Raw genomic sequence first — 267713 nt, 5'->3', positions numbered from 1 at the left:
TTAGGCTGCTAAAAAAATTTGCTACTGACCCTGTCCACAGCAGTGCAGTCCTTCTATTGCAGGTAATACACTGATACAACCTCACTTCAAAAAATCTGAACTGTGTCTTTAAGTCAACATTACATAATGTTTTTCAGATCTTTATATAAAAAGTCATCAATCATCCAGGTCACTATGTAGAAGAACTAACTCAAAAGGCTTTTTAAGAGCATTATTGCCTTAGGAACTTGCTATTTTGTGGACTTGTCAGTTAGTCAGCCACATTTCTCTGGAATTAAACTAATTTTCACACTCTCTGCTCTAGTTTGCTGAGTTAGCTGCTCCACCGAGAAAACAATGCATCATTCTCACATTACTGTGTTGACAAATTCACATTGGCAGGCGGGCACACCCCACTGAAGGAAACCACAGTTACCAAGTGACAACACAAACACATGAACTCAAGAGCCAGCTGAAGAAAAGAAGAGGCCCGTGAGTATTCATATAAAAAATTAAAATTATTGTTTAATATGTTGTTTTAAAAGTGAAGATATTATAATTGTTTTATATGGGACTATTTAACATTTGTTCTGTTGATTTTAATAATAAAAATGCTAATAAATTCAACTGGGCAGGTTAGAAACACATATATCACACCAAAATATGTATGTTTTTCTTTTTAGACTCTTCTTTTAGAAGAATGTCACAGGAATCAAAGCTGCAGCCCTATCAGAATCACACCAGGTAAATTTTCTTTCCATGTTATATTTCTATTTCAGTCATCAAAAACTGTTACAGCACCCTGATGTTTTTCACCTTCCTTAGTTCCTGTGTGGGTCATCATTTCAATTCTAAAATCAATTTGTGACTGAGAGGTAGATAAGTTCTATTTCCCTCCTCTGATGGGATGGAAATGTGTTTGGAAACCACGGGCGACCTTTCTTACACCGCTGTGAATCACATTGATCAAATTAATCCTTAATCCACAGTAGCATGAGGCAGGGTGACACAGCATGCAACAGGGACATGAAGTCAATTGAGGATGACCTGAGGGCATGAATCCAACGCACATCATCTCATTCTGGCTGGATGGATGCTCAAATTAAATTATACTGAGAAAGTGTTTTCTTATTCCTGAGTGTATTCCTCTGCCTCAAGTGCTAGAAAATATTAACTTTTATGTTTTCTTTTTCATCCCCAATTACTAAAATCAATAATAATGAGCCTCTAAAATGTTATTATGACTCCGAGCTTGTTTTTTTTTTTTTTTCTGTTTACCTCCTGATTAAGGCCTGATGGCTTGGAGGGTCGTCTGAGCGGTCAGGAGAGGACGCTGGCTGTGCTGCTGGAGCAGGCTTTCAGGATCAAAGAAGAGGTGGCAGCAGGTCTGCAGTCCGCCCAGGGCTCCATCCAGGTGGAGGCACTTTCCCGCAAGCTGCTGGAGAATCACATACTGACCATCACACACATTGTCAAGCAGCTAAACATGGACATACAGGTATACAAGAGGGTAAATGGAGGAGATTAGCGGGGAGGGTGTTGTTACATGCAAATATACTAATGCATTTAATTGATGCACTGATGCCATGTGTCCTGTACCTTTGTTTCTATTTGCCAGAAATGTCTTATCTCATTCATGCACAAGTTATCCACTTCTAATGCACAACATGGGTCAAAAACCTCCAGTAACCTCGTCCTCTCCTCTTGGGGAAATTACACGTTTTCACTTTGTTGTTATTTTACTCAAACATGCATTGATGGAGAGATGTCAGAGCGAGAGGGCTGCCATATGCCACACAATATATATAATCAGGCGCCCTGACCACTTATTGTTTTGGCGCCTCTCCAGCTGCCAGTCCACGCTTCACACTGACTGGTTCATGCTGCATTTGAACTGGTACTTACAGACTGAGCTACTGCTGCCCCAAATTTCATGCATGACTGACTGTTCCTTTGTTTTGAATTCAATTTATTTCATAATTAAAGATTCCAAGCATTCATTAAATATCATGTTCTTGTTCACCACAAATTGTTATATTAATTTTTCCTTTCTTATTTTATCAAGGGTTCAAAATGCCCCATGTGTGCGAGTATGATTTTAGAAAATAAACGCATGCAATAATAATTATTTTGTTCAAATTATTAATTTAGCAGTGATTTGGACCAAACGATAATACATTTACTGTTTAATATTTTTTTATTCATCACACATAACATACACATATCACAGATAACCAATAACACAAATATTGACTTGTCTTCTATTTGCAGTGTAACTGTAGTGACCTGTGCATGCCTGTTCATAGTTGGTCATAATTTGTCTGGTTAATCCTGATAACGAGCGAGACTGCAGCATGGTAACTAGTTAGGCTGAAGATATACTTGCTATTTAACAATATGTTTGCATAGCGTGCACAACCATGACTAAAAATGAACTCAGGATACAGAAGGCAGTCATGATGTGTAGGGATGTGTAGGGAGGCATAGGGGTGCATATGGAAATACATAGTTAAAAGCAAGCATGTGGCAGTGAATGTGTGCGCTACCTGTTGAGATTTATTTCAGTGGCCATATTAGCAGGTTAGAGCAGCTACACACATACCATGTGCACAGCGCTGCTAACTAACTGGAATATAATATGCCCACATCTGTATATTTCATGCATTTTATTTCCATGCGTGAAAATAAAATAGGGAACGAATGTGAATGTCATTGACCCATGTAGTGCATTACAAGGGAAGTGATACAAATAAGACTTTTATTCAAAAAAGTAAGAAAGAATAAACTGAAAAAGCAAAATGAGAATATGGATTTCTAAGTTAATTGAGGATTACCTGGAAATTACCTGCAAATGCCTTTTTTGACTAATGTTACATGGAAGTCATTGTGTATCTGTATGGATTCCTGCCTGGTGTCCTTTTCCTCCTGATCATTCTTTTATCTGCTTTCCCCTCTTGTCTCTTTTGATGTGCAGCACACACCTGGACACACACACACACACACACACACACACACACACACACACACACACACACACACACACACTCACAGCTGATTTGATTACACCTGATAGAATGGTGCAGTGCCTGAGCAAAGCCTGCCTGACTCCTCATCAGCTCGAGGACATTTTGTCTGCATAAGCAAAAAACAAATGATGTACAGTATGTGGTTAGATAAATACTGCCAAGTTACGCATTTAACTCTGAAAAACAGCAGTTGAAAGAATTCCTTTGAAGTGTGTGAAAATTTGACTCTTAGTGTTTGGAGTCAAGCCACACTTTGATAACCACCTTATAGAAACACAGCAAAAAAATGAAATACATAACTTCATTAGCGCATACCAAATGGGCCATTAACATGATTAGAGGCCGCCATTATCTGAAATGTTACATGAATGCCTAAGAGCTTATTAATTCTGCACATCAGGAGGCAATAAGCTAAGCCGTCAAGTGAATATGCCGATAAATCAAATGACAGGAACATCACAGTCACTGTTTGCTCCCTTGATAAGCCAGAGGGTCGCCTGTTTGATGTTGGCTTTTCAGAGACACACTGCGCACATGTGAACGTCCTATCATATTCAACAATCATTAATGCAAAGCGGGTGATGACGGTCTTTAGTTCTTTTTCTAAGCAGAGGACATTTCCCACAACAGACCCTTAAATTGTTCTGAAACTGTAAGTCGATCAGTAGAATATTGATTCTGATATATTGTACATGCAACAACCAGACATTTTGGTGATGATGGTGTTGGTAAAACGTTCAATTCAACATTTGCAGCTTGATAACTTGTCTGGATGACTGGGGGAGAGATATTTTCCCTGCCAGATCCAAACAAATGACTTTATGAACACACTAATGCTTTATTTATATATTTCACATAAATATTGTGAGAAGATATTATAATTCCTTCAACATAAAATAGACAAATTTTCTGCCTTTGTTTTGAGCAGAGCCTGGAGAAACAGATTGTCAAGCGAGACTCCATCACCTCGGGAACCACAATGGCTGTTCAAAGCCTGGACCAGAAGAACATGGCTGGCATCGGAGACCTGAGAGGAAGAGTAGCCAGGTATGCACACACAGCCTCATTTATAAAATGGACTTATGATTATTGTTTATGTTAAGTAGCATAAGTTGCTATTTAACTTTAACTTTACTTTGATGTGAAAATAATCTTATCTTAATGTCTGGGCTGGATGTAAGTGATTTTGTCTATGATGTTATTGTTGTCATCTTCACCACTACATTACATTGTGGGATGTTTATGTCTCATGGTGTCCAGACTCTTCATGCCTAAACCTTCCCATAAACTACCCAACTCAAATGACCCAAACCAACAATAGGCAACGAGTACTACCCAGAGTTAGAGTAGCGTAGGTAATGACTTTGCCATCCCGGGAAAAAAAAAATTGCGTGCTTGCATACTGTAATATTTCCCTGGAAATAGTCCGCACCTCACGTACTTTTGGTTTCATACTGAGATTTCAGACCTGCTAAAATATCTCACATGCTGTTTTAGCATAGCATGTTGTTATGAAATTTCACATAGAGCCTGAGTTACACAATAACACAAACTAACCAAACTAAAATGCTATTCATGTGATCTGTTACACTCTTCCTCAAAATATACCTAACATACAGAGCACTACATTTTTGATTCAACATTATTTTAAGGTGGTTTATTTTAGACATTTTTAAGAATCAGTTAGCCTTTTTATATCTTATTTATATTCCTTTTTAACCAATTTTTAATGGCTGCATGAACCCAAAAGAATTTATGATACAAACACATGAAATAAACATCTTAATAAAACATGTCTCTGAGACAGTTGCTATGACGGATCAATAACATGCATGAGAAGATGCCTCGGGGACTTAAAGTTAAATGGAGTTAGCATGAAACTTTCCTCCCTTATTTGGTGTAATTGTACAACTCTTCAGACCCAGGTCTGATCCACAAGTGATTTGACTGATTAACTCTTCTTGCTGATCTCCTACTCGTTCTTCTCTCCATCTAATGAAGTGAAATTGTATCTGCTTCCTGTCTGGCAGCTCTTCAGTCTCACAACTTCCAGTCTGCCGTGACATCGCCTGTGATACCCTCACACACACACACACACACACATTAATCATTCCAATCTCACCAGAGTGAAGTTTCCAAGTTCGTACACACTCATGATGCTGATTAGCACTTGCTCATTATTTGGTGTCTGTGCAGATTGCACTCATTACATTTCTGAAAAGAGGCTGTCATCTTAGGGCCTCTGCGCAACAGCACTTGCATTAGGAGCAGTGTTTTTTTTTGTTTTTTGCTGTGTCGCCACCGACGCTGAATTCTTTTGAACATCCTCAGAAATGATTGCTCAATACATCTAAGATAATTTCTCATCCGACAGAAGATCAAAGACGTGTTGTTATTTTGTGAGCATCCTGTTTGGCCGGCCGGCCTTCTTGGTACTTAAGAGGTCAGCAGTGAGAGCGGATATTGCCTGTTACTCAACAAACAGCAGATTTATGGCACAATAAAAGCTGTAGGAAAAACCTCACCTACTCACTCTAATGACCTCTGTATGATAGTCATAAATAATCAAGTTGAGGGCCAGAGGGTTTTGATGAGCTGAATACCTCAGTGAAATCTCTTGTGGAAGGGCTGTAGTAGTCTGCAGGGAAATATCCCAAATTTCACACTGGACAACTACATAATTAGCTGCTGGGATTGATTGTTTAGTTTACACTGTATTTTATCATAAATTATATTGACTTACACACACAGTAACTCTGATAGAGACCGACAGAGAAAGTATTTGCAGGCTTAGTGATGGCTTCTTAAATTAGGAAGGAAGAGAGCTGTCTTGCACTGCTGATAACAAGAGTCATCACAGTTCAGGCTTATTGCACATAATGAACAGAGAGTGTTGAAACAAGACGGGGCAGATGAGAAGCTACAGAGTATTTTCCTGTAATCTGATGATTGCGTTTGGTGATAATTGTTTTAAACTAGTTATTATCTGAGCGGTAGATCATGTGAACGTGCACATTTATGACTGTGCACAGAAGGACCTCTCGTGATTATGGTGAATCACAATTTTTGAAAAATTGCACTAATTACTAATTTTACTGCTCTGTTTTATATCGACTGCAGATTCTTAATTCATCACCGGTAGAGGTGGCAAATCATCAACACCTACTAAGCTAAAAACAAGACTTTAGAAGTAGGAGTTTAAAGGGTTAGTATATGACTTATCTAAGTGTGTGACCTCAGACCTTAGCCTTAGATATGACCACCAGAAGTGTCAACTGTAAGTGTCTCATCTAAGGAAGGCCGTGTTAAGTTGTGTTAAATGACCTTTTTTGTATTGTTGTTCTTTATATTTACATTTGAGCCATCAAACATGCACTTGTGCCACCAAATTTAGGAGTGTGGTGATCCATGAGGCAAAATATTTGCATCTATCCCTACTCTGCTTGTTCCATCTGGCAGTTATGAGAGCTTTGCAGTAGGTGCTTCACCATCATTTACTGACTGTACTCTTCTAGTTAACTTATTCATTCATTGGTTGTCACATTTTGGCTTCAGTAATTCAGCAACAAACACATATCCACTGCGACATTTCAATGTGTTTGTTCAACATTCAGAGGATAAACTATCACTGCTTAGGATTCAGCAGAACTTTTGGCTTCCATTATCTCACCTCGGAGAGCGTCAGTGAGGGCAGTTGTCTGATTTTTTTCCATCCGTCTGCCTGTGTGTCTACCCAGTGTGCATTAGTAAAAAGCTGTTTTCTCCAGCCTTGTGCTCATCTCCTAGTATTAACACCTTTCCTCAGCTCCCTCCCACCCCACTATTCTCATTCAGTGCTTCCCCACCTATTATTTCAGGTGTGATGCCAGCATTGCCAAGTTGAGCGCTGGCGTGAGCTCGGGGGAGCGGCAGCTGATTAGACTGCAGCAGGAGGTGTCGGAGCTCAGGTCAGCTGTAGATGTACGGTTCAAGGATCTGGAAGTCAAGGTGAGAGACGGTGCATCACTGCTGCTGACAAAGGGTTTGGCATCCAAAACTTATGATACCACTTTAGCCTAAATACACTTACATAAGAAGCTTCACACCAGTGCCAAGAAGAAAGTGACTTAAAGTCAGTCCTCTGATACTCCTTGATCCTCTATATCTCTGTGACACTGACTCTGAAATCTGTAATAATGTGTAGCTAGGATAGTACACTGAATAGTTTTATGATACTTTTGTAGAAGTGTGGCTCTGCCGGTCGGTCCACCACTGACATGTTTTGACAACTATTGGATGAATTGTCACGAAATTTGGGACAAACGTGTTTTTTCCAAAGGATGAACACTTCCTTGTCTGCTAACTTTTTACCCAGTGTCACCAGCAGGTCAAAGTTTCACTTATCCTGTGAAATATCTCAACATTTATTGGATAGACTGCCATAATATTTTGTACAGACATTTATGGTTCCCAGACCATGATTCCTAATAACTTTTCCACTAGCACCAGTATGACCTGTGGGAGACTCAGGCTGTCTGAGAGGTAGGGGCGAAAAAAGTAAAGTACCCTACACTTTGTCTGACTTGCATCACAGACCTGCTAAAACCTAGCTGAAGCGTAAAGTCTGTGATGCAGGTTCATCTGCACAAGATAGCAAACAGTGTTAATTTTTTTTCCCCTCACAGAACTGTGGATTAATAAAGTGTCCTTTGATATTTTCTATCAGCAATAAAGTGTAAATAGCGAAACAGTGCGTGTTTGTGTGTGAGTGTCTAAAATTATTTTCAGCAATAATGAATAAGGAATTATTATTGCAATTATAAAGTCTAATAAATCTCAGTAGACGTGCAAAGTGTGCACGGGACTGGATCACAGCTGTCAGATCGTCTTTAACAGATCTGTCAGCATGGCAGCTGGAGTAGCTGGAGCGTTTGTGTCTGTGTGTTTATTGGGATCTAAAAAAAAAAACAGATTAAAAACAAGAACTAAAAAATTATGATGTATTACATGCAAAATGTACAAGATGTTATATCTAACCATGACACCGGAAAGGAAAAGGTATGTGTACTTCTGTCAGAGCCTGATGCTTGTTTTATATACCCGCTGGACTTTAGAAACACTTTCTGATTCAGTTTCCTCCACCCACAGTAGTATTAGCGGGAATCCCAGCTAACTGTCTTGTCTGTGTAATCAGTATTTTCGCCTGTTTTCCTGCCAATGCTCCAACTGCACCTGCTTCTGTAAGCTAACTAATCAAGGCACTAATGCACAGCTGATAAGGTGTATCCCACCATGGGCGCACAGGGGGGGTACCCCTGTGCTCTGAGCCATGCACTTTAGATCACCGTAAAATGTGGCCCTTACTGTTATTAGTTTTCTTAAATTATGCCGTATTACAGTAAATTGCAAAATATAGAACCCTAACCTTAATCCCTGCCCCTCCTCTGTTTTAACACACACACACACACACACACACACACACACACACACACACACACACAAAATATTGAGCATTTGATTCTTTCGAATACTCCAGTCTCAATTTATGGAATAATGTTCTCCTTTGTGAACGTATTAGGTATAAAAGCAGGATTACATTCATTTAAATTCTGCTCGCCTGAAGGAACTGCTAATCTGACGATACACACAGGGGATGTATTTTGCTGTTTATCCTCGACAGGATGGCTGGCAGGTGTTTTGGAGATTACTGCCGCTGAGTGAGACCAGCCTTATCAAATAAACTCAGAGGCTCTTCCACAACCACAGACTGACAGAACAATGTGAGATGTGAAAGTCATTCAAACGGGGGTGTCAAGGTCTCTCTGTAATCACCTTTTACTGGCCTCTGTGTGAAATTTCTATCTTAAATAGAAGTAAAAACCTGGATTAGGACACATATGTAACACATTATAATGCTCTCCATTACTTTACTGATTCAAAATCCAGCCACGACAGTCCTCGACACAGTGATTCAGCCTGCACTCAGTTCTGTGTGTGGCACGGGGTGGTCAATCACTGTGATGACAGCACATTAGCTGTGGAGCAGTGGTCAAGCATGTACCATAAAGATAATTGAAAAGGCAGAGAAAGTGGGTCACCGCTGTTTTACTCCCAGTCCCGAATGGCCGCAGAAGTGGTGCAGTGGCTCAATCAGCTCAGCTCAGCAGAAACGGCAGAAGGGTAAAGGTCAGATCATGGAGCCGGCACCACAAGATGCTGCAGCGTCACATAACAGCTTGTGTCTGTTTGATTTCCAGCTTCGTCATGATGTGGGAAGACTGGAGGCCTCATTGTCAGAGCATTCCCAGGACCAACAGAGCTCCATGTCTAATCTGCACACAGAGGTTAAACTATTAGAAGCCAGGTAAGGCCACTAACTAAAGAGTACAAGTATTTAGTATTTCAAATACAAGGAATTTGCTGTAGCATATTGGTGCATAACCATAAACATAAACATAGAGCAAAAAGCAAGAAGGAAGGAAGGCAGGAAGTAAGAAGCAGAAAATGCACAAACAAGTTTCTAGGAGGGACAGAAGCATGGAAGCAGTGAAACAAAACTGGTCAGATGCTAATATTGTTTCCAGGATATGATGTGGGTCCATCTTGAAAATTAGGGGGTGTAAAAACTTCTTGGTTTACTGGTGGTGGGCAAAGTGGAAACACTTCTTCCAGCATATTAGGCACTTCACAGCAGGCAGAACCAGTTCACACATATCAAAAAAGTTCTGATTAATTGATGCATGTAATTTGATCAGATAATTTTATTTCTGGTGTCCATGATTTATTATTATTATTTTTTTTTGGAATTTATTATTCATGTAAATATAGCCAGTGTCTGAGTGACTGAGGAGGGCTGTGGCCAGCTGCAGCTGAGAAAAACTGTTTCTGTGGTGTGAGGTTCTGGCCTGTCCGAGGAGAGTGTGTCAAAGAGTTTGTGTCCAGGTGGGAGGGGTCGCCACAATCTTACCTGCACCCCTCAGGGTCCTGGAGGGAAAGCAGATTGCAGTCGATCACCTTCTCTACAGAGCAAATGACACGCTGCACTCTGCCCTTGTCCTTGGCAGTGGCAGCAGTGCACCAGATGGCGTTGGAGAAGATGATGATGGCAATGTAGAAGGCCACCATCATTGTGTTTAGACGGTTGAATTACTTAAGCTGCACCAGGAGTTACATCTTCTGTTGTGCAGTCTTGGTGCAGAAGCTGATGCTTAGGTCCCGCTTGAGGTCCTGGGTGATGAAGGACTCTGGGTGGACCCGGGCCTTTCCTGAAGCCCACAACCATTTCTCGTGAAAGGGAGCAAAAAAGACAGCAAAAATGGTTAAAACTGGCTACAACTGATACTGTAGGTGGAAAAAATTGTGTTACAGTTTCACAGCAACAAATCTTATCTACTGGTGCTACTGCTGTGGTACCCAAATTCACACACACAATTTACATTTCGCCGTAATTACAGTATTCTCAAATATGGAAAATAAAAGCATGAGCTTGTCAAATCATGAACATAAACAAAGTGAGCACGACCCGAAGTGGGTGGCCATGTTTGGCCTGCAAGCCTCAAAATGAGCGGCCCTGGGCTACAGACTCCTGCAGACAAACATACGGCTACTGTTTTTTTTGTTTGTTTTTTTTTTGCAGTGAAATTGAACTGCTGCTCTGTCCAAACACTGGTTGTTAAACTGGAGGTTAGGTTTTATTATAATATCAGTATTTGCATGAAGATGGTTTTGCACAACAATTGATGTCTGTTGACATCACTTTTAATTTAACATGTCGAGGCATCTTTTTAAACATGAGTTGTTCTTTTTTTATTCTGTATTTTCTCCAGAGTCAAATTTCTTGAAGACGTTTTATTCAGTGTGCTTGTGACTGGAACGTTTGTCATTGTCTTGGATAATTTACATTTTAACAGAACTCCTCCAGTCATTGATTTTTATGCCCCCCTCTTCATTCTGCAAAGACCCACATAATAAAGAAAATCAATGAGTTACTAATTTGCTTATCAAATAATATCCCCAGTGCCAACTCAGTCTATTTCAAGCTGAGCCATTCAGAGTCATATCACAGAATTGATGCTAGAGGCAAAGAAAAGCCGCTAGTTAAATTGATTTACTAATCCAGCTAATAAATAATCTCAATTGACAGCAATATGCTGTATTAATCATATAGTTTTACCACGGGGGGAAACAGAAACAGAGGGAGAGATGAAGGATGAATACGCTCTGTTTAGTCATGTTGTAGATCTGTAATGAAAACCAGGTCACTGATCATGTTAGAACCAAAAGAACAAAAGATAAAAATAGATGAAAAGCAGCAGTCTGCGTTTCTGACACAGGTAGAACAATGACAAGAGAAAAAAACAAATGCCTTCAGATAGTATAGGTCGTAATATATATCTGGATTATTTACTATTTATTTATTTACTCTCCAAACTTGGTCCACCTTGCCTCTGTGCCAAGTCAGTGTGAAGCAAACACAGCTGATTTTAAAGGGTCCTTCATTAACCTTCAGCCCACAGGAGGACCTCAGTGGATTTTGCATCATCCAAACCCTCTTAACTCTGACCATATAATTTAGAGCTAAGATACATAAAGTTGCATGTGCTGTCAAGTCAGTTTTGTTAGAAGTAACAATATTTATGGCCTCAAAATCTGCAACAAGACATCTGCCAATCAAGGCCTGTTTGGTTTCCACAAATGAAACCCATGACCAAAAAACAGTTTTTAATTATTTTAAATCACGTTCCTGGTCATATTGTGCACCTGTTGTTGTTGGTGCGCTTTTTAGGTTAGGTTACATCCTATTTTTTTCATATTTTTATATATACACATATGCATATCATACTACAACAATAATATATCACTAAATTATCCTGTGAATGTCCTGCTAGTATCCAAACCAATGATCACAAGGCAATAGTTTTTCTGCACTTTTTCTCTGTTATGCCACACACCATGCGTGTATGTGTGCAATTATCCCAAACAATTATCCATACATCTGTATAAGTAAATGGTTTATATCGCGTGTATATAGCTTTTCAATTTAGTTTTTTTTTTCTTTTTAATTATCACTTGCTCTTTTTCTCCCTCTATTTGCGACTCTCGAGGTGCTGTGATGAGTGAATTTGGCATCAATAAAATTTGTCTTAATTTTGTTTTTAACAAAATATTCAAAAACATACAAAAGTCCATTTATTTGTCTTTCTTATATCAAAATTCAATCATATTCTAATATCGTACATATACAACTAGGATAACGCACATGAGGGCCAGATTGCAGAGGTAAGCCTGCAGATGGAACTTAAAATATCCTGACATCCACCCATCAATATATCTCAACTAAAATAACTTTTAGCAGCACAGATTTAAACAATAGATACAGAGCTAGCTAGCAACAGCATGGTGCGATAAGTTCTCAATGTTATGACACTTTTTAACATTCAAAGTTGAAGTTCCTCCAAATATTATGTCCCACCTGTCCTGTTTCACATGGAAATACATTGTGATCCAGAAGCTCGATACTCTTGAAATGCTGTTTCCATCCAGACTTTAGGCTCCAGTGCATTTTTATCCCGTCACATCATTAATGGTGCCAGGTCATTGACAGTTTGGAATTAGAGATCATAACCCCTTTTCTAAGATGCCTGCACACGCTCAATAGAAAGGCCAGCTGCCCACAGTAGTGGGTTTTTTTTTTCAGAGGACATCTTATAGCTGTAGCTTCTGTCCTGGTGTTGGTCAGAGCCTTGATTCAGCTGCTTCTTCTGCTCACGGCACAAGGCCACTGATGAAAGAACGTGTTTGATAATAAGCCTCAGACAAACTCATGAACGTCAATTAAATAGAGACACGCTGACACTCTTAGAACAGGGGAGTGATAAAACTCCATGGAAACAGGCAGATTCTGATAACTCATCTAATGTGGACAAATCAGCTGTCCTGTTGTCTGGTGCACGTCTGGCCTGATGACCGTCCACATTAGCCAGATTAGCCAGCCAGTGTGGTGTTATAAATGAGGTGTCACTGTAGCAGCAGACATTTAGAGTTAAGTTCATTTGCGGTGGGAGTCTGATTTGTATTACACAGACACACACGGACACACATTGATTTTCTCATTTAGGAAGAATCCCCTGAATTGGAGGAATTGGAAACAAGAAGGTCAACTGAATTGAAGTGCCAATATGTTTTTATAAAGCTTTAACTTCACCCAAGAGAGAAAATCTCAATGAGCTACAGTGAGTTTTGTCCTGTATCACAATACAGCCCACACAGTACTTAACTCAGCATGTCCAAGGTTGCAACTTTCATCTGAGACACTTAAACACTGTTTACCCAGTGGGCTGTGTGAGTAATGTGAGCTACATGCAGCTAAATAAACAGCAACCTGTTAGGATGAATATCAAGCATTTGTTAACTGTTCATGAAGCATCATTCCAACACACAGTTTTCTCTTTTTGTATTCTGATCACATTTTCATCAAAGTAATCCACCTAGTTAAAAAACATCATAATAATACTGACCAAATTTGAAGAGAAAAAAATATTATTAGTACTTTGACAAATATGATGTTAGAAACAATTTGCAATAAACAAAATAGGTTGTTGTACCGTCTCTCTACGACTACGGGATGTAAAGAATAATATGGAGACTCTGGAAATCAACCAGCCCGTGCTGTTTTAAGGTAGCAGATTGATAGATATTTTCAAACAAGTCTGGGGATCCTTTATGGCCTTAATAGAGTGACACATTTGTACTGGCATATGGTATAATGAGCTGGTAGATTCAGATGAAACCAGTATTCTCTAGGTTTTTGTCTTTCTTTTTCTTTCTTTTTCTGTAATGGGGTGTTTGTTTTGTGTTGTCCTCTGACATATCTCATGTTGAAAGCCGGGGTAAATCTAAGGGAGAGATATCTGTGTTTGTGGACAGAAGCTATACTCCCTTTTGCTTTGTTTGATAGGATGTTGCCTGTTTTCAGTGGAGGAGGAGAGGGTGAACATGTCTTTTTAATTCATGAGGTATCATTATATTCGTTCTGGAAGCACGTTTCCTCTGTAAGCATATGCATTCTTACGTTTGCATGTGTGCAGATGTGCATTCAGTCCTTTGGTGAAATGGGTTTGTGTGACCTTATTTTATGCACATAAAGTAGCAGCTCCAAACCGCAAAGCAACACTGCTCCTCCTGCTGAGGCTGGCATCAAGTAAACCCAAAAAAAGCATCACTATTGCTGAGGAAGTCTCACCTCTAATTACCAAAGAAAGAATGTAATGCTGACGCTTCAACCATTACTCAATGTAAAGCCTCTTGCTTTTAAGATAAAGCAGCAGAATATCAGTTATTGATTTATGACTGGCTGTTTCACATCACAGACATAAATCAGTGCAAAGACAAGGAGGTGCCAATAAAGTATTGGTTATGTAAATACAAAAATTCTAAGCACCACACATTTACAGCAAGCATTGTTCAAGTTTCCAGGTATTAGTCAGTTTGTTTGCATGCTTAAGAAAATCATAATTATCTATTAATGGTGTTTTTGGTGACTATGTTTGAAAAAGAAAACAAAAAAATGCTACTTTGATGCACTCTATAATGGATTTAACAAACCACTGATAGGTGACAACATGTTTAAAATGCAGCAGCAAGAATTTTAACAAAAAACAGGAAAAGAGAACATATAACACCAGTATTGATATCACTGCACTGGCTACCTGTGACACTGAGGATTGATTTTTAATAATGTACCGAAAACAACTGAAACTGGACTGGACAACACATGATTATTGTACTTTATGACAAAAAATATGGTGAAGCAGCTTTCTGTTGTTGTGCACAAAAAGTTTGGAACAAACTTCCATCACAAATTAGATAAGCAGCTTCTGTTGAAACAGCTCAAAAGCATTTTTACAAACTTGCTTTTGTTTTAATCCTCTTTTTTCAATGTCATTGTTATTATTTTATATTTCTCATACGTTGTTTTTTATATCGTAAAATTGTTAATTAACTTTTTTATTACTTATATTATCCTTTTTTTGCTCCTTGTGTCTCCTGTTTTTAATATCTCTCATTGATTTCTCTTGTGAAGCGCTTTAGGCTGCATTCTAATTTATGAAAGATGCTATAAATTAAGTTTATTATCATTATGGTTGTTATTTGTTGTGACTGCAGAATGTCTATTCTTTCTGTTCCCGGTGGCTTTGCAGGATGACAGGTGAACTGAAGGAAGCCAAGGAGCAGACAGATTCACTGAGGAAGTGGACAGAACAACAGCTCAACAGCTCAGTGCAGCGCTGCACACAACAGCAGGACAAAATGGTACTGATCCACAGTATATGCAATGATGTCCACAAAAAAAATGTAATGCAGGCCTCATTCGGAGTATTGTATATCTGTACATTTTGTGTTCTTGAAGTTTTTTGACACCTTGACAATCAAGTTGAGACATTTTTTGCTCAAATGTGCACAGTCTGGTCATACTTTTTGAGCTGTGACTCAGCAGAAAAGAAATACTTTACTTTGAAAATGGTTATCAGGTGGAACAGATGCAGAGGGAGAGTTAAAGGGAGGGTTTTATACGGGTGACTTGTTCAAGGTGAGCAGAAGGCAACTTGCTTGGTCCCTTTTGTGGTGTAGAGAATCAAAGCCCGGAAAAATCAATTTCACAGAGAAAAGTCAGTTCCTGCTCACACTTATACTTCTGTATCAATTTATTAAAAAAGTTAGGATGTTTCAGTCATAAGGACCTTTCAAGACATAGCAATCATAAAGTGAAATAGTGTTTATATAGAGGTTATGTGATAGTCCACAGCGGTGTGGGAGGAACAATGACCAGATGAGAACGGTGAAATTCAGGACAGGTGGGTGGAGGGATAAAAATGTCTAGAATAAACAGAAAAACATCAAACTCCAATTCTGATCAGTTACAGACTCTGAGGACGATATGAAGCGATATTCACAGGACGCAGGACATTTTTAATGACTAAAAGCATGAATTATAGCCTACATAAGTGATTTAGTCATAATATTATCATAAGTCATATGTTGATCATGTTATCTACTCTAAATAATAATTTTCAGGGATTTGGGATTTTGTGACTGAAACATCTGCACTTTTTAAATAAATCAATGCAGACGTGTGAAGTGTGCGCAGGAATTTACCTTTTTCTTTGAAATGGGTTTTTTCTTTCATTTTACTGTAAAATAAAAAAGATGTTGATTAAAACAACTCTTTTAAAATCATTTTTGACATTGAAGAGATCTGTGAAACTTTTGGTTAGTTTTTAATCACTCTCTTCCTGTTTCATGCCAACAAAAGACAATAAAATGCACTGTAGAGTAGAATTAGTGTAGAATTATTTTCATTGTCAATTCATCTGATGATGATTTTCTCAATTAATTAATTAGTTGTTTAATCTTTAAAGCCCACAATGACGTCCTCAAATACTTTGTTTGTCCACAACCCAAAGACATAATATTCATATTTAAGAAGCAGAAATCAGAGAAATTTTTTGTGAGGATTAAGAAACTTAAGTTTGAAATCTTCATTTTTCTGTGTGTGTGTGTATGTGTGTGTGTGTGTGTGTGTGCTCAGTCAGAGGCAGTGTCTAGATTAACTGAACGGCTATGTGCTCTGGAGGCCCGTGTGGGGCAGTTTGAGACCCAGCTGGACCAGGCCGAGCGCAGTCAGGCAGATCAGCTGAAGCGCTGTGAATCCAAATTGAGTAAAGGACTGACCTCAGTGGAGAGCGGCCTTCATCAGGAGCTGCAGCTGCTCAAACAGGAATACCACAAAGGTGGGTGATGTGCCTGTAACTCTCTGTCATCAGTGAGCAAACTAACCAAACCACTTACGTAAAGGAAAAAATGCACATGCAAAAACGCTTCACAAAAGAGAAAAATGTAGAGGGAAAAAGAGAGAGACTTCATAATTAATCATCAATTGAAATTACCTCATTTCTTGACTAATTAGATTTATTCTTTTGCCCACAAATGAGATTCTTAATATTCCAGTTAATGACAGCGGTCAACGACTTAGTGCTGACATCTTAAATTAAGCATGAGAGGTGAGCTATCAGTATAATTCAGTGCTGATAATAAGGGCAGCAGTGCTTGCATATGTATGAGGCAACGTGCCTAATTCAGAGGGTTTTCAACTCACATGTCATGTGGTGTTATGACCCCAAAAAGGCTCCTTACTAAAGAATATTTCAGAAATTTCATTTCCAACACGCTTCGGAAAGCACTTCTTTCATTGGCAATGTACACTACATTAGAAAGGAATAATCATAAATATGAGAACATTTCCTTATGATATCCAGTAATGTTATAAAAGTAATAGGCTAATTTGAAGAATATCACTCTCCAATCACATCACATCATATGGGATATCAGACAAATACCAACCATGAAGTTGCAGTGGCACTTGAACTAAACTGCACCAGTACATCAGTGTTTCATGTCATCAAAATATTTTATATCAAGGCTTGTTGGACAACACATGATTATTTGACTTTATTACATGGTGACATGGGAAACAATTGTGATCATAAACTCTGGAGGAGCATTAAAATAATTTTAAAATCAATAAAATCCTTTTTGTAACCATGTAATAAGTGGGATAATGTGCAGCGAGGAGGTCATTGTGATCGAAATCCCCCTCCAGGGAGATTCAAGACGCCTCCACTTTGCGTCGGGGTCCTGCATTACCCTGTTGGGGTTTATTTCACAATAATGACCTGCTCGCTGTGCATTATCCCTTACATATAATAGACCATTATTATGTATAACAGACCATTGTTATGAATAAATATTTAATTAATTTGATTTAAAAAAAAAAATGTCAGACACTCTTCCATGTACAACCAGTGGCGTCGTACCACAGTCTGAGGATCTAGGGGACAGACTAATCAATTTTATAATCGTTGTTGTATTAGTTGCAATACCAGCACTAAAACATTCAAGGTGGCTGTAGCTGCTTCATCATTCTTCTAGTGTGTAGATGTATAAAATTTCAAGTTTAATATTGCCTGAAGCGAACAGGAAAAAAAAAAAGATTTTCTGCATCACCAACTGAATGCATGTAGGCGCCCACGCCAGCGGGACGCATACATACATGCATGCATACGTGTACAGCTTCGATTGGTGACGTCGCTCACATACGACTCAACAGGTTTAAATAAAATAACATCTTCCCTCAGGTGAGAATCTATATTGGCAAGAGAAAACATCATCAGGAGAAGTATGAGTTACAGGGTGGTGCTTTTCCAGCCGTTTTCCAGCCGAAAGTCTGAACACAACCTGCTCCAGACCAGGTTATATATGTTCAATATAAGTAACCATCTTCTAGCCAGATGTAGCCAGGTTAACAGACCTTTGTGTCATTGAAAACTCTGGCTTTAGGCTCAACATACCTCTCTAACCCGTTGATTTTGATTCATAGTACAGCCCTCTGGTCACAGTCACCACTGCTGCTGCTGTCAGGCCTGATGGTGGAGGAGCGAGAGCTAAAATCCCAGCTCCTTCTTTATTGGTTCTTTCAATCAACCAGAGCAGCTCCACCTGTGGGCAAACAAACAAAAGACACCATGAGTCATCAAATAGTGACATTTATAATGGTGTTGAAACCCATGGTGTGAGGTGGGTTTGTTTATTTCTGTTTTCAAGATATAGGGAACTATTTTAATTGGTATTTAAAGAAACATGACTACGTAACCTGGAGGACTGTCCTGAAAATCAGACTCACATCTCCTTCTGAATGTCACTGCTTTCCCTGAGAGACGTTAAAGACAAAATGGATTCTTCTCCCATCCTATTATCCTGATGCTAAAAGGCAGTTTAACAGTCCGGATGATGATATCAGTCAATCACTTGTTCATGATCTCAAAAAGAAATCGAGCCAGAGTCACAGAGATGGAGAGCATTGAGGGGATTAAAAAGTACGATGTCACGGTGAATGAGAAGAAGTTCAACGTGAGTTCAGGAAAAGAATCACTCTAGTTCAGACAGACAGACCACGATCAAATCGATATGGCTGGCAACAGACTTGAAACAAGGTTAGTGAAAAAAAATATATAAAGTGAAATATAGAGTATATTTTAAATATGGCCAGACAAATCCAAGATTAGAATCAAATCATGATATGGGGAAAAAATCACATTGTTGTCACTGGGGCTGCAACTAACGATTATTTTCATTATTGATTAAGCTACCCATTTTTTTCTTGATTGATGGATTAGTTGTTTGGTCCATAAGATGACAGAAAATGGTGAAAAATGTTTCCCAAAGCCCAAGAAGAAGAAGAAGCCTCAAATGTCTTTTTGAGTACATGGCCCGAAGATATTCAGTTTACTGTCATAGAGGAATAAAGAAACCAGAAAATATTCATGTTTGAGAAGCTGAAGTCAGTTTTCTCTCAAAAAATAACTCAAAATTATTAATCGTTCAAAAAAAAAAAAGGCAATTAATTGTACAGTTGATTAATAATCAATTATTTGTAGTAGAAAAAACAATACTTCTTTGATTCCATGGCAAAAAAACCTGGGCACACAAAATATACTAACTTTTTTCCTATACTAAAATTTACAACCTACACAGTGCTGCTAATAAAAGTCCCTGAAGACTGTCTGGTTGTGCTTTACTGCAAGCCAAATGTCAGACGGGGCAATAAACACTGAACTGAACTGAGGTCTTGATGGAACACTTGGATCACTATTTTCTTCAGTACTTTTGATGCTATAATTATGGGATATTGTATCATTTTAAATGTTTAATATCCAAAAAGTATCTCAGTATCCATACTTTTGCCAACCTTAATGATTCATGATTAGTAGAGAGGATAATTTTTGCATCATAATTTTTATTTTCATAGAAAAAAGCTGATGATGATGTGACATTTGTTGCTTGTTCTGTACCTCAACAAACATGTTTTCTTACATCTGGAGAACACGATTTGTAGGCCAGGGCATCTCTGCACATTTTTCCTTTATCAAATGATTGCAGATCCTGCAATTTGGCTATTGCAATTTTGATAATATTTCAATTAAAAGTGCAGCCCTAATCATAACATCCTATTAAAATACTATTTCGTGAGCCGATCAATACTTTCTCTCTCTATATTTGACAAAGAAAACAACCAGCAACACACAAACTAACATGAGCTCCAAATTGAAACAGATTAAATTAGATGGATGTGAGTTACAGCTGCTCATGTCGCTGCATCAAAGCTAATAAATCACAGGACAAGCTACACATCTATCCAGGCATCCCAGTACATCAGCTCAGCTCTGCATCAAGGTGCTGTTAACATCCATCCACATCTCACCACTGTGCCGACTGGAGACTCATTTCCCAGGAGCCCTGGCATAAGATCTCAAACCTTCCCCACAGTCTGTCAACGCCCCTCAGTCTCCAGCTCATATTAACGTGCGGACAAATAGAAGAGGCTCCCTCAGTAAATAAGGGCAGGGGTAAACTGCTCTATGAATCACCACTCAGCCCGTCCTAGGGAGCCATCCGTCCATAGCTCTATTTTAAGTATAGGACAAAAAGATGGAGGGAGATGTAATAGAGGAGAGAAAAGCAATGCATAATTGATGAGTGTCGTAAATATTCGCGGCAAGACAGGCAGGCAGTCAGAAAGAGAAGGAGGGAGATTTAATATCCCATCATTGCACAAGAAAGTTTATCCCTCCATCTCACAGTTCACAGTCACTGAATATTACTCCTTAGACTACATGCAATATTGAAACATATTTCCATTTTAGGCAGTAACTACCCAATGAAGTCATGATAACTGATGATTGGACTGAAGACAGTTTTATCCAGAGATTAGAGACTGAGACCGCAGGGATATTAGAGAGCTAACATCACTGAATGAATAGAACCTAAATAGAAATGTAACATGTTTTTGCAAAATACCAAATTAAACAAGGTTACAGCCAATGCAAGTAATTATAACAAAGCAGTTAGAAGCAGTATACAATTAGAGCAAAAGCCCAACGGAGGACCAGTTTAACACCTCAATCACCAGCAGTATTCAGAGAGTAATTTTCACCTCACATGCATTATTATATCTGGTGAGCCTTTCTTTTTAAATCACAAAGGGACACAATACACATTACATACACAGGGGACAGTATACAAATACATTATTACAAAATAACATTTAAAAAATGCAGATATTAAGTGTCTAGATAGCCTTTCTGTTGTTGATTTAGAGCTGCAATTATTAGTCAATTAATTGATTAGTTGTCCACCATCATGAACTATTTGGATAATCAATGTTTTAAAGAAAATTTCAGCCTCTTAAATGTGAATATTTCTGGTTTACTTAGTCCTCTGTGACAATAAACTGAATATCTTTGGGTTATAAGATTTTTTCTTTTCTTAAGTTTATTAAAAACAGGATGTTCATCACAGAGAGAGTTTCTGCATGTAGTGCTTGGCGGGGTTATATCTGGTTATATCGTCTGCACACCCCGCTTCTCTTTTGGACAGGGTTCCTGTCTGTGCACGATGCCATTGAGTCCCTGAGGCAGATAAGTGACATCAAATCCCACCTTGACAAGAAGAAGCTTCAGAGGGATATCAGGCACATCAGCAGCAAGGTGGCAGAGCTCAATGACATGTGACACTATCAGCTGAGGAGGAGCCCCTTGTTACTGTCGCACCTTTCCTGAAGCAACAGAGTGAGACTCCTTGCCTGTCAGTGACTTTCTTATTCACATTTTATTCTACGAGCCCATATCTATCGCTCTTTGAAAATAAGAGAAATGTTCTCACAATTTGAAGTAGAGTATCTTTTGGGAAATGTTAGGCAGTTTCATTACAGACGTTTTGGTCTTTTATAATCATTGTCTTTGCCAAGGTCAGTGACGTGTAATGAAGTGTAATTAATTTAAAAATTAAATTTAAAAGGGCAAAAAGATTAATTGTCTACCATTTCACTTTATCTCATTTTTATCTTTTTTTTTACTTTAAAACACAGAGGATTCAGCCTTACGCACACTCTTGTCAGACTCTAAAGCTAAATGAGAACACTATTGTATGAAAAGACTGTAACATAACTAACACTTTTTAAATTAATGAAATTAAAATACACATTAAATATTAAAATTCATTGTCACTATTTCTAAGTAACATAATTTAATAGTAGCCCAGTTCTTTTTATTTTATGTAAAGTTGGAAAGGACCAGTTTCAGATTTTAAAATATTTTTTTTTCAATCATGAGGAAGAGATAGAAGATATTTATTATTGTACACTTAGTTGTCTAAACTCATCTGTATCACCATCAATTTAGCCAGAAAGGAGGACTCATACACTCTCTGTCACGCAGTGATAGGGAGACTACCAAAAATATACCGGATTAAAAGTCAAATTCTTTCTATACAGTCTAAGAGGATGTTCAATGCTACGAGTAAAGTACAAAGACAAAATTAGTTTTGGTGTTATCCCTGTATAACTGACAAATAAAACTGTGTTGAGTCAAGTGTGCATGTGCAAGAGGCTCTCAAATCTCTGTGCTACCATACTATTTAGTATACCAAAAAAGATTTAGTATGTTCTAACACACGTGTTACACACATGTCAAATGCAGTATGCCAAAAATACCAGGATATGTTACTGCATCAGGTCACATTTGGCAGAATGCAAGCCACCAAGCTTTCCTGACTATTCTGACCCACAATATTTGTGATGGGTGTATCAGCAAGAGGGTCATGCAACAGTGGATACTTTGTAAGGGCAGGAACAGTGAATACTAAATATAAAAAGTATGAGATTAGCAATAGGATTCTCTCCGAAACACGACCAGGTGGAGCTAATTTTTCTTCCAAGCAGCAAACCACGTGTACAGGGAGAACTGCAAACCGTCGAGACACTGTGTGCGGTTCATGGTCTGTACAAGATATCACAATTGTGCTACAAATGTGTCAAGAACAAAGTGTGGCCCGTACGGGGATCGAACCCGCGACCTTGGCGTTATTAGCACCACGCTCTAACCAACTGAGCTAACCGGCCATGGGATGTATCCGTCCTGACGTCATCTCAAGTGTGAAAAAGAAATCTACGGAAAAGAAAGCAAAAGTTACTGCGCTGACAGAACTTCTCACTGACGATAAGGATTTAATATTTTAATCTTAAAAGGACCTTGTATTTTCCTAGATTTACAGAGAAACTTAGGAAAATGACAAACAGTTCAGAATTTTATTTGATTGATTTTCTCACTATGATTAAATCCTTTACATTATGACAACTATTAAAAAATTATGGCCTCTCTTGTTAGACTCTAAACCTAAATAAGAACACCACTGTATGAACACATGACACACTGAACACTTTTATTTTTAATGAATTAAAATTGAATAATATTCATTAAATGTTGTTATTATATGATACTAATAATATATCATTATATGAACTGTTACTATTTATGGTTTCAGTGTTTCAAAGTTATTATTTTTTTAATGAACATATATCTTGTGTGTGACGTGTATCTATCATTCTAACTTTTTTTCTGCTAACTTCAAATCCGTGAGGATAATTTCAGGGGAACTGCAAGCACACCGCACGGTGCATGTACAACATTTCGCAAACTTGATGCGAATCACAAGATTATAGTCTGGCCCGTACGGGGATCGAACCCGCGACCTTGGCGTTATTAGCACCACGCTCTAACCAACTGAGCTAACCGGCCATGCAAGTTTTTGTGAGTGACGTCATGAAAAGTGAAAACAAAACGGACAGAACAGAAACTTAGTTTTACTGAGCTGACGGGGAAAAGAACTCCTCACTGACGGTAAGATGTTCATGTTTAAATTTTAAAAGTCTCGTATTTTGTTACTGTTGTAGAAAAAGTTAACCTACATGAGATTTGAATTAATTTACAGTTTTCTTTCGTTCTAAGATGAATAAAGTTTTATGTTTTTTCTGAACACAGTGTGAGGAGATCAGTGTGAGGAGATCAGTGTGAGGCCATTCTAAGTAAAGTTGAATGAATCTGATTATAATGAAGGACTGAAATTAGCATAGAAATTGAAATTCATGTTGGCACTGTTAACTGAAAACAACATGTACAAGATGGACAACTTATGACAAGGAAGCAAACTAATCCAACACATTAAATGTCTGTCAAGTTCAAAGATATGAGGAAGCAAAAGGTACGCAGTTCATTTGTACAGCATCTCTCAATAACAAAGCTGTTCAGTGCTTTAAAAACAAAAAGGCATTAAGACAAGTTATAAAAGAAATACAGTACTTATAAAGAGACATAAAAATTATTACATTACAATAAATTAGAAGATAAAAGATGAATCAGATAACTACAGTGCAGTGAACAGTAGCAGGGGAACGGCAATTGATAGATAATATTGTTCCAATCAAGTTCAACTTGGCTTTAGGTATTAGGAGTGAGGACATATCGGTTTAAAGGTGTTCATATTTTCACGACTTGTTTCCACTGTGCTCAAATCAATTATTGCAGGTGAAACAGCAAAGGGGTAGAAGAAAAGGAAGCAAACACCACACCAAGGCTTCAGAGTGATTTAAATAAAACAAACTAACAAAAAAAAAAGAAGATTGAGACAAGTTATAAAAGAAATATGGTGCACATTAAGACACTTAAATAAGATTTTAAAAGATAACATTTTATTAATGAAAAATGTTTAGCTATACCCTAAGAACCCGTCTCATTTTCTAATTACATGAGGAACTCGGATCAGATTTTGTTGACGTCCTAAAGTCAGTAAAATATATAAAATGCTTTAAAAGTTTGAACATGAACTTTCGAAAAAAAAAAAAAAGGGGCAATATGTTCAATTTATAACTGAAAGGGGCAAAAAAGATATCTAGGTATTTTAGCCTAGCTACATTTGAAAATAGCAATTACTAATTTTCCAAAATATTTTTATGTGCTAGGCTGTTTAAAGGTTAAGTAATAGTTGCACTCTGATTGCTTTTAAATCTGACTTTGACTAAATTCTGTATTTATTTCTCACACAGCTGCAGATCTTTGTGGGACTTAAACAACCATCTCTATCAGTCACGGTCCTGACAGCTCAGGATGTCAGTGCAGTTCTCTGGCTGGGAGGTGGTGGATGATGGCTCTTCCTTTCCTGGTGTGGACCTGGGACCGTCTCAGAAACCTCAAAAACGGGGTGTCTACAATATGTACCATGGAACCAGTGTTTCCAGCGCACGACTCATCATTGCCAATGGTTTTAAACCGTCGACAGGCGGCATGCTGGGACCAGGCGTGTATGTCAGTCGTGATATAAACAAGGCTTCTTGTTATCCACGTTTGTCCACAGACCGCGTGATCCTTCAGTTACGTGTGTGTCCCGGCCGTGTCAAGCGTATCGACAAGGACAACCATCCTTTGCAGTACACCTGGCACTCAAAGGGCTACGACACGGCCTGGGTGCCTGCCAAATGTGGCTTGACAGCTGTGCGCAGTGGCCGAGAGGAGGATTGTGTGTTTGACCCCAAGAGAGTGGAGGTGGTGGGCATCGCAAAGGCACCAAACGCCACCATAGAGAAAGAGCTTCAACAGCTTCTGTCATCCAAAAGTCACACAGGAGGAGGCGGCGGTGGTACAGTGAATGTGTGTTCACTGTGCAAGAGAAAGACCCAAGAGGGTTCACCACACGACAAGCAACAATGCTGGAAGTGCGGCAAAAACATCTGCGTTCTCATGAGCAAGCATTTCTGTCCATGACCCAGGTGACGGAAGAAGACAGCTTGAAGAACAGAGGCTGATGCCAAGAAGATCCACGTCCACATGCTGGAGATGCAGAAGCAAACTGACATAAATTGAAATCTGAAGTCCTGTCTTATCTCAGTTAAGGATGACTTTTGTGATCTTTGGCATTACAGAAACATGTTTCTTAACTGCATTTAGGATATCTTAGGATCTTAGGATAGGAATTTCACGATTAAAGAACCATCCTAACTAAAAAATGTCGTAAGTTAGGAATCGATTTACCACTATATCCTAATCATGGGTAATTGGCAAGAAAACTTCCCAAAACTTCTGTAATATGAAGATAGGGTTTTCTCTATCTTGGAAACTTAAGTTAAGATAGGACAAGCACTTTGGACATTTTTCTGTAATGGGAACAACAATTCTTAATTCAGGGTGTAATCATACTTTGTAAACTGGACTCATAGTCTCAGTCTTTTCCTGCCATACTGTAACTGGTGCAATATGTTCTGTTTACAGCTGGACATGTGTTCAGGATTTTTGTAATTGATCTACAAAATCCTACTCATGAATGAATCATTGTTTACTATGTTTTGTGATGCAATTTCAAATATGTGATGACACTCAGGACTTTGACTACACCAAATTATGTAACAGAAAAAAAATCAATAAATATAATTATTATGAGACCAATATTGTCCAGTTTGATATGATTTCATATTTAGTGAAGAGGCTCTTGAGTGCTCATTTAGTAGGGATGCCTCCAGCCTTCAGATAAACCCCTGAACTTCATGATTTCATGCTTTTGCTGTGACTAAATCAAGGATGGTGAAGTAAGCTGTGAATACAGCTTTCCTTTTGGCAGGTTCTAAGATGACATTTAAAATGGTAATGAATGGTAATATTGCTCTGTAACTGTTGGATGTGTACACACAGTGTTTGCTAGCAAGAAGTTGACTATAAGGTGCTCATACTTTCACAAGTTATTTCATTATTTTCTAATCAGTTGTTGCAGGTATAACAGCAGAGTAACAGAGGATCTTGAGTAGAACTTGGGGAGAGCAAACTCTGAGCAGACCTGCTGTGTAGCAGTAAGTAATAAAGCAAAGTGGCCCGTACGGGGATCGAACCCGCGACCTTGGCGTTATTAGCACCACGCTCTAACCAACTGAGCTAACCGGCCACGGGGACTTCCCGTGCTGACGTCATCAGGCGTGGTAATAAATTCATTAAAACAGAAAACGAAACTGACTGAAAGGAAGGGAAAACAACGCCTCGCTGACGGTAAGGATTAAACATTTTAAGCTTAAAAGTCTTGAATTTTGCAAGATTTATTGAGAAATGCTACAAAATAACCAACAGGAGGTATAAAACAGGAAATGGTAATACCGAATTGTAAAGTTTAGGTTGACAGGCTAAGTACACGAACAGTATTGTCGTCCAGTGATCTGAAAAGTGTGGGGTTTAATTTGCTGACAGACATGGACCACAGCTATGATTATAAGTTATAGTGAGTGAATAGTGTTGTCAGTAACGTTGAATGAATTTGATTAGAAAAGGAGAGTGCACTGACATTAGCAAGTGTATCAGCATTCAAGTCTGTCATATATATTGAGACAGCAAAGACTCATAAACGGGGTGGAAGTAACTAACCAAATGCTCAAATTACTGTGATTAAGTCGTGTTTTGGGCGTACTTGTACTTTTATGAGTAGATTTTCAAGCCTACTTTTACTAGTACTTAAGTATGCATAATCTGTTTAGTTACTTTTAGACTCATAGTTGAGTTCTGAGTACAGTTTGAATTAATGTCCAAACCATTCATCTGCATTTTAGTTACTAATCAGGTGATCTGATCACAAACATGCAGTTTGGGTGAATTTTTGATTGAATTTTGTTTTACACCTCATGAGAAACACGCATGAAAGAGATTTGCAGTTCATGATAGATATGGTAATTTCAGTTAAGTTTAACTTAAGTTATTAGGAGTCAGGACCACTGGGCTAAGCTGGCTCTGTGGCTTTTATTTGCCTCTTACATACTGATTGACCTTAAATCTGCTATAACATGATGTCACATTTCTGTACTTATTTCTCACACAGCTGCAGATCTTTGTGGGATTTCAACAACCTCATCAGAGACATTCCTAAAAACTCAGGATGTCAGTGCAGTTCTCTGGCTGGGAGGTGGTGGACGATGGCTCTTCCTTTCCTGGTGTGGACCTGGGACCGTCTCAGAAACCCCAAAAACGGGGTGTCTACAATATGTACCATGGAACCAGTGTTTCCAGCGCACGGGTCATCATTGCCAATGGTTTTAAGCCGTCGACAGGTGGCATGCTGGGACCGGGCGTGTATGTCAGTCGTGATATAAGCAAGGCTTCTTCTTATCCATTATTGTGTCTGCCCTGGAACCGTGTGGTTCTTAAGTTACGTGTGCGTCCTGGCCGTGTCAAGCGTATCGACAAGGACAACCATCCTTTGCAGTACACCTGGCACTCAAAGGGCTACGACACGGCCTGGGTGCCCCCCAACTGTGGCATGAAATCCGTGCGCAGTGGCCGAGAAGAGGATTGTGTGTTTGACCCCAAGAGAGTGGAGGTGGTGGGCATCGCAAAGGCACCAGACGCCACCATAGAGAAAGAGCTTCAACAGCTTCTGTCATCCAAAAATCGCAAAGGAGGAGGCGGCCCTGCTGCAAAAGTGTGTTCACTGTGCAAGAGAAAAACCCAAGAGGGTTCACCACATGACAAGCAAAAATGCTGGAAGTGCGGCAAAAACATCTGCATTCTCATGAGCAAGCATTTCTGTCCATGACCCAGGTGACGGAAGAAGACAGCTTGAAGAACAGAGGCTGATGCCAAGAAGATCCACATCCACATGCTGGAGATGCAGAAGCAAACTGATATAAATTGAAATCTGAAGTCCTGTCTTATCTCAATTTAGGATGACTTTTGTGATCTTTGGCATTACAGAAAAGTGTTTCCTAACTGAGTTTGGAACATCTTTTCTTAGTACAGGAATTTCACGATTACAGAACCATCCTAAATGAAAAATGTTGTAAGTTAGGAATCGATGTACCACTAAATCCTAATCATGGGTAATTGGCAAGAAAACTTCCCAAAACTTCTGTAATATGAAGATAGGGTTTTCTCTATCTTGGAAACTTAAGTTAAGATAGGACAAGCACTTTGGACATTTTTCTGTAATGGGAACAACAATTCTTAATTCAGGGTGTAATCATACTTTGTAAACTGGACTCATAGTCTCAGTCTTTTCCTGCCATACTGTAACTGGTGCAATATGTTCCGTTAGTTTACAGCTGGACATGTTTTTAGGATTTCTGTAAGTGATCTACAAAATCCTACTTATGAATTAATCGTTTACTATGTTTTATGATGTTGTTTTGTGATGCAATTTCAAATATGTGATGACACTCATGATTTTGACTACACCAAATTATGTAACAGAAAAAAAACAATAAATACCATTGTTATTATGAGACCAATATTGTCCAGTTTGATATGATTTCATATTTAGTGAAGAGGCTCTTGAGTGCTCATTTAGTAGGGATGCCTCCAGCCTTCAGATAAACCCCTGAGCTTCATGATTTCATGCTTTTGCTGTGACTAAATCAAGGATGGTGAAGTAAGCTGTGAATACTTTTGGCAGGTTCTAAAATGACATTTTAAATAGTAATGAATGGTAATATTGCTCTGTAACTGTTGGATGTGTACACACAGTGTTTGCTAGCAAGAAGTTGACTATAAGGTGCTCATACTTTCACAAGTTATTTCATTATTTTCTAATCAGTTGTTGCAGGTATAACAGCAGAGTAATAGAGGATCGTGAGTAGAACTTGGGGAGAGCAAACTCTGAGCAGACCTGCTGTGTAGCAGTAAATAATAAGACAAAGTGGCCCGTACGGGGATCGAACCCGCGACCTTGGCGTTATTAGCACCACGCTCTAACCAACTGAGCTAACCGGCCATGAGGACTTCCCGTGCTGACGTCATCATGTGTGGTAATAAGACCACCGAAAGAAAGTAAAACAGAAAGTAAAAGTAACTGAAGACGAAGGGAAAACAACGCTTCGCTGGCGGTAAGGTTTAAACATTTTAAGCTTAAAAGTCTTGTATTTTGCAAGATTTATTGAGAAATGTAACAAAATAACCAACAGGAGGTATAAAACAGGAAATGATAATACCGAATTGTAAAGTTTAGGTTGACAGGCTAAGTACATGAACAGTATTGTCGTCATATTTATTGAGACAGCAAAGACTCATAAACGGGGTGGAAGTAACTAATTCCAAATGCTCAAATTACTGTAATTAAGTAGTTTTTTTGGGTGTACTTGTACTTTTATGAGTAGATTTTCAAGCCTACTTTTAAGTATGTAAACTATTTAGTTACTTTTAAACTCATAGTTGAGTACTGAGTACAGTTTGAATTAATGTCCAAACCATTCATCTGCATTTTAGTTACTAATCAGGTGATCTGATCACAAACAGGCAGTTTGGGTAAATTGATGATTGAATTTTGTTTTACACCTCATGAGAAACACACATGAAAGAGATTTGCAGTTCATGATAGATATGGTAATTTCAGTTAAGTTTAACTTAAGTTATTAGGAGTCAGGACCACTGGGCTAAGCTGGCTCTGTGGCTTTTATTTGCCTCTTACATCCTGATTGACCTTAAATCTGCTATAACATGATGTCACATTTCTGTACTTATTTCTCACACAGCTGCAGATCTTTGTGGGATTTCAACAACCTCATCAGAGACATTCCTAAAAACTCAGGATGTCAGTGCAGTTCTCTGGCTGGGAGGTGGTGGACGATGGCGCTTCCTTTCCTGGTGTGGACCTGGGACCGTCTCAGAAACCCCAAAAACGGGGTGTCTACAAGATGTACCATGGAACCAGCAATGCAAGCGCACGGCTCATCATTGCCAATGGTTTTAAACTGTCGACAGGTGGCATGCTGGGACCGGGCGTTTATGTCAGTCGTGATATAAACAAGGCTTCTTGTTATCCACTTTCATCCACGGACCGCGTGATCCTTCAGTTACGTGTGCGTCTCGGCCGTGTCAAGCGTATCGACAAGGACAACCATCCTTTGCAGTACACCTGGCACTCAAAGGGCTACGACACGGCCTGGGTGCCCCCCAACTGTGGCATGAAATCCGTGCGCAGTGGCCGAGAGGAGGATTGTGTGTTTGACCCCAAGAGAGTGGAGGTGGTGGGCATCGCAAAGGCACCAGACGCCACCATAGAGAAAGAGCTTCAACAGCTTCTGTCATCCAAAAATCGCAAAGGAGGAGGCGGCGGTGGTGCAAAAGTGTGTTCACTGTGCAAGAGAAAGACCCAAGAGGGTTCACCACATGACAAACAAAAATGCTGGAAGTGCGGCAAAAACATCTGCATTCTCATGAGCAAGCATTTCTGTCCATGACCCAGGTGACGGAAGAAGACAGCTTGAAGAACAGAGGCTGATGCCAAGAAGATCCACGTCCACATGCTGGAGATGCAACAGCAAGATGATTTAATTAGAACAACACTTCTTACATGAACGTTTAATTAGGCATTGTAACGCCCCATTTACACCTGGGATACATTATCCACATTGTTGTACGGATTGCATTTATATCTACCTAAGATCTGAACACAATTCAAGCCAGACTACCTCTAGATGTTGTCAGGCAGATCTGATCACATTCTGCATTTTGCCTGATCTAGATAACAGATCCCTTTTTAATACCAGGTGTAAATAGAGCGATTGTCTCTTTTTCCCTCGTACTGTAATTGGTAGGGGTGTCACACTTTCATTATCAAATAGAAAATCAAAGAGCTTTCAGTTTCAATGATTGAAATCAAAGGCAAAATGGGCAATTGTCCGATTACTTTTCCAACTTCAGAATTCGTTCAGAAATTCAAAATTTTTAACATTTCAAAGACAAGACGCCATGATACCATATACTTTATACACTCGATACCATAGACTATCCTTCAAAAGAAGAATTTGAAAATGTAAATGACACTTGTCAGAGCATAAAACCAACGATCTGTTGATCTTTACTTTAAAGACTCAAGGGTCTAACACTGGTTTTCAAACATTTTTTGGAAGTTAGAGTTGGCCATTTTGATTCATTGTAATCTATATATATCTATATATTCTTGTTTAGAAGTTAAAACCTAAAAATACATAAAAGGAGGTTCTTTAATCCTCTCAAATTGGGGACGTTTCCTCGAATGTACATTAATTGTGGATATCCTTCACATGAAAAAGTTTGGAAACCCCTGGTCAATGGTGCATTAGAAAAAACAAACAAACAAACAACAACAAAAAAAAAAACAATCGTGACACCCCTAGTAATTTGTGCAATATGTTCAATCACTTTACTACCAAACATGTATTAAGCATTTCTGTCAGTTTACTAATCTCATTTGTGAATTGGTGCCCATAAACCATTAAGTTTACTGTAATGTTTTGCACCATAGTGTCAACCTTGACAAGTTACTTTAATAGTTGCAGTTCTGGGCAGGGTGTTTTTTTTTTTTTTTTTGTTTGATTGCTGACCCCTGCGTTAAAAAAAAAAAAAAAAAAAAAAACTGCAATAGTTCTTATTTCTTCACTAGCTTTATGTTCTCTGATAAGCATGAATCACGATCGTATGTAATCAAAATGACTGAGACACCACATGTGAAGCAAAATTACCTCTTTTCCTGTATTACAATTATTTTATGTGATGCAAATTTAAATGATATATGATAACACTCATGATTTTGATTTATTGTAATGATTTAAATGTAACTAAACCATGTGCAGGAAATAAAACCAATAAATGTCACTGTTTTGATCAGTCAATAATGTCTTGTTTGATATGATTCCATGTGTACTGAAAAGGCTTTTAAAGGAACAGTTCAGGGTTCAGTGTTGATGTTTTTATCCACTTGCTCGACCTACTGACTGGGTCAGAAATCTGCCTACTCAAAGTCAGGTTTTTACTTGCTAGTGTACAAATTGTTTTATTTATTAGCAAATAACAACAAAGTCTAAAGTTAGTTGTCATGTTTAATCAATGTCCATAACATGTCATAAAATGGCAAAAAAATGTCCATCCCAATTTTTCAGATTTCAAGGTGATAACTTTAAATTGTCAATATTCAGTTTAATATAACAGTAAACAAAGAAAATCATCATATTTGAGAGGCTGAAAACAGCATTATCTGCCATTTCTGGATGAATAATTACTTAAACGGTTATCAAAGTAGTTTAAAAGTTTAATTTTACTTTACCACTTGCCCAGTTGGACAAGTGACTTGCCAGATTTGCCAGAGAACTACTTTCTTCCTGCCATTTAATCCTATTATAGACAGAAGGCTGACGTCTCTATTGTGATATCTCTAAAACTTTGCAACTTGCACCAAAACAGTCTCGATATATAAATGGCACTATAGAGGAGAAATATGTACTTTTTTTTATTTGGGGGCATTAAAAGTTCTTTTAGTAGGAATGCCTTCAGCCTTCAGATAAACCTTTTGTTATTTCATACTTTTGATGTTACAGAACTGAGGATGCTGAAGTAAGCTGTGAACAAAACATTTATTTTGGCAGGATCCAAAATGATGTGCAAAAAAGATGAGCAAATATGTTCACAATCAAAGCTGATGTGAAAAACTAAACAGTAGAGAGATATTTTAGAACTGGAGTGTGCTCCAGGTAGACAGACCTGCCGGCTGCAGGTTTAACTGGAGATATGATGAGGAAAGACTGGATTATCAAATAGTCTTCAGGCTGATACAAAAATAGTTTTCCCCTTTACATGACACAAACCTTTGTAGTTTGATTTCTAAGGGCAGAGCAATGGGAGTAACAAAATGTAATGGCCCTCTTATCTTATGAAAGAAGGGAAAAGGATACAGCTTCCCGCAGCACTTTTTTTTTTTTTTACTTGGCCTTGCTCGTCACATCATGACCAGTATGATGACAATAATGATTAAACACAAAGTAAAGAAAACCACACAAGACCCTTACCATGTTAGCTAATTTAGTAAATTCACAAATAAAGTTATAATTGATCATATCATCAACACCAACTGCAACACAGTCAACATTTCAATCAAATTCTGTACACAAATTTATTAAAATCCGTGTCAGTGAGCACTTCTCCTTTGCCAATATAATACATCCACTTTACAAGTGTGGCATATCAAGATGCTGATTAAACAGCATGATAATTGCACAGGTGTGGCTTGGACTGATCTAAAAAATGTGCAGTATTATCTTGGGAAAACATTTATTAGGTACTGAACTGTGGCTCTTTCACATAGGGCTACAGATTAATTGATTAATTTTGAAAATAATCGGCACAGAAATTGGTGATTAAAATAATTGATAGTTGTAGTCTCAATTCCTTAAAAAGCAGAAGTGGATTCTCGTGTATCTTTAATGGATGTCATAAGCCAATTCATCAACAGCTCCTGGGAAAAATGGCAAAAGACAGTTGTCTGACTGACAAAAAACACAATTGGCCCGTACGGGGATCGAACCCGCGACCTTGGCGTTATTAGCACCACGCTCTAACCAACTGAGCTAACCGGCCATGTTGAACCCGTTCTAGACTTGGATATATGAACTATACGATGTCAGTCAAAGTGTATATTCATTTCAAATCGCGAATACTGTGAGGAGAAAGGACAGGAGAAAGGAGAAAGGGTGAGGTCAGGTTAATTTGGCAGTATATTGTTAATATAGTGTAAAAAGTACCCAGAGATCACACGTAAAGATATTGTCCTAAAATAGTGCATCCATATGACTTATGAAGTTTCTAAGTATCTGATATTAAATTTACATAAGTATCAACAGTAATTTTCCAGTATTAAGTATATGCATATATAAATAAAAATAAATTATACATGCAGTAGAGTAAGTACAATATCACCATCTGTGATTTAGTGTAGTAGTTAAGTAAAGTAAAGATGCATAAAACAGAAATACCCAAGTGAAGTACAAATAACACGAATTTGTACGTAAGCACAGTAATTGAGTAAATGTACTTAGTTACATTCCACCCCATGTCAGTGATATTTAAACACACCTGTACACTGTAGTTTCCGCCGGCGCAGATCTAAGAAAATGACCCAGTTTCCGGCAATAGTTTTTAAGCGCATATTTTTTACATGTCATTCCCATCACCGGAATCAGTAACTGTAAGAAGGTATAGATATTTCGAGGGAACTGCAAACTTTCATTGGGACCGTGGGGAGCATTGTCTATAGCAAATGAGAGACACATATTGTACATACGACAAGAAGAATGACTGGCCCGTACGGGGATCGAACCCGCGACCTTGGCGTTATTAGCACCACGCTCTAACCAACTGAGCTAACCGGCCTTTGGGAAGTATGTCCGTGACGTCATCCACCATGCAAAAGAAACATACGGAAGCGAAAGTAAAAGTGTGCTGACACATAAACCTCACTGACGGTAAGTTTTAATGCTTTAAGCTTAAATGGGCCTCGTATTTAGCTAGATATATTGAGAAAATCAACAAGACTGACCTTCTCAAATATTTGGTTGTATATGTGTTCGAAAAAAAAGTATGTTGTAATTTTATTTGATTGATTTTTCTGACACATACCGGTCAAAACTATGGATATATGTTTTATGTTATTACAGCTATCAAAATACCATGACCCCTGTGTCCCATGTGTATGAAGTCAGCTTTTGGCAAAAGCTGCCAAATTTAGTTTGCAAATAAGAATAAAAATGTTTAGAGTAGCAATGGCTGAAATTCCTAACTGGGGCACTGAATGCGATGGGTCACATGATGGTGCAACACTATTTACTATACAACCCCATGTCCATCAGAGAACAAAAGCTACATCCAATAAATTTGAAAACACTGATCCTGAAAAGTGATATCCATTCATTTATGTCCTTAAGGTTAGAGAGGAAAAAGTTGCTGTTGTGTTAGTGCCCACGGCATCATGGGTAACTGTCACAGCTGTGACAGCACAATTAGCGTTGAAAGGTACATACAGCTTTTGGAGTGTGCAGCCATCTAGACAATGTCATTTTCAGGGATGTTCCTATATGTCAAGTAAGAACGGGACAGGGTTTCGCTTACTGAGTGTTGTTCAAAGAAAAGGTGATGTAAACATGTCCCTGTCCCAACACTTTTGGGAAGTGTTGCAGGCATCAAATTCTGAATGAGTGCACAGTCAGTTTGATATCAAATATCTTGTCTTTGCACTATATTCAAATGCATCTAGGTTGAAAAGGATTTGCAAATCATTACATTGCTTTTATTTATGCTTTATACACAACTTTTTTTGGAATCAGAATTGTAAAACATGATTTTTTAATATTTTTCCTCACAGAGCTGCTTGTCCTGAACGGCCCCCCCTTTGTAAAAGCAGGATGTCACTGCCGTTCTTTGGCTGGGAGGTGACATATGATGATGACTCTCCTCAAGTGGAGCTGGGGTCATTTCAGGAGCCCAAAGACCGGGGGGTCTACACCATGTACCATGGCACCAGCATCGCCAATGCACGGCTCATCATCGCCAATGGTTTTCAGCAGTCCACAGGTGGCATGCTAGGACCGGGTGTGTATGTCAGTCGTGATAAGAAGAAGGCAGAACGTTATCCATTACGTAATAGCCCTTCAGACCGTGTGGCCCTGGAGTTACGTGTGCGCGTCGGCCGTGTCAAGCGTATCGACAAGGACAACCATCCCATGCAGTACACCTGGAATTCGCAGGGCTATGACACGGCCTGGGTGCCCCCCAACTGTGGCATGAAAGCTGTGCCCAGCGGTCTGGAGGAGGACTGTGTGTTTGATCCCAAGAGAGTGCAGGTGGTGGGCATCGCAAAGGCACCAAACGCCGCCATATTGACAGAGCTGCAACAGCTTGTGGCTAAGAATCTAAGAAATCCCAGCGGGAGACTTGGGGGTGCAGCGTCTCATGCTGCTGCTGTGGATGTGTGCTCACTGTGCAAGAGAAAGACCCAGCAGGGGTCTCCACACATCCAGCAGTTGTGCTGGGGCTGTGGCCAAAACATCTGCACTCTCATGACCAAGCACGTTTGTCGAGTTAACATCTGAGAAGGTGTAAAGACCTGAAAAGTGGTTCTGCTCTGAGACAGAAGAGACAAGAAACCACTACCAGATGGTCTTCTTCTGTGGTGGAGGGAAAACTAAAGCTGTTATTATTAAAATTGTCAACTCAGGGTATCATCATACTTTGCTAACAGGTCTCAAAGTTCCTGCTTTTTCCTTCCACAAATAAACAGCTGTAAGTTTACAATAAGTTTACAATAATGTTCTAATTTCAGGGTTTCTGTGGGTCCTTGAAAAGTCTGAAATCCACTAATCTGAATTTTAGGCCTTAAAATATCTTAAATCCAATTCTGATATGTCTGAAAAATTGATTGGATCATTAAGGTTTCATTAAGTTTCGCTTTTACATGTGTTTTGGAAAAAATGTATATTGATTATACTGCAACAGCTATAAAACAAAACCAACATGCAACCAATAAGCACTAAAGCAAACTGTCCGACCTGGTCGGAATTTATCAGAGCCCAGCAAATTAACTTCATGCTCCATGTAAGAGATCTTACATCACTCAAGTTGGAGCGTCATATTTAAACTCAATTGAAACTGGGGTTCTCAGGGACAGAACTAATATTTAAGTGGTAAATCAATAGCAGACTATTCCCATATATTTTGGGGTTGCCATTTATTTTGACAAGCTGTTGCCAAAGAAATAAAGAACATTTCAGGAATAAAAGCTGTTTTTTTTGTCACAGTGCTTTTGTCAAAATCCCAGACAAATGGTCCAGGATGAATATCTTTATAAAGTTCTCTTGGTTGCGAGGCAGAAAGCATCACATGAAGTGGCTGCATGGAAATCCACCATCAAAGAAAGACTTGATTGCAGTTGTTTACTTTTTCTGTAAGACTACAATGTCAACAGTATGTAAAATACTTGAAAATGTAATACATACTCTGTGATCTAATCTGCTGTATGTGTTATTGGAAAAGCATGTTTTGTACAAATGTGTGGCCAATACCAACTCTTGTTAATTTTTTTAAAAACCTGAAATCACCAATAAGGGTCTACAAAAATGAGACAATCTTTGTACACCGAGCAAAAAGCATTTATTTCAGCCTGAATGTGGACACTGATTTCTGTAAACATGTTGAAATATGTGATAATGCTCATGATATTCAATTTCCTAAAGACTGCATACTGTAAAATAAAGAATTATGTTAAGCTAATGAATGTCATGATTAATATGAGACCCTTGATACCCAGAAAAGCTGAACTAATGATGATTCAGGCCTGTGGATAAACCTGCTCAGCTGCATGATTTCATGGTGATGTAGTTGTTGACAACATTCAGGATGACGAAGAGGCAAGCAGTGAATGAAACTCCAGCAGTCTTTGATCTCCATTCATTTTGGCGTGTTGCAAAAGGATCTGCAAAAAGAGAAAGAGAAAATATGCCCACTGTCAAAGCTGTGGTGAAAGTAAACAACCAGCACAGAAACATGACTATGATTAATATCAGTCTCGCTATGTGTGCGCTGTTTCCACTGAAGTCGTGGTTGGAACCAGGCATTTTAAATGAATATAAATCACCACAGAAATGGTTCGATGTGGTGCCAGTGCAGGTACGAGGCAGCTGTGTGCTCACATTCATTAGCTCCTCGTCGTTTTTGGCATGCAAGTGTCTGAGGAGGTACCAGCTGGCCACCTGCACCACGGTCACTGGGAAGTTTTTAGATGGGACGTACACCAGCCTCTCCAACAGGCGCCTGGTCTCCCTGCAGACACACGCAGAAAAGGGCAAAGGCAGCTCATATGTTATCAGTGGTTGGGTTTGTGTTACGTTCCCAATAGTCCCAGCAGGAAAGACGGCACCAACAGAGCATCAAGTAATGATAACGTCAAGTCCATATCAGTCTCAGTCCATCTGGTCCTCAAAGGAAATTAAAATGACTTTTGTCTTATGACATTTATCCAGCCAGTACACATGAAAACCCTGTATAAACCACCGAAGCAAATGAATCACAGAAAAGACATTGTGAGATAATTATTCAGTATAATAATACTGGAAAACAACATGCTGATATCAAGAAGAATAAAAACATTCTTTCCATCTAATATCCATATTCATGCCTCTGGGTTTCATCAGGCAGAGTTATTAGGGCTGGTATAAATATCCTTTACTTGTATTCAGTGTCTTTTTGTAGTTTCTGTGATAACATCATCACAGCCGGAATCACAGAATTGAGAATTTTAAAGAAAAGGCATAAGACAGATTTCATAGGACATTACATTAAGGCAGGGCTAAAAGTTGACTTGAGATTTGAAAATGTTTCTGCGTAATGTGTTGTTATAAATAAGTTATTAATTTAACACATACTTTCTTTTTTTTTTTACAAAATAAACAACTATAGTTTTACAAAGAAAGTTTGTTTTCAACAACAAGACATTAAGTCGCGACTTCCTTGACTTGTATAAAATTATCTTTTAAGTTGACAAACTTCTAATGTGCAATTCATGGCACAATTCAGAGGAGATTGAAAAAAAAAAAATGTCTCTCACACTGACTACCATACATATTTTTTCTGAAGTAAGGTCCCACCGGAAAAAGGAGGGACTTCGTTCACTTATCAACCAACAGATATCAGTGGTGAGTTTTCCAACCAAGCCACTCCACTCTAAGTGTTGTTTAAAAAAGTCTTAAAAATACATCCCCCAAAAATAAAATTCTGTTTCCAGTATACAAGATAAAATGAAACTTGTCTCTGGCATGACAGGGCCCTTGATGTTGTGATTATACTTGGCACAGTGGAGTTCCTGCAGCATCTCTCAAGGAAATTTAGCCAGTTCATGCTTGGCATATTTGTTCTCCTCGGCTCTCAGATGAATGCGGTGGTCTAATTAAGCCTCCTGGCCGGCCTGTGAGGTACTGACAGAAGGCTATTATGTCAAGACAGCAAAACTTTGCTTTGTAAATGTCTTTGCCAAAGTTTCTTAAGTACCAACATCTTGAAAAGACAGATGGGGGAATAAATCTTAAGTTACAGAAATCTTATGATTAATTTAATCAGTTATGATGATATATTACAATTAAAGCGATAGTTTGGATTTGAAGCGGGGTTATATGAGGTACTTATTGATAGTAAGTGTATTAGCTATAGCAGGTGGTGGTCGGCCCACCCCTAGTTTGTGCAATGTATTTTATCCACAAAAACATTAGTTTAAGTGTTAGAATATTTTCACTTTGCCACCAGACAGCCTTTTCTGATGGGAAACCACTGTTATAAAAGCCAAATATCACTCTTCTCAAACCAACCAAACTCCATGGGCAAAATCAGTCATTTTAACTTGTGGAACACAGAAGTGGCTGGTCTGCTGCTTCCTTGATCTGTTAGGTTGTTTGTGTTATTGTGTGACATTGATGTTTTAAAAGAATTGTTTAGGTTCACTGAAGTCCTGTCAGAAAAGTCTGCCTGACAGGAAGGTAAAGCAGTGAAAATATTCTAAATATAGTGTACACTTCAATTGATAGTGATTTCTTTTAAGGTGGACCTTTTTTAGTGGCTAAAGTACCTTTTCTTGTCGACCCCATCCTCAGCAGTTCATTGCTTAGCCTCCTTGCTGCTCCTCCTCTCTGCTTCTCTTAACTAGATGTGCGCCAACCAGCATCTACTGTATCTAATACACCGGCTATCAATACGTTCTTCATACAGTCCCACACCAAATAATCTGCACTATCCCTAACACAGCAATGGGATAAAATCATTTCCATAAACTATGCAGAACCACCCACACGCCTGCAACATTCATGTGTATTTGCATATTACCTGTTGCAGTGGAAACCGAACACAGTGAGAAGCACTGACCTGGCGCCCATCTTTGTCACATACTGGTGCAGAGCCTGGAAAAGCAGCGCCATGGGGGATGAAGCCAGCTTCAAGACCTCGGTGGTGGCTTCTAGTATCAAGTTTGTCCAGTCGTTCCCTGGGACGCCGGCCTGAGAGGTCGGATTACACAGGGTTAAGAATAAAACAAGCAACGAGACGCCTAAATAAAATCAAGTTTAATCAATGTATTATTGTTTCATGTGCCCAGTCCAGAAAGGTTTACAAGATATTATTTAGAAACACAGGCCAGAAACCAGAGTAGCAACGTAAATTACAAGTCATATTAAACTAATAAACCACCCTCATGTTTTTTCCAAGCTTTAGAGACAAAGATAGCCAACATATAAGCATTAAAATTAAACAATTCCATTCTGTCATTGTCTGGATTTTGAACCCGCATTTCATTTAATATCTGTATTCTTAACTCATCATAATAATGACAATCCAGAAGAAAATTTGATTCATTCTCAGCTTCTCCTGATTCGCATAATTCACACAACCTGCTGTCCTCATGGATGTTTTTAAAAATGCCAACTTCAAGGACCAGAGGAAGGCTTCTTGTTCTCAGCTGAGCAACTAAATCCTTTGACTCCTTGTTGTGTTTGCTGAAAAATAAAATTCAGTGCTGTGACTGTGCTTGATTTGAATATATGTTTGTAATTTTGGTTTTCACAAAGCATCTTTCAGGCATTTTGCCTCAGAACTTGCAAGTAACTTTCTTTTAATGGTGTTCATGCTGCATGATCAATTATTACCATACACATATTATAACCCAGCTTTCACAAAAACAGCATGAATCTCTTTAGCTCATGGAGAAGTGTGCAATTAACCCCAAAGAGGAATCACCCCGAACAGCAAGAATAGTAGCAAACTCATGAATACCTAAAAACAGGGCAGGTGCAGCTCTATTCTGCATTGAGTCTGCTATTTTACATTCAGTGAAGCTCCATATCCCTGATGCATTTTTAATTTGGGGGAGAACATGCAACATAAAATTCAGAGATATTCAAGAAACTTGTAATTCTTTTAACAGTATTGTTTTTCTAACAATTTTCATAACACCCGCCTCCTCTGTGCCAGCAGCTGCTTTCAGATGAGCCGTCAGTGGCTGTAATCAAAATTAGATGATGAGAAGAGCTGTATTTAACTATGGAAAGCAGCTATGGGATTCAGTGTCCTGTGAGTGGTGGACTAAAAACCACATCCCCTCCAGTTCAGTCACAAAGGCAGCTTCTTGTCTTGTTTGTATTTCCACTTGGCCTTGGCTTCTGATCCTATAATTCTGCTGGATATTCATCCATCTTTCATCTCCTCTGCCTCATTTCTGCCCAGGTGACGGGGATGTAGAGGGGAGGTGCCTCTGGCCTTATGTGTGCATAGTAAAATGCTTGTTGTTATTCTAAAATGATGCTAGTCCTTAGCAGGGCTGCATAATTAATTAAAATATTATCAAAATCAACATGGCTAAGTGCAATATCCAAATCACTGAAGCTGCAATGTTTTGATGGAGGAAAAATGGTTGATAAAACAGCATTATAATGAAGTACTATAGTGATGCAGAGATTTTTAAACCACATTGTGCAGCCATAGTCCATATAGCTCAAACATTACATTTGGGCCAGAAGAAAAACAGTGCTACCATCCTTACATAGTGCTACTTTTTAGCTCTATTTTGCAGTGCCACTAAATTTGCAACATATAAATAGTTGTGCTGTAATAACTGTATTTCACCACCCTAAAATTCTGAATATTTCTTATCTAGATTTATATGCAGGAACTCACCATACAGGGTCCGAGGGCCAGCAGAGCCAGGCGGAGCAGGCTGGCTATCTGGCTGCTGTGTATGCCGAGCTGTGAGGCGAGCTGCAAACTCTGCCTGTAGGCCATTACCGCCTGGACCAGCAGACCCTGGCTACGATACACCTCAGCCAGCCACTGCAAGACGGAGGGTGATTGGAAGATGATGGATAAGTGGTGAGAAGAGGTGAGAATGGGAGATTTACAGAGGGGCAGGTGGGAGCAGGAATATGAGAGGCGAAGGAAGACGGGGAACAGATCGTTAGAGACAGAAAGATTATCAAAATGGTGTAAAATACTCATCACAATGAGTTTTGTCCAACCAACAGTCCAAAACCCAAAGACTCTTCATTTACTGTCATAAATAATAGGAAAAGCAGCAAATTCTTAATTCTGAGAGGCTGGAGCCTATTTAACATTTTTGACAAATATCTGAAACACTACAAATGATTAATTGGTTTTCAAAAATTGTTGGCAATTAATTTTCTTTCGATCGACTAATCAGCTAGCTCGAAATTGAAACAAATATAAAACTACTGGTAGAAAAATGGTAGTATCTTCAGCTACAAATACCATACAATGACTTCTCTTTCTATATCATTGCCTGCAGCAACAAGATAAAAAAAAAGACAGAAAAAGCATGGACAATTATTTGCTATCATTACACAGAGCTGTTGTCTGCATGTTGATTCAGTAATGTCTGCATGTAATTTGTCTCTGCACTGAATGTGATCTAGCGACACATTTTAACTCAACACATTTACACTGTAACGTGGTCATTAACCGTGGCTACGATCGGCCGATATGTTCACGGCTTGAAAGAGAGAGCCTGGCATCTCTGCTGCTTCTCCCCTGCTGGCAGCACCCATTTGATGTTAAGTGCAGCAATCTGAGGTCTCAAGCAAGGCACATAAATGGTCTTCATTAGGCCAGTGTCTCTCAGTGGAAACAGCGAGGAGAAAAAAAACATCTCACCATTTCATGATTTCATTTAAACAAGTGACTCACGACTGAGAGCATCAACATTTTTAAACCTCTCTATGTGACAGAGTTTGTTTGGGGTGGTTGTATACACAGTACGCCTGTGTGAACAATGTGGAATAGCTTCGTCTAAGATGTTGTACTATTAAACTACTGGTGCTTGAAATTAAACAGGAACAGCTTATTAGTTATTTGCTGCAACATGAAACACTGGTCAGGTATTGTACATAATAATGAAGTGTCCGCTTACATGCCATGCTCCGAGGTTGGTGGGGTTCAGCATCACTGTGTTGTTCAGCTGCTCCAGCGCAGAGTCTGGGAGGACAGCACCACCACTGGCAACAAGGAGGCGCTGACACTGCACCTGTCTCAGTGACAGCAGCACTCCTGGGTGTTCTGGAGACACATTCAACACCTGGGAGGAAAAAGCAATCAGAGCATGATGAACACAACAAGGGAAAGAAGAGGCCACACATGAGATGTCTGAAGGTAATTTGTTTTACCTCAGCTATGTTAATTTCTGAGTGAAATAACTCTTAATATTTTCTATACATGGGATCAAGGCACTGGTCACTTTTTTGCCGTCAGAACGACCACGTCCCCTTGTGGACAAAAACAGGTGCTGTAAAAGTGCCAGTGCCAAATTTAAAAAAAAACTAGAGGCAACATGCCTAAAAATGGAAGAACAGTAAAATCTTCAGGCCATCCAAAGAGGATGAAAATATTAAACTGTCTGACCTGGTCAGTCGATGCATGTCTGTCTGTGGCAAACACAGATCAAAGTGAATCGGAATACAGTCTTAGTTTGGTAGAACAGACAGTCCACTGTAAAGACCTCAAAGCAGAGGATATTGAAGTAAATAATTCACGTAAATTGAGCTGACCTTTTTAATAATAAAGCTTGTAAACAGCATTAAGTAACGTACAAGTGGAGCTAAAACAGACCTGCTTTCAACTTCTCTCGGCTCCTAAGGGAGTATTAGGTTGCGCACTAAGCACAAACAGCTGTCAAACTAAGCATAGCGGTACCACTTAAACACAGCAATGTAATTAGTTTACAGTAACATCACATTGGAAGTAATATCAAAACTAAATCAGATAAACAAAGTGTCTTAATGACATGAAAAGTGGCAGATGTCAGAAATAGATTTGCTGGAGATTCAAAAAGGCATTTATATGTCAGGTTCAGGCAGACTAAAAGGACAATCATCAACCAATATTTCTTTAATTTTTGTGTAATGAATTAGTCAGTGAATCATTGATCAGCAGCTACATAATGCTTTGACTGACTGGCCATATGACTCGGGTTCCTACTAGTTAAAAAGTAATATGGTATTCTTATTTTATGCTATTAATCTGGCAAAGACCTCAGAAGCACCCAAATGTGCTGCTCTCATCTACAATGAAGTAAATCAGAGATTAATATTGAGGTTGTGTGTGTATGTTCATATCCCACCTGTGAGCAGAGGGCTTCTGCCTGCTCCAGCTGTCCCCCCAGCATGAGACCAGTCACCGCCTGTTGTAATACCCAGCCCTCGAGGCTCTGGGCCAGAGGGCGCTCTATCTCCTCCACAGTACGGACTGGGATACAGATAGGTATGTGTTACACACTCAAACACACATAAAATAATAAACACAGTAAAGCACACATGCACAAGTGTACACACCTTTCTCAGAAACCACTGACATGAGGGTTTGCTCCAGTCCTTGCCTGCAAGGAGCAGAACCAGAAAGATAACAGGAAGTGTTTTCTATGTGACAGGCGGCCATTAATCCTGCCCATGTTGCTGGATCATCTGAAAACAGAGAGGAGCGGAGCCTCAGATCACACACACTTTCACAGATATTCCTTTAATTGTAGGTATAAGGTAGCATTATGATTATCAAATAGTAATAAATGTAAAGAGGCCTCTGTGTGTCACAAAACTGCAAAGCTTGAATTTACTGTGTACAGTATATCAGTGACACCATTATCTGGAAGAATTGCCCCAGAGGTGTACCACACACAATGCACAATATATCTTTACCAGGACATAGCAGCACAGCTCTCTGCATAGTCTTCAGTGCATTCCTGTGACTGTCCTCTCCAGAATGTCTCCCACTAGCCAGCTGATTAACTCCGCTGTACAACAACGCCCTCTGCAGGCAGAAAAGTTAGAGACACCAGAGTCAACATTTAATGAATTGTGCTCTAAAATGCATTGAGTTTTTTGGATGCTGACACAGTATAAAAAAAACAGAGAACACAACAGATAAAGTCTTATACCTTTCCTTGGGTCATACTAGAAAGACAGGCAACATGACCAGCCATCGCTCCGCCCTGGAAAACACAGCAGGCAAAACCATGAACCCTTCTTAACTGTTCAGCAAAGGTGGACAAAGCTCACCAGTGAAATGTGTGTGTGTGTGTATGACAGATTTCCTGGGCGTGTGATTGGGATGTGTGTGACGTCTGCGTGTGTATGCAGCCTTACATTTGCCTTCCTGGGGTAGTATTGTGGCACCACTCTGGACAGCAGCACCCACAGAGATGGGTTTCCTGGATTGCTGTAAATATGACAGAAAATAATACACACAAAATCTTTGTAGATTTTCTACCTTATGTAGGGGTTTTTCCCACATAAATAGTCCAAGAATTAAGTAAATCTGGCATTCAATGTTAAAAGTGCAGTTCATTTTTTGAAGTCAAATTAGGTTGTTGTTGGATCCAGCACATCAGAAGGGTACTCTAAACAATTCAAACAAGCAGTTTACCTGTGTACAGCTCTGGAAGCCTCTCTTTGCACGGCACTGTAGTTGCCCTGCAGGGCCAGCAAGGTGCAGGTGAGCAGACACCGCTGCTCGACAACACTCCCAGAGGCCGAACCTTGTTTCAGCAGTTCAGTCAGGGCAGCAGAAGCCAATGTGGCATCACTGTGAACCAGTCCCAGGGCACACAAACACAGCAGAGACTCTGAAATAGGCTCCTTTAACATCGAGCTGTGGAGACAAAAAGCAGACAGATAAAAAGTTATAGACTTCAAGGACGTGAAATTCAAGTATTATCACAAATTAACATCATGTCATAATGCAGCTGACAACAATTTTTCTTTTGACAGATGGTTTCTTGGCACAATCAAGTGATGTTGGGAGGCTCTGGCATTAATAACTGCTAAACAGCTGGCATGTCTAGATGGGATCCCTTTCAATGCTTTTAAAATTACCATATTTGCATGATTCTGTCTAAATACTTCTTGGACGTTAGTCCCTCATGCAATCACTGCCACTCATCTCCTACTGCTCATGCCCGGCCCTGTGCTGAGCTTCAAAATTTTTGCCTCTCATCTTTAAAATAATCTCTAATAATTGCCTGAATAAAACACTGACTGTTCAATAGCCATTTCTGGTGCCCCTCCAGAGCTCTACATACTGTGTAAGGTTGAAGTAAACTGTTTTGCTTTTGCTAATTTACTCACCACATGATTTTAATTGAATGGAAAGATGTACACACACCTACCTTTACTCACTAGATCTAAAACTGTACTTCTAAAATTAGATAAAATAAAATAAACCTTTACAGACTCGCCAAAAACTTTCCAGAAAGTATAAACTCACATTTTTTTTAATGATATTAAAGAGAAAATCGAATTATCTGCTATTCCATAACAAGGAAAAAGTCAGAATTAGCCACGCTCCCTTAATATAGTTCTGTCCTACATTTGTTTCATTTTTCACAAATACATATCCAATAGCCTACTATATTTTATCCTGTGATTTGATTTATTTATTTTGCATTATCAGGAGTTTGCTTTTTTTATTGTATGCATGTTGTTTTTCTTATTGTCACAACTGTCTTCTCCTGTCCTATTTTTCATCTACACATTCCTGAATATATCATATATTATCATACCATTTGCCATAAATCACAGTAAACAGAGTTCTATTTATCTTTTGTCTCTCAGGTTTGTTATTCTGGAATCATAACTTTTGAATGTAATAATGTTTGGCCACAAGCACTTGAGCAGTTTCTGACTGACATGGACATTAAAAACATTTATTATCATTTATTATAGCTTGAAAATACAACCAAATAATGCAGGCTCTAAAGTAAGAATTTATTAAAGGTGGATCATCCATCTCTGGTAAGTGTCACGTCTTTGCACTTCTATTTTTATACTGGCATGAAGTGAAAATGAAGACTGGCCAGGAAAACACACACATCAATCAACCTACATACAGTTTTTCTGGTTAGTGGACAAAAACATAAAAACTAAACCAGCCAACACAGCGGACTCACCATTTAAACAGCAGAGTCTTGGCCAAGTCTAGATTTCCCTGTCGGTGCTGAAGCAGGGCCAGAGCTGTCAAGATGTAAGCCTTATCCTTCTCACTGGAAGCCACAGCCAAGGCACGTTCATAGGCTGCAGTACACACACACACACACACACACACACACACACACACAACAGATCATTTACAATCCCCCTAGCATGTAAACACATATACAGTCTCTGATATTTCAGTGTCCCTCAGTCCTCACCGCTGATGCTCTCTGGGATGAGTCGTGCCCTGCAGTAGGCCAGAGCGAGCCCAGTTAGATCACTCAGCTCCTGCAGTGGAGTGGAATTATAAACTTGTACTGCCTCGTCCCACTGGCCCGAGGTGCTGCAAAAGACACAAGGGGACGTAAAAAGAATGTAGTTTGGAGTATTTGTTAAAGGGATAGTTTAAATAATTTAATGTGGGATTGTATGAGGGTTTTTAAACAATTTGGAAAAACTGAGAGGAGCAGCAGCATGGAAGCTAAGCAATGCACTGCTGTGGACAGGGTCAGTTATTTCACCATTTCACCTGGCAAAACACAGGAGTGTTTGATGTGCCACTGCCTTGATCTGTTCATTAGTTATTGTTACTGTGTTTTTTACAGTCATAAAAGGCTGTCTCACAGTGCAGTAAAGCAGTGAAAATATTCTAAATATAGCATACACTTAAACTGATGCTGCTTTATTTCAAGTGGCTAAAATACCTTTTGTTGTTGACCCTGTCCACAACACAACTACGGATAAATACCTCATACAACCCCACTTCAAATAATCCAAAATATCCCTTTAATTATTGTGAAAGATGGCTAAAGTAAACAGCAATGAGACAGTAGTTTTTACCACAAAGCACGCCCATAGCTGCCCAGAGCAAAAGCCAGCTCCTCTGTCGATGACATGGACTGAAGCAGTTCAACAGCTCTGTGGAAGGAGAGGTAAAATTAGAAAAATGAGAATTGTATGAAACAGTGCATCAAATTGTGCACAGATGAAATAGAGGCACAACATCTTTTGTCCCTCATTTTTTTCTTGATACAGTCTCATCTGTGAGCCTGCAGAGTCAGTAAATCCGGACGGACACCTTTGGTACGCCTGTAAGGCCTGCCTCTTCAGCTGCAGATGCTCATTCAGGTAACCGAGCATGATGAAGGCATCAGGGTCAGACTGGATCCTCTCTGTGAGGGATGCAAAGGGAACTTCATGTCACACAACATCTATCACACACAAGCCAAGTACAACCAAAGGATGTGAGGATCCTGCATGCACGCAGACACAAAAGTAGCTGCTGTACCCGTGTACTTGGTGAGCGCCACCTGAGCAGCAGAGATGGCGTTCATCTGGACAATGTTGTAGCGGTACAGTTCAGAGTCTCTGTTGGTCTTATCCAGCAGGGTGGAACACACCCAGTAGGCATAACCTTTCACTCCCTCCATCTGCAGCAGAAAGATGAGTGGTAAAGCGATAAAGACGAAGAGTTGAAGAAAAAGCTTTGTATCACCCATAATTACTCTCTAGTAGCAGCAAAAAAAAAACTTGTAGCTGAAAACTGACAGAGTGACGAAGAAAGTTAAAGCAAAGATGTTATTAGCTAGCTAATTAGTGGGTATCACAATAGCAAACCCAGTGGTTTTGGGAGGTCACGCACATGTGTGCTGAGTTCAGTGGTGTGCCTGAAAAGATCCATGGTGTCATAGCTTCCCACTCTCTCTGCTATCAGCGCCTGGTAGGAGGACAAAGGGATAAAACTATCATTTAGACAGATAAAGACAAAGAAAAAATCATTGCGTCTTTTGAAAACAAGCACGCTGGTATGCAATTTATTTCAGCATAATCAAACCTCTTACTCTATATTTAAGTATGTACTAACCAACAGAATCCAATTACAGTAAATCTTAGCCAAGTACATAGTATTTCTCCTCTGGGATTCCTAAATGAAATTTACATATGACTGGCTGCTCAAGAGAGACAAGACATGTCTTCTTCTCTGTACTCATTTTACAAATCATCAAAAACATACTGAGGCCCCTCACCCAGCTACGTCTTTCATATTCCTTATCTTTATGAAATACTTGTACCACCCGAGTAAATTAATTACCTTACCTATTTAATGTTGTTCTTGTTAGTTCTACTTTTAGCAGTGATGGGGAAACTACTTTAAAACTGTAGTTTACCAAACAACAAGCAACAAGCCTCATGATGTCTTTATACCTGTCCAATCCAGCAGTTCACATAAAGTGGCTCCAGGGACTGGGCAATCTTGTAGGCCTGGTGTGCAAGCTGAGAAAACAGGACCAGACTTTAACAAAGAAAACATCAGCCAATCAAACTACAACGAAGATACACAGTGAGAAAATTGGTAACACACACCTCTATATTGTCTTTCTTCAAATACAGGGTACCTAGGTTGGTCCAAGCAACAACATTCTGTAATGAGACGTTAAAAAGTCACATAAGAACATCAGGATATTTTCTGACATGACCATTCATCAAATGAACAAACGTGCAGTACATACATTTGCCTCAACTTGTATGGACTTGATGAAGCAATGTTGAGCCAGAGCAAAGTTCTCAACACCTGATGTGACGGAAAGAAAGTGGCAAGATAAAATTTCATCAGTTTCTGTGACACAAATCAATCAAAAGTAGCTGTTTTACTCAGAGAAAAAAAACAGGTACCCAATGTTGTTCATTTCTAAGGGCAAAGCAATGAGAGTAAAACAAAATGTAAAGGCGTTTGCTCTGAAAACATAAATATAACATTTTTAAATGACAAATTTTACTATCAACCCAAAGCAGACACCTTTTTGGACAATTAAGTATATTGATGGGTCAAGTACAAAGTAGCTCAACCAATCCATCTGTGCAGTAAGTAGAGTAGACTTATTATTTAAATATTTGAGGTGGCATATTATTACCTTTACTCATGGAAATCACTCCCAGGGCAGTCCAGTAGTTACGATTCTCACTGTCCATCATTATGGCCTTTTTTAAACACTGAAAAGAGAAGAAAAACTCTTAAGACCAATTCTGGAAGCAAACAATGCAACAATGTTGTTGCGCAGGATTCTGTAAATTACCTGCTCGGCCTTCTCTAGGAGTAGAGATGGGGAGTTCTCGTCTCCCTCTGCAGGGCAGGACAGACTGGACTGGCGGTAGTAGTTGAGTCCAAGGTCATACCAAAGGCTGGGAGCCTCAGACATCAGCTTCAAAGCACGGGCATAACATCTGCAAACAAAAAATGCATTTAATGTTCAGTGGGGAAAAGATGGTAACTTTTTTGTAAGCAGTGTAAGCTTTGACAGAACATTGATGGTGTAGGAAGGCAGCTTAGAAACATATGCCTCTTTGTGGTCACACCTTTCACCAACTTTGAGTATCTGAGCCTGGTTCAGTGTGTGGCTCTGGGTGTTGGGGTCTAAACCAGCTAGCGGGGCGGGCACTACAATCTGGGCTCTGTTTGGCGACACGGCGCTGACTGTGGTGCAAGCATCTCCCAGCAGTTTCCACAAACAGGACAGGTCTGGACGCAGCTCCACAGCTCTAAAAAGGATAGATCAATGAAATCGAAGTGGGATACTGCGATGTAATGAACCACAGACAAAAGCAGCAAATCTCATTTTAAGATCTACAAATTAAACAAATGTGTAGTCATTACCTGAAGAGGTTCTTTATGGCTTGCTGAATGAGGTCTACAGCTCCCCCGTCTCTGCAGTCTTCCATTAGACTTTTTGCCAAAGACAGCTGGCACTCCCCAAGACCTGAACAAAGGATCGTGCCAATCTAATTAAATGCTGAGCTTCACATATACTCAGAGATGTGCACTTCAAAGCATAACATTGACTATGTTTATATGCACTCTAATTTTGCACTATTATATATCATCTGGGTTTTGGAATCATTCTTTGGAGCACATTCGGAATATGTATAACTATCGATTCGGGCTGTTACTGCAGTTTGTGACACACAGCCTCGGGCCTGTTTATGGTCAGCTCTGTGTGTTGTAAACAAACTATGAGGCAAACAGTTGCAGAGGCTAGGGTAGGGATGTACGCACAACTTTTTTTGGAGTAAGGGCAAAAAAACAAGTATGTAGTTATTAAACCAAAGTGAAGGTCTTGGATACACTGATACAAACACCAACCTTTAAGAGCAGGAACGTAGTCCTGCTGCGCTGTGATCTGCAAATACTCTGCAACTGCCTCCTTGAACTTGCCCAGGGTCTGCTTGATAGCAGCAGCCTGGTAGACGCTGTAGATGGAGGAGGGCTGAAGCTGATGGGCCTTGCCAAAGGCCTTCAGAGCTGCTGTGAAGCTCCGCCGGTTAAGGTAGGCCTCACCCAAACACTCCCAGCAAACCCAGTCCTCAGGGTCTGCTCTCAGAGCTGCCTGCAGGCTATAAACATACAGTCAATAAAGATAATTAAATATGATATGAGAAATATCTACAGTAATAACATTTTATTGTGTGAGATTTGAAACTCTTACTCAGATATAGCTTGCTGATTCTCTCCAACCTTCAGGTAATAAAGCCCTCGTCTCATCCAGGCCCATTTCGCTGAGCCTGGAGTGGCTTTTTCAATCACTGACTGAAGTGTTGCTAAGGCAGTGTCCTACGGCATTTAGAGAGGGAGGATAAAAAGTGACAATAAGGAAAAGAGGAGCATGGGGAGGATCAAGATATCAAGAGGCACCTGAAAGTAAACACTTTAACAGAACACCACACATGAGCTGTCACTGTCTGCCAAAAAAATCCACCCACCATATCGTCTTGCTCCATACAGAGGTCTACCGAGGCGGCTCCAGACTCAGCATCATCGTTGTCTAACTCAAAGGCCTTCTTATAGCAGCCTCGTGCCCGGCCACGGTCATTTGCCACCTCCCGGTAATAATGTCCAAGGTAGCGGAATACACAACCAAGGTTTGGGTCTAACTTTGCAGCCTGAAACGGACAAAAGGACCTTTCAAAATAAGATGCCATTCAGCGTTACACTTTACTTCTGGCAATAAATATCATATTGTGACATTTGATGAGTTTATTTATATTTTGACATTGATCTTTTATAATGTACCATCAATTCTTTTACTTTTTTTTAAATGACTATATAGTGAAATACAACCCACCTTACCTACCAAAAATTCCAAAATTTCAGTAATTACTGTACTAACCTTCAGCAAGTGTGTATGGGCTTTGCTCCGGTCTTTCCGTGTCTCTTCTCCCATGTCCCAGTAGAGTTGTCCAAGCAAGAAATAATACTCTCCACAGTCTGGGCTCTGGCTAGTCGCCTTCAGGAAACTAAACAGAAAAGCAAGAGAGAACAGTTCACAAAGAATCAAACCTTTTTGGACCACACAAAACGGACTGTTTGATTTTTACCTCGGTTTAAGAGAATGAACTTAAAACACACATGCACACAAAAAGAAACTCAGTTTTTACCTCTCCTCTGCCAGCTGCTGCTGGCCCTGAGACAACTGTGCCAGTCCTCTTAGAACGACCCCCTGGGCCAGATTAGGGTTAGAGGCCACCAGCTCTGAAGACACCTACAGAAGACACATTGGATTACTTTGCATAAATCCATATTGTGACGAATAGAAGAAATATTTTTCTTATTTTCCATGTATTGAAATACATTTATCTTAAGCTGTTCTTGTTATCCAGTGATTAAAAGTTACACATTAAAGGAATAATTAACTGCAAACCTGTGTTTCCTATGGTATGATATAATAAATCTGACATCTTCACAAACAAAATTAAGTTGGTAAAAGGTTTTCAACCTTAAGTGCTTGATCCACTTGTCCCTTGCTAAGGTATGCACGTCCTTTAAAGGTGACAAGAACTGGGTCCTTTTCAGCATCTGGGATCTAAAAAAAAACAGAAAAACAACAAACACATGCATGTCCAATGTTACAACAGTGAAACAACATATGTACAAACTAAACCCAGAATAAATAAAACAGGTTTGACTGCTGAATTATTTAATAAAGTACTAAATAATCACATTACCTGTGAAAATGTCTCCAAAGCCTGGTCTGCAGCTTTTTCTCCTCCACTCCTGATTAAAGCCTCTAGCTTCAGCCTGAGCAGTTTGACCTTCAGTTCCTTCTCTCCAGAAACACACACTGTCAGACCTAAAACAAGTAGACACATGAAGCTGATCACCTTCAGGCGCCAAAGACAGCTCCATTTTGAAGATGGTGGTCATGAGGTCATTTGGATAACTACAGTGATATAGAGCAAACTGAACATACCTTGGGAGCATGATATAGCACTGTCTGAGTATCTGTGCATTTTAAACTGGGCTTCAGCCAGACTGTACCACCCTGTACTGGAGCTCATTTTCTTCAACCCTGATAAAATATAAGAGACAGATCACGGGGAGTTAGCACACAACGTCTAAATGGTCAGGAAGCTTTCAGCTGCCTATTACATTAAGAACAGAATCCATTCTTTTTTGATGTACAAACCAACCTTGTGCGAGGTCCTTAATGGCATCTTTATACCTCCCTTCTTGCAGTGCTTTGGTGCCCAGACCCAAGTAACCTAATCCATTGTTAGGGGCCAGATCCAGGAGCCGGGAGAAACAGCTGACTGCATCCTCATTCTGAACACCTTCAAACAAAATCATAATTCTGTAAATCAACGATTCCATTCTGTAATTTTAGATTTCATGAGCAAGGCAACAGTATCTTACCTGCTTTGAGGTAGTGAGAACAAAGCACTTCAAGAGGATAACTTTGGTTGGGGTAGAGGGACAGCATGGACTCGCATGCCTCTTTCATCCTGGCTTCTTCTTGGGGCAGCTACAGTAAGGAGAAATTCGTGACAAACAGCTGATTAAGAGATATGAGGTGGCCTGCCATTTTTTGATGAACATGACCATGTTCTAACTACCCATGGAAATCTTTGGTGGTGGACATCAGAAAGAGTGCACTCACTTTAGACAGACATTTGATGTAGTCAGTGGAGACCTTCTTGTGCTCTTCTCCTGGAATGGGATCCATGAGAACCATGGCCTTCTCAAAAGCTGTGATTAACTGGTGACCACAAACAAACAGAGCAGTTACCAGAGGGCAGAAGGAATAGAGATATGTTCGAAACAACATTTAGATGGATATTATGTTTGTCAGTCGAAATTGGAGCCTGAATGTTCTGACTATAACCTTTTAGAGATTAGAGATTGGAGGGAATGGACTCTTATGTGTTGCAAAGTGCTTATACACAAAAAGAAACACTAGATGTTGCTGTCGACATTTGGGGGAAACTTACATGCTGCTGCGTTTCATTGTCCTGCTCTTCCTCATTAAGGCACTCTGAGAGGAGTTGGGTCATCTGTTGCCATAGCTTCAGTAATTCTTTCTTGTCCACAGCCTCTTCCTCCTTCAGCTGAATGAGCTGCAGCCAAACCTTTGCCAACTATGTGCAAACGTAGTTGGAAACAACACAAATGGATCAAAAGCTGTGTAATACTCAAAAGGGTTTCCTTTTTCCATTGGATGCACATGCCTTAAATTACATACCTTTACATATTCTTTGTCTGACTGGTAGATATCTGACAGCTTTTTGATCGTCTCATAACATTTATTTTTGTCAGCACTGTTAATGGAGAACATGATGAGAGTCAATAACATGACAAATAAAATATGTCAAAACTACAACACTGTGCTAAGGAATCATCATCCTCATCATCACAACCTTTCCATACGTTACCTTGCATAAAGCTCAACAAGCTTCTGATAGATGTTAGGTAGTTCAGCTTTGAAATCCCACTGATCAGTCTTCTCATAAAGATTTGCCAATCCCTACAACACAAATTCATCTGTTTGACACAGTTCATAGGAGAGAGGTAGCATGATAGGCTAAGAATGAATTTGATTGAACAGCGGCATTCTGGTAGAGCTGCATACGTTCACTTTTTTCTAGTTCCAACTGGATTCTGCTGAGTATCATCATTATTGTTATTATTAATATAATATTGTTGTAAGATCAGTCTGATATCTGATGATGAGTGAATTAAGTCAGCATTGTCTTCCGATACTGATTGTGGATCGTATCGGTCTAAACCCTGCATCCAGGTGGAAACTACCATACCTGCCATGCCAGTAGCTGCGCAGGCTCCAGCTCCACGGCCTTTTTGTAAGCCGTCTGTGCCTGATCTGGTTGGTCAAGTTCACTGGCTGCCAGGCCAATGAACACCCAGGCATTATAGTTGTTCTTCTCAAGTTTTAAAACAGCCTAAAACCACATTAAAGAAAGCAAAGTCAGAAATACAACATCTCTGTTTGAGAGATACATTGCCTCATTCAATAACTCATTAGAAAAGATGAATATGAACAACCATGGTCTTATGTAAATACCTTAGGAATCTGAGTATCTGAGATCCTTTATCAGGACTGCAACTATCGATTATTTTCAGAATCGATTAATCTATTAATCGAGAAAATAACTGACAGATTAATCAATGATGAAAATAATCGTTTGTTGCAGCCCTAATTAATTTAATCATTGATTGATAATGAATGACTCAATCAATCATTGCAGTTCGATACATTACCTTACAGTGTTTTAGAGCTTCTTTGAACTCTTTGTTTTTTATGGCCTCTCTGGCACTTTTCAGTGCCGTTTTCACTTCTTTACTAGACATCTTAAAATTATCTGAGAGACACAAAGACACACAGAACAAGAAACACTGTCACATTACGAGTCCAAAACAACAGTTCTCAGCCACATACATCGATGAGCCTGTCGCATATAACGAATGAATGAATTATAAGCTAAGTAAAGCTAGCGCTATTTATTTAAATTGTATTAATCCACAAATGTTTATGCTATGCTATGCCTGCTGAGTAGCGATGATGTGACTGACTGAAAAGTTAAGAGTTGACTTGACAGTAATGGTAAGTTAACTAGTTTGTTAGCATTGTTAGCTACTAGTTAGCTGAATACAATTTAGCATTAGCTGAGAACTTGTCAGTCTCTAATCTATGTACTTTAGAATAAGAACATATTTCAAACCTTAATTGATGCCTAAGAGGATATTTATTCAGTTTGTAGAGGTGTTACCCATGTAGGTTTTGAAAAAGAGAACTAAAGTTGGGCAGATCTCCTGTTTACGTTTACAGCTTGCTCTGCGGCTGTTTGTTGACACGGAAGTGAAAAAGACGCAGGACCTCTGAATTTCAAAATAAAGGTCGTTGCAGTTCGGACCACTTGAGGATGTGTACAGAGATGCAGATACAGGCAAGGATAATTACAAAAATACAGAAGTGTACAAAATGGTCATTTATTTTTTTTCTTTAAAAATGAATGAATGAAGAAATGAATAATGGCAGGAACTGAACACACATCATATCATAGCCATGTTACAAAATGAAAAAACAAAAAAGTAAAAAGGCATTTAGGAGGAAGAAGTTTCCAATAGGGTCAAACAGCTTCTATCATACCTTAAATATTAAGAAATGATATAACCTCTTGAAAATGTATGACTTAAACAGACCCCATCCAGGGGGTCTTATAATAGCTAAATACATTATTGTATATCTCTTTGTTGGGGTTGTTTTATTTGCTTCTGTAACTGACACAATGTAACTGTAGAAGAGGGGCTGTCCCTCAATGAGTTCTTGACTATAAATAAAAATTCAATGAATGAATGAATGAATGAATTGATTGATTAATGAAAAAAGTAACATTAAAAAAGATGCTCAGAGATTATACATCTGTTACAGTATCATTAAGAGTAAATAGTCCAGTTTCAGGTTTGAGTCCAGCTCATTAAAAACACCTTAAACTTTAAACCATCACCATAATAATTTTAAAAAATCACAAAGAGTCATAGAGCCACCTGTCAACAGCTCTCTCATTGGCTAACGCATCTTTTTGCCAATCCACATGCCACCTGAGGTTAGCAATGACCTGGCTGTAGTTTTTCCCCAAACTGTGGCGCCAGACACCAAATGCTTGTTTATTGTAGAGATGGACAGCTGTAGAGACTTTAGCATAGTCTACAATGCTACGCAGTAACTTGTCTAGATGCACCCGCACATCCGGGAATTTAAGAACAACATTGTGAAGTTCTTCCTTGTCCAGTGTTAGATCTGCAAAACAGAGAGGACAGAAAATCAAGAAGAGCCGGAACTTCATGATACGCCCATGTCCATTTGTATCTACATGTAGTCCATAGAAAGTGCTGCCGTTTTTTTACTTCTTGAAAGTATATAAGGGTTGAGCGATTAAAGTTTAAATTCTGAGGTTATAAACTCACCAAAAAGTTGTGGGGGAACACTCAGTCCATCTCCGTACGTGATATATTTCCACCGTCCACTTCTAAGCATGTATGTGGAGGCATTGACGTTGCAGCCATGATATTCACTCAGAACCCAGTCTGGATGTTGCTTCTTGGAAAAAGTGCCGCTCTTGGATATGAGAGGAAGGAGCGAGTGGCCACTGAGAGAACCTATTGCTGAAATACCAGCGATGTCTGCAAAATACACACGTGTGTTACATCAAGTTAAATTACTAAATTAAAAATCTATTCTGCTTCTTTTTACAAACACTGAGCAATCAGTTAAAATCCCTCCACATCTTGACTACTATAACAGTTTTATTCTACCATTCAGCAGATATTTTAAATTCTATGTTTTCTGTCTACTTCCTCACCCAACACAGTGGGATAGAGATCCACCAAAGACACAAGCTGGTTGACCTGCAGGCCAGACATCAGCCCAGGCCCCATGATCAGCAGGGGAACATGGGAACTGCCTTCGAACATCGACATCTTGTAGAACTGCCGGTGCTCCATGGCGAGCTCCCCGTGGTCAGCCGTAAAGATCACAACAGTGTTGTTGAGCAGGCCAGTCTCTCTCAGAGCTGAGATCACCTGACCTGTTGAGACAGAGGGTGTAGGAGACACAGGGTGAGCATTGGGCTGCTGCTTAATTCACTCGCAAAGACATTATTCAAACAGTGGTGACGGGATAGAGTGAGGGCAAACAGGATCTCACTGCTGACCAGACACGTACTCTAGAGAGACAGGAGTGTACAGGTTTTAATATGCCTTTGATATTTTAACACACTGAGTTGGAAAGTGAATGAACGAAAAAGCTATTACAATGAATATGGGCAATACGGCAATACAATAAAACCACTGTCATTAGTTCTTATAAGATGCTTTAATATCATTGTACCGATATAAAGTATTTACTTTTATGCCTTTAGTTATTTAGGGACGTTCCACTAAGAGCAAATCAAGTGAAAGTTGCAAAATGTTCTAACAAGTTACACCGAGTCAACAGTAATACTGCCAAGCAAATGAATCACTATAAATCTGATATATGAGCATTACTAATCCAGCTCCCCCCGTTCCCTGCTCTGCTACACCCTGTTTGATAGTACAATAGCTGTCAATCTACAATTACTTTAATTTAGTATTTAAGTATACTTAGTATTTTTCTTCCATGCTGGGATGTTGTAAGAATGATGACTCGTTTTTTCTACAGCATGTTTGGATCTGTGAATCTCAGCAGGTTTGGTCTGATTCATTTGTTATCTTGGCGGCAGAGTTTGGAGTCATCTTTGTGTATTCAGGCTGTTTACACCTGGTACTGACATGCATCTTGGATGATCCGATCACAAGTGGACCGCTCTGAGTATAGGTGTGAAAACACCCAAGATGCATTGAGGATGCATTGAGATCTGATTGCTAAGCCCACATTTGGAGGTGCGTTGGGCTGCATATGATCACATTCTTTCAGGAGTGTGTACACACAGTGTTCTGAGCCACACTGAAGAACCACCCACTCACCCCCAAAAAACTGCACAATTTTGACAGTTGCTGAGTGAGGCGAAACTAATTTAACTTTACAAATCGGCTATGGCACATTCTTAATTACTTGTGCCTTCTTGTAAATTCTGCATTAAAGGGAAAATTTGGCAGTTGTCATGTTGATGTCCAGCGAGTGTTGATGGTAAATGTAGTCAAATGAAGCAATACACAGAAAGTGTCACAGAAAGTAAAAGTGTGCATCGTCTCTTCTGCCAGGCTGCTGACAGCACAGGTAAAACATGAGGCTCATGCAGGCTGATACAGAAGTTAAGGGTGGAATAAATACCCAAGTCTTTGTATTGAACAGCCAAATGGACAGTAATGGCCATTTGGCTGACAAAACAGCCCTCGAAATAATTCGAGCCTGGAGTGGTCACTTGAGATGCATTATAATGCCATGTGTGAACTGATGTACTTAGGGTTGTCCACATGGGATCAGATCACCTAAGCTAGCTGTAAACAGGCTTAAAAACAAGGTTAAGCTCAAAGTTAGCTGTCACACCCACTACTTCCTGCTTAGAGAGACCACCCTCCAGGTGAATCACTGCTGTCAACTAACCCAGCATGGCGTCAGCTTCAGCACACATGGCGTAATAGAAGGCTCTTATGCTTTTGACTTCCTCCTCAGTGAAATCACCGCTGCAGTTTTTGGTGAAGGTGGAGTAGTAGTCCACAGGGTGCATGGCAGCCATGGGCAGCCATTTAGGAACAGTGATGAGTTCAGAGGACACCTGTATGGATAAAATCAGAACTTATTATTCTCTAGTGAATCATGTTAAACATACAATGTGATTCTGCAGCAAAGAAGAGATAACATTCAAGAGACAGGCAAAGAAAGAGCATACCTTTTCCAGCCAGTATGGCGAGGTGAGGAAGGTGGATCCTCCTGCGGTGGGCCCCAGGGATTCAGTTTTATAGGGGTGAGGTAAGTTGAGGCCGAGATAAAGAGCGAATGGCTGGTGTGAGGATGCAGCTCTCTGGTGGATCCACTGTGCGGCCTTGTCTGTGTTTTCCCAGTCTTTCCTCATGATCCGTATTGTTGACAGGTTCCCAACCAGTTGCGTAACAGGTCGGCCCTCCTGGCGCAGGAGGAACTGAACATCTCGTGTCCAGGCCTCAACTCGATTACTGCACAAGAGGCACAAAGACACGCCACAAACACCAACAAGAAGCAGACAGAGACACAAAAAATGGGAAGTGGGAAGCAACAGAAAAGATGATTCATACTGTTCTGGAAAATAGCTGCCCACATACACAGTATGTTGCTGCTTATTATTCACACACAGCAGGTCACAAACAATTATTCTGTATATATGAGTGTGCATGTGTTAGATTGATCTTAGGTTATTGAATAGGAATAGATAAAAGTAACCAAGATAAAAGGTAACTTGGGTGGAAGCAGAAATGTGCAGAGAATGTGAAATTGTTGATTTTAGGTGTGATTGTGTTAAACTGTTTTTAGATAATATGCTTTTGATAAATTATATGCCAAGGATATTTCAGCCTGCATTATTTGTTATTTATCATTCTGTTGTCTTTATGAATGTTTTATTTACATTCTTGGTGTTTAATTTTTGCCGTTATTTTTATATATCTCTCTGTCATTGTTTTTATTAATATTTTATTATTTTATCACATTTTTTACTCTGTAGTCAGGTCTCAAATTAGATTGCACTCTCCATATGACTTTGTGATTAAATAAAGTATATATAAATGTATTTTAGTAGCTTATTTGGTTTCATGATCATGATTTATGCTTATTAAGAAGAACTATTTAAGTATGTGTATGTATGAAGAAATTATCGACTTTGTTATGACTTCTTGAAGAATTGTGAGATACAGGCTCAACTTTACAGACACTTTTCTCCACGTCCCTGACAGCGTCTGCGTACCTGACAGAGTGACTCCCTGAGGTGTAGTCCAGCTTGCCCATCATCTTGGTAAGATATCCATTCGCCTCCAGCAAATCCATCCATGTTGTGGCGTTAGCATCGAGACACTTGTAGTTGTTCCACGACTGAGTGAGATGAACAAACTGACCGCTCCACATTGCTGAGAACAAAGATGAAAAAATAGTTAAAACACATTTAGTAGCCCACCTTCATTACCGTCTTAATTACCACAAAATTTTCCCTCCTACTCAACTTAATTATTCAATAGACATTTTTTAAAGACATTTTAGGGCATAACATTCAGATTATTGATTTTCCTACTTTTTAAGAACCTCCAGAAACCCTGATAACTTACCTGCTCTTGAGGGGCAGCAGATTGGTGAGTTGGTGTAAGCATTGAGGAATGTGGTGCCAAGCTGCCTGAGATAGTTCACATATGGCAGCTTCACAACTTTGCTGCCAGGATCAAAGGTTAATCGTCCATCCTGCAGAAAAAAGAAACCTGACATCAAATGTGAAGAATAAAGCATCCCTGTATGGTGGCTAATCCTGCCCTCTAATAAAGTCCTAACCTAACAAAATAAACAAAAACTACTGTTATTGCATACAAAATACTGTACTGTACATACTTACAAATGCATCACTCATCACCATCACAATGTTGGGTCTGGTTCCATTTTGACACAAACTTTGACCATAGATTTGAAACAGGAAAATCAAAACCAGAACTTTCATATTCATCGTGACAGTCCTGCACCTCCTTCACATCTGGTCATTTGCTGCTGTAAAAAGAAAAATTGTCTGGAAAAGATGAGATTCATTAGAGAAGGCGTGCAAACTGTGTTCCTCTTCGACTGCGAGTTTCGAGTTTGAGGAACTTAGTATAAACATCCCGGTTACGCTTTCAAAATAAAAGATTTCTTGTTTAATCCTAATGTAACAGCCCAGCTGTATGAATTGGATACAATTTAATAATTTAATTACGTATATTATTGAAAGAAAAATAACTTATAAACACAGATATTTAACACAGAACATTCAAAAAATAATCAAAGGGAAAAAAGTCTTACTACGGAGATGCAAACTTGTAAAACATGTAATGACAAAATGTAACCTCTAGATGGCAGCATTCATCTTTTAACAAAACATCTAAGCTGCTGCACAAATTTTGCTGAGCTGGCACTGTCATGAATGCATGAAAAAACAAATACTTAGTTAGGCTAATGACTGGTAAAATCAAGCAGTAGGTGACCACACTTGATCCACTTCTTAACTTATAGGAGGAAGCATGAGATATGATTCATAATCATTTGGTTTTAATTTGTTTCAATAATGGATTTTAATCTAACACCATCCAATTTTAATCAGAAGCCATTCAATGGCCTTTATGTTTGCTGTGGATCTTGCAGCCGTGGACTTCCACAGACACAGACAGGCCTACAACTACTTCCTATTTTTTATATACACAAATACACTTTAGAAAACAGTTGCTTCAAGCTTTGTGGCAGTTAAAATGGCTTGAAAATCTTGTTTCAGTTCTTAAAAAACCTGGAAAAGAGGAGCAGTTTAAGACCCTCTGAGTTACTTACACTGCATACAGATTAAACCCCTTTAAAAGTTACATTTAATTAATTTATATAATAGTTTTTGTCTTCTTTTCTTTTCACCAGATATTTATTATTTGTGTTAGTTTTATCCTTACTTTGTCTTCCTCCCCAGTTTTTTTTTTTTTTTTTTTTTTGCTCTTTGGAATAGGTGAGTTTAACAGTGACAACACCTTACAAAAAGAACAAAAGAACTTTCTGGAAACTAAAGTCACATAATGCTTAACTCGTGTGATGCCTTGTCAACAATATATATACATATATATTAATTTTAAGGGATGTTTTGTAAACAGCAATGGACATAAGTTCCAGGGATGTTCAACAGGTGATACTGCAGCTCACTAAAGGAGCCTTGATGGCCACCAGGTGGCGTTTTGAGCCTCAGACTTGTTTTTCTGCAAACCTGAGTTCCACACAATGAGAAATCCCAACCCCCATATGTGCATGGATGGATCATTTTAATCTTTCTGCAAAAACAACAAATGTGATCGATAGATGAATATATAAGACGCACTTCTTGCTGTCTGCTTATTTTATCCCCTTGAATCTTAGGCCAACACAGTATCCAGCATGTCTAACATGGTCTGTGCTGCAGGCATCATGCAAAATTCAGCTGTTGAATGGACACTGATGTAGAGGTTGTTGTGAGCCTGTCTATCGATTTCTATCATAGATGAATGTGCAGATACTTAAGTCATATATCTAGAAATAAGGTTTGAATCTGCATAAACAGATCTGGAGTGATGTACAACCTATGAACAATTACTATGCAGTATATTTGCATTTTATAACGATAGATGTGTATTTTCATTTGTTTCTATTTCAATGAACAAACATATCCCTTATCTTTGAATTAAAACTCTGCAAACAAGTTGAAATGTTGGAATTTTTAAGCAAATATATACACAGGTTTTAAATACATGTAATTTATAGCACTATAATCACAAATAACGTGCAATGTGTCGCCTATAAAACTACTGTGATGAACATTTCTTTGTGCAGTCTTTCAGCTGTTTGACCAAACTTGTCATTTGGCTCGATGCCACACTTCTCTGCCTAGTTCCAGAAGGCGGAAGGAGGGGGCAGTGAAGCCCTGCGCATGCGCCCAAGGTTGTTTTTCACACAGCCTGTCGCTTAAAGTGAGCTGAGCTACGGGGGTTTCCTTGTCTTTGACTGGAGACCAACTCGGAGAGAGGCGGATGATAACAGCATCCTTTGCTGTTATTCAGCCATCACACATCTCAATGAACTGCTCGCAGAGAAACCACTGATCGTGCCTGACTGCTTTTTGCAGGGCAGTGATACTGATCAGTGTCTAAAACTGCATCTCTTTTTCATATGAGATTATTTTTTCATAGACTCTTCTTTTTTAATTTCAAGGTCTCTGTAGCCTCTCTCTTTCCACCATGGTGCTAGGAAAGGTAAAGAGCTTCACAGTAAGCTACGACTGTCTCAATGACAGCAATGTTCCCGTTTTCTCCAGCGGGGACTGCGTCTCAGGGAGGGTGATCATCGAAGTCACGGGAGAAATCCGTGTGAAATCTCTCAAAATCCACGCGAAAGGATTTGCAAAAGTTCGTTGGACTGAATCGAGAAATGCTGGATCCAACACTGCCTACACGCAAAACTACACAGAAGAAGTGGAATATCTAAATCACAAAGATATCTTAATTGGACATGAGAGAGGTAAGAGTGTTTTTAATTTATTTTTTAGCAAAAGTTTTAGAGAAGCTGACTATGAGATGCTCTTTGTGCTGGTTCACTGGGGGATGCTGTTGTCCTAAATGCAGGAAACAGTGATAAAAACATAATAATATTTAGTATTGAGATGGATAACTTTCTTTATGTTGCCTCTTTTTGTGGTGCTGTTGGTGTAAATGTGTTTTGTGACGTTGGCTTGATGCAGCTCCATCCCTACTTATTTGTGTCAAGGTGTCAGAATGAATGACAGCAGCTCAGGCAACTGTGTTTTTCATAGTATTTCAAGTGTAAAACGATAATAATTTACCCTTATTGAGATACGGGGCGATAGGTTAATAGCTTGCGAAGATGTATGTGCGCCTTTGTTAGAAATTTTCATTGCAGAAACGCATTAAATTGGGTGTTTCTTTGTAGCTTTTCTTAAGTTTCCACCCATTGTTCAAAGCGGTTCAATCCTGTTCAGAAAACTGGACCTGGTGAGGGCGGAGCAAGGGCGCATGCCCCTCCCTCGCGGGCGTGTCATTGGCTGAGGTGCTCATGTGTGGCCAATGACATCACTCTCATGCAGAGAGACTGACAGAAAATTCTGCAACTTTTTAATTAAGGAAACACCTGCAAAATCGAATGAGTCGATAGAAGCACCTGTAGTTTCCGTAACAATGTGGCAAAAGCTGCAACAGAACTGCAGAGTTGCTACTTTGGTTCACTTCAGTATGTTCCAAATTTACATGTGTGGGCTTTTTTTTGTAACATGACAGCTTTATTGTCAGCAGCTCTGTGCTTGAAATGTTCTATATATCTCCCAACACTTCATTTACAGAATGGTTGACGAATGGTTTGGTAGTTGTGCTCGTCTTTCTTTACGTATGACTGTCTAGAATGGTTTGGGTGTAGCTTTTCGCCTATTTGTAGCATCTTCACTCTCACGTTTGAATGGATAAGAAGTTACTGGTGTGTGTTACAAGCTTTCATTCCGTGCGATCGTCACTGTAACGCAAATTACACGGTAAACGATAGAATGTTGGACCTGAGGAGGAAAGAATGTTGGAATTTAGGAAGATACATTGTTGCAATAAGGCGCTGTATTCTGATAAAGATACTTCATTTAAAGCTACATTAAACGCTCCTAATGTAACATTTTCATTGATGTTGAAATAGATAAAAACGGTGTCGAACTGCGGTAGTTCTGTGGTCGAAACAGTGCAGACTTGTAGTGTAGTAGTGACTGACTGGCTGCGGTGTCGCACAGTGAATGCGTAATGAGCGCAGAGCGGCTGTGGGAAGCTGCTCACACCGGTTTAGGCCGGTCTCCTCCTGCTGGAGTCTGCCGTTTGACTGACAGCTCCGCACTTGTTTACCACACGGCTGCTGCTAGGGGAGGGAGTGCTGAGCTGGCAGAAGCACACCCGGCCCGTCGACCCAGCTCTTCAGACCGCACTCTTGATGTTTTAAATAAAAAAATTATGTATACTTTTATTAATTTCCGAGCTGTTTGTCGATGCGAAACTGTCCTTTCCCCCTTATGAAAAACAAGAGAAATTCTTCTTTTATTCAAGAGGTTAATGGAAAACAAAATTGTCCTTGTCAGAGACCGGTATATCTACTGAACAGGATTTATTTTTGTCCCAGTTATCCCAGTTTTCCCCATCATAGCTCATCATATATGCCACAGTGGGATCTAGTTCTTTGTTCATACTAAAGCACAATCCTGCACGCTCAGTTTCTGGCTTCTCTCAACAATCAACTTCTTTGCTCTGCTCTAAATATTAGTCTGCTGCTTTTCTTTCTCAATACATTAATTCTCAAAGACAGATATGATAGTAAATGCCCTTTATTCTCTTTTGTCTCCCCCACCCTGTGTTTTTTGGTATGACTTTCAGATGCCTTCGTAGAGCAAAGTTTTACACAGGTATGGTATACATGTGTTTGGAATATTGTCCTCCTTGTGTTTCAGACGATGACAACTCGGAGGAAGGACTCACCACTATCCATTCAGGAAGACATGAGTATGCATTCAGCCTCGAGCTTCCACAGACGTAAGTGTCCCAATACTGCACCCAAAATAGAGATTAAAACATCAATGCCAGCATTGTTTTGATGCCTGAACAGTCAATATAACCAATTTCTCTTCTCTTTCCACCTTTCTTTTCTCCTGCAGACCTCTGGCTACCTCTTTTGAAGGGAAGCATGGCAGTGTGCGCTATTGGGTAAAGGCAGAACTTCACAGGCCATGGCTCCTGCCCATGAAGACCAAGAAGGAATTTACAGTCTTTGAGCACATCGACATCAACACTCCATTATTGCTGGTAAGTGCTGTGGAAGCAGCAGAGGGTGTCTTTCAAACTGCTGATGGAAAGATGAATATTGAAAGAGTGTCAAAGTGAAAATTTGGTCCAGTTTTCAGCTTCTCAACTCCTACTCTGAATATCTTTGTGTCGTGGACTAAACAAGACATTTGAGGACATTGTTCAATTAATCAATTAAGAAAATAATTATTAGTTATAGCCATAGATGGCATAAACAGATTAGCCTGTATTATTAACTTTTTGTCAATGGTTGTTGTGGGGAATGTAAAGATATCATTTGCCAATGCATTTGTTTTCTTCTTTTTCCTTCAGTCGCCACAGGCCGGCACGAAAGACAAGACGCTTTGCTGTTGGTTCTGCACCTCAGGTCCTATTTCCCTAAGTGCCAAAATTGAAAGGAAGGGATACACCCCAGGTGAGAATAATGATGATTAATAATAATGCACCCGATAACCTTGCTAGTCATCTATTAATCAAGATTAGTTAATAGATGTATCACTCTGCATTGGCCAGTAATTACACAATGTATAAAAAGAAACTTCGGTTAACCTCTCCTCCACCTTCTCAAACTCTTTCAGGAGAGTCGATCCAGATCTTTGCCGAGATTGAGAACTGCTCGTCCCGCATGGTGGTGCCGAAGGCAGCCATCTACCAGACTCAGACCTTCTATGCCAAAGGGAAGATGAAGGAGGTCAAGCAGCTGGTGGCCAACCTGCGAGGAGAGTCTCTGTCCTCAGGCAAAACAGAGACCTGGAGTGGCAAGATGCTGAAGATCCCACCTGTCTCACCCTCCATCCTGGACTGCAGCATCATCAGAGTGGAGTACTCCCTCATGGTGAGTGCAGTCTTACTGCATTTCAACATATAGCATAGCTGCCCCCTATTTCTGTTTGCCACATGTGTTCCTGCCTTCATTACAGTCTCCTCTTGTCCTTATTATCACCATTACTGTTATCAGCACAAAATCAATATTTCCTAGTAAGCCAGTCGCTCTCCTGGAAAAGCACCTGGCTGACTCAGCTTGCGTTGCCAAATCTGATCCTTGGATTGCACCAGGTGTTCTCTCCACATGCTGCTAAGAGCATTAGCCCAGAATATCTTTGGTAACACCTGCCTTGAGGGTGCTTATAACCTCTTTACCTTGCGAACAGACAGGCATCAGACGAGGTCTCCATCTTGCATAAGTAACCAACCTCAAGACATTGACCCACATATTGTTAAATGACCTCACAACCCATTTAGCCCCATTTATCCCCGTCTAGCATGGTTTTATCTTTTAGAGGATTTAAAAGCTGCTTCATTAAATGCTGGAAAAACCCTTTATTTACTACACTGCAGCCTTCAGAATGACTTGCATATTCTAACCCGTCCTCATGTCTGTGCTCAGGTATACGTGGACATCCCTGGGGCGATTAACCTGTCCTTGAACCTGCCCCTGGTCATCGGAACCATCCCCCTCCACCCCTTCGGCTCCCGCACCTCCAGCGTCAGCAGCCAGTGCAGCATGAGCTGGCTGGGCATGGGTCTGCCTGAGAGGCCTGAAGGTAGGTTCGGATCTAATGCTCATGAGTCAGATTTATTAAATCTATTCTGAGTGCAATTCCCTGGAACGCTAACATGTGGCTCACTCGTCCTCTGCAGCTCCTCCAAGCTATGCAGAAATTGTCACCGAAGAGCAGCGGCAGAGCAGTCTGGACGTGCCAGCTGCCCGTGAGGAGCTGGACGGACCTCTCTTCGCCTACATTCACGAGTTCCGCTTCCAGCCCCCTCCCCTGTACTCTGAGGTAAGCAGCAATTGTAATCGAACAAAGCATTTGTCCATTTATTTTTCTATTACAGACAAAATTAAATCAGCTGTTTCATCAAATTAACCCTGTTCTGGTCTCCTCCCCAGATCGATCCTAACCCAGATCATGCCAGCCGCACAGCGGAGCGCAGGCTCGATGCCTGTCCATCACGCTGAAGGGTTTTCCTGAAATTCCCCTGAGCGACTCGGGGAGCTCAAAGGAACCTGCTTGCAAGGCTCAGCTTTGTTTATTTTTCTCCAACGACAGCGTTCACAAGTCGCTGTCGACATCAAGAGAAAAGTATTCAACCAACCAACAAAGACTTGGACACATACCCACAGTTGAGTTGGGTTGGACAAATCTGTTCCTGCCTTCCCTCAGTGAGAGAAACAGGAGTCACTAGTTTGGGGTGTCACTTCCTTCCTGTGTCAGCCTGCTGAGGGTCGGATCTGTACAGATGAACACACATTCAGTCTGTATGAAACCTCCCCACTAGTAGCGCGAGCCCTGCTGATAGTATTGACAGTGACGACGAAGAATCAGCATGGCTCGGCCTGCCAAGCTCCTCTTTAACCCCCGATTCTCCTGTTCTCATGGCACATAAGGACATGGCTCCTCACACAAAGGGCAGGACTAATCATGTCCAGACTTCAGCAGAATCACCTAAAGAAAACGGGATGAAGAGAGAAAAATAACAACAACAATGTTCTAACCACCATAGTCTGTATGAATGACAGCGGCAGCGGTCAACAACCGAGCAAAGACTAGGTCCTCCTGCCTCATTTGGGATTTTGTTTTGCACATTTTATTCTTTACTTGAGTTGTGTGGCTCCGTTTAATGAGAATTGAAAAAAAAAAATCACTAATAGTTTGGTTTCAGCCTTGTATTGCGCCAGACTAAAGAATATGAGACTGCAGGCTTAACTTTTAAGACTTTCATCTGCATAACTTTGAGCAGCGCTGAGAACAGGATATGATTTTTGGAAAAAAAAGACTGAAAAGGACAAGAACAATGCACTGAATTTGTTTAAGCTGTTTAAGAATTTTTCTTTTCCTCCTTACGACATTTCCTCAGTGACTTATAACAACTAGACTGGACTTTTACTACAACCGCAGCACACTATCTCCATCTGGAAGCTTTTTTAAGATGTTGCCTCCTCAGCTTGGATCCAAGTGTGGCTTCCCTCCTCTTTATAGTTTAGCGCTGTTCTTCTGTTTTTGTATTTAGCTCCAATCATAGAATAGCTTTTAGCCTTTTTTGTGTTGAGGTTGCTCTGGATTTGGACTAGGAGGGTTGCAGACCTGCATTTGCCACTCAAATTGTAGCTGAAGAGAAAAGTGTGAGTCTGTGTGTGTGTGTGAGTGAGCGTGTGTGTGAAGCGGAGAGGGTGGTACATTGTGGAGGGACTTGTCTCAAGCCCTGATCGCCTGCAGCCCCTCTACTCCTAATCTCAGGGCAAGCCAGGCTTGCATAACTGCCCAAAAAGCACTGTCTCAGGTGGTCTTCTCACTTGCCAAACGGTTGGAAAGAAAAAGAGAAAAAAATGTTGTAGTTTTTCTTTTAAATTGCACTGTTAAAAAAAATAATGACGTTTTTGTACACTACCAAAATGAGAGAATAGACCTGCAGAGAAGCAAGGCAGCTTTCTGAGATTAATCACATTCCCTTTTTGTCCTGCTGCACTTGCCCAGATCATCCAACAAACAGTTAGATTTCACCAGACCAGTGAAGCCAGAATGCTTGCTATAAAAAAAAGAAAAAGGAAAGGAGGAATGACACTGCTTCTGCATTAAAGGAGCAAAACCCAGCATGAATAAAAAAAAAAAAAAGAAAAAAGAAAAAAAGCTGGGGACGTTGTTGAACTTTTGTTGAGACTGGTCAGAACAAGTAGTAGTAGGTTGACATGAGTAATACATTGGTTTTCTAACTCATTCAACACAAAAGACCAGCTGCAACAGAGGTTTGGCATAGTCAAGAAAAAAGAAGCACTTTTTTGATAAGAAAATAAGAAAAAAAAGCATTTAATGGTGAAGGTCTGGAGAAAAAAACATTTGGTACTAACCATAGAGGAGTTTTCGGTAAAGCAGTGTTGTGTAGGACGTTAATGCATTATTTAATTTTTTTTTTTTTTTTGAGATTAGTGATTTTTTCTAAGTTTACATTTTAAACGTAGCTGACACCAGTTTGTATGCGTTGTGTGTGTGTGTGAGAGTGTGTGTGCACGCTCTTAACTGAGATCCAGCTGCAACTAAATACACAGCTTCTAACAGTAATCGACGAACTGCAGATTATTAAAGTGATCTTATCTTAGTGGCCTTGACGCAGAAAAGACCTGATCATGATTTCTTCATTTTTCAGCGTCTATGTTAACTCTCCTTTACGTGTGTGTGTTTTAGACCTTTCCATGTTAATTCAAAAAGGACAAAAAGGGAAGAGGAAAAAAAAAGTCCTTTAGAAGCAAGTGTTTTAAACAGCGACATCCTGGACAGGCCTCTCGATTGTGTTATTTTTCTGAAGCTGATGACTATAATTCTTTTTTTTTTCATGTATTTCTGGGCATTTTGGTTTAGTTTGCTTCCTAGTTTAACAAGCAACCTTCCTGAGTTTTTAGTCGACTCTCCCTGACCTCTCTGATCCCCCTCAGGCCTGGGGGTGGCAGCTGTTGATCAGCAACCCCCTCCCCCCTTCTGAGAAACATTTAGATAACATGGTAGGATGGCAGACAAACTGCTTCTTCCAAACTCCTGTTCCTATCCTGTTCTATTTGTTTGCAGTTCTTTGTTTGGATTTTTATCTTAGGGAAACTGAATCAAGCTACATGGTAATGAATAAGCTTACATATTTGTTTCAGGTTGGTCAATTCCATAGTCCATTATTTGCTTGGGCCTCAGAGTAGTCCAGTGTCAAAACTAAGCTAAACTCCTGACCCAATAAAGGCAGGAACTGAAATGTTCAGAGATAAAGAAGATGGAATCTGAAACATTTTAGAAACAAAGTGCAATATCACTCACTGAATTTTTCTTCATTCTCCATTTGTATGTTTGTTTTTATCTTTTTTTGTCTGTTAATCATGACGATGTATAGATATTCTATGAATATACTATGTTCTGAATGATTTAACCTTTTGTCTAGTTCTTCCTTTTGATTTGAATAAACGTTTTGTTCTAAATTAAAATGGACTGATTGAATTTTTGTGCAAGACTGAACATGATTATACGCAACATGAGTTCATGCATTAATAAATGTGCTTGAATTAGTGAAGCTAAACTTAAACATTGGTCTTTGTTGTGTCTGAGCACCAATAAGTGACCAAATTACAGCAAAACATCCCTTCAACTGAAAACCAAACAGAGTTACAAAGAAGCTGTCAATGATTAATCATTACCCACTGCTTTACCCAGATAGAAAACAATTTTATTTGGGTCATGGCAGCTTCAGATTAGAAGCACACAGGTTGCCACTCAACTGGACCCAGATTATCCTTTAAAAACTAGTGCAACACTGCTCCCAGAGGTGGTTTTGAGAACTGCACCTGGCCCTGCTGACAGAAAGTTGCATGATAGTGAAGCCCCAAGACAAACAGTAAGGCTTACTTTCACCATGACATTGCAAATTCATTGAATTGAAATACACCTTATTTTTAAAGTTTGTTTTCAGGGCGTTTGTCATAAAGTAAATAGAAATGCATGTAATCATCCCCAAAACTGAGACCAACATGGCACTAACAGCTAAGATTTATTCCGCTTTTCATTCTGTTTGTGCATGTCCACACTGGTCTGTAGTGACCCAGAGGTTTCCAGGGGTTAACTTGGGATTCCTCGGGGCAGACGAGGGGATGGAGGCAAAGAGAGAGAAAAGCTGCACTTTCCTCTTTGCTTAAGTGCCACTTATATGAATTATGTGACTGTTTCAGGTCTGAGTGATTCAGGGTGCCAAATAATTTACTCAGGGGCCTCTTGCCTTGTATTATGGGCTCATTTGCTCTTATTGATGGAGAAAGTTAATGAGGTTCATGTCGCTCAAATCAGATGTGTCTTGTGTAGAAAACAGCTGCTTTTGAAACGGCAGAACACATCTTGTCATAGTGGCCAGGCCAGGTTAGTTGAAATCATATTAAAGTTACACATTTCTAATAAAACAGAAGTTAATTATGAACCAGTGTGTCAAAAAAATGTTCAGTCATATTTTTTCTAATGCACGCTTTAAAAAGATGTATGTGTGAGTCATAGCAGCCCTCTCTAGGAAAGTCTCAGTGAAACCTAATACAGGTTGAGGGCTAGAAGCCAAGTGAACCACAGTCACAAGTTGACATATACTAGCAAAACATGATTTATTGATCTGTGCTGAATGATGCATGCACAAGGAAAGATAAACTGGCCTGCTGCAGATGAATGAAGTGGTGTCAGCAAGAGACCTACTGCATGAACAAATGTATTAGTTTATTTATTTGTTTCAATTCAGCTTAGTTTCAGTTTTTTTCCAGAGTTTGTCCTTTCAGTTTAGTTTTTATTAGTTTCAGCATTAGTTCTATTATTTGTTTATTGTTATCTGGGGGTATTTGTCAGGGGCCAGATTTACGAATTTAAGTCACAAACTATAACACAAAAAAGCACCATGAAGAAGCATCTGATCACTCATGAGTGATTCCTCTTTGAAAACTGCTTGAATTTGAGTTTTAAAAGATCCAAATCAGGATCCAGTTTGAAATTAAACAGAAAAATCTGTTTGTGAAAATGCAGATTAGCGTAAAGCAGGACTATTCAGTTGGTGCCCCTTTAACAGCCCGCCTGGCCCTTTGATCATTTATGAATATTTAAAAATATATAAATATATAAATTCTTTAAATGAGAGAGAGGCTAATCAGCCTATTAATTTGCAATGTCTGTTGTTAAGCAGAGATGCTTATTATTTCATGCTGTTTAAAGGGGCAGTTCACCACAAAATCAAAAATACACATTTCTTTTTTCTCTCCTGTTGTGCTGTTTATCCATCTAGATAACTGAGTGCCATTTAGTCCCATTATACTGGAGAGAAGGAAGACCCTTCTCTGACGGATATCTCCAAAACTCTGTAACTCACACCAAAGAATCTAGATGGATAAATAGCACCACAGGTAATAGGTGAAAACAATTGCATTTTGATTTTGGGGTTAGCTGTCCCTCTAAGCAGAGGAAATGTAGGAGAATTAAACTGAAAGAAAAATATGTTAAATGCAATTGCATTATTAAAACAAGCTGCATCTAATATAGGATTACAAAGGTAAATTGATTTCCTGTACGTTTGATAATGTTTCTTTTCCAGTTGTGAAATATGTTAAAGTGGAGGAGAAAAAAATTAGAAGGTGCATTCCTTTACACATTTAAAGTCCTAATTTTACAGGTCAGAGAAAAATTCTTTTGCAACCTCCAATACAGAATGTTCAAGCGTCAAATAATTACTTGTGTTGACTTTGAGCTCTTTTTTTTCACTCAAGTCTTATTTGCACAAATGTGTTAACATTTACCTAACACTTTGATACACATTACCAGTCCTTAAGTGTTTCTGAATGCTTTGCAGCTTGATTTGTTTCAGGCTGAAGTAAATATTTAACTTGCATAGTTTGCAGCTCTCTATCTTTAAATAGGGCTGCTCTCATTCTGGTACCAGTTTGTCTACACATGACCTATTTATAATGTCAAACAGTCAGTCAATTTCACTCGTAGTGTATCGACACGCGTATGACGTCAAACCGGTTTTTCACTGATTGATTTTTTGGGGAAATACAAGCGTGAGCTGAAGGAGGTCAGGTTGGAACCAAATGCACGGAATAGAGCATGAATGTCATTGTGATTGCGTAACTGGACCTGGCAGTTTTTGATATCTAAACGCCCTCTGTGACGCAGGAACCTGCAGCAAGTGTAGTGTAAAGAAGGAAGGTGAAACTGCTTCTAAAGCTTTACCCAAAACTGAAAATGTGAAATACAAAAGGGAAACTCATGAACTTGACAGGGAATTTTTGCACATTTTCAGTTTTAACCGGCATCAGTGATGACTCAGCAGCCCCTGTCAGCTTTGACCAAGCACTTCAGTCTGCATTTGTCCCCCTCCTCTCCTCCCCCCCTTGGCCCCCTTTGACTTTTGTGGGCCTGGGCCTTTGTGGGTGTCTGACCCCTGCGGATTGAAAAAAAAAGGAGGAGGGGATTATTGAGGGGAGAGCATAGATTGGGGCGGCCTGCATGCATGTGTGTGCGGTGGGAGTGTTGATTAGCAAGTGCTGACGCTACACAGGCCTCAGCTGTTTCCTCTCACCAGCTAATCCCACTACCCAGAAGCCCCCTATGATCCAGAGGTTCTCGGCAGCTTGCTGTGACCAGGCACGTTCAGCATGGACGCGGAGGGTTGGACTCAGGGTCCCCCCCTCCCAGTAAGTCTGGTTGCCAGTGCCACATCATCACTGTGACATAATAGAGATACACACAGAGAGACACACACACGCAACTCTGCAGTGAGGCACGGAGAGCAGCATCAATGCGAGCCCACGCATTCCTCGAAACAATGGAACAACCAATATTACTAAAGGTCTGAAAATGTTATGCAGGAACAGATCTACAGAGTGGGAAATGGCTGAATAAATGAATCTGAGCATGCTGGCTTTATTTTTATTTTATTTTACTTGTTCATTTGACAGGGTTGGTGCACAGTTCCTTAGCTGTACCAGAGTTAGCTGTAAGCTAATTGTCATCTGTAGTCCCTGGGCAGGAAACAAAGAATAACTTCTCTGCTAAAAAACTGGAATAAAAATGTTTAATTGTTTTACTGGCATCATAAAATCACACAAAAAATAACACCACATATCATACAGTCCCTCAAAACACACCACACTTGATGAACATGTCTTAAAAATAACACATTAGAGATTTAGCTGTTTGGTAGGCACATTCAGGTCATACAGTCAGACCCTTTGAAAGACAGTCTAACTTGAATAATTGACAGAAATGAGCTACTGTTTAGTTATCATTAACACACATTTCCCTTAAAATCTCACTGCTTTGTGTCAAACATTAATTCTTCCTAACTTATGCATTAAATGAAGTTACAGGAAACATTTAAAAAGGAAGGTCACCACTTCCCTTCACTTCTGACACAGACATCATATTTCATACTTCAACCATTTTATGATTGTAATCAGTCAGTGCAGTTTTCAGAAGTGTGGCCACAAGTCACATGACTTGAACCTGACAGCATCTAACCAAGCAGCAGGAACTAACATTACATTACTCAACTCGAGCTGGAAAAACTGATAGCAAAGTTAATTTTGTTTGCGTAAAAATCTGTGGTAGTCAACAAAGAATGAACTGCAATATATAAAACATGCGAGTTGAAAACTGCAGAGATGCAACAACTTCCAGCTTCGTTTGACAACTGAAGATACATAAAGAATGGTAAGTCTTGCCAGTCTTGACAAGAGACTTGACTCAGTGCATGTCTGACCTGAGACTTACATATAAAGATTGAGACTTATCATTGCCTTTCTATGCTACCTTGTCTTGATTATTGAAGTTTTGAAAGTGAAATTCTTTCTCATTCTTGCTTGATTTATGACTTAAGGTGCTCAACAGTCTGGGGTCTCCGTTGTCGTATTTTCTGCTTCTTAATGCCCCACACATTTTCAATGGGAGACAGCTGTGAACTGCAGGCAGGTCAGTGTAGTACCTGAAGTCTTTTCACCATGAAGCCATGCTGTTGTAACACATGTAGAATGTGTCGTCTTGGTGAAAAAAGCAGTGACGTCTCTGAAAAAGACGTTGTCTGGATGACAGCATATGTCACTCCAAAACCTGTCTGTGTTTTTCGGCACCCTAAATATCTTGTTTTTGTACTGTATTCAATTGAAAACAAGTTGAAAAATATTTGCAAATCATTGCTTTCTGTTTTTATTCATGTTTTACACAACGTCACAACTTTTTTGGAATCAGGGTTGTAGAATGTGCAAATTTCCACCGTTATAACCACAAAATATGACATAAAAAATAAGATTCTTTACAGAAAATCCTCTTTCAGCTTCTTTATAACTGGCCAAAGTACTATTCACTGTAACTTTGCCTTGGACAATACACAGGCTCTTCCATGCGTACATACATACATGAGTCCAAGGAGGTGGAAGGCATTAACAATAAATCTTACGATCTTGTTTGCTCATATTGGTCATTTAGAGGCATCAGTATAAAACTGTTAAAACTTGTTGTAGTATGTTTAAGCTGTGGAGGCTTAAGGTTTTTAGCTCAGGTTTACATCACACTTGCATATTGGATCAGGATTTGGTGCCGAACTAATAGTGATGTCACATTAGAGACAGAATCAGGAATGATACAGTGTGTGTTTGCAGGTATTTAGTTAATCTGTCCTGTAGGAAAGTACATCAAGGAATACAGTCACTGGTCGTGAACTTTTTCATCAGCCCACGCTAACACACGCTGCACAGCAGCAGCAGCACTGCAGCCAGCTCTCCATCTGTTGTGAGCACAGACTCACTCTGTTTTTCTCATTGGAAACAAAGAAGGGAACAGAGATAGAGCCGCAGATAGACTGAATGGAGGCAGAGGAGGGGGAGCGAGTTTTTTTTTATTCAAGGGCTTTTCTTCATGATCTTTCTCAGCAGCTGGTTCATTCCAGTTTGAAGCACTCCTGCGTGAGGAAGCTGACAGCAGAGGCTGCTGCTTTTTCGTCACTGAAAGCTGGACTGTTTTTCGACCTTGCCAGGAACAAGTTGTTTACCCTCACTGAATGCACCACATTGGACAGCTGAAAGAGAGAATAACTTACCATGACACAAAGCAGGACCTCTCATTTCTCTTTATTTACCCTGCTGCAATGTTCCAAGAGACGACATTAAGATGAACCTCACGGAGACCTTTTGTCCCTGAGCCTTGTCTCTGTCAACACATGGGTGCACATCACTGCAAAAACATGTTAAGTGACTAATGATACAGTGCATGCATGTCAACAGCAGCTGCTGCACATTAACAGTATATGTCACTTGTCAGTTTTTAGACTGCTTGACTCTAAGTTGGTCCCTCCATGAAAGACAGACGTCAGTCTCCAGAGTCTGTCCTCACATCTCTGATGTGTTGTGCTGTCTGTGCAGTCTACAAAAATGTAATCCTCTTTTTTCAAAAAAAGAAAAGAAAATGGCTTTGATTCAAGGTCTAACTAATTTATGTTGATGGTGCTAATTGGAAATCCTCTTAAATATCCTCGGTGGAACTGTATGGGGCTGTTCTACCCCCCCATGTTTAGTATGGACAGGAACCTGATAGCCAGAGTGACACTGTGCTATGTTCCAATGCCAGGACTCCCATCCCTGTCATACCGAAAGTCCCAGCATGGTCAGCATTCCACCTCCAACCATCCTCTCTCTCTCTCTCACACACACACACACTGTACTCCACTGGCATGTTTGTAACTCTTACACAGCAACATAAGTTCAGGGTCTTGCTGTTGCTACAGCTGGGAAAAGTCCTAAAAAAAAGTCTTCTTTCTGCAGAAGCAAAAATAGATTAGTTAAAGGGTCAGATTCAAGGTACTGAACATTAATGATTCTCAAATATGGGGTCTGTGACAAACTTCCAGAGGGTCTGTGAAAGGTTTTCACATGAATCATTGATTCAGTGATTTAAATTATCATGATATAAGAAAAATAATTTGTTTGTTTGTGTGCTTATTGTTATCAACCTCTGCCGATGATAATATTAGGTGTCTTTTTAAATGTAAAGTATTTAAGTTCTGCCTTTAGGGGTTTAACACACAATAAGACTTTAACAAAAGACTTTGTGACTTTGTGAAGCAGCGTGGCATCACCAGAGTTGGTTTCTTCACTTTTTAACAACCACCATAGCTGATGAAAATCTGTCTGGCGTGACTCAGGCAGAAATCATGTTCATGACTCATCTGGACGTATCCCATGTTTTCCCAGAGGTTATAGCAACTAGCTAACAACAGCTAGCTGAAAATGCACACATTTCTCAGCATCTGAACATTGTTGGAAACATTTGGGATGATGTAAAGTACACAATTTAACAAAATATATGTTGCTTGTGTTTATATACATTTTAATATGGAAATGTTACATGTTATAGCTTTAACTGTAAAAAAGAGAAGTAGTGCATGGACTAAACTGGGACATCTTAATCTCTAAATGCACCTGTGAGACACAAGATGAGACATTGAGTAAATCCAGCCCCAAAGTGGCCGTTGTAACTGAGCAGTGGAGAATGATGTCAGTTTGATTTCTGTAATTCAGGCTGCAGAGGGATTAGAAAGCCTGCAGCTATACTGTTGTGTATGTAGGATGTCAGCCATGCTCCACTACCTCCATCCCACCCAGCAGAGGTAAACACAATGCTTTGTCAGGCCTGATTATAATGCTGTCAGGGCCAAGCTACAAGTAAAAAGTCGCACAGAGTTCATTGTTGACAGATTGCATTTGGACAGACGCCTTCCTTGTTCTAGCTCTCTGTTTTTTTTCAAACATTTGTCATCTGCAGTATTTTGTGCATCCATATTGTTTTCTTTCACCCCTAAAGTTTCCATCTTAAGTCTCAGCTCATCACCAGATGTGTTTGACAAACTTTGCAGAGGCTACTTCGATGACTAACGCAAGGCTACATGAGATGGTATTTCTTATCATGCTGCATGACATGGACCCAAGGAGAAAAACAATGTCAGCCTGATATTACCAGCACACCTCTGTTCCAAATATACCACACAACGTAAAGTGAAATTTATCATGCAACTGACATTACTGTATTTCCTCGCCATGGTCTGCAGTCCTGGGTGCTCTGCTCTATTCTGAGAGCTCGAGGGGAGGAATGTGAAATATCTTCACCAGTGACACCCTGTTATGTCACCGAGCATTTGGCTTCAGAGCGTACTATAGAGTGGGTGAAATTCTTTTGTAGTCCTAAAAAAAGATGCTGAAATGCTGCCAGATAAACCACAAAGATACTGCAGTTAATGCCTTTCTTAAGAAGCGAATTGATTATATGTCTGCATTATCGCTGTGCCTAAAAATATTTTTTCTTCCTTGAACAATTCATTCAATCAGAAAAGAAACTGTATCTGAAAGCATGGATGCAAGGACTAGATAAAATGATGTCACATTTTTGAGGTCCAAATTGATTTAGGTACTTTAAATGAGCACTCAGAAGAATTGTGAGATATTGGCCACCTGTTGCATTAATTCTCCAAACTAACTGTTGCTAACTGTAGCTGCCAGTCGTTGCAGCCAGTAGTGGTTCGGTTTAGCTGACTCTACTGAGACTGGGAGCTCAGAGATAAAGGAATTGCAAGACACTGTCAACTGTAGCTGTTGTTTGCTAGTTAGCTCAATTAGCTATCCAGCTAGTAACAGTTCTTTTAGCTGACTCTACCAGGACTGAGAGCTTGGAGCTAATTGCAGGATATTGATCACCTATCAAATTCATTCTCCAAACTAACTAACTGCTGGTAACCGTAGCGGCCCCTAGGCAACAACTGGACTTCTGCCTCTTGAGGATGGGCTGGGGCTAGCTGGCTAGCATGCTTACTTCAACAGATATCCCTGCAACACAAAATACATAGACACCTTTAATGTGACATCAAAACTGTTATGCATTCACATACTATCCCTAACTTAAGTTATTTTTTGAACATTTTAAACTAGTATTCTCACATATTGTCGCTCTGAAGTCCCTTTCCACGTCTGTTATTACATGCAATTTCTTCTATTTGTGGAATGTAAAAAATTATATCAAGCCACAGAATTAAGCATGATTATTCAAGGTGACACTTGATGTGCTTTTAATGCAACTCCCTCCCAAAAGTCCTTGGTCACCTTATGTTCAGTTTCAAGGGGATGAGAGGCCCGCTTGAGGAGTGCTGTTTCACCACTTGTCTTATTTTACCTCGCTGGTCCCCTGTGGAAGTTGCTCAGTTTCTTTTTTTAGCCACGGCTGACTCATAGCATATCCCATCCCCCTCCCCCTCCCTCTCAAAGTCCCTGCTCAGCTTTAACTCTCCCTCTCCGTGCCTGCTCAGATTCTCCTGAGTCACAGGGAGCAAAAGACACCCCTCTCGTCAGCCCTCCTTCCCACTCTGACCCCCCTCCCCTCTACGTGTCTCGCTTCTGAAAAACAACAGGTGCAGCGGGGGCCTGCAGAGGGCGGGCTGTCTGGTGGGCAGCGAGTCCAAACCTTCCAGTCACTTCTCACTGTTATTTCACCCCTCTGCCTCCAAACATCCAATCTGTCACCTCTTGCCCATCCTTCACCCAATCTCTCTAAACCCTTTCACCCGTCTGGCCTTCTCTCTGCTGCTATCTCCACACTTGCTCCACCTCTGCCACTACTCCGTTCCTCTAATCTAAAACTCCCACCTCTCTCTCTTTCCTGCTGGATGCACACTCTCTCCAGGCAAATTATACATTGTCCTCTACAATCTTGCCCACAGCCTTGAGCTTATTTCCAGTATGACTTTCTGTTTCAAAAATTGTTTTTTACTTTCACTTGTTCATCATTTTTTCCACATGTCCCACCAACTCTCTGTCCACTCATGTAGCCTCACATTCCTAAACTTCAGAGGTGTGAAAATTACATTGTTTTCATCTTGTTATGCCTTTTAATGTCATTTTTGTCTTATTACATCTTTCGCGTAGTTTTCATCTTGTTATCTTGTTTGTGTCATCTTCTATCATTTTTGTCTTGTCATGACTTTTATGTTGTTTTTGTCTAGTTACATCTTTTATGTACTTTTCATCTTCTTACGTTGTTTTCATCTTGTACCATCTTCTGTCATTTTAGTCTTGTTACATCTTCTATGTTATTTTTGTCTTGTTATGTTGTTTCCATCTTGTTATGTCGTTTTTGTCTTCTTACATTTTTTACATTGTTGTCATCTTGTTATGTTCTTTTCATCTTGTTAGGTCTTGTTACGGAATTTTTTTTTTCTTTTTATGTTGTTTTTGTCTTGTTTCATCTTCTTGTGTTGTTTAAGCCTCATTACGTCTTGTTACATAATTTTCATCTTGTTATGTCTCGTTTATGTCTGATTATGCATTACTGTTTCATTTGTTTAGGGTTTTGTGCTGGGAGGGAGCGTGCAGTGACACAAAATAAAAATAGTATTTTGAAAATGTAAGGAGTAGAAAGTACAGATATTTGTGCTAAAACTGAGGGAGTAAAAGTTAAAACTTGAGCAAAGTAAAAAAAAGTATTTGTACTTAATTACTTCCCACTTCTGCCAAACTTCAACAACAGACGGCTGTTTTGTGGGTCAAAAGTGTGCTCTTTGTATGCCGATATGGTTTCTAGGCCATCACGGGTGTTGTGCAGGATCCAAACATCACATGGCCTTTCCTCTCCAACCCAGATCCCTCTGTTGAACACCCACGAGGTGATAGCCCACTGACTCCCAAAATAGCTGAGCATGGTTGCCTTATCCACACAGCAAAATGGGGCGAGTTGTACAATACGGTATCAGAGGGGAAAGTACACATTAACAAGTCTAAAGAGGTTTTGTTTGTGGGCTAGTTGTGGTGCTTGTAGAAAAACTATATCAACTATGACGTAAAATCAAACTGCAGTATCTTTTTCTTATCTCTTATAGATTATATTAATTGTCAAACATGCTGGTGTCTGTGCTTTAACTTTCCCATTTTCCTGCATTCAAATTTCTGGATAAATGTTTCCAAGAATGTATGTTGATGGACTTGAGACACTCTGCTCCCTCTGCCATTTTGGGTTTACACTCTATGTGTTGCCTTTAGATCTGCCCTGCTGAGACATAAACCCTCTTTACGGTGAGGAGAACTCATAAAAACTCCTCTTTGGCCTTGCTCAAAATAGGACTGGGACACTTGTTGTTGATTAGTCTATATATGAGCTGACATTAAAAATGACCCTGCAGCAGGGGCGTGATTGTAAAGAGTTGAGATGAGTGATGATGGTTTCTGTTCTACAGTTTGATAAACAGATGACAAACATTGTTTATCAAATGAGACCACCTCAGAAAAGGTCAGTTATCCCTTTTGCTGTTTTACTGTGGATAAAACTAATTTTAAAATAAGCAGATTAAACATGAAGCAGAGCTCTGCTACACAAGTGAAAACTAATCTCAGTTTAGTAAATCCCAATTTAAAATAAATAAATATAATATAAATTAGGGTGCTGTAGGAACCGAGCAGCCCAGATATCTACGACGGGGAAAAACCTGTCTGTTGCTCTGTATTCCTGAACAAACATCACATTGTTTTTTAGAGCTAGAAAAGTTAATGAAATGCTACATTGATTGCTTGCAAGCTAAAAAGTTTATTTGCCAGTTAAAAAGTTAGTTAACAACAGAAGATTAAAAAACAGACACACTGATGAAAAACAAGACCAACAGACACGTTTAACAGGGTGACAAAAAAATTTGTTTTAATGGTTAATGGTTAAATCCAAGTTTAAAATTAAGCAAAGTATATGTAAACTGAAATGAAATAGTGTGTAACCAATACAGAGATGATTAAATTTAAATAAATATCTAATAATAATTAAAGCTGAAGTATAAAAGAGGGGGAAATGAAAAAAAAAGTTTGGGTACTTTGTATTACTTAACAAAATGTTACTTTGTTTGCAAGCTAGCTGAAAAGTAAACAAAACATTACATTGTTTGCTAGCTACCTTGCTAGTTTGCTAGCCTACTAATGAAGACTTGGCAAAGAGGCTCTAATTTCTCCTCCTTTGAGGAAAACCATCTGCCTTAATGGAGCAATATGGCCGCATGATAGAAGATTTAAAAAATGGATAGTAGCGTTGTCAATAGTTTACAATTAGTGCTGGACCACATTTTTTGGGTGCAGCATAAAAAATAATCAAGGTTTAGGTAAAAACTAAACTGTTGTTTAAAGAAAGATCTAAATTTATGTTTTCATTTTAAGCTAATTTGAAAAGTTTGGTACAACATAACTCAAAGTTAAGCCATGATTTATGGTGCAATGTGCACCCAATGGGAAAATTGTGTGGGTTGCACCATGGATCTTCTTATCTGACATCAGATATTTATCAGCATCTCAAGCTAAAGAGTGTTGAGAGGTTCAGTGACCTTCGTGGAGACATCTTTTGCAGCAGTCTAGACGCTATGTTTAGCTAAGTAGGTAGGATACTGTTTGAAATACTTCAGCTATTAATGGAGCATAATATCAAAAAACAGTAAACCAATCCAACATTTGATCAAGATCTCAGGTGTAGCATGGCCCACTGCTGACGCCACTTAAATTTCTTCAGTGCGTTGCCAGATATCCTCAGACTTCAGCTCATGTTCCCTAAGTTTCCATCCGTCCACCTGGTCCGGTCTGAACTGGACCACTGGGCATTTCCCTGAGCCTTTATTTGCTTCTCAGGTTGGACTGACATGTAAACAACATGGTCAGTCGCCCCAGCTGATGTCTGTAAGTCTGAATCCAGCAGAATGGATAGGAATGACCAGGTGGCTGAAGAAGAAGCAAGGACGCACAGACCCACACAGTCCAGTCTGACCACACACGCGAAGAGCATCATTACAACATAAGCTGAGTTGTGTGTCCAAATTGTCCCCTAGCAACCCCTGTGTGTGTGTGTGTGTGTGTGTGTCCCCAAATGACAATTTGATGAAAGCCACAAAAGAAATTAATCATAACAAAGTGGGAGCTGTTGAAATGGTTGATGAGATTTCAGTTGGCTCTGTGACAACAAAGATGACAGCAGGGTTACACAACAGATTAATGACCTACGACAAGTTATAATCATTAAACTTTTTCCAGTTGTTGCACAAGAACACTCTCATGTATGCCTCTCCTGTGTCGCTTTCAAGATGTATTACCACAATGTATTTTCTCCACAAGCTGCGGCCTATCAGCGACAGCCAGAAGTCCGTAAAACTCGTGCTTCACTCTCTCGCTAATTATCATCTGAGATGACGTGAGAAGATTTGGAGCGAGGCTGAGTCTTCTGTCAGGTCTGTGAGTTTTGGCAAACGTTGTTGAGCAGTGGAGACAGCGGGATGTGAGAGGAGGAGGGAGAGGCTTAACTCCTTTCTGGAACTTTCTGAGACTTTATCAAAACTCAGCTCATCCAATTTTTTTTTTCTCTTTTTCTTAATCTGACAATCTGGTAATGATGTGGGACGTCCTGACGTCTGTTCAGTTCTCTTTCCATTTCAGTTTCTTCTCAATAGCATAATCTCTTCTTACTAAATGGACAGTTCACCTCAAAATCAATATTATAAAGTTTTTCTCTTACTTTGGGAAATATCAGCTGAACTAGAACTACCTGGCACTTGGCTTGTGGTGCTCAAGGTACCAAAAAGAAAAAAAAAATAATTAACATCTCTTTTCCAAAATCATGACCTGATTTCTCAACATAATCCACAGACCTTTTTGTGAGATATTTGTTGTAGGAACCAGGAGCCTCATTACAGAAAGTTTTCCTGACTGCTTGTCCTGTTGTAACTTAATTTCTATTACAGAAAAATCCTAAACTCATGGCTGTGTCCTATACTAACTCAGGCTTCATATCTTATTTTAACTTAAAAAAAAAAATCTTCAATCCGTACTCATCATGTCATGCCTGTATTTTTGTTTAAGGTGTACATGAGACTGCCTGTATCCTTGACAACAGCTGTCTCACCTCACTTGTCACTGTCTAGCTAACTGACATAATGAGAAGACGGGTGTTCAGTTTTAGTTTGGATGACTTGGAGACAATTTGGAAGTTTTCTTTCCAATTATCACTCCAGGAAGAGATGTAACAGGTCAATCACATTCAAATCATCAGCATCAGCATCATGTACAGTTTGATTAATCTTCCAATCAAAATATTTCAGTGTTCATGCTGTTAGCTGTTATCTCCACTCAGACCTAACAACAGTGGTGCTGCCAGTTTTGAATTTGGGACAGGGTCTATGCCATCCTAACTTAGGATCCCTAACTTTAGAAATAGCTAAAATTCTATCAAATGAAAAGATAGGATGTTTCTGCAAAACCAGAAATCCAGAAAATGTCACCCAAAAGTGAGATAAGATAAGAATTCAGACTTAGGATGTTTCTGTAATGAGGCCCCAGCAGTGTAACAGAACTGTGAGTGACCCCAGTGCAAATATTGTTTTTGGCCTGAGGGCTAACTTCTCCCACGTGCGAGGCTCACCATGTGCCTCCCATGCTGAGACTCAACTTAGAACCTTTACTTAAGTCAATAACTATTACACAAACAGTTTTTGAGAAGTATTAATTTACTGATTTAAAAAATAAGTCCAGCAATGAAAAAAAAAAAACGTTCACTGTACTCTGTGAGCCACCGCGTTGAGTTGCCGGCCAGGTCTCGCTCCCAACCGTGGTCAGTACCTGTTCACAGCTGAAAACAACGCACCGCGCTTTTCAGGTTACTTCAGTATAAATCCATCCACAGCTGGGCAAGACGCCCCGGGCTGTTGATGTAGTGTAAAGAGGGAGACAGTGTGCACAGGAGGAGGAGGAGGAGGTGGCGTGGGTGGATGGATGACTTAAACAAGCAACATTTTGTGTGTCGTGTCACTTTCATGTTGCGAGCATGGAGTGACACATGAATTACATACATCACGTGGCCATCAAGTTGTGAGTGACACGACTTTCTTAGTTATGTTAACCCCAAACATGGTTTAATCCTAAACCGAACCAAAACCCTTTTACACTATTAATCACATGTAAAAAGCGGCTTACTAATTAATGTTTGTTTGTTTTTTTGACCCTATATTTGATAGTGAGTTTCCCCCTGCCCCTCTCACTGCACCATTTAGGGTAATTGAGCCAGATAGAGTGAAGGATAGGTAGGAAACCCAGGACTCATCTTTATCCACACTGCTTATATTATTATTTTTTTAAAGATTATTTTTTGGGCCTTCATTTGACAAGGACAGCTGAAGAGCAGACAGGAAAAGGGGTAGAGAGAAGGGATGCAGAGGACTCAGTACAGTACATGGGGTCCACACTCTACCAGCTGTGCTACAGGGGCACCCCAGAAGCCCCAACTTTTGATATGTGGCTACAGGAATGAGTCACATCTAGTGAAAATTAGATTCGCAATGTCAGACAGTCTCCTCTCCTCTCGACTGCTGAATCACCACTGAGTCATGAGGGTCCTGTCCTGGGCTGTGCCTAACTGTCTCAGCTGACAGGGATCAGCCAATAGGAAAAAGGGGATAAACCACACCCATACTAGTTCCACCCATGCTACTACTCCAGCATCTGACAGCACACACAGTGTTCTCCTCCACGTGGTACATATCAGCAAACATGAGTGACTTCCTTTTCTTTACTTTCAAGGAAGCAGCCTCTCGATCTCTGTGGTACTCTACATCCTGTTAAACCCGCATCTTTTCAGTCACTTTTTTGTTCTATTGTGTGCAAAGTCCAAACTGCATGTAACAGTTCTCAAAGCAGACTGGTTTTACCACCTATTTTTTACAAAACGTGTTCACACCGGTCACTTTAGGACAAGGGCAGCGTGGTCCGGTCTGCTCCAGTTCTGTGACTCATTTTAATCATTTGGAGCTGCTGCCAGAAAAAAAACAGAGAGGCTAAAAGGCTTCTCTCATTTCATCTAACTGAGTCAGTTTTTGGCAGCCAGTCTCTTTTCCCTCCAAATAAGCGGGGCTGCAGCGGCGAGTAAAGCAAAGAGCTTCGTTCATCGTCACAGTGAGCTGAGCAGACAGAGAGGAATGTGTGACACACATCAGAGCAATCGTCTTCGTTCTGACCAGTTCGACCTCTGCTCAGCATGTGCTCGGCTGCTTCCCGCCTCTGTTCACAGCAAACTGGAGCGTGACAATGTGTGATACAAATGGTTTGTGAGGTGAATGTAAAATGTCATCTTAGCATTTAATCTAATTTTTTAAACACCCTGTTACATCTTGGTAATCAGCTATAAAACTAGGTCTGAATGTTCTGTGAACTACATGATTGCATACATAACTTTTTAAAGAAATATGTATGAAACGATCTTGAGGCGAATGTCAAGGCTGTTTGTACCGATACAGCACAACAGAACCAGATAATGTCTTGAAGAGACAAACTTCAGGTTTCTCATCAAGTGAACCTACAAGTGATTGAACGTTGCTGCATTTATCATCTTGTGTTAAGTGCTAAGTACATTTACTCAAGTACTTAAGTACAAATTCGAGCTGCTTGTTCTTAACTTAACTTTTTATGCAGCTGTATACTTGTACTCCACTACAATTCACTTTTTACTCCACTATATTTGTCTGACAGTTGCTAGTTACTTTTCAAATTACTATTTTTCATACCTGCCTTGACCAGTGAAAACGATGTATCTCCAAATGTATTCATTCTGAATGTGTAAATTGAAGGATGAAGTGTTATTTGAATGGTTGATAAAATTCTCCTCCTTCTTAAGTTGAATAAAATACTTAAAAACTCTCTTAGATTAGCCAGAAACAGTTGATCCTCAGAGATAAATGGTTCGCTCAGGACCGATGCTACAAACGTAGCTCAGTCTTCGAGGCAGAATAAGTGGCATTTGTCAGTTGCTGTTCAAACACACCAGAAAGGTAGTTGATTGTTGTCTCTTATTCCCAGGAGATCAAATATCGACGTTTTGGGCTGGTAAAATGTTCCAAGCACGGAAAAATGATAAGAAAATAAGCAGGTACAGGCAGAGGGCAGGGTCTCTGGTGGATTGCGGTTGATGATTGAGGAGTCTATGCATTATTTTCAATTTTTTTTTTATTTTAAAATGCAACATACACACTAATGCAGCAGCAATATTAATCCAGAAACAGAACGTGAAATATATAAACACTGACAGGGAACATTTTACTTCACAGTGACTACTTTTACTCGTGATACTCTAACTACTAATGTAGCTGTTCCACCAGGAATATTTAATTTGTTATGAAACAGTCTCAGTTTAATATGGATGCCTCTGTATGACCCACATAAGCAAATTGGCTATTTTTATACAGTTATCCTTAATGGCTTGTCACCAGGACAGATTCTCCTTGAAATCAGATGAAACGATTTACAGCGTGCAGATCAAACGAGCTCATGTATACATTTTCTCAGGCAAAGTTACAGTAAGTAGTACGTTAGCAAGGTAGAAAGAAGCAGCGAGAAACTTATCTTGCACAGATAATTCTATATTTTTATATTTTTTAGTTACAGCAGAGGAAGTATTTTAACAGTGTGGTATTTTCACTTTTATTAAATTAAAGGATCTTAATACTTCTTAGACCTCTGATATCAGTTATTTATTTATGTATTTGTTTTTATATGTGTTGAAGTGTAATTGTTGGGAGGTGATTGATTAATGGTTAATGGTTTGGCAAATTAATTTTTGCTCCCTGCTCACATTGAACCTTGGATTTTAGTGGTCCAACATTTTATGCTGGTTTTTTTCCCAACAAATGCTCACACTTTGTTTTGAACTGCTGGTGATGGAAAAAAATTGAAGTTTCTACTAAAATCAACTAAATATTAAAATTTTCGTCAATTTTAGTTTGTTTTCATGCATTAGGTGTGCTTATTTTTGCTCAAAAACAATCTTTGTTATCTCAAATGAATATTGTCTATCACATTACAAGCAAAAACACAGATTTTTTGTATGGAATCACTGCAGAAAACAGTTTTAAAAAATCTGCAGATTCCGTTTGGGCCTGCTTAACACCCACACAGCAAATGTAATGCTACTAAGACCACACATGCATGTGGTTCCCTCTGTTGTTCTCCATCTCCACGCCTGCCAACGTGTAACAACAGGTGTGTGACTGCAAACAATATGACCTGCGAAGCATGCAGCATATAAAAAGATCACATTAACTCTGAATAAATGCTTCCTGGTAGAGATGTTCAAAGTAATATCACCACCGTGACATTGCTGGTGAGAGGGAGAAAGAAATTTAAGGTTAAATTAGGTCTGTCTGTGTTTGTTCTTTAACCTGATTTTTAAATGCATGTTCTGTTCTCAGTTCTTTGATGTGGATGTTTGCCTCGGAGCACGTGGCCAAGGGGAAGTCATGCAGAATATATAAAACTTCATATTAAATACTTTAATTATCTTAATGAAGATTAGACTTCTGTTCATCCCTTCATCACAGTGACTCCATTGTTCCAGGTTGGTCAGTCAGCCTCACCACCACCACCACCACCAGCAGCAGCCCTCAGGTCCCGCCATGACTGGCTTGCATTTGACATTTCGTTACGGACACACAACAATAACTGATATTGTTCTTGCGCACAGCCAGAGCCTGATTGAGCCGGTTACTCTGCCTCATGTCGTGTTGCTGCTGCTGTTGTGCTGCAGAAGAACTGCTGGATTAAACCAGCTGTGACTGGCTGCACGCACACAGAGGAGCCAGTGTGACACGATGACTCGCTCCCTCTGATGTGTCACTTCCTGTTTGGAAAGGTCACATGTCTCTCCTCTGAGGTCACCACTGGTTTTTCCTCCAACTTTCTCCCTACTTCCTTCCTCTTTCGCTTGGTTGCTGTCCTGTCCCAGCGGCCTGTTATCTGTATGCTTGTAGATGTTAGTAGAAGTGGTGGAAGTGATATATGTCAGCAAGATAGCCCACATTTCCGCTTATTGTGCTTAGATTGTGGTATTTATAGAGTGCATCATCACCACAGAGGTCGGAACGTGCTCCTTCTCCCCACACAAATAACATTTAGTCATTTCAGGGCTGACCTAAACCAAGATTAGAAAATGAAACATGGTGACTAAAGTGGCAGGTCACACGTAATGAGTGTAGTTAAAAAAAAAAAAAAATCTCAAAGGGATTGTTTGGATTATTTGAAGTGGGGTTGTAAGAGGAACTTACTGATAATCAGTGAATTACCTACAGTAAAGTGACCAGATTTCTCAAATAATTTCTTTTTTAAATTAATAAACAAAGCCACACACATACAGAAATAAAATAATGATACAAAAAAGCCCAAAACAAATCATCAAGCTAGGTGAGAGAAAGCAGAGAAAGAAAAAAAAAATAAAATAAACAAATCTAAAATAAAAACTTCCTTTTTGTGTCTTACTGTAAGTTATCTTAAGGCAGGCTTTGTCATCATTTCTTTCCTTTTTCTCCTCTATCTCTTTCACTTTTCTTCCTGTCCAGTCTTGTTCAACATGCAGTTAAAAACAGGGACATTTCCAGGGACAGTGCCAGCCGAGGACAGGCCTTCGTAAATGGGGATGGACAGACAGATGGAAAACTGATGACGTCTGATCACCTTAACTCACAGCATATGCCAATCGACACGCCCCCAGTTTGGGGAAGCAGAGAGAAGATCCAGCACAAAGCTAAACAACAAAAATAAATATCACTTTAGTGTACGCTATATTAAGAATATTTTCACTGCTTTGCTTTGCCATAAGACAGTCTTTTCTGATGGGAGACCACAGTTATATGAGCCAAATATTGCTTTCTCTGAAAACTCCATCGGCAAAATTAATCATTTTATCTTGCAGAATACAAGAGTTACTGGTTTACTGCTGCTTGTGTGACTTCTGTGACTCTGAACTATAATATTTTTTTAGGTGGATAAATATGTTTTGCTGCTGACCATGTTCCACAGGAACCCATTGCTTAGCTTCTGTGCTGCTTTTTTAAACTGGGGGTGTGTCAACCGGCATCTATTGTAGGAAATACCCTGACTATTGATCGGTACTTCCTCACTTCAAGTAATCTGAATTGTCTCTTTAACTTCTGCTTCCTCCAGTGTTCAGTCAGTCATAATAAAAATAGAATTTACTACAATGATGATGTTGAAAATGCTGCTGCTGATCATTGATGATTAAAAAGATATTGATGATGATGATGTTAGCAGTGTGGGTGGTGAATGTAGCGGCCAAAATAAATAGCCTTGAGAGGACGACCTGAGGACATCTATCCGTCTCGCACATGTATTAAGCTGTCACAGCAAAAGGGGCTGGTAGGTGATGAGCAAAAACTGGTCTCAGCCTGCTCGACTGAGCAATGCACTCCAGAGAGTGTGAGAGATGGAGCCAAAAGGGAGGGAGAGGAGGGATGAGTTAGAGTTTATAAGTGACTTTAGTCCTTGCCACAGATAGCTGGCAACTCTGAAATTCTTCTATAGCAAGGCTCTGCTCATAATCTGCTTCACTGCGTAGACACAAGAGTATGCACACAGTCCCTTTACACACACACACACACACACACACACACACACACACACACACACACACAACCTGGCTTTGAGCAGACGTGCACACTCCAGCACAAATGGGTGTGGTGGTGGTGGTGGTGACAGCACAGCTTGCAGAGACCAGTCGTCTGCACTTGACCTGAACTGGAACAAGCTTACAGCAAGCAAACAAAAGGCGATTACAATACACACAGCTTTGATCCTATGAAGTTTCTTTTTATTCAGATGCACACTTGAGAAAGTGTAAAATTTTAAATTTTAATTAATTTTAGACTAGTTGACTAGTCTGAAAGTAAGAAAACACTCACTGAAAAACTGAATTTATTACAGCTTTTCTAAAATGTATAAACACAAAAGCTTTGCGCACAAGTCTAAAATCTCAACACTCATGTATCAACAAGACTCCAAGACCGATTAACTATAAGCACAGTTCCTTCAGTTTCACTCAAACAGTGATATTGAATCACATTTTTGCAAAAGTCTATGTACAGATTCTATCATTTATCACACTTCGTTCATCTGGAAAGCACCGGCCTTTAAAATGCCACACCCCAATTACCAAATGGTCTCTTCACTTCTTACTTCAATTGGCAAAACACTCCAGTCGTCTGTCAGAGCATAAAAGAGGTCTGCATGAGGAACAGAGAGAGAGGAAGAGTGAGGTCGGGAGAAGGAAGAGGAAAGTGAGACAACATCTCTAATGAAATCTGCAACTTTGGTTGGCAATGTAGGAATTCAATCACAGCCTGACTGAAGCTGGATTACTGCATCCCCAGAAAGACTATAGAAAGATTTTCTTACACTGTTGAGCTTCTCATTTTATTTACCAGTGCAATTACTGTAGGTTATGAGTTATAGTTAACCCAACTGAAGCTCACTGGACATGCACAAATGTGGACTGTATTGTGTCAGTGCAATATTTATGATATTTTCACTCTATTTTATTAAAGTGCAATTTAGCAACAGTCTTTATGTTGTGGGGAAAAAAACTCCTAAACATTTAAAAAACATGAGCAAAAGGAAACAATTTCTATATCGTTTTATACATTTGAATATATAACCTGAAGCCAAAGCTAATATAAACAGTATTTTGATGGTAGTATTTTAACTATATCACACCAGTGTTTAAGCTGATGCACTGAGAGATATCCATATGTTAGCTGTGTGCATCATTTTGGTGGAAAGGACCAGTTTTGAGAGGAGTGAACTTGGTTTTGAGTGCACTGTTTCATTTTGCAAGAGATTTTTTTTTTTTTTTTTTGACAAAATGGTTAGTTTAAATTTTAAAGAACTGAGCTTTAGTTTCCCAGAAATGTGTCTAAACAACAGTTAACTTGTGTTGTAGACAAATAAAATATAAATAATTTGCTCAACCGATTAGTATTTCTGGTGCAGACTAGCAAGGGAAGTGACATTTAGTAGTTGACTAATCAAGTACGTCCCTAATTTGAGAGGTGCTGGATGTGTTTCAGATCTGACTCTGGTGATTAGTGCATCTAAATGAGGTCTGTGTTTCCATCAAAACAACTCATGTCCAAACGTGATGACTATTTAAGGCCGCAGGGGGATTTGAACATACATATATGGCCACCAGCCGCCTATAGCTCTAGCATCAGATTTCAAGTACATGAAACATGTGTACAGTACCAACACTCACGCACAGGCATGCACTGAGGGCAGTACAGTGACGTGCACACACTTTTTTTTAATGCATAAACACATTTATTTTGGGTACATGCACAAACAAACAAACTAATACATGGACATATATTAAAACCACAGATAAGAACAAACAACAACATGCCACAAAGGAGCCAATCTAATTTTCCTGCCAACCAGACGGCATAGTGAGAACAAGTCAGAGTGTCATTTGCAGACATGATATGTCTACTTCCCCTGGCCACATACGACCCAGCATTTATGACCCTCGTCCTGCCGTGTTGGCAAGGCCACCACGGACAGTGTCGCCTTTCACTTTGCAGAATCGCATTTCATAGAGCAGCTCCAGCCTGCAGCTCCAGCACACTGTGTCTACTGTAATGTGGCAGGGAAACAACCAAAGGCATCAAAGAAACCAGAAGCCGATTAAAGAGACAGTCTGTCTTTGTCTGCTTCTTGTTTCTTTTCCTCACTACAGTCGAGATCCTCATTCAGGGCTGTTTTGCTACACCCTGCTGCCAACTTCAATCAATACACCTGCTCATTTCAATGAACATGCCGCATTGATCTATGATGTCTATGTCTATGGCTCAAGACATCCCGTTTGATCCAGAGCTCCTGGCTACTCCTTCAGTCTCTCTTTTAATCTGCCTGACCTTTGGAGTCAGTGGACGGAAAGAGTCCAAAGGTCACGATATCTGACCTGGGTGTCAGCAGCTTCAAATAAAAACTGAGAGAACGTCAGACTCCCAGAAAATACTACCGGCATTCAACGTCTCAAGTGCATCCCATGTATCGTAATTAAGTTAGTACAGAGCCATTTAAAGGGATGGCTCACCCCTAAATCAAAAATACATAGTTTTCTCCTGGCAAGCAGTACTATATATCCATCTAGATTGTTTTGGTCAAAGGTCATAACACTATACATAGCACGACCTTCACTCAAAGTAACAGATTAAGTAGCCAAACCTTAATCAGTTGATGAAGGCAGCGTGTTGAATTTTGAAAGTTGTGGTATCTTAATATAGAGTGTGTTTGTCTGATAAGAGTCCTGGCCTGAAGACATCTACATGCTAATTACAACGACAACAGCAACAGGAAGTCAGCCTTGTGACAATTATCTTTTGATTTACATGAAATTATTATGTTGTGGTCAACACTTGATGAACTAGAACATAGCTTATCATCACTGGGTGTTCTCTAGAGCTACCAAGAGGACACAGGAAGTGACATTAAACTCAATTAAGTGGAGTCCAAAGCACTGGTCAGTGTCAACAAGGCTGCAGCCAGTGCCGCTCTGACTACCGCAGGGAGCGAGGGCCCGATCACTGCTTTCACTGCATTTTTCTTCAGCCTAGACCCAAATTAACAAGATCTCAGTTCATCTAAATGGATATTTTCAATTGCATATAACAGCTAGAGAAAAACTAATGTGGTATATTTCGAATTAGTTGTGGCTAAGGCTAACTGTGCAAATCCTGTTTTCACAAAAAACATATACACAGTAGATTTCAGTGGTACAATATTTTTTATATCGTCAAAATCAGTTCTTTGATCAGTAAGTATTGCCGTCGGTCATCACTATTAATACTTTCTAACACACATATATCTTTTAATAACATGGTAGGCTAATGACTCTTATATGCCTCCATACTTGGCTGTAAAAGGCCAAAGTCAGTGAGACACCACTGGCACTGCTGAAGCCATCAGATACCCTCTGAGAGTTGTTTGTGATGTCAGACTCAGCGAGGCGGTGATGAGTGCGATGTAATAGATGGTGGATGATAAGATGATCTCAGTCACTTTGGCTTGTCGAAGTGTAGAAAGAGAAGCACGCTCGGATCTCATAATAAAAAGGTCATCGTTTGCCATCTTAATGAGGGGCAATAGGCCTATGATGTGCACACACACACACACACACACACACACGCATTTACACTGATGTAGGTACATATTTGCGTTGTATCCTCACTGCACTTGTTATCTGTGTCTTCCTACAGATATGAGGACAGACGCTCAAACACATGCAAAAACATGTACAAAAGCACATCCTCCACAATGCCCTCATTTAAACATGCTTACATTTAACCTCTCTCCTCCCATCATGCAAGTTTGCATAACGTCTCTGCTGACTCCTACCTTTTCTTTTGCTCTGTGGTGCATTTTATGGAGGGATAACAGAAGCATGGGGAATGTCGTAGAGTACAAGCACCATGTGTGCAATACAAAGATTCACAAAGGGATACTAGTGGTGCAAATCATCCACACTTGAACTTGACCGACTCTGATGTTGTGAATGCAGACAGTAGTGCTTAGTCAGCTGTCTCTGGGATCTGAGTTGCATGCCTTCTTACACTTTTAGAAGTAAAAGTTCCAAAAGGGTTCTTCCTGAAGAGCTGAGGTTCTACCCAGAATGATTTGAAGAAATGGTTTGTCAAGAGTTCTTTGTTCCATTAAGAACACTTTTCATCCTCGGAACCCTTTTTAGAAAAAAGAGTGCTAGATAAAGGAGAGATTCTTTCATTTTGGTTTCCTTGAGGGTTTTTGTAACATAATATAAAAAGGTTCTCTGTAGAACCTCTGGGTGAGTTCTTGATAAAACCCTTGGAATATAAACAGGTTCTCAGCACCCTTAGAAGGTAGAATGGTTCTGGATTGAACCTCCAGAGGGGGTTCTGGGTGGATCCATTGGACCATGGAAGGGTTCTCAGTGGAATCTCTAATAGGGAGTTCTGGGTGGAACCTTTCACAGGTGTTTCTAAATATAACCCTTTATGTTAGGTTCTAGGTGAAACTATGAAAGGATTACAAGTGAGACCTTTACAAAAGCTTCTAACAGGAACCAAAAAGGGTTCTCACATGGAGACAAGCCAAAGAAGCCTTTATGGTTCTAGTTAGCACCTTTATTTCTAAGATTGTAGTACAACATGAAGGCTTGTGTTATCCATTAGCAAAGATCTTGCCTTGCCTGTCATGCATTTATTGATAAAGTAAAGTATGTGTGTTATGTACGGTACATCTGTGTATCTGACGCAGTACTACGTCTCAATTAGATCTTATCTTGAATGTCTTTTTGTTCTTGATGTTGAGGTAAATCTCTAAAAATCAGCTTCCATACCCTTCAAATTACCTGTGAGCAAGTTGTTGCTTATCAGACAGACGTCACAGGCAGCTGATTGGTTGATGAAATTACATCTACTCTGCAGGGATACTTCTGATGAGGTACGTTTACAGTGATTAGATGCAGTCTGCTACCCCATGAGACTTTAAGTGCACAAGATGTACTGCGATAACCATGTTGCATGTGTGTTTTCTCCACAAATGTGCAGCTCAGATCATTTTAAAAGGATACTTCAGATTTTTTGAAGTGGGGTTGTATGAAGCACTTATCCATGGTCATTGTATTAGTCACAGTTTGGAGAAGCAGCAGGAGTACCAGTGCATGAAGCTCAAATTTTTAACTGGTTACTGATGCCTCTATATGACCTACATTAGCAAATGTAGGTCATATATGTAGCAAAAAATGGTCTATTTGTGCACAGTTGTTCTGAATGACTGCACACCTGTGTTTACGTTTTCCCAGGCAAAGTTACAGTGAGTAGTAAATTAGGCAGTTAAAAGGAAGGAAATCTATATCATATATGTGCGCCCTGTTTGAATATTTTCACTGCCATTACCTTGCCATCAGACAGCTTTCTCCAACAGGAAAAGGCTAAATATCACAACCAACAATGTTGTTTTTGCCAAATAAATCTGCTGGCATTGGGGAGCATGACAGAGTGAAAGAAAGAAAGGATGTGATGAGTTTATTATCTACCATTTACCTTTATAATACATAATTTTCATGATTAATATGGCCTGTATTGTTTGAATATTAGCAAATTTTGCATTTTAAATGACTAGATTCCTAAGTTAAATGGTAGGTTGTTGATGCATTAGTGACCTAACTTAAACAATAACCTCATTTATCATTATTTATTTGATGTTAATCAGATCAGTAATATTTTCCTCTGTTATTTCTTTGTGTAGAAAATATCATCTATCCATCCATCCAACCACTAGCTGGTAAACCATTTAATCTGCCCTGGACCACAATAACTTGTTGGAAAGGCTTCCTGGATCCTATGTTTAAATGTGCACCACATCAGATGTTCTGTGAGCCAATGCCACCACAAACAATGCTGTTTTTTTCAATGCAGTTTCCAGTCAGTAAGGGCCGCCCCATGGCAAAGTAAAGTGATGGAAATACTCTACATATAATGTGCAAAAACGAGCGCAGCAGTCCGAATAGTGAGTTGGGGTGATAGATTGTATATTAAATAGGTTGAAATCCTCTGTAATATAGTTAAATCAAGTTGTTTCACCCCGCCCCCTCCTCCCCAGCAACATCTAAAATTGCCAATAACAACCGACAGTGAGTCCTACACTGTAAGTTGATCAGCTGTTTATAGCTGTCGCTTGTCTGCCAATGTAAAGTTAAGCCTGTTATCCTGAAAACAAAAGCCCACTGCCCTGGAAACTCTGGAGTTCAGAGGAGAGTACAGTGACTGTCTGCCAGACTGCCGACAACCCGACTGCAAGTATTTCAACTTAACATGTTTCCTTGATCTGTGATGACGTATCATGATCATTTAATGATTTATTACAGCAAATGTATGACAGACTTTTCATTTAAACCGATGAAAATATCCACAGCAGTTCATTGCTTAGCTTCCTACACTGGTACTCCTGCTGCTTCTCCAAACTGGGGATAATGGTGACCCCCCTTCTACTGTAAATAATACACTGACAATGGGTAAGTACTTCATACAACTCCCCATTAATTAATCCAAACTGTCCCTTTAAGGATGTGAAAACAGGGACATGAACCAGGCCAACAGGTAGCACACATTAATGTTGCGTGCTTGTTACTCCCCTGCCTCTTTATTTTACCCATCCCTCAGCGCCACAGCGACTGACTCACTGTCTGGCTGTATTGATTCACCTGATGAAAGCTGCTGCTGCCAGGCTTTATGTGTGGAACTGGGTCACTCTGCTGTAGTCTGAGACAAGCCGATGCAGGTTCTACTAAATGGCCTGACCACTTTATATTCGCCCAAACTGTATACTTATTCAGAGCCTAAAGAATTAAAGGCAGGTTTTCTTACATGCATTATACTGCAGAGAAAAGACAGAGTGAGAAGAGTCAACGGTGGCATTATCATGTTTCGGAAATCACACCCTTTCCATTGAATTTAAAGAATGATGTGATCCTCTGAGATTGTGGTTTTTGATAATAAACTTTACTTGAACGTCATTGAAATTATATAAATAAACACAATGACATTTCTTATTGTTTGATGGTGTAACTTCATCTCCTGCATCTTCTCAGAAAAGATTGTGCATTCATCTACTCCCAAAAACATCCATTCATATCTTTACAAACAAGGCCAAGCCAGCTGTAAGTAGAGAGCGATCATCAGAGGTGGAAAGTAACAAGCCACAAATACTTTATTTGAAGTAGATTTTTCAGCTTTTTTCTTTTACTCCCTACATTTTAAACACAATTATCTGTTCTTTCTAATCTTTACGTTTTCAGAACAGGCTTCATACTAAAAACAGATTATTTTTATTTTGCATTACTGCACAACACCTTCTCAACGTCAAGAAAAACAATGTAAAAGACGTAACATGATAACATGCGAAGGAGACTCAACCACAGAGAAAAGGTGAGGTTCAGTTCGTTTTGCACAGAAACAGCCGGTAGAAATGTCCTTCAGAGGGTGACTTTTCACTTTTATACTTTGAGTACATTTCAGAGCCTGTAATCTTTACTTGAGTAAAGAAGTTGAATCAGTGCTTCTATTTTTACCAGTCCTTTTTTTTACCCAAATATCTGTGCTTCTACCTGAGCAAAGAATGTGTGTACTTCTGCCACCTCCAGCGATCACTGATAGTTCCTAAAATAGGACGTGAGTGATGAGAATCTGCTGAGTGTTTGCTGTCTTCCCTGCCTTATTTTGTCAGACAACCTTGCGTTGAGGATGCGGTGATTCACTGAGGGCTAGAAGTGCAGAGTCATCATCAGAGTATACACGAGCGTGAATCAGCTGTTGCCTGGTTGTCTGCTGTCTTATCTCTGTCGTTCCCTGAAGGCTCAGACAGATAGAGAGGGCACACAGATGAGAGGAGAGACCAAGGACTTCAACATAAACATGTTTGCCTCCAGTTTTGTGACTCAGGGACCAAGGACAGTGGGTTGGGACTGTGGATGGTAAATTACTTTACCTCGTACAGCTTGTTTGAACACTTTACTAAAGCTCTCAGCATCTCATCTGAAACTCCGTGAAGTGCTTGCAGAAAAGTTTTATTACTTTTATATCAGCCACCAAATCAGTGCCTCCCAAATCTGCAAATGTCTCTCAGAGACATTGTGCACTCAGGAAAAACCAATTCCACAGCAGCACATTACGCATTTATTCATATTTAATCCTTGAACCGAGGTTCATTCTTGACCTTGGAAATAGTAGTTTGAAAGGCAGCTCTTATCATAAGATCCGAGAAATAATCAGGCGCTGAATTGTTGTTCATACCTCAGTTTTTGTAAGGATTAAACAAAGGGCTGGTTTCACACACGGGGCTTTGATTCTTCCAGGAGTAAGCCTCATTGAACTAGTTAAACCAAGACACTTAAGAAGCTTTCATGAACGTGGCTTAAATTTGACTTAGTTAGTCAGAGACTATGCTGCCAATCCTGGAATAGAATAGAAAACTCAATTACTGCTTTGAATCTTGAGACAAAAAAATGGCAGAGGCAATGAAGAAAAAGTATGAAAAAAGCACGACTTCAGGCCCTGCCTAAAGTTGGGCCCATGGACCAAAGTTGACCAGACGTTTCTAGGTAAAAAAGTAAAATAAAGAAGTAAATAAGGTTCCTTTGCTGCATTTCATTAAGCTTTGTCTGTGAAACCGCTCCATAAAGTGTTAATTAGTGACCTTATGAGGTGCTGTTGGGGAGATTTTTTATACATTTGAGGAGAGAACCTGTCACAACTGTTGTGAGCAGGACAACAGGAGTATGACAAACATCAGAGGCAGAGCTAGTGCAGATCAATGATTTATTCACAGAAAAGCAGATGCAGAGCTTAAAGGCCCATGAGACAGACGGGTACAGGTAACAGGCTGACGTTTCTGGTATGAAACAACAAAGCAGCACTGCAACTGTGATGAATGAAGCGGATTGGTTTATGAAGAGAGCGGCCAATTAGCAAGTGAGATGCAGCTGCACAGAAGATAGGGAAAGTAAGAGCAGGTGTGCCGACGGGCAGGGCGGTCAGGTGATGGGGAAAGGAGGGGAAGTCTGAGTGCACCTGGTGGATGGAAGGAAATGAGCAATGAAGGGCCTGCAGAAACACAAATGTGGCTGGAGAGGAGACAGAGTAGTTATTTCCTACTGTGTCCTGTCATTGTATTAAGGTAAGCTAACCGTTACCTGGTTCCAGCATCATATTTAGTGTGCAGTTTGGTATCATGTAACTCTTGACAAGAAAGCAAATGTGTGTTTCCAAAAATGTCAAACTACAGAACTTTATCATAGGAGCCATTTTGACATAAAATAGTGGAATAAACACAGGTTTTAACACTGATACAAATTAATGTTGTTAATGTCTTGAATATAACATAATTTATTGAAATTGGTTGAGAAATTAATATTATAGTGCTTCATATTCAGAAAAAAATGCAGCTCTATGGTTTACGTACTTCTTCACAGGTCAGTCCAATATGGCAACAACGTTGCCGTAACGCGGCAACAAGCTGAGGTGGCCATTGTGGCACCTACATATAAAATGATGAATTTCAAGACACCCCCTGAGAGGATGACTTTGACCAGAGGCCCCCTCATCCCAACATTGTGGCCTAAGTTTAGAAAAGCGAGCTTGTAACTGGAAGGTCATTGATTCAGTCCCCCTGACCGGCAGGATAAATCTGGGTGGTAAAAGTGAAAGGTCCCTCCCTCATTACCACCACTGAGGTGCCCTTGAGCAAAACCCTTAAAACCAGCTGCTGCAGTGGAGCTGCTCAGCGGCTGGGAGTGTTTGTACTGGGCAGCCTCCAGGTGTCAGTGACTGTAACTGCATGAAAGTGATCGGGGCATTCCTGCAAAAATAGTGTCTTCTTTTTAGCAAACTTTCCCTGAATAGATAAAGGTAAAAAAAAAAAAAGTGTTCAATGGACTTTTTGAAGACTTATCAGATCAATTTCTCAGAGTTCATAAACTAATTTAAGCTTGGTACCTAGTCAAACACTTGACCTCCAGCGTTAGATAAGATTGTAACTGTACACTGTAGCTAATTACATAACTGAAAATAGGCCACGTGCACCGAGTGCCCTAGTCAGCAGTTTGTATGCAGCAGTTAATTTAGATGTCTATCAGCATGCCTGATAAAAGATCTTGAAGCCTTGTGATTCTTTTGCAGCAGATCCACGTTCCCTCGTACTGTTGTGGTTGTTAGTTGCTGCATGTCTCATTAACAGTGATGACATAACGCAGTCTACAGGCAGTGCAGTTTACTCTAATGGGCACATAATGGAAATACGGTCGGGGCTGTAATGTCGCCATGATGGCAGGCTGCAGTGATGCATAAAAATTAATTGCTTGTGTCTTAACTGCTTTTCTTAGAAGGAGGTAAACAATTAAACAAGCTCCTTAGAAATGCTGGAATCTTCTTGTTGAATGGAGTAATAATTTATTTGTTTTCTTCTTTGTATTCTTTCAAACCCCTGAAGAAAGACTCCTACTGATGGTCAGGGGTCTCGACAGTGATGTAATATTGCAGAAACACTGCTGTGTTTGGGGATGCGATTTAGTTTGTGCAACAAGGAGTTTTAAACTGGTTATGAAACAGTCTCAATTTAATACTGAGCCCTCGATTTGACCTACATTGGTGAGAACATCAGCTATTTCTGCATAGTTACTCTTAATTGCTGCCACGGGTTCGATTCTCTGTGAAATCAAAAGAAATTATTTCCGGCATCCAGACTGGAGGAGCCTATGTACATATTTTTCCAGACGAAGTCAAAGTAATACGTTAGCCAGTTAAAAAGAAGCAAGCGGGAAATTTTTCTCTAGATAATTTTATTTTTGATGTCATATTTTGTGGTTATGGCAGTAGTAACACTGCTGCTTTTGTCCTCATGGGCCTCCAAAATCAACATTAAATGAAAGTTCCTTGTAGCTGCTTTAAAGCTAGAGGTGTTTCAGAAAATTCGCCACCCTCCTTTGTGGACAAATCCCACAGTTTGCTTGCTGCTTTGCCCTCAGGGGCAAAACAGGCAACACAAGTGGACAGGAAAACAAAAATGTTGGAAAAGAAGAGTTCTGCATTTCCGTGTATGATGTCTCTCCCAGTAGGGAGTCAGCAACATTTACTAAGAAAAGGGACATTTTTGCCCCCTGACCCCAAAAACTGTCTGGAGCCGCAAGTATTAAGTTCTCAATTTTCCTCAGAGATTTGTCTTTTTTTCCCCTGCCTTCTAGACTCAAAACTAGCCAACAGAAAAAATTTGAGGAAAAGGCGCTGGTCTGTAGATGTAGGCTGTGACATTTGCCAACATTAATCATAAATGAAATTATAATGAAAATTAAAACGTTTAAAAATTATTAATTTCAATCAATTTTTTTTTTGTCAAAGTCACATGGGGCCACAGACGAGGACCAAAAGAGCTGCACGTTCCTGACTCCTGCACTAGACAGAGTGGGGTGAGTAGGATCAATTAGTTTTATATATTTCAGAGCAAAGACACACAGCGCTGATTCACTTCCCTGAATAAAAATAAACTTCTTCATGTGTTAGAAGAAGAAAACTTTCTTCTTTCCTCTTCTTCTTCTCTCTGTAGTTTCACTCCCATTTGCCTGCAGGAAGGAGAATGATGTCATTAACCAGTGGGAGGGAAGTGTGTAAAGACACAACACTTTCAGGCTGCTTTCTTAGTGTCAAAATATCGTCAATCGGCACAATCATATCCTGCTGCTGCACCGCTCTCATTATACGTTGGCATCGTGACCACAATGAACCTGGGAGCGTAGCAGTAACAAAGTTTTACATAAAGCATATCGAATAAATCTACATCTCTCTAAAGTTTTAGATATCGAAGACAAATGCATATCTAACTGCATATATAACTTTAATAAAAGATTATACTTATTATATATATATAATCATCATGACTTCTTCAGTCCTGCAGAATCTTAATGAAGAAGGTACTTTTCTACTACAGACAAACTTGAATATTTGAGTTTTAGAAACTCCAAAAAAATTGTACTTGAAAAACTGTTCACAGTGAGCTGTGAACCTGATTTGTGATTATTTGGGTGCTTGAAACTTAAATGGTTGCAATTATTGCATTTTTCATTCTCACTTCAATGCAATTTTTTAAAATACAAATTTTTTGGGGGGTGTCTAAAACTCAAAATTCAAGTTAGTCTATAGAAGAAAAGTATATCAAAAAACTTAGTAGTTGGTAAAACTTTTTTAAAACAAAAAACAAGAGTTTGAATTGGGCACTAAACTTAAAAATCTATTGATGTAAGTTGACTTGCTTGCTTACATCAGTATTAAAGTGAGACCATTTCATAACCAGTTTAATAGTAGTTGAATGATTCTTGCTTCTCTTCAGTCTGTCTTTTTTTTTCTTTTTCTCTGGCAAATTTCTCAGGCAGTAAAAGTAACAACCTCTTGCGCAGTCAGTCACCAAGTTCAGAAGTCGAGCTGCTGTAAGACACAGGTTAAAGGTTGGCGCACAGGTCAAGTAGACGTTGGATTCCAAGAGGTTCAAAGCTGCTGTCAAAGTTAAAAGAAGAATATTTGCTTGTACTTTCAACCCCCTGCGATTCTTCACGCAGCAGATCAAAGACGAGCCCCTGCTTTTAAAAAATGTATGCTGTTAAGTGAAATAGGTTCAAACACGACTAGAGAGATAATTTAATTCAACGTTGAATGTTCTCCACACTCTCCTCTGCTCTATATTTCTTACATTTTCGTTATTTTCAGTCTCTCATTCAGAGCAGAGAACCAGTTTGTGAAATTCCTGCAAGGCAGCGATCATTCGCACGAACCATCCTCAGCGAGGGTGTGACCCCTGACCCCCCCCAGTGACTCGCTTACATAACCATCAGAGGCACCCTCCAGGAGTAAACGGCCTGTTTGACAGGTTATGAGCAGGAAAAAATGGAATCGGCACAGCCAGATGTAAAATATATGGTAAATCATTTATTAACAATGTTACACAATTTCCATCCTCAGCAGCTGCAGCTCTGCTGGGGGCACATCTGGCTATCTCATCTGCTAGGTCTCTACAGAACAAAAATCCAAATATACATTCAGAAAACAACTCCGTCAAGGACTTTTAAAAAAATTAATTTAGTAAAACATTTATGTATAGGTTCATATATATATATATATAAAAAACAGATGTACAGTAAAAATCACATACAGTATCAAACATCTATATGAAAATGTTCTATTCAAAAAATTGTTTTAGTGCAAAAGCATTTTATAATATAAAAATACTGTGTTGTAATTTTCTTTTCTGACGTGAAGGACGGGGGACGAGGGATCCGTGTGAGGTGAAGAGGTTAGAGGTGCGTGTCGGCGATGGGGATTCGTCTCAGCTCAACTATCTGCGAGTTGGTTACGCTCGCTCCGTCGTGGCTCCCAGGGATGGACTCGTTATCGCTGACGTTAAGGCCGGTCCCTAAAACAGACAGAAAATTTTACTCTTTACACTTCAATACAAAAAATATGATCACTTCTTCTTTATGTGTATGTTCAAGAATTTTTGCAGTACATTTGCTGCCAAGGGACTACAAGTGTGATTTAGCTTTAAGCTATAATCTGGTACTTTGCATCAAATGGTGACGTTTATGTTTTAATCTGTACACCGTCCCTTTATAAATAAAAATATACACATTATATACTGCTAAATACTGAAACATGCCATATTTTAATTAGTGTTCATCTTTTGAATTTGATTTATTGGTAGTTTAGTTTGGTCTAATTTGGTTACTTTGATTCAAATAACTTTCTTCGTTTAAAGGGACAGTTCACCCAAAAATCTAAATAGATGAATGAAGTTTAAAGTGCAGCGAGTTCATGTAGTACATATACTTAGTTAAGTTTATTTGTGCATACAGTACATAAAAAAGACAGGGGAATTTACTTAGTTATTTAAGTTTAAGCTCGAGTATTATGCAAAAGTATAAATGTCAACAGTCATACTTAAAAAAAAAAAAACAAGTAAAAAAGATAAAAACAAAGGTTACGTAATTCATCAAAGTTTCAAGACTAAGCAGTAGGCCTAATAAGAAATTGATAGAAACGCACAATTTACATAGAAATGTATTTTTCTCAATAATGGAGATGGAGGTAGACTGTTTCAACGAGAGGGTCTGCTTCAATCTATATTTATCAAATAAGTCCAACAATAGAAAATTGTAGAAGATGAAAGTGTCTTGTAGAATAAGAGTGAATGCCTGAAGAAAGCTTTTTTAAAAAATCACGAAATTCTGCAAATCATGAGTTAGACATAAATATTTATAAATGAACACACAAGGCTGGTACATGCTCGCATTAAGAAATTATAAAGCTTTGTATTTTGTGAAGAGGAGAGAAGATGAGTCGCCCCTTTTAGCAAACTAATCATTCTCAAACATTTCTTTTTGATTAGCAAAATGTTATTGAGATACGTGGGACATGTGGTGCAAACATGTGAGAGGAGCGGAGCACATAAAAGCTACAGTCTTATTATCTGTTTCCAGAGTGAGGACGGAGCTGGGAGAGAAAGCTTTTATGTACGCTGCTCCCCTCACTTGACACAGCCTTCAAAAAGACTTGAAACTAAAAGAACGAGTCTCTCTGCATGATTTGAAAGTACGGTGGCGAATTAATCAGTTTGTACCTGTAAATATATACCTTATATGTTTTTATTGTGTAGTCATTGTCATTTGAAAAAGATAAATATGAGTCCAATGATAGATTAAGTTAAAACACAGTTTCATCAGTTCAGTACAAGAAATCCACATGACTAATTAGTTGCTGATTATCTGACTGTCCCACTGGGGTCAACATGAGATTATGTAATCCATACTATGTGACTATAAGACAGTATACTGCACTGTATCTGATCAGTCACGGTAATAAATGGAGCAGACTGACTCTGATGTAAGAGTGGAAGTAGGCTGTGAAACAACTTATGAGTCCAAGGATAAATCATACAGCAGAGGCCTGTTGACATGTGTAATAAACACAAGCTCAGCAATGATATGTAGTACAAGTTCAGGTGAAAAATTAGGCAACAGGTCAAGTGTGGTTAATTTTTCTTTGTGTAGATTTGAAAAGATTTTTCCAAATTGTGAGTTTTGCACTATTTTTATCTTGGTTAATGAATGACAAAAATCTTCCACTAGATATATTTTGAATCTGGATCCAGACTCACATTAAAAATGTTAACATTTTTCTGTTATTGGGAACTTATTATGCAGCCATAATAAGTACTTGTCACCCTGTCTGCTTCCAAAGTACTGATTATACTGTTCATGTGATTCACTTTTCTAATGTTTAAATTCCTATTTTACAATATTATATAAGGGATAAGTTTGGATTATCTTAAGTATATTAACTACAGTAGATATGGAGCATGTCTCCAGTTTGGGAGAGCAGAAGCAGTGCAGGGAGGTAAGAAAACTCCCCACCTACAAGAAATCTTTATCAGTATATGCTATATTTTTAATATTTTCACCGCTATACCTTGCTGTCGAGGAAACCTTATCTGAAAGGAAACTGCTGTTATATGAGCCAAGTATCACTCTCTCTAAAGTCACCAGGCTCCTTTGAGTCATTTTACCTTACAGAACACAGGAGTTCCTGGTCTGCCTACCCGGTCTATGGATTAACAGCAGACTTTGGTGAATTCAAACTATCCTTTTAAAACACTGAAGATGCACAAAAACATAAACAAGGTAGTGGTAGACCAACAGCTCTTGTGTTCTGTGAGCTAAAATGATTGGTTTTGCTAAAGGAGTTTGGCTGCTTCGTACACAGTGATGTTTAGCTTATGTAATGGTGGCTTCCTATCAGAAAAATGCTGTCTATCGTGAAGGAAAAAAGGTAAAAACATTCTAAATATGGCTCTCTTACTCCATACTCTTGAGTTTTTTTGGTGGAAGTTTTTATTAAGTGTCTAAAACACAATAAAATATACGTTTTGTTGCTGATCCTGTCCACAGCAGTACATTTCTTAGCGTCCGTGCTGGTTCAACTTAATGCTTCTCCAAACTGGAGAAACCCCACTTCAAATAATCCAAACTATCCCTTTAATGTCAGACACTAAATAGGCCTACCTGTCTCTGTCTTGATAAAGGTTGTTGACTGTGTAAATAGTGGGAACAATAATAGAAGGACTTAAATGTTCTGGTCATATTGAGATGTTGTATTTTATAAACAAGTAAGAAAGTTGTCCTTGGTTGAATCCTTTGCATTATACATTAAACCTGCAGAATAAGATGAGGTATGACTCCTATTACATAACCAGAGGAGTGTCTGTGATGCTTCATGCAGTCAGGTATGTCAAGGCTCCTTCTGACGCTGAGTCATGAGAAAAACCTGCCATTTAGCAAGTAAATCAGCATGTTAATGATCAGCTCAGTCGTACTACGTAGAGTAACGTGTGCTGAAACTACGTGTGCGCTTCTGTGTTAATAGTTCACTACCAAATGAAGTGTGAAGACCCTCATTACGCTGCTGCTTACTGACCCCCGTCAGGCGGTACCTCTTTATGTAATTCTGATTAGCGAATTATCTTTACTGCTGACTGACTGGCTGAGATTAAACCAGGTTACGAGTTCACTGCGACTCGTATGAACAAAGAGAAGGTCAGAGGTCGCAAGGTGAAAGTGTGGAATGGAAAAACGTCCTCATGACTGGTTCAGCAATTAAGTTTTAAGGATCATAAGTCAAGTTTATCAGAACATCGGTTTCACTTTATTTTACAGTACACTAATAAGACATAACAAGATGTACTTTGTATTAAATTAGATAAAAAAAAGAAATATGTTCTTCATTAGACAGTCTTAGAACTTTATTAGATTTTGTGGGAGAGTAATTTGCCACACATTACAACAGAACCTTTTATAAACGTAGCACTTGGAACCCTTTCAGATATACTTATACTTCAAGGGTTTTATTGAGAACCCACTCAGGGGATTCTTCCAAGAACCTTTCCATACCTCAAGGGTTTTATCGAGAATACACTGACAGGGTTCTACCGAGAACCTTTTTCTATTATGGTAGCAAAAACCCTGGACGAAACATTGATGAAAAAGTTCTTCAAGGATTTCAACAATACGTGAAGAGCTCTTCTAAAAAGGGTTCTGTGGATGAAAACAGTTCTTAATGGAACTCTTGATCTTACAAAAAACCCTTGACAAACTCCGTCTTCAAAAAAGGATACTTCAGAGGCAAATGGTTCTGGGTAGAACCTCAGCCCTTCAGGAAGAACCCGTTTGGTACCTTTATTTGTAAGCGTGTATAGGCAGATAATGTAATTTAATACACTTTAGTTTGCAGTTCTGTTGTAATGTGTCCCTAATTATCCTCTTATAAAGGCTTATAAGGGTCTAATTCTGTTTAATGTCAGTTACTGTCTTATGTTAAAACATAATTGTTTAGTTTTCATCTAATTAGATGACTTATTACATCTTATAAGTGTACTGTCCAATAAAGTGTAACGACTATACTTATTATTATTATTTTCAGACAGAAAAGATCAAGTGTCTACCTGACAGTTATATCTTCTTGAGGCCTTTCCAGAGACCTACGAGGAGCCAACTGATTTGACTTAATTAAGTCTTGCAAACCTGCCTCTTTGCCACGCTGAATAATATGAATCATACTGCTGATTCTGCAGACGACGGGACCAATAAATTCCCCGGCGTGTTCGCTGTTGCAGCCTCAAGGCTATTTAAGGTTGAACGCCACACCAGCTCAGCTCAGGACAGCAGGGAGAGGTCAGGAGAAGAGCAGGCTGCAACTGTCTACTTGTTTACTCGAGACGAGGAGGGACACACAGACACGGACAGACAGACATGTCTGGGTCTGATTCACGCTGTCACCGCACAATCAATAAGAGGATAACAGGTTATCTCTGTCCAAGTTTTTTACTTAGCGTAACACTATCCTCTCAGCCTAATCCACATTCATTAACACCCGTAAGTCCCGCAAACTCACACCTGCTCTGGAGGACTTTAAATTTGGCTGTCTCCATGGTTACAAGTTTTGTTTTTTTGGGGATGCATGCTAGCAGGTCTCAAGTGCTTCTGCATGTAGGCCTGCACTGCACTGAGGGACCTGAACAGACTCTCTGAGACTCCAACAAAAGAAAGTTTGATCAAGATTTCAAGTGATCTCAGGATTGAAGCTTAATGGACTAAAAAGCCTGGCATTGCTCAGTAATTGTTAATGATTAATTTATTTTCCTTCAGAGTTATTTCTCTTCTCCATAATCCCAAGAGATTAACTAACAAAATCAACCTGACCTGACCTGACTCAGTCTCATAAACTTCAGGGTCTTATCAGGTTGATCTGTCTGTCTGTCTTCATATCTCTTATCTCTCCCAGATTGACCACCATATGCAGGAGCAGACTATTGCTTTTTCCATGATGTGGGGCTAAAGCTGACTGGGATATACTTAAAGCTGAGTTGAATGACTGTTTTAAATGGTTAGCTGTCCATCAGCAGGAGCACTTAACTGTTGGTGGGGGAGTAATAGGGACTGACACTGATCTGTAAAGCAATAAATAACCAAAGAGCAACAATCAAATCCAGTAATGTCCACCAGACAGACAACACTTTCCATTTTAAATTCAGCCTCTCTGTTTAAAAAAAATGCATCAATGTCTTTTACAAGTCATTATGTTTGCTGCTGCTATGTCTTGATTAATTGTCTTGCCTTGTATTCGATGCTGTTTGGTAAAACCAGATAATTATCTTGACTTGAATGGTGCCTCTGTCATCCCCATTAGATGCTCCAATACAACTGTTCTCATACTATGTAGTCTTGTAAAGCCAGACCTATAAGGGACAAAACACTTTGGCTTGTTTTTTATGTCTATTTCATCATGGAGACACTTGCTTTGGTGGAACATTTACATGTGAGGGGGTGATTAAAATGGCTGAGTCCCTGGAGAAGAAATGTAAGGACTACTATTTGTACTGTTAATGACCAGATGCTAATTCGGACATTTGCGGCGTGCAGGTTGCTAGCTTGGAAGTTGTTGTTGTTCCATGTAGTAACGGAGACTTTGAAACAGATAACACCTGAAACAGGTGGCAAATGGCAGGCCTTTACCCACAGTATATTTTATGGAGAAAATGTTTCCTTTTGTTGTCCTCTGGCTGCTAAATGTAGCTGCTGTTAGCTAGTTCTCCATTACCATTAGCTCAGTTAGCTGTACCGACTGGGCTCGGTGCTCAGAGCACTGCGTGTTGGTGTTCACATCGCTAGAACAGGAGCTTCGGACTGCCAGAAAGGGGGGATTTTAGAGACGAGGCGGGGTGAATGCTGGCAGAGTTTTGTACCGGTGTCATGCCAGAACCAGAGCCTGGCGAGCAGCCAACGCAACTGGGCTTAGCGGTCTCTACAGACATTGAGGCAGAAGTAAAGAGACAGGAGAAGACGCTGATGAGTGAATCTAAGAATAGAAAACCTAGAGAGCGACCGAGCAAGAGGCCACCAGGCAAGAGTAAATCCTGCACTGGCTTTTAGACATCGGTGAGAACTCTGCAAAATCAAAGGGTGCAAGACAGACACTGCGCTGAACTTCTTGCTGCTAGACTATCACAGACTGATTCTTGTCCAGAGCTGAGGCTACAGCAAGATAAATCATGTCGATTTTCCCCTAAACCCCACAGAAAACACCATGCTTGCAGATTATTCCTCACATTACAGTGGTACTGATGCATCCCTCAAATGATTTACCTTATCTCATTTCTGCAACATGACACTAAAACTGATCATTGCTGATTCCCTGCCAGCAGATTACACCTTCACCAGCATCACAGAAGCTCATTACTTGCTCATCATTCTCAAATGTCAGAACAATGACATTTTATACCTGTTGAAGGAATAATATTAACTTAATTTGCTGGCAAATAAGGTACACTGCAGGGACGGTGAAGGGACAGTCCCGAACAGCTGAATAAATAAGCTGCAAGCTCTGAATCTGAGGCTACAGCAGATTTTCAAATTAGATTTTAGTCAGTATTACAAGTTATTTCTTGTACTCGTCTTAAGGTCACAGCTTACTCACATCAACCATTTAGGTGAGACCTCCAGCTCTGTCTGCAGCGTAAGACCTTCGCTTTATCAGACGGGTTATTTTTCAAGTGCGTGAAAATTACTCTAGTGGAGAGCTTCACATTCTGGTAATGTCTCACATTAACGGCAGAATAGTGTCCCGGCGCACTGAAGCTCCTGTTGGCCGTCGTCCAGCTGGGCCCGAATCACATTCAGACACTGTGGAGCAATTACTCAGTGATTTGAAAGAGTGAGGAGCGGCCCGTCTGTGTGTGTGTGTGTGTGTGTGTGTGTGTGTGTGTGTGTGTGTGTGTGTGTGTGTGTTCGTGTGTGTGTGTGTGTGTGTGTGTGTGTGTGTGTGTGTGTGTGTGTGTGTGTGTGTGTGTTGCTGATATATCAGTGAGTAGTTTGGGGCCCTAAGCTCATGAAACATTGATGGCAACAGAGGAAGAATGGTTGCCATAGCAGCAGAAAGATTTAAGGCAAGCAGAGGAATGACTAAGCAGGACTGATGCTAATACAATAGATGGTATAGATACTGTATGGATCTATACTATGAAATACACACACACACACACACACACACACACACACACACACACACACACACACACACACACACACACACACACACACATATATATATGGCATTCAATCAAGAGCAAGAGTTTTATCATCTCTAACTTTAATAAACTGTATAAACTTTTAACTACATAAGTTTTATAAACTTTTGTTTTATAAACTAATAACATCACTATTGCTTTACTTTAAGCCACTTGTGCCACCTCTGGTTACAAATACTTTTTTTTTCTTTTTTTGGAAGCATGTTGTGTTTTTCCTTTTGACCTTTGCACACTACACTGTGCCTTTATTTTCATGGAAAAGTACTGGGCAGAAGGGTTCATATGACGTTTGTATGCTTTCAGTAAGAGTTTGACTAAAATACACATTTCTAGTTGATGTAACATTTAATCTTGCTAAATATGAAAACACTGGAGGTGAATTTGTTTGAAAGTGAACACAAGTGAACTAGAAATGTGGCAACTCTTTCACAACTTGTGATGACATTCCTAGTACCGAAGAGGAAATTCAATATTATGTGTTCCTGCCATGTGTTTACTGCTGAGTAATCTGCCAGTAACTTCTTTGGTTGTTTGACCAGGTCTCTATCAAACCTTGACGTGGGAGTTTTGTTAGTTGTTTCCTGCACTTATATCTGAGTAAAAAAAATAAATCACACTACATCTCTGTGTTTTGACCACAATCAGTCACTGGCTGAGCTGCTTCTTGTATAGTTCTGACAGTTTGATCAATAAATGCATCTCTGTACACTGCAGTGCAAATACAAATCTGTTTCTGATTGGTATAAGGCGATAGTAATGTATATATACACACTTTAAAAATATCTCAGTAATAGTCCTAGTTTATCCTGTACAATTTTATTTTAATCACCATGACAGGGTGTAAGTGTGGATGTCATTAATTTTGAACACTGACGGGACGTTTCTGCTTAAAAGCAGGTAAAACAGATTGCTAACGTAAAACCAATGCGCAATGTGAATGAGATGCATTATGTTTGTATGAATCCCAGCATTTTTTTAGTGAAAACAATAGCTGGATTTCAATTCCAGTGTTATTATGAAGATGCTGATACAGAAGGGAAACAAGAAAGTTTTACCCTCTGTGATGTACTTATCTTAAACTCATTTGTCAAAAAGATAATGATATACAGATAAGATAAAGTTTTGGTGCTACACCATATAAACAGTATGATTGTGTGCGTGTGTGTGTGTGTGTGTGTGTGTGTGTGTGTGTGTGTGTGTGTGTTGGTGGGATCCTCACCAGTTTTTAAGGCAAATATGAGGTCGTCGAACTCCTGCGACTCCTCGTCTGCGGTCACCAGGTTGGTGTTGATGAAGCCTCCCTCTGTGGTGTACGTCCCCATCACAGGACTGGGTTTAAACACGCTGCTGGGCTGACTGCTGGGCCGCAGCGACGCTCGCTCCCAGTCTGCTGACACCTGAAACACACGCACATACAATCATACAACCATATTAACTCATGCACAACACACTATATGCATGTATTATAGTCGTTACTCGCTGATTTTTGTGTTTTAATCTCTACAGAGAATTACATGTGCAACGTTTGGGATAATAAATTCCTTTATTCCTTTTAAAGTCCACTGAATAACTTGAAAATCCATGATGGTGAAAAAAAATCCCAGAGCGTTTATAGCTGATATTTGATTTAAGGGATCTGTGTGATGTGAACTTGATAGCAGCTAAGTATGACAGCGTATTAGGGCCATTGTGGGTTAAAAAAATAAGGAGCTCAGGGAGGCAGTAGTATTCAGAGAAAAAAAAAATCCTAGATTAAAACCTCATATTTGTAAATAAAAAAAACACTTGGACACTCACTGACATTGGAATGGTAAATTTATGACTTTAATCTATGAGAATTGTAGTTTTTCTCACAAGTTTATGACTTTATAATCTCAGATAATATTCATGTTTTATTTCTCATAAATTTGTGATTTTTTTCCTGTAAATTTACCACTTTAATCTCAAGAGAATATCCTAGTTTCACTCTAGTTAATTTCTTTCATTTTTTTCTGAGATTAAAGTGGTAAATGATGTTTTCCTCTGAATATTACACCCTTCCTCTTCCCGTATTTTTTTTTTATTTGCTTTTATCTACAATGGCCCTAATATGCTGTTGTAGCAAAGTAATACAAGTAGAAAATTTGTAAAGGGCACAGAATTTAATATTCTTTGTCATCAGGGGAGTAACGGTGAATGCAGAGGTCTGGGAATGGTACCCACTTCGTTTCCCCTCATTGATTGATGCAGTTGATGTGATTAACCCCCACAGTGCTGATGATTGTCATGTGAATTATTTTACTTGAAGAGTGAATGTTGTACTTGTAGTTGCTACATACCATGGTACATGCAAGACTGTCGTCATGTGTTGTTGATAAAGATTAGTTCAACGCCCAAAAAAACATCTTCAACTTAACATGAACGCAGGGCAAAATCAGGTCGACCATCCTCATCATCAATAAACAGACACACACGCACACACATATGTGCACGATTAATTCAGAGAATAGCTGCATCCATCAGCCGTATAATCACGCCTGTGAAGAGTTAGGGTCAGGCAGAGTGCATGTTGTCCAAGCACCCCAGAAAGGTTTAAGGCCAACCCACAGGGTCACAGCAGGTTCATGGGGTTAAAGCAAGGTCAGTGGGTTTAAGGTTTCATATGGAGTCAGTCTAACAAATGGAAATTATGCTCCCAGCACAGTTGGGACAGATGACAGCATTTTATCTCTATAATGAACAATTTTGGGGGAAAAAAAGGTTTATTGATGCGTTCAGACAGGAGTGATGGGAGAGGAAAAACAGAGGAGATGGCAGAGAAATGACTACAGGGATTTTTCATACGACAAAAGCATGTCACTGTTTGTGTTTATCTGTTAGTGTTTATGCAACAGCTAGATGAATCCATTATCTCCTCTTGTTTTCCACTGTGTTAATTTATGATGAGTGCCTCATGTGTCCATGTATATGCATAAACGTGTGTGTGTGTTGTACATGCTCCTGAGGCCTCCTGGGCTGTAATCAGTACAGAGCGTCTCAGTGAGGTGAATTAAGCGCTGCCAGGCACCTCAGATCTGTTGAATCAAGTTTGAGGGGACAACTAAGACATTTCAGTAACACCGTAAAAAACACTCAGGAATTTAGTTGAATCAACTAATCTTTTCTCATTAAATTAACGTTTAAAGTTTTATTCATTCAAGTTGCTTGAAGGAGCGATATGGAACAATTACACATGCAAAAATGAGTATTGCAGTCTAAACAGCAACTTGGACAGTGTACTTGAAATCCTATTCAATATACAGTCAATGGTTGAAGTGAGTTGTTTCCCCCTGCCCCCTCCTCCCCAGACTCAAGGAAGCTCAGGCAGGCTGCAGGAACACTGCAGGAGGGCAAGACGTGCATAACATTATAATGTGACAATAACAAGCGATGACAAGTCCTACATTGTAAGTTGATCAGCTGTTTAGTTGTCTGTCGATGTAAAATTAAGCCTGTTATCCTGAAAACAAAAGCCCACTGCTCCGAAAATACACACCATGGAGCTGGTGTGCAGACACTGCCTGTCTCACTGCCTGCCAAACTCCATTAACATATTGCTTAATTTAACCGTTAAAAACATCTGCTCCTTCTAAAAGATTATTAATCATTGTTCTAATCCAGGTGTCTCCAGTGCCGGTCCTAATCTCTCTCCATCTGGCTGGTGACATGATGTCAAAAATATAATATAATCATATAAAATTGTATTGTTTATTTCATTATGTTTTCTAGTTCTTTCATACCAACTGAAACTGCTCCTTCATACACAGTTGAAATGAAAACTGAAAGCACAGACAACGAGCCATTTTCATCAGAGGAAGTGACAGAAGAGTTTCTGAGTTTGTGTCCAATGCATGGCTGAAAAATTTATAGAAACTGCTTTTTGTTAAGTCTGTTGACAATGTTGACAATGAGACCCCTGTTCTAATCTCACTTTTCTTTTAACCAATTCACTCCACAAATTTACATTAACCTAACACTCACATTGACACTCTTAATGATCTCTATCTGCACCCTTATTTTTCTTACCAGGCTGTAGCTAAATCTCAGAGAGAGGCAGGACTGTGCGCTCATGAATAAAACAAGATTACTGGATTCCTACATGTGGAGAGAGATCGAGAAAGAAAGAGGGAAGGGGGGAGTTCCCAGGAGTAATGAAGTTAAAACTGCCCCCCTTTCTTCTCCCTCTCATCGGCTCAGTCCTTATAGGGTATTCTCCAGGGACACGACTGCTGCTGAGGAGAGTTACTATAGAAGTACCACATGTCTGAGTCTGTACAGTACTGTGTGTTTTCAGTGTGTGCTTTCATGTCAGAAGGGTCACAAGAAGGGCTGGTGTGGGAGTTATGAGGACTGACCGTTTACACGTGCACAATTTTACACAGATGTTACATAATGAGAATCAGCAGCAGACAGGACAGAGCAAAGTGTGTGTGTCTGAGTGAGCGACTGTGAATGTGGAGTCACGCTCAGCTGATGTGAGAAATGTGTGAAAGAGGACCAGGGAATAGGCAAATACAGCCATGGGAATGAGGGCATGGGAAAAAGAAGGGAGGGAGGAAGACAGAAGTTGGAACACAGATGGGAAAGGTAAAGACTGAAATGTTTTATTGAAAATGTTTTAAAGTTCTGATTATATTAAGTTTTTATGGTTTCTATGATTTTAGCTATCATTCCTAAGTTGTGATAATATTTTACTCAATTTCTGAGATTATCTGCACCACCTTTCCGGTGGAGCAAAGAACATCAAGTGCTCAGATGGTTTCCCTAAATGACTGGGAATGAATCTAAATGATGTGGAGGTGAAACCTAAAGTGAGTGCACCCAAAATGTTATAATAAGTTATAATCCCTCATTGAAAAGAAAACTCCAGGTGCTGACATTAGTGTGACCACTGGAATCTAATTCTACAAATAGTTTAATATTAGTGTGGCCTGGTTTTTTATGTGCGACTGTGCATAAATAATGTCAATGTTGTGAAAGAAGCATGGAAGCTTTGACCTATTTGTACAGCCCTATGAAAAACAGCTGTGGAGTATAGAGCATAAACGTTGCTAAATACTTTAAATCTGTTTGTCTCTGATGGCCCATTAAGCTGTGTGCGTATGTGTTTGTGAGTGTGTCTGTGTGTTTACCTCCTCCATGGCGCTGATGAGATTCTGAGTTGATTTGCTGATGTCGCCTCCTACGGTGGTGGGTCCCCCTCCCTGGTAGGTCGAGTCAGGACCGTCATGGCCGCTCATCTCCACTGTGTAACTGGCTTTAGTCGGCCAGCACAGCTGGTTGTGCATGATGAAGTAAACTGCAAACACGTACAGGCCCTGCAGAGAAATAAGGAGAAACCAGCCTTGCATAAGAAATAAGTTCTACGTTCTCCTTGTCTGTGTTCCTTTATCTTTTGCAGAGTTTCTCAGCATCATTTATGATTAATCTAGAGTTGGTTTCAGCCATGGGATCTATAACTTCTCTGATTCTGGTATGATTTCTTTAATGCTAGGGATATAAAAGTACATATTTTCAAATTGTAAAACATGAGCATACAATTTGTTATATCAAGTCAAACTGTAGTCATGATACAATATTATTAAAGAACTCATTGGTATAGCACTAAAAATTAAAGTTCTTCCACATCATTACCAGCAGCAGCATCGCTCCTTGCATGATTAATGGACAATTACTTCATCACTGTGCCATGACATCATTGGCACCCTGGTATTTCTGCTTCCTCCACTTCCCTGTCATTACCAAATCCTCTTGGTCAACAGCACCGGGCTGAGAATTACCCCAAAACACCGGAGTGTCAAATACCACAGGGCCGTCCTGTATTTCACAACACCCATCACCGGGCGATGACGGCAGACAGAGATGGAATGCACAAGAGAGCAAGGCACGAATGTGTGAATGTGTGTGCATACGGGTGCAAGCAAACACACAATCCATCCTCACACACACAGACACAGTCAGACACACTGTGGTTCCTGGACAGCATGATGGGCAGTAAAACAGATTTCTAATCAAGATTTGGAGAGCAACTGACATGCATGGTCTTTACACATGCATGAAGATTAGTAAAGTTTTTTAAGAGTAAAACTGAAGCACATTTTGAGTCCTTTTTAAGGTATCTAAACCATGGGCAAGAGAAGACAGAACTCGCACACACTGTCCTTTACTTTCACCCACAGATGTTTCAATATCACTACTGTCATCATGATTTTTTTTTTTGTAGCTTTTATTTATTTTCCAGCAGCTTATACAATCTTATTCACACTTTTTCCTGCCGTTTTTCTACTTCTCTGCAACATGAAATTAAAATAAAGCGACCTTAATTACATAAATGAATAAATGGTTTATAATTAGGCTGTAAACACAACATATTGGATAAAACAATGACCTGTTGCTTGCCAAATAGTGAGCCCATATTTATCTGTACTGTTAAGCCTCACAGTCTCATTACTTACTGAACTTATACCTGTCAGCTTCACCACATATTTGTTAATAAGTTATTGGCATTTAACCACCATCAGTTCATCCTAATAGTCAAAAAATTTCATTTGGCATAATGGTAACACATCAAATTACCAGATTCTAGTATCTCAATATCTGCTGTGAATATGAGCAGTTTTGATCATTTCCTCCTCTGGATGACTTGGTGAGACTGCTACTTCCATTGGCAAAATGTGCGTGCAGCTTTTCATGTCGTCGGCTGTAAAAGGGTCATTGTTTACCTTGTCATTTTCAGCATGCACCATTTTAGACTTTACAGCTCCTTTTGCCAGTTATAAACGTTCATAATTCATTAGTAAGATTAATCAGTCGTAAGCAGTAACTGGATATGTCAAGTGTCATTTGGTAAAAACTGTTCCAAAGTGAATCTTCTAACCTTTTTTCTTCATGACAAGCAATACTGTTACATAATGAAACTATAAAGTTACATACTGTCAATCCTCGTGCTTCTGTTTTATGTCCTATAACACAGCACAAGAAACAGCAGATCACACAGCCGAGTAACAAAGAGCAGTAAACCTGTCCAGCACGCCTCTATATGTAGTAAAGGGATCATCGTTACTCATATAACTGAGGGATATTGACTTAGAAAAGGGCGTATAAACAGCACTGATGGTTGCAATCACCATTACGAGGAAGACAACAGGAACGGTAACTGGAAACTGTGTGTTTATGAGCGCACTGTAAAACAGGAACATGTAGCTTGTAGGAAGAAAAAAGGGATGCAAATAAAACACATGGAACACATAACAGGTCCATGAATGTGCTTTACAGGCTGTTGTTTCTTAAAGAGTTACATAAACCATCTCTCAGTGCTGTTTATCCTGAAATAAGAAAATAGGAGCTACATTGAGTGTTGTGTAGAGGGATTGTACTGTAATGACTTTTTGTTTGCACTTTCTGCGCCTGAGCATTAAGAAGGAAATTAACCTTTTTCATGTGATAACATAAAACAGTGAACAAAAGCAGCCAGGTGTGCGTATTCACATATGGGCGTGCGCGTTGCCGTCCACCACAGCGTGGGTGATTAGCACTGATCATTAGCAGGCGGTGCAGCCTGAGGAACAGGCTTTACTGCCATAGGCCTGTTATGTAAGTGTTCCCTGATCACTGGAGAGGCCACGTCTTTAGATATGGAAAGCAGAGACCTAAAGAGAGCAGGAAGGACAGGGAAGGTGGTGGGAAGAGGGGGGAGCAAAGCTTGGATCAAGAAAAAGAGAGATGGAAGAAAGACCATGAAAAGAAACATGTGAGGGCAAGAATAAGAAAAAAAATATATATATGTATAAGCAAAAGAATAGGTAGGACGTTTGAGGAGTGTGGATGATGAGAAACGGTGAAGCACGTACTGCAATACAAACGCAACTGCTAGATGCAACCAGTGGAGACTGGCAAGATTTTGAATTATGGTTTTTTGTATAGCACAGTATAGCACACATTTTGTTATGCAGACAGAGAAACAAATGTATGCAAAGTTTTTAATAGTGTTTTTGTACAGTCTACTCTGGTGCAGGTGCATAAAATAGTCTAATGCAACTACAACCAAGTCTTCTGGGTTCCCATGTACCAACTAATTAAACTTAATAAAGAAACAGTAAATGGGTCCAAAGTTCTCACTTTAAACACTGCTATTTATTTAGAACATTACAAGTGGCTTTACAGCAATATAACAGATAGAGAAATCACGGACCCACTGCTGTCTGTTTTGACTGTAGTTTGAGCTTATTGCATGATTTTTTACTATGAGCCAAGAGAAGTACAAAAGAGGTTTAGCTCCACTTACTACATTATTTCATGCTCTTTACAAGGTTCGTTATTAGAAGGTAGGCCAGCTCAATTTATGTGAATTAATAACTTTAAATACCCTCTGCTCCTGGCAGTCTTTCAAGTGGACAGACTGTTAAACCAAACTCCAATGTAAAAGCAGATGTTTTATGGTGGGGTCATATTTTTTCAGACAATAAACGTCAGATACACCATCGCTAAGACTATTTTCCGATTCACTTTGATATGCAGGCGATATCGACACACATGTCATTTAGTCAGTAAGATTTACACTACTCACATTGACTGGCCCAGCACCACAGTGCATGTTTTCACCCGACAGGAGAGTGACATATGACATGAGTTCATAGACAAAACCTTCAAAAAGTGTTGTTCTTATGTGTGAATTATTTCAAAAGCGGGTTTTGTTTTTAGAAATATATGTTATCAATTGCGTAATTTATTCCAAAATAAGGGGGTACAACTTTATGTTCTTAAAAAGTTGGGAAGGACTAGTTGTTTCCATCTCTGTGGGATCTGTGGCCAAGATAGAAATCCACATTTTTGGAGAAACTCACAAAAGGTTGAGCTCTAAATAATTTAGTCTTGATGTTGGTCAGAGCCTTAATGTCCCAGTGGAAGTTGTGGCCATTCAGAAGGTTAATGTTTTGGCATACAGAGCTGATTAGATCACCCCAGTGATTGAATTTAATTCCAGCGAATAACCAGTATCATGTTTAATTCCTCAAGTTTATAACAAACCAAATTTCATGAAAATCTGTTTGGAATTAGGTGTGTTACAGTCGATTTTACAGGGATGTCTTTATCTCTCATTTGTATACTAGCGGACCATTAACGCTCCAATACACCAAGCAGAATTATTCACAAGATTGCCTGTCTTCTGAGGATCATAACTTATTGGGCATGGAATTAATGTACAGATGCTCTGGTTTAAGATGAGATAAAACTTTTCTACAGATGTCAGTTTTTTGAGACACAACAAAGGCCAAAATGTGGCCTGGAATAGACGAGGTAAGCTGGCTGGTTAAGAGGAATGAGAAGTCAACAGTCTGCATAAAACAGCAGCAATCAATAACATAAATTTTTCAAGGTTTTCTAAAATTGTGACTCACTGAAACCACGCAAATCCTTGAGCATATAGCCAAAAATGTGCACTAAAAATATGACGCTGATGGTTTCAGTTGTATGTGAGATTATCTGTGGAGGTGGACAGTAGCTCCAGCCCTGTGGGTCACTTCCACACACCCATACACAACCTGTTGCATGATCTCCGACAAGCTTAAACCTGGCGAAGATAATAAAAACCCACATACTGAACTGAATCATCTTGGAGCGATGATGCTGTTGTTGAGGACAATGTGATTCTAAACTCTTTTAAACCGGATAATTGATTCAATATTCCTCTAAATCCCGACATGGAAAAAAGCATGTTGTGTTGTGTGGAAATAATTTTCAGTGCCCATAAAAGCAACAGATCTATTTCCCCTAAATCCTAACTCATCGCAGGCTTCACACAACTGATTGCGTGTGTGTGGACACGTGTGGGCCCGGGTCGTCTTTTCCATAATAACACACAGATATCCTGTGTCCTATTTTTAGGCAAGTACAAAGGTTGAATGAGGAAGCGGGGGTGGAATTGAATTGTAATGGAGCATGGTGCTGCTTCACTGCTGTGGATGACAACGAGGTAAGGTTTACCGGCAGAGAGGCCGCCGCAGGAGGAGATAATGAGGGGTGGCGCTTTGGTGATTTGATTATTGTCTTCTAATTCAGCCTGATGTGGCACAGATGTGGAATCAGATTAACAGTGTGGTATAATGGAAAATGTGGGATGGAAGGAAAATGGAGAAAAAAGAGAAAAAAGGCCTAATTTTCTTCATTATCGCTGCAAGTGTGATCAGTTTCACAGTTTGGTTCTACTGAATACCCTGCTGGAGACTAAAGGTCGCTTTCCACAACCACAGCGCCGGATAACCAAGGAGCGATCTGTGCTGCAACATTCGCACACAGCTGTGCACAGCTGTAACATCTGCTGCTGTTTAATGGCATTCAGTAATCAGCTGTTGAGAGGTGTGCCGCAGAACCACATCAACAGCAACGCCAAGGTAAACATGGAAAATTCTCCTCATGGAAAATTCACGGCATGGAGGAAACAACAAAAACACGAGCCCTACTAAACTTTGCAGCAGAGACTGACTGTAATGGCTTCCAACCTCAAGGCAATGGAACAAAATGGAAAATGATAGCATTAAAAACCTGAATAAAGGATAACATAGTGTGCTTAAATAGCTCAAGTGGAGCAGTGAGGCAAGGAACAGGTGGTTATGCACCACCTTAAACAGTACAATATCATTGTAGGGGTGCAACTAACTGTTAATTTACCATCATTATCCAATTTTTTTTACAATTAATAAAATTAATAAAAAGTCCCAATACTAACATGCTAGCCTCATCTCATTCTCATATCCAAATCATCAGGTATAGACGATTTGTCACCACCCCTCTGCGACTCATACAGACACGCACAGTACCCATTAGCGCCGGAAAGACACACCAGACTTTCAAGTGACTGCAGTATAAACCCGTCCACAGCTGTATGAGACACACCAGGCCTTTGACGTAGTACAATGTGTCTGGACGAGGTTGGGTGGATGGATGGACAAAAACAGGACTTTCTCCCAGGCGACTTCAAACTTTAATCAGAACTTGCTGCAAAGGTACCAGGAGACATTAACACAGATATGCATTCATATATCTTTGCACAGCCACATCTGTTCTGAACCATGACAATCCAACTGCCATTCAAGGTGTGCACAGAGTTCGATGAGAAGTACATTTTCACTCTCATTTATCAGGTTCCCATTTACTTTCATTAAACTTTCATTCGTTCCCTAATGGAAGTCCCACAACAACACAAAATGTCAGCCCTCTTACTGCAAATCTTTTCCCTTACACAGATAAATAAATTAAGTGCACATGCACGCACCAACGAATCTAATTGCAACCATTCTTGGTTCATGGCAACAGCAATCATCAACAGCGAGTATCTTTCCTGAGCAGCGCTTTGTGAAAACTGGGTCAGATGAGTTTGTTTGCTCCTAATCAATGTCCTTGTCCTTTACCTGTCTATTCCACTCAGATGAATCTTCCTTTATTCCCACTGCAGACCCAGACCAAACCCCACGGGCTGCCCTTTTAGTCTGAGCTTTGAGGCTGCAATGTAGGAGCTGGGATTGAAAATCAATTGCCATAGTTACATCCCAAAAGACCTCTTTTTCTTTCAGAGAACGGCGAGTTTGATACGTTGGCTGCGAGGGTCAACTTGTCGCCATATGCCAAGGGCAAACTGAATGCAATGGGAGGCAATCTATAAGGCGGGCTTGAAGTCCTTTTATGTGGTATTTCTCCCCTCTCAGTAGGAACGTAGCTGATTACAGCAGCAGGCAAAAGCTGTTTTATGTGTGATTTTGTGTGTGCATGATTGTATGTTTGTGTTATCTGAAGGCTGACATCAGAGACCTTGGAGGCCTAAATGAAGCACAAGAAGACATTAAGATCACTACAGAAAGACTTTAATTTGAACTTTCAATTGTTCCTTTGGGATTGAGGCAGGAGTTATACTTCAGTCAAAAGAAAAATGAAACTGGTGACATCAATTATGCTGTTATCTGAATAATATGTTTTATGCACTTGAGTGAGTTTTGGTGCATTTTGTTTATTTGAGTTTATGGAGCTTAAACTGCTTTGTGCTTGACACTAATACAAGAAAAAATGAGTTATCTCAGGTAAATACTACAAATATTGAGATAACTTGAATAGGGTTTATACTCTACTCTCCTGTAAACTGCTAGATTTTTTGAGAATATTTATCCCCACATTTGAGGAGTGTACTATGGTCACTGACCTTAAAGAGCGCCACCACAGTTTTGGTCAGCTGAAGAAACTGACCACATGATGTCACAGAGTGGGACAAACTCTATTGGACCTCATATACAAGTGCTAAGTGCGACATCAACCGTTGGTGCTGACATCACTTCTCTTCATTAGTCACTGCACCAACAGGAGAAGTTTACTTTGGTGCAACAGTGCTGTCTTTGCATGTGGACGCCACATATCACCACAGGTTACCACAGGCCTCTTACGGCACACTTAACAGGAAGGTGGTGTCTCTCAGACGATGACAGAAGACACCACAAACATTTATAGACCAGACTGGAAAGAAAAGAGCCTGTTGTACCAAAGACAGCTGGGTCAGAAGAGCTTCCTGGATATTACTGAGTTGCTCGCTTGCAAAACATTTACACAGCTACAGTCCTATGCTGTTGAATTACATGTTAAAACTAGTGTTAAATAAGTTTTAGTGTTTTAAGTGAAACACTATTTTAGATTTACGTCATCTTTTGTGTCATCTTTATACCAGAGCAGTAAGTCTTTGGGCATAGAGGAACCTATTCAATTATCAATCAATCTTCAAATTTTAGTAGTGCAGAACTTAGGCTAAGTTTCATTAGTTTGCTTATAAGCAACAGTATGGCAGGACGATGTTTTCAGGGTTTTACTAACTCAAACCTTACTCTTGCCTGTTGGCTAGAAATAATTCACTTTGAGGAAAGTGGTATCTGTTAGAGCAGATCATGCGTGAGGCATTTTAAAGCGTTTCTGCTAACTTAGCTGCCATTAGGGGGAAACAGAACCAGCCTCAGCAGCTCCCCACTGAACGCAACCTGACTGGCATCAAACACAGTCACAGAGAGTGACAGGGAAGACAGTACCAAGGTCATTTTAAGAGTTTCCTGGTGGAAAGATAGCTTTACTAGTCCGGAAAAAGTCAGCCAGGTTAATGGGCTGCTGTAGGTGCATGACTTGGCATTAACGTCCCTCCTCAGTCCCATGTAAACTTGAAGGGACCAGTGAATTGGATTTAGTGGCATCTTGCTGCAAGTTCACAGATTGTAAGTACCTGATCTCACCCTCCCCTTCCACGCATGTAGAAGAAACTACAGTGGCTGTGAGGCTCACGAAAAATGCAAGCATCTAGAGCAGTAATATCTAGAGCCAGTTTTTAATTTGTCAGATCTGGGCTCCTATAGAAACAGGACGGTAACATGGCAGACTGTGTAGAAGAGGGCGATTCTTATTCTCAGGTGATTATATGCTACACTACTTATGAATATTACATATTTCATTCCTTTCATATTCTGCCAATAAATCCATGTAAATCTTACACACTGGACCTTTAACCAGAAATATTAGCTGAGTTTGAGCCATAATTTTTGATAATTGTCTGTTACGTAACTCTTTGAAATTACAGTAGATAAAAGTGTAAATGGTTTCCAACTGTGAGGAGATATCTGATGTTAAGAGTTATCTTGTGCCTCATTAATGCCCCGTCTTTTATCTCCTTTGATTCTTGGAACACAGAGTCGGACAAAAAAAAGACAGGGCACAGCAAATTAAGAGAGAGGCGAACAGAGAGAGAGAGAGAGAGACAACAAACAGACAAAAAAAACAAAAAAAACAAGTGGAAAGTGGAGAGAGACAAAAAAAGACAGAGAGAGATGGCAGTGAGAGACTTCATAGAGATGTGACACAGTGATAACCCTGCCTCTCTCTCCACTCCCGAGGCTCTTCTTGTTCTGCCTCGCCAACACATCAAAGCACGGCTTCAAAGTGGGGTGAAGTAGCCTTCATCACTCTTTCACTCTATAAGTCAACAAAACATCAACAGACACACACACACACACACACACACACACACACACACACACACACACACAAAACACACCAGTCTAGTAGACTAAATCATCAATATTTTATGTGTGATAATTTGCAGAAAGCCCTCTGATATCACAGTCCATGAAATGCCAACACATTGATCCCATCCCACGCACAAGGAAATGTTAATCCAGAATCACACATCCAGATATTCTTATTGAGACCAGTCGCAACCTCAAATCCCCGCGCTGTCTTCTGCGTCAGTGTGCATAGTTTCAAAACAGCAACATTTTACTGGGAGGTAAGTCAAAGAGGACGAGAGTTAATCTTTGGAGTTGTATAACAAAATGAAGGAGTGCACCTTTAATAATGTCAGTTTAAGTCCAACCTGATAAAATGGAACCAGCAACATAAATTTAAGTTGTTATGTTAGTTAATGTCCCCAGTGCACAGTGATGATGTGAAACTAATGTGAAGAAATGTTTTGATTTGCAGCCTCAAACCTGAATTGTATTGGGTTCGGAGTTTTCCAAGCACTCTTTCTATGAAGGTCATGTCTATAATCGCAATTATAATTAGAAGCACATTTATTATAATGCATTTATATGTCTTTATAAGACTTTATTAAAAAAAAGTTTATAATCATACATGCAACTTATAACAAAGTTTATATAGTATATAGTTTATAAGTGGTGGACATAATGCATTCTAAGTTCAGCGTTCATAATGCTTTGTAACTCCATGCAAACATAACAACAGTGTTTTGAAAGAAGAATAAGAGTCATAGGTTACAGAGCAGATTGTAACTACCATAGATTTAGGCAGTTATAATGACACATAGAGAACTTCTGTGACATATCACACATTTCTGAAATGCAATAATGTCTTATAAGCATCAATAACACACTATAACATGACTATGTGGACATCAAGTAAAGTGGTAGCACTGTATAAGGTTATTAGCATCTTTATGATGTTTATAAGACATTATTCCACTTCAGAAACTAAGAGCTTATGGTCTAGAGCAGTTCTCTGTGTCTTTATAACTGGCTAAAGTCATGGTAGTTATAATGTGCTGTGTAACCCAGGATCCAGGACTCTTCTTTCAGACACTGTTGTCACTTTGGCATTGAAGTATAGAGCATTATGAATGCTGAACATACAATCTATTACGTCCACCACTTATAATACTTTATAAACCTTGTTATAAGTTGTAGTGCATAATTGTAAACATTTATAAAGAATTTTGTAAATCCTTATCCTTATGTCTTGAATATATGTGCTTATAATACATTATGGACAACTTTCATAGACAGTGTTACCAAAAAATGCTTTGCAAACTCAAAATCCAACCCAATTCCATCTTGAGGGCTGCAGATCAAAACATTTCTTCACATTAGTTTCACTTCATAACTCTGCACTGGGGACATTAACTAAGATGACAACTTAAATTTATATTGATGATTCCAGTCAAATTAATGACAGAATTAATGATTAGATAGGAAGGATGACAGTTTATAATCATGAAGGGACTGCTGAATGTGTGCAAATGATCACATACATGAATAAATAGACATGGAAGCAAGTATATAAACCAAGCCAATGAGCTCACCAGTAAGCAGTTGAATATGACATAGAGGATGAGCATCCACAGGTTCCTGTAGCCCATATGGAGTCCGGCCCACAGCCAGACCAGAGAGATGAGCAGGAACAGGTAGAGGACCAGCGGCACCTCTGGAAGACAAAATAACAACAGAGGATGATTGAAAAACAATATATGCACAAGTTAGTATATCAACAGCTAAATTAAATAGATAACTGGATTGTATTGACTTTATGACTATGATAAAATCCACTTGATAAGCTTCTATCTTATTTATACTATCCTGGATGAGTAAAAGCTTTTAATACCTGCTGTATTTACTGTATGATTATGCAGATACAAGGTTATAAGGTTCATTGCACTCTTCCCCCACACTGGCCCCCCTTCACTGACTCCTGGTACGCGTCAGGACTGATTTTAAGATTTTATTGTTTACTTAAAATATATCTCTCTGATCTTTTACAGCCTTACACCCCATCATAATCTCTCGGGTCAGCTAATCAGTTGCTCCTTGTGGTCCGACAATCTTGGCTGAAGCATTGTGCTGAGGTTGTGCTTTTGCAGCTGTAGCTCCCAAACTTTGGAAGAAGTTGCTGTTGCATGTTAGGCTGGTCCGGTCTGATCTTTTAAGTCACTGTGAGCGTTGCATTGTTCTTATGGCTTTGCTTTTATGGTTTTATGCTTCTATTGTTTTTATTGTGTTATTTTACTTTGTTGATTTTTATGGTTCTTGCTATATATCTGCACAGCACTTTGGTCAAGTGTTCTATAAATAAATTTGGACTGGATAGGAAATAAATATAAAGTCATTAAATAAAACTATTTTTATGGTGCAATGCAGAGGATAAATTTAGGATTCTTGCTGTCTGAGGGAAGAAACTGCTCTGTAGTCTGATGGTAGAACAGTGCATACTTCTGTATCTCTTGCCAGATGGCAGCAGGGTGAAAAGACTGTGGCTGGGGTAGGTATTGTCTTTTGGTATTCTTTGGGCTCTGCACAGGAACCTCACCTCCCCGATATCACTGATGCTGTGTGGATTGATACCAAAGATATTCTGGGCAGTTTCAATCAAGAGATTTTTTCCTGTCCTGGGTCATGCACATACCATGCCAGTTTGTGATGTTTGTAGTCAGGATGCTTTCTATCACTCTGTAAAATTTAATAGGAACTGAGCACAGGAATTTTGCCCTCTTTTCCTTTAGAAATACAGCTGTTTCTGAGTCTTCTTCACAAGACTGGAGACGTGATGTTCATGACAGGTTCCCTGTGATCCTGATTCCCAGGGACCTAAAACTGTTTACCTGCTCCACCTCAGCTCCACTGATGTAGACAGTGTGTGCGTCTTTGCCTCCTTTTTCTAAAAATCAGCAAGAAGGTCCTTAGGTTTGCTGACACTGAGCAGTGAGTTGTTTTCCATGCACTGCTCTGCAAGACTGTTGACTTCTTCCCAATATGAGCGCTCATCGTTTTTTGAAATCAAACTGATGATGGTGAGGTCATCCATAAGCAGAGTTCTCTCCATGTCGGGGGTTGTAGTCGCATAGGGGGACAGGAGGGGAGACAGGAGGTGGCTGAGCACACAGCCCTGGGGGGCTCCAGTGTGGAGGAGGAGAGACTGCCAAGCCGAACTGTCTGGGGTCTACTTGTGAAGAATCCAACATCCAGTTGCAGGGTGCTGTACTCAAGCCCAGAGTGCTAAGTTTGCCAATCAGTTGGCAGGGTTGGAGTTGTAGCAGCCAGGAGCAGGCCTCAGGAGCTGTTTAATGAACCAGTTCTTACAGCCTCAACTCTGCACTGCTGTACACCGATTATTCTGCTCCAAAAGTCTTAATGAGACCACGTGGTGCACATGTGGACTCCTGATTAAGGCCCAAACTAGTGATTGCTGCACACTGCTGGAGAGCAGAAACATAAGATTGGCTGAGAGGACCTCAGTCACACACACACTCTCACACACAGACGCTTTCATGTATGCCAAGAAGCAGGCACACATGCAAGCATGCACTCAGGGTTGTACTCCCATTTTCCCCACTCAGGGCTCCATCTATTGAGCATTTGCGGTGCCACTAATGCAGATATTGACTGAGGAACAATTGTGCACAATCAGTTTGTTTGTGGAAATGGCATACTTACACATAGACAACCATGTTAAACGTGTAGCCACACTGATACTGTGCATTTCAAAAAGCAGCAATGGTAGGGTACAAATAGAGATGATGAGTTTACTAAGCTAAAAGTAAATGTGTAAATGTGGCTAATTTTCATTGTATAGAAGGAAAACCTTGTGGCAAGCCTTCACCTTGGCTCACTTTACCTTTGGGTCTATGCTCATGACTCATGCATATATTCCAATTGAAAAACTGACATAATTTTAATAAATTATCATTATTATGAAGCACTATTCTTGATATAGGTGTGCTCTCCTCTGTATTTAACCACTAACCCTGTATTCTGTCAGAATAATTGGAAAAATTTGTTCACGATTGAGAAAATTCCCATTAACACCCCGTAAAGTCTGAAAAACAACCCAGAATATATTAATGGGGAATTTACTGATCCTGTTCTGACCTGAATGCACCTGAATGCAGCATTAGTAAATGGCATTGCCCTTGCACACCCCTAAAAACATACCCTCAAACACATGCTATCCAACGCCTGCTGAAAAGCAAACAAACATGTGACCTCATGCTAAAATGGTCTCTCTTACACCTGCATGCTGTATGCAATTGATGCACACCACACTGTAAACAGCATGCAGAAAAACAAGTGAACGCATCTTCTGTATTTGGACTGCATCAAGTGTTTCTAAGATAAGACAAGACCACCAGGAGGTCTTTCGGCACGTGTTTCTAAACTGAGCTCTCCTGCAGCAACTGGTGTCCCTGCTAACCTACTTTCTGCCAGGGCTGATACATCACATTTAGTATGTCACACTACACAAATAGCCTCAGACTTTATCTACGAAAGTAAGGACACTTATACTCTTTTTAATGATTGCCTGTGATTCATGATGTGAGAGTTCAAGTGAACAACCTCAGTCGTCGAAATGGAGACTGAATTAAGGCCACTTGCTGTATCCTTGCACCTCAGTTCACGTTGTTGGTCTCAGCTTGAAAAATCATTGCCTCTCCTTTTATTAGAACAGTTAATTAGAGGACAAACAAAGTGAGCGCTGCCAATCAGCGGCAGACTGAGTCAACTGTCACGAGTGAGTCATCACAACAGAGAGACAGAGGCCTGATAAATAAAACAGCTCATTGCTATCTAATAGCCTGTTTCCTTCGGGAGGAAATAATGAAGCAGAACATGATGGAGGCTGCTGTTGAAACAAGTCAAAACATGGAGGCACTGATGGGGAAATACTGGGCCGCTACCCATGTTTAAAATAACGGTTTGGATGAAAGCCTTTGTTTTTTTTTGCGGTTGTTTATTTTTCTTTTTTTGTCTGTTTTTTATTCACTTTATTCACTTGCGCCAGGGAAGAAAGAAATCTTTATTAGACAACTCATGGCTGGTAGGGACACACAGGGGGCAGAGGTAACAAAAAGTGCCCCGAAGAGCTGCCCGCCTTCATTTGGCTTCCATGTTAATTAATTGGGCTGAACACACAGAGTGCAGTCCCAGTGAGGAGCTCCATGGCCAGATAGACCAACTGTAGTCAACAAGGGCTGATATTCTGATAAATCAGTGCAAATCTAAAAACAAAATTTTGTAAGGTTGTATCCTAATAAAGAAGATGGTTTTATGGAGTTAATGAGAGCAATGCATTAGCAATATTTCAGAAAGTAACAGAAGTTCATGTAGTCATAGCCCAGGGGGGGTTGGGTGTCATGTCATGTCATTTATTTATATTATTCCTGACATTTTTCTTAGAGAAAGTATGGAGACAATGTCATCAGTCATGCAATATCTGTGATGCTCCATGTGTTATTGTGTGTGTGCATGTGTATGTGTGTGTGTGTTGGGGTGGCAGCTGGGTTTTGCAGGGCTGTGTTTTCATTAGTGTCGCAGAGAACATGATGTGCTGCTGATAACATTCATTCATGCTCCATACGGTCATGTTTACCACGACCGTATGGAGTACATGTTATCAAACTGACTGTGCTGAAGAGGGCACAATAAGAATATATAATGCATGAGATAACAAATGGATTTTAAAGGCACCACCTTAAGAATCAACTTCACCGAAGGCCGAACACTTAAATGGAAAATACACCAATTCAAAATGACACTGCTGCTGAGTCACTCCAGCTGTCGTCTGCTGGCTGCTGTTATGTAGGACAGACTGTACAGTTCACTTCACTTCACAAGTAGGATGGAAACACAGGGCACGGGGCCCAAGTTTGCACAAAGAGCCCTCACTTAGGTGCCACTTCCACCACCCTGTCAGTTCCACTCTGCTCCGAGTTCTGCTGCTTATCTCACTGCACCGTTCCTCTGGCTGAACCCTATTATACTGTCTTAGCAGTGTTTCCTTCTTTTCTTACTTTTCAGGCCTCTCCCTTTCCCTTTGAGACTTATTTCCTGTAAGTCATAATTTATTCTCTTGATACTCTTGTCATTGTTTCCTATTGCTTCAGTATTGTTATTTCACACTTTTCTCTGAGCTCTGTGCACCCACTCTGGTTATTCTGTCTTATTTTCAGTATATGGTTTCTCAGAGTTGATAAATTTGTTTAATGAGCCCGTTCATCCGTTGCTTTTTGCTATTTTACTCAGTCCTCTCACAGTTTCTGCTGCTTCAAGTTAGAAAAACATGAAATTTTCCCTCGCTCTCTCCCTCTTTATTCTATCTTGCACGTCTCTCCATCTCTTCCCTCCCGGGTTTGAGTTTTCCAACCATGTAAGCACATTCCAGTCTGTGGACAGGGCAGAGCTCCCGCAGTAAGAGCAGGTTCCTCGAGCCAAATGGAGGCCGACTGCAAAATGCTGACTGAATGTTTGGCTTGATACCACTAAGAAGAACCAGAAAGAGGCACATGTGTACGTGCTTGTATGTGTGCGAGCTTGCACGTATGTGAACACGAGAGAGAGGGTCTTCGCGCTCTGTTAGACAGACGCTAAATGATGTCATGGGTATCTTTCTGTCTGGCAGAGATGAAAAGTAAACAAACAGTTTAACCCCCGCGAGTGCAATTTCTGCTCAGAACTACTCCTTGTGATTTTCACTGGACATGAGTGAGCTACTTTCCTTCACAGGCTCCAGTTCATGTTTGATCAGAGCTGGTTCCCGGTGTGAGAAGACAAACTGAGAGGAGAATGAGGGTTCAACAAAAACAGAAACTCAAGACGGTGCTGACATTACTGTCACAGCGAGGTCAGCAGCTGTAATAACAACAAGCTGCAATAAGTGCGTGTTCGGCACTCACAAACACCCCGCATACAAGCTAATGTGTGTGTGAACCAAGTGTGAACATAGAGGCACAGAAAGAGATACGGTTTTTATTGAGTTATACTGATTGCAGAGAATATTCTGGTAAGTGTAAGAACATTACTGTGAGTACTGAGGTTGCAAAAGATTGTTGTTGTGTATTTTTGTATTACAGATACTTACTTTTGTATACAAAAGGAGTATTAGCATAAAAATGTACTTAAAGTATCAAAAGTAAATGCAGTCATTCTGCAGAAAAATGGCTCCTGTAACTGATATATTATATTACATCATTAGATTATTAATACTGATGTAGTAGCTGGTCGATATGCATTTAAGGACTTTATATCCAGTTTAGTCCAGTGGTTCCAAAACCAGGTAAAAAAAAGTCTGATATGATAAATACCATTGGAATGAAAGTTCTGCTACATAAATTTGAGTTCATTTCTCTCTTTTTTTTTTTTATTAAATTAGATCATTTTACTTCAAACACTTCTTTAAACAAAACCACCTGAGAGGTTTAGAGGGGAAACGTGTCTTTGGTAGAATTTAAGCAACTGAGAGAAATGTGCCAAGAGGTGATTAGTATTCCACAAATTGTGCACAAATATTAGATTTTCTAAGCTTATCTAATGTTTTCTTTTAATGTAAAATCCCATTTAGTACAGGAAAAAGTACAATATTTTCCTTTAAGTGTAGTGGACAATAAGTATGAAGTAGTATCAAATGGAATTAAATAAATAATAAATGCAGTTATTTAATTTTCACCACTGAACACTGAATCTAAATGTTGCTTTTTAAATAAACTGCACTTAAAAACCTCAACTTTACAGCTCTAGTTTGTGTGGCATTAGTCTGAGCAGGCTTTGCTGATCTAATGTTTACATCAATCTGAGGTAATAATCTCCATGTTTGTTGGCCAAATTAGGTATTATTATAGCAAGGCATGATGGGGCAAATCATTCCTGCAAAGAAAAACACAACAATAAAACACTCCTAGCTAAATATATCAACTTGAATTCTTTGATATGTGCAGAATGTATCAATAAATAATATATCTGGTAAAACCAGGCATGAGAGTCTCGAACATCTAAGTGTTGGCATTTCAAGGCTATTGATAACGAGGCTATGAGAGCAAAATGTAAGCATGTGTCTGGCATCCAAATAAAGTGACTGCACAGCTTCAAACACAAAGTACATAACACAGCACTCTGCAATCAAACCTCATCTATCACATGTATTTGTTTATTTCCACATTCCTGAACAATCAACGATCAAAGGGCAGTCAGGGAACACCTGGAGCCATAAACACACAACAATAATAATAGTTATTCATTCAACACTGCTCTGTTGAAAACGAAAAGTCTGCTCACTTCTGTATCAAAAGAACATCATGTCTCGCAAACACACCTTGTGGGTTCAGTGCAGGCTGTGATAAGGGCTGACTGATGTGCTCTGAATAGGTACTATCGTAAATTTAGTTTAGTTTATGCCTTAGTTTTTTTCTTGGCAAGTCGCACAATGGCATCATTCCAATCTTCTCTGAGGTACAGGAACACACACACACACACACTGGTGCATTTGCTTGATTTCACTGACGTCAGAACACGGCCTTGTGTGAGTTTTACATGTGGGCTTCTCACACACAGATTAGCTCTCAGCTTATCTCATCAGTTTTCGCTGCGGTAAGGTGTTTGAGAATGTTGTCGGCCTAAAATTCATCGTCATCAGGCATCAACAGGTCCTGCATAAATCGTAACTGGATGGGACCATCAAGGTGAAGCTCACATTAGATTTATGAGTCTGATAAAGGTACCCATCTGAAGTAAAATAGCCATGGAGCAATACAAGTTAAATTTAAGACTCTTTAAAACCTTTTTAATACCATTATAATTTTAGTCCTATTTCATGTACCTACTGGCAAAGAAAGGTAGAGAGATTTCTGAATCAGGGCACATGGTTTGAAACAGCTCACCTGTCTTACTTGCTTTTATAAAACTGACATTTATCTACCTCATGTCCACTAGCTGAGGATGCTCCAATAAATCCTGACCCGACTGCACATTAGATATTATTTGTTCTATGTTGGTTTTGTTGAATCATGAACAATGCAATTTTATAAAAGTAGATCTGTTTCATTAATCTCATCAATTTTTAAGATCTGTCAAAATCCCATTCAAGACATTTTAAGTCATTTTAACCACTGAGCATTTAGCCTATTTCAAGGTAACATGTACAGTATGATACCACAGAAGGATCCTGCGAACATATCTGATCTGTCTTTTGTGGGATAACTGCTTACTGCAGGACTAAAAACTGACCAGGGCTGTTGTAGCAGCGCCTGTAGCTTTTTAAACCAACTCTGACAAATATAAGTCAGTCGAGGGAATGAGCAGAGGCGTAGCCTGTGTATAGAACAATAAAATATTATAGGCCTTTCTCTAACATTTGTTTTATTCCCCTTTGGACTCTGGACATGTTGAGGCAAAGCCAATATTGATATATTACTCTGCCAAAAGCTATAATAAAGAAAAAGAAAGGAAAACTGCAACTAAATGCAGTCCATTGTTTGTGTGCATGTTGTATTCTGTCTTGTAGTATCAGATAAAAACTAAAAGTGTAATTAAAAGTGATCCATTGCTGCCTGAGATTTGATAAAGAATGTTGTTGCCCTAATTTCTGTTTTTTTGAATTCATTTGAATTTCCATTCATGAGCAGCCTTTTCACAGTGCAGCTGTTCTACACAAAACCGGACACACATATTCACACCTCAAGGGAACTGAGCCACACACACTCAGCCAGGTCTTCAGATTGCTGCTTTGAATAGCATGTACTGTGCCTACCTTTTCCCCGCATTAACTCTCTCTCTCTCTTTCTCTCAGGATAAATAAAGCTGCTGAAACCATGTTTGCTGCACTGACTGTTTCCTCTCTACTTTCTGATTTAACACACCGTACAGGCACACTGTTCTCCAAAGTAAAATGTTCCTGTCAGGTAAAAATCCTACAGGTTGACCTTTAGCCTCAGCCTGGTTTGTGAAACAGAAAGTATTGCCCTCTTGTTAATAATGCACACCTACCCGCAGCTCAGCAAAGCACTGCTTTGGTTTCCTACATGACTTCAGAGGCCACACACAGTGTGTGGGGCAAACTGCTTGCCAGCCAAAGGACTGGCACTAATTCAGGCTTTGCTTTGTCATTGGAGGGCCTTGACTGAGCAAAACAAGCTAAAGCCTGCTGATTCTCACCGATGGCCACTGATTACAGCCATGACACTGAGGGACTAAAGTGGTTTGGCCGGGATTTTCATGTGCGGGCAAAGTGACTAACTGCACTAAACAAATGTGACTGATTCATGCTGACCAGAACTCCACCAGTACTATGGTAATTTCTCAGCAAACGGGAATATTGCACAAAGTAGAAGTTTGAGGTTGCTGCCACACATCATACTTCACAGAGTGCATTCAGGCCAAACACAGAAGAACATCAGTGTGAACAAAACACATTTCTGGCATTATACTTTAAACTGTGTTCAGCTGTGTCAGATGACCATTGAGCTCCTAGTTTGGAGATGCAACTCCTTTGTTCTGCAAGGTAAAACTATTGTATGGTAAAGCAGAGAAAATATCCTAAAAATAGTGTAAATTTACACTTAGATGGCTAAAACACATTTTGCTACTGACTACAGCTAAGTAACACACTGAATATGGATAAGTGCTTTATACTACCCTGCTTCAAAAAATCCAAACTATGCCCGCAAGTCAAATAAGTACAATGGCTGAATAAAAGTGCAACTGTCAGCAGTATTTCATTCAAAAAAGCAGGTTTTGCCAATGTTTTGTTCCTGTACCATGCATCCTCTGGGCACACACACACACACACACAGCAGACAGAGACAGAGCCTGTAAGCTGAACCAAAATAAGGGCTGGAACTTTTACCCAAAAATAGGGGTGGATACAGTCTACTTCCTGAGGGCATCTGGGTAACAGGTCACTTGTTTTTGTGGTTTGTATGTTCACAGCGAGAGATTGTTTGATTATAATGTAAGTGAGTTTATCTTGAGTTCTTATCGTTCCATGTGCAACATTTTTGCCTCTTGAAGAAGCACAAGAGTCCACATTTTCAAATCTATGCTTACGTGTCACTGCACATATTTGTGTGTTTGTGTACATGTTTACATATTTGCAGGGTACCTGTGCTGTTGGTTCTTCCGCGATAAATGTCATCGTAGGCCTTCCACTGCTGAGTGACCTGGTAGGCGTGGATGAATACGACCACCACTGCAACCAGGCAGATGAGAGGCACCAGCACCGCCGTGCACAGAGCGGCATAGATGTTTGGGATGAAGCACCTAGAGGAGGCACGGACAGAAATGTGAGTTTTTGTTTCAGCGTATGTAGAAAGAAGCAGAACGTGTGTGAAAAGAAGAGGAAATGGAAAGAGAAAGAGGAGGAGGTCATGCTAAAATGCATTAAGTAAAGAGTACATCCAGTTTACAGGTAAGCTGCAGAAAACGGAAACATTGCCTATAATGCTCTATATTTAAGTTAAGACTTTGTTTCTTTAGGTTTCACAAACAGGATCTGACCGGCGAGACCTCTGAGCCTGTCTAAGACCCACAGCATTCTTACTCAACAGCAGCTTTTGCCTTCAGCAGCAAAACACGTATGTTCTTAAACCCTCTGAACAATCAGGTCACCCTGCAGCTACGGCGGGATAATATCTGAGGCCAAAGTCGCACTAAAGTGTTTTTCTATTTAAAGGAACGAAAGAACATTTCAAGGAACAAACAACACGATACATTCATCTCTTTTTTTGAAAAGGAGATGAATATGGAGTGGAGTTCATCTGCTGATGCTGCCAAACAGCTGAAGGAGAAACTTACTAGACAGCAGGATCATTTATTAGTCCCACAACAGGGAAATTTACACTTTTAAAGCAGCCAAGTGGATAGCAAAATAGAAGAAGCATCAATAAAAACAGTAAGTGATAAATAAGTAAACAAGAAATGTAATCAAGAGGAAATATAAAAATTTGAATCAATAAAAACAAGGGAAATTTTAAAATCTAAAACTTATACCATATATATATATATATATATATATAGCTTCCAGTCAAATACGTCAACTACACCGCACATGACGGACTGTATGTTTCTATATATATATAGAAAGTAGTACTGCAGCAGTATGAACAAGGTGTGCATAAGACTGTCATTACACTGTCATAACCATGTCAGGACACCTGTCAGGAACACAAGCATCTTGATTAAAAATGTCTTGACTTTACCAAATGTAAAGAAACCGTCAGCTTCATGTTTTGATATTACATTAAGCTGTCACTGGCTGTCATGAGACCATTATAACTGTGTCAAACTGGCCTAATAACATTCAGTGATATCTTTATGTAAAGTCCAAATGGTACCATTTTAGTTGAAGCCCAGGAAATTATTCATGACAGTGTTTCAAAAGCATTTGATAGTGTAATAAAACAAAGACATCGCAAACAATGTCAATGCTAAAATAACGCTTAATGACAACTGTCATAAACATTAATTTTGACTCATGTCATGACATGGTTATGACAGTGTAATGACAGTTCCACCAACTCAAGCATTTATATTTGTTAAAATTAAAATCAACTCATTTTTCTTTTTACGATTTGTTTATTAGTGTGAGTCACTGTGACTCGGTTATTTCCCACTGTTTATCACGCTGGTGTTTTCCTGGGAAATTAAAGGAGTTTTTCTTTTTTTTCAGCTTCTGTCCAGTAAGATGTGTTTTTTCTCTATTAAAGAAAACTGAGTGAAGTATTTTTCTCTGGGAAAATCAACATTCTCATATAAACTGAAACTTCCAAACAACTATCCAAACACTCATGTGACTTTGTCGTTTTCACAAAACAAGCTCGGCCCCTGGTTTGGTGGGAGCATAACACGCAGATAGGACCTCACCACAGGCCTGACTAATCGCGGAGAAATAACTGGAGCCGTGCTAGCCATAACAACATGCGGTATGCCAAATAAAGCATTGCATCACTCTGTCCCAGAAGTGAAGACAGCCGGACTATGAGAGTGTAAACATACTGGAATATGGATATTTGTACCGCTGTGGCCTTGTGAGAGGATGAGATCCTACTGTACTGAAAGTCTCACAAGAAAGTGAAACGTAGAATATGTAAAAACATTACCAAGGGGCCCATTTCAGTAACTTCATGGTTCTGGGGAGAGAACATTAAGGGAACAATGCCTTTTATGGGGAGATTTTAATAGAGATGCTGCTGGGAGTTTCTTTTTTATTTGGCATTGAGAGGTAGTGGGTCACTAAGGCACAGGGACTTGTTTAAGAAACACTAAATATAAAGATAGTGGTAAAAACAAAACGTACGTGTGATTGCATTATGTGCAAGTTGTAACTTTACATTTCCAAAGGTAAGACTACAAAACAGTCTGCGTGGAATAGACAGATGTGATGTTTAAATTTCCTCATCTGCAGGAAATTACATTAGCAACTTTATAGCCTGGCTATAAAGTAGCCAAACTAACCACACATCAGTCTGTCCAGGTAACACAGTTTATCATGTTAGACTCAAATAAGACCTAATAAGGCACAGCTGTATACAAACTGTGTTTTGCTCAAATCAAAATGTTTATAAGATTTTCTGAAATAGCAAATATCATTTTTTTTCTAATTCATTCGATACCCATCAAGAGACAGGAAGCATTCCTGACATAATCCTTCTGTATCTTATGCATTTATTTTTATCAGACGCCACAATCGAACATTTTGGTGGCATCTTGGCGTGTTGAGCTTCCAGTCAAATACGTCAACTACACCGCACATGACGGACTGTATGGGATACAGCTTCTGCAATAGCTGCACATGTCGCAGTACACTGAAGAACGTTTGCAGTGATTGGCTGTGAGCAAAACCAATAATCACAATTTAGATCGAGTACAGATATCATGTTACTGGAGAAGTTTTGATAAGATGTAGAACTGGGTTATTTTGGTGTTTTGAATTAAACTTTTTAGAACTTTTTAGAACATCATGAATTTTCTACTTATTTTTCATTTCATAATTTAATGGGCTCATCTTCTTGTTTATGTTGATAATTTTGGTTTTACACATTTCATTTGAATTTGAAGACAGGTCTGTTAAATTTTACTGATTAATTTGAAGATGTACAAACTACAGTATGTACCACAGTAAAAACTGAATGAAGTCCAGTCTACAGAGCAGTAACAGGTGCTCACACGATCCACAGGTAGACTATAAAGCATAGCTGTATATGTTTATGGACGACAGTGTACCAGCACCACAGTAATGGTAAGCAGGGAGAAAAATTGAGATATATTATGTGATTTTATAATCCTACTCCCTGTTGTCTCATCTCACCCTACTTCTTTACAATCTTTATGAATACAAAAACAATATATATGCCACAAAAATGCTCAATAGCGCAAGGTCTGAGCTTGACACCTGTTTGCACGCAGGCAGGGTGAAACTGAGACTGAGACTGAGTTGTTAGAAAATAAGTCTGCGTCCTGTTCACACTCATGAGAGGGGGGGGGAATCCAATGACTGCTTCATTCCTGCTAAGAGGAAGGTTCACTTCCAGGGAAACTGAATACTCCTCTGTATCCTTGAATCTCATGTATACGCTCACTGTCTCACACACACAGGAAACACGCATACACACTTGATCTCAAGCATAACAGCCACACCTAAGACCACTGGTTAATTTCAGATGAGAGGTAAGGTTTCAAAATTCATCTGTAGCTTACCTCCCACATCACGCACACTTGATCACACATGAAAGACGCGCACACATGCTGCAATCTGAAAGTTTATTTTGGCAATTACAACACACACACACACACACACACACACACACACACGCACACACACACACACACACACACACACACACACACACACACACACACACACACACACACACACACACAGAAACTCTTCAACACACACCTGAGTAGGGAGCATTGTGCAGGTTTTTGGAAGGTGACCTCATCTGTTGTGTTTTAGGATTCAGGAGCTCTATACATAGGTGGCAGACGGTTATTTTTAGCTCACACACTCACACAAAGTCACACAGTATATGGGTTATTTGAGGTTTGTCCCTCCTCTGCAGCCTGCTGTGTAAAAGCCTCCACCCCTAAGGTAAAGACCTGAGTTTCTATGAGTGAAGAAACATTTAGTCTTTCAGCTGATTGGGCAGTTTTCCCCCCTCACATGATGTCACCAGCTCAGGTGTTTTTTGTTTGCTTTGCTCTTGCCTGAAGTGGAATTTACCTAAGCCTAACAAAAAAAACAACTGATGTCACCACAACTGACTCAGACCGGTTTTAAAAAATACACTCCTGATTCCTCTTATGAAAACACATTACGTTAGTGTTGGGTCTATTCCACCTCCCTCTCAGCGCTACAGACAAAGTGTGTATCAGGGATGGGTGATACCAAACTTTTTAAATTCAATATGATACTGATATTTTGTTACTGACTATTAATAACAAATTTATTACAAAAACAATTAAATAAAAATGATTGTGCTACTAAGTCTCAAAAAAAGAGTCTATTTTAAAATAATACTACGATAAAATGATGATAAAATAAAGAAATAGCTTTATGTTTTTTGTTCAGCCCCTTTATAAGTTATAACTCAGGGTGTGTTGGTTTTAAATGTTTGAAAGATGTTTGTTTAGGGCTGGGTATTGTTTGGATTTTATAAATTCTGATTCTCTGTGTGTGTGTCCTGCATTTGAGTTGTGTGAAATGGATGAATATTATCACTTTAGCTAATGTTAGCCAGATAATCATAATAGTAGGGTCCTATTTTGTGGTTTCTTGAATTTTCTGTGCATTTTATTTATTTCCAGAACCTGTCTGCAGCAGTGCAGGACTTCTTCACCGTTTAATTTGAACCTAGTGCAGGTTCTGCGGGGTACTAGGCTTGCTCAACTGTTATTGGAGTACAGAGCAAAAAGGGGCGGGACCTAAGAAGGGTCAGTTGTGTATGTGTTTACATGAATGTGTTGTGTCACACTCACACATCTCCTTGCACCAGTCCGTATACACTGTGTATGGTCCATCCGAAGCCTCCAAGCAACACGATGACCAGGACGATGATGACCAAAGCAGGAAGTCCCCAGCCCAGCAGGAAGAAGAGCAGATATCGACGCTCTGTGTGCTCGTCGTTCATCACCAGCACCTGCCAGAAGTTCACCGCCTGTGAACACAGTTTGAGAAACCAGTTTGTGCACAGGACTGTAAACAGAAAACAGATATGTGACTGCCAGCACCTTCATGGACTTTATCATCTCTGTTGTGAGGAAGGGGACCATGTTTGGACTTTTTTTTTTCCATCTTTCTTTGTGTGAGTGAAGCACTAAAACACACACACATTCAAACACACTTTTAACACACCCACAATAGCCTTGTTTGCTTTGTAATCTAGCTGGCTTCGATAGTCTCATCCATCTGATACACTAAGCCCTTCAGTGTTACATAAGCAGCCTTTCTAAACACCTGTTCACACAACATAGACACGTCTTATCCCTGTGTGAAGACCTCAGCAGACAATAACACATCTTTCAGACAATTTTAAATTGCTGCACCGGTGAAAAGAAAAGAGCAAAGGTTCATTTTGAGTTTTAAAATCAAGTTCAAAGGCAAAAGGAAGTAGCAAACTACACACACACACACACACACACACACACACACACACACACACACACACACACACACACACACACACACACACTCTTTACATGTCAAATATCGAAACAATTTTGGGACACAACTGAAGCTGATCCCAATTCAGAGGGCTACGATGTGACTATAAAATGATTATCGATGAATCTAAACTAAAGTTTTTTTTTTAAATGATCCCCAATTTGCATACAGTGGGACCCTTTTCTGCACAAGAGCAAAACTGCTTGCATACACCAGCCATAATTTAAGGGGATGCACTCGGCCAAAATCTCAGAAAGTATCCTTCATTACCACATAAACAAGATGCACATGTTTACGGCCATTATATTGCACCATCCAATTTTTACAGGCGATCATAATGTTGAGAATTAGGTTTTAAATGACTGATTTTTGATGTCTTGCAAGAGGAAAATAGATAATCACAATGCATTTAAGTGAAAATTGCAACAGATTGGGAAGTAAATAGTAGTCCCTAAAATGACGAAGACTATAACTTTATTTAATGTAATTTTATTTAAAAAGGGGCAAAAGGTTTAGTTATTATGAGCAAAACAATCAGAGCTCCTTTGTCAGTTCAGAGTAATAAACCTTATGCAACAGTGCAGCAGTTATAATGAACAGCTGATGATGTTTGTGACTGTCCATCTGTCTGTGGACACTTAAGCACAGAGGGCAATGTGATGCAACTAGTGACAGGAGGTGAGGGGATGCTGACCTCTCCCTCAGATAACCTCTGCCCCCACCCCCATAATCATAACCACATTGTATAACCACTGACACAACAAACAATGTCTGCTACACAAACACAGACACACATGTGCAGCATACAAAACTACACTCAAGTTGTGTAACAGCTTCACTTCACTGCACTGCATTGACACAATGGCATGATGTCAGATTCAAGAACTGCCTTTCCTTGGTTGTGAGCAGGCTGGAGGTACGGTAAATGGATTATGGGTAACTGTGCTGAGCTGTTGCTTCTGCAGTGGCTGCTTCACTCACTGACTGTTGATACTGCAGTCTAAGAATAAAGCTGCGTTACCAGCTGACTACTTGGCTTGAAGAGTGGTTGTGATTTTGTCTTGTCGCTGGGATAACCATTTAAAAATGGTCAGTTCAGTAGCAATTTGTCTGCAGGAACCATGTTCTTTGCTACAAGGAGATATTCTGTTTGACTGTGTGGCTCATATATGTGCCACATCAGTGTGTGAAATACCTGGTGGCAATCAGGGTGTCCTCCACCTCCTACTGCTTCAATGTTATGAGTCTTTCACAGACTCAATATGCAGCATACAAGATTTGAGTCCCTATTTTTAAACAAGGTGTGTAGGCAGACCCCTGCATTTCACACCATTTGCCCAACCATGGGATTGATTTTCTGATACAGTGGCACCCGTTGATGGTGTCATTGTCATTAGCACCAACTGTGCATAACACATGCAGCTTCAGGGCGCCAAGACCTGGAATATTTTTTTAGTTTAAGTTTTACAGACAGTTATTTGTTCATCTGATGAAGTTTCTTTTTCACTTAGGGTTGCTGTGGCATATCCTGTTAAGTTATTATAGCATACTTGAACCAAGCGGCAACCTCTGAGGGCAAAAATGAAGCGAATGTCCACTATTTAATTTTCCTCTAAGTTAAAAATAATCATCAATCCACTGGACTACTGCTGGACACCTGGACAAGTGCGACTAACCAGCTACCTGAACTTTGTTGTGTGTGTGTGTTTCTTGTCAATAGAAATATGGCTTAATGGACTTTTAGAAGGCAGTTTCTAAAAACAACACAAATCTTGAATATTTTCAGTGGAACGTCTGTCTTTTGTGGAAATATTCCCATAAAAACAGACTGTGTTCTGTTGATTATTTAGATTTCATTAGGGGAACAGCAGAAATCTCAGACACAAAATCTCAAACCCTTGACAAATATGACTGAAACTATCTGCACCACTTAAAGTAAGTGCTTTTTTAAGGTTATCTCTTCCTTTAAGTGTTACTGAAGCAGTAGCACTGTTGAGAAACTCACCACCTGTATGTCTGGTTAGCCTGATGGTCACCGGTGGCTAATTATTCCTCACTATCACAATCAAATACATTTATGTACAGAAACACTGGCAGGTATCAAGTAACTACAAAGCTGTGAAACTGGCACCCTGTCTGGCTGTGAAGCAGGGTACAGACACACTGCAGGACAGTACTGAGGCTTCAGCAGGTCTCTCCTGGCTGAAGGAGACGTATTGTTATGTAATATTATGCAGTTTCTCAGTGAGCTGAGGTTGCCTCTGCAAGCCTCTGCAGTCCAGAAAAAGCTGGTTTGGATACTGATTAAATTATTGGCTGTTTTCTGACATTATGTCAGGGCATATTCCTCTGACCAAATACTGGACGTGCACATCCACACATAAACACACACTCACACACACACGCCCACACACACATTGCAGTTATTGATTTGTAGTCTTCTTCATGGTCTGAGATGGGTTGCTGGCGCCCACACATATCAGCCACTTAGCTGAAAGCAGCTACCTGATAGGGGGGAAAAAATGAGCGGTGAGACATCACCGGGGTCGATACTGAGACATTGGTGAGGACAGAAGGGTTTTGGAGTCACATATCAATGAGAGTCAGAGTGGAAGCAATATTTTCATTGTCAGCTACTATTGTTGCTGACAATTAAAGAAGATGAGACTTTTTTTGGCAGGGGTGTTAAAGAGAAAGGCCAGTTTAAGAAAAAGTAAGAGTGTGTGAGTGAGTGTATGGATAAAAAACAGAAAATCCAATTTTTTTTTTTTTTTTTTTCTTGAAGCTACAAACTCCACTCCCAAAAAAGTTGGGAAATGTAAAACGTAAAATAACAGAATGCAATAATTTGTGAATACTCTTTTAAATATTTGATGTTTAAACTGATAAACTGAGAGGTACGTGCAGGTGTTGGAGCAACATATGCTGCCACCCAGATGACGACTTTTTCAGAGATTTCTCTATTTATTTTAGCAAGACACCAAGACTCATTCTGCATGTTACAAAAGTCTGGCTTCATAGTAAAAGAGTTCAGGTACTAAACTGACCTGTCTGCAGTGAAGACTTGTCACCCACCGACTGTCGAGCAACTGAAGCCGTATCAAACAAGAATGGAAAAGAATTTTGCTTTCAAAACTTCAACAATTAATGTCCTTGTCCTTGTTGCCAAACGGTCACTGACTGAATATTTACAAAAACAATAAAATTAATCACTTTCAATACTGAATATCTTATCTTTGTAGTGTACTCAATTGAAAATAGGCAGAAAACGTTTTCATCACATTCTGTTTTTTTAATTGGGATTTGTATAACTTTCCTCACATCTGAACTCTTTTTCCAGTGAATCATGGTTTATTTTTCCCCCACAAGATCACATCAACTCCACTACCATACTAACTACTACCATGTGTGCATCTAAACCGGCTCTTAACGTCAAAACACATTTCATATGACTGCCAATTCTCGTCATCCAAATTCTAACACTTCTTAAGCCACATGAAAGCCTTTGGCCTGAGCCTTTATCCCTTAATTAAGATATCTCAGAGGTCATCTGGTAAATATTCTGTGTACTGCATACATACACATAAAGTACTGCCTGGTCCCGGTATAACCCTACTGCGGTCACTCTCCATTAGCTTATTCAAAGGGCTAATCTTATAATACTCCACAAATAATAACGTATGTGCCAGGAGAGATTATATCCACTACATAAACGATGATTATGTTCACTTACGAACGTCACACGCTGTAAAAGACTGAGGAGTGATGGAAACAAAGCAACAGTCAGTTACGTAAGAGGGGGACAACCAGAGGGGGGAGATGGGAGACAGGGTCTCATAAGGATACTGGTTTGCTTCTCATGTTCATGTGGTGGAATGCATTTTAACCCACACTAAATAACGTGTACACACAACAACAGTTTTGAGTGATGACAACAATGGATCACATTTCCCACCATAAAGGGATAGTTGGGATTTTTTGATGCTGGGTTGCATGAGATGCTTATTGATAGTCGGTGTATTGGCTTCAGCAGATGCCAGTTGAGAAGCAGAGAGGGGCACCAGCATGGAGGCTGAACTGCAACTGTATGCTGCAGATGGCGTCAGATATTTTGGCCACCTAAAAAGCATCCACCCTAAAAAATCAATACCGGTTGAAGTGTAAGCTATATTAAGAATATTTTCACTGCTTTACTTTGCCATCAGACATCCTTTTCCAACAGGAAATCACTTGAATATAAGCCAAATATCACTCTCGTGTTCTGCGACTTAAAATGACAGTTTTTGCCTGTGTAGTCTGGTTGGTTTGGGGGAAATGATATTTGGCCTATGGCAACAACGGTTTCTCATCGGAAAAGGCGAGAAAAAGCGGCTAAAATGCCTTTTTTTCTGACCCTGTCCACAGCTGAAAAATGAATACGTATAGCACCAACAGTAAAATATATTTAAAAAGTTCCTTTCCTAGTTAAGGTCAGTGGATCTAGGATATTTTATTTAAGTTTTGAAGGCCTTAAACAAACAAAAAGGGATTTATTTTTTAAGTAAATGACTTTGTTTCACTGCAGTGCAGGATTTAGAGGAGGGGGATCAGCTGAGGTAAAGGGTCTATCCCTGTCTATCCTCTTGGTTCCTCTCTGAAGGGGCAGATGAAGTACTCTGGACCATGTTAACCACATTCCTGAACCCTGTCAGCAGGTCACAAGTCATCTACCGTCTCTCTGAAGGATTAAATGGGCTTAGACGAGATTTACATCGGCAGATAAAAATCATATTATTATATTTAGGCGTTGTATGTTGCATAGACCTGATGTATTTCTCTATAATTGCAACATAAAAAACAAGTGTTGCATTCTGAAGTTTAAGCAGTAACATATAAGCCTTAATATCTTCTCCATGTGCTCATGTTAAGCTGAAAGTTTGTTTTTGTCTGCCAGGCTCTGGTCCTGGTAGTTAAGTGACAAAAAAAGAGAGAGGGAAAAAAAGAAGAAGTAGGGGGCAGATGGTCAACAAAGGAGTTGCTGGGGTGAGGTGTTACTAAGTGGTACCAGTCTGGGGTCAAAGATCATGTCAGCCAGCATTCTGGTACCTTCATCTCACCCTCTAATCAAAACCTGCCTAAGCCCACGTGGTGGAGGAATGAAGTCTCAGCTATTACGTAAAAAAACACATGCTTCATGTAAGGGACAAAGGAAAGAATGAGAACCCTGTTTTTGCCAAGCCAAGAGGAAAAATGAGCAGGAGAAGGAAAGGGGATTTGACACAGGTGCCCTTCAGTAAGAAATAATAAACACTTCAGAACTAACATCATATCTGACATCACACATAACTGCAAGAAACTAAAAAGAAGAATAAAAAGTGAAAAACAAGAATTGCATTTAAGTGTAAAGTATAGTCATACAGTAGGACATTTAATCTGCTGTCCTGTTTAACTTTGAGCAACTGACTGACTTTATTGACCCTCTTGAATTACAGCTCAACACTTGGCTCCATTGTCTGACTGAAGGCCTTGTGAATAGACATCATTGTTGAAGGCTTGCAGACTGGAGAGACACAGTTTTACATGGTGACACAGCCTCACCTGGTCTCTTATTCAGGAGAAAGGACAGAAATACAACAAATCTCTCTGCTCACATTAGGAAAACAGTGTATCACCTATGATCTCGCTGCATCGCAAGAATTTACAGCAGAATTGGTAGAAATCTAATGTATATAATGATGTTTATGGCCAAATATGTACAATCCACAGACTTTGTGGGCACTTTCATGTAGGAACTACTTCCTATCTACTGAACTACACCCACTGTATCATCAAGTAGAAGAAATTGTGACTCATGCATCGTGCATTGTTTATCCCCATTCAGCATATGCTTGAGTGGGGATAAAATTATTTAATCGTGAAAAAAAACCTGGCATGCTTCCTGAGGACTTGGGGTTGTAGTTCCGTAGAAGGAAAATAGTTCCTACATGAAACTGCTGAGGACAAGGTCTGTGGATTATCTCGAGTTACCGGGTCGTAATTTCAGAAAAGAGTAACTGGTGTTGAATATTTCAAATGTATTTCATGGGCGCTTTGAGCACCACAAGAAAAGCGCCGTCTAGTTCCAGTTTTTCATTTGAGAGAGTCAAGTGTGTGTTGTGCTGCTTGTTAACCTGCTGTTACCTGTATGAGCATCCAAAAGAACTGACTGAGGTGGAAGTAGTGAGAGAAGAGCGCCAGAGCAGCACAGCTGTCCTCCGAAAACACTCGGCCACGGAAAGCTGACACCAGGAAACAGATCTGCAGAGAAAGAGAAAAAATATACATTTAAAATCAGTTCCCATTGTGTGTAAATGAGCTTTTCATCCTTTAAGAAGCAGCAGCAGGTTTTATTGTTTTATGTATATATATATGATGTTTGTTTTTATTGTTCCATTTAGAGAATATGGTGATATTCTGTATGACCACCTGGCACACTCGTACACACACAGGTGCAGCACTCTTTGCAGTGTCAGCGGGTCATATTGCGCAGGAGGCGATTTATTGCTTGTTTCTAAGTCTATACATTTTTAAAGGAGACAGCAGGATTCAGATAGCCCCCCCCCCCCCCACCCACAGAGAGACATCCTATCCTGCAGACCTGTTACATCACCATGCAGCAAGCTATGCAGGCGGCTGCAAAAATAAAAACAGGAACAACATAAACAACGCTGACAAATATGTTCCTCTCGCTTCATCCCACACGCACAAAGATTTGTACAAATCTGTGGGTGTAACACTTGTTGTCCAAATAACAGAATAAAGGGCATTGCAGAATCACTGCAGAAAACAGCTTGTGGTGAAATGTGTGTGTGTGTGTGTGTGTGTGTGTGTGTGTGTGTGTGTGTGTGTGTGTGTGTGTGTGTGTGTGAGAGAGAGAGAGATAGTAGGAGAGGAGCAGGGAGAGAGAGAGTTTTGTAGGCGGGAACGCATCAGGGCCAAAATTCAATTTGTAACTCTGGAGGCAGGACAGTGTGGAAAACCCATGAGGGCAGCAGAAAATACTGCTGCTCTGCTGTCCATCAGAGAGCTTCATTAACCTCTGGCACTGACCGAGCGTGGTGCCAATGCAGCTGGGTGATTGTTACATAACCTGCAGCCTGTCGGCCCGATGCCAGAGCCCTAGACCAGAAAGAAGGTGAATAGAAGAGAGTAGGAGCCGAGGGATGTGGAGCAAATGATATCTTGGCGTCAGATGTTACTTACATTATGTTCATTACACTCAGTCAGACAATAGCAGACCCAGCTTCAGGTAAAAAAGGAGGGTTTCTGCTTAACACTGACTATATTTTGTTATGATTCTTAAGCAGCATTTTAGAGGGATGGTTCTGGTTTTACGTATATGACCTTTTAATGAGACAAGTAATTTTATTTCAAATCTTATATTTTGTGGTTATGGCGGTGTAAACACATGGGCCTCCAAAATCAACAAAATTTGAGGTAGCTTTAAAAAAACAGCCCAAGCCCAGCCTTAGAAAACAATTTCAGCTTAAGTGTAATGTATATTTGGAGTATTTTCACCAATTTAACTTGCAATCAAACAGTCTTTTCTGACAGGTAATCACCTTATAGAAGTAAAACATCACTCTCCAAACCAACCAAACTTTTTTTTCTGCTACTGTGTGACTTCACTGAATCTGAACTAACCCTTTAAAACACAGAGGTTTATTTCTTTAGGTAAGCCTTTCATTTAGGTGGCTAAAATACGTTTCGCTGCTGACACTGTCCACAACAGTTCATTTCTACTCCTGGTGTGTCTCCAAACTTGGGTTGTGCCGACCACCATCTACTGTACCTCATACAAAAACCTCCCGCAAACCCACTTAAAAAAAAATTAACTATCCCTTTAACAGCACAGAATCTCAAAGTAACTATCTGTTATCTCACCAGTCATTTGATTCGACTTAACAAATCCAAACAAATGGCTCTGATGACAGATCAGATGAGCTCTTTATGTATCAAGCTGATGTATACTGCCGGTGCCACCCTATGGTTTCGCTTAATTTGCTTGGCAAGTCGGTCTCTGTAGGAACCAGGTAATTAGTCACAGTGAGCTGTGACATGACCTGCTTTACACAGTCATATGCACACTCATGCAACGTATATTTGTAGCAGCTTACACTTGCTTTGTGTTGAGGATACTCCTAATAAAAGGTGATATTAGGTGACATGCCCTTCGGATGACACCATAAATCTCGCCTGTTTGAGTGGGGTGATGTCAGTGTAGTCACTCCTCAAATGTCTTTCCTTTACAGGCCTTCTTTCCAAGTGTATTTTCTCTCTTTGTGGGTGATTTTTTTTTCTTTTTCCTCTGTCTCACTCGGTCACATTTTGAAAACCGACCAGGAAAACCCTAAATAACCATTCCTGGATTTTCCAGTTCTTACTAACCCTGTCTGCATCCTCCTGTTGACTAAGGGGAAAAGTCAGGGCCTTTCTAAAAACAACAAGAACCATGAGTCAGTTTCCCATCCCTGCTCCAAGCCCTGCAGGGTGTGTGTGTGTGTGTGTGTGTGTGTGTGTGGGAGGGATGGCACAGGAAGGAAACTCGTGCCTGGACCGCCTGGAATCGTGCCTGAGTGGAGCGGCTGCTCAGGTAGCTTACGGGAACAAAGATTATGCGACGGGGTTGTGTGTTTTTGGCAGAGAGTTTGCCTCATTTGGCCAAAGGCACAGTATGACAGACCATCCATCCTCTCCAAACCAAAACAATGGGGAAACTACCAAGCGAGAAACGCTAAATAAACTGCAGAATGCTAGACACATAATCATAAGCAAACATTCAGTACACACACGCATGTTTGTTTAACACAAAAGGCTCTAATTTTGTGAAATCAAGCGTAGGGCACAGTCAAGTGTGGCATGCACAAAGGGGGTGGCAGCACACTTTAGGTATTTACAGGGATGTGTGCACCGAGGGCATAAATGGAATTGGAGTGGGATGAATAATTAGCAGGTGAGTTAGAGGTTAACTGCCAGTCACTTTGGCTCAGCTCATCCCCTAATTTGGGTTGATTTAAATTAGATTCGGCTGTACAGCACATGCAACAGCAGCACCAACACTGAAACACTAGTCTTAAAGGTCCAGTGTGTAAGATTCAAGGGGATCTATTGGCAGGATATGGCAGAAATTGACACCATTGTGTTTCTAAAGTAACCCTGAATGGACAAATCAAACTGGTTCTTGACACAAGTTTTGTGGTCACCATAGATTCTTCAACACACTTGGAAAGGGAAAGTGATGGTGCATTTGATGCAACAGGTCATGCTGCTTCCCAGCATCGGATCAACAGCAGGTTACACTCTCCTACAACTGCCCAAACACTTGTGGCTGCACGCGATCGGATAAAAGCTCACACCGCTTCCTAACATACAGCGAGCGAGCGGGCAAACTCAATAGGATGGAGGCTGAAAAACTGTCCAGATATACTATGAGCAATTTCGCAGCAGCATTGCTTATGATTTCTCCCTCTGCAGATGAGTGTCTCAGTTATTTATTCATAATTTAGTTAATTTTCTCAAGGTCAGCAACTGGGGGACAATTTACTGACTTGTAACTCCCAGCAGCTCCCCGATTTTATTCCAAACCTTGTCCTTTTTAAGGACAGTCCCATAAAATGGTTACTGTAGCTCATATAAAAGATGCCGCTTCTCAACCTCACTGATTAGTCTCTCGTTCTCCTTGTTAATTGCTGTGATGAGGGGAAACAGAAATGTTGACAATTTTGACCAAAGAAAAGAAATTGGAAGTGAAGCAAGTTTGCAAAACTTCACAAAAACAGAACCAGGACAAGTATTTTCTTTGGTCAAGCAATACATTTCTTAGCCTGTTCACTGATACACAGAACATCTAGAGAGCGTTGTCACTCATGGGCTGTCTGCTCTTGGATTTCAAACTGTATCGACATGGAAGCTTGTTTGGGAACTCCCTCCTATATTGCGAAAATTATTCACCATTTCTGAAAACATTATGGGCGAGAGATAAGCAATGCAATTGCTGAATTTGTTTCCATTTTAAATAAAAAAATGATTGACTTAAAAGTTTGTCGGGAGGCTTTCCAGAGACCGTGAGATGCACTTGAAGCCCTTGATTTGCATAAAGTAGTCTAGACCTCAGCTTTATGCAAATGCAGAGCAGCCGACGTGACTCCCTTTTCTTGGAACACCCCTAGGCACTACCACAATGCATGGCACGGCTGCTTACACAGACAATTAAAGGGAAGCGTGGAGAGGCGTGGAGGTGAGGATGCCACTAAATCCTACTGGTCCTTTAACACGGTACAGCTTTGAGCAATGCACCCACACCAATTTACTATAGCCTTTCGTGACAAAGCCTAATAGTCTGAGGGATAACTATTGAACCACTGAAACTACTGACCTGTGTTGAAACGATGACATAACAGGTAGAGAGAAACGGCCTTGTAGGGAAAGCAGGGCAAAGGGCTTAAAGGAGTTTGTGTGCGTGCAGTGGTGTGAAAGGACTCTCTAACAGGTGACTGCCCCCCCAGATGTGCATGTGCCTGTGTCTTTATGTCCTCCATGGAGCTGGGCGAGGAACTACCCGGCTCAGGTCAAAGACAGAAAGCAGGTAAACCGGTTTGATGAGCCAGTGCGGGTCAGTCAACAGGTAAGAGTCCCGTAAAGGTTTTATTTGACTAGAGCTCATCTGATCGCCAGCTGCCACAAAATAAGCAGTCACAAAGACAGATTTACACACAAGCACACTCTGACAGAAACTTGACCTGACTTTTTACTGCTTTTGCGCCTATTACATAATATTCTATTGTCGCTGTTCACTTGAGTCTAACTAACATATATCACATTCCCTGTCATACTGTTAAAACAGCAGAGCAGAACATGCAACTAAAAAGATCATAAAGTTATTTAAAACACTTAGTACTTACAGTGTTTCCATATGGTTTATAGAAGCTGATCTTCCGCTTGAGCATTTATTACTTCTTATAGTGTGTACAGACGGCAAAGCCATTTAAATGCCCATGTTAATCTAGCTGTACTAGACTATGAGGCTAAAAGAAGATTTTAATAAATTATGTAAGTCGGGGGTTAGAAACTCCACAGAAGTTTTCATAAAATAATGTAACATTTCCACTGCAGTAGAAGCAGTGTGGTGGTTGTTAGTACCAAACTAGAGGAGTGAACTCAGTAGAGTTCAGATCACTGCCAGGGAACCTGAAAAGATTGTATCCCCTTTGTAATCACAAACACTTTGATTAGCAACTGTAAGCACAAGCCAGGTGTGTGTGTGTGTGTGTGTGTGAGTGAGTGAGTGAGTGAGTGAGTGAGTGAGTGAGTGAGTGAGTGAGTGTGAGTGATCAGCAGACCCACATTTTGACCACAGCTAATGTCAAATGCTACTGGACTGATCAGCTTAACTTTTTGGGTTCAGCTTAACTTTTTGGGTTCATGACTGTGCGCTGAACGAACTCGGTGATTTACAACCTTTGAAAAACCTTGAAAAACTCACTGGTGACAGCTGTGGCCAAAGGGATTGTTTTCAGGTCAGTCCATTCTTATGAATGTGACATCTCAAGAACACCTTGAGGATAAGCCTCCACTTGGACTCAACGATGAACTGCTTAGATTTTTGGTGTTTAAAGGTCAAAGCTCACATAACACCTTTTTGGCCATAACACAAGAATTTATATGCAAGTGACACAATTTCACACAGAATTACTGAATAGTGCAATACTCTGTGCAACAATTCTGGCTGCTATGCATTTACTTCTATTTTTGTATAAATATTGCTTTGTATCTATATATTGCTGTTTTGGAGAGTAAGGTACTTTTTTTTTTTTTTTTTTACATACTTCTTATGGTAAATCTTTTGTTATATTACCGCTATTTATCTCTGTTATACATTGTAGTAGATTGTACATATTCTTCTTGAATGGGAGCATCTGTAACATGATCAAGTACCCTCTGAGGATAAATAAAGTATTTCTGATTCTGAAACGTCTAATAAGACATTAGCAGTGCTGGAGTTTGTCACAGTACTAGTTACATGTAATCAGGTACATGTTAAAAAAAAAAGGTTACATCCAAATATTGTTTTCAGTTACCTGGCAGAGATCTGTGCTGGACTGAGTGCCTTTTTTCTGGTTATGTCATTTACTTACATGTAACTAGTTATTCACAAACACCACAAGTAGGGAAGCCTTGTTTTTAGCCTAGTAGTTGTTGATGACTTGGGGCCTCTAAGAGCTGTTAAAGAGGAGTGAGGAGTCAGTAGTCAGTGCAGGTTATATGGCTTTTTTTCAAGGCTTTCCAAACATTGTAAATCACCACAACCATGGCATGTCCAAAAGCATACAGTCATAAATGTGCACGAAAATATTTTAGGCTGATAGGTGCAGTAGTATGCGAGATTAGCTGCAGATAAGCTCCAGCCCTGTTGGTCACTCATATGTGCACACAAACGACCCACTGCATGATCTCTTGCGAATAATAAGGTCCTAGCTCAGATTTTGGAGGAAGAAATCATCCCAACCTGCCTGTAATCTGAGCCTGGCATGAACTCGAACCTGTTCACCACTCCAGTGAAAACAATCACTGATCTGAAACTAGTTTGAGAGATAGGGTGTGGCAGAGATAAGGGAGTTGTCCTCCTCCCCAAGAACTAATTACATTTAGGACAAACAAACTCCATGTCTACCTGTTAAATGTCACGAAACACACAGCACTAACCTCAGCATAAAACAGACGAGGGGGAGATGGAATGTGGGTAAAGAGGAGTCAATCAGGTTTTATGACAGACCAGACAGATCCTTTAGGCAGTTAACACATTATCAGAACTGACAGGCAAACATGACTGAGCTAATTAACTGTGGCAGAACAATAAGGTAACAGCCCCCGACTATATGTGAAGATGGAGAGGCATCCTTAGACAAATTAAACCCAAACTATATTCAGTGTTTCTAGTTCCTACACCCACTGCTTGAGCCTTATTGAAGAAACGACACAGTAAAGAGTCTCAGCAGCACATTATCTTACAGGGCGGTGGTTGATATGGATATGGCCTTTGTGGAGAGGCCTATTAGCTGAGATTAGCTAAGTAGGTATGGAGGCCACGGTCACAACTGTGGCCATTGTTCAGTCTATTGTGAAAATAACACAAGTACATGTCAGCTCAGTACTCCGGTAATGATGACCTGCCACAGGGATGGGTTAGTAGGGTGGGGAGGTGACAGGTGCGGATGTGGAATTTATCAAAGCTCTATCAGCTCTGTCCTTTGTCCTCGGGCCTCCTTCTCTTTTGTGTAAGACACTGGGAGTCGACCTGTCTAGACCCTCAGGCTACAGACTTATTACAAGCAGAGACTGGGAGGTGCTGCAGGACGCTAAATACAAGTCACGTCAGTACAGAGTGTGTTAATGTGCGTGCCCTCGTGTCTGGTAAAACAGGAACCGCCAAAGCTCTCACCCATAATGCCTGAATGCTACTAATTTATTACCCCATTGTACAAAGATTACAATTCAAGATGCAATGTCACGCACATGTGATTTTGTCCGCAACACCCAGGAAGTTGTCACAGAGCAAACGAGAGAGAGAGAGAGAGACAGTAAGTCATATACTCAAAAATATTAACGCAAAACTTTTGTTTGTGCTCCCACTTTTAGAACTATAGATACCAATTTTGTTTTCCCAGGAGGGCGAAGTCATGACCCATGCTGACCCCCTATGACTCTGACTGTCTAATAATTGTTGCTTTTGGTGGGTAGGTTTAGACATGAGGAGTGATTGTTTAGGGTATAGGTAAGAAGTTCAGGGTAAGCAACTTTTGCAAACTTTGAAGGGCGGAGGCTGCATTGACCACTCCTCTGCGTGTGACCAAACCTTAAGGCATGCACAAATTAAGGGATGTGGGCAATGAACTGCATATGAAGCGAAGATGCAAATTTGTGCATGAGTGACTGTGCCACAAGCCAATCAGAAGCAGAGTAGAGGGTGTGAGGACTTTGTCCTCATGGAAAAAACAGTAGTATTTGTAGCCCTATGTGAGATAGCAATAGTTCAGTGCCCTAATAAAGTTTTCAATGTTACCAGCCCAAGACCATACATGCAATAATCATGACAGGCAATAAGCATATCTATATACCACACCTGTCAGGTGGATGGATCATCTTAGCAAAGTGCTCACTAACACAGATTCTAAAAAAATTGTGAACAAAATTCAAGAGAGGTAAACCTTTTGTGTGCACAGAAGAAGTCTTAAGATTCTTTACTTCAACCTCTGGGAGCAAAAACAAAAGTGTTGTTTTTATATTTTTGCTTCGCATATTTAGAAAGGGAGATATTACAGCAGGAGACAGAGGCCATGAAAAGGCCTTTGAGAATGCATCTGAAAAGAGGAAAACAAAGCAGCTCCTCTTATCCAGAATTTTTGTGGCCTTGTCATCAGGCCTAAGACCTTAAGCCTGAACTATTGGTTCATCTCCTAGACTAAACATCCAATCAGAGAGCTTCCCTTTGTATTGTGGCCCTGAAGCACCCAGGAGACTGCCACTTCACTGTTGTTGTTGTTTTTGTTCCCGATCTACTGCTGCCTTGGGAATGATTCTACTTATCTTTTGACAAGATTTAACCTCATTTTAATATGATAAGCACGTCTGAAAGAAACAAAATGCTTCTTTGCCAACCTCAGATCAGCAGCAGGAAATGATAAAATAGCTGACAGCAAACTGGCATAATGCCAAATAGCCTCATCAAAAGGACAATTGAGAACCATTAAAAAAAAAAAATCAAAACACCACATAGTAAAAACAAAATAAAGCTAGCTGCACAAAAAAAAGCGACACCACTGTTTACTTATGAGGCTTAACAAAGACAATCAGAAAAATGCTGCAAAAACAAACTGCAGCTACTCTGTGCTGCTGCTGGCTGCAGCTCTCATCCTCCCATTGAGTTTTGCAGCTGATCGATAGCCCCTGTGTGCTGACGCTAACGTAGCTAAGTGTACGTGTGGCTAAAAATAGCATCTGCCTGATGCATTACATCACTGAGGGAATGGGGCCTTAGCTGTCTGCCTGCCAGACGATCCATCTAGACCCGTGTCCCAAACACTTAACCTCCACCTCTCCCCTCCTCCAGCCTTCCATCCTTTTTCCTCTGCCCTCTCCAACTCCCTCTCCATCCTCTGCTCCACTCTTCATCTCATCTCCCCCTCCTCCTCCTCCTCCTCCTTCTCCCTTCTCCTTCACCTCCCCCCTTCTCTCTAACAGCTACCGGTCTGATCTAGCTGGTTCCAGCCTCAGCCTGCACCCTGGGTGTTTCCTCTTATGCCTTTGTTCAGAAAGAGATAAAACCGGAGAAAGAGTGAAAGAGAAATATGAGCTCCCTCTTCATCATTTTCTCACTGAAGCAATGCCTTCATATCAAGCATCTTCACTCCTCTTCATCACCTCTTTTAATTTGCAGCTGACCGATTCAGACTGTTCTAGCAAACCTGAGCAATGGCAGCATAAATATTTAAAATCACACTTTTACACTCTTAGAAATGAAGGTGCTAATTAGAACCATAAAGGTTCTTCAGCTTGTACCCATAGGAGAGCAATGTTTGGTTCCACTTGGACCCCTTCCAGATAATTCTACTTAGAACCAAGCATAAAGGGTTATACATAGAACCATCTTTGAAAGGTTTGATGCAGAACCCCCTGTGACGTTCTACAGTGAACCTTTCTATGGTTTAATGGTTCCACCAAGAATCCTCTCCTACCCACGGCGTTCTACTGAGAGCTTTTTTTTTTTTATAAGAGAACCATTTCATATTCCAATGGTTTTTATCTAGAACACACTATGGAGGTTTGATAGAAAACCCACCCCAGAGGTTCTACTGAGAACCTCTTTTTATTTCAAGTGTTTTATCTAGAATGCACTCAGGGGGTTACACAGAGAACCTCTGCAGAGAGAGAGAGAAAGAGAACCTTCAGGAAGCAACAGTATTAATTTTAGTGCCATTAAATGTTTTTTTTTTTTGCCTTTCACTATCAAGTACAAGTGAGCATCATCAGTCTGCTCACGTGCCGCAGCCTCTCAGCCTGCGCGTGTGCGTTGTTTATGTGCCGAAGCACACGGGACAGCCAGTTGCAAGAAGCAGGTCACATGGGGATGGCTGGTAGCTGGGTTAGTAGGCCAGCGTGTGTGGCGAAGGAGGAGAGATTTTAACATTTGCTGACAGGACATGTGAGGTTGTTAAAATAAGAATAAGTGAAGACAAAAACAGACGAGCTCAGTGTTTGAGCTGCTGCATCACAGCTGAGATGGAAAATGATTACTGGTGTGAAGTGTTGAATGTCGCTTAACACTGTTACTATATTTTTTTTGACATTTTGAGGCTCACTGGTCACTTCACCGACATACCATGAGTGCGTGTTAATGAGTAGCCATCTCAAGTGTTTTTTTGAATAGCATGCCCAGTTGCTTAAGGTCAGCGTGTAGAAGTAAAGTTCACAGGTGTTTTGGGTTGAACCTCAGGCTGGGGCTTACTTGCTGAGCCAGCTGTTGGCAAATAAACACCCACTCCCCTTTAGTCTGTTTCACGTTCAAACAACCACAACACTGCATCTACATTTGCTTACGTGAGCACACGCTGTCATACAGTAATAGAGTGTCTGTGTGCCTCTGTGAAGCAGGGAGAGACGATATCAAGAGCTTTCACCACCACGTATTTTGGGAAGGACCGATATGTTCCCAGAATAAACGATAAGCTGAGAGCCTGGAGGTTTTGGAGTTTCAGTGTGATCCAGCGTGACACAACAATACGGGATTGTCAGTACTTTGAAGAGCGCAAGGCAGCTCAAACAAGCTCAAACACTGTCAACAAATTCACAGTGTCATTAGTGTCAATCTTTCAAGTCGGTGGAATGCGGAAACCGAGGAAGATCCCAGATTCATGTCTGAAGATTTGAAGGAAAAACTGAGGAGTAAAAAATTAATCAAGGCTCAGAATTTCACTAATCAAAATGTACTGATCAATAATTAAGTTTTAATTTTTGATTTTGATTATTGATATTGAAAGCTCATTTTGATTTTTGACGCCCCTAGTTCCAGTTCAAGTCCCAACTCCTAAACTTTGAGTTTCTGGTCCCAAACAAGTCTTTAATGTGCTCTTCGCCAAATTTAATATCATTTTAACAACAAAGCATCGACTTAATGATCTTTGTGCAATTTCAAACATCAAACGAAGCTGGAAGTTGTTGAGCTTCTGTCTGTAATTTTCAACCTGAACATTTTGCATACTGAAATTCATGTTTTGTCGATGATCCTGCTGTTTCTGTACATGAACAAAATCATCTTTGGCATAACTTTTCCAACTAGAGTTCAGTAACATAACATTAGTTCTTCACGGTTTTCTCTTGCAGCTTGACTGGATGCTATTGAAGCAGTTCACACAAAGTGGATCTGGGGAATTGAGTGTCAACTTGCTGAGAATGAATGGTGTTAACTTTAGTTGATTTAGAAAAGAACTGATTCATGAAACTCTTTTAAAATTACACTTTTAATCTTTTGGCTTGGGAAAAGGTATCAAGTGAAAAGGCTCAAGTCTAAGTGTAGTCCCAAGTCACTGGTGTTGAAGTGGAAGTCGAGGAGGAAGTCCTCTTTTTCTAATTCAATTTTTTATTGATTTTGAATGGGTTGGCTCATGCCATATTAACATCAATGACATCAATAATAGAAATAAAAAGTCAGAAAAATCAATAAATAAAGCCTTGGCAAGACAAAAAAACAATCATTGCAGGATTTTCAGACAATAATATAATTGTAATGTAATGTAATTCCAAAAGTCTACCCAGATTGGGCCCTTAGTATGGTTTCTCTCAGGCATCCTGGTTGGTATAAATATGTATGAGGCGTTTTTATCATTTAATTGACCAGTTCTTTCATTCCCGAGGGTTTAGTTGATTTCCACTGGCTGAGTATTGTTCTTGCAGCCTTTATCAAGTCTAGTTGAAGTCCACACCAATGGTATTTTCTGTTGGTGCTTTGTGTGCGGTGTGACAATTAAATCTAGTGGAAATATGGATCATGATTCTCAGTTCCTGTATAGTGAGGACATTTTTTCTGTTGCTCCACAGAGACACTTACAGAGACCAATGCTCCTGCTCACTCCCCCATACAGAGAATCTCAGCAGCACCACCCACATGAAGCACATTTAGCTGCATTCCAGCAGGCCTCCTCTCTTTTCTCACATTCACACTTCATACACAGAGTGTCTGCTGCTGGAAAACCTGCTTTCCATCACAACGGGGCTACTTTGAAGAAGCCTCTTGAATTTCCTTCCTCAACATCTGGCGTGAACCAGTCTGGAGAGCAGACAGAGAGCTCTTTGGGCTGTAAAGCACAAGACTCACGCACGCAGGGTCATGTGCATACACACACACCTATAAAAACACAGCTGCTCAAGGTCAGCTCCCTAAACACACACGCTCAATGGGACTACTTTGCTCTACCACAGACCTCTGTGTGTGCGTATGTGCTTTAGTGCACACATTATGTGGGTGTGCACCAACCACAAATAGACTTCCACGGTCTACTGCCATGGTTTGACCATTGAACATTGTCGCTTTAAGCTATTCTGGGTCAACAGATGAAATGCCACACAGCAAAACATCATGAAAACATGTTCAGTTATAGACACAAATGGTGCTGTGAGAGGAGTTTCTTTGTTTCATGGCTTACAAGGCCTTTCAGTCTCTGTGAATTCTTCAATAGCAGGTTGTCTTAATGTGCAAACAATTCAGAATCAGAGGCAGAGAGAGAAAACAAGGGTGGCGGTCTACAATGTCAGGGAGTTTTGAACTACATGAAATTAAGTTAACCTACATTTTCCTTTAAAGTATTGTTTTTATATATTTTTTGCTTTTTTAGCTACTGAAAGTACATTTTTTAGCTATAAGAGGAAAGAAATGATTTTTGTATCTTATTTTACTATTGTTTCTGTCCTGTAAGTGAACCCTGTTTGACAGCCTTCGACACCCTTTTTCTTTCATCCTGACCGCTGTGAAGGCAGCATCCCCGGGTAGCCACCACCAGACACTTGATCTTTGAGAAGAATTTGTAAAAGTAAACTTAATTTAAGGCTGAACTATTCTGAAACAAGATCTAATTGTGATTAAGCAACGAACGAACTTTTACATCATTATACTAATTTTCATTGAAAGACACATTATAACGATTATGGTCTATCTATCTATCTTTATTTATTTTATTTTTTTTACAAAGTAGTTACAACAACTGCTTTTAAGTAGCTTTAGTTAACCAACCTAGATTCCTCCCTAGGGTAGCTTTAATGTTGTGCAACTTCTTCCAGGGTGAATTAATTGGTAGCTTCCTGGTGGCATGTCTCTCTAACAAACCGGCGTGCCGATATGATGATGATAGTGCCATGTGAGTTATATCACAGCCGACCTGTTGCATCACATCGAGTTCAGTTGTACTCTCATGCTTCAGTCATCAGAAGAATGAGGGTGAGTCTAATCATATTGATTAAGAGGCCTACAGAACCCTACACAGACCCACTAAGGCAGCCTCATCCACTGCTGTCCAGCAGGCCATCGATCCAGGAGAGATCCCCTCTGTGCAGAACAGCTCGCCTTCAGCAGCTCTCAGTGTCAGTCAACGGGTGGCTGTGAGGCCGATCAATTTGTGAAGAGTCTGATCAAGTTAAATACTATATGCTCCATTCATGCTGGTCCTGCTCTGGCAGCTCACTGTGTAATTTAGATTTAATCAGAGGTACAGCTGTACTATCATGCACTGTATAATGTCTCGGTTGCCCTCCATCAACTACCCATCATAGACTATTTTAGCACAATGCTTGGAAGCACAATCCTACAGTTGTAATTTAACTGGAATCTGTTTTACAAATTTGTATCACGCTATTTAATTAATCTGCTCCGTGAAGATTCTGTATACCAAGAGGGATAAATGTTCACAGCTTAGACATCTCTATAGTTGAATCCATTTAAAGAATAAGGGAGGATTTGATTCAGACCATTTCTGTCTGGACATCAGAGCAGCAATTTCTTCCTGTGCTCCAAAAAAAGGTCTAGTCATAAAAAGAGGAGCTCAGGGGGAGTCATTGATCAGGCACTTCATTCACAGCTGCTGGTGAACTTGGCTCCTTCTGTGGAGCTACAGTGACCCCTACAGGTCAAAGTGACCAGGAGCTGAAGGCTGGGGCTGCGTGAGTGCGTGATGCTGTGTAGGGTGGAGTGTGTTAAATGAGTGGGTTATGTGCACATATGGCCATCTGTGTGTGCTCGCGTATGTTTGTGCCATCATTAATGCAAGCATATGCATATGTTTCATAACGATGACATCATGGTGCTGACTCTGTTTCTTGACAATATTGTGAACATGCATTTATGTGTGTATGTGTGAGCATATTTACATGAATGTGTGATATGTGTATGTATCCGTTTATGTGTTTGCCTTGTGTTCAGAGTTGGGAAGCACAAATAATTAGTTTATGTACTTAACTAAAGTTTTCAAGTATCTGTACCTAACTTGACTTTTTTTTTTTTTCCCCACATTTTAACATAAATGTGTCTTGCATTTCCAAAACAGCCTCATTGCTTTAGTGATGCATTTGAGGGCATTATTGGTCATTTCTATTTTGCACTGTTTCCAGCCACCCTCCCAATTTCATCCTACACAGATGAGACAATAACACATAGAAAAGATGATTCCTTGGTTTATCAATCAGTGCATATCACACACGACAGATGCAGCAAGACAAAAAAGACTTAAAAGATCTAACAAGACAAAATAAAAGGAGAGGGAGACTCAACCTTGGAGGAATGGTGAGGTTCAGTTAGTTTTGCACAGAAACAGCTGGTAGAAATGTCCTACATTTTACTTTATGTACTTTGAGTATATTTCAGAGCCTGTACTTTTTCACTTTTACTTTTGCAAAGAAGTCTTTTTTTTTCTTTTAAAGATATGTTTGTTTGTGAACCAATGCACTTGCAATTGCCAGCATGCAAGCTGCTGTCACCAACTTACGTTCCCGCTGCTGAAAATTATGAAATTATACTCAGGATAAGACTGAGATCCAAGATACAAGCAAAGCCAAAAACAAACTGACAGCACAGACCGATTACAATTTGCTGATAAACCAAGAACAAAAGACCCTAATTATAGATACAGTTTTATTTGATTACCATCCGCCATTTCCTTCCTCCATTCAGCATTTCCTGATGCTTTGAGGAAGTTAGGCGACTCTTATTTTCTATTTCAGGCCGTTAAGCATAATTGGCAAGACAGAGTGTACTCAGTTTTTCTCTGTGTCTCTACTGTTGTAGCTTGGCAGGCATTAGAAGACTTCAGATGTGAAAACACTTTATCAGGGGTGTGTCCTGGCCTTAAATGAGGAAAATCTTAAAGAAAATACGAAAAGTGATTCAAAACTGTATGTTTTAAAGTTGAAATATACAACATTCAAGATATGGCATTGTGGCAGTGAATGCATTTGTATCAGCCTCAGATGACTGACCATATTTAATTTTTTGCACTGTGCTCTAGATTGTCCCTAGTTAGAAAACTGCTTTATTGATGTCTTTCAAAGAGCATTTAACCTGACAGATGTTATTATTTGTTTTTTGTCATGTTAAAAAAAAGAAGCTGCTGAATTTCATGCTTGGTCAAACAATATTGGCAATTTATGTAACTAGGAAAGAAAAAATATATGGAGCAAGTGTTTGGGTTTCCCTTACAACATCGTAAAGGATTTTTTACAGCAATGTCATGCAACTTGCTTTTTCCCCAATTCATCCTTGAATGAAAATTTAAGGTAAACCGTAGCCTAGGTGGATTTATTCAAACTCGCACTGGTCGTACACTATGGTGTATTTTACATGGATTTGTGGCAGTGAATCCTTTTTTTTATCAGTGTTAAATCCTACAATGTCAGACGATTGTCCTTGTTGTTCTGTAAAAGAGACCATTTTTCATTATTTGTACCATGTTATTGATTAATGTCCTGTCCGAGAACACTTGCCCCCACATTCACATCTTTCGCAGAGCATTTAACTGTGAAGAGATGCTCATATGTAGTTTTCATTATGGTAAAAAAGGAAAAAAGGCTGAATCTTCTGTTTGGCCGAATGTGGATGACACTTTATTTAAGTAGGAATGAAAAATGGATAGAGGACAGGGTGTGATTGTTAAGGAGATTTAACAGTCATGTTAGAGCACGAGTGTTGTTAGAATATAAATATTATGACTTCATTCATGTCTGATTAACAAATTTGGAACTGGCTGCAGCAGACCGGAGTAATTTGAATGTAATTATGTCAGCCTGGTGGTGTGTGAGTGTGTATTTTATCTTTTTTTTTTTTTTTTTTGCTTGGTGTTATGCTTGTAATGGTGCGACTTATGTTTTCGTGTTTTGTTAAGTTCAGAATCTGTGGAAAAATTGTTTATGTACATATTTTTAAGTGAAAGTGTATTTAACTGTTGACAACCAGAACTTCAATAAAAAAAGGAGGATGCCTTTTAAAAGGTGTGGGAATATGAAGGCATAGTTTTTTTTCTTTAAAGGACTTAATGTTGCAGTTTGCCAGGCTGGAGAAGACCTCAGATGGCTTCAAATGCTTTCAACAGAATCCAGACAAATAATGACTTCATGTCAAATTAAATATCAACTGCAAAACAAGAGTAAAACCAGACAGCATTAATAAGAATAATGTGCTGTGTCATACGCTGCAACAACTGAGAAACATCCTGTTTAGTCTGACCCAGAAAACCAGCGCAAACATCAGGTGAGAATGGCAACACGGCTGACCTCGTGAGTTTCAGGGTAAAGCACATTTTTACTTCTGTAAACCTCCAATCTACACACAGAGGTCTGCCAAGACAAGCTGTCGAACTCCAAAAATAGAGCAGGATACCAGGGACTTTGACAAATGTAGGCTCTCACTTTGTTTATCATTCACAGTGTCAGCAGCCTGTTTGATAAAGTCAAACTGAATGACTCCACAGAAGCAGGTTAAAGGTGCCTGCTGCTGCTGCATGGACAGTTTGGGAAGTAGAGCACTAAGCAAGAAGACCAATGAGGCCTACTGTTACATTTTAAAATTCCTGAAGTTATAAGCCCGTCATTAGAAACATTAAGTTAGTGACGTGGGACACCTGGTCACCCTACCAGTAACTGGGAGATGATATAAGTCCTTGGCCGGACTTGCCGCAAGTGATTTTACGGTCAGATATTGATCTTTTGATTGTATTTATCTACTGAAGCAGGTAAAGACTGGGCAGCCAATGAGGGAAAGTAAAGAGTCATATCTGTTGGATGTGGATTTAGTTTTATTTTTCACATATAGTTGTTTATGCATATTTTTTGTCTTTATTGGATTGTTGCTCTGGAGCCCTGATGATGGAGAACGGCTCCCGTCTTCTACTGTATGCTTTTTCTGGAAATAGAGGAAGGTTCATGGGGGTCTTTCTAGGGTCACAAGCTGTTAGGACAACACACGTGGCAAAAATGAGAGTGTAGCGTCCAGGGTCCAGAGAGGGCAAAGTCCAATTCTGTCCAATTTACCATGGACAAAAATTACAACCATAACTGCATGCAACCTATGCAAAAGCATGAGATACATACTGTGAGTACTGCAAATACTGTAAATGGCATTATCTCAATGCAAATACTGAACAAAGTGAGTTAATGACTGGTGGTTGTTCTACTAATGCGTGTGCGCTTTCCTTCAGCGAGACCCTGAATCAATGGCAGAAACTCCTGCAGGAAAAGTAGCTATAAAACAGAATTAACAGAAAGAGCATCATGTAAAGGTCCAGCTAATGAGCAACAGGCTCAGCCCAGGAGTTTGTCCACTCACCCGGGTACTTTGAGGACAAGAATAAGACTGTATGAGTGCGTGCCTCATGGTGTTATCCAAATAGGTTTAATGTCTGACCACCCTGGTAGATATATAACTGATGATTAATTGTTGTCTTTAAGGTATTTGTGCAGCAGTACGTGTGTGCAGGGCACAGTGGATGGTTACATTTCTATTACCACATAGATGAAATTGTTGATGTTTGCCCATAATGTGCCAGAGTGTACACGGTGTGTCAGGAAAGTGCTCGTTTGGTGACTCAAGCTAGTTGAACATTTGCTTTATATCCTCATGAAAATGAAGAAATAAAGAGCGGGTTATCTGTGGTCAAGTTGTACGTGACAAAGAGGTCAGTGTAAAAAGATTTGCACATGTCTTTTGGAGAAATAAATGTGTTCAAAACATGATAGGGCTCAAAGAAAGATGCAATATGCTCTTGTGAGGAACAAATAAACTCCACTGGGTGCCTTTAAGGACTTGTAGTGATTCAATTGTTGATGATGTTATTATACTTTGATGAAATTGCTCCTGGCAGATGTCCTGATGTTTGTGGAGCCTCTGAGAGTAAATCCAGTGTCTGTAACCAGTTTAAAGAAAAGCAACATGTGAAAATGTCGTCATTGCTCAAACTGATGAGTCACACAGGATGTGACCAGGCAGCCACTTTTGCAGAGATGAAGACAGAAGGAGAGGGAGAGACAGAGTGAGACAGTCTTTTTGCAGCTTGTAATGCCACGGCTCCCAGCAAAGCCCAGCAGCAGGCAGAATGATGAAGGGGACAGAGAATAGAAACAGCGACATTACTCATCATTTTGTGAAATAAAGGGTAGGTGAGAAGAGGTGCCAGAGGTGCAGAAAGATAGATGAAAGTAAAACAGGAAAATGAGGAGATAAAAGAAAGATTTTCTTGCAGGAAAATTAGCAACCAGTTTGTGTGGTTTAGTCTCATTTTTCAGTATCAGGCAAAAGAGACAAGGTCACAGTGAACAGTGAGGAGAAAGATGCTGCTGATTTGAAGAGAGACAGATCAGATGAAGAGGAGAGGACTCAGGGCAACACTAGGCACAAGGCGGTGGACCCGCCAGTAGAGTGTAATGTGAGGCTCCCAAGAGGCCGTCTTCACCTCTCCACTGTCCTGTCTACACACACACACACACACACACACACACACACACAGTAATACAGGCCTCAACTGCTGACACTTTATACCCTTCCATCACTTGCCTACCATTAGCTCAGGCTGACAGACTGTAAAGAGCTTAGGATTACATTAAAATCTTATCAAGGGCACGCGGTACACTTTATCTTGCTGATTATTTTTTTAGTTAAACCTCAAGCAAAAACACTAGAGTTAAGAAAAACACTGTAAAGAACATTTCTGTTAAAGCATTCGTATTTGAGAAAACTATACTTAAAGAATCGGAAAGTGGACGGTTGAAATGCCATGGCTAGGTTGCCCCAACAAGCTTTCATTATTAAACTTAATTAAATCATGGCTTTACTTTAAGTGACGTTGCACCAAACTTGGACCAAATTAAACCTCAGTTTAGTACTAGTTAATTCCAGTGATCCAGTATTAACTTTATCTTACACTTTTAAAATGATGCCCTCTTTAAGATGGATTAAGCAAAATAATCAAGTTCCTTGAAGAAAGTCAACAGATTCAACCCAATTGAGTTTTATGATGCATCTCTTCTTTCTTTCTGTCCAGTTGACATGTTGAAACAGTCAGTTTCAGTTTGCCAGTTTGTCTCCTTTACAGACTCCCATTAGTTCGGTCAACAAGATTTTTGCCAAGGAGGAGAAATTAGAGCTTCTCTGCTGAGCTCTCATGTGCAGACTAACTAGGCCATCAAACTTTTTAGCTGGCTAGCAAACAATCTAATGTTTTAGAAACTTTTAGCAAGCTAGTAATAATGTAACATTTTGCTAGCTTTTAGGTGTCAAACAGTGCAATATTTGGTAAAATTTTTTGCTGGCTAGCAAAGTTTTGATTCCCAATGGGTCCCAGCAGCACTGGAATTTATCTATCTATTCATTTATTTACCAACCATCTTCATAGTCATACTTTGGTTTACATACATATATTTTACATACATTTTAAATCTGGATTTACTCATTTTAAAACTAGTTTTGCAAAACTCTGATAAATGTTAATCTTAGATCAAACTAATTATGGCGGTGCAACCCAGTCTAAGATTTCTTCTCATTTATTTCTCCTCTTTTGCTTTTTCATTTTGTCTCCAAACAAAGGCACAGAATATGATAAGAGGCACATTCTCTGACGTCAACCAGAGAAGCAGACAAACAAAAAACTCTGTTTATTGATTTAATGAGTGATTGGTCCTGATGGGAACAGATAAACTTCCACAGGAAAAGCACTTAATTTGCAAAGTCTTGTGTTGATTTTACAGACAAGGACGTGGTGAGGTCTTGGATTACACAATTCATACAGCCCCTTTCTTACAAAGCTGAGAAACTGCATCCACGCTTGTCCAAAACATAAATCCCACCCCCACACACTCACACACAATGACGACAAACAGGAACTCTTAGGAATCCCAACAGCAATCAGACGGCTTCTTTATCCAGACGGGACGTCAGGGTGGTGGGTGGTGTATGGGAGGGGTAGAAGTTAGTGTTTATGCATGTGTGTGTGACTGCGGATTGAGTCGCAGACGTATGAATACTGGATCCAGTCCCAGAGCTAACAGGAAATCCTTTATAACCAGAGCTAAGAGTCACCTAAACACCTCCCAGATACTGGAATAAAGCAGTGGGACCACTGGGGTAAACACTTTGCTGAGTGTGTGGGAAAAGGCTGTCTGGGACGTGGATGGCTGTTTAATTACAATGGATGAGAAATCAAATTGTGTTTTGTTTGCAATAGAGATGGAGATTAGATTTTCCTTTCCCACACTGGCACCTGGATATGTGTGTTCAAGCACACACACATCTCCACAATCCCAAACAGCCTTCGAACTGAATGATCTTATATGAAATATGAGACTTCTGTCAGTCATTTATGCTATTAATACACAAACCTAACACCACTGGGCTGGGGAATATTTAAATATTACGGCTTAGTTTCACTAGAATCATATTTTGTTAACATAACAGGTATAAAATGACTGGGACGCCTGTTATTGTGTCTTAAAGCTGTAAATTTTAGTTTGTTTAGAGACATTACAGGTACAATAACTTCTTTGACAGTACAGATACTTGTGTACAGTAAGACTGGTAAATGTATAAGTACTGATTCAACATCTTTACTCAAGTAAAAGTGAAAAAGTAGAATAAAAGTGTAAAAGTAGCCCTCTGAAGGACGTTTCTACCAGCTGTTTCTGTGCAAAGTGAACTGACTCACCTTTTCTCCACGGCAGAGTCTCCCTCTCTGTCTGTCTCATATTTTTGGTGTCGTTATGTCGTTTTCATTGTTTTTCATCTTGCTACATCTTTTTCATCTTGTTGCGTTGTTTATTTGTCTTGTTAAATCTTTGACGTTGTGTTTTGTTTCATTATGTCTTTTTCATCTTGCTACGTCTTTTATGGTGTTTTTTGTTGTTACAACTTTTTTGTCTTTTTATGTCTTTTCTTTGTCTTGTGTCGTTTTTCATCTTGTTACGTCTTTTATGCCGTTTTTAATTGTGTTAAAAGTAAAAAGTTGTCAGAAAAATCCCCGAAAAATCTCCTTAAGCACAGCAACAAAGTATTTGTACTTAGTAACTTTCCTCTTCTGTTCTTTGACACTTCTTCACCTTTCCTTAGAAAAACCAGTTACCCACGTCAGGCCCTACCAGGAAGTATTATTCCATTCTCTTTTAAGAATTTCTGTGACCATGGCTTGAGGCCTCTGTGGTTTTATGAAACTACTGGGAAAGGGATGTATATAAATGGGATGCCGGAGTGCCCTTTGTTTTCAGTAAAATCATATCCTCTTAAAATAATGGCAATGAGATGCTACATCTCAAGGGGCTATCCTTCAATAAATTCAAATTCAATAACAGGTATAAAATGACTATGATTGTCTCTCAAAGTTGTAAATTTTAGTTTGTTTAGAGACCTTATAGGTACTGGCATATGGTGCTATAGGAGAACAATAACTTCTTTCAACATATTAAGGCACCAAGTAGCCCTCTGAAGGACATTTTTACTGGCTGTTTCTGCCCAAAGCAAACCGTCTGTCTCATCTTGTCTTCATAGATTGTCGTTGTTTTTAGTTTTGCTACTTTTGATCTTGTAATGTTTCCGTAGACTGAAATCAGTCTTCATGCTGGGAAGGCAGCACAAATTATGTGAAATAAAATCAATAATAATGCAGGCCTGTTTTGTAAGGAGTAGAAAGCACAGATATTTGTGTTAAAATGTAGGGAGTAAAAGTCAAAAGTTGTAAGAAAAATAAATACTGAAGCAAAGTGCAGATAACTGAAAATCAGTATAAACAAACAATTAGTACTTAGTAACTTCCCCCTCTGTTCTTTGACACTAATTCACCTTTCTCTGGACAGGCTGCCAGTAACACATGTCATGTCCTGTCAGGAACCATTACTTCATTCTTTTTCGGGAATTTCTTTGTTCACGGCTTAAGGCGTCTACGGTTTTATGAAACTAGTGGGAAAAGGATGAATATAAATGGGATGACAAAGTGCCCTAGGAGATGAAAAAGATGAGAAAAGGAGGGAGAAGGGGTACAAATAAGAGAAAAATGAAACCATCCCCCTCCTGGTTGTATTTTAAAAGAAGCCTCCACCACAAATATCCATCAGTTTTGTGACCCTGCTGTCTGCTGCTGTCAGTGATTTATGTTTTGGTAAAATGAATGCAGACTTATGACGGCAGTGATCTGTCCCCCGGAGAAACACAGCAAAACCGCACAAACACTGATCTAAGAGTTTACAATGTGGTCTTACTGCACTTGGGTCCTCATATAACTGCAGTCCAAATAAACTTTCATAATAAACTTCCGTTTTCATGTTTCTTAACGCTGATGACGGCAAGATAAACATTTGGTGAGTGAGGCATATAGTGTTTTCCTTGCCATTGTCTTCGGGGACGGCCCCAAGACAAAATTATTTATTTGTGTTATTTAGCTAACTTGCACACGCTCGTTTCATTTCAGCTCAATGTGAGAGCGTGATGGGCTTTTCAGTCCGGAGGCGACAGTACGCCTGTGACCCCGCAGGGATCCGTGGGGTCTCACTACGCTCCTCATGTGAACAGCCAGGCAGACAAGCGCTCCAAAAGTAAACACCAGGCGCTCTTTACGTGGTAACCAGGGAAACAGCTTCTGTGCACTATTGTCTCCCAGACTCACCGCTACACATACTTAATATATCCAGTCTTGCTGTGATGCTCTGCTATGCAAAAACCCTCTTTTTTAATGTCCCTATAAGTATTTAAAAACAGTTACAGGCTTCAGGAAACTCCCAAACACTGAGGATCAGCCTCTCATCCATTGTCATTGTGCGTCGCGTAGGAAAAAGTTCAGGAAAGTTCAACTCTGGCTGCAGATGTGCGTGTGCGCAAGACGAGCATGAATTTTCACAGGATCGCGTCCACTGATTGCTCCGCCTGTGTGATCGCCCACACCTCACTACCTGCCCGCTCGCCTCTCACTGAAAATGAATTTCGAGGCGCATCAATCACTACCCTGTCTGAAAAGGCTATTACTGCATTTTGCTGTCAGTCTGTCACATTTCCTCCTATCTGTCCTCTGATCTGTGTGCTTCACCAATGTGATTGGAAAGACAGGAGATGTTACATTAAGTGCAATAAAAGCTTCACAACAGAAGTCATTTTTTAATATAATCGATCTAAAACCAAAGATTAGACATATGTCGACCTCAAACCAGTTAAGCCAAAGCTAGCCAGCTTCTCCCCCTAAAACATGCGTGTTGCAAGACTCAACTCATGCCTGTGTAGGAGGCCAGACAGAAAGACATTTTTAGAATTGTTTGTGCATCTCTCAGTACTTTTGTTGCTTCTAACTGAATCTCTGTGGTTTGAAGTTTTTTTTTTTTCCTGTGTTCCTGTATTCTCAGGTCTCTGCTTTATTTGACCGTTTCATATCGGCTTCAGTTGTACTGGGGTCGAGTTAAGTTGCTGCTGATAAAGATCCAACATTTCCTGATTTTGCTGCTTCATATTAAAAGCTTTGGGGGGGGGGGGGGGCTTCTATTGTCAAATATTTATAGGAAATGAAATGTACATGACAAATGCGTCATGTATGGATCAGTGTACAGTTCAGGTTAATCAACCTTAGGGGAAAATGTGATTTTTAATTTTAATGGACGTGCAATGTTCTAGAAACATAAGACAATTTCATATAGAGGTTAAAAAAATCTGTACTGGGAGTAAGCCTGTGTATTGGCAAGAATTCGGCGATATGATACACATCACAATACATGGGTTTCTCAAGCGTATCAATATTTTCTTAGAACCCTAATTAAGAGGGACACAAAGACCTTAGAAAGATGATACAACTCTGTTTAAAAAATATATGATAATAAGAGATAACCCACCAAAACTTGCATGTATATTTGCACATATATAAACTGTACTTGCATCCCTGTCTTAATGTTATTTACTTAATGAATTGCACCTCTGACTGACAATAATAACTGGCCTTTATTGTTGCTAGTGTGATGAGCTCTGACATGATGACATACAGGAAACACCGCACACACTAACATACACATGTACGACCAGGTGAGGCTCACTTACATCGTACATATGCACCGGGTAAATTTCCACTCTACGCACACAATCTTCAGTTGTCTTGCTGCAGGGGGAGGACAAACCGCCGGCCAGAGAGACGCACAACCTCTGATGTGACACACACACAGCCGTTCACAGTGAGCGGACTCTCCCTTGAGGTGGTGGACCGGACAAATCATTATTATCTCTCAGCAGGAGGTCTGACGTCTATATGGCTGTCACTGGCCGCTCTCACCCAGTGGGTGCCTTAATGACGAAACCACATCACTTTGACCCTCTGACACCTTCAACAACCTGCTTCTATACTTGGAATCCTGTCAGAACGAATCAAAAACCACCTCTAGAGAATGTCTGACACTGTGCAGCCTGAGTGTTTTACTTGTCCTTTATATTAAAAATCCTAGATGATTTCTAATATTTGACTTATCAATATTTACTTACTATTATTATAATTACTTTTTAATACTTTGACTTTTATAGTGGCTACAGGACACTTGCAATATGCTGCTCTAGCTGTTTGAAAAATGTTTTTTAACTTTAAAGGGATAGTTCAAACTTTTTGAAGTGGAGTTATTTATCTATAGTTGGTTTATTACCTACAGCAGGTCGCATTCAGCCCTAGTTTGGACAGAAACAACAACAACAACAACAACAACAACAACAACAACAACAACAAACATCATCATCAAGAAAAAAGGGCTCTGGTATTGGTATGCTATAGGTATGAGTATATATCCAAATTCAGATATCGGAATCAGATCAGAAATGGAAAAAAGAAGTGGACAGTGCATCTCTAACTTTAAACATAACAAAAAACTTTTTGCCTGTTATGTGGCCCAACCAACTGACGTTGCAATGAGTGCATAATTCATTGATTGTTTTGATTATACTACCCACAGTTGCCTGGGAACACAGAAGACGAGGTGGAACACATCCCTCTCACTGTTGTGGCCTGTTTTTCGGTGGTTCCCTGACAATAGAGCTATTGTTAAGGCAGCTTATTGTCTTGTAATTTATTCCTTGACAGGAGAAGCTCAGCTGAGGATGTCAAAATATGTGATGTCTGGAAACAAATAGGAGATGGAACTTTGCAGAGAACAAGATAAGGAGAGAAGAACACTTTATTCAGACCTCATGTCATATTAATCTTGTAAGTCTGACAAATGTTCTTTTCCTCTTTCTGTCCTACAAGCACAGTCATCATCCTCTCTTGCTTGCAGTCATACTTCTCTTGCCTTCGTTTCAATGGTTTAACAGCTAAATGGTGTGATATTTCCTAACTAGAGAGGTGAAACTGATGGCAGACAAAATACTGATATAGTTAAACGATTAAAATCTACATAAGCTGCCTCTACACCAGCCTCCTCTTTCTCCATTCCCTCCACCTGCTCCCTACTCACCGAGGGTTGGGATATTATTCTGGTTCTCTCTAGCTGACTGTAGCTGTTGCAGAGAGGAATAAATCAAAGCGGCAGCTTTAATTTTCTCCCCACAGAGGGCAGAGTCAGTGACTAATTACAGCCCAGCCACCACAGATGGAGAGGCCTCTCTGTCAGAGGTGGTTGGAGCTGGACCTGACACTTCAAATCAATGGTGTGGCACGAGCAAGGCTGAGATCCACAAGTTCAGGGGACATTTCTGTCACTAATTATGTCTCGTCTATCAAAGTTGCAAAATATTTGGCCCTCTTAACACAGAAATCTAACACTAATCGCTCCCTAATGTCAGTCTTTAACTGTAAATCTGATACACAAGCTTAACTGTGACAGAGGATTTGCTTTAAACACTAATGCCATGTCACTGGATTCACATAAATCCTTACAGATATAGACCTATATCTCCAGATGCAGGGTCCAACAATATATACATTTTTTCATCTGGGCAAATGGCTCAAGAATTTACTGCCCTGAATAAAATTTCTACTGGCTCTGAGGTACTTGCACTTTACTTGACTGTTCCTTTTAAAAACAGTACTTTGACATGGGGAAAATGAGTCACATGAGATCAATAATGTAATTCTGATTTAATTATAATTTATTTTGTATTTTCACTTTTTCAAGCACTGGCCCAATCAGGCAATAGGCTGATTGAAATTACTGGTGCAACTTACTTTTTATTGGCCCTGGGTCATTTAGCAGTCTTTACTGTTGGACCCTAAGATGCATAAAAAAACCAACAAAAATATAAATTGATCTCTACTACGATGCTTTTAACAAGTGCTGTTTACATGTGAAATAAAGTCAAAATTAGTATGAATTTGTGTGCTTTCATTATTGATCCATATTACATGATATTTTCCTGGGAAAGAGGCTGAGTATTGTTATTGCATTAAGCTAGTAGAGGTATAGAATTATATTGAGTTGGGCTGTAGTATTGTCAATAAGATTTTAAAGACACCTTACAAAAGGGGCGCCACAGCAATGAGCTAATGCTAAATTGGGAGGCCTTGACATGGGAAAGTTTGGGAACTCCAGTTTTACTTGTGTACTTAACCACTGGAGTAAACAGAATGGAACTAGGAAAGCCTCCTTTATCAGAACTGCAGACAGGACGTGTCAGGAACACGGTCAGAACCTAAAACATCTTACCCACAACTTTGCTTCCCAACTTTTATTCAACACTCTTCATGTAGCTTCTGAAATTTAGCACCTCAGTATTAAAACATCGGATATGTGATGAAATTCTCCAGGTGTGAGGCACGATCAAACACAGCATTTGAGCGTGAAGACAATTTATCACATCTTAGAATTAAGTCTGCTGCCCACATCACCTTGTGTATGCCTGTTATAACAATGAAGCGACAGTCAGTCAGGAAGGTACATTCAGTCTTCTTGATTGGCCTACTTATTTTTTTGGCAGTGCCAATACTGGCTGCAGAAGAAAAAACATCAGCTCCCTTTTATTTATGTAAAGAGGAAGTTATGTTTTTTCTGTCTCTAGCTGGCCATCTCACATCTAAGATAAAGTGCATACCTAAGTGAAGACAATGACGTCAACTGGTCTATTTTAATTCAGCACATCCTGTACTGTGAGCCCACCATTACCTCCAAAACACTCCCAGCAGAACCAGACAACCATTAAGAGGGTACGTCTTACTACCGGAGAGGACATACAGTTTCAGGCCTTCAGTCAGAGATTCAAGCTGCAGGCCTTCATCCACTAGCCTTGACTGGAAGGCCACAGAAACACATGTATTTTATAAACTAAAGCACAACCTCAGACACGTGCATGTCCAAAGAAGAGGGCCTTAACGTGCAGTACAGTACCAACAAGGAATCCGAACAGGACGGAATTTTCCATCCAAAACCCTTTCAGGTTCAGGGGCTCTGCCGGGGCCATAAACAGGTAGAGCCCGAGGTGGTTCGCCCCCAACGACAGTCTGCTTTAGTAGGGGCTCGTGTTTGTCAACCAAAGAGACGGGGGACCAGTGGAAAATTACCAGTCCCGCACTCGCTCACGCACACACACGTGCACACATACACACACAGACGTGCGACTGACCTGCAGCCACATATCTATCTCGCTCATTGCTTATGTGACAGCTTGCGTTTTTAATGGCCGAGGGTGCGGGGGGCATGGTTGCGTTGTCAGGACGCGCCGGCCCGCAAGCTACGCAACCAGTAACATTGGATGATGTGTGTTCAAGGCTATGTATATGTGTGTATGGGTGTGTGTGTGTGTGCGTGCGTGTGTGTGCACTCTCAGTAAATGTTTAAAGCAGCGGTTTTCAAAGTCTGACACTGTGGGCCTCCCCTTGGACAAAGCTTAGTTTACTTGTTTAGTTTGGCTCAATTTCTGGACGTCTCTGGGATCATAATTATGTTAAAGCCATGGCCACTCGACAATTGAATCAATATAGTCTAATGTTATCTAATATTGCTGCTTGACGTAACTTCAGACTGCACCAAATACATAAAAAAGTCTGTCCGAAGGCATTTATTAGTTTCTGTCTCTGGGAAAAACAGTAAAATCACACACAGGCTATCATGTGATAAATAATGTCATTTCTATTACAGTATTTTTTTTCATTTACATTTACGAAGCCTTCCCTGAAACTGTTTGGTTTAAAACCTTTTGAGCTGTGTTCAATCAGTTATAGTACAAAGACAAAATATTTCAATATCCAAACTGAAAAACTCTGTTTTAAGTTTTGAAAGTTTCACAATTCTCTCCCAGTCTTGCTTGATGTATGACTTCAAATGCTCAACAGTGCAGTGTCAATGTTGTTGCATATTGCAATTCATAATGCACCACAAAGTTTCAGTGGCAGGCAGGTCAGTCTAGTACCTGAACTCTTTCACTATGCAGTCACGCTGTTATAACACATGCAGAATGTGTCTTGGCGTTGTCTCGCTGAAATAAGGAGGGACGTTCCTCTAAAAGACAGTGTCTGGAGATGTTACTCCAAGACCTGTATGTACCTTTCAGCATTAAAAGGCCTTTCACAGATGTGACAGTTTGAGTTGAGTTTTTGATGCAGTGTCTTGTGAACGACAAAGGTCTTTTGAGGATACTTCTTCAGTACTCAACCATGATACTGTCACCTGTTACCAATTAACCTGTTTACCTCTTGAATGTTCCAAACAGGTGTTTGAGCATCCTACAACTTTCCCAGTCTCTTGTTGCGCCTGTCCCAACAAGTGTTGCAGGAATTCAGAATAAGTGCATATTTACAAAAAAGTTAGCTTAAATCTCTCTTCTTTGTACAATGTTCAACTGAATCATTGCATTATGATTTTATTTACGTTTTGCACACCATCCCATCTGGACTTGAGGTTGTATTTAAATGTAAAGGAGGACATGTATGTCTGTTGTTCATGTTTCTATCAGTATTTGATGAAAGCGAAAGTGTGTGTTGCAATACAAGCATTGCAGCTGTGTTGATGTGTGTGAGCTGCTGATCCATACAGCACAGAGAGACGGATGGCTCTATAAAAACTTGCAAAAGGTTTCCTATCCATCTACATTTTAGGCCATACAGAGAATCTGTTGGAAAGAATGGATGAAAAGGCCAAAGGAACTAATGCAGATGGTGTGGGAGTATGAAGGTCTCAGCTGTTATGAGCTGTGAATTGTGGGACTTAGTGCTCACTGTGACCTTTATAGTAAAGCACCATAGTACTACACAAGCAGAAGTGTATTACCTGGGTTCCAAGGCAGCTCAACATCATGTGAGTGAGCAGTTTGGCAGCAAACATGGGGAAACGGGAGCACAGCACATGGGATATAATGGCCAATGCAAAGCCTGTGGACAGAGAAGGGGAAGACATGGAACCAGTATTAATGTTAAATTAACAAATGATATATATAAATATATAAAACAGTGGCTATTAATAACCACGTGGGAGGAATGTGGAAAAGGAATCCAGCAGAGAGAAAGCTGAAGAGAAAGGCAAGTAGGCAGCAGGCGAACAGAAAAATCACAAGAAAGCAAGTGAAGACACAAGCAAAGAAAAAGACATGGACGGAGGAGTGTGTTTTCTACCTGAGATGCAGATAAATCCCGAGGCGTAGAAGGCCTCGTTGTAGGATGCAAGAGTGGCAAACTCTGCGTAGGCCGTGTAGATAGACAAGTGGGAGCAGGCACATTCCACATAGTTCCCACTCTCTTTCACAACCCTGCAGTGTCGACCATCTGATGACCAGCTAGAGGACAGAGGAGGAGAAGTGGAGAATGTATCATCATGTCCAGTTTGCTCTCAGGTGCTTTTTACTTCTTTGACTGTTATCTGTTGTCACCTTTACCTACGATGCTGTGTGACAAAAGACACTATCCCGTCAGCCAACTGAGATTCTTTAAATCCAGAATTTTTTCTTTATTTGTTTTATTAGTCAGTGTGCATTATAATAAGAAAGAAAGCCTACACAAGCCTACAAAAATGCACAAGGATAGCATTTCAGTGAAGAATTATGCATAAGGGGAATCATTAATATAGTTTTATATGAGCCATGACAACATGCACTGGTTGTTAAGTGATGCAAGAAGGAGAAATGAGGTAAACAAGTTGGTAAACAAGTTTCAGCTCTTGTTTTTTAGGTGCATCACTATACACAAAATAATGCAACATAATGACAGGCTGTAATCTTCACAAACAGAGTCTAAATATCAGCTGACAAAAACCAACTGTGATGCAAGTGGATGGATAGAAATGCAGGAGAGATGCTCCGTGGTTTGCTGGGATTTTATATCTGAACTATGAGCAAGAGAACGGACATTTTTAATTTCTCTGACTGTGTGTTCATTTGATGCTTTTTTTTTATATCACAGATGATGAAGAAAGGCATTAAAAGGTGAGTCTCAGGCCAGGTCAGGTATTTTTAAACACGGCATTTTAAAACACCAGCATTTTGGCACCATTTCAGAAAAAAAAATCTCCAGGGGTCGTTTTACTTAAGTTGAAGTTGGCGTTAAGTTGACGGCAACCTTCTTCACTTTGGGCTCTGTACTCCATGTTCTGATGGTGACAGTCAAAATGCATCAGCAGTTTTCCAGAGTCACAGAGTTTTCACAGAGGTAATCCAGCGTGCATCCTCGGGCACCCTCATTTTTGCTGCTGCTACTTCCACAGGTGGATGCAGTCCTTCGCTGAGACTGAAGTTTTCTCACCATTTCATACATCCCTTTTGTAAACAAACAGGGTAACCATGTAGATAACAACGGCACAGACTCTGATTTTACAAGCCCAAAACTGGTCTGAATCTTGCCTAGCATTTTTGATAAGCTCAGTTTTTAGTGACTTAAAATGCTGTCTGTGTGTGGCTAAAAGGCAAAATGCATAGAAAAAGCTTCTTTTTTTTTTAAAATAACCATGCAGGTGTGGACAGGCACTTACTGGTAAAACACTCTCATGTTGGGTACAGCCCCAATCTAAACAAATATAAATTACATTATTATTACATATTGAATGGATGTGGCATGAATGATTGGAGAGGGGAACTGGGAGAGTAAGACAGGAGGCAGAATGTGCAGAATGATTTGGATTTGTTTCGTTTGTTCAGTGTTTATTTGCTCTTGCTGTGTTTTGACTGTTTTACTTTTGTTTGATTTGACTGAGTTGTCTAAAAAAGCTGGAATATTCATGTTTAACAACAAGTTTGACAGTGAAATATAAAAAAGGAGTGAGACTTGATAAGTATTCACTTCATCTTCCTCCTTTTTGGACATTAATTATTTATTTATGTTCTTTATTGAATTTGCTGTATGTTTTTCATTGGTTCTTCTTGTTTCATGTTTTCTTAGCTACATATTTATTACATGTGGGGGCGTGGATGACTATTGGGAAAATATGGAGCACAGCGGTGTCAAAAAACACTGAAACACTCGAGTATCGTAGTACTATGATACTTTATCGATTCTCAACACTGCATCCTGTTATTGTAATGCATGCAAAATTTCATGGCTGTGGTTTATTTTGTGTTGTATTTAAACCTCTGACAGCTACATAGCAGTGTTATTATCTATCGTCACTGTTCTGACTACATAAAAAAAGTAAACATTGTTAACTCAGTTTCATGCATATGGTGGTGTTTTTTATATTATGACAAATTACCTAAAATGAGATTCTTGCCAGTGTGCAGCCCTAATGAAGTCATATTAGGTTGAGTGAATATTATGTATGTAGGGAAAATAAACAAGAGTTTGCGGTTTGCTTTTCATTCAACTTGGATCTGATTTTATTGGTTTTTCCCCTGTCACTATCAATGATTGATTAAAAAACATTGTGGGGTGTAGATTTGGTTGCACAATTAAAAAGCAAGAATTGAACAAGCAGTTTTTGAAAAGCAAAAAATATCCTATATTACATATTTTATTGTGACCTTTCATTCACTGCCAGAAAGTCACACTGCAACACTGACCTTTCCCGGTCACTGACTTTCCTGTCTCGCCTCCACCTTCTGCTCTCCCTCCATATCGGCCCTCTCATCCGTTTTGTTTTCTGGGATACATCATCCAAGTAGCTGTTCCAGCCAAACTAAACCTGCCAGTTCTTAACTTGTAACAGTGTGTTCCAGCCAAGTCCCCATTCCACACCCCAGGAATGTCCTCAGCAAACTGACTCAGAGTGTAGCGGGACTGAATGCAGATATGAAACAGAAAGATGTGACGTCCTCCATGCCTGCAGAGAGGTCTTATTGAGAGACGGGACTTTGACTTTTGCCCTTTGCTGAACAAACCGCTGAAATACAATCACCAACCTCAACCACCGATAATACCAGGTAATGCCAGGTAACCTCTGTTACACATTTCAAACACTGTCCGATGGAAGGACAACCACCAATTTAACCCCTCATATCTGCCCACTTCATTTAAGTCCTCATTTAAGTTATTTTGTTACTTTTAATCTTTTCCTGTATAATAGTACATGAAACGAAATGAAAATGAAATGAAAATGCCAATGTGGCCACGGCCGCATTATCGAGAATAGAAACATTTTATGCACAAGGCCCAAAAATAAACAGAAACTCCCTCCCCACTGTGATATTTTTTCCCCAGGATGGTGAAGGCAAGACCCATCGTACTCTGCTTCTGACTGACTGGAATGTGGCTGTGTGGCGTTTCGAAGATACTGGTGGCTGTATTGTCAGAGCAGCAGCAGCTATGGTGAATTTTAGACCTTCCTTGCATGGTGTTTGTTCAGTGTGAGTAGATAACCGACATTTCACGCTCAGGCCAATCAGAGACAGGGCAGGGCGGGTCTTGCCTTTGCCGTCCTGGGAAAAAATACTGTTGGGTTTCACGCTTATAGGGTGCAATACTATATTTATAACAGAATGAAAGGATGAAACACACTCCCTCTAATATTCCCTCAGAGCACTTCGTTAAGTTTTTACAGAATAATAAATTTTATATCTGTATCTCAAAACCACACCCTTGCTCAGCCACCTCTCTCAATGCTAGAAAAGATCACAGTGAAACAGGCTGTTGCTGGGGGGACAAGTACCACCTCTCTAAAAAAACGTCTGTAGACGATTCACCTGAGTCTACTAAACTTAAAGGCTGGAGGGTAGATTAACAGGAGGAAATCTCAGAAGAGGAATGGTCTGCGGTGTGCCTGAAGGCTCAAACTCAAACAATCAACACATGGCTGAAGCTGCTTCAGTATAATTGGATTCTGAGAACATATATATCGCCATCAAAACTACATCACTTTAATCCCAATATGCCAGACACATGCTTCAAACGTGACAATGTTAAAGTAAGACTCTTTCACTCCTTATTTCGCCAAAGTTGTGCATCCTGGGCTTTTTCAGTTGATTTTATTGCAAAGAAGAGTGATCATGTGCTAATGGACTTGCGTCTCTTACAAGCTAAGACAGCAATAGCCATAGAATGGACATTTACTGTGGGATTGTTCAAGCAAGTCGTCAAATCTCCCAGCCGTATTTACAAGGAGATGGGTTTCTTCCACTCACAGGCATATCCAAACAAAAAATTAGACTTGCACTGGCAGGATTGTTCTTTGGCACTGGAAAAGTCAAGCAAAGGCTGTTTTTGATGAATGGTTAAAGCTGATGACGGACATTGCCTCTCTCAAATTGTTAACAGCAAGGACTAATAATTTCTAAGAGACGTTTTATAAAGTCTGACCTATTTTTTTACAGTACAGTACATAAAGAGAGAAACACAAAGGATTGAAAACATCCCCTCCTTGTTACTTGTGGAGGTGCTTTGTACCCTCCTAGTTTATTTTTTTAGATTATCTAGTGCCAAGATCTGTTGTGTTGTTGTTTGTTAATTGTTTTTCTTTTCTTACTTTAACATGTTGTATTATGCTGCATTACATTGTTTATATAATTGAAAAGTCAACAAAAACCTTGAAGTATGGGATGTAAAAATGTGAACAAAATAAAAATAACTAATCAACATATATTGCTAATGATCAATAAAGTCAAAGACAGGTGTGGGTGGAGCGGGGCATCTGGAATAAGATCATAAAGTGTAGCAGCTCATATGATCTTCAAGACTTCTTGTTCATTGTAATTGTTTTAATTGTTTATCTGCCTTTTCATTTGAGAGTTTACTGTATTTGCTGCTGAGATTAGCCATTTTGATGTGTAATTTTTGTTATGATGGGAAAACCCCAATAAAATATTGTTAAAGGCAGAAACATTTTGTGTGTCAGCTTGCTGTTTTTAGTGTATTCAGAATGGCTGAACACACATCTGAAGAGGTGTGTCTGTGGTGGATTACCTTGCAGTGGTCTGGTTCCAGAGAAGGCACAGAGAGCGGCCCAGTTTAACTTGCTGCCCGGGGGTGTGGATACGATACACCACCTCATTTCCATCTTCCAGGGGTCGTGACCCTCTGTCCTGCAGGCTGGCTGAGAACACCTTCATATAAACAGAAGAAGAGAGGAGAGGTCGGCCGTGGAGGGAACTAAAAAATTAATGGCTAGTTTATACTGGAGCAACACTGCCACCTGCTGTTTCCTAGTGGGAAAAAAAACTGAAGTCTAAAAATGATCTCAGTGCTTCTCTACCTTCCCATTGAGGGCTGTGGTTGTATCATTGGTGAGGAACCAGTGCTCGGTTCTAAACTCGGTCAGTTGAATCCGGCTGAGGTTCCCACAGTCGGCAGTCGGGACAGCTGGCACTGGCAGCAGAGTATCTGGGAGCTGGAAGAAGTCGGCGTTACGGCCCCTGAATTTGTGCCCATTGATCTGCGTGGGATACCACTGGAAGGCAGAGATTGTCATATATGGACACGTTTCCAAGATAGTGCCCCTTCTGGAAAAAAAACACAGAGAAAGAAAAACATTTACAACACCAAGCCATAAAAACATGCTAATAATATCTAAAAAGGAAAATCTTTCTTTTTTTTTCATGTAACATTTATGGTTTGAATTACAGAAGAGCTAAGGGGAGACATGAGCTCAGCTGAAAGCCTTTGAGACATTTAGGAGGAGCACTAAAGCATTTCTGTGTCACAGGTTATATTATATTATAACCTTTACATTATATATAAGTTCCTAAAATAAATAAGAATAGTAAAAATATGTCTCTTTGTCTTCACTAATAAACACAATGCTATGTGTGCTGGTTGCTGTGTGTGGAAAGCCACATATCAGGTTTAAAAAGTTTAAAGACATAAATTTGTTAAACAATGTTCAGCTTTATTGTTTCACCATGTTGTGATAAACGTATCCTTTCATTTTGAAACATTAGCTATGGTTATTTAGCCCCTATGAGGTGTTATTGGCACTATTAATTGTCTTCATGCAGCTGACCATGTTGCTGCATGTTTAGTAGTGGCCTTATAACATGCATGGTAAGGTAGTGTCAACCTGTGAAGTCCAACATATCTCCAAATTTTAAAGAGGGATATCTCCCACTCGTCACTCACATTTCACACTGACTGTGCGTGAGGAGGCTGAAGGCAAACCGCTCGGCCACTTCAGCGAGGTGGCTGAGGCCTCTGGTGTCGACTCTGCTGGGATTGGCCAAGGCACACAGCAGGTCAAAGGTCAAATTGCGGCTACTTTCGTGTAAAGGAGTCCTCCCTGCTTCCGCGAGCACCTGGCTCAGAGAAAACAGAAACGAACAGAGAGAGAGACTGGTGAGTAGAAAACAATCAGAAAAGATTTCTGCCTAAAATTCAACCAGAAAATCCCAGACTTTCTTACCCCTTTTTATCATTACATGTGTATTTGCTCTTGTACTTTTTGCAAGTTTATCTTTCTTATATACTCTGTGTAATCTGCATTTGAGTGCTGTATTTATCTTTTCCACCCTTCCTGATTCTGTCACTTTCTTTGGTTTAGGCGTCAGTTTTATCCACCTTTTATACTGATTTAATGCCAGTTTCTCTACCCTCTCTCCTTCCCTTCTCTCCCACGTATCCTCACGCTGTGTAACTCATTTCTGCTGTCTCCGCTCCCTCTTCCGTCCCCCGCACACTCCGTCATATTAAATTACAGCGGTGTCTCCGCTCGTCTGGAGGCTAAGCAAGCGCGGTACTGCGTGTAGACTCCAACATCAGAGGAGTTCAGTGATAGCAGCGCTCAAACAGTGACAACTGAGACCTTTTCAGATGACAAACTGGTCCTCAGATCTGTCAGAGGAGCGAAGTGGAGGTGATGTATGCCCTTTAGCGTACATCTGTCTGACACAGTCTACCAAACTGACTCACACGCTCTAAGTGGTGAAAAATAAATGCATGCAGAAGCAAGTGTTTTCCTCATTACTGACAAATCATGCAATAATCTTAAGAAAGCAAAAAGAAATCAGTAATCTGCTCTTTGCACCAAAGGCTGGGAAAAACTGATAGAATCAAACCTATTATGATATGGACAATTTACAGATAAGGATAAGGGTGACATGTCAAAAATGTGTTTGAGTTATGACTATAAACTGATATTATATCATATCGCTGCTTTATCTGCTCTTCCAGCTTCATAAGAATAAATCAAACTGGCCTTAAAATAAAGTTCAGGTTTCAGTTTACAGGAACTGTGTTTTCTCCTCACTCTCAAACCCTCTTCATACCTTCTCCAGAGCTTCGAGCACGGCGGCCATCTGCTCACGATTAAGAGGTGTAGCGACCTGATTTATGAGTCCTTGCAGCACCTGGTTCAAAGTGGGTGGATTAAGAGGTTGATGCAACTGGTCCAGTAAGGCCCACACAGCTTGACTTGCAGCATTCGACACCAGAGTCACGTTAGCCAGCCCAAACTGAGGGTGCACTCTGGCTCCTCCTGTAGCATTGAAGAGCTCCACCTGGAAGCGCTTCGGAGTGGGCAGTGACGAGGCGAGGTCAGGCGTGAGGTAAATGTCCAGTGACGTGTTAAGACTTCCCACCTCAAAGGTCAGCCGACCCTGCTGTTTGGGAAAGTCCATCCCTTCTTTAGCAGGTCGGATTATGGCAGGACCAAACACGTCATCTCTGGAAAGCTCCTACAGCAAAGACAGAAATGATTTGTGTTAGATGGAGTCCTGTTCTGCAAAAAAAAAACTTACATGATCAACACATGTAATATACCTACAACGTGTAAAAACAACAATGAAATACAGTTCTGAATTCTGACTTGGTAAACCATGTGGTCTGCATTCCAGTAGCAGCATATGTAGATGAGTGACATATTGTGAAAGCATAATGCAAACCAAATGAAGCCTGAGCCTTTATTGTACATAAAGCCTTCTGTCCCACAACATGCTTTCTGTGAGATGAAAGCTGATGACCCGGTCATGTGTCTCGTGAAGCTTTTTGATTTTTGTTGAGTGCACCAGACACCGTCTTCCTTTGATCACCGCTCTCAAAAAGTGAGAGAGCCAGTGAACACTTTGTGCTCCTTGTAGCCAAGATATCTGTAATCATGGTGCCTCAGAGAAAAGGAGGTTGGTGATGAGATTAAAGAGCTGAGGAAAAAGAGTGAACACTGGTCATCATCCGCATCAGTTAACCATAACACTATGAGTAAACGGTGTAAAATCGGTGTGCAATCTAAAATCTTCAGTGGACCAACATCTAAAGAAAAGAAAAATGACTGCTAAATGCAATTCAGCTCATTATAAAAAATACAAATAAAAACAACACTAAACAGCTAGATTTCCAATTATCAAGAATAAGATGTCTGCTAAAAGCGATGACAAAGTAACAGTGTAGGCTTGGCTCTGGGGCCACGTTACACAGACATTAGGCCATTATTGTCCCATACATAGTACATAGTACATAGTGTAGCTTTTGTTACATCTTTGACAGTTGAGTCAAGTTCTGGGTAGAGCTGGAAAAGCCTGATCCTGGACAGAAGGAGTTCATGCACTATTTTACAATAAACCTCAAAAGGAATTCAACTGTGACTGTGATTTTACTCTAAACTGCTCTGAAAAAGTGCCCCAATTGAATATAAGTGAACATAAAAATCCCTCATCATGCTTCTGCAGTAATTTTCCAGTATCGTTTCATAAGAAAAAACTGTGAGAAAAAAAGACATCATTGTGCAGTACATTCCAATATTGGTGCTCATTGTGTAGTATGCAGAATAATGGCTGTGTTACGAAAGAGCAGAGATTAGATCAACTGCCTATACCATTAGATTTGTGTCTGCTGAAGCGTGTCGTAAATCAAGGCAATGAAACCGGGTCAGACAGAGACAGATAAACATCATTCAGGTGTTTCATGGGGGAAAAATCTTATTTCAGCTGGTAAATGGTTGGAATCACATTGGCTTCGATTGAAAATGAGATTTCCTAAGACACAGAATAAGACCTCCACAGCAAAGCTGAGCAGACGATGCAGAGCGCTCATGTCGACGAAGCTGCACCATCCCCTCTTAAATAAAGTACACAAACTTACCAGCGTGCGATATCGCACAGACATGACTGAAGACGTGCTCGCTCGTCTGTGGACTTGAAGACTGAGCCTCGTGGTCGTCAGGGTGGCGACGGGCACTCTGTGGCCCACTGCAAAGAACACAATGCCTTGTGGATCGTCGCTCTCCGCCAGGGTGATGTTGGCAAACCGGGTGGTTTCATTAATGGTCGCTCCATCGCCCACCTGATAAATCTCCACCAAGAACCACACCTGGTACTCTGGCTCCTACGGCAACACGGATACAGAGTATACAGATAACACAACACTTTCCTTGAAGGTCTATAAGCATATTCATAAAACATATTAATTAATAAGGCTCTTACACTCTTTATAAACATTTTTAATCATGCATGACAACTTATGCTTTATACCTCTGATGTTATATGAATGTGCTTATGATGCATTATAGACCTGATCTTCATAGAAAGTGTTACCAGATGATCACTATTCTACCACATTTGTAATCTGTCCTTATTCTGCAGGACTGGGTGGATTTTAAGGTCAGTAAGATTGGCTCTGCTTTCTCCGGGGCCTCTGCCTCTGTCTCACCTCATCATCCTGGACCTCCACAGTGAGAGCACAGACTGTCTCTCCTCTCCTACACAGAGCAGCTCCCGAGGTCTGCACCAGCTGGCTGGTCAGGTTGACTCCATTGTTGACGAGCGTTAGAGCTGCCTTGCTGAAGGTCGCTCTCCAGAACACCTGCAGATCCTCAAAGGCTCTGAATAGAGGAAGAAAGAGGACAAACAATAAAACACCTTGGTGGCAGTCGTTTTTCCAGGGGCTGATTTATCATTAAGCTTATTAATTTTTAACAGTTGTTTTCTTACCTGTTTTCTTGCCTCTGCAGATAGAGGAGAGCAGTTCTGTTCTCTGAATCCTCGTCCAGAACTTGGCCCATCAGAGAATTGAGACTAAACCCAACAATCCCATTATGGAAGTCACTGCCTGGAAAAGAAAAAATAAATAAATTAAGTTCTTCATTAACACACAATCTTATAATCATTTAGTTCTGTAAGCAGTCATGAACACAGAATAATCAAATAATCTGCCTGCTGTGGTGATTATGTGAGAAGTGAGGCCCAAAATAGCAGCTGGAGACTAATGTAGCAGCAACCTAATCAAAGGGAATTAATGTAACCGGAGAAGGAAACTGAATCACTCACTGAGATAACAAACACATGTCTGCAGGGCCTATTTGATTAGACCCTAAAGACACATTTGGGGTTGAGACAGCGCTATAAACAGAAGCAGATACAATCCAGAAGACATCAACAAACACTGCGTTGCATAACAGAACTAGACACCGTGCTGAACTTTCGGTATCAGTTAAGGTTTGACAAACAGAAGAAACAGGTGGAACTGTTAGGCTCAATCTTAAAACCTTCAGCATAGCTTTAACTTTCATGCATGCAAAGATTTTTTTCTCACCTTTCGCACTGCAAAACCTTTTGATCTCAGTCATCAGCCTCAATCATTAAACCACTAACATCCCTTTACAACCAAGCTATCGAAGTTTGGGCGAGAAACCAATAAGATTTAATTTGATTTTTATTTCACTGCGATATCTTTAAGAATAAGTCTCAGTTTAGACTTCTTTTGCACAAACTGCACTCTTAATCAAAGGTACAACCCTCTGGAATTCCCTACCACAAATTAACTAATAAATAAAAACTAAATTAAATTTTAATTTATGGATGAGCCTATGAGTGAAACAGCAGTTAACACAACTTATTTTTCTTCAGTCTATAGCTAAGCTGAGACAAATAACAGAACATTTAACAAAACATTTTAAAATTTATTTTACCGAGGATAGTGATCTTGGCAAAAGCTCCAAAGCCCTGGTACGGACTGTCAGCGATTTGCGCTCCTCCCTCTGGATCACTGAGGTAAATGAAGAACACTTCCTGTCCCTCGGGCTCTGAGTCATCCAGGATGATGAGGACGACCTCTGTCTCATTCTGACCAGCCTGAAGGGACACTACAGTGGACTCCAGGCGGAAGTCCTCCTCCTCCTTTGCAAGAGTCCCAACAGGGTCCAGGGTGAAGGGCAGAGGTGTCGTACTTCCATCTGGATAAAAGAGCACGGCAGCACAACTTCAAGCAAAACTGTAAATATCATTGTAAATTACAAGATAATATACTGCAATAAGGCTGCAACTAATCATAGGTGGACTGATTAATTAAGTATTTAGTCTATGAAATGTTAACAAAAACAAAAATGCTCAAAGTGACGTCTTCAAATTGTTTCTTTTCACAAAAAGAAGCAATTTTTCTTTTCATCAATTAATCAGTTAATCAACTGCTCATCGCGGCTCTATAATGCAAGGGAGCAACAAAACAAACACACACCTCCATATGCTTGGACCCGAACCCTCACAGCTCCAGCCACACTGTCAGACCTGCGCACCCTCAGAACCACCCTCCGCTCCTGCTCCGTCTCCTCGTCCCTGTCCTCAGGTATCTGGACCAGCTCGGGTCCAATACTCAGCACTCCTCCGGTCACATCACTGGCCTGGATGGTGACCGTGGCAACGCTGTGCTGAGGGTGGAGGCGAGGAGCGGCGTCTGCCCACGCCGAGTCCGGATTAAGGACCCGAACATCTGTAAGGTTGACGTGAAAGTACTCATCGGCCTCTGAGAGGGAGTCATCAAGTATTGAGAGACGGAAGGAAGTGTTGGTTTGGCGAGGTGAGTCAAAGACCAAACGGCCATCTGGCACTGCAATAAAATCCTCTCCTGCTGCTGCGCTGCCTGCTACTGTTGAAAAGGACAGGTGGGTTCTGTTGCCACGAGAACCGTAAAGTCTCTGAACATAAAGCGTTATAGTCTGGATGTCCTCTGCGATGACCAGTTGGCGGGAATCAGGGGCAAACTGGTAGATTCCCAACGGTTCCACTTCTGCCACAGTAAATCCTGACCTGTGCAGGGAGACAAACACTAGAGTGAGGCCACATCTGATTCAGACAAATATGTAAATCTTATTTATGATTTAAATGCATGATGTGACATTAAATAATTAAAAAAGATGTGGTTTGATGGCATCTGAATTAGAGTGGGATCATGGGAGTTGTTGTCTTCTTCTTTTCCAGTATTTTAAAATGAGCTTCTTATAGATGAGGGAAGAGAACATAATGTGTTAATTTTATAGAGAATATTAGTCAATTAGTCAATCATAGTCTTATATTTCAGTATCTCTAGCAAGGAACAGTTTCTCAAGCTTGAAATACACCATCACATCTCCAACCCAGTGCCTGTGTGTAGGAGGGTTAGCTGAACCAGAGTTAGTTTTGTATTTTTTTCATTCATTATTATTTTTATTTTGTCTCTAATTTTTGTTTTCAATTCAGTTTTGTTTCAGTTAGTTGCCAGCACACCATTTCAGTTTAGTTTTTATTGTTAAAAATGCTTAGTTTCAGTTTAGTTTTTATTGGTCTAGGTTTCCAAGTTAACATCTATATATTCCACCACGACTCCAGACCACTGTGAATCAACTACCTGAGCTTGACAGCACCGGCTGCAGAAGTGCTGGAGGTGGCAGCAGTGAGGTGCACAGCGTAGGCAGATGGCTCAGATACATCAGCGACAGCTGTCAGCGATACAGCTTTAGTCTTCTCTCCATGAGCCAGGGTCAGTGAGCCTGAATATGAAGAAAGGAGCACATTACTAACAGGTTAATGTTTGGTATCAACCTGAACCTTCTAAGTGTTTGGTCTACAGAAAAAATAAGTATATTCTTAGATGAAAGCTCAGATTGGTTCACTGTCATCCTGTTATAACTAAATGGTATTCAAAGTTAATCCAACAGAAGATCAGAGATTACTAAACATTCAAAACATCGTTCTAAATAATTTGAAAGAAATAATGCAAGTGGTTTGTGATAATGTGTGAATCTGTGTTGCTTCACAGAGCGGTCCCTCTGTGGGTGTTTTACCTGCGCTTGGTGTGATAGTTCCCAGGCTGAGCCCAGGTGGAGCCTGTCCTGAAGGGTATCCAGCTCTCCACTGCACCCTGACGTCTCCAAACAGCCCAGTCCGTGTCACTTCTGCTTCACATGTCCCTGTCTCTATATTTGAAACCTGCAGAGCCAGGGAGGCAAAGCCAACCTGCAAAACATATATCAGAGAAGCCAGTTAATAACATTAACAGACAAAAATACATGGAATCTTATCATTCTATTGCACTTTATTTCACTGACTTTCCACTGGATTAAACATATATAATAGAATATTCTGCATAGTCACACAGAGTTTTTGTAGTGCACACACAGGGTCTGTCATGTACATTTCATTGTTAGCTGCCAGCTGAAAGTGTTATCCCTGATGTGTTACATGGACCATTCAAAAGGCTTGACAAGAAACAGCTGAGTGTTCACAGCACAGTCAAGAACTCAGCACTAACTGAGTTACAAAGGTTTTATGTAACTTTTGAATCACATTAAAGTCTGCACAGAGAGATACCAGGGAAAATGGTGCAGTTCGTCTAAATTTGTCCTCTGGTGGCGGAGAAATAATTAAATAAACTGATGTGTCTTCATCAATTTTCTATCAGCGCCTGTGTAAATGACCCCACCTTGGCTGACAGAAAACAGATGCACCATACTGAATTAATTTATATCCATACTATTCATGTGGGAAGGTAATATTCAATGAAAGGAAATTTTCCTGGACAAAAAAACTGGTGACACAGTAGGACACTTCGAATTATTTATTTGGGGTTTTGATATCTTCTGCTAAGAAAATCATCACTAGGCACTGGCTGCTTTCTGACTCCCACACAATACAGGAATAGACAGCTGTAAGGTAGATATTAGTGAAATATATAACGGGAAAAATAAACTTTCCAATGCACAACGGTTAGGGCCACACTTTTTGGAGTAAAAAAAAAACTGTTGTTGTTGTGTTTTTCACTCCCTTTTTTTCTACTGTCAAGTTTTAAAACTAAAGATAACTTACTGGACTGTCTCCAAACATCTCTGTTACTATACATTTATCTTTCACAATATAAAACAGGGGAAATTTTATCAACCTGCATCCTGCATATTGTTTAAAAAAGGACAATGGGAAAGGGTTTTAAGTCATGCAGTTCATATGCTGCTGACTTGTAATACCAAAAGGCACTCTGTGAAATGTTCACGGCTATCCTTTAAATTAAAAAAAAAAACATCCCTCTCACAGATAAATCATATATCCACAAAAAAAAAAAGCCTAGAATCACAACTCACCTCTGAGCTGGCGGCTTCTTCTGGCACAGTCACCGTAGCAACACTACCCTCATGGAGGAGGCGAGGCGGAGAGCCGAGGATAGGACTGACTAGTCTAACATCAGTCAGCTCTGCTGTGAAGCTCTCACCCACTGACAAAAACACCTACAGGGAGAAAAGCAGGAAAACAAACAAGTGTTATACAGGTGCTGAAGAACAATATAAACTAGATATCATATAAGAGAGATCAACATTAAATAGAGTTAAATAATATGGAAACGCTTTCTTATTCAAATTCAAATTAAAACAAAGAAAAAAATAAAAATAAATAAACAAAACATGACATTCTTTGCTAAAACTGACAAAAAAAGTGATATTGTTTGCTAGCTGTCTGAAGAAGTTTGTCTACTCATGATGGGTCGACAGAAAAGCTTTAATTTCTCTTTTGAGAAAAAACTTGTTGATCCAATTATCAACTGGAGTCAAATGAAGAGGAGTTTAAAGTAAAGTAAAGTAAAGTAAAGTAAGTTTAAAGTTTTGGTACAGGTTTGGTGAGGTTTAAATTTAAACTTACCTTATTTTAAGCTAGTTTGAAAGTTTGGTGCAACACGAGTTAAAGTTAAACCATGATTTAATCAGGTCTAAAAGTGAAACTTTGTTGGTGAAACCCAGCTTAAGTATATATTTGCTGAATGTGTGTGTCTGCACAAGCGCACTCATCCTTACCTGGCTGCTGATGGGAACAGTGACAGTGGTGAAGGTCTGTCCCTCTCTCAAGAACAGTCTTCCTTCAGCTTGTCCTCCCAGTATCTCCTCAATATCCATCACTTCATCGATCCCGCCACTGATCCTGTAGCCCACACTGGCGTTACCAAACAGGCCGGCGAGCCGCGTCACATTCACGACCAGAGCTCTGGTCACCTCAGACCCTGATCCCACCACCACTATAGACTGCTGCTCAGGGTTCAGGGAGAAGACGCCGTGGGGCTCATCATTAGCACGCACCCTAAAGGTAAGAGAGAGAGAAAGAAAGAAGTCAATACGTGTTTATTATTGACTTGAAAGGGACAATTCACCACAAAATCAGAGATCCATATTTTTCCTCCTAAATACAGTGCTATTTATCCATTTATTTTTGTGTGAGTTGCAAAAACTTGGAGATATCGATCATAGACAGATTTCTCAAAATATAGAGTTAGCCAAGATAATCTGCATGAGTATTTTCATGTAGGAACTATTTTAAATAATATAATATTAATACATATGTATAATATTCTAGTACTGTACTACAATAAGATTAACACATTAAGAAACATGAACACATCATTGGAATAAGATTACTCTCTTCAACTGAGGGATATCTTTTATATTTTTACTGTGAAGTTTCTATTTCCAATGAAAAACATCCGAAATACAGAGACAGATAATTTTGTTGGTTTGAAGCTCAAAATAATCCAGATGGATAAATGGCACTAAAGGCCATTTGGGGGTGAACTGTCCCTTTAACAGAGCCATCACAACAAACCTGATGAGCGTTCTGATGAGGTTGGGATTGGCATCCAGAGTGGCGCCACCCTCCACAGCTGTCAGCCGGACGGCGTAGAGCTCGTCCAGCTCCGGCACTGTGTCGGGCATCAGGCTGAGGATAATCTCTGCCTCCCTTTGGCCTTCCAGGATCGTCACCGAGCCAGCTGAGGCCAGGAAGTCACCGGATATATCTGAGTCACTCTCGATCTGCCAGTAAACCTGAGGCGTGACAGAAGACGAGGCAAGCTTATTTATGATGCGCCGTTCAGGCACAAGGCAATTCAAAGTTCTTTACAGGAGCATAGAAATACATAAACAATAAGACATAAATAAAACACTAAAATGACATTTATTAGATCATAAAAACAAAAAGCAAAAACAAACAGATAAACAGATAAAGTGGCGAGAAAGAATTCAACTTACCGTGATGTTACCCATGACACCCTCTCGACGTGTGATCGTCAGGGAAATGTTGAACGGGCCCTCAGCTTCTGTTGATTCATTGTAGACACGCTCTCGCAGAGCATCCTGGGTAAACTGGACTATACCATTCGGATCACCAAACTTCTCTATCTGGGAGACAAAATCACATTAGGAAGGTAAGTGTTAGAAAGGTGCTGAAGATTAGATATCGATAATAGATAAAGAAATATCGAAATTCTCTGCTTTCAGCTTCTCATATGTGCATGTTTTCTGATTCCGTTACTCCTCTGTGACAGAATATCTTTAGGTCGTGGACAAAACATTTGAGGACGTCGCCTTTCCTGACATTATATGAACCACTAACAACTAATCGATCAACAGAGTAAATGATCAACAGATTAATCGATAATAAAAAAAAACCTAGAACGACAAATTTTAGTAATCCCTGTTCAACAATCTGATGATGGTGAAATCAACTTTGCAGGCATCACACAAAAGATATAAACATTCTTATAGCTTTTACACTCATCGTACAGGAATATTTATATTTTTGTACCTACCTGTTCAGTATGTTAACAGTAACTGTGATAATATCCCATTATGTACATCTGTTATCTGTATTAATCATTTCTAGTACTATTCATAATTTTTGTTTTGTAATACACTGCTGGTATTCTTCATTGTAACTGTTTGCACAACATTATTTATGTCTCTTGATCTACTGACATCTTCACACAATAACTGCTACGCTGCTCATGATGTTGACCATTTACTGTTTCTCACTTCTCCCACAGCTCTCAGTCCACTGCTCTATTTATTTACTCTACTACTGCCCATCATGTTTACATACAGGTGTGATGTCAGCAAATATGTGGTATTTTTGCATATTTTTGTATATTTCAATGTTAGCAACTTGAGCTGTGACAAAAACAAATTTCCTTCCTGTGTGCTCTATATGTGAAAATGTCAAAATAAACTACTTGAACTTCAAGATGAAATACCTTCAGTGTTATGGAACCAGAGTGAGGATCAACATCCAGCTCTCCGGACAGAACGCTGAGCTCTATAACAAATGTCTCCTCCACCTCCACCTCCCCATGGGGGAGAATCCGCAGCTCTATGGACCGTAGTCCTTCCTCGCCATCCTTGAAGAAGAAGGAGCCGTTCACAGGCTCTCTAATGTCTGTATTGGATGGAGGAAGGACCTCTCTGCTGTTTGGGCCACGGATGAGCCAAGCAACCTGTCAAAAGGTAAAAAAAACACTTTAAATTACTTGATGGCTGAGAGAACTTCTATTTTCTGGCAGAAGATATCATTCCTCGTACCGTTGCATCGCCCACGAGGCCTCCTGCTCTCTCCAAAACAAGACTGAGTTTGAGCGTGGAGTTTGGGTTGACCACAGTGATTTGGCTCTCGTTGAGGAAACGGACTACCCCGCTTGGAGAGTCACTCTTGGCGATGGTTACCCTGGCGACATGTTGAGATCCCAGAGCTGCTCCCCCTGTAGCTCCAACCAGCAGGACCTCAAATATCTCAGCATATTCACTGTGGGAAATAATTACCGTGTTAAATTGGAATTAGATAACGTCTTCACTCATTGTAGTCTTGAGTTAATGCTTTGTCTTCTCTACAGTTTAAAGGGTCATTATGCTCTATTTTTTCCAATGTTTCTGGGTATAAGTGACTAATGGGGGCAGCAATTTTTTAAAACTCGTTCCAGTATTGACGGAGGGAGCTGCAGCCAACAGCAAAACCGAGCTGCAGTGAAATCCATTTGGGCAACTGTGTAAGTACATCCAATAAAAGTGCTTATTTTTGCCACTGCTTCTTCTCATTGTCTGACATTATTATGGAAATGATCCCTACAGATATAGACCTTTGTTGTTAAAGACTAACATCCTTTTTATTTAACCAGTAAAACAGCCTTTCTGTTGCTTTTGTCAAAGCCACCAGACTCCATTTATAGAAACGGTTATTTTAACATTGTAAAACACATCATTCAAACCTGACAGAAACAAATTAAATGGTTTGTCTTCCCACGGCTCCAACAATTACCCGATGAACCGAGACAGTTTTGGTGAGTTTTATGATCTTAAAATTACTGTTTCTGTAAGTGGAGTCTGGCGGCTTTGCTGAAAGCAATCGAACAGCTGTTTCTGGTTAACCAAAAAGGATCTTAACTCTTTAACAAAATGGTCCGTCTCTGTAAGGATCCTTTTCATAATGTTGTCAGACACTTAGAACAACAATCTAAGCCTGGCAGTGGTGACAACAAGCACTTTTGGTGGGCGGGGATTGCATTGCAACCTGTTTCACAACTGCCAGCTCGCTCAATACCAGACCAGTTTCAAAAATGGTTGCACTTATTAGTTACTCAGACATAAAAACATGGGAAAATAGGGCCCAATTTGAAAAGTATTGAGGACATTAAACGTATTAATTCAGTGCTTAATGTCGTCCAAGCTCACGTACATATGATATCTTGTATATCTTATTACACCTGACATTTATTTTAATTATTTTTAATTTCACCTCTCACCTGTCTAGGTCGTCCACGATAGTGACATTGATGTAGCTGATATTCTGGCCGTGGACAAATGTCACTGAGTCATTATTCAGGATGTAGTCAAGGTCAGGAGTGGCGCTAAGGCCTCTAGAAATGAACTGAGCTGAGACGAGTCCATATGAGCCCACTCTCCTCACTACAGGGATCAACACAGCGCCCACATCCTCCTCCACTGAAAGAAAGAAAGCCAGAAGGAAGAAGGGATTTTGCATTGAGCGGATAATCCTTTCATACTGATTTAAAGAGCATCAAATTGAAGTTGTTTTGACCCTCACCTGTAATGTTGACAAAGTCCTGCCTGAACTCCAGGATGCCCTCAACATTGCCGTTCTTTAATATGACCACAGCAAGAGAGGAGATGTTTCCTACAGCTGGAGGCTGGTCCTGCTGGAGACCCGACTCCCTCACTGTGTAGTCCACACCACTGACCACCAGGGGGAGACACAGGACAAAGAGTCACCGACAAGAAACCTTTCCAAGTCACATCCACAGAGTATCTTGATTATATTGTTAAACATCCCAAACAACAATCTCCTCCACCTTATAAAGTTACCTTACCTGACATTGACTAACTCCACTTCAGTGATGTTGAGGAAGAACATCTCCTGCCCCTCTGGCAGACTGTCATCCTGGATATACAGTGTGACGTGTTGCGAGGTCTGGCCCGGGGTGAAGAGAAGTCGTCCTGAAGCTGGGGTGAAGTCCTCTCCGCTGACCGCTGTGTGCCCTGAGGTCTGATAGGTCACCCACACGCTGCCCAGCCTGCCCAGGGAGCGACTAACTGTCACATTCACCTGTGGGAAAATCATACAGCTGTGGGTTAGGTTTGTAACCACATCTCATTTTGTGAGGATCAGTTCCATGTAGTCGACCTCACCATTCCCTCCTCCTCGGTCGCCCCGATCTGGTGTTGCGTGAAGGAGAACAGGCCGTAGGGGTTGTCGCTGGCTGCCATGATGATGCTAGCATGCTTGGCAATGGGACTGATTTCCAGTCCAGCGGTGGCGGAGGTCAGTGTGAGCTGGTACTCACGGCGCTCTTCAGGGAATTCATCATCCAGGGCCTGATTTTTTTTTTTTTGTTTTTTTAATGTAAAGCACACAGAAAGACATTATTATGATGCTTTTTTGTTTGCATGTGTGTTCTGCAGTGCATTGATAGAGACAATATCTAGATTATTCTTATATTACTCAGTACCTTCAGAATAATGGTGGCAGCAGACTGTCTGTCTCTCATAGTCACAGTGCCAGAGATCGCTTCAAACTCAGAGACCACAGCTGGAGTGATGTTCCAGTACACCTGGATCTCTCCAAACACACCTGGCCCTCGCACAAGACTGGGGGACACACACAAGATATATTTTTTATATATATTCATATATATATTTTTTTAATTTGCACAATAAAACAAAGCAGCAGAATCACAACAAGAAAAGAAGTTTGGTGTTTATCTCACCTGACCACGGCACTACCGTTGTAATCTCCCTGAGGTTCTCCAATGAGGATGTTCCTGGAGGACTCTGCTATTCCAACAATCCCCAGAGCAGCTTTGTCCGCCCTGATAGTGATGGTGACCTCGCCTGGAGGAGCACGTGACAGACGAGGGGTAGTGAAGACGGATGAGAAAACATGATATGATTATTGCATCAGTGAAAGAGAATCCTAAATATATGCTGTAGATTTCTTCAGTCAGCTGATGCACTGGCGGTGTGGTGATTTTCCATAAATACTGACTATTTAAGGGGTCGATGACGGCTCCGCTCTCAGCAGGAAACAGCCGGACAGTGAACTGCTCATCTCCTTCCAGTTCAGCGTCAGCGAGGGCTCTGATTACAAACGTCTTCATAGAGTCAGTCTGGAAAGTGTGAAAAGTAGAACTATTTATTTATTATTTAATTCAGCCTGCAAATAAAAATGAGATCATATGTGTGAATCTACAGATTCATATACATAAATACACAACTATCCTTTTAACAACACATCTTATTTAATAAGGTAATATGAAACTACAGATGCTCCATAAATTCACTCCTTTGACTGAAATATCATGTAATTTTAGTCCTCACTGTTGGTTTTTCTGAACATATAAATACCTCTCAAATCATGTCGATTTTCTTTCTGATTAAACAAAATTTGGATGCTTCCAGGTGATAATTGTTTCTTTGATCTGTTCATGATTTGAACTGTTTTAAAGTCACCAAATCTATAAATTTTAGACCACGAGTGCCTCATGGTGTGCCTGATTTAGTGCTTGATTTAGAAGATAATAAACTTAACATAAAATTGCAATTGACCGTGACATTTTAGCCTTAACATTATTTATATGTGGCTTCCAGCATAGCTTATTATCTATTATTACTCCAAGACATTTACTTTCACAATAGCTGACTTCACGGAGAAACTTTTGACGTACATGAAGCTAAAGATGTAGTGAGTAATACTCGATATATGTGGTGGGACAGCGACACCACCCCTTTCATACTGTACCTCGGTGAAGGCAACAGTTCCACTGAGAGGTGAGAGGTCGTCTGCAGCCTCGTCTTCCAGCTGCCACCTCAGAGTCACTGCCCCCTCTCCTCCTGCACTACGCAGCACTGTTAGTGTCGCCACAGCAGCTGGATCATCCACAAACTCCGGCTCACTGACAGCAAACTGAGAAGAGATTGAGTAAAATAATTATTTGAGATACTAAAAAAATCATTCTATAGAATAAGTAGTTATAGATAAGCTGAGGATCAGTGTGATATTGGAAAGATGGTGAATAGGGTAACAGATGTTTCATTAAGTCCTGAAGTATCAGTAAATTAGACTCACCTCCAGTTCCTGAAATCCAAATTGTCCGAGAGGTGAATCATTGGGCGGGATGCTGACAGTTACAGAGGTCACATTTCCCAGTCGAGCACCACCAATCACGCGCAGTAAATTCACTCTGAAGGTCTCTGAAGTCTCCACCCGTTCATCATCCAGGACGGTGATGGCGATTGTGGCTTCTCTCTAAAAATAAGGCAGAGGAAACACCCGAGAGGCTGGATGCAATAATCTGTCAACCATCTCACATCATGGCTTCATGTGATATTAAAGGCAGGTTCATTTCAGTGAAGGTCAGTTTATCTTTTTACCTGCCCATCTTGAAAAGTGATGTTTCCAGATGTGGGGCTGAAATCATTAAGATCAGCGGTGACTGGCTCAGCCTCCCAGTAGATGACCAGTCTTCCATGTGCACCAGCAAGTCGCACCACTGACAGATGGAGGACGTTGTCCGGTGGTGGTATCTCATACGCCAGGACAATTCCAGCCATATCCTGGAAAAGACATTAAAATAGTGTTCAATGAAAAGAGTTGAGAAGTCACCATGAAGATTGCATCTCAGTCATGTTCATGTCCACATCATAGTCCCAGAGACGACCCAGTGCTCACCTCAGAAACATTGAACTGCAGAATCCCTCGAGGGTCGTCGTTCTCCTGAATGGTGACTTCTGCTACTTCCATACCAGGCCTCTTCACACTGGGCTGTCCTGCTCCCACTGAGCCGCTAACCAGCTCCACACTGGTGATATTTACCAGGAAACTCTCTGCCAGCTCTGGGATGTCATCCTTAGAAAACAAATGTGCATATTATGCACCAACTAATACTGCTGACATGTGTACAAGCACATGCACTCTCTCTCTCTTACATTTGCCTCCCTCATAGATGTATTCTGCTACAGAAAATTCTGTGTTGTTGTTTTACAATTTTGGAGCATAATTTTTTTCTTAGTATTTGACATTTATAATACCAGTTTCCTGAAGAAAAATATATGAACATTCATAATTCAATTCATAAACTTGTATCTTAAAATCTTATTCACTGGGATATTAAAATGATCACCACAGGCCCACATACATGTTTAAGTGTGCAGGTGCCTTTTTCTTCGATGCTATTTCTGATAACTTGCATTGTGTACATAAAGTTACTCCAACATGACAACATCCACATCACGGCATATATTTCATATATATTGCACTGTATGGGGATTTAAATGTATTTTTCCATTTCATCTCAACTTTAAAGGCCAGTATTTGTTTTAAGATGAAGGCAAGAAACAGCAGCAATCTGCACAACCAGTCTGAAGGGGCGTATGTGTGGGAGGTGTAAGATGAACAATAAAATTGTGGCTGAGAAAATCTGTTATCCTACATTTCAGATGACAGATTGAGACTTAATTTTAAGAGCATCCTCCCACTCTTTTCTTTATACTTTTTGATTTTAAAACACATTTCATAAGAGAAATGAACTCTTATGTTATTATAAGCTAAACATTAGTCCTATTCCTAATTTATCCATCTTTATTTAAGTAGATTAAATAAACTTCTCTAGTACTCAACACTCCAGTAGGACTCACTGGTAGGATTGTGACAGTGACGAGAGCCACAGTAGCACCATTGATCATGACGATGGTGTTGTCTTTGGGGGTGTAGTCCTGTCCTGCAGTAGCCTGGTTGGATGGGGGTTGGTACAGGGCTGGCCTGGTCTGGTAATGGATCTCCACCTCACCTGAAGAGCCCTGTTCCCTCACTATAGACAGGGTCACATTGACTGGTGTCCCTGCAGGTTGGGAAAAAAGTGGATAAAAATGATCTTGTTAAGATCTGTCATGTCATGGAAGATGACAATAATAACCTGAATTGGTAAAAATCCCTCACTGTTAAGTTAAATAATGATTAAAGGCCAGTACTGTGTTGTGTTGCTCTACTACTCAGACTTATCTGACATTTTGGGCCATCCTCCAATACACAGATTAAGACAAATCCTAAATTACTTCACATCCTGGAAATCGCTGCAGATCTCCTTTACAGTAAATCTCAAAATGTGATTCCTGTAACAGCTCCTTAACAAACCTCATCCCCCCCCCCAAAAAAAAACAGAGCGACTGGCATTAGGCAAACAGCTAAACTCACAACAACTGTTTCTGGAACAAAGAGAAAGCAAAAATGAGGGATATCTTTGAATAGGTTAACAATAATTTAAACCAATTACAGTAAATTAGACCCCTCTGCACTGTGATCCAGTAAAAACACACATTCACAGACAAATCATCACTCATTTGTGTATTTCTTGCAACATAAATTCTTACTCTCTGGTTCCTCTGTTAGTGTAAACTGGGAGTCCAGATGCCATCCGATCACCCCGTAGGGAGAACCATTTGGCAGGATGGCGAGCAGAGCTTGCGCCCGCTGCTTGTTGATGACCGCAGCCTGTCGCAGGTCCTGCAGCCCCACGGTGGTGACATCTATGAGGGTGATCGTGACGCTCTCTCTCAGCTCTGGGACACCATCTGCTATCACTGTCAGCGAGATGATGGCCACCGTTTGGCCCTCTGAAAACGTTACCTATGATGCGAAACACATTTTAACTTGATTTCCTCAGATTATAATTTTTGCCATTGTTTATTTTGGTATGCATTTCATTTCATTACATGTTGTCAATACATACAGAATACGTCTCTTAAAGCATTACATAAGGTCAAAGTTGACTCACCACTCCTGAGGTGGGGTAAATGTCTGCCAGACTGCCGTTGGCAGCCCAGTGAACAGTCAGTCTGCCAAAAGTCCCTCTTTTCCTCTCCACACTGAGAGAAATCTGATTATGTTGTTCCAACTCCTCCACCTCCACAGACAGAGAATTCTGCAGAGAGGCAATGACAACACATTTCTTATGGACTGTAGCTTGAGATAATGCTTAAAATACTGATTCCCGACCTGGGGGTTCTGATCCCCGTTAGGGGTGGTCAAAGTTTCACGAGAGGGTGACGAGGCTTTCTTGATTTTAATTACTGATATGGTCCATGTGACATAAAGCTATAACATAATGACTATTTAACATGATGGACAAATGTACAAGCTTTCTAATAACAAAAGGTTTATCTGCTTACCTGAGCAAAGCCGATGACTCCGTGTGCATCATCGTTAGTTGGGACAATGATGGTCACCTGTCCACCAAATCCAATCTCAGCCCCGCCCTTCGGATTCTTCAGGCTGACCTGGAAATGCTCCTCCTCCTCAGGGATGTCGTCATCTATGATGTTCACCGCTATCTCCAGCTCGCTGTCACCTGGCGCAAAGTGCAGCTCCCCAAAACTGAACGCGAGGAAGAAAACATACAGCATGCATCATTTATTTGCATCTTACTTCTCTCAGAGTCTCTTGTTCTGAATTAAAAACAGTTTTGGTACCTGGGTATGAAATCAGACTGATTGGAGACAGAAGTGAACTCATAAACAGTGGATCTGTTCTCCTCAGTAGAAGCCAGGAGGGTCTTGGTGGTGTTGAGGGACGGGACCATGACAGAGAGGAAGCTGAGAGCTGGAGGGGCCCTCAGGATCATGGCGAGCAGGTTGATGTCAGACCTCCAGGTGTAGAGTGACGAGCCGTTTCTTCCAGCGAGCAGGACATGAACTATGGGAAAGAAAAAGATTTGGCCAATTGATTTTAATAGTACAACCGACAAACAAAGGTCTTAAGTGCTTTTATATAAGTGATAGTTACCATGTGTCCTTTTAGTGAAATAAAGGCCAGCAAGCTCTTGTTTGTTTATTTCGCCTTAAGAAACCACATTTGTGCAAATTTGTTTCACTCTATATTTCTCCCCTGGTCGTCCACAGCACCCCTGCAGAGTCTCTGGGCCCCTCCAGGGTGGCCCACCCCCCAGTCTGTAACCTACTATTCTAAGACGCACATGCACTCTTAATGTTTGACAATTGTGTCTATCATGCAAACTCCAGTTCGGTCTCGCTTTTCCCCAGCTGAAAGAGTTTGTTTCACTATGCTCAGATAACATCAGGCAAACATCTGCCAGAGTCAACTGTGTAGTACAGCACAGTTCCAATGAATGGTCTGCTTTCTCTGTCAAAGCTGCAAACTTTGGGAACCCAGCAATATCAGACAATGCTCCCGCCTTTCTAGTTTTAGTAGTTTAATGTCTGTTGCCCGGTCTGAACTGTAAAATGACATTTATACTTACTGATTCCAGACGATGTGGTGAAGGGGTGAACGGAGGTGAGGCCCGGGTGAGGAATGGACTGATAAAGCCGAGGTGACGGCTGATCTGAGCTCCACTGTAACACCTCACAGGAGGGAGAGAGACCTGGAGAAAGATGCACGAATGCACAGAAACACACACACAGATTAGGGTTCTTTCACGCTAGAATAGCATGTTTATGTAAAGTAAGGACCGGTCTGACTGACACACCCAACACTGACAAATTACAACCTCCGAGTCGCTCAGTGGCTCTGCTCTGCTCCACGCTGAGGCCTTTCCCGTAAACCCACAACAGGTCTGAACCAAGAAAACTCACCGCTTTCTGCAGACTCGGAGAGATTATGTCTCATCAAAATATACAGAGCGTAGTATAAATACATGATCTGGCCAACCCTGTGAATTTTGTCATTTTAGCTGAGACCACATAACAAGGCTGTTTCTTTTCTGTAACAGACACAGAGTTTCTGTGTGCCTTCTAAAGTATCACCGATTTGTTTGCACTATCCCAACCAACATCTGACCGCTGAAAAATCCACTAGAAAGTACAACCACAGAAAATAGCATCTCATTATTGCAAAAACACAACCACCCTCTTAGCATACCATAGAAGAAGTGCACTTGCCTTTCATTCTAGACCATTTTAATGTAATCTCTGCATCTAACTCTTTTGATATAAATATAATATAATATATAATATATATGATATAATTTAGACCGACACATCTGTTCACTTATGTAATATAAAAAGACTGACAGTAAAGTAGTTACTTAAAAGTGCAAGATAAACGTAAAAATATCCAAGACGGATATTGCAAGACAAATCACCTTCAATAACAACCAACACGAGGGTGTCCTCTGCTCTCGTGTTGATTGTCTCCACCTGAACGGCTCTGCCGCCGACTTGCAGAGGCTGTGGATTCTGAAATCTTCCGCCGGTCCACTGAAGCAGCAGGCAGCTGGCAGTCTGTCTGTCCATGCACACCAACAGGTAGAGGACAGCTGCACGAGTGAATGGAGTGACACTGAGGATGTCCTGCTCGAAGTCAAGAGTCTGCAGGAGGGTGAAGGAGCCTCCAGTCCAAACAAAAATCTGTCCATATGGAACAAAATAACAAACCTTGACTTCAGGCATATAAGGCTTGAAATTCCTCTGTAAGTTTTTTTAATATAATACTTGCAGGATTTCAGTTTTATTAATGGTTACCTTACTCATATAAGTTTCATATAAAGGGTCAGGCTCACCTGGCTTGATGCTATGAGATAATCTCTGCCTTCAGTGGAGAAGTGTTTCACATCCAGAGCTTCAACGCCTAAAGTTTGTTCCTACAGAAACCAGATTGTCATATGAAAATAATACAACATAATGCCAGGATCTACAAAAACATGACAGTAATGTTGCACCACGATACTCACCAATGTGACATTGAGGTCCTTCTGCAGTTTGAAGATGCTCAGGTTGGCAGCAGGAGAGAAGGGAGGGCCACTGTGTGTGATGCCGATGTAGGTCGAACCGTTCACAGAAAACCCAACACAAGAGCTGGGGTCCTGAATCCTGACAGACTGTAAAGACCAAAACACAGAGAGAGTTTTATGCTAAAAGTGCAGTTTGTGTTAAATTAGCTAGTTGTTAGTCCCAAGTACATGTATTATATCATGTGGTGGTTGAGAGACAATGCTATTGTTATTAGCCTACCTCTATTGGCACAAAAACACCCTGCCAGCGGTACAGAGTGGCCAAGGTGTAGGAAGATCCAACAACCGGCCTCCTATCAAGCCTCATAGCCAGGAAAGAAGGTCCTTCAGGAAGGGAGCACCAACCAGAGGTGGGGTAGTCCTCAAAGCTCTGGTACACACCCATCACTGAGAGGTGACCCTCTAGAAGAAAAAAAAAAGAATCATAATTATCATTACTTATTGGAAGGAAAGAGGGATGAAAGGACCAACAGAGGAAAAACATTGTTCGGTCTTACCAGAGGCAACAGCTGTGTCAGACTGCGTCTCCCATTCCACACTGACAGCTGACTCTAGACCATTACTGCGAGACACGGTGAGGAAGACTGTTCTGCCACCTTCATCAGCAACCACTTCTGTGTTAGTTCTGCACAGAAAACACACATCGGGTAAGTCTACATAAACATGCTTTTAAATGAGTGTGATTGTGTGTGCCTGTCTGGGCTATTGTTTGATTATTCCAGATGTTTGCTTTTTTCAGATTGGAATTTGATCGTATTTTTATTTGTTAGTTATTTGTTTACTTTGATGATTATTATTTTCTGGTTTAGCAAATTTAGTTTTTGCATGATTAGTGTTTTGTTTTTGTTTTATCTGTGATTTGTCTTACACTGTGGGCACCTGAGGTTAAAGAAGTAAGCAGGAAGGTATAGGATGCACATAGCACAGCAGCAGGAACCATAATATCTTTGTTTTTTTGTTTGCTTGCTTGTTTTTGCATAAATAAAGCATAAGAAATGCAGAAACTTTACACAGCATACATTACATGCTCATGGTGCAGCAGTGGCCCTTTGATTTAAATTTGATATGATTTTTGACAAATGGTGACTAGAATGTGTTTTTGTACACACCTTGCAAATGACATTACATACTGCAAATATTCATGATAATCAAAGTGTCTGATCCTGTTGGTGCGACTGTATTGAGACCTGTTGATAGTAGGGCCAATGCGGAACAAGCCAGAAGGAGCTAAGTTCTCCAGGACGGTGACGAGAGTCTGGAGTTGGTCACCGAGCCGTGCTCCTCCTGTCGGGTTGGACAGGGTCACTGTGAAGGTTTCATTCCCTTCAGGCTCAGCATCCAGGACTGCCCAGATCTCCAGCATCTGAAACAACACAGATACGATTAAAGAACTTCTGACAAATATGTTTTAAACACAAAATACATTTGAAATTAATTTCTGGAAAAAAAAAAAAGAAGTTAATTTTTCTTTTCCCTCACCTTGAATCTGACTCCATCCTCCAGTACAACAAACCCTTGTGCTGGCATCAGATCGCCCTCTGCTAGACTGCCATTGGCATCAGTGATGGTGAACTGAACAGTTACAGTACCAAATGTGCCTTCCTCTGGGTTCCTGACCACGTACAGGGTGGCCACGCTCTCACTCAGCCCCGACACAGATGTGGGCTCCTTCAGTAAGAAATGCTCGCTGGTGTTAAAGGAAATGACGCCATGTCCATCGTCACTGGCCAGGATATTCACAGTCGCTATAAGAAAACAGGAAGATGTATCATTATGTACAATATGGATAGATAAGAATAAATCAGCAATCAACTCTTGTAGACCTTACAGTAATTTCATATTACTAATTATAATGTTGTGTTATGTATGGGATCCAAACAGTAAAAATCATCGTCCTTACCACCATTTTACACTTTTTCCAGCTTCTCTCACTGCTATGACCCGCGATAAATTAAGTGTAATAAACCTTATGTGAGAGATAGAGGCCTCCACTGTTGTTTTTGTATGCTAGGTTACCTTATTGTGTACAATTACTTTTAAACTGTACTACATACTGTAGAAAAATAAGTTAAAAATAATGCTTTAAAATGGATGGAGTCATACTTAAACTCAAGAAAACAGTGCACAAGAATTAATGAGACTTGCTTCTCCTTTTCTGATTGTGTGATTGGAGTTCCACAAGGATCAATCCTAGGACCAATTTTATTTTGCTTATACATTATTGATCTGCCCTCCACGCTAAAACAAGAGAACAAACTGCTTCTAAACCTACTGCAATATCAAAAAAACATGGCCATTCAGCAGGATTATTTAAGAAAAGCAAAGTGATGAGAAGGGACACTGAGATTTACAGGCAATAATAAGTTTGTCAATATAACTTTTCCTCTCTGGTAGACCTGGGGTGCTAAAATAATCCTTTGACATGGTGAAATCTAATGTTTCTAGTTAGCTACAGCCGCTTTGTTAGCATTTCAGCACTTGGCTACATATTGTGGGCCCAATCATTTCATAGGCAATGGAAGCTTATGTTCCACTGTCTTATGCAGTTTAAATCAGAAATGCCTCTTGTAATCTACCTGTGGTGTTTGTACCCAGCTCCAGTCCAGGTGAAGGCTCGGACAGGATGAGCTGGAATCTCTCAGCTCCCTCTGGAATGGCGTCATCTATGATCTGCACTTCTACAAACTTATGCCTTTCGCCATCAACAAACTGGAGCATCTGGGTGGACAGAGGAATTTCCAGATTAAAAAAATGCCATGATACTACACGTCTGTGAGGACTCTCAGTCATCTAGATTATCATGGTATATCCAGAGCAGCTAAGTCATCGGCATCTGGATTTGCTTTAGATTCAGTACGTACTGTTTCACTGGTATTGTAGTCCAGTCCCTGCTGAGCTTCCAGGTTCTGAGCATAGAAGAGAAGAGAGACATTTCCATATGTCCCTTTGTTCCTGTAGGCCACTAGAGTCACTGATCCTATCGTTTCATTCACTTCAAACCTGGAAAACAGGACACAGGTTGGATAAGAAAAGGATTTTAATTAAAGCAAATCAACATAAGAAACGCGTTAAATGTGGGTCAATTTCTTACATGGTGTTTGTCCATTCAATGACGCCTCTGATTCCATCATTAGCAGCAATGCTAACTTCTGCCACCAAACCCTGGGTGTCTGGGGAAAGACAACATAGAAGGCCTTTAGGCTGCAGTTCTTTATAATGACTGTAGTAAAATGTTTAGTATAAGCGCTGACTTCAGTGCTGTAACTCTACAGTGCAAGCACCAACACAAGAGGAAACTGTGGAGGATCTAACTTCCGTCATGGCACATTGGAGCGAAGGATTACAGCTAAGAAGCGTCTCCTGTAAGTGGCTTGGGAGGCTGAGCAGCCAAGTCTTTTGGTTGGACTGATTTATGACCCCCTGAATAGTCTTCTCCCATTCACTCCATGGCCAAGACACTGGGAGGCCGGCTACGGGTTTAGTTTGGCTTTCTCTCTGCTCACCACACAGTGCTACTCGGCTCCCACCAAATCCCCGGGCTTCCTCAATCATGGAAAGCATCAATCTCACCATCCAAGCCACATAATGACTGCTGCCAAAAGAGCGGCCATGTGTTTACTGTGTGTCTCCATGCAAAGGGCCCATAGTATTCTGGGAGCCTCCAAGCGTTTTGTCTACTCATCACTTTCTAAAGTTACTCATTCATAAAGTGGACTGTGGTTTGGATTATGCAAAAGCAGTAGCAGGAACTACCAAGCTCTTTCATGGCGCATTTTGACAGTCAACTACAATGTTGTAGTTTAATGTACCAACATCAAACTGACATTTTAGGCAAAGCTTGTGAACATGTGATTATGTATTTTACCTGGCAATGTGCAATACACAACCTCTACTCATCAAACAGTACATGGTGAGAAATTATAGAAAGAAAAGAAGGAAAGTGACTTCATGAAATTGCACAAAACATAAATATACACCAGGAAAACATAGAAAAAAGAGAAAAACAATGAAAGAAATCAACCAAGAATGTTACATGTAATTTGACGCAGTATTGGTACAACTGTTTACAATGGCTGGATGTGATAAAAGACATTGAGGTGCTTCATTGATCCATACCTAGTTGTGGAGCAGTGGCGAGGGTTGTTATGAGTACTGCTGATGTTATGTTGACCAGGAAAAACTCCTGTAACTCTGGGATGTCATCCTGATAAAACAGATGGAAATTAAGTGCTTTGTGTTCCACGTTTAAACAAACAAACAAAGAAAACAGCATCAGAAAAAGAAGATCTCATATTGGCAGAGATCAAATATCAATTTTGGCATTATGCTGAAACAATTCAAAGGGTAATTCTGGTCTTGTTAAACCTGGGCCTTATTTTTTAAAATATATTTTATATACACACTTTGGTGATTAAAGCTTTCTGGAATTTTCCTTCAACCTTACAGCAAGAAGAAGATAGCATTTGTCTTTACCTCCAGTATGGTGACAGGGATGGCGACAGAAGTCTGTCCATCCTGAAGGATTACAGATCCGGTACCAGAGATGAAGTCCTGTCCCGGGTCAGCAAGAGCACCCTCTACCTGGGACAGATCTTGTAGAGAACCTCTTATAACCTCATAGGTTATATTCACTGCTCCTGTACGCAAACATTAAGGTATAATATCAGTTAAAAACGTAATGGATTATTCTGAAGAAACTGAGTGTGTGAATATTAGATGCTGAACAGTTGATGCTAAACTGTATTGCTGGCTTTAAAAGTTGAATAATCCCAATGATGTTTGAAAATGGGGTACATTTTTAGGTTTTTGTTGGAAATGTCCAATGCTAAACTGAATTACAGGCTAGTAAAGGTTAGAAATGGTCTGAAAGGGATTTAAAAGTTGAATAAATCTCATGGTGTATGGAAAATGTGAATAATTATAAGGTTTAAATGGAGTGTCTGGCTTAGACTATGAATGAGGACATAAAAGTTGAAAAGAATTTGAAACACTGGAAAAGTGGGAGGAGGTCTAATCAGCATGAAAGAGATTTTAAAGCTGAATAATACAAATGATGTATATAAAACGTGGAGTATTTTGACGTTTGTTGAAAAACGGACACCATGGATAAGCAAATGAAGGAGTAGGAATAGTTTCAAAAGTGGGAAATGCTGTAATTAGTATGAATGGTATTTAATAATTGAATAAATCTCATAGTGTTTGGAACATGTGAAACATTATAAGGTCTGAATGGAGTGTCTGGCGTAAAGTATAAATGAGTAGTTAAGAGTTAAAAAGAGTATGAATGGTTGGAAATGTGGGAAAAGGTCTAATTATTATGAATAGGATTTAAAAGTTGAAGGAGTATGAATAATAGCTGGATTCATCTTTGTGTTCATACTGTGGTCCACTGACCTGAGGCTCCAAACTCTCTATTGATGTAGATGTTTATAGTTCTGTCCCGTTCCTCTGTGGTCACCTTGAGGGATGACGGGGCAATGGTCAGCAGCCCGTAAGGCTCGTCGCTGGTGTCCACAGTCAGCACCGCCTCACTGCCCTGAACATCCAGGGCAGCGTGGCCTGTCACAGCAACACCTGTGTGGAAGGAAAATGTTAATCTGTGTGAGATTTCTGACTTTATTTGGAGGTTTCTTCACAAAGTTTTCATGCACAATTATAAACCACAAAGACACTGAGAGGAGATCCATTACCAAAAGTCTGTATGTTGGACAAGGAAACTTTGTATTCATCTTTGTCTTCTGGTGTGGCATCATCAAGAAGCTGCAGGACTATGGTGTCATTTAGTTCCCCCTGTTGGAAACATGCTAAATTATTGATCAACAAAAACAGCAGGTCTGTGCCAAATTCTGCATCGCAATAAAATTGCTAAACATGACTCGATAATGAACTGTGTTCACTTGTGTTCACCTCAGTGAAGAAAAGCGTCCCTGACGTTTTGGTGAATGTCCGGTGTACCAGGGGCCCTTGTACAGTCCAGTCCACAGTAACATTTCCCAAACCAGGAGCCGTCCTCAACACTAATAAGGACAACTTCTCACCTGTAATATCACATATAATACAGAGTCAGCCCTAACACTTAACCCAAGGCAAGAACAATCTTAAGCATTGGGTCTAAATTTACCTTTTTTTTTTGGTTTCTTCACAATATGTGAGTAAATTTAATGAAATGATGGAATCATGAGAAGATTCTGCAGCACAGAAGCCCTTATTAAGTCAATCATACTGACATCTGACTATTACTTGAGTTTAAATATAATATGAATACACATATTGACATCATGTATGGAAGCCCATTTCTGCCAATGTGATGAAAAAAAGAAGGTCCTGCGAGTCATTATTACATTCATTATGAGGCATCATTTTGAGAAAGTTAACTAAGCTGAGTAACTATTTGAAGATAACATCATTATTTCAAGATATTAACTTACTTAACTTACTAATGCATAAGTCATTTTGAGATATTGTCTCATTATTTTGATAACGTTTCTCATTATTTTTAATATTATTATATTTATTATTTAAGCAAGTTATTATTTTGAAAGGGTTTCTCATTGTTTCAAGATACTCGCTCATTATTTCAGGAAAGTTTCTCATTATGAGTTACTTGTTTTGTTTTTTCATCACAGAAATTAGTTTACCTACTAATGTACATGAGCTTTCTTACTCTGTGCATGCCAGTAGAGGAAACTCAAGGACTCTTATTGTGTGGGAGACTTAACCACTCATGCATATATAATTTGAAGATAATGACAGACGACCACAGGGCCCACCTGTTGCTGCATGCTGCCATTATTATGAGTGCATTCCCTTACGTTTTCATTCATGCATAATTAGAACACCTCTCCAGTGACAGCGACAGTAGAAAAGGTTTGGAATGCAAAATATGGTGGTGATAATGTGCTTAGACATAGATGCTATAGACTGAATATACAAACACAGCTACTCACCTTCTCTGGCAATGACAGAACGTGAGTCTGGATGGAATCCTACTATCCCAGCCACGTTATCGTTAGCCAGTATCACTATGGTGACAGTGTCAGAGCTGGGCAGGATTCGACTTCCTCCCTCCGTATTAACCAGACCGATCATGAGGCTCTCATTGTCCTCTGGCTCAGTGTCATCTCTGATTACTATCTCTATTGTCTTCTTCAGCTCACCTGCAGGGGAAAGCACGCTGGTTACACCGGTTGAGTGCACGTGCGAATATTCCTTTAATTCCTACTGTTAGAGAAGTGAAAGCAAAAACCTTCAAATGTCAAGAACTCTGACAGATGCTGACAGTTTAATAGGATGTTGTTAAGCTGTTGGTTTTTACATCATTTCTGCAGGATCCACATACCATCAAAGACCAGAGTCCCTCCGGTTCCAGTGAAGTCAGCATCTGGGGTGGCCTTTCCTCCAACAAACCTCCACTCTACGGTGACGGTGCCCAGATTCCCTCCCCTCCTCTCTATAACAAGGGGCACCACGACCGAAGGCTCCTCTCGAACCTCTAGATAGAGCCCGTCATTAGTGGTGTTGGGACTGAGGCTGTATATCAAAAATACGCCAAACGCATCTCCGTTCACCCCTATAGTGACCACAGCTTTGTCTGGCTGGCCAATCGAGGGCAGGTTCTTCTCAGCCACAGTCAGATTCATCAGCTCTACCTTTAAACAGTACACAAAAAATGTTTTGTCATATAGTTTTTCTTAAGACTCAGTTGACAGGATAAATTGAATGCATATAAAACAAAGTTGACCCTTTCTAAGTCCTGCCCCTTTTGCTCTATGCTCCAATTACAGTCAAGCAAGCTTGGTATCCTGCAAGCTTTCCCCCCCTAGGATGGTGAAGGCAAAACCAACAAATGCAATGAGTATTAGCCAATCAGAATCAGAGCACAGAGCAAAATGGGGTGGGACTTAGAAGGGGCCAATAAAGCATGAACAATGCAGGGAAATATATCTGCTTGGGATTTACCTTTAAGATCTGTATCGCGAAGCTTTCATCCATTTCAGGGAATTTATCAGTCAAGATTGGGACTGTGAGGTTGGCGACCCCTGACCCATCGTCCATTAAGGCACTTTGAGCTGTCACAGGGGTGTAATCGCTCCCAGCCACCGCCTGGGCACTGAACAGGACAGCAGCTGCAGTGACGTTTTTTACATAAGTCATAACCTGAGATCCGGAAGCCAGCTGGTCGGCCCCTGAAGTCACCCAAGTGCAGGACAGTGGAGTCTCCCCTGATGACAGAGAGAAGGCCTGGCAGGCACGCTCTCTCAGGCAAGCAGCAGCACATGCAGCCAGCGGGTCTGTCTGACCAGTGATGTTAACTGTCCTAACTGAGGCAGTGGATGGAACACCTGGTTTTGGGAGGTCATAGTACATCAGCAGGTTCTGTCCATCAGCCAGAGCCAAGCCAACAATGTCAATCTCAGAGGTGCTGTACATGATCTCTAAGCGTCCAAAGTGACCACCTCTGGAATAAAGGCAATGGGGATGGAAAAGGAGGTTTAATGTGAGTAGGGGTACACAAAAAAACTTAACTTCAGTAACACTATGGAGTAACACTATTAGCTAAATAACACTATAGAGTAATATTTGAAGGGGTGTGTATAAGAACGTCATGAACGAGACTTAATGGATGTTTATGACTGCTGTCATTAAGTGTCATTCACTAAATTATGTCATTTTTCATGCAAAGTTGACATTGTTTGAGATGTGTTTGTTATGTTAATGACAAGTATCATTGAATGATTATGACAGTGTCCTGCCAGTCTTAATGCACAGTCCTTCAAATACCAGGCCTTAAAATAAAACCATTATTTTAGAAGATAACAATAATTGAAAGTACCTCCTGCGAACAGTAATATTGGCTCTATAGACTCCTTCCAGTGGCTCCTGCACACGGTAAACAGACTGTTCAAAGTAGACGGTACCATATGGGTTGTCATTTGCAGGCACTATTATGTCAACAGACGTATCGGCTCCAAGGTTTCCTCCATTACTGGCACCAGTGAGCTCCACCTTAATTATCTAGAAAAGACAGAAAGAGTGTAGTAAATATTGCAACTTAAATTATGCAGAATATCTCAAAGGATGTATTATCTTACCTAATCCCATCCCTTTTTGTTCTGTTCTCCAATGCCAGTGCAGCAAGCCTGGTGCTCACTGGAATGAACCTCCTTTCCCATTTTTCTTAAGTTGGTGTTAGCAAAATGCTAGCATGCTGGCATTTTGCTAGCAGTGGCTAACTTAAGACGTAACTACATTTGTATGTTGCATCTACAGGTCAGCATCTTTTAACTGTCTTCATAATATTTTGGTTTTCTTTTCAACATAGTTAAGCCTAGCACATATCAAAAGTAAAGAAAACAGGAAAGGTGTAGGTTGACAGAGGTTTTGCAGGGTATCAAGCCTGCTCAACTGTTATGGAGCAAAGAGCAAAAAGGGAGGGGGACCTAGGACAGCTTCTTACCTCAGTGATTTCAGGTACATCGTCAGCTAAAATCTCCACTTTGAGCGTCTTCATGGTCTCTCCAGGAGCAAATCTCACTTCCCCCGACGTGGGCCTGATGTCCCCCACTGCTAGTCTACCATTCACAGTGGCCTGCCACTGGACTACCACTGTGCCAATAGTCCCAGCATTACGCACTATAGGCAACGTGACCTCGATGGAGTTGGATCCTGGTTCCTCTATGGTAACTGGAACAGCTTGGAAAACTGGGGAAAGATAAAAATCAACTTGTTTAACAGTGATTACGTCTCCAAAAAAAGATGAAAAGACACATCCCAGAGAATGGCTACTAACCAAAGGCACCAAAAGGGTCATCAGAAGGCAGTATGGTGATGATGGCACGTGTGAGGTCCCCCAGCAGAGCCCCTCCAGTGGTCTGGTTGATCAACTCGATGAGAAAAGTCTCCTCCAGCTCTGGGACCACGTCATTGATGACATAGATGGGGACAGACTTACTGGACTCCCCTTCTAGGAGCACCACATCAGTGGAGGCTACGCTGTAGTCCTCACCTGTGGGATTACACACATGCACATACATATGAACACTGCTGGCTCACACACTAATCAGTGGTAAGATTTAAATCCATATTGTGAGTCCAACACTTACTGACTCTGGCGGTCAAAGGCACTGCTCTGAACTTAACAGATACATCAGCAAAAATCCCTCCAACACGCGTGACATTTATTATGGGCCCGACGTAGTGCTCAGCCACACTGACAGCAGATGCTGACAGCTGGAGGACTCCAAAAGCAGCGTCGCTGGCCTCCACTATCACCTGGGCTACAATGTCAGTCTTGGGGCCCAGAGAAGGGGAGTTGGAAACTGGAGGGAAATGATGAGATAGAAAGTAGAGATTATGAGACAAAGTCATAATTATGAGGAAGAACGTCAAAATCAGGTTTACAGGTAGAACTGGGTGTCCACAGGTTGAAGTATTACTACATCTTAAATGATTGTTTCAGGTAAAAAGTTTTACTCAGGGGGAGTGTCAGGATCTTACTGAGCCTCTCCTGTTCTCCTTCGATGAGCTGAACACTGATCAGCTTCACAAACACCGACTCGTCTCTTTCTGGGTCCTCATCATCCAGCACGTGAAGGGTGAGGTTCGCTTCACTCTGATTGGCCAAGAACACAACGGAATCCAGGAGGGGAACAAAATCCCGCCCCTCAGTGGCCCGGCCCACCCCAGGAGTCCTGTAAGGGTTCGGTTCTGCCTCATTTAATGTAGCATACGTGACTCGCACCTAGGATATGAAAATTAGGGAGAAAAAAACATCAGTAAAATTTGGTACATCAACCATCATTTTGGTTTATTTATTTATGAAAGGTCAAAAAAAGAATCATAAGTACTTTCATATGAATACTTCCAATTCTAACCCTTCTACAGTAGGACACACCTGACCCATGAGGCCTCCCTGCCGCAGGATGGTGAGGGACACAGTCGCATCAGCTTCAGGAAGACGGACAGACCTCGTTACATTTGCAAAAACAAAAACACCGTAAGGATCATCGCTGGCGAGCACAGTCAGAGTAGCAGACGTCCGGACGCCTAGGCGACCGTGCGAGACGTTAACCAACGACACGGTGAAGCTTTTGTCCAGCTCAGGGATCTCATCCTGGGCCACAACGATAATGATGTTCTCAATCGTCTGACCTACACCAAGGGTGATGTTCCCAAACCTGGTGAGGAGCTCCCCCTCAGAGCTGGGATCAACCTCCCAGTACACAGTTACATTGGAGAGGTCACCAAAAGACCGATCCACCTGGGACGGAACAAAAAGAAAACATAGCACGATGAGACACACAGTACATCTCCTTGAGCCTCGCTGGAAATGTCCTAATTTTGAAACCGTGTGTCACACTGACCTGCAGGTACACAGAGCTGCGTCCATCTTCAGGTTCTGTCCCGTTAACAGACAGGGAATCCGGGCTGAACTGAAACACTCCGTGGGCATCATCAGAAGCAGCGATGGTCACTGTGAGGTGGGACGCAGCTCCCAAGCTGGCTACACACAAAGCACCAGATATGACCCTGTGTTAATTTTTAGTGACACATTTTGTTGGAAGCAAACAACAAGTACCCAATGCTCAAAGACTAGGAATGGAGATGTGACAATCATCCTCTAATCAATCTTACCCAATGATACATGTCTTCTTACCACTGAATAAAAGCGATATCATGGTCAAAAACATCAGGTTGAAATGGCAGCTTTGTGCAATGTGCAGAGATTATTTCAGAATAGGTGACAGAAGCCCCAGCTACAGTATTTGCTTTTCCCACATCACTCTCCTCCTCGGGTACTTCTCACAGGGGTCACAGAGCAATGTAAATACCACACGCAGTGAAACACACATGCATGTGCACACACACACTCACAACATGTTCAGTTCACCCCAGAATGTCAGTGATACAGGTCACATATGAGTGTTTCCCAGGTTTTACAGTCCAAATCTTGTTTACAAAATTCCATACAACCGTCCAAAAACCACTTTTAGGATTTTCTGAAGCGTAAATGCAATTGCCAGAAGATAAAAGCTAATGTTAGGCTACAAACAAACAATACCACAGTCGCGTGAGTGTCAAATTTTGAGGGTGTGGGTGTGAAGGAGCAGAGACAAGAGGCACTTCGGGGAGTAAAGGAGGGGGAGACTTACCATGGTGGTGATAGGATGGAAGGAGGAAGTCAGTGTCACTCTCCCCACTACCACTTCCTTCACCATGCAGAAACTGATCCACTGACGGATCGAACACGAGGATCAAACAAGGGTCACACCAGGTTAGAGTCACACCAGGAGAGGAGAGATCGAAGGGCAGATGGGAAGGAAGGTAGGTGGGAAGCACACAGGAGCACAGCACACAAAACACATAAAAACAGTAGGGCAGAATACAGGGTCAGTTCAGCTCTAAGAAAGGCTTCTAATAAAAATAAACTCTAAATTATACTCTAAATATATCACACTAATTAAAACAATATCATGTGTTTTGCTATCGTAATTTTGGGCTCAAATTTCTCACCTCCTCCATCAGCGTTGTAGAGCTCCACTCTAAAAATCTTGTCCAGCTCAGGGACAGGATTGTCAACGATGGTCACAGTGATGAACTTTAACCTCTCCCCTGGAAGAAAGTCCAGTATGCCCTCCGAGTCCTGCAGAGGGAATACAGAGAAAGAGAAAAATTGCACTGTCTCTTCGTAAATCAGTAAGATTAAAGACATTACTGGAAACTAACCTCATAGTCCTCGGGGCTGGACGCTGTGAAGGGGGTTGTCCTGTATCCCACCATAACCCTTCCCAGCAGGCCTTGGGCCCTGGCCACCAGCAGACGGACTTGTCCATCTTCCTCTTGAACAGTTATGTGGGCCGGTTCTAACGCTGGAGAGATCAACCCCTCTGCTGGAGGGCTGGGCTCAAACTGCAGCAGGCCTGCAGCAGGGAAAGGTGCGTTTGCGTGAGTGTAAAAAGAGAAGAAGTCGGAGAGAAAGTCATGAGGAGGAGGGAAAAGGTGTGGTGGAAGGAATAAGGAGAGAGAAAATTGTGTTTATATTTAGCAGACTCAATAAGCTGCATGTCACAATATAATCTGATAAATACTGACAGCTTATTGCTAAAAATAGCAACATTAAAAGTAGAACAGTACTATATTTAAACACGAATCTATCATACTGGAGAGAGTGTGGAGTAACAGACCCAGACTGCTCACATGTATTTTGGAAATGCCACAAAATATCAGTGCTTTAGAAAATTATACACCAAACTATGCAAAAGATACTCGGGTTTGATATCCTGATGAGCTGCTCGGTAATTTCGCTGCATGTTCGAATAAAGGATAGGTATCTGGTCAAAATACTGGGCAGTTTTTATTTTATTTTATTTTATTTGTTTATTTAACAAGGACGATGGATATTTATTGACGAGCTCATAGTAGATAGCTAATTTCATCAGCAGTCCCTATGCAGCATTAAAAGCTAGTTAAAAAAAGAAAGCTATCACAAGAAAATAGGGTTACGTGGATCCTACTACCTACCTACCATTTTCTGAAAACATCAAGAAAAACGAATAAAAAGTGAGAATGTGAGGAAATACCATAGGGGTGGTCACTAGCAGTGACAGTGATGGTGTTGACAGAGTTATTTGGGTCTATGCTTGCACCGCTGGTGGGGGTGGAGCCTGGCTTCCCGTCACCGGACTCTGCAGACACCAGTGTGATCTGGAAGGACTCTGCCAGCTCTGGGAGGTTATCATCAAACACCAACAGGTTCAGAACCTAAAAGAAAAATGCTGAACGTTGAGTTCATCATAGCTGGAAACATCATAAACTGGCAAGGATGTGCACGACCCAGGACCAGGTACCCATATACTGAACATCAGTGATATAGTGGAGGTGAGATGCCTGTGCAGAGCCCAGAGGACACTAAAGGACAGCACCCACCCCAGCCGCAGCCTGTTCACCCTGCTGCTGTCTGGCAAGAGATACAGAAGTATCTGCTGTCTTACCATCAGGCTACAGAGCAGCTTCTTCCCTCAGCCTGTTAGTCTATGTGTTTTTACCATGCAGAAAAGTGCCTGACATTATTCATTGTGCTCTCAGGACTTCTTTATGCTCTCTGTCCCAAAGAATTGGACAGAAGCCGGAAAAAGGGCTTTAGCTTATTCTGCACCCTTGACCATGAATTTGTGGCAGAATGCCTTGAAATTCAAGGAACTGTTCTCATTTAATACTTTTAAATTCAAAATGAAAGACAGATTCCCTGTGTTGCACAACTGACCCCTACAGAGTTCACTTTTGATGCAAATTTCAAAGCTTTTTAATTGGATTTTGTCTCCCTTTGTGTCTCTGTCCGGCACTTACTGTCTCGTCCATTCCTTCTATCTGTCTTATTTTTATGTCTATGGCTGTTTATTTATTCAACCAATGTACCATATACAATATTTGTACGTAACATTGTGTTTTGTGAGCAGCAAAAATGGAACTACAACTTAACCTTGTTATACAACCCTGTGTAGTAAAAGGATAAATTAATCTGAAAAAGTCAATAACATTACTATTTTTGATGAAATGTGCTCATAATATCTATGATGTCTGCCACAAGTCTAAAGTATAAGCTCAATAATAAGCTGACACCTGTTGCTTCATCAGTAACTTCACAACCAGCCGACCACTAGGTGGGGCTGGTTGTCTAAAAACGCTGCATTTAGGTGACTATAGAATCCTGCTGTTAAACACTGTTTATTAGCTATCAGTATGCCAATGTGTAGATACAGTTCACACTACATGTAAGTACATCACACTTGCTTTTATCCATGTGGCTCTGGATTAACTCAGAGGGGTTTTCCTCAGCTCATGTGGGATCACATTAACAGGTTCAGCCAGAGAGTCACACACACGTAGTACACAAATACACACAGTACACACACCTCAGAGCGCTGTCCAGGCATGAACAGAACAGCTCCAGTGGCATTGACAAAATCCTGATGGGCCGGTGTCTCTGTGTCCACGCTGTCCAGTTGTGTGACATTGTAGTTGACATAAACGTGGTCCAGAGATCCCCGCATGCGCTCAATCACACAGGAGACAGTGGAGCCCTCCTCGGTGGTCTATGAGGACAAACAAGGGAACAAGTCAGTCAAGTTTTATATATACCCCCAGCAATCGCAATCTGCATGGTGTCTTTTAGAACTTCGATCGGGTAAGGAAAAATTGGCCCTCAAAAAACCCAACCAAATTCTTTCTGAACTGCAAGAGTAATTTAGTTTGTAATGCTTAATTGAACCAGTCTTACTAATTCCAGCACAGTAATAATGTGATTTAGAGAGGCAGCACCTGACAGCCCACATGCCTCAACGTCTATTTATCCCCAAAGGATCGAGGACATAAAGAAGAAGATCCTCGAGTTCTGATGGAATGCCATCCGCAGCCCCGCCACCTGTTGTGCTGATGGAAACGAAGAACTAGATCTCCCGTTTCCAGTGCTGGAACTCCTTCTGCAGGAATGCCCTGACTGGCAGACCTGCTGCAGCCTCGCCAGCTGTCGCTCTACCTGAGAGGGGCCAACATGAGAGCCCACGCATCCAATCCAACTAAAAACGGAGAGCGTGCTCGCCCTGCAGCCAGGCATGAAGAGTGATGAAATATGCAGCAGGACAGAGACTGACAAACCAGCCGGTTTACATTACATGTGTTTCTATCTATATATGAGTCTTCTCAGTGGACACAACTGAGTGATGACAGTGTAGTAGTGGTCCTTTAGCTTTATTCAGAACATTATTGATTTCTTTGGTAAACAGCCATTAAAAATGTTCCTGCAGTGTTTGTGAAGTGGGTCTTTATGAATGTTGATGTAATTTTTAATTCAAAGTTGACATCATTTGTTATGAAACCTTGACATGATCAAACATAAAGAAACTGTTTAGCTTTATGTTTTAACGTCACATTAAACTGTCATATGAGTTTTGTTTTGACACTGATCGTCATTAGACTATTATGACAGTGGTTATGACAGCTTAATGACAGTCTTATGCACGTCCCTTCAAATAAAGTGCTACCTTGAAGTGCTTGTAGATGCTCATAGCAGCAAAAATGGCCCACTAAATGCCACTGACTAAATACTGCGCACTCACATCGGGAATGCAGGCACCGGTGAATCCAAACAGCCCGTTGGCATTGTCGCTCTTCATGACTCGCAGAATAGCAGTGGGTCTGGGGAGAGGGAGGCGCGCTCTGCCTTGAACCGCCACCAGCTGTAGATAGAAGACCTCCTCTCCCTCCTCTTCGTTATCATCCCTGACCTCCACCACAAACGACTTCCGCCTCTCGTCCTGCCGGTACCGCAGGTAGCCCGAGATGTTCCGCAGGTCCGTTTTAGCAGGCTGAGTGTGAAGCTCGTGGATGTGGCTGCGGTTCAGCTTCGTCCTGTACAAGCGAACATCCTGGAGGAGACCGGTGTACCGCTGTTCGCCATCAAGATCGGATCCAATAAACGCCGTAGCAGGTCCTGGAGAAGAATTATGCAGAAAACAGACAGATACACGTAATATCAGAACTGCAACTAACAGAGTCTAAGATTGCGTCCTTAAATGTTTTGCTTTGTCCACAACCAAAAGCTATTCAGTTTACTTTCATGGAGAACTAAAGAAACCAGAAAATGTCCACATTTAAGCTGAAATCAGAGGATTTGGACATTTTCTTCTTAAAAACATACTCAAACTGATTAACCAATTCTCAAAATAGTTGGCGATTAATAAATTAGTGAACAAATAAGACCAGAAACTCAACATATAGCATTACACATTGCTTGTATATCACTGCAATGACAATATTTACACAAACTTATTTTTTTTATTTAATGGCCTTGCTATTTTAAGTCAATTTAAGTCATAGACTGACAAATTTATTTTTAACAAAATGCTATGACATGCATATTTATTTGATTTAATTTAAAAGAATAGTATGCAACGTTTTCCTAAAAAAAGAAAACAAAAGAAAACAAAAAACAACCTATAGATGCATATAAACAAAGTCCCTTTCAATCATCACTTACGACCTACTAGAAATGGTTGTAGCTGCATCTGCTGAAAACCTGCCGTCTGCGTGCATTTCCTTATTTTTCTCATTTTGCTGTGCTCAGGATGCTTTACCGACCCAAAATGTCAGTATTTGATGTTGTGTTGTCTTTCGGTGCATTTACAAACAGCTTGGACAAATTTTACTGATTCTACCTTAAATTGACACCTAGTATTCTGTAACTGAAAGTTTCACTATGGGTTTGTGGTTGTCTTAAGATCTGGTGAGACAATAGCAACTGATTTGTACCATTTTACTAAAAAGATCATATAATCATATTGTTGTTAATGGTGAAACACATTTGGTTGCTGTGCCAGAGCGTGTTGGTACCACAAACAGAATCTTGATTAAAGCCAAATGACTCTTTCTCATTACTCATTTATATACTTACACCTCTCGAGCCTATCGCTTCCTTCACTGGTACAAAATGGGACAAATGCAGGAAATCTGCCACACTGAGCAAGTACAAAGCCCTGACACAAAGCAACTCCTCTGTGGGTTGAGTTACCAGTAGCAGACAATAACACATGACATGATTGATGATTATGTATACATCTACTGTGATTGAAGTTCGCCAAAGAGCCATCAGAATATTTCCCCCTCCGGGAGCTTTTAGGCCAATACAGCCTGTGACTATTGTCTCCCTTAATTAGAGAGAAAAAGAAGAAAAGAAGATGCCGGCTGATTCACTTTAGCAGTAACAATATCCAGCAGAGCTGAGGCTAAGTGGTCACTCAAGCATTGCAGAGTCCCAGTGGTCCTGAACAATAAGCAAGTGACTGAGAGGTGGGTGCATGTGTGTGTGAGGGTGTGCATGCATTGTGTATGTAAGAAATTTAGACTTGTTGTCATTCCATATGTGAACAATGAGAGAGAGGCCTGAAACTCTGATACTCAGGACCCCGACAGTCACATACAAACTCACACATAGACCGTCAATGACATCATCATTACAAGGACATGAGCACAGTATTTCTGCCTGTCTGACACTGACCATGGTGCTGAGACACTGGGTGACTGCTGGCATTGTAAAATCAGTGCGAATGTATTATTAGACAAAATACATTCTACACTGCAAAAATTAAAAGGAGTAACTTCACCGCTTCATATTCCAACAGTTTTCTAATGTTGAATGCCAATTAATCGGTTAATAAGAATATAAGTTATATTGAGCTTTCAAACCAATATGGGACATTTAACAGTGGTACAAAATTAGGTCTCAAAATCGTTGAAAAGTTGAGCCATTTTTGTGTAAAATACCAGTATGGGCTGAAAAATGGATGTTCTGTCTAGCAGCTGAACTTGTGCAGACATTCATGTCTGAGTCACCAGAGCCTGACTATAATTCAGAGCCAGAGTGACCTACACGTGAATCAACGCTGTGCCTCTCTTCAACACGTCGGAACTGAATTGAGCTGTAACTGCTGGGCATGAGGAACACTACATGCTCAACAGCCTCACTTTTGTGACTGCTATGTTCAATAAATTTTTGATATAATAACTCACCATCAGCGATGCCCTCTCCTTTAATGCTCCTCACTCCTCCAGGAATAGGATTCCCATCCAGGAAGAACTCAATAATCCCATCATCCACTGTAATCATGACATGCAACCAGGTGTTACTCTCCAGGAACTTCTCAGCAGTGGCCCGAGCCACCTGGAGACTGCTTGATCCAATCACTGTGTAGTACAGCATCACCGTGATGTGGGACTCGTTGGTGTGGACCTTCACTCCATAATACAAAGTCCCATTCCTGGTTCCTTTGCAGACTATGAAGCCGTCCGTGTCTGGTCTGGGCACCAGCCAGGCAGAGAAGGTGAAGTTGCCAACAGCAGCAGGCCCATCTTCAGGAGAGACAGTCCCATAAGCTCCTGGAAGCCCAGAGAAAAACCACGTGTCTGTGGCTGAGTGGTGTCGCCTGGCGTGAGGCCTGAGCTCAACCTCGTCTGGGAAGGAGGCGAGAAGGAGCAGGTCATCCATCAGAGGAAGGCCCTCTGGGAAGCGGCCAGAAACGATCTCCCAGGCAACCCGCACGTCGCCAAAAGTACCCTGCTGTCGGAGGATGGTAAAGGAAGTGACATCGGCCATATCGTCCTCTGAGAGTACATCTTCAGCTACTTCTTGGTCCAGGTTGCTGTCACTGATGGCAAACACACCAAACGGGTCGTCGTTGAAAGGGATGAGAACCGAGGCGTTCAGGGACGTCTCAGCTAGTCGTCCACCCTCCCCTGGGTAACCACCTGAAAGAAAATATAGATAAAAACATTAGGGTCATCTATGAAATTTATGATCCTTGTCATTTTTGTCATTGTCTGTAATGAGACCTTCAAGGTAATGAATCAATAAAAATACATAATCTGACAAATGTGTCACTTTTGTCTTGGACTCGCCTGAGATATTAACCAGCCTGAGGACAAAGAACTCATTGAACTCTGGGAGTTTATCTGAGATGGCCTCCAGGACAATAGGCTTGCTCTCTTCTCCTGTAGTGAAGGTGATGGAGCCAGATGTGTTGGTAAACTCCTGGTTTTCCTCAAGAGGAGTCACTGAGTCGTTGGCAAACAGCTGCCAGAAGACTGTAACGTTACCGAAATGACCCCTTGCCCGCAGGACACTGGAAAGAAAAGAATAATAATTTAATTTAAGAGATTACAGGTGAAACATTGTATCACCAAATATCTGTCAATTTCATGACTGTGTTGAAAAAACTTTTCATTTGGAATAATATAAATAATAAAATAATAATACATAAAAATAGTAATTGTTTTTTTTCCTATTTGTTTTGGCTCAATTATTTAATGAGATTTTTTTTTAAAAAAACAAGTTCAAATCTCAGAGCAACTTGATGTGAATTTCTCATTCATTCAAGCAAACTGTCTGTGTTTTGGCACGTGCGTTCAAAAGAGCGAGTACAATTGTAAAGTACAATATTCTTTTATTGTTTGAATCATTGCATGCAAAATGATCCATTCAATTATCAAAATCTGTTTAAATAAATGACATTTCACTTTACATAAAACATCAAAGGTGAAATATCTGACTACAGTAGGCTATATGTAATACGTTGCCAGACAAATACATTTACTGTTTATAGAAAGCTGTGAAACAGAAATTACAATTAACCAATCACAAATTTGCAATTTGCAATATGAAGCTTACCCACATCACAATCACTGTATATGATTTTACATGTGACACATTGCTAAACACATCATTTTACTGCACACGTACAAACATGCATATATTTTTTCTGTGTACTACAGTATTGTATTGACGGTTCCCAGTAAACTTTACCCACTGTTGAAATCTAAAAAGTTCAACATGCTACACAACAGCATTCAGCTAGACAAACTGGCATTCTTGGATAGAACAGTTAGCAGTCTGTGTCGATAAACAAAACACTTCTTATATGTATATAAGAATCATTTCCTGGGTTGACTATCATGGTGAAAAACACCTAAACATTTTGAGCAGTACGTCTCGCACAATGACAACTGTTCATTTTGGTGGCACTGGCCAATTTACTGAGACAATAACCAGGTTTTGAAGCATGAATAAAATGTTTTGCACGTGTTACTACATTTTACAGACATGCAATAGTGTCGTCCCATGAAACAGCTGACATTTACACTTGCAGAGAAAATCCAAAGCAACTGGGAGAAACTGTAAATCAATGTTTTGCACATAAAGGAAACATAAATTGAAGACCTGTTCCTTACTAAAAATCATTGGTCTTTCCCTCTTCAACGGGTTTCTCTACGGCCTCCAGCGAGAAAATCCCATTGGCATCATCGTTGGCCTCAATCACCACAGTGGCTGTGTCTGCTCCGTACACAACTGTATCACCTGTGAAAACACATGAATATTATTTGGTTAGATCAGGACCTACACAGAGAGAGATAGAGAGAGAAGCAAGAGAAATGACCAGGTTTGCACTGGCCATATTTTAAATTTGTGCTAAATTTCATGCACTTTGGGGAGACGGTCTCGGTAATATATCACATCATAACTATGGCAACCAAACCCAGAAGGAAAGGGCTTCTTATTCATGAAAAATGAGAGCCCAAAACAAAGCCATGGACAGTCTCAGTAAACCACATAATTTTTTAAAGTTTGTAGAAAATAATGCTGGTCGAAAAGCATTCCCAAATCTGCAACAATCTCTCACAAGCACTTCGAATTGCCAGACCACGAGCAACAAGCATGCAAATCTGCTCATTATTAAATAGGCAAAGCAAAGACTGTCAGTGCTGCGGTATGAGTCTGATTGACTTCTAACATGAGGGTTATTGACTTTTAACACGACCGCTATAAAGGACGATCCCCCTGGCCTTAACCAGAGGCTAACCCTTACTCGACTCTACTCCATGTCAATCAGTAAACACAGAGAGGCTGGTGGAGTGGTTGGTCTTTGTGTCTTAGAAAGTCTGGAGTCTGGTAATTAAGGTCCTGTTGGGGCCCACTGGGCTTTCATTCCCATCCTGACACACAATACTGGGATTAGGAGAGCTTTCAGTGTTACCACAGACAATGCTAATGCTCACCCAGCTGCCCTTCTCTGTACATGTACGACTGGCATTAAGACAAGAGGGGATGACCAGGGGAGGAGAAGGGGATGTTATTTTGAGATGAGGTGTGATTGCCTGTTTGTCTACTATAAAAAGACACCGAATTAGCCTCGCAGTTACACGTCTCTGCCATCCAGTCAAGTTGCAGTTTACATCCACGTCTTTCCACGGGAATGATGTCACACCTGAGTTGACCTCGTTCCAGTACAACAATTCAGAAAAAAGTTTTTGTGCATGATACCAACACATTACATGGTAGTTTGTGCCTACAAAGACCACAGCAACATGTCAACTTGGAAATAAACTGTTATTAGAGCACAAAGCAAAAAGGGAGATATGTTTTGTGAGGCCACAGTGACCTTGATCTTTAACCTCTGACCACCAAAATCTAATTAGTTCATCCTTGAATCAAAGTGGACATTTGTTCCAAGTATGAAGAAGCCTTCTTGAGATTTTGCGTTCATGAATAGGATGGACAGACAGACTGATGGACAACAACGTAAACATAAAAAGGCAGAAAAACGAGAAAAACAGCTGACTTTCAGTTGTTTTAATCCTCAGAGGGAAAGCAGATTATCCTGTTTTCATTATCTCAAGGAACCAAAATATATGAGACCTCCACTATATTACCTGACATGAGCACTGATTCACAGAAGATATCTAATATAAAGCACACCCCTGTGCAAAACACTCATTTAAAAGAAGCTCACACTCACCAGTAGCGTTGTAGAGAACGATATAAAAGGGTTCATCGGTCTCCGGTATGTTGTCGTCTTCCACAGCCACAGAGATGTTTTTCATCCACTCACCCACGTCAAACACCAGCAACGTGTCATTACTCAGCATGGTGAGGTCACCTGGAGATGCATCACCGTACTCCACACGGTACATCACCGTGGCAACAAAATCTGCCCGCCCTGCCCTCAGAACAGTGAAGTTGGCCACGGCCCCTTCCTGAAGTCGCACGACCACAGGTTCTGAGGAGAGGGCCAGATGAGAAAGAGCAGGAGAGAGGAGTGAATGACTGTAGATGCAATTCATTAATATGTTATTACCGTCTTTCAGAACAATATCCTCACCAGCAAAGTAAATGGGGTCATCATTCTTATTAATCTGTAAACTGGCAGTGAGAATGTTTCCCAGTCTTGCACCACCTGTAGCATTCAGCACTGTGATGGTGAAATTCTCCATCTCCTCTGGGATCTTAAATAAAACATGAATTAAAATTCAAACCAGATAATGTGACTCAAATTTGCATTTTGATTGTTTTTTTATATATAGTTTAGTTCATCATTTTACCTCATCAGGTACAGAGAAGAGAGTGAGGTTTTTCAGATACTCTCCTTCCTTGAAGGTGATATTTCCCTGGACGGGGCTGACATCTCCTGACAGAGCCGGCTCCAGGACCCAGGACACTGACACCTCCCCGAAGTGACCCCTGTTCCTGACTACAGGGTACACCGCTGAAGGAGGATCAGAACAGACAGAGATGAGTTATTTAGATAAAGTCTTGTGTGGAGTCCAGTTCCAACCTGTAAACACTCCAGTTTAGGCCTAGAAAACAGTTTACAAAAGTATAAAATGCTTTATAATGGGTGGATGTTATAAAGCATTATTATATATTGCTATAAGCACAGGATAAAGCATTTTAAGTATGTTTATATTGCCTTATAATGCATTATAGACATGGTGTCACAGGAAGTTTTACCACAACATTGGACTGCATCATCACTGTGTAAAGCACAAATCTCCTGCTCTACATGTTGACCAGCGTACTAATTTATGTACATTAACACATTCTAATACATTACACAAATATGATACAGGCAACCCTGTCTCTGTTTTAATCAGCTAACGCATAAAAGTTATTTTTAAATCCAACTTTTATCACAGTCCAGCTCATCCCACCTGCGGACAAATGTTCTGTAATTCGCTCCAATTAGGTCCATTTTAAGTGTCAATGAGATCCCACTTGACATGAGAGTGTCACTATAATCTAAAGCTCTGCTACTTCAAAGTACCTCGATGCATCTCATCCCCTTTGCTCTCATTGATGGCCACCGTCAGTCCTGACTGGATGAACCCGATGACGCCAAAGGGGTCGTCGTTCTTCCGCACTGTGATGTTGACCTCCCTGTGGTTGCCTAGGCGACTGGGTGGAGTGCTGTGGCTACTCAGTACCACGGAGAAAGTCTCGTCCAGCTGTGTGCACGCACATGACACACACAGGCACACAAACACACACAGTTTTCATTTAGCAAAAAGATTAAAGCATCATTTTTACTGCCCCAGGCTTCCATTAACAGACTGGGAAGACTTTATGTTGTAGTTAATTAAATTATTATAATTTAGATTTGAAAGGTCAACACTGAATGCTTCATGCTCTTACCTCAGGCACTCCATCAGGCTTTGCCACCAGCGCCACCACCACCTCTCTCTCCCCTGGTTTAAACTCCAGGATGCCGGTGGCACCGTAGAATTCAGTGTTTCCTGAAGGCATGACGGCATATCGCACCAGCTGTTTCAGCAGCTGTCCCTGGGCTCTGACCACATGCAGCTCCACGGCTTCTCCCTCCTGAGTAAGTTTAAAGTTTACAGATGTCACATGACCACAACCAAGGACAACAGACAAAATAACGACAAAACGTGATGTTTAATGTAATAATCATTCCATCACAACTACACAGACAAATTTAGGTACAATCTTCTCATTTTAAGTTGCGGTTTCAAGTGAGACGTACATTGATGAACCATGGCCCTCTAGAGGACGGGGAGAACTCAAAGACTCCCCCAGGGTCGTCGTTCTCCATGATGACAACTTCTCTGCTGGTGAAGCCAGCTTTCAGGATCTGATTCTCAACATTACTCCTACGACAGAAATAAACAAAAATACACATAATTAGTATTGATCATAACAGCAAGTGACCACTCCTAAAACGCACCAACTTGCACAATGCAGTGTGATGTCTATGTCTGTTAACTTAACCGTCAATGCTATAGTGACGATTATCTTTGCCTTGAAACTGATTTTTCATCCTTAAGTCAGCCTTGCAGTAACCTGCCTGTTTCTAGTTGCTACACAGCAGATGAACATCACCTACATTATAAAACAGATTAAAGTTTCACTGACTTTTTTTCTCTCATTGTGTGTTTTAAGGGTCTGATCAGATGGGAACAGCTCAATTTTAATCTAAACTCTGCATTGCATTCCTTGTATTGTGTGCAGCTAATTCATTATTGGCTCCATATGCTGAAGTCCTGCTGTTGAGACCACTTTTAATAACAATGTCAATCAACAGCATGCCGGCGTCTTTATTGCTCCACAGGGGTGAAAGTATGTGTGTGTATGTTGAGAAAACTGGAGCCAAGTAAGCATCACATGACGGGCTAAATTAGAGACAAAGACATGACAGAATGAAGCACTCCAAACAAACAGTCACGGTCGAGGCGCTGCATGCATACAAACACTGACATCTTTAAAAGAGCGCACAATCAGGCCTGGTTAAATTAGAGCGAAACACATAAAGAAGATTCTCTATTTACTCCCAACAACCACCACTCTGCTTTGGGCTCCCTTTTTTCACACCATCTCTGAATCCCCCAACCCACCCTCATCCCCCCCTCATCCCCACGTCAACCAAAGACCCCAGAACTTCTGAAGTACGCCCTTCTCTGAAAAACAAAGTCCTGATTCACACCACACAAAAGGCCCAGGTTCATTCCACTCTCCACTTACCCGAAGTACACTATAAAGCGTGCAGTCTCCACCCTGCAGGGGGGGAGGAGCGGGAGGGAGAGAGTGCTGCCATTCTCATCAGAACATAGACTACCAGATGAATCAACCCCCAAAACCACCCCCACAAACACACACACACATGTTCACATGTATCTCCAGAACACCAGCGGAGGAATGGGATGAGATAACACCCACTCAGAGTCACTCATTGACTACATTTACATACATAAAATATTTTGTTTTTTGGCCTTATTCCCAAAAACAGATTCCAACTAAGCTGTTTACATGGCTAATGAAAATGAATATTCCACTAATATTACCATTCACATGCAGCTGTGCATCCTCAGATTATGGTAAAGCAGAACGGTTTCAGACATTTTGCTTCTATGCGTCAAAATAGTACTTTTTTCAAAGTTTTCCACTTGTGGCAGGAGTTTAATATCCCTACCTATCCAGAGTGAGCAGTAAGGTCTCATTGATTTCTGGGATGTCGTCAGGGTTGATAGTGAAGTTGATGGAAGCGTCACTCTGCCCGGAGAGGAAGACCACAGAGCCACTGAGAGGCTCCAGGTCTTCAGCAGTTATGTCCTCGCGATTGGCTCCAACTGGCTGAAGACTCCAGAAGACCTCGGCCTGACCGTCTGTCCCATCGCGCCGCAGAGGGAGGCTCACCTGCAGCACCAAACGATAGAATTAATCTCCCATACATTCTGTACACACATACAGAAAAATCACTTCCTGTATAGAATTTGCAGTAACTGCAAAACTGAGGTTTTGCAGTTACTGCAATTTTTAAACCAACTTTCCTCTAAAACAAAGCAAAATTGAACTCTCAAACTTTGTCACAAGATAAAACAGATATCAAGAAGTTGTAACTCAGTGGCAATTCGCCTTTGGAGGGCAAGTCAATAGAGACAGGAATCACAGGATTGATACTACGCACATGTGCTGAAAACAGAGGTCATATCTTACTGTGCTGGTGTTGCTGTCCTCAGGTTCATAAACGAGCACTGTGGTGTTACTCGTGAAGCCGATTTCCCCGTTAGCAATGTCAGGCGTGACAGTCAGGGTCAGGTTTAGAGGTCCCCCAAACCTCGGGCTGTTTGAAGGAATTGGAGGGTTGATATCGACCAGCTCCAGTGTTTTCAGCTAGAGGAAACAAAAGAAACAACTCAATTAACAGACAGCTCGAACAGGCCAAGTTTTGAACTTCAAGCATGTTAATATATTCATCAAAGATACAGCTCTTTCTTCACCGTCTTGTCATTTCTGTTCTGTCATTTAAGGATGTGTTGATTGACCCGTCGATGCTCCACTCACTCCTTTTATGTTTGTGCATGTATGTGTTAAAGGGTTTGATGTGATGATGGTTCTACAGAATGTGAAGAGGTGCTTTTCTCGTACTTTTTTGGCTTGCTATTAAAGCCAGGTGGTCCTGTTAGTTTGGACAGTTTGGTCAAATCCCATAGCAACATGCCAGATTTGAGTGCCAATGTCAAACCATTCACACATGCAAATGAGGCACTTAAACTTTGGATGGTACTGATTTGGCCAGAAGTGAAAACACTAACAGAAAGAGCACATTTTTGGACGTGCAAGCAAACTGTTGCCTGAATTACAACTTTAAAAATCATCAAAAAAGAAAAAACAAATCATAATATGCTTTGCTCAATACCTTGCTTCCAGCTTTGTTACCTGTATTAAGAAATGAGCTCCATTCTGCAGAAAAGCATCGTTCCTGATCGGCAGTATGACGTGCACCATCCGCTCACGGGAAAACACCACATTAACAGTCCTGCTAATGTTCAGAACCTGGTCTCGGGCCAGTGCTGGGTCTACTGGGCCTGCAGGAATGTAGAGGGCGGTGAGGGTCAAAGACACATCACCCAGTGTGCCACCGTCTCGCAGGAAATGTAGTGACAGGAAACGTCCCTCAGGTTGACTCTGGATGCTTTGCTGTTTTTCCGGGTCAAACCGAAAAAGCCCGTAGACATCGTCGCTGTCCTGGATGTAGAACACCATCTGAGGGAGGAAGAGCAGATGAAGAGTAGGAATAAAATAAACAAATCAGCAAAAGAAAGCAGAAGTAGACATGCACTGTATTTTGATTGATGGCAGAATGATCAAAAACAGTTTCTGTCTTGAAGGAAACACAAAACTTAGCCATGGACTGGGAGGAATTATAGGTAGAATTATTCACTATGACCTTTTTACTCACTTGGACTAGGTTGCAATCTTTCTCACTTAAACTTCAGTTTAGTTTTTACTCCAAATCTAGATTAAATTTGATTCTGTTGCACCAAAACAACTCCAGTTCAAACTCTGATCCAGTATCAACCTTAAATGTACGCTTGAGGAGGGCTAACTTTTAAAATGGCTGTTTTTTTTTGATGGCTTGAGCAACATAATTCTCTGCTGAGCCATCATGAGTAGGCTAACTAGGAGAACCAACTTTTTAGCTAGCAAGAAAACAATGTCAGCCAAAAGTTTCTTCCTCTTTTATACTTACTAGGTCCCAAAACACTTGAAAATATTTATTTACTTATTTTCATTTGGGTAATCTTCATATTGACTTAACTATTTAATTTTGGTTTAAATCACTAAATTGATTTACTAAACAGAGGTTAGTGTTGAATCGGGTAACAGAGCTCCGCTTAATCTTAAATCTGGATTTACTCATTTCAAACCTAGTTTGGTTCAGCTTTGAGTGTGACTAAGCTAAGATTAAATTACTCTTTCTTAATGTTAAGATAGTTAAAAGTTTAGTGAAACATAATTAAAGTTAAAGCATTAATAAATCTGAGTCAAAAATTAATTGTTGGTGCAAGGTGGCCTGTGTGTCTAACAGGTTGCCGTTAGTCTGAAAACTGCCCCCAAAAAGCTAAATCAAATTAAACTTCAAACAATGTACTTTAATCAAATGAATGTTTTACAATTGGTTTTATACACTTTGCCCTGGAAGAGAATGGAATTTCACAAGTTTATAAGGCAGCATCTCCGTGCCATGTGCAGTTGGCTGTGGAAGGTGATTGATCTTTGCAGTGTGAGGGGATAATTGCTAAGAAGGCCAGATTTACCATCAGCTACACTGGAGGATTTTGTTGTGTATCCTGTTTTCGTGTTGCTAAGACCGTATCTTGGGTCATAAGAAGAAGAAAGGAGAGGTGGCGAACAGAGGGGGAGGAAAACAAGTGAGACTTAAAGTAGTAAAACAGAGCCCTGAGCTAACTTTAGAGAGTCATCCTCTTTAATTAACTCTGCTAAGACTGCTAGAGTAGTTTTCATGAGGCTCATTCATTTCCCTGAAACCTACACTTGTCTGACACGTTGCCAGGCACGCTCACAATAGCCCATTTACAGCTCAGTGTAATGTATGTGTGATATATCATCTGCAACATTAATGACAATAAACACTGATTAACTTGTCCAACAGCCTAATTCTTCAAGTGATTTATTTTGAAGCAACTCTCTCTGCACAGACGGCAAACAGACCCTGCAGCCTCACAACCTGAGGTGATGATCTGCTGTGTGTTTGTATGCGTCTCATCTTAATGCCTTCAACATAAACAAGACTTAGATCTGCCCATTGCTTTCACACATGGCCAAGAGGCTTGGACAAAGATGGAAGCTATAAAAAACCTGTCACCACTTCGCCCACGCTTTCTAAAAAACACACAACACACAGACACCACACGCAGAGTGTGCCTGCTGTTTCCGCTTTGTTTTGATTCAGCCACATTAAGGGAACACCCACGGAGCAAAGTGACACACCAAGGGGTCGGCTTTTGCAGAATGTGCCAAGTTTGCCACTGTACCTTACAGTGGGTCACGCACAAACACTCACACATGCATAACACATGCACAACATCCAGAGCAGAAGTTTTCAATTTTTTCTCCTTACAAGAAAATGTACCAGAAATCCCCTCATGTAAGCCTGGAATCATTTGAATTAGGCTATTTTTTTTTTTGCATTTCTACTTAGTTATGTGAAAGAACAACACAAGAGAAGTGCAACAGAAAGATATTAGATGTAATATTTGAATAACTGCAATATACATATACATCACTCTTAGTGCATATTTAAAATAAAATGTGGATTTTGAAATGAATGTCAAGCATTAAAAACCAACATGCTTGTGTAAAAAATATTACTACATGGCCTCTGGAACACTTTGGTAAACCACTGACGGTAAACACAGTTTGTTGTTGCATCTAGAAATGCAAGTTAACACTCTACCATTCAAACAGAATGTATTTTGGGCTTCTTTGAGCTCATCTGAGATGGACTGATGCAACGCGGAAAAGTGTGCTGTGGTCTGACCAGTTCAAAAGCCAGTATCTGTGTGCCCATGGTATGTTCCTAACAAGTGCCGCCATCTGTCCATCCCTCTCTCTCCGTTACAAACCCAGTATAGCAACACAGAGCAGCTATAAATACATTTTGAAAATGTTCTCCCTTAAACTGACCTCCATCGGTTCATCGACCTCAGCGTTTCCAGTTACAGTGTCAGGCAGCAGCTTGAGAAGAAAAGCCTCCGCTTCTTCAGGTAGATCATCGGCCTCAATGTTTATTGGAATCACAGTCGTCACCTGACCGGCAGCAAACCTCACTGTCCCCTCCGCGGGCATCAAATCATCCGACACTGGTGAGGAGTCACTGGAGTTCCTGCTGATGGACCAGTTGGCGGACACGGCACCATAGCTGCCTCCATTTCTTACAATAATGATGCCTTCAAATCTACAGGTGGTAGAACAAACAAAGGATGGTTAAATATACAATAATCTTGGATGTTTTGCTTTCAATGGTATAAAATACCGTTTCATAAGTATTCATGAGTTCTCCACCTCTGTGTCAGGTCTTCATTGATGGTGATTGGTTGAATGACGGCGCTGCTGCTGATTGACAGGACACCATGAGGCTTGTCGTTGGGCTCGATGGTCACCAGCACAGCGTTGGGTGAAACCAGCACAGCGTCTCCTCTGATCGTCTCCTCCAGCAGGACCAGGTGGAAGGATTCAGCGATTTCTGGCACGTCGTCATCGTTGATCTTGAACAGCAGGCTGCTCTTGTAGACAAACGGAGGGAACGTAACTGTTCTGACCGGCTGCAGGTCGAGGAAATCCACAGCTGGCGTAGCGCTGCCCAGTCCTTCACCACTCACCACCATGTAATCTACAGAGACCTAAAGACAGTATAGTCCAGATGGTTTAAACAAAGTTATACTATATCCTGTATATACTGCACCTATATAATTAAACTGACTGTGCCCTTTTCTTTAACGGTCAAATGTCTGTGTAAACAAATAACTGGACTGATAAAAACAAACCTCTGTGTCAACAGAGCCGACGAGCGGCCCATCCTCAGTCAACCGACCACGGGTCAGGTTGAGGGCGATGACTCCAGCGGACTCTGGCACGGCTATGATGGAGTGGGAGAACCGCAGTGGGCTGTCATTACGGCGGATTCTCAGCTGGACACTGCTGGCGTTGGGCCTGAGGAGCGCTCCACCTGCCACACCCGTTAGCCTGACCGAAAACACCTCGTCATCCTCGGGGATCTGACGGACAAAGACACACACAGAAACACATTCACACATGGTTGTACATGCAACTCGCAAAAATCTATATGTGACCACATGTCACATATATGGATTAACTTTAATTGTTTCACTTTAAATGAGGAGTTTGTTCAGTACCTGGTCATCCTGGATGAGGATGCTGAAGTGCACCACAGACTGGCCCACAGGAATGGTGATGTTCCCTCTGTCTGGACTGAGGTCCTCAATGGCAGGATTAGGACCTTCAGAGATCTGAACGAGGAGTCACAGTGATGAACACTGATTTATCATCAATACGCTGCATATAAACAACAGACTCATTCCTACCACGCAGTTGAGGAACAACATGTTCTTTGTAAGTTTTTTAATGTCAGTTGAATCTAAACTCTTTGTCTATGTGTAACAAAAGCATCTTCAAGATAAAAACAGGCCCATTTGTCAGAAACATATTGATACCGTCAGTTTTTAAGTGTCTTGTTAACTTGTTGGTTTTATGCGCAGTGTTTTGCCCCCTCACCTCATAGTTTACAGTCACAGTCCCGTAAGTTCCCTTTTCTCTAATCAGGGTGAAAGGCACATAATGGTTCCTCCCTCTTGGCTCATCGACTACGATCTCCTCAGTCTGAGATGAAAAGAGGGAGAGAGTGAAATAAACAATACAGAAATAGAACCCACATCAGTTTAATTCAATCAATAAAACACCATTTCTTATCCCCAGTTATAATAGATGAAATTATGAAACAAAGAACAGTGTCATACTTGAAAGATTACAATAACAAACCAAAACACAGTTTAAATGGGTCTTGAACAGAAAGTGCAAGTGAGCCGAATATCACTTTACTGACAAATCAAAGACAGATCCTTATCAAGTACAGCCAACTGACTGTCAACATAACAAGCAAAAAGATTTCATTTAATTGGACTTATTTGCATTTGAGCTCTCCTTCCAGTTTTTCATGTTTTGTGTTCAGTATTTTCAAGTTTTTAGATACAGATAATTATCATATTATAAAAGTGAACAAATCATTTCAAACCTCAAAGTGTTTAAATGGATGAAATTGTAATATAATATGATATAATATAATATAACTATATATATACTATATAACTACAATCCACAGTAACCTGAAATACTAATTAATCCCATCTGACTGGAAGTCCTTGTTGTTGTCTTAAAATCTGGAAAATAAATCCCCTTCTGTTTTTCTACATAATTCAAATTCAATTCACCATAACCAAGGAAATTCAGGAGACTTCAAACAAAGACGAAGAAAATAAAGCAAAGAAATGCTATACAGGAATTAATTCAGTGCTCTAATATAAACACAACTCTCAAGGCCAGGAGGCCTTTATTGATTCTAAGCAAGCCAAATCATTATCCGGCATTTGAGACCATCTGGGGGTGGTAGGGCAAACATTTCCCAATATACTGCGGCTACCATGGAAACGCAGTAAACTCCCACTGATAAGTGAATCCAGGGAGTGTTGTGGTTTTAATTGCCCCTGGAAACCCACATCCACTAGATGGTCACTTTTCCCACAACCACAATACCGGCATGATTGAACCCCTCTCAGCAGTAGAGGGTCCAAATTACTCCACCCCTCAAAACCTTTACTTTCTACCACTCACCAACATCAGTGAGCTCACGTCTTAGAAAACTGGTGACAAATGCAAGTGCGTGCTTATGGTGCAACTGCAGGTTGGATGGCCAGCTAAGTTTTACAATACTGGTAACTAGGGCTGCACAACATGGCTAAAAAAAAAATTGCAATTGTTTTGACAGATATTGCTATTATATTATGATTCACCAATAGTGGGATGTTACATTTGGTGGGATCTGTACCACCAACTTTAAACCTCGTGAAGCTGACTAAATAATGAGAGTAGTAGGATGGATGGATGGTGGAAACTGTTTTTTTCATGTTGCTTTTTCTGAAAGTTTATTCTGCAGCCCGAGCTGCGTTGGCTTTGTTGTTGCACAGAAACAAGGAGGAGGAGACCAGAGAATGAACAAATGGAGACAAGGTGCATGGTTTCTTACTGAGTTGAAGGCAATTATTCCAAAGGCATTGTCATTGGACAGGATGGTGATGGTTGCCTTGTTTGGTGTTCCTAGTGTCACGCCATTAGAGGAGCTCTGGAAAGCAGAAGAATTGAAATGGTTAGATAAAGCCCAGGCCAAATATACAGGATATATACACCTCAACACATCTTAACCTCCCCCGACACTTATGTGAAAAACCAGAGCGTCTGCCTTATCCACTGTCTTTGCTTAATTTCTGTGCTCCCACTGAGAGGCCCTGGTGAGAAGGCACAAAGGCAGGAAGTGCTGGTCTCAGCCTGGTTGATTTGTCAGGTTATCTCACAGCGGGACGCCTCTTCAGGACTTGCGCTGTGCTCTGTGATTCGGCACTAAGACCTGCCAAACTTAAAATCACACTGTGACTTCACATGGCTTACACTGTGTGTTTTTAACCATAACCTATGGTCTCTGCAAGGAGGGTTTTCCTTTTCCTGAGAGACCACAGCCTTGTTATTTGGTGTAACTTTCCAAGGTTTCCATTAGTGAGCTCACCAATGTTTTCACAAGCATCTCATGGACCAACTGCACTGACAACCACCTTGTCTGAGCTCAAGTGCACAGGGTTTCCTTTTGCAACATACAAGCATCTGGACAGAGACTAATTAGCATATGTGCAGGAATTCTGGAAAATGACTATGAGACCAGGAGAGTCTTGACATGATGATAAACAGAAACACAATTTTGAAATGTTTTCCGTTGTTCTCAGCTAAACACAATCCATCTGGGAAAGTCCAGCGAATGTGTACGTGTGAGCATGTTAAAGCAACTCCAAGGAGTTTTAACAGGTTATGAAACAGTCTCGATTTATTACTAATGCCTCTATATGACCTATACAAACAAACGAGCCCATCCATGAGAGGATCGGATATCAAATCAGATGAATTGAGCCTGTGTTTTCATCTCCTCGGGCAAAGTTAAAGTGAGTAGTATTTTTGCCAGTTAAAAAGAAGCAGGAGGAGATGTTTTTATTCAGATAATTTTATTCTGACGTTGTATTTTGTGGTTATTACAGTGGGAAAACTACTGCTTATGTTCACAAGGGCCTCCAAAATCAACACAATATGAAAATTCCCTCTAGTACCTTTAAGGAGAGCAAGCAAAGGAGAAAATTAAAAACAAGAAAGAGCTCAGGACTCTTGCATTCATCTCTCTATTCAAACAGGGCTTTTCCCAGCTGTAACAGAGCTTTCTTTCCACTGCTGAGCTCTTGTAGCGGTCAACGCACAGACACAGAATCCACATGCTTTCTCAAAGCCAAGCCGCTGGCCGAGCCAGGAGGAGCTGCTCGCACACAGACGCACACAGTCTTCTGTGCCCGACTACATAAACGTACTCAAAAATACAGCGATTCACGCACATAAACTGCAGACAGCTTGTAGCACTACATAAGCCCTGCCTCCCCCGGTCTTATATGCTACAACCTTCTATGTGTTTCTACCTTCTGTTCCTGCACAGTGCTGGTAGGCTGCACCTGCTCTGGCAGGGCTCTACAGTCATTTTTCAAAGCAAAAATGGCAAACAATGCTGTTTTCTGCCTCTCAGATATGGATATTTCCTGCTTTTCATTAGTTAACATAATATACTGAATATCTTTGCATTTTGGAGGGACAAAACAAGACTTTCAACAAAATAACCTCGGACTTTAAGACACTAGGATGGACATTCTTCTCTATTTTCTGACATTTTAAAGACATTGCAAGTCTTTGACAACATTTCTATAACATTCCTCCTACACCATCAGATTCAACCAAGGTGCATTTTCAGTTTCTTCCAGCACCTTACAGGTAAATATTTATACACACTTTATATATGCTCAAAATGATGAGGCCCTATATCATTTCATCACATTAAAATCAGATGTTATTGTTCTATTGACAACCAAAATTATGTTTCATGAGGCAATTCTACAGAAAGGTGACAAATTAAAGGAAAACACAACAAAGTTTTCATGTTTCAAAATGTGTCACCTGTCTGTAAATAGACTTGGCGTCCTGTACAACCTGTCTGAGCAGACAGAAAACAATCACTAACAATTACTAGACAAAAAACAAAGAATTAGTTAGGCCACTTGTGCGGACTCCAGCAACGCTTGAGTCATCTTCATTTTGTGCACGAGGCTTAAGCAGTGAGGCTCTCTGATTTATTTTATTAATTTATCCAAAAAGCAAACAATTCAGTCAGAAAGTGATTTATTATGAGCACTTGATACACAATCCAAGCACTTTTCAAACTTTGAAGTGTTTTCAAGGATTCCCAGCACCAGTGGCTCCCACGTGATGATTGAGAGGCATTATGTTTACATGAGGCTAAACATTGTTTTTTTCTTGTTTAAGGAAAATATTGCAGATTAAGCCTTTAGCTGTCAGAAATGATAAATGTGCCCTGATCAGCCCTTTATTTCTCACTTGTGCTTGATCTATGACAGCCCTTTGTAGTGCACATTCATCCTCCAGACAGTCCTTCAGTAAGCCGATAGGGCAGCATTTGGCCAAAGCTTTGTCTCCGCTGTAGTGTAAACAGAAGGGCTAAGTGGGCCTCATCTGGTCTTTCACTCTGGTAGAAGGCTAAATATGGGCTTGTGCTACTGGATTTTAACCAGATGTCACAAAAATGCAGCGTGCTGACAGCTGTTCGGAGCTGCTGCTGTTTAGTGAGTAAATGTACATAGCTGACAGTCGCTGATTCACAATGACCTTTGTCTTTGGTCTTTTAGATTATTAGACCCTTTATAAGACAGGCAGACAGCAGGACCAGCCCCCATGAGCTCATCAATCAAACCTGACAGCTAAAGGCTACATGAAACCATGGAGATAGTCTCTAGGTGTGAGGCATCCTGGGTTGTGACGTTAGCTCTTTTGACAAGGATTTACAATGTATAGGCCACTCATTAAAAATCATTTTGAAGCTTAAAACTTAAAAAAGCTCTCCCATACAAGACTAGTCACAAAAGTAAAAGCACAATAGAACGCTGGAAGGATGATGTATTTTTGTGGGCCAACGCAGGAGAAAAATGTTCGCTGCCTGTGTGTTTTGTACGAGGACGTAGTCAAACTCTGTCTCTTCCAGGCTGATGAAAACACCAGGAGTTGCTGAATAAAACAATTCAGGTAAGAACGAGGAACACCGATATTGAGGATGTATATTGTGAGACGACAGATGTAGTTCGCTGAGTGGTTTCACACAAAACTAAACTACGACAAACCTACCACAAACTGCAACATTCATGTCTTGTAAGCTTATCTTTTAAATTGATAAACATGATATGTGTGATTTGTGACGCAATTCAAACAAGAACAAAAAATTATTTGTTTCTTGCCATTGATTAATGTAATAAAAGAACCAGATGTTTAAATATGCTGGCTCATTTCCGGGTTTTAGGACTCATTCCTGCAGCACACTAACCTAACATGTTACGAAAGCGATAATTACAAGACATTTGTCTGTTTTTTTCAACAGTAATTAGACTAGACTTAAGTAGCAAGTGCCACATTCTGGTGAAACCAAGGGTGGTACAATTGCAATATCAAAATGAAATGTGCCTTCCATTTCAAAAATCTGAACAAAAGGCAGAATCAGCGTTTCTCTTGTTTTTCTCTCAACCCATGCTGAGACACTGTGTAGCTTACTTGCCACTAAATCACACTTTTTGCCAGCAAGGAAGTCTCAAAATACACAAAGACACATTTTAATGTACTTTGGTTGTGAATCCTTTATCGTAACAGACAGAGCTTTCTTCTGCACTAGTGTGTCAAATACAATGATGAACACACAACATATACAGGACTGAAATCCACGGAACGGACATGCCCATCAAAGTCAATGGGGACAGTGAAAGAGAGAATGACTTTAATCTACTTTGTGGTGATTCTGTGGCTGTCAAAGTTAGTTTCTCCTCACAAAGGTGTCTTTTAGTGGGGAACCTCAGAGACACATAACATGTGGCCCCACCCAGGACGGCCCTGACAGAGTCCTACAGGGCAAACACATCAAAGACCCTGCAGCTCAGAGCCTCCCAGGCTCACTGCTGCTACCACCCCCACGCTCTATTGCTTCATAGCTGGGGTTAGGGTTTAAGACAGTCAGGGGCAGAATTATAACAGTGGGACTTTGTGGAAAGGAAGCTTGGAGCTCCAGAGAGGTGAGAGAAGGGAGTGAAACCATCAAACCAGAAATATTTGGCACAAAAATCAACATATTAAAAACCAACTGCAAAGGAAGGTTTACATTTTATACATTTTATATGTATGGATGTGATTTTATTGGTATCGTTGCATGACTCAGATTAAAAAAAAACCAAAAAACTGGTGCATACTCACTATTGGAACAAGCCTAAACCTAACCAAACTGCAAACATTTTGTTACAATAAAGGTCCGGTACGCCTATTGTTGGTACTCTCTACTGTTCCTATATGTTGTTTTGGGAGTCACATGCGGACAACCTGTTCTGTTGTTTAGATATGAGGACATGTTGAAAACAAGAGGAAGTTACCTGTAGAGTAAGGTTGAAGGTAAATGTCTCATCGGCTTCAGGCAAGTCGTCATCTTTCACAGCAATGAAGATGGTTTTACTGGACTCAGAGGACAGCAGGAAGGCTGCAGCATTGACAGCTTCAAAGTCTCCTGTGTCGACTCCCTCGAGCTGGATGAAACAAGAAAACATGAACCCGCATCACTCACTGTTCAACTTTAGTAAGATTCCTGCTTCTTTGTGTGTTTTCCGTTTGATTGAGACATTTTTTTCACATGTATTTTAAAGGGTGAAACAGAGAGAAACGGGAAAGGCACAAGAGAGATGGAGACAACGCAGCTTTGAACGTAGGATGCTGCAGGTACACGATTCGTGCTTTAGAGAACTGAGCCGTTAGAACGCTCCAGGCTTGATGTTTTGGCTTGTTTCAGCTCTTTCCACCAGCAGATATTTTGTTCTTGTCTCTTTCTTTCCTCTCTACTGGTGCCTTTATCTGCCTGATCTTGAGTTTCACTGTGTTTCTGTCTCTGCACATTAGTTTCCTGGAAAGAAAGCCTGATATTATGCAATATTTCATTAACTAATAAGGAAACCCAGGTATAATAGTTCATGTAAGAAGAAATATGGTAAAGATATCAAGAAGGATAGGAAACCCCCTAACCACGCTCAACCGCTTGGCCAGCTCGCCTTACCAGACACCAACTGTGAGCAGCTGACACCGGCCCCCATGTGGAGGACATAAAGCCAAAACCCATTCAGTGATTTCACAGACAGTTTCTGCAGACACACTGGTCTGCACACTGGCCACTGTCTGCCACGGATAAAAATATCTCTGATTCTCTCCTTCACTTGAGCACGGATGAGTTGTCAGTGTCTTACCAGAACCAAAGCCGTCACATTGACCGGGTCTCCCACTCTCTCCACGACCAGCCGGACAACAGCTGTGCTGCTCTCGTTGACAACAAAGTCAGTCTGCCCCAGGAACCGCAGCGTGGCTGACTCAGACGTTGTGCCAGGGATGGACAGAGCCAGAATCAACCCAGCTAGCAGGAGGACAGGGAGCATTCCTACAAAGAGGGAAAAGCATATGAAGAAAAAACTAAAAAAAAGATGCATGCAAGATGAAACAATACATATATTGAAATATATGTTCTGAGGAGCTTTACAAATGAAGAAAGATACAGAACGTTAATTTTTAGTTCATTCAGGGCATACATGCACACAGAGATTTAGTGTTTTACAGATTTGTTCCACTACTCAACAACACTGCAAAAAGACTGTATGAATATCTACTTATCACCACTAAAAAGACAGTTCACATTGTGAAAATTGCCATTACAACAGTGTAGATACTGCAGCTGGTAGCTCCTTCACTACTTTTCTCTATTAGTCTGTCATCTTTATCAGCTTCACTGCTGAAACACGTATCAATGACACACAAACAGGCATTAAAAAAGGAAGTGTGGGTTTTGGTTTTTGGCGCGGTGGATCTTAAGACGATCCACCCCAGGAGGAGTGGAGGAAGGCCATGCTAACCCAGCTTGGACTTAAGGCTGCTCCTGGCTAATGTCCCGTCGGAGAAACTAAACAGATGAAATGGGACTGTTGCGCCCACACCTTACAGCAGACCTGGGCACTGTACGGCCCGCGGGCCATGACGGTTCTATCCGGTCTGCGATGTCGAAGACAAACCACGCCATTTTACTTAGGAGGCTAAAGAGACGAACGGGTTTATCTAAATCGGCTTTTATTTTGAAATTCTTGTGTAGCGCGAGTGCGCTTCCTCCTGTCACAACTGATCGACGTGAGCGATGTTTGCAGTCGCTGCATCTTCTGCTGACGTCACTGAGACACGCCCACGGCAGGTTGAGCGAATGGGGATTTTCATTTTGTTCGTTTTGTTGCGTCCAAGCATCACGTGTTTGTTCTGTGTGTACAAAACAGTATTATTTTGTCATGCTACTTGTTTTTTGGCACTGAGAATCCACAGTGGATTATTAAAAAACAAACTGTTTGTGTGCGGCCCCGGCAACAATCAGGGCTTCTCATGTGGCTCCTTAGGAAAAATGATTTCCCACCCTTGCCTTACAGAGATCTGATCCGTGTTGCACTTGATGGGTGGACTAGTTGTGCACTGACGAGATGCAACATGCAAGACTCCTGCAGGATGAAGGGAGGAGGACTTCGTGCTTACATCAAACACAAACACAATCAAAGTAAATAGATAGTGTTTCCCAGATGTCAAACTTTTTATGTGCAGATGTCGACCATATAATCATCACCATCCTGTTGCTGCAGTTTACATTCAACCAGACACAAATCAAAAATACATTGCAAAATTATTTCCTTGGTGTATTCATGTATATGTATATGTAAAATTAACTATGCATATTGTTTTATTTTATTTATTTATTTTATTTTCATTCTCTGAATTTCATTAATTGTCTGTATATATGTTGTATTTGTGTGGCATGAAGGAACCACAACTCTCATTTTGTGTAATGATAATAAATAACCGTGGTACCTCAAAAATCTTAATTTAGAGACCTCTGTGATACAGTATAGATGCAGGATGTTGAGAATTCAAAGTCAAACAACAGAAATGAGGACAACAGCTAAGTTTCCCCGGCAAGAAATCACACACATATTCACAAAGATTAAGAAACAACTCTTATCACATACATCGTCTTCGTTGAGTTAACTGTTGACTTTATGCATGGTGGGCATCCTGCTTACTAGATAATGCTCACATGAACATTTCATACCACCATGTGATGTTTTGGGCACAAACGGTCACATGGTGATGTTTTCATAAAGTTTGGGCATGCTACTTCCACATTAATACCTGACGTCCCATATTCTTTATACTAATGAATTCTGATAGTAAAATTAAAAAAATATACAGTCGATTTGAATTAAAACTAACATGATCTACGGGGAGTATTGAGTGGCCAGATGTTCAAATGGCCTAAGTTTTGAAAATGTGCAGCCAGGCTGACTGGCAGGCCTGCTGGTCATTGTGGTCTAAATGATTCATCACATTATTCCATAATTCTAACGGCTGTTGTCCTCATGTTGTCACAACTGTTAAAGCAGTTGTTGTTGCGTTTATTCTTCCTGACCACATGAATTTAATGTGATGCCAGGATAAATGTGATCACTCAAGGTTGTTGCAGTAATTCAGCATGAAGCTGCAATCCTGCGCTGCCAACACTCTCTTCTCTCCCTCTAATTATCTTTTCTGCTCTCCTGCTTCCTCCAATCATCCTCACTCCTCAGTTTGTCTCTTCTACACCCTTCTGCTTCCCCTCTTGTCTCTTCCTATGCTCTCCCTCTCCTCTCCTCTCACCCAGAATAATCCCTAAACTGGATGGAGCCACTCAGACAGTTGTCATGGTTAACACAACAAAACAACACAGCATGACAAGTGGGGTGGAGCCAGCTTAAAGCTAAATTGTGGCTACCCTGTCCTGTCTTTCCCCCAGCCTGCTGCCTCTTACCCATCCCATTCATAATCTGCACCACACAGCCTCGCCAACAGTATGAACACGTAAGGTCTTTTAAAAAAATATTTGCTCTTAATTACAAGGTTGAAAAAGAACATCAGCAGCTACAGCGAATGAAGTCATGCTGTTTGGTTCTTTTTTTTTCATAAGCAGAAATCGTTTAGGAAAGTTGGACATTGAAAATATCCCATTTTTCATATGTTCCATTACTGTTATATCAATCTGAGTTATTCTCAGTGTTGGCCGGTGTTTGAATAGCAACAATCCATCAATCAGCATGTCAGCTAAGAGAGGTGAACAAGACAGTGCATGAGCATTAAAAGTTGTTGGCTGACAGACAAAAGTGGCAAAAGTACACACATTTTTTACTCAAGTAGAGGTACAGATACTTGCGTGAAAAAAAGACTGATCCAACTTCTTTACTCAAGTTAAAAATGCTGTTTCTATGCAAAGCTAACTGAACTTCACGTTGACTTGGATGGTCAACTCTCCCTCTTTTATTTCTTGTTGAATCTTTTACATAATTTTTGACTTGTTAAGCCTTTTTGTTGTTTTCATCATACTTCATCTTTTTTGTTGTGGTGCGTCTTTTACACTGCTATTTTCTTGTTTCATCTTTCTTGTCTTGTTCCGTCTTTTAGGTCTTTTTTTTTTCTTATTACGCCATTTTTGTCTGTTTGTCATGCATGATATACACTGATTGATACACCAAGTAATCACTTTTTCTGTGTGTTATTGTTCCGTCCATTTAGGTTGAAATCGGTCTTGGGAAGGCAACATGCAATGAGTCAAAATAAAAATGATTTATAATGCCTTTGAGATACATTAAAACTAAGGTCACAAGCCTGATTTGAAGATGTAAGGAGTAGAAAGTATAGATAGTTTTAAAAAAGTTGCCAGAAAAATAAATACTCATGCTAAGTACAGATACCTGAAAACTACTACTACAAAAAGTATTTGTACTTAATTACTTCCCACCTCTGTTGACAGATCGAGTCAGAATCAATTGATGCAGATGTTATGGGTGTGTGTAACAGAGAGAACATATGCATGTATGTGTGATGTCAAGGGGCACGGTGTGTGTGGTTGCATGTGTCACACACATGCCAGCAATGAAAAAGCAGCAGAGCTGGGAAATCCATCAAAAAGGGATTTAGAGCTGGTGGGTAGCGGAGCTGGACAGTGGGGAGCAGAGGGTGAGGCTGAGGGGGGAAGAGAGGTGAGTGTGTCACTGGACAAAGAGGGTCCTGGGCTGAATAAATCCTGTTATTCGCCTTGCTTCTTCTCCTGGGGTTGGGAACTTCCTGCACCACTGACCGAGAGCTTGAATGAAAAGCTATAAACCAATTCTCTCGCACCATCTCGTTAGGACTGCCCTACACAGGATAACTTATACTGGTCTGGGCTACACTCTTATGGGTAATAGTGCACCTGAGGGTGTGTGCCAATTGTGTTACATCTGGACACCTGCTAGCATATATCTATATGTATTTTAAGCATTCATCAGGATGGATATTGTATCGATGCAGTATTTATCTCTACTGCCATCAGTACTACTTTCAATCATTTGATGCAAAAAATAAAAACATGAGATGCAAAGATGTGAAATGATTCAACTGTCTTTTAACTGGGGTAACTAATAACTGGGGTTAAGTGCTGTGGTCATCTCCTGAGCAGCTGGCCTGGTCCATCTAAAAGGTTGGTCCACCTTAAGTGAGCCTTTTCTGAAGTGGCCGCTACCTTCAAAGCAAACCCCCTTCAGCAGCAAGCAAGACACAACAACTTGGCTTGGATTTTGAGGAGCTGTAGCACTTATTCACAGACAAAGAGCCTAAACTGTACAGACACTGGACTGCTACGTTCCCAGCTGACCAAAACTTTGAAGCATGGCTTGACACTTAATTAGGAATAGCTGGTCCACCTTAAAAAGGCAGTCTACCTGAAGTGAGCCTGGGTTGTAAGTTGTCACAAACTCACATGGTGCCTCTTTCTTGACTTCACACTCGCTAACTGCTACACTACAGTACTTGGCTACTGTGTCAAACTGCAAAACAAGCTACTTAGGAATGACAAATTGAAGTTGAATGCTAATGGTTGCATGTCAACTAGTGGTACCTAAAGAGTGTGGAGGTTTCAAGAAAACGAATCAACTCATATTTGGGATCGGATCTCAGGGGACAGATAAAGTGATCTGCAAGCAGGTGAATTCAGCAGGCAAGGAATTTAATGTTAAATGCCAGTCACAAATCCTACAACAAGTTCATGGGTTTTTTTTGTGCGGCCCTCAATCATCTGCCTGGCACTCAGTCATCAAAACTTTGAGAACTCCTGTTTTATGTCATGTCTGGCTTCGGTTTTCAGAACAAAGGGTCCAACTTCCCACACACTTTTCCTTCAGTAAGACTTTGTGCCTCAAAACCTCACTTCCAAACTTCCAAATGATTGCCTAACATCACTCAGACCACAATCTTTAAGACGGATGGTAGCAAGCATCCAACCCTCTAACCTCCTAACCCCCTACTCCAAAACAGAAGGGTGGTCCCTTTCTCATCCACTGACCCAGATGCCGCATTTCCTTCAAAGGGCCTAATACAAAGCAGATGCTGTGAGGATGGCACAGGTCTGTTTTAGAAGCAGCGGGGCAGTTTTTGTGCTGGCATCATGCATTGTGCCAACCCTGACCCCGGGGGCTACAGGGGGTTCAAGGATCTGTCTGTCACAGCCAAAGGCAGCATGGAGTGCCTGGCGCAGACCTCTGACATTGATAAGACTGGGAGTCAGAGTCGTGTCATGTAGAGAGGTGCACAGAGACACATTTGCTTGTGCACACACACACGCATGCGCACACACACACAGACACACGCACACACACACATTTTCACATTTTCATACACGGGTGCATTTGCAAGAGCTGGCACAGTCAGCATATGCATCTAAAATGCAAGGTCTCAATGCTCAGACAGACAGCTGGGTGACAGGCCAGGACACTGGAGCGCTCTGAAATGCATGAAAACACACTGTCCATCACAAATATCCTGAGCCAAAGAAACACAACATGACGGCTGGGGCCAGGACTCTGGGACCTGGCGCCCTAACAAGCCACAGACATCACCACAACTGAAGAGTCTTCACATTCTGAACATCCAAAACTGCTTTTATTGACTTACTCTGTGACTCTGACCTCAGTCAGCTGACTTTTCTCATATGCTGCAGTACTTTATTTCCTGGAACACACAAGGTGTCCTATAAATATGTATTACCCACTATATATTAGTGATGTAACAATACCAAAAACTCAAGGTATGTTAATGTGATGTTTAACAGTCTATGATACATGATATCAATAGCAATATTTAAAAACAAAGAAAAATGATTATTTGAAAAAGATGTAATTTATTATTTCCAGGCGTCACTTGTGTGTGTGTGCGTTTATGTGTGCATGCATGTGACATAAACAGACCTACAGCTTGTCCACAGCTACTCTCACATACTATTGGGTGGCTGTTGGGGATTTGCAATCTACTGAGTGACCTCCTCCAGTTCAATGATAAATCTGATGTATGCAGCATTTTTTGTTTGCATAAAATTTGATTCTCCTTTTAACTAAAAGTGCTTCTGCTTTCCTTTGAATGAATGAATCCTTGAATTATGTATGTACGACTGCAGAAAAAATAATGCAGCAGTCAGTAGCGTTCCTTTATAAAAAACAAATAAAAGTAATGAAATAAAACACATATCCATGTAATATCACGGTAGATATAATCACAGTCCAGTATGATATTGAGATACTGTTTTCTTGTGACATATCAATTCAGTATGTTGTTATATTCATACTATACACTACTGGTTAAATAAGATTTACATCATTGTAGAGCAACTGCATTTTCATTGCCATGTACTCTTTAATGAGTCATCAAGCTCAAATGAAAGTCAACCTTTGGCCTGGATCAACCCTGAATCATTCTTCACACACAATTAGCTACAGTTGCACAAATTCCTAAAGCTGTTGTTTAAATCGGATTATTATCTCGTTAAGGCTCGACCTTGAACCTGCTTTCACCACCATAACCATTTTTGTCCCATACACAACACTTCCAGCTAACTTCTTTCTTCTTTTCAATATGCAGAGTCATTCAAAATTACGGTCCTCTTGCACAAGCAGGCTTTGTGTTTGCCAGGAAAGTTTCTTAGCACAGGGCATTGAACTACAACAGGAGTGTCACTAAGTCCACTCCAGCTAAGCTCAGATCAAAGCTGAAGGGAACAATGCATATAGACACCACCCACACACATCAGGGCTGACCCCTGCAATATCAAAATTAGCAGTTGGAGACCGTGCAAAGACGGAGATTCTTCAAGTCGAGCAGTCTTTTTCTTTTCTTTTTTTTTTTCCGTCCTTGCTTTCTTGCTTTCCTGCTCTGCGGGGTAAAATCCTTCCACTATGTCAAGTCATCAAGCCATCTGCAGGGTCTACGATGGATACAAGCTGACCAGGTCAGTCTGCATACATGGACAGCTGCGGCACCACGGATGTGTAACTTTGGCATCTTCATACGATAGGGTCTCTGGCTTTTGTTTGATAGCTAGAGTCAGCAAAAAAAGGTTGCTGCTAGGGTTGAGCAATGTCTACCAAACTGGCATATGACAGTCCATAGTGAAACATCACTAGCAAAGCGAGCACTGGTCACATCCCTACCAGTGAGTAGGCTTGTAACGATACATCGTATCATCATCTTTAAGATGTACCTTTATTTTGAAATTCCCATATGTCTGAGTCACAAATACCTGGGAGAGTTCAGTTATAAAACTGTCGAATCATAATTTAGTTGCTTTTTGTGAGAAAACAAATGTAACTGAATGTGTTGTATGGTAATATCATACCATCTTATATTGATTGCAGACCCCTGAACTGAATTTAATCTAAATTGTACTGCGGCAGACTTTGTGATATCAGCCAACATTGTTATATCTGGCATACATCCCCGTGCCAGATTTAGAAGGGTCTTCATCACCACACCAGAACCAAGATTTATCATTGATTCGCTTCATGTTTGTTTGTGCCTGTTTCTTGTAATTAGGTCAGTTAAAAAATATTCTCAGAAGATCACTGACTTGTCCCCAGTTGTCAGATGGTGTACATTCTCCTAAGAGGCCCCTGAAAAGAAGACATCTTACTTTTGTAGCCACCTGCTGTGGCATCTTGTGTCATCCCGTAGACGGACATATAGGTTGCAACCTCTGACCTTTGCTAGAATTAGTTTGCTTACTGTACTTGGAAGTATTGGTTTACTGTAATGCTGAAAAGCTATAAAACACAGAGAGTTTTGCCTTCACAGAGAGTGACACAACTCAGGATTTTGTACGATGTCTGTCTCCATCTTGTGAAATATATATTTAATCTTCAACGCGTCAGTGTGTATTATTTTGTATCCTGAGTGCCTGGGATTTCCACAACACAACAGGATCAAGCAGTGGATGACAACTAGTAGCTGAAGGTGAGAAAAAGTTCTGCATCATCCAACAACCCTACTTTTTGCACATTTTTAAAACCATCATTAGCTTAGTTTCCACACATTAGAGCTACCTTAGCTTGTTAACTATTACGTGATCATCGTTCTCACAAAAAAGTCTACATGTAAAAAAGGCACAAATAGTCAAATATTTGTATTGAACAGCCAAATCTGATTCTACTGACAAAATTCTGAGCTGAGTACAGCCCTAACATACAAACATGCAAATGTACACACAAAGACATGCATACATTCTTTAGTCTCTCTATCTCCTGATCTCTCTCTGTCACACATCTTATCACTTCCCTCTTCTCTGAGACGCACTCCTTGTCCTGTACCTCTGTGATGGACAGCTCATCACCAGAGAGAAGTCCCAGCAGGCTCGAACGTGATAGGCACCATAATGACCAGTCACAGTGATAACATCAGTACTGGTCAGTAGTGGTTTGACCCCGTCACCTGTCAGCCCTTCTTAAAGAAGCCTACTGGTGTTAGGAGTCTGATTCACAAAAACTATTACATCGGATCCCTTGCGGACACACACCACACACACACACACACGCACACACTCACTCACTGATCTATTGGATATCCCTGTCAGAGGTGCTGAGAAGGTGTCTGGTTGCAGGGCTGCTCCTGGGGTCACTGCTCGGCGCTGATGCCTCTAGGGTTTCTCCTGACAGTGGCCTCTGTGTCGTAATCTTTAGCATCAATTATTTACTGTAAGCCTAAGACTTCACAGTCAGACGATGGTAGTAAGCGTGACACCGCTGGATTCATGGTATAGAACGTGCCATGTGCCGTCTGTGGCTGGTCAGGCTGTTGACATTAGGGTTTGGCCGATGGACGATGCCATCGACCGCTGAGTCCTCTACAATCATAACATCATTGTTTAAAGGCCTTCTGTATTTGAGTTGGTCAAAAGAATCAGTTATAATTGCTGTCTTCACACAGCCGAAGAAGAAGCCGTACATCTTTAAACCTGCCCAGTCAGGTGAATCCAAGACGTGTTGGTGGCAGCGGAGTTTCTTTTCTTGGGCCTTTGTTAGTGTGTTTCTTTCAACTGTGCCGTTGTTACAGAGCTATTGTCTTCTTAGCTTAGCTTCCTCATTGTAGCTATAGATTGGACAAGTCTCAAACAAAGCCTCTGATTGCTTGAAATTCAACTCAAGGCATCATGCAATAACCAGAAGACAACTAATGACATGATAACAACAACAACAGATGTTTTCAACATGGAAAAATTCTCATTATGGATTTATTTTACCACATCTCCAAAACAACACCGCTGTTCAAGGCTGGATTACAAACCTTCTGAAAGGAACAGGATTGCACCAGAGCCAGCTTAGCCTTTCCAGTCAGGCTAAACCGCCATTGTTATTTGCACTACTGTTTTATTAGCATAACTTCCTCAGTATAGCTAGGCAGCTAACTTTGTTTCAAGCTTCAGAGGCTGAACGGAACAAAGTTGCATGTGGTGAGGAGACGAAGACTCGTTTTAACCCGGCATGGGGATGCATGTCGGACGTTTACCCAGCAGGGATGTGAGAGCTGATCTGCCTGCTCCCTTTGATGCTGATGGCAGCCAGAGTTTTCTCAGCTCAGTGAGACAGCTGGAAGTTTCCATCAGAGTGACAGTGGGAAGCAGCGGTGAGTACAGCGGTAAGCTGTTAAGAGATTCTCACTACTCGTTTGAGCAAGTCAGCTTTTCTGCAATAAGACAGCCTTCCTGATAACAGTCAAAAATTGATACGTAATAACAAACATGCTGTCATGTTTGACGATGATGGACTTAAAAACTCTCCTTGTTAATTCATTGTCACGTGAAATTCAAAATCTGCCATCTTTTGCCCGTTCAGCTCTCTGGGAGCTTCTCGAGGTAAAGTGCCAGCCTCTATAATCATAATGACGAACTTGCCTTTCCCCTACTTATTTAACCGAGAATACTCTGAACTGGAAGCTATAAATGAGGAAAGCAATACTCTTACTTCCTTTTTGGTGTGTGGGATAACAGTCTGAAGAGTTTTAATCAAGGGCTTTCCCATGAGGCATCCCTGCCCTGAGGCTTCCCTGGTCCTGAGACGCCCTTGGTGAAGAGCTTGTGGTTATATCTGGCAGTTGGTCACATACACACGCATGCACACACACACACACACACACAGAACGTGATCCCCAGTTGTCTGACACTGGGAGGCCTGCAGTAGGATCTCATTCATCAATCTTACAGCTCTGGTCGGTGATCTGGAGTCAGTCTGGCCACAAAGAGAAACTGCTCTGTCATTAACATCAACTAATATAACAGTGTTCCTGGAACGTTTGTGTGCCTCCTCAGGACAAATTCACACTAAAAACCAACCACGCAAACAGACAGTATGACTGATAGGGACAAACAGCAACACAAACACAGACAGATGGTGTGGTGGGCAGAAAGGAACACAAAAGGAGGTGATAATAGGCCTTCAATCTGTATTTATGTATAATGTGAGGGGTGACTGCCGAGCCAATCTTTGGGGGATATGAGCACTGGAAAATGGAAGTGCCTTGTGGTCACATGGCCAGGCTATTATTCAGGGGTCAGACTAAATATGAAAAATGTCTTATTAAAATATCTTGCAAAAAAAAAAAGAAGTTTTATTCAACCCATGATACCTAAAAGACAAAATTAAACTGGGTACAACGTTACAGAACAATCACAAAACAAGAAAACAAACAAAACAAAATAAAAATACTAAAGTAATTGTCATGTTTAATGTCTATAAAATGTCAGAAAATAGTGAAAAATGTCAATGCCAGTTTTTCAAAGTCCATCCCTTATTGTTGAGCCTTGTTAAATACAAAAAATAACCATAATGTTACTTTGTCATTTAATGCAGTTCCTCAAATGGGGTACTAATACACTTAAGTGTACTTTGGAACACTTATAATTTGAGTAATTTAAGAGTAAGAAAAAAAGTCCAAATTTTAAATTCCAGCTTTTTTAATGTAAATATTTCTGGGTTATTTTCTCGTTTATGACAGTAAACTGAATATCTTTGGGTTTTGGGCAAAACAAGACATTTGAGGATGTCATCTTGGGCTTAGGGAAACACCCAACATTTTTCACCATTTACTGACATTTCATGGCCGAAACAACTAATTGATTAATGGAGAACATAATCGACAGATTAATCAACAATGACAGTAATTATTAGTTGCAGCCCTAGTATTCTTCTTACATTCTCCACTGCGTCATGAAGAACAAAGTGTTTTATTGGACGCAAATTTAGCAATGCTGTTGAGTGCAGCATGAGTCATCAACAGCTTTGAGTCGTTTTCCAGAAAAAGACAAAATCTGAAATATCATTAAATGCACCAGAGAATATCTACAAAACAACTTTTTTGTCATTGTTGGACCAGATACTGGTATATGGCGCAACAACAATGTGATAAAAACATTTTATGGGCGTTATGGGAACTTTCAACATGCTGATACTAATGGCACAATGCTGTATTGTACCTCTTTATATAAGCATTGTTTGACCAAAAATATTTTGCGCTGGTCAGGGGGTACTTGGATGAAAAAATACTTCAAAGGGGAACATTTCTGACAAAAGTGATTTAATGCATATAAATAAAATGTTCTTCTTTTCTCTTTTCTGCTGCATTAGTCCAGCTTTTATTTATAAGTCTCAGGCTGTGTTTGGTCCTAATCCATGGTGCCTGCTCTGCTCTGTTTATTGGATTGTTTTCTGTTTGAGCTGCACTCCACGCTAAGCGATGCCACCAGCCCAATGTGTGTCAGGCCCTACCTCAGAAACCACCCACCGTCCGTTCTCAGCCCGGCGTGGCCGCGGCTGCCATACCCGGTCAACTCACAAGCCCATAATTGCACTTCACATGTAGTTTCTCCCTCTGGTATTTTTAGATCAGTGAATGTTCTCGCCATGCAGGGAAGTTGGGGAGAAGAAATTAAGAAACTTAATAAGCGAGTAGAGCTAAAACATACATCATTAAATCTGACAAAAACTCTGTGTTACTCACTGGGCTTATTTTGGAGAGCTCGACCCAAAAACAGAATTCTATTTATTTTGAGGAGAAAAACAGAAAGCCTACCATTAGTCCAACAAGAAGTGGGGAAAGATTTTTGGGAAATGAGGATGGCAGTGAGCTGAATTGCAGCCAAATTATGCCATTCCACACAAGGGGAACAAGAAAACACTTGAATGAATACCTCTCTAAAGAACAAAAACGTATGAGGTCAGCCTCCCAGCTATTGTCAGACAATACTTTTTCAACCAGGCATTTCTCCTTCAGGGGCAAGAGGCTGCCAATCAAGTGTGCATTTTACTGTGAAAAAGAAACAGAGAGAGTGCGAGTTTTCCTGAGGTATTGTCCACACAGCTGTGGTCGGCTGCTCTCAAGTTGAGCCGATGGCATCTTGCATCTCTAACTAAAAACAAGACTTTTTTTCTTCTTCTTCTTAGGAAACAGTGGGAAGGAGGGAATATAGAAAAAGGAAAATGCTTCCAATTGAGTAGGAACCAGTGCGTGAGCAATTTGGAGCGTTTTCCAATCCGAGCGTTGGCTGACTGATTAGCCTGTATGACACACAGTGATGGAGGCAGACAGAAAAGCACTTTCAGGGGATTAAACAAGGTTGTGCTCTCCACAGTCTCGCAGACCAAAGGGCCAAATTAGAAAGGGTATTACTTCATTGCATGTAACCGGTTGGGCCTGGATGAAATGCTAATTGCATTTCAAAAGAGTTCCCAAAACAGAGAGGCAACCCAGAACGGGGGTGTATTTTCATTGGAGAAGGAGCGGGACTTTACGATTCACTGACCAGCACACAATTTTAAGGAGCAGGCTTTTGTTCGCCCATGCTCCCTTTTTTTTTTGTTTCGTGTGCATTTCTAAAATTGCCACAGTTCTCCATTCTTTTGTTTCTCCCACTTTTTGGCACGCTGGCCTCCTCTCCCAACAGAATCCAAACCATCCTATTCAGACTCACTCCTTTTCTCTCTGCTCTACTCTATCACTCCTAAACAAGGACGCACACAGCACACACATCCTCGGTACAGTAGGTGTGGGAGAGCTCTTCTTTCAGGCTTTTGCATCACTGGAGAACTAAGGGCCAGATGGCAGGATTGAGGAGGAAGCAAATCCCTGAACAAGCGTGGTCAACATATCTTGACTATCATACAGAAAAATAATAAAAAGATCTGTTTTAAAAAGTGCTGCTAATTTCATTCAACTGTGACTGTGAGTGGGTGCACTTACAGGTGCCTACAATATGTGCACGTGTCACACTAAACATAAAACATACTACCCATCACTTTTAAAGATAGGCCAATCTTGTCTTGCTTTAAAAGAGCAATATGTAAGTATTGCAACATTCTGGCCACCTGTCGCATTCATATGTCAAACGGATATAGGAATAGGAGGCAGCCAGAGGTGGGAAATGACAAATCACAAAAATTAATAAATATGGAACAATAACACATAAAAAAGGTCCATCAGTGCAGTAGAGTGCAGTATGTGCACTTATACTTGAGTGAAGACTGCGTGTACTTTTGCAATCTCCGGGGGCAGCATATCACCAGAGTAACTGTTAACTGCTGCTAACTCTAGCTACGATTAACTAGTTAGCTCAGTTAGCCGTGCAGCTAACAGCAGTATTAGCTGATTCTACTGGGACTGGGAGCTTGAAGCACCAGCCCTTTTTACATAGAAATTCTGCAATACTGTTGTAACGGGCTCGCCTTTAAGCTGGCTTTGTGTATTCACATTGAGCCAAGCGGCGCGGGTATGAAACCGCATGAGCGCTGTGAAAAATCTCTCTGACTCTGGAGATGACGAAGACACAGCAGGTTCAGGGGAGGCATCAAGTATGAGAGGATCGGGGAGGGTAGTCCCACAATACCAGAAAATCTCACACCTTACTGGAAACAATGCTTTCCACCCATTCTCCTAGTAAGGACATGGTGTCACTGGCCTAATATGGAGGCCACACTGAAGATTTTGGATTAACTCAGCAACGGAGTTCATTTGAAAACTCTTAATTGTTTCCACCCAGTTTTAGCAACAAAATCTGAGATTGTCCCAAGTCTCTTTTGACCACAGCGAGACTGACTTGTGAGTCAATAGCTAGAGAGAGGTCAGACATCAGCGAAGCAGCGGGGAGCCAGACTATTTTCACTTTTAACTAAAAGTATTTAAACCTTATCCGAGTTGGTGATTGATGGAACAGTGGAAAGACGAACCAAGACAGTTTTGGTGAGTTTTATTTTGTCTTGGTTGAGACTGAAGTGTGTTTTACGATGAGTTAACAATACAACCAAAGGGAAAATTAGTCACTTTTCATGTGGATGTCCAGTCACAGTAATTGTAGACAAGTGAAACAATAAATTCCTCAGTGCATGCTATATTGACCAAGAAAGCAGATTTTGTAGCAGGAGAACTCAGCCTTCTCAGTCAATATAGCACCCACTGAGGAATTTACTGCTTCAATTGACTGCATTTACCATGACCACTGACTGGAAATCCAGATGAAAAGTGCCAAATTTTCTCTTTGAGCTCGACTGAGTTTGGTAAAAGTGAGAAACATGAATTCAGAAGTTGTACAGTTGTAGCTTGTCTAACATAGAAAACTCACCGCTTGCACACTGAGCCATACTATAAGACTATCACCACTTTAAGTACAAAGTGGTAGACCCACTGTTTTTTGACACAGGATGGTCTGTAGCTAGCTGGTTAGCATGCTAACATCAGTAGATATTGCTGCAACATCATACATAGACGCCTTTCATGTCAAAACTGTTATTTCTTCACATTCTGTTGACAATTTCAGGTTTTTTTTTTAGTTTTTAAACTAATAATGTTGCATATACCTTTAAATGATGTTTCAGTCTAGGCTAAGCCCTCTCTCCTCTGCAGTGTTTCACAGATCACTTAGTGAAAGACAGGGACGTAGAGTGCATTTTCTATTTATTGTCATGTGATCCTGATCTCTTGGCATGTTTTACTCACAAAGCTATAATCTATAATGAAAGGCATCCAGAGAAAGTGGATAAATACATCTCTTTACAACGATAAACACACCCTATCACCTCTCAGCCATGCACGGATCAACCACCCCCATCTTCTTGTGGAATTCCTCTGCCATGACCAACTACAGTACAATGAGGGAAGTGAGAGATAAACAGAGAAAGACAAGAAAAGAAAGAAAAGAGGCGCTGGTGTAAGGGATGAGGCAGATGGGGGGGCGGAGATGAGTGTGTGTGTGTGTGTGTGTGTGTGTGTGTGTGTGTGTGTGTGTGTGTGTGTGTGGATGAAATAACACAGAATGGGTCATTCATGACCCATTCATGGGATAAATAAGGTGGAAGAATAATGTAGAGAACTGAAGGCTTTGTAAGATTGATCTAAGTGTCGGTGACCTACATCAACAGGTTTATGTTTTAAAAAGGCATCATGACCCTTATTTTTCACTCGATTTCCCGCAGTCTCACACACACAAACATATCTGATACAATTCTAAATAAATGATAAAATTATATTTAATATAGTCAGCAAACTAATACAAATATCACAGTATAAAATTAATATAACTTGATTACTTTCTGTTCCTTTTGGATTACCTCACTACCAAATATGGTGAAATGTTTGTTATAGGTTCATTAATTGTTTGTCCAGCTGTTCTTTCCTTTGTGATCTGTGAATGCATGTTCAGATTAATAGTATTCACCAGCATCACCACTTACAGTGCCAAAATTGGAGATGCGCAAGTGCAACATTTGCACAAGGGACTGCTGTGATTGGTGGAACTCGAGAGAGTGAAAGAAAATTTTGGGTGCATAGAAGAAGTCTTAGATATTTTACTTCAACTCATGCAAAATGGGAGCAAAAACAAGTGTTGCGTTTGTATTTTTGTTGAGTATTCATTTAAATCTAGTGTATTTAAAACAGCTATGCTTCATTTTAATGTGCAAACTGCATGGAAAATCAGTGCAGGAAGCTCAGAGCAACATCCTTTTCTCAGACGTCAATACAAAAAAGTAAAAACATTTAGGAAAGCTGTTTCCTCTCGCTTCTGGTTCATATTAACTTGGCTAGACTCTACAAATTAAATTAAGTCTTGAAGACTGTTGAAAGCTGTGATTCTTTTTGTTTTTTGATCATCAAATGACTTATTATTATCCCTATGCAATAAACCTGCTCCACAGCCTTATTCTGATAAATGAACACACTCTGTAGTTGCTCTCCACTGATTCCATTCTTTAAATGCAGTGACCACACCATGGGACCATAAATCTGCATCAGTTCTACCCCTCGCCTGGATGTTTTTTGGGGGAGCCACGTGGAACACATCCCTCAGTGGCCCCTGCTTCCTGTACTAATTTAGACAGGTCAGGTTGAGTAGGTCACACTTCACGTTTGGCTGGAGGGACATCATGGCTATCCATCCTTTCACACGTCCCTCTTTGTTAGTACCACTCCTGCCTCCCACCAGGGTTTTTGTGTAATGCTTTGGGAGTAATAGATTACATGTAACAGTATTAAGTAATTAGAATACAAAAAAGGGAATGTTTCTTTATTCTTCCATGACAGTAAACTGGACAAAACAAGACACTGACATTCAAAGATGTCATCTTGGGCATTGGGGAACAGTGATCAACATTTTCTGACATTTTATTGACCAAACTACTAATCGATTAAATGAGGAAATTATCGACAGATTAATTGACTGAAACAAAATAAAACTTTGTTACAGCCCTGCAATAATCATCAAATATAATAATGTTTGACTGTTATTGATTAATTAACATATTTGTGTTGGAGTGCTTCTTTTTATTGATCATTGTTAGACCTAACAGAGGAACTGGTCATGCGTTACACTGAGCACAGCAGGTAGGAGAGGCTCTGCGAATGACCTACAGTATCTGAGGCCACCGGCTTTACTAACATCACAAGAGGTCAGAGTTCAAGTTTAATACTTGAATGGAGATGCTGAGCAGCTGTAGGAGGGCTCCCCATCATCCCTACTGAGAGGAGACACAACAATAAGTGTGTGCGCGCTTACACGCCTGTGTGTATGTACGAGAGTGCAGTTATGAGAGTTGACAGTGGGGTCATGGCCGAGGGTTTGCTGCAGCGACCGTACCAGCATCCTCTCACCGGGAACAATATGTGGTCGGTCAGGCCCACTAAAGAGACCTCAGGATTGTTGGCCATCGCCGAGGGCCCACCGCTTTCCTGTCCCTCTGCTCCAAGGACAACAACTACTAAAACATGATACTGTCTCCTGTGCGTAAGCATGAACTGTCAGATGATTTTTTGAAAACAAAGTATTATAATCCCAGAGAACATTATCAGATGCTTATTTATGACTCGAATATGTCTATTCACTAAATCTAAAACAGGAGTTCTCAAAGTTTTGATCACTGAGCGCCAATTTAGGAAGCCAGCATGTGACTGAGGGCCACACAGTACAGGCCATGAACTTGTCATGGGATTTGTGGCATTTAACATTAATTTAATTGAGAACCAATAATGAAAATGCACTGTTATCTTGAATAATTTACAGATTTCTCTGTGTTTAAAAATCCTTGAAATCATTCAGTATAAGGCAAGTACACAACTCAATAAAATATATAACGCATGTCCAGAATTTTTAGACATTTTACTCTGGAAATGTTTCATGTTAGATCTTTAAAAGGTTTGGGGAAATCTTCCACATCTCAGCTGTATATGCAAAAGTGTATGGCTAAGAATCTGCCACTCAAAAAAAGTCTTGGGAATTTAGTTTGGTGTTTTAAAACTGTTAACACCTATGGTTCATACACTCAAATGAGCATTCAGTGAACCCAGTCAACTCCCAGTAAAGACGCAGGTTTATGGTATACATCTGTCTTTGCACCAAGGGATTATGAATTGTTCTACTGCGTGGCACTTCTGGGGTAAATGGTAATTTGAGGGAGAAGTGGGAAAGTAGGTGCAACATTTCAGCCTCTTAAGGTGTGGAAATGAAAACCAGACCATAGCTAATGTGAGGTGTAACTATAGTGGCTATAGATCTGTTGGTTTTCTCTTCCCACATCAGGAAAAATGTAAATCCACAACACTCACTGCAGAGAAGACACAACCTTTTGCATTGTGTTTAACAGAGGTGGGAGAAATTCACACGTGCAAGTCTCAAGTTACTGTGGTGAGAACCAACCTACTCAAGTCAAGTCATTCCTCGGGTCAAGCAGGTCACAAGTAAGCTCATGTGTAATTCTGATGATCTACCCCAGTTTCCACATTTAAAACAGTTCAAAGACAAGTCAAGTCTCAAGTTTTAGCAATTTTAGTCAAGCAAGTCATTAAATTTGTGACTTAAGTCTGACCTAAGTCAAGTCATGTGACCACAAACACACAAAGTCCACAAACATGTGCTATATAAGTGAACATTGCTCTGATTTCATTTTCATTTGATTATTAAAGTGAAAAGGTACAGGCTCTGAAATGTACTCAAAGTATAAAAGTAAAAGTCACCCTCTGAAGGACATTTTCTACCAGTTTTTTCTGAGTAAAGCAAAATGAACATCACCTTTTCTCAGCAGTCAAGTCTTCCTTTCTGTTTCATCTTGTCTTTTACATAGTTTTTCTTATTATTACATCTTTTATGTTGTTTTTTGTTTTGTTTTGTCTTTTTTCGTCACATATTTTACATTCTTTTTTGTCTTGTTATGTCTTTTACAACATTTTTCATCTTATTACATCTTTTTTGTCTTGTTGCATCTTTTATGCTGTTTTTAGTCTTGTTCCATCTTTTTAGTCGTTATGACCTTTTCGCCTTGTTATGTCGTTTTTGTCTGTCATGCTTGATATGCACTGATGGATACACCAAGGAATCATCTTATCTGCTCATACTGTCCATCCATTTAGGTTGAAATCAGTTAATAATTCCCTCAGATGCACTGAAACTAGCAACAAGCCTGTTTTGAAAAATAGTTGTAGAAAGTACAGATATTTTTGTTAAACTGTGGGGAGCAAATGTAAAAAGTTGTCAGATATATCTAGGAATTCATATAGAACTACTGCACATCTCTACAGAGTAGCGTAGAGTGATATAGAGTAGCTAAGTTTCAATTCAACTTTACAAATGTGCTCCATTCAGCAGATAAAGACATGCTTTCCAACTTAGGCCCCCGACTGTGATCCATGGTGCACAGATGAGCTGAGGCGGGCTCAGCCTGTTGCAGGGTGGTTCAGTGTATGTAGAGCCATGCCTCCGTCTACTATACCCCCTCTGTCCCCACACGCTGGGAACGCAAGCCCCTCTCATCCCCAGCAAACATCAATCTCCTCCTGTCTGCAACGTGCAACACTCGAGCACCTTTCATCAATGAGCAGGCTCTGTTTATGGCACTGTCCCCTTTTGTAGTGTGCAGCCATTAGAGTGGGTGAGACAGAAGGGGAGAGAGGCAGGCAGTAAAACAGTTTCCGCCCAGTGAATCACATTCAGAGCCTCACACAGGCGACTGGGGGCTGACCCCTGCCAGGCGATGACATAAACACAGACAAACAAAGGACCTGAGCTCTGAGCAAGTGTGGATCTCAGAGGGTCCAAATCTACAAAAAAACAGACCAAGTGTGGAAAAAGAGATTGTGGGTTTGAGGCGATAAAATGTGAAAATTTCATGGTAAGTTTTGTTGTTTCTTTTGCAAACAAAGGGAAAGGACTGTAATTCGTTATGCATGATATAGATTTTTTTCATCTGATACTGATAATAGATAATTCTGCTTTTTATGGCCAATACCAATAAAATAACCATTTCACATTTTTGCATTTTAAATGCTAAAATAAATGATTTAATATTACCGAGCTCTGACTAGGTCTAATTATTATTTTCATTGTTAATTAATCAGTCAGTTATTTTCTTGATTAATCAGTTAGTTATTTGACCCAGAAGATGTCAGAACATGGTGAAAAGGTGAATTTCTCAAATGTCTTGTTTGGTCCATAACCTAAAGATATTCAGTTTACTGTCATAAAAAAAACAAAACAAAAAAAAAATAAAATAAAAAAAATAATCACATTTAAGAAACTGGAATCAGAGAATTTTGACAGTTTTTTCTTTAATTATTCAAATTTGTTCATGTATTATCAAAATCATTAATCAATTTAATAATCTATTCAAAATCAATTAATTGTTGCAAATCTAGCTGACATCACTATTACAACAAAAACAAAGAAAAGTCCTGCCTCTTAAGCATTTTTCCTAAGAATTCAAATTGAATGCTCTGACAATCCGTCAAATCAGATCTTATTATAGCTGATATCTACTGATGAATATATGTTGATACCAATATAGACTGCTAAGCATTGCCTGCTTGCACGGGGGAAGTAAAATGCCATGTCAGTCAAGTAACCCTGGCAAAAAAATAATTTAACTATTTAATTAGTCTAAGTAATTTTTCATACAAAATGGCAGAAATGGCCTTTTTCAGTTCCTCAAAAATGGAGATTTCCCCCCTTTCTCATTTTATAATCATATTAAACTTAATATCTTTAGGGTTTACACACAAAACAAGACATTTAAAGACCCTTTGAGAAACTAAGATGACGTTTTTCACTATTTTTGACTGCAGCTGCAGCCTTATATTAAACATGACATTTAACTTTAGTTTTTGTTGTTATTTATTCACCACTAATAAAACATTTTAAGGGACAAGTAAATCATGTCGTCAGTCCAGTGTATTTCTGAAAAAACAAAACCATAACATTGAACTCCAATCCAGCTGGATATCAGCCAATAATTTATTGTCCCCAATATTTATAGTGCATCCCAAACTGTAACAATTCACCTGATTCAGTCATGCATCCCTTTTACACAAAGATACATGTGAGGAACAGTTGAAACGGTGCAGGCTGGGGCTGAGGAAGAGCAGGTGTAAGTGCTGAATGGATACAGAAGCAGCTCCCTCCCTTCCTCCCCGGTGAGAAAAGGGATTTAACTCTGCTGAGGCTCCACAGAGGAGGCAACAAAAGAGATTTGCAAGGGACGCACTGAGATGACATCATGTCAAATCAATTAGAGATAAGGTGGACGTATTTAATTATTCAAGCACTGAAAACCGCACCCCATCAACTGGTGTAAACTACGGAGCCTGAACATCTGCGCAATTTACGCAAAGAAGAAGCGGCGGCAGCACAATGAGGATAGAGGCAGCACTCGTTGATTTAACAGTAACAGCAGCACATGTGCGCAACTCAAAGTGTGCCAAGATTACTTATGTCCAGAGTAAAGCCTATAGATTAGTGAACGGAGCCTTTATGAGAGGGTCTCCGGCTCCCCATGTGTGGCAGCTCCCCCTGAATTGTTGTTTTATTTCAGTGGGAGAGAGAAAACCCACACAAAGCGCAGTAATCACACTGGAGATCCTGGATGTAACCATGGAAGCGTTTGTCTCCGTCCTCAATGGGCTGCCCGGCCATTCATTTACTGATCGCGCTGAATCAATATTTAGGCTTTTCAATTTTATTAGCTGCTCCGAGGGGGATTTTTGGCACAATGCGAAAAGAAATTAGCAGCGGCCAACCACTTTTAATCGTTTTCTTATAGTGTTATACAATATGTCTGCTTGAGCTGTCTGGCATAATTGATGAGGAGGATCGCTACTCATTTGTTTCCTTTATTCTCTGCGCTATTAATCAAACACCGGAGCCACCGATCATTACCGACTCACTTACTGGAAAATAAATCTTCAGACGTGTTCATTGTCCTGGAGAAACGTGTGTCACAAAGCGATATCAGCGTGCATCCAAGAATTTATGCAGCAAAGTTTGGCTGCTTGACAAACACAGTTTTGAAGAGGGACAGAAAATGACCAGTAAAATCCAACTCACCTGACACCTTGCTTGGCCTCTCTGTCCGAGATGAATTACTACAATATGTCTAGTTGTGAGGATAACATCGATAAGTGCTTCCCAGCAGGGTCTTCAGCTCCTTCTCTTCTCAAACAGCAGCCAGTGACCGCATCATTTTGTCTTGTGTTGAATTCGGTTGTTTCCTTTCCATGAACAACATGGGATGAAGCGCGTCTGTCATCTAACGGGACTGAAGCCGGGAGGAGAAATAACAATCCAGGACCTTCTCCTCCTCCTCCTCTCTTGTCTCTACTCACAGCTCCGGGCTCCTGCAGCCATGTGAGATCTACTACTACTGCTGTAGTACTACTATACTGTACTGTACTACACACACACAGACGCACACACAGAGACACGGCTCACTGCTCCTACAGAAAGATTAGTTTGCAGCTTCGCAGAGACTCCGGCTCGTCCCCCGGTCGCTGCCTAATGAGACAAGATGTTTTAATCCCATTTGTCTCTGAAGGGAGCTGCTCGGTGTGGTGGAGGACAGCTCCACCCAGCGAACCCAGCAGGCACAGAGCAGCAGGACAGCTGTCCTCATGCTGGCTGTCGACTTTGTTGTTGTCACTCCAACTTTGGAAATGTGCAGCCTACTTCATCATAGGTGACTTTAAATCTCACACAGTGGTATAACTAGCCGAAACAAGTATTTTTACGCAAAATGTCTCTTGCGTCCTTATTGACCATATTGTTCCCTGTTGCTAAGTCCTACATCATGGGGTTCCCAAACTTTGGGGCGCGGAGCCACTGCAGGGCGGGCGTGGAAGACCAGGGGAGAAATAAAAAAAAAAAAGAAATATAGCTTACTTTAATCCATGTAGGGGAAATAAACAAACAAACAAGAGTCTAATTAATCTATCCTGCTAACC

General features: G+C 40.4%; 9 protein-coding genes and 6 non-coding genes across 15 annotated transcripts; 6 read left to right on the top strand and 9 right to left on the bottom strand.

Moving 5' to 3' along the window:
* Positions 1 to 670: 670 nt before the first annotated feature.
* fam81b (family with sequence similarity 81 member B) lies at positions 671 to 21951 on the top strand. The gene is made up of 8 exons (XM_084729459.1): positions 671 to 723; positions 1270 to 1477; positions 3934 to 4052; positions 6863 to 6992; positions 9242 to 9348; positions 15185 to 15296; positions 16573 to 16774; positions 21477 to 21951. The coding sequence occupies exons 1-8, from the start codon at positions 680 to 682 to the stop codon at positions 21608 to 21610; spliced, it is 1056 nt and encodes a 351-aa protein (XP_084585585.1). The 5' UTR covers positions 671 to 679; the 3' UTR covers positions 21611 to 21951.
* Positions 21952 to 22924: 973 nt separating this feature from the next.
* Positions 22925 to 22998, bottom strand: trnai-aau (transfer RNA isoleucine (anticodon AAU)). The gene has a single exon. It is a non-coding gene; the product is annotated as a tRNA-Ile (tRNA).
* Positions 22999 to 23600: 602 nt separating this feature from the next.
* On the bottom strand, positions 23601 to 23674 carry trnai-aau (transfer RNA isoleucine (anticodon AAU)). The gene has a single exon. It is a non-coding gene; the product is annotated as a tRNA-Ile (tRNA).
* Positions 23675 to 24794: 1120 nt separating this feature from the next.
* LOC146320023 (uncharacterized) lies at positions 24795 to 26388 on the top strand. Its single transcript, XM_084728147.1, has one exon. It carries the CDS (start codon positions 25040 to 25042, stop codon positions 25691 to 25693), a length of 654 nt encoding a protein of 217 aa, XP_084584273.1. The 5' UTR covers positions 24795 to 25039; the 3' UTR covers positions 25694 to 26388.
* Positions 26389 to 26787: 399 nt separating this feature from the next.
* On the bottom strand, positions 26788 to 26861 carry trnai-aau (transfer RNA isoleucine (anticodon AAU)). Its single transcript has one exon. It is a non-coding gene; the product is annotated as a tRNA-Ile (tRNA).
* A 73-nt stretch (positions 26862 to 26934) lies between these two features.
* LOC146320021 (uncharacterized) lies at positions 26935 to 29077 on the top strand. Its single transcript, XM_084728146.1, has 2 exons — positions 26935 to 26962; positions 27778 to 29077. The coding sequence occupies exon 2, from the start codon at positions 27837 to 27839 to the stop codon at positions 28491 to 28493; it is 657 nt and encodes a 218-aa protein (XP_084584272.1). The 5' UTR covers positions 26935 to 26962; positions 27778 to 27836; the 3' UTR covers positions 28494 to 29077.
* Positions 29078 to 29592: 515 nt separating this feature from the next.
* Positions 29593 to 29666, bottom strand: trnai-aau (transfer RNA isoleucine (anticodon AAU)). The gene has a single exon. It is a non-coding gene; the product is annotated as a tRNA-Ile (tRNA).
* A 515-nt stretch (positions 29667 to 30181) lies between these two features.
* Positions 30182 to 31420, top strand: LOC146320019 (uncharacterized). The gene has a single exon (XM_084728148.1). It carries the CDS (start codon positions 30481 to 30483, stop codon positions 31129 to 31131), a length of 651 nt encoding a protein of 216 aa, XP_084584274.1. The 5' UTR covers positions 30182 to 30480; the 3' UTR covers positions 31132 to 31420.
* A 2788-nt stretch (positions 31421 to 34208) lies between these two features.
* Positions 34209 to 34282, bottom strand: trnai-aau (transfer RNA isoleucine (anticodon AAU)). The gene has a single exon. It is a non-coding gene; the product is annotated as a tRNA-Ile (tRNA).
* A 718-nt stretch (positions 34283 to 35000) lies between these two features.
* trnai-aau (transfer RNA isoleucine (anticodon AAU)) lies at positions 35001 to 35074 on the bottom strand. The gene has a single exon. It is a non-coding gene; the product is annotated as a tRNA-Ile (tRNA).
* A 691-nt stretch (positions 35075 to 35765) lies between these two features.
* On the top strand, positions 35766 to 37284 carry LOC146320016 (uncharacterized). The gene has a single exon (XM_084728145.1). The coding sequence runs from the start codon at positions 36103 to 36105 to the stop codon at positions 36787 to 36789; it is 687 nt and encodes a 228-aa protein (XP_084584271.1). The 5' UTR covers positions 35766 to 36102; the 3' UTR covers positions 36790 to 37284.
* Positions 37285 to 37781: 497 nt separating this feature from the next.
* On the bottom strand, positions 37782 to 57092 carry skic3 (SKI3 subunit of superkiller complex). Its single transcript, XM_084728143.1, has 41 exons — positions 56710 to 57092; positions 56249 to 56349; positions 55786 to 55929; positions 55405 to 55496; positions 55215 to 55290; positions 54964 to 55110; positions 54633 to 54731; positions 54389 to 54497; positions 54166 to 54306; positions 53946 to 54044; positions 53701 to 53825; positions 53472 to 53558; positions 53134 to 53237; positions 52866 to 52992; positions 52459 to 52638; positions 52185 to 52309; positions 51842 to 52092; positions 51356 to 51458; positions 51058 to 51240; positions 50778 to 50925; positions 50616 to 50694; positions 50214 to 50275; positions 50068 to 50124; positions 49909 to 49977; positions 49346 to 49420; positions 48992 to 49133; positions 48782 to 48875; positions 48544 to 48621; positions 47922 to 48046; positions 47679 to 47802; positions 46157 to 46381; positions 45877 to 45949; positions 45669 to 45722; positions 45430 to 45541; positions 45070 to 45198; positions 44859 to 44983; positions 43653 to 43817; positions 42407 to 42559; positions 40604 to 40734; positions 38386 to 38515; positions 37782 to 38168 (listed from the first exon to the last, which is right to left on the bottom strand). Exons 2-41 carry the CDS (start codon positions 56336 to 56338, stop codon positions 38088 to 38090), a joined length of 4713 nt encoding a protein of 1570 aa, XP_084584269.1. The 5' UTR covers positions 56339 to 56349; positions 56710 to 57092; the 3' UTR covers positions 37782 to 38087.
* A 355-nt stretch (positions 57093 to 57447) lies between these two features.
* Positions 57448 to 62292, bottom strand: arsk (arylsulfatase family, member K). Its single transcript, XM_084729458.1, has 8 exons — positions 62041 to 62292; positions 61763 to 61892; positions 61408 to 61567; positions 60361 to 60643; positions 60075 to 60246; positions 58351 to 58575; positions 57956 to 58171; positions 57448 to 57788 (listed from the first exon to the last, which is right to left on the bottom strand). Exons 1-8 carry the CDS (start codon positions 62146 to 62148, stop codon positions 57514 to 57516), a joined length of 1569 nt encoding a protein of 522 aa, XP_084585584.1. The 5' UTR covers positions 62149 to 62292; the 3' UTR covers positions 57448 to 57513.
* Positions 62293 to 64164: 1872 nt separating this feature from the next.
* Positions 64165 to 70392, top strand: arrdc3a (arrestin domain containing 3a). Its single transcript, XM_084728142.1, has 8 exons — positions 64165 to 64697; positions 66667 to 66748; positions 66871 to 67018; positions 67331 to 67433; positions 67597 to 67853; positions 68406 to 68562; positions 68660 to 68802; positions 68913 to 70392. The coding sequence occupies exons 1-8, from the start codon at positions 64418 to 64420 to the stop codon at positions 68979 to 68981; spliced, it is 1239 nt and encodes a 412-aa protein (XP_084584268.1). The 5' UTR covers positions 64165 to 64417; the 3' UTR covers positions 68982 to 70392.
* Positions 70393 to 104876: 34484 nt separating this feature from the next.
* On the bottom strand, positions 104877 to 267154 carry adgrv1 (adhesion G protein-coupled receptor V1). The gene is made up of 95 exons (XM_084728141.1): positions 266821 to 267154; positions 244811 to 244998; positions 243953 to 244102; positions 239422 to 239517; positions 237897 to 238001; positions 237518 to 237631; positions 237149 to 237379; positions 236667 to 237004; positions 236289 to 236559; positions 233517 to 233843; positions 232794 to 232970; positions 232270 to 232493; positions 230827 to 230953; positions 230475 to 230660; positions 230107 to 230287; positions 229385 to 229548; positions 229165 to 229288; positions 228802 to 229062; positions 227237 to 227363; positions 225908 to 226131; positions 225023 to 225757; positions 222574 to 222947; positions 221371 to 221550; positions 220039 to 220219; positions 219185 to 219378; positions 218972 to 219101; positions 218611 to 218691; positions 217822 to 217961; positions 217353 to 217718; positions 216956 to 217199; positions 216562 to 216777; positions 216249 to 216464; positions 215916 to 216160; positions 215292 to 215473; positions 214418 to 214916; positions 213798 to 214107; positions 213406 to 213615; positions 212366 to 212496; positions 212149 to 212248; positions 211853 to 212032; positions 210932 to 211095; positions 210575 to 210662; positions 209550 to 209628; positions 209320 to 209458; positions 209035 to 209176; positions 207938 to 208203; positions 207646 to 207821; positions 206956 to 207083; positions 206679 to 206860; positions 206399 to 206545; positions 206228 to 206308; positions 205811 to 206075; positions 204968 to 205090; positions 204180 to 204402; positions 203880 to 204084; positions 203486 to 203632; positions 203082 to 203337; positions 202350 to 202552; positions 201385 to 201561; positions 201087 to 201269; positions 200782 to 200961; positions 200455 to 200619; positions 199702 to 199822; positions 199424 to 199547; positions 199166 to 199304; positions 198846 to 199031; positions 198527 to 198762; positions 198244 to 198392; positions 197942 to 198140; positions 196728 to 196947; positions 196403 to 196642; positions 195402 to 195551; positions 194977 to 195197; positions 194178 to 194457; positions 193473 to 193616; positions 192183 to 192354; positions 191747 to 191888; positions 190601 to 191169; positions 190056 to 190319; positions 189079 to 189196; positions 188798 to 188969; positions 188231 to 188473; positions 186424 to 186831; positions 185282 to 185454; positions 184419 to 184665; positions 184130 to 184269; positions 179423 to 179583; positions 179082 to 179182; positions 149508 to 149624; positions 142664 to 142842; positions 137790 to 137947; positions 128233 to 128354; positions 117752 to 117937; positions 113821 to 113998; positions 104877 to 105380 (listed from the first exon to the last, which is right to left on the bottom strand). Exons 2-95 carry the CDS (start codon positions 244994 to 244996, stop codon positions 105262 to 105264), a joined length of 18624 nt encoding a protein of 6207 aa, XP_084584267.1. The 5' UTR covers positions 244997 to 244998; positions 266821 to 267154; the 3' UTR covers positions 104877 to 105261.
* Positions 267155 to 267713: the final 559 nt, after the last annotated feature.

Source organism: Lutjanus erythropterus, chromosome 10 (assembly GCF_056507025.1).
Source record: "Lutjanus erythropterus isolate fLutEry1 chromosome 10, fLutEry1.hap2, whole genome shotgun sequence".
Lineage (NCBI taxonomy): Eukaryota > Metazoa > Chordata > Actinopteri > Lutjaniformes > Lutjanidae > Lutjanus > Lutjanus erythropterus.
This window is presented reverse-complemented; position numbering and strand designations above follow the sequence as displayed.

Coding starts and splice junctions, on each gene's coding strand:
- LOC146320023 (XM_084728147.1), top strand. CDS start 25,040: ATGTCAGTGCAGTTCTCTGGCTGGGAGGTGGTGGATGATGGCTCTTCC.
- arrdc3a (XM_084728142.1), top strand. CDS start 64,418: ATGGTGCTAGGAAAGGTAAAGAGCTTCACAGTAAGCTACGACTGTCTC. Junction 67,434..67,596: donor AAGGAAGGGATACACCCCAG/GTGAGAATAATG, acceptor AAACTCTTTCAG/GAGAGTCGATCCAGATCTTT. Junction 68,803..68,912: donor CCCCTCCCCTGTACTCTGAG/GTAAGCAGCAAT, acceptor TCTCCTCCCCAG/ATCGATCCTAACCCAGATCA.
- fam81b (XM_084729459.1), top strand. CDS start 680: ATGTCACAGGAATCAAAGCTGCAGCCCTATCAGAATCACACCAG. Junction 9,349..15,184: donor GTTAAACTATTAGAAGCCAG/GTAAGGCCACTA, acceptor GTGGCTTTGCAG/GATGACAGGTGAACTGAAGG. Junction 16,775..21,476: donor CAAACAGGAATACCACAAAG/GTGGGTGATGTG, acceptor TCTTTTGGACAG/GGTTCCTGTCTGTGCACGAT.
- adgrv1 (XM_084728141.1), bottom strand. CDS start 244,996: ATGCTCCCTGTCCTCCTGCTAGCTGGGTTGATTCTGGCTCTGTCCATC. Junction 237,632..237,896: donor CTGTGACTGTAAACTATGAG/GTGAGGGGGCAA, acceptor CTCCTCGTTCAG/ATCTCTGAAGGTCCTAATCC. Junction 184,270..184,418: donor CCACAGCCCTCAATGGGAAG/GTAGAGAAGCAC, acceptor GTTTATATGAAG/GTGTTCTCAGCCAGCCTGCA.
- LOC146320016 (XM_084728145.1), top strand. CDS start 36,103: ATGTCACTGCCGTTCTTTGGCTGGGAGGTGACATATGATGATGACTCT.
- LOC146320021 (XM_084728146.1), top strand. CDS start 27,837: ATGTCAGTGCAGTTCTCTGGCTGGGAGGTGGTGGACGATGGCTCTTCC.
- arsk (XM_084729458.1), bottom strand. CDS start 62,148: ATGAATATGAAAGTTCTGGTTTTGATTTTCCTGTTTCAAATCTATGGT. Junction 61,568..61,762: donor CTGCTGCCCCTCAAGAGCAG/GTAAGTTATCAG, acceptor CTTTGTTCTCAG/CAATGTGGAGCGGTCAGTTT. Junction 58,172..58,350: donor TCTCTATCCCACTGTGTTGG/GTGAGGAAGTAG, acceptor TGTATTTTGCAG/ACATCGCTGGTATTTCAGCA.
- LOC146320019 (XM_084728148.1), top strand. CDS start 30,481: ATGTCAGTGCAGTTCTCTGGCTGGGAGGTGGTGGACGATGGCGCTTCC.
- skic3 (XM_084728143.1), bottom strand. CDS start 56,338: ATGTCTAGTAAAGAAGTGAAAACGGCACTGAAAAGTGCCAGAGAGGCC. Junction 50,926..51,057: donor ATACTCAAAGTTGGTGAAAG/GTGTGACCACAA, acceptor TTTTGTTTGCAG/ATGTTATGCCCGTGCTTTGA. Junction 38,169..38,385: donor ACGACGAGGAGCTAATGAAT/GTGAGCACACAG, acceptor CTCTTTTTGCAG/ATCCTTTTGCAACACGCCAA.